The sequence below is a fragment of the Mauremys reevesii genome, linkage group 24 (genome assembly GCF_016161935.1).
Source record: "Mauremys reevesii isolate NIE-2019 linkage group 24, ASM1616193v1, whole genome shotgun sequence".
Lineage (NCBI taxonomy): Eukaryota > Metazoa > Chordata > Testudines > Geoemydidae > Mauremys > Mauremys reevesii.
In genome coordinates this window covers 5,782,383-6,026,175 of record NC_052646.1, presented here as the reverse complement: position 1 = coordinate 6,026,175, position 243,793 = coordinate 5,782,383, and the positions used below count along the sequence as shown (strand labels likewise).

At 53.1% G+C, this 243,793-nt stretch overlaps 6 protein-coding genes across 9 annotated transcripts; 4 read left to right on the top strand and 2 right to left on the bottom strand.

Moving 5' to 3' along the window:
- Nucleotides 1-4,800: 4,800 nt before the first annotated feature.
- MTMR11 (myotubularin related protein 11) lies at nt 4,801-28,049 on the top strand. Its single transcript, XM_039512947.1, has 17 exons — nt 4,801-5,207; nt 10,203-10,275; nt 12,065-12,207; nt 12,437-12,509; nt 12,995-13,137; nt 14,335-14,419; nt 14,557-14,707; nt 15,981-16,068; nt 16,527-16,615; nt 16,929-17,053; nt 17,847-17,913; nt 18,181-18,251; nt 19,832-20,004; nt 21,263-21,433; nt 22,006-22,251; nt 22,590-22,868; nt 24,352-28,049. Exons 1-17 carry the CDS (start codon nt 5,151-5,153, stop codon nt 24,424-24,426), a joined length of 2,109 nt encoding a protein of 702 aa, XP_039368881.1. The 5' UTR covers nt 4,801-5,150; the 3' UTR covers nt 24,427-28,049.
- A 1,287-nt stretch (nt 28,050-29,336) lies between these two features.
- On the top strand, nt 29,337-38,361 carry SF3B4 (splicing factor 3b subunit 4). The gene is made up of 6 exons (XM_039513596.1): nt 29,337-29,477; nt 30,105-30,233; nt 31,444-31,986; nt 33,232-33,426; nt 36,249-36,422; nt 37,869-38,361. Exons 1-6 carry the CDS (start codon nt 29,444-29,446, stop codon nt 38,048-38,050), a joined length of 1,257 nt encoding a protein of 418 aa, XP_039369530.1. The 5' UTR covers nt 29,337-29,443; the 3' UTR covers nt 38,051-38,361.
- A 5,315-nt stretch (nt 38,362-43,676) lies between these two features.
- On the top strand, nt 43,677-123,785 carry SV2A (synaptic vesicle glycoprotein 2A). 2 transcript variants are annotated; one of them, XM_039513021.1, is made up of 15 exons: nt 43,677-43,741; nt 55,035-55,235; nt 89,084-89,193; nt 91,617-92,520; nt 104,131-104,311; nt 106,181-106,332; nt 108,284-108,417; nt 109,555-109,644; nt 111,096-111,206; nt 112,219-112,307; nt 117,699-117,863; nt 118,526-118,659; nt 120,591-120,794; nt 121,902-122,061; nt 123,315-123,785. In XM_039513021.1, the coding sequence occupies exons 4-15, from the start codon at nt 91,932-91,934 to the stop codon at nt 123,496-123,498; spliced, it is 2,193 nt and encodes a 730-aa protein (XP_039368955.1). In that variant the 5' UTR covers nt 43,677-43,741; nt 55,035-55,235; nt 89,084-89,193; nt 91,617-91,931; the 3' UTR covers nt 123,499-123,785. The 2 variants fall into 2 exon arrangements, with proteins under 2 accessions (XP_039368955.1, XP_039368956.1); XM_039513022.1 differs by lacking the exons at nt 43,677-43,741; nt 55,035-55,235; nt 89,084-89,193; nt 91,617-92,520 and adding an exon at nt 102,704-102,817.
- A 10,951-nt stretch (nt 123,786-134,736) lies between these two features.
- BOLA1 (bolA family member 1) lies at nt 134,737-136,676 on the bottom strand. Its single transcript, XM_039513023.1, has 2 exons — nt 136,557-136,676; nt 134,737-135,692 (listed from the first exon to the last, which is right to left on the bottom strand). The coding sequence occupies exon 2, from the start codon at nt 135,665-135,667 to the stop codon at nt 135,233-135,235; it is 435 nt and encodes a 144-aa protein (XP_039368957.1). The 5' UTR covers nt 135,668-135,692; nt 136,557-136,676; the 3' UTR covers nt 134,737-135,232.
- Nucleotides 136,677-168,434: 31,758 nt separating this feature from the next.
- On the top strand, nt 168,435-203,115 carry LOC120390739 (nuclear receptor subfamily 2 group F member 5-like). 3 transcript variants are annotated; one of them, XM_039513583.1, is made up of 3 exons: nt 168,435-168,879; nt 194,011-194,535; nt 201,797-203,115. In XM_039513583.1, the coding sequence occupies exons 2-3, from the start codon at nt 194,028-194,030 to the stop codon at nt 202,069-202,071; spliced, it is 783 nt and encodes a 260-aa protein (XP_039369517.1). In that variant the 5' UTR covers nt 168,435-168,879; nt 194,011-194,027; the 3' UTR covers nt 202,072-203,115. The 3 variants fall into 3 exon arrangements, 2 of the variants coding, with proteins under 2 accessions (XP_039369517.1, XP_039369516.1); XM_039513582.1 differs by lacking the exon at nt 168,435-168,879 and adding an exon at nt 171,413-171,837; XR_005591127.1 differs by lacking the exons at nt 194,011-194,535; nt 201,797-203,115 and adding an exon at nt 169,843-169,980.
- Nucleotides 203,116-241,398: 38,283 nt separating this feature from the next.
- LOC120390410 (heat shock 70 kDa protein 1A-like) lies at nt 241,399-243,616 on the bottom strand. Its single transcript, XM_039513072.1, has one exon. It carries the CDS (start codon nt 243,380-243,382, stop codon nt 241,460-241,462), a length of 1,923 nt encoding a protein of 640 aa, XP_039369006.1. The 5' UTR covers nt 243,383-243,616; the 3' UTR covers nt 241,399-241,459.
- Nucleotides 243,617-243,793: the final 177 nt, after the last annotated feature.

Here is a 243,793-nt window from a genome sequence, read left to right as displayed (position 1 = left end):
CTGATACAGCGACTGTGCTCCCGCGAGCTGCCAGCCTGCATTTCGTCTTGCGTGCCTCTTCTGCTCGCTCGCTTCCTGCTTGGCTGATCTTACGCAAGCCCCGCTCGGAGGCAGCGGCCAGACAATTTGTTGAGAGAGCCAAGTATCCGCTGCTCCTGTAGGGTCAGCCAGTGGTTCTGCTGGTTGTGTGGGCAGGCCCGGCTCCCCACAGGACCCAGGGGGCAGTGCTTAGGAGTGAGAGCTGTACCTTGGAGCTGCATTTAGAGTTGGGGTGGCCACGGGGCCGGGTAGGGTAGGGGGAGTCCTGGGTTCTATCCCTGCTCTGCCACTGACCTGCAGGAAAACTCGTGATGAAAATGGCCCCAATCCTGCAAACATTGTTTAAAATACCCATGGCCTGGCGCTTTGGGCTTAAGCCCAATGTCTCCCTCCCATCCCAGGAACACGTGGGCAGGGCCGGCTCCAGCTTTTTTGCGGCCCCAAGCGGCGAAGCAGAAAAAAAAAAAGAGAAAGCAATTCGGCGGTGGGTCCTTCGCTCCCTGTCTTCCTCTTCAGCGGCACTTCGGCAGCAGCTCAAAGAGAAATAGGGGGCCTGAGGGAACCGCCACTGAAGACCCAGCCGTGCCACCTCTTTCCATGGGCCGCCCCAAGCACCTGCTTCCTTCACTGGTTCCTGGAGCCGGCCGTGGTTTTCTTTCGCAAGGATTTAAGCCCCTGCTGTGCCTCCCTGCTCCTCTGTGGTGCTGAGCAGCTGCCCGTGCAGCCTGGGGTTCTCAGGGCTGTTTGCTGTAGCGATTCAGAAACGAGGGAGCGATGCTCTCTGCTGGGCAGGGGCCTAAAGGCTAGTTCCCCTGCAGGCCATGAACCACAGCACCAGCGACAAACTGTCAGACAATAGTCTGGGGATGAGACGGGCTGAGTTTCGATTTAGAGTATAAACCCCTCGGGGCAGGGCCCGGCTTTCTGTTCCATGTTGGTGCAGCGCCTAATGCCCCTGGGTCCTGACCCGTGCCTGGAGCACCTAGGTGATGCTGCGGTATAGACAATACTAGTGCCGTTACGCCTGATGTCGTGTATTACAGTAGCACCTACACACCCCAGCTGAGATCGGGACTCTGTTGGGCCAGGCACTGGGCGGTCACAGAATGACAGACAGACAACGGAGCAGGAGGAGACGCAAAGGCCCAGAGACAGGACCTGCCTTGTCCAAGGTCCCCCCACAGGGCCACGGCAGAGTCCGCCCGTCCGGCACCAGCCTCCCATTGCAGCCGGGCATAGGTGCAGTTCACACCGCCGCTCCTCACTCGGTTTGCGCCAGCCCGGGCTGAGAACCTGGGTTCGAGCTGCACTCAGCCTCCCAATCAGCACCTCCCTCTCCCAGCTGTAGGTACGTCCGTCCAATCTCTAACCCTTGACCTCCAGGCAGAGTGAAAAACTCCACCTGGCCAGGTGCGACTTCAGCATATTCAGGCTGCAGGAGGTTTGAAAAGCCCTGGCAGAGGAAGGCTGGGCCTCAGGAGCCCTGGTGTGACCCTGGCCCAATGACTTAGGACCTGATTTGATTCCCGTTGCCTTGATCTCTATGGTCATTGGATCAAGTTGTGACTATCTCTGTGTCAGTCCCCGGCCCTTGCTTCCAGGAGCTGGCTTGTCGCTTTAGACTGTCAGGTGTTTGGGGAAGGGATTGTCTCATGCTCTGTGGCTGGGCAGTGCCCAGCGGGTGAGGTCATCATCTCAGCTGGCGCCGCACGGTGCTACAGTTCTAATAGCAAACTGCTGCTTCCTGGGGCTACCCGTGCATGGTACTGCTTCCCGCTGGCTTTAAAAAGGAGCTGGGGGCGGGGGATTTAATAACACTAATCCCTAGCTCTCACCTAGCACTTGTCAGACCTAGAGCTCAAAGCACTTTGCAACAGAGGCAAAGTGTCATTATCTCCCTTTAACAGATGGGGAAACTGAGACACAGACCGTGGCTGTGACTTGCCCAAGGTCACCCAGTGGGCTATGGACAGAGCCAGGAGTAGAACCCAGGCCTGCCCTCTACCTGCTAGACCACATGACCTAACTTGGTGCTGTGAAAGATACCAGCCTGACAGCCTATTCCCAGTGCAGCTGCAGCGTAAGTTACGCATACATGCTACCTGCCCCCCCCCTTTACCTGGACTGCCCCCCAGGCTCGTTCTGTCAAGCTTCAGGCATAAACCACCCTCCAGCTAGTGGAGGTCAGGAGGGAATTTCCCCTGAGGGCAGGTCATCCCATGGCTGCAGTGTTCCTTCCTGTGGTGCTGGCCGCCGGGGGAGACAGCCGGACCCGGGCTTGGGCCCCCTCTGGCGCTTGCTCTGGCTTTGTGGCACAGCTCAGCACCACCCGGATGTGAACGCCCGTCCACAACAGCGAGTGGGGGCCGTGGCACAGCTCTCCCCTGGCACCGACTTCCAGCGGCTCCTGGCCCCTGCTGCCCCCACCGCTGTGCCCAGCCACGGAGAGATTGGGGAGGGGAGCTTTGGGTTATAAAGACATTTGGATCATCTAGTCTGGCACCCCCCCCTTCCCCCCTCTGCTGCATAACCCAGGAGATGGTTTCACCCGGCAGTTCTGCCACTGAGCCCCATGACGTGCAGTGAAGTCGTTCTGTGCCACTCTCCAGTCCGGCACCTTCCCTTCCACCTCCGTCGGCTGCCTGGATCCCCCCATACGTCGGCATGGCCAGCCCAGCCCAGATTAAGGGCACTCACCACGCTGCAGCTATTTGCACAGCAGCTGGAAGAACCCCCCTAGGAACACACAGCCGGGTGCAGAGGCAGCTTTGCCACCTCTATCTGCCCCCCGCCACAGGAGCCGCTCGCATAGGGGGCGGAGGAGGGGCCGGAGGGGATGTGGCTGGGGTGGTCCTTTGCGCGGGCTGCTAGGGGGCATGGGGTAAAACAGCCTCAGGATAGGGCAGGGGCCAGCTGCCACCTCCCGCTCCAGGCGCTGGGCTGCCACAGGGATGAATCTAGCCCTAGAAGACTATCGGGTGGGCTCAGCCCTGGTGGTCCCATGGCCAGGGCCCAGCTGCCATTGCTGACCGCCCAGAGAGTGGGTTCCATGCACGACCGGAGCCCAACACATCCTGGCTTTTGGGTTCTGTGACCTTGCCCGCCTGGTTTAGAGGGCAGACGCTGGGTTCCGGGTTCTGCTGAGCCGGGCGCGTCGTCGATGGCTCAGCTGGGGAGCTTGGTTCCAACCTGCGCCTCCGGGAACCTGCTCCCCTGGGAGCTGATAACTCAGCTCCCCCAGAGGGGAAGCGCTGGAGCCGGAAGGCTTGGGGGTGCTCCATGACACCTCAGAGGCTTCGTCTTCACTGCGCCAGCGAGCGCCACGCCAGCTAGCTGCAGCCCTAGCTTAGAGCCCAGCTCAACTCAAGCTAGAGCTCTGTGTGTGTGTGTGTGTGTGGCTGGGAGGCAGGTTAGGGGCCGTGCAGGCATTATACTGTGAGCTAACGCCCCAGTGAAGATGAGCCCCGAGTCCTCCTCCAGCCCCGGGCACTGCAGCGTCTCGGCACCTTGCGGTGGCAAATCGATTTGCATCCTGGGGCGGATAACGATGCGATAGGGGAGGAACTGAGACAGCGAGAAGGGGCTTGCCCCAGGGAGTTTCCGGGGAATTCGTCTCATGTCACTTGGGCAGAGTCCTAACCACGGGACCATCCTTCCTCTCTATGAACCATTTGTGGTTCAAGAACCAGCATTAACCCACCAGAAGCAGCACCCCTCTAGCAGCAGGGACTCGCCGGCAAGGGGTTTGGTTTATTCATGTTCTGCTACAGCCACCAGCTAGCTGGGCCCTACGATATTGCAGGGGTGCTGATCTGCAGAGCCCCCCCAAAGCCAGCACCTTCCTCTTCACTTCCTACCCCCCTCGGCATGGCCTTTCCCCCAGCCTGCTCCCAACCTCACTCCAACAGCTGCTGAGGTTCAAAGGTGGGGCAAGGGGCAGGAGATGAGGAAACCAGATAACTGCACTTTGCCCTCCTTGAGCACTCTTCAGCTGCGGATCTGAGAGCGCTTGATAAACATTCACTGCTGCGGAGGCTGAAAAACAGAGTGTTGCCAATGCTCGCTGTGTTTGGTGTTTTCATTAAAGCCCCAGCTCCCGGAATCATGGGATTACAGAAGCACCTCCGCTTTCTAGCTGTTGTGGTCATACAGAAGAGCTTGAAACTGTGACCTGAGTGTGACCCCGAATGCTTCGAGCCCAGAAGACAAATGAAAATAATTGAAATTTAAAAATATATATCAGTTTTTAAGGCAGTCTCACAATTGTTTGAGGCCTGATACATTTTTTAAAGTGCTTTGGCCTGGCAGTATGGGGAGATTAAGTGACTTGCCCAAGCTCAGGGAGCGAGTCAGCAGTCAAGCTGCAAATAGAACCCAGGAGTCCTGACCCCCCACGTCCCTTGCTCTAACTCCCTTGCAGGAGCCCTGATTCCCAGCTCTCACATTTAACTGCTAAGAGCACGCTCACTCTCCTAAGCCGGGGATAGACTGAGGACTCCTGATCCCACCCCTACCAGCCTCCCCAGCTCTCACCACTAGACCATCCTCCCTCCCCAGAGCCGGGAACAGAACCCAGGAGTCCTGGCTCCCAGTCCCCTGCTCCGCCCCTGCCCTGAGCGCCGCCGCTTTGCCCGCCAGCCATGACAACGGGATTAAATGACAAACTGGCTGGCGGCAGAGAGGGGGCGTGTGGGGCTGGCGGGGCAGCGCCCAGAAAAGGGCCCGGGCTCCTTTAAGACTGCGGCAGGTTCCAGCGGGTCAGTTTCCCCGGGCGAGGGCGGGGGGGACCCGCCGCTGAGCGGAGCCGCCCCCCGGGAAGGAACCAGCCTCCCCGCCAGCACCTTAGAAGGGCCCACGGGCCCCGCCCCCGCTGCATCCTCCCACCTGGGGCTGCCTCTTGCCGCGGCTGGGAGGCGAGTTTCTCCCGGGCCGGCTCGCCACGCAGGGCCCCCGCGGCCAGCGCGCACCGGGCACCTCCCCGGCCATGGACTGAGCGCGCTGCCGTCTCCGCCGGGGGCTGGGACTGGCCCCTTCCCTGCTGGGGGGTTCACCCCCCCCCCCGTCTCCCTCCCCGCTGGGTTTGGTTTTATGGGGCAGCAAGAGACTCGACCATGTTATCGGGCTCCAAAAACTCCTTTAAAATCCAGCAGCACAAGCCGGGCCCTGCGGTGAGTGGAAAGGGGGGAGGGGTTGAAATGCTGGGGGGGGAGAAGGGTGGCATGCGGGGGGAGGGGGGCTGAGAGCCACTGAACCAAACTGGAAACCCTCTAGGATGGAAGGAAAAACTCCTTCAAACCAGGGGGGTGCTGGGGCACCCCCAGTTCCAGCATCGAAGGTGGCGGGGGGGGGGCGGTATGAAAAAAAGTTTATATGCGGAGTCTCCCACCCTGCCTGGGTCCTGGGGGTGTCTCCAGCCGGGGTTCTGGCTGTTGGAAGCAAAGTGATTTTGGGGGGGGGGGTAGCATTGCCCCCTCCTTTGTTTTGTAGCCTTGGTGTTAAAATTGCAGTGGGGGGGCTGCAGGGGGTGCGGCTCCTTTCAGCTCCGTCAAGCCCCCGGGGGGTTGGGGGTGTTTCGTGCTCCTGGCACCCCCCCAAGCCCAGCAGCCCCGCTCCCCATGCGCCTGGCTGGCCGGGCTCGGGTCTTTCCGACGCCAAGCGCCGCGTGTGGCTGCCCGAAACTCGCTCGTTTTTAGCAGGGCTGTTTACACGGTACATTCTGTCCTCGGCTTCGGAGCCCGGGCAGGGCCGCCCCACCCCCTTTTCTGGGGCCAGTTTTTGCGCTGTCCACTGGGCTGGTAACCAGGCGACTGGAGCCTTTTGGCCAAGGGGCTTTGTTCTTGCAAACGGCTCCAAACAGGGTGACCCCCCCCATTCCTTCTTGACTCCCCAAACCTCCAGCGCGCCACGAGTTCGCGCCGCGTTTCTGTGGGGCTGGAACGGGTCAGCTGGCAGGGAAAGTTTGTGCATTCCTTGCATAATGCGACGATTGTTTTCCACCGCCGAGCAGAAATATGCTACGGAGGAGCCAAGAGCGCCCTGGCAGGAGAGCCGGCGAGTCTTTAAAGACTCAAGCAAGCCTCATTTGTTGTTTGTGTTGCATGGAGCGTTGGCCCAGACCCCCTCCCCCTTCCGTGCTAGGCGCTGGACAAACACAACCCTGCCCCAAAGAGGTGACAATCTAAGTAGAAGGCAGGTGGAGACAGACACATGGGGGGAGCAAGAGGAAATAATGAGACAGTAAGGAGGGGTGATCATTGCTGTGGTTTCAATGGGGGAGAAAACCACTTTATAAAGGGTGGGCGGTGGGGGGGGGGGACGACCCAGGTCTTGGTTAACCTTTTCAGTGCTCTGCACTGGGACTCAGGAGGCCTGGGTTCTTCTGTTCCTGGCTCTGCTGGGTGACCTTGGGCCAGTTGCTTCCCTGCTCTGGGCCTCAGTTTTCCTGCTCTGGGCCTCAGTTTCCCCACTGGTAAAATGGCGGTAATCATACTGACTTCCTTTGAAAGGGCTTTGAGATCTACTCATGGAAAGAGCCAGGGAGTATGAGCTCTGTACTGGTACCTGTCAGTTAGGCCAAGGCTGTTCCCTATCTCGCTAAAGCTCTAGGATCTATCACCATCCTGTCTGACTGAGCACATCACAGTCTTTAGTGGATTTAGCCTCACAGCCCCCTGTAAGGCAGAGCAGTTATCCTGATGGGGAAATTGGGGCACACAGAGGCCAAGTGATTTGCCCAAGTCTGTGGCTCTGCAGGAAATTCAACCCTAGGAGCTAAACTTCCTAACCCCGCTTCCTCCCATCTGTTGCTCAGTGCTTTAAATAATTTTTTTTGCCACTCCTCTTTGGACTCTCTTCCATTAGCCCTCATGGTTAGGAAATTTAGCAATTTGCTGCCAGCTGTTCTCCCCACCCCAGGGAGAACCTCGCATGGAATGAATAGCTTGCTGACCCCTAACATTTTGGTTCGCGGCTGGGGGATGTCTCACCTGCTGTCATGGCATAGCTGGGGGCACTGAGCCTCCCATGTGCTCAGTGGCGTCACTAACCAGTTACTCAGGGCTGCTCTTTCACATAGTTTTTGTAGCACGTCAGGTAAGACCTGCCGTGCTGGGTCAGGCCAAAGGTCCATCTAGCCCAGTATCCTGTCTTCTGACAATGGCTGGTGCCAGGTGCTTCAGAGGGAATGAACTGAACAGGGCAATGAGTGAATGATCCGTCCCCTGTCATCCAGTCCCAGCTTGTGGTAGTCAGAGATTTAGGGACACCCAGAGCGTGGGGTTGCATCTGAGACCATCTTGGCTAATAGCCATTGATGGACCTAGCCTCCATGAAGGTATCTAATTCTTAACTTTAACCAGAGCTGTTTGCAGTGGCTATAATTAATGCAGCACAACCCCTAGTAAGGATGTAGTTATTCTATAAAGGGGTCTCTGTAAATGTAGCCGAATAAGCTATGCTGGTATAAACCCCCTTTGCATTGGTATTACTTTACTATTGTAATGTAAATAACAATAACAACATGCAGGCTGCAGCATTGGAGAAATGCAGCCACTTCAGGGATGGAGGTTGGTAGCCAACAGCCAAGGGGGACTCCGGTTCAAGGACACCGAAAGAATGTTGTTAAAAAGTCAGATTTAAAAAAAACAACAACAAAAAAGGCAGGAGAGAAGGGATCAGAGTCCTCCATTCGCCTGGCTGGGGTGCAATACAGGAATATCCAGACTGCTTTGTGCTGCAGCATATCCCAGGGAAGGGAGCCTGGAGGTAGGTTTGCCCGGATTAGATTTCTACTAGTAAGTGTTGATGAACGTTGATTTCTCCGTGCGCACGTGCCACCCAACGAAAAAATCTTTCCATGGCCAATAATCGAAATGTACAGCTAGGCAAAGTAAGAACAACGTTGCTTGAGAATTTATTAGTGTGATTTTTTAAGGCTGTTTACGTTGCATATTTTGAGATGTGATGTTGAATTTTTTTTTTTTTAGTGGCGATAAAGCTTTAACTTTTGGGGGTCTTAGCCCCTGATGTCATTAAACAATTACTGCCTGACCCTCCCCCCCCCATTGCCTGAGCCACATAATTTCACACACCTGTGAAAAATTATTGGAAAAAAATGGAATTCTGCAAAGAGGTTCTGGGAACAAGGTGCGTGTCCCCGTTCCATGTGTTGGGCTGCAGGTGTTAACGGAGGGGTTGCAGCAGATCTGTCTGCCTCAGGCTGGTTCTTAGTGGCCAGGTGCCCGGGCGTTAAAATGCCAGTCGGCACTGACTGGCTCCTCTTTCTGGCAGCCTTAGAAGTGAGGTCAGACCTGACGATCTGGCCTTGCAAGCTACCAGTGGGCCATGGAGAGGAAACTCCCCTCTCTGCCCTATAGGGGATCTCTCCAGGATCGGGCTGAGTTGGGTGGGAGTGCGTCTGGGTGCCCACAAAACTTCCTCAGAGATTGCCAAGGGCCCAGGGGCTGTCAGTCGTGTCCCTTTCACCCTGGGGCTGAGGGTGGTAAACGTTTCTGGATTCTACATTTGCAGTGACTTTGACTTGCGCTCTTTTGGGCCCTGAAGGTTGTTTACAGCTGCAAGGAGGTTTCCGGCTCGCTATCTGATCGGGCAGAGGAAGATATTCTGCGGCAGTTCCACTTTGTTTGCTCGCTCTTTGCTTAACGAAAATGCCAGATAATCTTCGGTTGTGGTTTAGGTTTCAGGCAGTTTTGTTCCAGCTAATCTTTCCACTGTGTAGCTGTTCCCTGGTAGCGTGGCACTCAGATCTTACCCTGCGCCCTCGGCTGGCATGAGCCTGCTGCCCTCAGTTGGCACTAGTGGTCAGGAGACTTTGGCTTGCTGGGGATTAGCCAAACCCGCATAGCCATGTGGCTAGCTGAGAATTGTAGCTTTCAGAAGGGACAGACCACTGTGACCGTCTAGTCCGGCCTCCCGTAACACCGGCCAGAGAACTTGCCCAGAATAATTCCTCACCCAGATCTTTTAGAAAAACACCCCACCCTGATTTTAAAATGGTCAGCGATGGTGCCAGGACTCCTGGGTTCTATTCCCAGCTCTGGGAGAGGAGTGTGGTTTAAGAGAGAGTGTGGATCTATTCCCAGCTCTGTTGTGTGATGTTGGGCAAAATCATTTTAGTCTCTTCGTGCCTCAGTTTCCCCATTGGTAAACTGACCTAGAAAGGTGAAGTGATGTACCCAAGGCCCCAGAAGGGAGTCAGAGTTGGAGATGGAACTAGAGCCCAGGAATCCTGGGTCTTGGTTCTGTGCTCAGGCCACCCCCCACCCAAAAGCATCAGATTTTAAAAATATTGTTGCTTGGCCCCATTTAAACTATCACCACCACTGAACAGCCACTCGTGATCTGGGGCACAGGGATGGGAAGTGACTTGCCCAAGGTCACCCAGCAGGCTAGTGGCTAAGCAGGAAATAGACCCCTCCAGCTCTCCTGGGCCCCAGTCCGGTGCACTATCCACTAGACCACACTATCTCTCGTGCATGCCATCACCATTCTGCCGTATGGTTGTGAATGGGAGGGGGCGGAGTTTCCAGGTAAGAGCCACTGCTTGTAGCTCCCAGTGTGGCTAACCCCAAACATTCAAACAAATAAAAATCACAAGCCCTGTCCCAAAATAATCATGAGATTGGCTTTAAAATCTCCTGATTTTTAAGTCAATGTTTGGTTCCTTGTTCTTTGCCTTCTGGTTTCAAACCCTTTAGAGGTCGTGTTTTGTCGCTTTTTTTTTTGTTTTGTTTTTTCCTGTAACCACCAGGCCAGGAAACTTCCTTTCATTCAAAAATAAAAGCTGAGATGCTCAGGACTCCAGGAGTTGGGGCTTTAAGAAATATACCCCCATAGAATCCCAGAGGCTGGCCACTCTGAGACCCTTGTGACTGGCTGAGCCTTGTGCTGTTGGAGGGGGATGGGGTCAGAAGTCAGGACTGCAGATGGGAAGAAATAATTAACTAGCGGCTCGGGTTAAATATTATTTGCTTTGCAGTGCCCTAGTTGGGGGCCCCATTATATGGCCCTAGGCTAAAGAGACCGACCCTGCCCCGGAGACCGTGAAAGATGCCGGCTGGCTGGTTCTCCAATGTCGGTGCATTAGCCCGCAGTAAAGAAAGGGTTACATCCAGCTAACAGTGACCTGTTCTCTTTCTTTACAGCTGAGAGGTCCAAAGTCCTCTGACATGAACAGCAGGCGAAACAGGAACTGCCAGGCTTTCCCGTGTATCCCAGGTATCCCCGCTGGCTACGGGGGAGCGGGTGGCTTGTGTTTTGAACCCCCGGTTGAGTTTCCTTGGGGCTTTCACTACGGTTCTAATAATAATCCCTAGCTCCAGTTTAGCGCTTTCACGCTGCAGATCTCAAAGGAGCTCAGTATCCCAATCCCCATTTGATAGGTGGGGACACTGAGGCACAGAGCAGGGCAGTGACTTGCCCCAGAGCTGGGTGTAGAACCCAGGTGTCCTGAGTCGTCACACAGGGCTCTAGCCACTAGGCCGTGCTGCTGCCGAGCACTGGACAGGAGCGGCAGCAGTGGTGTCTCTTCCCTGTTCCTTAGCCGCACGGAGGCGGGCAAGGCTCCCCACTGGCCTGTGCATGTGACACGCTGGTGACCAGACCTGTGAGCGCCCTGGGCAGGTGGAGGAGCCCTTCCTTCCCTGGCCACAGCCACTTCACAGCTGTTGCGGCAACTGGGCCTGGCACTGCAGGGTCCAACAGCTGCTGGATCTGCTGTTGGCCCAGGCTCCCCCAGGGGGGTGGGGTGCCAGGACTCCTGGGTTCCCTCCCTGGCTCTGGGAGGGAGGCAGGCCTCCTGGAGTATGATTGGAGAGTAGAGAAGAAGGATGGTCCACGGGCTTGGACACTAACCGAGAACTGGGTTCAAATCACTGCTGTGCCACAGATGCCCTGGATGACCCTGGGCAAGGCCCTTGGCCTCCCTGTGCCTCAGTTTCCCACTTGGACAGTTGGGTTAACAGCACTGCCCTGCCTCCCCAGGGCTGTGCATGAGGGCTAATCTATTGAAGGACGAGTGCTCGGATACTACGGAGCTTTAGTATCTTTTATAAAAAATCACTGAGCTGGGCCCAGTCCTGATCCCCTTCCTCCTTAAGAGCCTGTTGCTCTAGCTCCTAGTTAGAGGCATGAAGGGTTAAATCGGGGCTCCGAGCAGCAGCTGTCTGAAGGCATTTTCTGGCTAGGGTAACGAGCTGCAGGCAGTGCTCATTTTGCACACCGGGGCTGTTTGCGTCCCTTCATTCCCCCCACCCCGCTCCTGGTGTGGACCATCCCATCCCCCACTATTTCAGGGACTCACTGTAACCTCTGTCTAGGGGCTCTGTGCCCCGCCCCCCATTCCTCTCCCTGCCCCATGCCGGGGGCTCTGTGTGCCCACATGCAAGGATCCTTGGTCAAGAGCACGCGCGCACACACACAACCCCCTAGCTGAGGGCCAGCTGTTCTGAGCACAGCCTCCATTTTCCCTGTCCAGGTGTTCTGTGGGGCAAACCCCCTTCCCCGCAGTTCTGCTTGTCGTCGCTTGCGGGTACGATTCGCTGCCTGATCCGGGGCCTGCTTTGCAGCAGCGCTGAGCCCCAGCCGCTCCAACTGCAGCCCCCTGAGGATCAGGCCTTCGGACCTAGACACCAAAAGTTACAAAGGCTTGTAGCTGTGGGCACAAAGCCCTCCTGGTCTGGTTATGGCCAGGCTGGATGTCCCATCCCGAAAGGTCCAGATTCTCCTCTGGGGTAAATCCACCTGGTTCTGCTGCAGCCCACAGAGCTCCATCAGTTTACACCTGGGAAGGATCTGGCCCCTCGGTGTGCTTTTCACCCCTGTGGCATTGCACGCCCCTAGCCCAGTCTCTCGCACGGCTCTGTGTCACTCTCCAGCCAGCCCTGGGCTCCTGCCTCTGGCCCCCTCCTTTCCAGCGCCCCGAGGAGCCGGTTTCACTGGTCATTCCAAACCACAGCGTTCTCCCAGCTCACCCTGACCCCTTCCTCTTGCTGCCCCCGCCCTGCAGGGGAACACGTCCTGGAAGCGGCAGCTCACGTGAGGAAGATCGTCCGCTCCAGGGATGGCGAAGGATCCATCCTGGGCACACTGTACTGCACCAACCTGAGAGTCGCCTTCGTGCCAGAGCCGGCCCCGGGTGACACGGTGGGGGTGAGTTGGAGGAGGCCTGGCAGGGGCTGGGCAACGCGGGGGCCTGGCGGGGGCCGGGACGGTGCCGGCGGCCACTTGAATTGCAGCCCTGATGCTCTCTGGCGAACACCATCCTCCTGGCCCGTCGGAGCCCCTTGGCTGTGGTGCCGGGGTGGGTCCCCGCTGCCAGCCGTGGAGCCGGGGTCGGCGAGTGGGGATGGTCTCTGAGCGCTGCTCCTTTCTCGCATAGGCCCCTCGCTGTTCCACTTGCCTGCACAGTGAGCACGACGTGGCCCTGCCCTGCATCGGGAGGCTGGTGGCAGGTAAAGGGGGGCAGGAGGGGCCACCATTCCATTCCACCTAATCAAGCCGTGTCCCCTCCACCGCTGCGACGAGTTTGGCAGCTCTCAGCCCGTGTGGCTCACTGCCTCCGTCCCGGCATTCCCCCCCCCGGCTGGCACTGTGATCCCCTCATGGGCCGGCCCAGTGGCAGAGAGGCCAAGGCCGGGCCATGGCGAACCAACTGCCCCCCTACCTGCGGGCTGGGCTGGGGCCGTGGCGCCTTGGCGGGGGGTGGCGCAGGAAGACTTGCTCATGCCGTAGGTTGCAGGGCCGCTCTTGGCGTGAGCCGTGTGCTCTCCCCCGGGCTTCCCCATCACCAGGGCAATCCTGATAGGCCGTTGTCAGCTCGCTCCCCCCTCCCCCCCCAGCAATCTCCATGCAGCTGCCCTGGGGGCCAAGTCTGACGCTGATTGTTGCCTGGCTCCTGGGTCTAAGCCTCCTTCCTTCACCGGGTTTTCCCCTGCAGTGAACAGCGTCACCAAGGCCAAGGTGCTGACGGCCAGCTCTACCCTCAAGTTCATCCCGGAGGAGCTGGTCCTCTACTGCCGGGACTTCCGGGTGCTGCGTTTCCGCTTCCGCGACAGCGGCTTGGAGCCCCGGGCCTGTCAGGTGAGCAGCTGCTATTGCAGACAGGGGCACCCGCCTCGCAGACCCTCCCCGGCCGGCGATTCCCAGGGCCCGGCGGCACAGGGCTTCGGGACCCTCGGATACGGATGGGCACCTGCAGCGGACTGGCTCTGAGCTGGGACTCGGACTGGGCACATCAGGGGTGGTTGCTCTGTGTGTTGCCTGGGTGGGAGGATGGGGCCCTCAGGGGGTTGTTTGACCCCTTGGTGTGGGGTCTGGTGGATTAGCACAGGACTCGGCGCCAGGAATCCTGGGTTCAGTTCCTAGCACCAGGAGGGGAGTGGGATGAAGCCCCGTGTAGGGGGAGGTGAGGTCCTATTCCGGGCCCTGCCGCTGACTCCGGGCAGGGATGTCCACACTGCTCAGCGCAGGTAGGCAGACTCATGCTAGCCCCGCTTGAGCTCCCGTGCTAAAGACAGCAACGGGGGCGTTGCGGCCGGAGGGCGGCTCACAGCCGGGGACTCCGGCGACTAGCCCGGGTCCCAGCGTCCACACTGCTGTTTACAGCCCGCTTATGAGTGTCTCCCCAGGCCGGGAGCGGCACCACCCAGCTGCAGGGCAGATCCAGCCTGCGTGACCTGGAGCACGATGCTTCGTTTCTTCCTTCTTTCCCGAGGTCTGATTCCTGAGGAATCTACCTCCCGCAGGGGTCAGAGCCGCAGAACCCTGGGCAGGGCAAACCGCACCCTTCCCTTCCCGACCCCTGTCTAGCCATCCTCTGATGCCCTGAAACACCCAGCGTCCCCAGCTATCGTCTCTGCCTTAGCTGCGACCCGCCAGCAGCTGCTCCCAGCTCCCATTGACTTCACTGGGGGTTGTCAGCTCGGCACCTTTGAAAACCCAGCTTGTCGCCCTGCCCAGGAGAGAAGCCCCGAGCGGCAACGTTCAGATTCAAAGCTTGGGGCGGGGTTTCCGCTCCAGCAGGGTTGGCCGAGGTCCCGTCACGGCCCTTCTGTTCAGCTGCCTGGCTCAGCGATGGGCCTGCAGCTGCAGTGACTTGCGCTGGCTATTTGTCCTGGGCTACAAATCTCCGTGGATCAATGCCCTGCTGGAGGCCTTCCTGGATCCCCATCCTGGCAGCATACCCTCTGCCCTCCCATTGGCACCCAAACCCTGCCCACAGCCCCAGACGCCTTGAAGGTCCCCTGCCGAGGTGCCCCCATTGCTCCTGTTTTCCAGGTGACACTGGCCATCGTGCAGGCTCAGGAGAGCAGCAGCGCCAGCGCTGGGACGTGGTACGACACTGGTGCTATAAGGAACCTGGGTAAGTGGCATCTCCGCTGGGCGTGTAGCTCCATCCCCCAGGCCCTGGCAGCTTGAGGGGCCCATCCCTGGGGTGGCAGAACCCACAAGGTGCTACCCCGCTCGTCCCTGACAGCCATCCCTCCTGTGCGGCTTCAGAGAACGCCTGGCTGAGCACGGAGGAGTCGTCGTCGTCCCCCCCGACGCTGCTCTTCGAGAGGCCCTGTGACTGGGAGAAGGAGCTGAGGCGGCTCGGGGCTGCTGGCTGGAGGGTCAGCCCCGTCAACGAGCGCTTCGACATGGCCACCAGGTAAAGCGCGGCCCAGCTGCCAGTCATCGTCCGTCTGCCCCCCTCTCCCCGGCATGGAGGGGTCGGGGGGCGAGTTAGATCCACAGGTGCCTAAACTGTGGCCCCACCCCCCCATGCCATCCTGCCCATTCCCCTGCCCTTGTGCTGCCAGTTCCCCCCAAGGCCCCGCTCCATGCTCGCTCCTCTCCCCCATCACTCGCCCTTACGGGTGGTAAAAAGTGGGAGGGCCCTGCCCCCCCCCCACAGTGCCCGTGGTCACAGCCCCTCCGGGTGCACTCCTCGGACCCCCTTTTTTTTCAGCGGGTTCAGTGCTCAGCCCTCGGCTACAGTCCCAGGTCTGTATCAATGGCCCCCTATCGGATTGAGCATAACCTCCAGGGGCATGTGGCTTCTTCTATTCGAACCATGTTTCGCTCCCGAAGGCAGGGATGGTTGGGGGCGAGAAGTCAAAATATCAAACGTTTCCTTGAACTGGAAAAACTTTTAGTTTCCTTCTGATTTCAGCCCTTTAACATTTTTGTTTTACTCTCATTCGCTCAAGTTTCTAAACGAAACAGGGCTTTGAACCGGAAAACTGGAATTCCTCATCTCGCAAATATCAAAACGAAACATTTTGACAGCTGTGGAGTTTTCCCCTGAATTATTTTGATTCACAAAATGAGCCAAAACTAACCACCTTTCATGCGGAAAGCTCCGGGTTTTGACAAACCGACGCTTTCTGGGGAAAAATCCTTTGGCTGTCGAATTCCCGAGAGCTGGAAGGCCTCTCCGGGGAGAGCTGCTGGGAGCTCTCTTCTAGCACGTGTGGGAGGGACGCTGGCTGTGGGCCAGCAGACCCTGAGTTCTCTCCTCCGTCTGTGCGTGTTAACGTGGAATGGATCCGCGGAAGTCTTGTGAGTTGAGGGGGTGGCAGGTACCCTGCCTACAATCCGGCATTTGGGAATGGCCTTGTAATAGGGAGATCTGCCTCCTTTAAGGGCCAGGGGCCATCTAGCCCTGTCTGAATATCAGACCTGGTGAGGAAGGGGCAGGTGATTCCTATCAAGGTCTGAGAGTGCTCGAAGGGGGAGCTGTGGGAAGGAGGCAGGTGCCGGAGTAATGGAGTGGGAGAGGCCTTGAGGGTCCCCCATCCCACTTTGGTTGTAAGGTTTGTGTGCAGCACCTGAACAGGCTTGCGGCGAGGCGGGAGTGCTGCCTGGGCTGGGGAGATGGGCCGGCAGCCCTCCGCACATGCTCTGAGCCGGTTCCCTTCCAACTCCGCTTCCTCCCGCAGCCTCCCCAAGTACCTCTGGGTCCCCAGCAGGCTCCTGGACAACGAGCTCAAGAGGGCCTTCGGCCACTTCAACGCGAGGCGCATCCCGGTGAGCGTCTCCTGCCCCGGGAGCAGGCTCTGAGCTGCCGCCTTGGGCAGGGGAGAGCGGTTCCTAACAGCCTCACCAGGTTCTGGGGATGGGGCAACCACTGGGGGGTGCCGTGGGAGGGTGGGGTTCTTACTGAGGCAGGGGCGCATTTGGCCAGCAGGGTGGAATAAGGTGAGAGACCCTCCCCCAGCCACACACCAGGCTGGGTTCCCTGCGGCCGGTGCCCTATGAAGCTGGCCAGCTATCAATGGGTGACTACACCACTCCTGAACCAGCCAGGGAGGGAAGGCTGAGGAGGGAGGGTCTCCACCAGGTTGTTTGGTGGGGGTGTATCACAGAGCCAGTTAGGGGAAGGCAGGTCCCTGGAGCTGGGGGGAGAGGAGGAAGGTGGAAGACAAGGCCCCAGGGCATGGGGCCAGTGGAGTTTCATTTCGTTCCGTTTCCCTTTGTCTCCCCAGAGGCTGTGCTGGCATCACCCGGGAGGCAGCGACCTGCTGAGAGCCGCCGGCTTTCACGCCGATTCAGACCCCGAGAAGGAAGACGTGAGGTACGAGGATGTGGGAATGGGGCTGCGCTGCTCCAGCCTGGGAGCTCAGGGGAGCTGGGGTGGAAGACTCCCAAGGAAAACTCAGCTGCTCTCCCCTTACAGTCAGTGCTGACCCCAAAGCCCCAGTGCGGCACTAGGGGGTGCTGTGCTGCAGGGAGCTGGGTGGGTGGTGTGATAGGGGGTGCTGTCCCCTCATAGCCGGTGCTGACCCCAAAGCCCCAGTGCGGCACTAGGGGGCGCTGTGCTGCAGGGCTCCATAACCCAGACCGAAGCAGTGATTCCACCTCCCCGGCGCGGCTGCGTTTCTCCGCAGGTCTGTGGAAGCGCTGATGCTCGCCGGCCACGCCCAGTGTGTGATAGTGGAGACAGCCGCCGACCTGCCCAGCCCTGCAGAGATCCAGCTCTCTTACCTCAAACTTCGGGCCCTCTGCCTTCCTGGTGAGACCCAGCCTCAGCCCCGGAGCTGAGATCCCTTCTCAATAGGAGTCGCTCGCCTGCGAATCCCAGACAGCAACTAACCAGCTCTTCAGCTGGGAGAACCTGGGCAATCTGGATTGGATCCCACTTGGGAATCATGGGCCCGTTATCACTAGTTGTATCTGATGCACCTGTGCTGGATTTCCAGTTTCCCCTCTATTGCTCGAGGTGCTTGTCTAGCTCCACCGTTGTCATAGTGTCTCGATGCTGTGGGTTATATCCTCCCAATCCCCCGGCAGGTGGGGAGGTATTAGCCCTGCTTTAGAGGGGGAAAGGGAGGCACAGGGAATTGCATGATTTGCCTAGGCCGATACTGTAACCCCAAGGCCGTCACTCCCCTCCTGGAAGCAGCTGGCTGTTTGACGCAAGGAAGCCAGGGCTCCACGAAGCCAGAGCACAGCTCAGCACTGGCCGAGAGGCAGATGGGACTGGAGGGTCTCTTCCTTATCCTCTCTCTGGGACAATTCCTGACCTGCCACAGAAAGGGCAGCCCAAAGGAACTGAGGAAACCGGTTGGGACTGAGGAGACCTGGGTTCTGTTCCCATCTCTGCCACAGACTCCATCTGATCTGGGTCAAGTCACTTTACCTCCTCTGTGCCTCATTTTCCCCGTCTGACCGGGGATAATCGTCCGCTCCCTGCCAAGGGGGTGGGGAGGATTAAAACCCAGTAACGATAACATGGCGCGATGCGGAGGGAGGCCGGATAAACCCCTCTGCAGCCAAGGTAGTAATTCGGCGTGGCCTCCTTTCAGACTCCTCTGTGGCCGATGAGAAGTGGCTCTCTGCCCTGGAGGGGACGCGCTGGCTGGAGCACGTCAGGTGAGAGCTGCCCCCCTATATGCTGACACCTTAAATCCAGGCACATGAGCCCTAAAGAACATCTGGCAGGTGGGTGGGGCTGGGTAACTATCATCCCTCTGTTAGGAGCTGTCCCCAGCCGGGGGGAGTGGAGCTCTTTGGGGGGAGTGGCTTGCAGGACCGTGCCTGGCTGGATGAATTTCAGATGGTGCTGGGGGGTGAGGGGGTCCTTTGCTTCCCATTGGCTGCAGGGTCTTCATTGTCAGTAATCACCCCCTCTCCTTGCAGGGCTTGTGTGAGGAAAGCGTGTGAGGTGGCCGCCCTGCTGGCAGAGAGGTCCCGCTCCATCATGCTGCAAGGTAGAGTCAGTCGTTCCCTCCTCTGGCCCAGGCACAGGCTGGATGCCCTGAGGCTGGGCCAGGTGTGCGGTGAGTCCGAGAGGGGAGTAAGCCGCTGGGGTGAGCTCCTGGGTACAGGCTCTGTGATGCCTCCTGGGAGTACCCAGGGCTGGGAGGCACCTCGCTACTACCTGTCCTTTGCGTGAGGCAGGCTTGTCTCCCCGACCCCACCAGTCACAGGCAATGCAAGCACTCCCCTCTAGTCCTAGGTCGTGTGGGCCCTGCTGTCGCTCTGTTGGCTAGCGATCGGCACACCGAGCATCTCCGTGGAGGGTCCAGCTCTGGTGCACTGGCCACTGGCAGCATTCACTGACTCGCAGCTCCCAAAGAAGCAGCACACCCCGACTTCCCAGTTCCCACTCAGATCACCACTCCGCTTACCACACAGCGCTTAGATCTGCTTCTGGTGAACCGAGGCTGGGTTTCCATGGCCAAGCCCAGAGATGCAAGGAGTAGCAAATGGCAGTAAACAAATAGTTACACCTCACAGCAGGCATTCTAGAGCGCCCCCGAATTAACCAAGTCCTCTCCTGTCTCCTAGAGCAATGCTCACCCCAAATCCTTGCAGGATTTTACAGCCGGGGTCCAGCTTGGCTCCTAGGTGAAGGACCCAGTCCCGTTTCTTTGCATCCCCAAGATATGTCAGCCCCAACCTTTGTCAGACACCTCCCCTCCCCCCAGCTGTTTGTTTCCTCTTGTAGATTTCACAGTTTCTCATTTCCTCACTGGCTCAATATGCAAATAGGTCTCCAACCTGTGGCATACAATACACAGTAGCCAAACGGTCAGGCAGGGAGATAGGTGTCTGTTACCTCCTGGTGACCTGCCTAAGGCCATGGCTACACTTGCAAATTTGCAGCGCTGCAGCAGGGTGTGAAAACACACCCTCTCCAGCACTGCAAATTGCGGCGCTGCAAAGCGCCAGTGTGGTCAAAGCCCCGGCTCCCAGCGCTGTCCGTTATTCCCCACAGGGAGGTGGAGTATGGACAGCGCTGGGAGAGCTCTCTCCCAGCGCTGGCGCTTTGACTACACTTAGCGCTTCAAAGCGCTGCCGCGACAGCGCTTTGAAGTGCAAGTGTAGCCATAGCCTAAGTCCAAGACTTTAAGAACATAATTTTCAGATCCCTAACGCCCTAAATATTATCCATCCACCCAGTTCGCAATTACTGTAAAGACCAGTGGGTGACTGGTTCTTGGTAGAGACCTCACATGTCACCCTTGGGTGAACTATTGTGCATATATCTGATCCCTGGGAAACCCTATGCAACCCCTGTGCCCTCTGCCTGTTGGCACCAAGGGGTGTCTGGATTACAGGCTCCATGCTGGCCACTGGGTGGGCTGACTGGCTCTGGGAATCAGGGACAGATAGAGGATCATTGGGTGGGTCCCAATCCAGATCCTTGTGAGACATCACCAGAGCTATTGCTGATCAGCCTGGGCGTTGGCAGCTGCAGCAGAGAGGTCTGTGCACAGTGGAGCCATGATGCTCCTCTTGACCCCTAGCCGAGGTCCCTCACTGTCTGTACCCTTCCCCCTCGTAGAGTCAGACGACCGGGATCTGAACTGCCTGCTGGCCTCCCTCGTCCAGGTCCTGTCGGATCCCCACGCCCGTACCCAGTCTGGGTTCCAGAGCCTGCTGCAGAAGGAGTGGGTGGTGGCAGGGCACCCTTTCCTCCAGCGCCTCAACCTCCTCCGGGACAACGACCGCGAGGAGGTGAGTCTCAGAGCACGCGCAGCTCCGGCTTGATGCCCAACTGCGTTGGCCAGACGGGGGGGCGCTCGAGAGCGACGGGAGTTCTACCAGCCTGGCCCAGGTGGCACCGGGGTGTCGAATAATCTCCCAGCACGTGGGCTCTGCTCCGAGCACAGCTGGCTGGGAGCGTGGCTGGATGGCCATGCAAAACCGAGAGGGTTCCCTGGACTGACGGTTGCCTTCCCTCCTCCCCCTTGGGCCGGTGGGACACCTGACTCAGAAAGCGGCTCTGATCCAAGCATTCCCAGCGTCTGCCCTGCCCAAGCGCCCTGGGCTCTGGATTTCCCTCTGCCGCCAGTCATGTCGGAATCTGTTATGGTGGGGCTGGGACCAGGGGGCTGGGTGGGAGCAACTGGCTGTGGAGGCAGCAGCTGGGAAGGCGCGGGGATGGCTGGGTGGGGATCGGCGGTAGCTGCGGTGTCGGAACCAAACCCAAGCGACCCCTCTAGGCTTTGTTCAGTGGGAGACTTGGTTTTCTTGGCTCAGGTTCCACTGTTGTGGTGGGGACCTCTGCTGGGCAGTCTGTGAATGACACCGGTACCGGCCCGCGCTGGATTCCGGTGCTGTTTGGAGCTTTTGTATGGGGATTGTTTGGGCTCTTGCCGAAAGACGCACTCTAGCTCAGCCGCAAGCTAACGGGCTCGGTGGAGGAGTCGCTGGGCGACGTTCTCTGGCTACTGCTGGGCAGAAGTCGGCTGGGACAGCCTGGTGCTTCCGTGCTAGCCTGGATGTTCAGGATTCCTTGATCTGATTTCCCCGCTCTGCTGTTGGCTCCCTCTCTCTACCACAGTTCCTCATTCGTCCGATGGGATAAGGGCCCTGCTCCGCTTCCCGGGAGCTGTGGGGATAAATGCCCTGGAGATGGCGAGGCGCCCAGATGCTAAGGAGCCGGAGATGGAACACAGATCGTTTGCTCCTGTGTGGGGGCAGGGCCTGAGCTCAGATCCCCAGGGCAGGTTGTTCAAGCTGCCCCGGTCAATCAGTGTTGCCGTGAGCAGTTTGACGGCATTTTCTTTCTGGGTAAATCTCTGCAGCTTTGCTGCACGGCTGGTCAGCAGCTGCTACTTTCCACCCCAGAGGCAGCTGCTTTTCAGTGGTGGGAGAGCGATCGCTGTGCAGTGTTGCTGCAGGTTGTTTGAGGAGCTGCTCTGTCCCACCCCAGAGTTGGCTGCATTTTTGCTGTTTCCTCAGGGAGGTACTTTTTTCCCCTCTGTCTTAGTCTCCGGTGTTTCTGCTTTTCCTGGACTGCGTGTGGCAGCTGCTCCAGCAGTTCCCAGCATCCTTTGAGTTCACAGAGACATACCTGGTGGCCCTCCATGACAGCAGCTACATACCCTTCTTCAGCACCTTCCTGTTTAACTGCCAGTGGGAGAGAGATCGCAGGAATCAGGTGGGTCCAGCATGGAGCCTCCCAGCTACAATGAAACACTCGGCTGCTCCGCAATCACTGCCCCAAGCACTATCCTACCACGGGTGGAGAAGGGGGAAATCCGGTGCCGTGGTTAATGCACGGCCTGGGAGTGAGAACTCCTGGGTTCTGTTCCCAGCTGGGAGAGTGAGGTATGGCCTAGAACAGGCAGCTGGAGGACAGGACTCCTGGGTTCTATTCCCGGCTCTGGGAGGGAGCACAGCCTAATGGTTAGAGCAGGAGGCTGGGAGACAAGACTCCTGAATTCTTCTATTCCTGGCTCAGTGCCTGACCTCAGGTGAGTCAACTCTCTTCTTTGTGCCTCAGTTTCCCCACCCATCAAACAGGGTGGGGCTCGTGCTTCTCTTCCACCTCTGTGAAGCACTTTGAGATCCTCAATGCATAACATTCCCCTCAAAAGGCCTGCTCCTGGCCCAGCCTCAGTGGGATATGGAGCACAGCCTTTCATGAGGGTGGGGGGGAGCGAAGGGATATGGATGTGCATTCGCTGTTCCTTGCGGCAACACCTCTCACGCTCCCTGTCCATCCCTCAGCACCGTGCCTCCAACCAGATCTACGCGCCCGTCAACGGCTGGCGGGAACCCCCTCCCCTGGAGATCCTGCAGAAGGGTGGCCGCCTGGCGAAGGAGAGAGGGGGCCCCTACTTGCCCACCATCTGGGACTGGGCGCTGCGCTACACCACCCAGCAGAGGGCGCAGTTCAGAAATCCCGCCTATGCCAGGGGCAGCGGCAGCACCACTGTTCCAAATGGCAAATCTGCCCCACTAGGGGGCGACAAGGTGAGTGTGCTGGGCTCCAAACACTGGGGGAGGGGGTACTAGGAGCGATTTGGGGGCAGGGAGTGTTGCCTGGCGGTCACGCCATGGGGCTGTAGGAGTCAGGACAGCTGGGTTCTCTTGAGGGCTGCGAGGCCTTTCTGAGCCTCAGTTTACTTTTTCCTGTGTCATTAGTGGAGCTGGCAATAGAACCCAGGAGTCCTGAAGCCCCCAGTCCACTCTCTCTCCTAGGCAGGTTCAGTAAAGCATCCTGCTGTGGGTGAAGCATGTTTTCCCCACCCTGTTTTGCTGCTGGGTTTTACTGTCGTGGATTTTCCCCACCACCATCTCTCTCCCTCCAGCTGGAAGCTGCCTTGTCTGGGAACGGCGCCGTGTACCTGTTTGCCAAGGGGGCCCTCTCGCCGCAGACCCACCTCTTCCCCTGGAAGAACGGCTCGCTTTCCAAAAAGGGCTGGCGGCGGGCTCAGTCCTCAGAGAGCCTCAGCGAACAGGACCGGTCCTTGAGAAGCAGTCCCAGTGGCTGCCCCCTGCAGCCTGAGGGGCTGCTACTTCCTGCCTCTGTGGGCCCCCTGATCCGGCTCTGGAGAAGGTGTTACCTGCGGGGGAGCCAGGAAGTTCAGGTAACGCCAGCACCGGGGACATTAGCAGACAGGGTGGCTGTGGGGTTAAGGCTCTGAGCTGGGACCTAGGAGCCACTTCTCTGCTCTACCGCAGACTCCTTGTGCCTCCCACTGCTATTGGGTGGAGCAGCATAGCCTAGCAGATAGAGCACTGGCCTGGGACTCAGGCGATCTGGGGGCTGTTCCTGGCTCTGCCACTGATTCTCTAGGTCACCTTGGGCGAGTCATCTAGTTTCTCTGTGCCTCAGTTCCCCTGTGTAAAATGGGGATAATCCTGCCCTGCTTCGGGGTCTGATACCACAGTGATGGGTGTCCGATTAAAAACTGTAGGTTAGTAGCAAATTACCTCTCTGTCGAATCCGGGTGTGGGGACAGGCCAAGGATGGTAATGAAGATATACTTTGTGTATCCCCTGTAGGTAGTTCAGTATTAATACCCCCTTGTGCAGAGGGGTAAACTGAGGCAAAGTGAAGGTGGCACAACAAGTCAGTTGCAAGAGAACCCAGGAGTCCTGATTCCTGTATTAATTCTTGTTACGATGGCGCCTGGAGAGCAGAGCCCTGTTGTGCTAGGTGTTGTCCGAACAGATAATAGAGAGGGTCCCTGCAGAACGGAGCTGGGCCCAGGTTTTTAGATCCAGGGAGGCTGCAGCTGACCCAGCTGAGGGGTGGGGCATAGGTACACAAACATCGAAGAGCCCCACATGAGAAGCCTCTGGAAAGAGGGACCCATAAATAAGTGGTCGATGATGCCCTGTCACTTTCGGTTTCCTTAAAAAGATTGTGATTAGAAACAGACTTCCCCGGTTGAGCCTCCAGAGCACTGCTGTGCACTGGCCATTCGCTAACTACTGAGGTGCTCCCTCTCCCAGCACAGCCTGCCGAGGGCATCGAAACGTAGCACGGCTCTCTGGGGGGCAGGGGAAGGTGGCTCTGGTTTGGCCACTGGCATGGCTTAGCTCTCATTAGTGATCTCAATCCGCCTGAGCCGGAAGACTCAAAATCCCCAGCAGCTGGCCAGTGGGCTCGTGCCAGGCCTGGCTGCTCCAGTGATTTGTGTAAAATACTTTGTCTGTATGGGAAAGTCCCAGGGCTGGAACAGCTGGAGGGGCATCGGCCGAGCTGGGTGTACGGGGGGGACCCGCAGGCCTGGGATAGCAGCGTCTGCTGCAGGTCAGGATAGACAGGTATTGGTGGGTCTGCGCCAGGCACCCAGCCTGCAACAGGATGGAGGGGCAGGAGCAGAGCCGTGTTACCTGCCCGGGGTTGTTCCAGCCGGGGCTGACTCGGGTTAGGATGCAGAGCTGTAGGGGGAGCAAGTCGGGTCCCCCCACAAGCCCTTGCACTATACCCGAGTCTCTCGCTCGCCTGGTCACCAGCTCCAGGGCCTGCAACTCACGCCTAGCCACTGCACGTGCTCCCGGTGCGGCTTCAGCCAGCCCTGAGCCGCCCTGACTGTCTGTCTGTCTGTCTCTCCCCATCAGCGTGGCCTCTTTGCCTCCACGCTCGCTGAACTCGCGGAGGAGCTGGACCTGCTTCGAGAGCGGCTGGGCAACTGACAGGCGAGGGGACCTGCTAGGGTGCCTCATCATGGCAGCATGCGGAGCCCTTCTCACCAGCCCCCTGAAGGCGAAACGCTGCGAAGACTGGACGGCCTTGCGTCCCTGCTGCCATGCTGGAGATGGGAGAGCGCCCTGGGCAGAACCGGATCTGTCCTCTGGGCCAGTGGACCAAGCGGGGGGACCTCAACGGACTCTGGGCCCTGCTGTTCCTCCTGCCGCGGGGAGCTGCCCGTCCTGTGGCTGCAAGAAAGGGAACCGGGCAACCCCGTCCATCCAAAGGGCTCGCTCCCACTCACGCAGCTCAGAGTGGTGGGTGCCCAGATAACCCTGGCTCCTCCCAAGTGCTACCTCCTCAAAATCGGGCCCGATCCCAGAGCCCCCGCCCGGCCCTGAGTCTGGTTAAGCCCCCCGCCCCCCCCCCCCCCCCCCATGCTGGGTGTTTGGCCGGGGTTCGCATGGTGGGGTCTGGATGGGAACCGAACTCCAGTGTTCTCTAGCGCCGCTCGGCACAACCTACAGCGTAGGGGTCTGTTACTGCAGGGGTCGGGGCAGGCACTCCAGGGTACTGGGTCCAACCGCTTTTGCTGCAGCTCCATCTGAGTTGTGTCTCTCTCCGTTCTCTGATCTTCCATGCACCTTCACCCTCCTCGCTCCCCCAGGGTGACTTACTCAGCTGATGAGGCTGGCTCATTCGCGTACCTCCCCCAGAGGGGTGGCATGTGGGTGGAAGGGCAGGCGAGGGTTAACCTGCCGCTGCCCATGCCATACCCGTCCACTCTCCAGCACTGTCAGTCTGGCACCCGTCCCTGAGCGGCAACTCTGCAAAGCTCGTAACCCCCTGCCTGGATTCCCTAAGTGACCCTTTCAATTGAGGCTTTTGAAGCGGGAGGGGAGGGGAAAATAATTGAATCTTTCAGAAGGATGGTGGGAAAAGGGGAGCAAGAGAACCCCATCCTCAGTAGATTACGGGGAGCCCTCACGAGCTCTCATCTCCGGGCAGGGCTACGCTACAGACTTGCATCGGCAGCAGCGCTGTAGCGCTGCTGGTGAAGACGTTCTAAGCCTACAGAGAGCTCTCCCGTCAGCCGCAGGGCGGGTTCAGGTCGGTATAACGACGTTGCTCAGGGATGTGAAAAATCCACCCCCCTGAGCGACGTAATTAGAGCAGTGTGTGTAATGTAGACCTGGCCTCTGATCCGAAAGCTGCCGTGCGGCGCCAGAGCCGGATGCACTTGGCGCTGTCCTGCCAGCAATGTGCTGGGGCGGGTCTTTGAGGCAGTGGGCATGTCCCGGCACTAGGTACTTACTGTGCTACCTCCAGAACTTGCTTTCTAAGCCTTGGAGTTCAGGTCTCGACCGGAGAGTCCCCGGAGGGCGGGATTGTCGGGATCTGGAGCTTAGGAACTCTGTTGGCTGAACAATATACCCAGCTGTGCCTCTGCCAATCATCTGGGCAGCATGTAAGTTGCAGTTGCATTGGCAGGCGGCTGGTAATGGCAATCTTGGTAATGTGTGGTCCCGGGAGCCTCTGTCCTCCGTTACTACCTTCGAACAATGGCAATTCTGCTCTCAGTAGATTGGACCAAGCCGCTCAGTGGTTTCTCCTACAGCGTGTTTCCAGCACAAGCTTAGGGGGGTACTGGTGCAGGGGTGGGAGCCTCTCCTATCTGCCATCACGGCAGACCTAGGTCAGGTTACCACCTGATGTCTCTAAGGAAGGGATTGGTGGGTCGCAGCCAGGTCCCCATTAAACAAGCATCTGTGTCCCCCAAGCTCCGTCGTCTTTCCTGCTCTGTGGCTCCCATCTTGATACATGCAATGGAGTGGGAATGGGCCTTGTTCTCACCTTTCCCAGTGTTCCTTATACATGGAGCCTTAGCCCTGGGTTATGGGGCTGGGGTTAGGGGGAGGGCAGTTTGCCTGGGCTGTACCCAGCCTAGAGGCCTTCAGTTTCCAGGGCTATCCCCCTGGCATCTCTCTCGAGCTTGGTGGGGAGAAAAAGCTGAAGGCCACCCGGCCCAGTCATGGGCTGCTTGTCGCCTTAAGTCAGAGTTGTCATTGCTTTTGTGCTTTAAATCTGAATTGAAAAGTGGATGCTGTAGATCGTGGGCCCTGCATTTCAGGGAACTGGGCTTGCCGTCTGAGCTCCAGCTTTTCAGAGGCCTGACTCACAACCCGGTCACCCACCACTCCTTCCACTTCATAGCCAGCCTTCTTGGGCTGAGACTTTCATCTCCGAGTGGGATCTGGAACCCAATCTCCCTCCTCACCCTGCCGAATTCACATCCAATTAGTTAACGTCACCAGCCATGCTTGGGCATTAAAATCAACAGGAGTCTTTCTGTTGGCCCCAATGGGCATTGGATTCAGGCCCTTGTGAGGGGGATGGAGGAAACCCTTTGATGGGAGACTTGCTGCATCTTTCAGGTACCTACAGATGCATGACTGCTGTACCCAGATGGCATCATGCTGCTTTGTCAGTGTTTATGGACACTGGGGTTTGCACAGTTCCTGTATGCTACTACTTTTCCGCCCTGAGATTTGAGTGCCTACTTTGTATATCTGTCTAACAACAATGAGGAATAACAAAGATTATTTTTATTGGCATTTGTAATATAATCTCTCGGGGCGATATTAGAGATGTTTGTTTTTTGTTGAAAAATTTATATTTTATATTAAAAAAAAAAGCTCTGGTTCTAACATTAGTAACTCACAGGAAATGGGTTATTGTATAAGCTAAAGTGTTAGACAAAACTGGACGATACACTTTTATATATGTGTGTGTTTTTCTCACACCCACACACAGAGGGATTGGAAGCCGCCAAATTCCAGGGTGGATTAGAACAGTTGTAGAGGTAGGGCTACCCTGTAATCCAAATATTGCAGCACGGGTAGACATGCCGGCATGGCTAAGAATAGCAGTGTAGATGTAGTGGCACGTGTCAGTGTGGACTGTACGGGGACCCTGGGTATGTGGGCTAGCAATGCATCTACTTGGCAATTTTGAGCCATGCTTGTGCAGATAAAGCTAGTGCAGGTATGTCTTCCCATGCACTAATCACACCTAGGATTGCAGGATAGACCTACCCATGCTGCATGTGTTACAGCAGAGGGTCTAATCCAGCTGTGATCTTAGCTTACGAAATTGGTACTGTTCTCTGCGAAACTGTGGAATCGTTGGGGTAAGAGTCCTAGAACTTTAGGACTTTCAGGCCCTGGGAAAGAACCAGGACTGCCATCTGATGGAGTATGAACAAAGTACTTCCTCCAGAACAGCCTCATTTCTTTTTACGTGCAAGGTTTCAAGAGCGGGAGGCTCTGGACTTTCCTTGGAAGAGTCCTTTTCCTGCTGGTTACTCCTTTATAATAACTTGGGTTTTTTTTGTTTTTTGTTTTTTTTTGTTGTTGTGTGTTTAAATCTTAGTGCTAATAGCACATATACATAGAAGTATTTTGGAGACCAGAACGTTAGGGTAACTTGGTGCAGATCACACATTCCCGGTGGCATGAGGCATGAGTTAAGTGGAAATCCAAACAAGGGCATTTTTTTTCTATTCTGTATATTTTTGTAGTGACATTTCTATTTAAGAGCTCATTAAAGTGCAGTATTTTTAAATGCAGAGTGGCTGGCTGTGAGTTGAATGGTATGCTCTAGTTAAACTAACAGTTGGCGGGGAGAGGGCGTTAGATCCTAGAATCATAAGGTGATACTCTAGCCTGTATTCTGCAGGAGGGCAGACTAGATTATCCTAAGAGGCCCTTGTGCTTTTAAAATGTATGAATCTAGGAGTTGAGATTGTCTTCTATAAACTAATCATATAAGAGCTAGTGCTTATAAGGTGCTTCATAGCAGTGGATCTCAAAGGAAGACAATACTAATATACCTATTTTACATATGGGGAAACTGAGGCACAATAGAGCAGTGATTTGCCTAAGGTCACACAACAAGCCAGTGGCAGGACCAGGACTAGAACCCAGATTTCTTGAGTCCTTGTTCAGGGCTCTCTCTCACCTGGCTTATGGGGAAGCAGCATGGTTCAGGTGCTAGGATGCTGACCTATGAGGCAGGAGAGCCGGGACCTATTTGTACCTCTGCCAATGACTGTGCACAAGATACTTCATTGCCATGTGCCTCAGTTCTCCCATATGTAGGATCAGAATACTGATAAGAAGGTCACTATGTAAAGCACTACTGGGAAACCGTTACCTCTCAAAGAGCAGTAAGATCCTTCCCCGAGCAGGCCTGACTCCTAGATGCAAAAGGACTCGCTCCCTAATGAAGGTGCAGACAGGGGCCTGGTAACGCTCAGCAGGCCCATAAAGCACCATGGAATAGCTGACTGCCTGCTGCAGGCATCGATCCTGGGGGGCCTGTGCCTCACGCTTCTTGACCCTGGTCAGAGTGGGACAAACCCCCTTGAACGGGGTTTTTAATTTTTCTCTCAGGGCCCCAGGTGCGAACAGGGGCATTCAGAGGCCTAAACCGGTGCCCTCCTACCACTGCCCATAGGCCCAGCTCCCCTGTGCTGTCAGTGGGGACAGGGACCCCTATCAAGCAGCAGCTAGTGCCCCCCACCATCACCGGGGGTGCTCTGCTGTGTGGGGGGGAGCATCCACTGCAGCAGGAATGGGGGGGAGGGGGAGCTGTGGATTTGCTAGTGGGAGTTTGTCATGACCTGTCACCCCACAAAGGTGTGAGCTTTACCACAGGGCTCAAAGGGGAGCAAGCGCTGAACCCCTGGGGGCCACGAGAGGGGACGAATTACACAGGGGGAGGGAAACAGGGCCCAACAGCCACTTCCGCCCCTAGCCAACATGGCCACGGGTGCATGCAAGTCGACTTCCGCCCTGAGCCGCCATGGCTCCCTGCGTGCACGGCCACTTCCGGCCTCACCCAAGATGGCCGCTGCCTTCACCGCCCGTTTTCAGCCGCGGGGGCCGGAAGTGGGGGGTGTGAAAGGGCGGAAGTCGGAGGTCGCCCGCCTGGCCGAGGGGAGGCGGGAGCGCGGTCGAGATGGCGGCGGGGCCCATCTCCGAGAGGAACCAGGGTAAATGGCGGCGGCTTCCAACCCCCCTTGTCCGCGCTCACGAGGGGCTGGGGCCCGATCCCGCTGTACCCGGGAGGGGGGCTGGGTCCCAGCTTGGGGGGTCCTGAGCCTCCCCCCAGAAGCGGGGGTGGGGCTGGGTCCCAGCTTGGGGGCCCTGAGCCTCCCCCAAAAGCAGGGGGGCGGGGGCTGGGTCCTGAGCCTCCCCCAAAAGCGGGGGGGGGCAGGGCTGGGTCCCAGCTTGGGGGTCCTGAGCCTCCCCCCAAAAGCAGGGGAGCGGGGGCTGGGTCCTAGCTTGTGAGAGCTGCTGAAGGAAAGGGCTAGATAAGAGTTAGGGATTATTACCTCTTTGGAGCATGTCTGCACTTTAAACAGTGTTCTTAATCATTTAACATTGGTTTATTAGATGTCAGTATACGCTTCTCTGGAGTAAGTATTTCATTAAGGGTCCAGTCTTGAGCTGTCTAAGTTGAGGCAAGTTTTGCTTTTGACTTCATGGACTCGAGCTCAAACCCTTAGGGGTCCAGAGCAGATCTCTCTGTGGGAGAGTTCTTAACTCATCTGAAATGTTCAAGAGATTGCTCTTCAGATCCAGGTAACCCATCACCATCTCCTCTCCTCCCTCTCAAGATGCTACGGTTTACGTCGGTGGCCTGGACGAGAAGGTCAGCGAGCCGCTGTTATGGGAGCTCTTTCTGCAGGCGGGACCGGTGGTCAATACCCACATGCCCAAAGATCGAGTCACGGGTCAACATCAAGGTAAGATATTGACTGGTCCCTTCAAAGACACGTCTCTGGCAAATTACATGTCCACAGGGCTCTCGTCCAGGCAGACACATGTACCCTCTGCCAGTATGGAAAGGGTTAAAAATCCCATTTCTAATCATTTTACATGTCACTTGTAACAATAGTCAGTGTAAAATGTTCAGACAGAACTGAGATAATTAGCCGTGTTGTGGTGGCGTGGAGGAGCCCCAGCTGTGGATCAGAACACCGTGGTGCCAGGTGCTGTACAAATGCTGACCAGATAATCTAAGTAATTCTCCTGGGTTTCAGTTTACATACCACATCTCATTCTGTACATTGTCTCACTCCACTTGTTACTTTAAAGAGTAAACGCTTGTCTTTTCATCAAGATGCACCGTTACTTTTAAAACCAATTTAATTGGAGACTTGGGCCTTGTCTACACTAGAAAGGGGCTGGGGATAGCTATACTGTCAAATGTTCCCAGTGGGGAGGCAGTGTACACCAGTAAAAGAGTTCTGTAGCTTATACTGGTTCACTGAATGGAATAAGCTGTAGCAGCAAAAGGACTGACTTGCTGGTATAACTGCGTTTACACTCGGGCCTTTGCTGACACAGCTATGCCATTTAGGGATGTGATTATTTCACACTCCTAACCAACATAGCAATGCTGGCAAAACTTCTGAAGTGTAGACCAGATCTTAGTGAAACTGGTACAGATCCCTCTTTGGATACTCTTTTGGATGTTTAAATCTAGGTTAGCTTGCAGCTGTGAATTACAGGTGCAAGCTAAATTGATAAGCCAGGTTTAACTTGCTGATTGTGTCCACACACACAGCTGCACTGGTTTAAATAAATCAGTTTTGAAATCACACCTGTAGACTGGTCCAACCTTGTGTCTAGACCAGGCTTTAGAAGCAGAGGGGGAGAGAAATCAATAGCTGCAGATGAGGGAGGAAGACGGTTTGAAATGAGATGAGGTGGTTCTGGATGCTAGGAGATGCAGTGCGAGTTCTCCTGTCTGTAGGGGGGCAGTTGGCCTCCTCAGTTGTTCCAGCCAGTTCTTGATAAGGAGAAGAGAGATTATTTCAGGGAGAGCTGCAGAGGAGAAGATTCTTGGATCAACAGTGGAGAAAATGATGGAGGCCTGAGATCGACCAGGGGGATGGTGTGGGCGGCATGGAGTGTATCCGGCTATAAAGGGCTCTGGGGTGCGTGTTGCAGGTTATGGGTTCGTGGAGTTCCTCAGCGAGGAAGATGCAGACTACGCCATTAAAATCATGAACATGATCAAGCTGTACGGGAAGCCGATCCGCGTGAACAAGGCCTCGGCCCACAACAAGAACCTGGACGTGGGCGCCAACATCTTCATCGGCAACCTGGACCCGGAGATCGACGAGAAGCTGCTGTACGACACCTTCAGCGCCTTTGGAGTCATCCTGCAGACCCCCAAGATCATGCGGGACCCCGACACGGGCAACTCCAAGGGCTACGCCTTCATCAACTTCGCCAGCTTCGATGCCTCCGACGCTGCCATTGAGGCCATGAATGGACAGTACCTGTGCAACCGGCCCATCACCGTCTCTTATGCTTTCAAGAAGGATTCCAAAGGCGAGCGGCACGGCTCTGCTGCAGAGCGGCTGCTGGCTGCCCAGAACCCCCTCTCTCAGGCAGACCGGCCCCATCAGCTGTTTGCAGACGCCCCTCCTCCTCCATCGGTGCCGACCCCTGTTGTTACGTCCTTGGGGCCAGGCGTGAACCCGCCAGGTGAGCACATGCCGTGAGGTGCTTTTTGTGCTTGTGGGGAACTCTGTCTGCAAGTTTCCATAGGCTAGAGCAGGGGTGGCCAACCTGGGCCTGAGAAGGAGCCAGAATTTACCAATGTATATTGCCAAAGAGCCACAGTAATACTTCAGCAGCTCCCCCCATCAGCTCCGCCCACCAGTCAGTGCCTCCCGCCTGCCGCAATCAGCTGTTTCGCATGTACAGAAGGCTGTGGGGGCGGGAGGGGGAAGAGCAGTGAGCGCATGGCAGGCTCAGGGGAAGGGGTGGAGTTGGGGGCAGGGTCTGGGGCATAGCAGGGGGTTGAGCAGTGAGCACCCCCTGGCCCATTGCAAAGTTAATGTCTGTAGCTCCAGCCCCGGAGTCAGCGCCTATGCAAGGAGCCGCATATTAACCTCCAAAGAGCCACATGCAGATCCTGACCACAGGTTGGCCACCCCTGGGCTAGAGGGACCCTACAGCCATGACGCGGCGGCGGAGCATTGCTAGGGGGCGCTGTGCTGCAGAGAGTGGTGTAGGTGGCTCACTAGAGGGTGCCCTGATCTGGATCATGGCTGAAGCCTGGATTCAGAACTGAACTGCATGGCTGCAAACTCTGCTGCTCTGTCATGAACCCTGGTTCCTTAGGGCGATTGCAGACTGGTTGCAGTTTTCCCCACCACGCTCAGGGGTAAAGTTGGCCATTAGTCCCCAGCGCAGTCGGCCACATGTTCTGCTGTCAGGCCTACCCAAGGGGTCTGCAGGTAGCTGGCGTGATCTCAGTAAACTAGAACCTGGGGAATGGAGTCAGGACTCCCTGGTCCTGTTCCTGTCTGCCACTGACTGGCTGCGTGAGCTCGGGCAAGCTGCTTAATCCCTGGGCCGCGCTTTCCTCTCTAAAGTGGGGGCACAACCCTCGACTCAGGGCACTGCGGGGTTATTTTGAGACCCTTGGTGAAAAGCTCTGTAGACGATTACTGGCTTCGTGTGCTGACTGAAATCACTGAGGCCCTTGGTCGGTGTGCGGCTCTCCTCATTTGGCAGGGATGAGATGGGCTCTAACGAAGCAGGTGAGACGCTACGGGAGATGCAGGCTCTCCTGCAGCAGGCAGAGCTCGCTGGCACTTGCTCGTGCTAGCAAGTGGACGTGTGGCTGCTGCCGAGGCCAGTTCGTTCTGAGTCCTCTCTGTGGTTTGTTGATGCTGACCCAGGTGATCAAGTTTTTTCTCACTGACTTGTTTGTCTTTTCAGGCATCCCACCCCCAGGATCGTTTCCCCCACCGGTGCCGCCACCTGGAGCAATGCCCCCAGGAATGCCTCCTGCCATGCCGCCTCCACCCATGCCACCAGGTGCAGGTGCCCCGGGTCCTCCTTCAGGGGGAACTCCCAGTGGAGGGCACCCTCCTCACCCACATCCTTTCCCACCTGGCGGGATGCATCATCCAGGTAGGTATCAGCGAGGTAGTGTGGCCTCATGAACAGAGAACTGGACTGGGACTTGGGAAACCTGGGGGTTCGGTTCCTGGCCTGCTGGGTGACGTCGGGCAAATCGCGTCCCCGCTCTGTGCCTCAGCTTCCCCTCCGTAAAATGGGCTGATCTCTGCAAAGGGCTTTGAGATTTACTGATTAAATACTAGGTAAGAGCTGGGGATTTTCAGGCTTTCTCTGCAATCTGCTCTTCTGAATGCCTTGTGCTAGTGAGGGGACCAAACGGACATCTAAACCAGGGTGAAGTGATTTAAACCAAGGTGACTTACCATGGATCATTGTTTTTAAATCACTAGAGAGAGAGAGATTTAAATTATTGACTTTAATCAAGTTGAGGCTTTGTAAATTTAATTTGAAAACATATGTGGTTGCAACTTTACATTAAAATCTGTGGCCTGAATTATAAGTGCTATTTTTCATGCTGTCCCTGGTAAGGGTGAATCTTACAAAACAATACCCCCACCCCCCAAAGTTAAAAAATTAAGGCTCCGGTCCTACAAGCGCTTAAGCAGGAGCGTAACTTTCCTCCCTGGAATAGTTTCATTGACTCCACCGGGACTGCTTTAAAGTTCCGCACGTGCTCAAGTGTTTGCCGGATTGGGGCTAAAATGGTATTTTTAGTTTTAAAAAAAACCTGGAGTGGCATAAAATCTTTGTCACGCCGGAACAAAACTGCGTCGGTGTTCAGACTGCAGAGTGAGCGTGGCTCTTTCTGCGCTGCAGAGTCTGTGCCGGCGTAGCCGCTAGCGTAGATGGCAGCGTACCCTGGCAGGAGTTTTTCTGGCGGGAGGCGGTGTTCCGACCCCTGCATGAGGTTAGCTGGGCCAACAGGAGCCCTCTTCTATGGACACGGCTGCATCTACACTAGGGCTGTGTCAGCATAGCTATGCCACTAGGGGGCGTGGCTGTTTCACACCGTGACCGACATAGCATGGCCGTGTGAGATTTTTAAGGGCTTGTCTGCACCAGAAAGGCTGCAGCGGCACAGCTGCTTACTACAGTGATGGACGGCGTTCTCCTGTCACTGTAGTAAATCCACCTCCCCGAGAGGCGGTAGCTTGGTGTCGGCGGAGGAATTCTTCTGTCCACACCAGCTTAGCTATGTCTCTCAGGGTGTGAACCCCTTCCATTGCTGTAGTGTCATCTAAAGTGACTGTGACTTTTCTTATATGCCCATTCCCAAATGTTCAGAAATACCCTGACGTTGGGCTCCGTAAGCCCATATTTAAGCATTCTAGGGGTGGGAGTTTTGTAAAGCACCTACAAGATTTAGGAGCATAAGCCCCAGTTGGGGGAGTGCAGCCTGGTTAAAACCTTTCAGCTTTTTTCGATTTGGGGAAGTTCAGTGTACGGGAAGGTGGCAAAAGTTGCAGACCCAGCATGGGCTATTTGTTTATCAATCTTGCGTGAGAGTTTGTGGCCTTCTTGCAATAAGGGCGTTAATGAGGCTCTGGACTTGTCTTTTGCAGCATAGATGGGGATTGAAGTGTGAAACTTCTTAGTAGGAAAACAAATTTCTATGTAAAATCTGAAATTCGGCTAAAGGAACAAATACGAACATTCCCTTTACCAATGTAAGACTATAAAACAGGAGGGAAGCAAAGAACTAGTAACATGGAAACTAAAAAATAAATCTGATTTTAAATTTTAAACAGAAATCTTTTTAAAATCATGATTTTTTTTTTTTTTAAATCCACCCTGCTGTAAACTGTGAACCCAGCTTTGTCTGTTAGGAAGTCACCTCTCCCCCCATGTCTGATTAGGAGGCTTTGTATAATTGCAGATTTGGCTGTGTTAGTGACAGATGGCTGCGGTCTCCTGTTACACACTGGCTTACAGTGCTTTAAAGTAGATGGTTACATATAGACATGAAAGGCCCATCACGTTCACAGTGCCTGGCCTGCGGAGGTGTGTTCGGGCACCCGGATTTCTGCTAAAGGGAAAAGAGAAGAATCTGTGTTTTTAAAAAAGATTGTCTCTCCCCTCTTCCTTTGTCGCTTTATCCCAGTGCCTGGGGTTTGTCCCCAAATTTCCCCCTTTTAATTGGTCATTGGCAAAACTGGTTCATGCCACTACCGCTTGCCAAGGGAAAATTTCAAATCCGCTGGCCATGTGCTGGCGCCTCTTAAAAAGGAGCCTGGGAAATGCAGCTGGTAGCCATTGCTCACTTGTCTGTCTGTCTGCCATGCTGGAGGCTGTGGATGGCACCTTAGATAATGTGCATTATTAATGATGCCAAGTTTCTTGGTTGGCACTGAAGGGCTCTTTAAATTAGTGGAGAAAGGCAGACCGAGAACCAATTGCTGGCAGCTAGAGCCCGACGCATTCAGATTGGAAATAAACTCCCTGGTAACATCTTAACTGCTGGAGCAAACTCCCAAGGGAAGTGGTGGATTCTCTGTCTGTTGAGGTCTCTAAATCCACAGTGGAGGCCTCTCTGGAGATGCATTTGCCAAACACAAGTCTCTGGCTTCACCACAGGGCTGCCTGTGAAATTCTCTGGCCTGGGCTATGCAGTAGGTCAGATTAGGTGATCTAATGGGCCTTTCTGGCCTTGTATTGTCTGGTACAATCCTCCCACCTGCTGGAATTCGGGTTGCTTTCGTGGCCAGTAAAAATGCTATTGGGACCAGCCCCGTCCTCCAAGCCCTGGTGGCCTTAAGGTCACTGGAGTCCTGTCCAGCAGCTCATGTGGTCAGTGAGCTCAGCAGAATTTGGTTTCTAATCAGCTGCTTTGAATGTCTGAGTAGGTCTTAAGAATGTCTTGTGCTTTTCCCCAGGGATGCCCCCCATGCAGGTGCATCACGGACCACCCGGGATGGGACAGCATCATCATCCAGGGCCCCCAGGGTCAGGAGGCCAGCCCCCGCCCCGCCCGCCCCACGGCATGCCCCACCCTGGACCACCCCCAATGGGCATGCCGCCCAGAGGGCCCCATTTCGGGTCACCCATGGGTAAGTGGGGAACCTGCGAGATGGGACGTTTACTGGAGTCAAGGGCCTAATACCAGCCCAGGCCTGTGGCATCCATTTGCTAATTCAGGTGGGAGGTGGGAAGAGGAGGACTGAGGTCTGAAATGGTGGCTGCTTATGTCACAGCCTCGGAGGCCAGCCGTACGCTCGGAGCGAGAGCTCTGTTGAGAAGGGGGAACCCCGAGCGGTTTCCTCTGCCTCGTGATGCTGCGTGGCTCTGCGGCTGGATCAGGGGCCTGGGAATGAGGACTCCTGAGTTCAATTCCTGGCTCTGCCACTGCCTCGCTGTGGGCCCTTGGCTGCATCTCCCAGCTGGGAGTGGGGATGTTTCCTTTGAGATCCTCGGCCGAAAGGCGCCTGAGGCAGGTGACTAAGGGCTTCCCCGCCTGCTTCCCAGCTAGGAAGGGATCGAGCGATAAAGTGCTTGTAAGCGGGCGCAGACTCACCTGGCGGCGCCTCCTCCTGGTCGTCCGTGGGAATTAGCTCACCAGCCCTCTGGAGCACCCTTCGCTATTGCTGGGTCCTGTGTCCCTCCTGGACCCCAGTGCCCCTTCTCTGGGTTGCTGCCCCCCTGGCAGTACCCCCACACTCTCAGGTTCTGGGTCTCCCCACCCACTAACCCCACCTCGCCTCAGTCTGGGTACTGCCAGTCACCATCTAGCCCCCATTCCCTGGGGCAGACTGCAGTGTCAACCACTCATCACTGGCAAGGGGGTTTGGACCTGCTGCCTTCCTCTACCAGCCAGTACCCTTTTCGGCCTTAAACCAGGCCCTGCAGCCTGGGGAGTTGCCAGCCAGGAGCTCCCCTGCTCCTCTGGCTTTCCCCAGCCCTGCTTCACCCCAGTACCCTTTCTGTTAGGCAGCCAGGCCCTGCTCCATCTCAGACCAGAGAGAGCCTCTGAACCTCTGGCTGCCCTGACCTTTCTAGGGCCAGCTGGGTCTGTTTGGAGCGCGTCCTCCAGCTGAGGCTGGCTCCCAGTCAGCCCAGCTTTTCTCCCGGGGGTGGCTTTAAGCCCCTCAGGGCAGGAGCGGGTGGGTGGGGGCTCACGTCCCTTCTGCCTCAAGCCCTGCTGCAGGGAATCGGGCAGGGCCTCAAATAACTGGCATCCTGGTACAGCACTTGCTTTGCCCAGAGCTGTATCATTTCAGTGACCAATTCGCTCCCCTGAGACCAGACTCCTGCCTGAGATGTGGGGAGGGCCCCATGCATGAGAGACACCTGTAGGGCCGTGCCCAGCTCGACGGCCCTCCAGAGCCCCGGGCCAAGTGTCCCGGCTCTGAACAGCCTCTTGGCTTGGAAATCGATTCGTGGCTTGTGGGGCCTGAAATCTCTTGTGCGAGAGGCTCGTGCAGCTGGGCCCTGAATCGGAGCTGCCGCTTTTGCTTCCTTCAGCTAGAGTCTAATATCATTACGCTCTGTCCCTGCAGGTCACCCAGGCCCCATGCCCCACCATGGCATGCGTGGGCCGCCTCCACTGATGCCTCCCCATGGTTACAGCGGCCCTCCCCGCCCGCCACCCTATGGCTACCAGCGGGTCCCTCTGCCACCTCGTCCTGCCCAGAGACCCCCCGTGCCACCTCGTGGGCCTTTGAGGGGACCCCTACCATAAACGCAGCCGCATCAGGACCCGGCCAGCGGAAGAACCTTGCTACTGCGAATTCCTCTCTCCCCTACCTTGGATTTTGGTTTCTTTTTGGACTAACGTTCCTGAGAACAGGAAGCGTGATCGGAGCCGTCAGCGTCTTGTTGCCCCTGTGAAAACCCTGCTGTTCCCTTTAGCAGTGTTACTTTTAGTTTTCCTGTCCCTGCTCCTGCCCCCGTCGTTTCGAGAAGATAACTTGATTTTAATGAAATTTTTTTCTATGTGAACTGACTGAGATTGGCCGTTTGCAAATAAACACCTTGGGAGTTGCCCTCTGAGGCTGGTATGATTTTTTTTATCTTTGCATTGCTCAGCCTGCCAGCCCCGAGGAGTCAATGGCCCTGGTGCTCTTTGGATCCCAGCAGCGTGTATCATTGAGCCCCACGCACGTTTATTTACATGCTAGAATCCTGTTTCTGCATCGTTCTTCCTTCGGGGGGCTGACGACAGTGAAGGAAGAGGGCTGGCAGCACTGGCATAGTGCAGCCATGCCTACAGGCATCCTCTGTGCTTCTTGGCCAAGGCATCTCAAAGTTATACCGGTATTAGGCTACCACGTATGGCTCTATGAACATACCTCCTGACCAGCCGGCCCACTGCCTCTTCCCATGTAATTCTTAAGAACGGCTGTACTAGCTGACAACAATGGTCTGTCTAGCCCAGTATCCTGTCTTTGGATGGTGGCTAGTGCCAGACGCTTCTGTTCTGTTCACTCCCTCTGGGCAATTTATCGACTAATCCATCCCCTGTCCTCCAGTCCCAGCTTCTGGCAGTCGGAAGTTTAGGGACACCCAGAGTGTGGGGTTGCATTTCTTTCTCACTTAAATGAGTCCAGCTTGGTTAAGCGAAGGCAAAGGAGGAGAGGAATTGTTTAGGGAGCTGGTTGGGAACTGGAATTTCCATACCACAGGGGATTCTGACATTTTGAAATGAAAAATCCTTCTAATAGGAACAAAACGCCAAAATTCCTCATGAAATGAAAATTCTAAGACATTTTGATTTGGGCCCAGCAAGTGTCTTGCTAGGGTGGAAGTGTGTTTTTTGCCTTTTATATTAAAATATTTCAGTATACTATTAAATGAGACAGATCTAGATAAAGTTAATATGGTGGAAAACACTAACCAAAATTAATCAAAACACTCCCCCCCCTCAAAAAACCCAAAACCCCAGTCAGTTTTTCCCATCAAAAAAATTTGTGGAAATCAGTATGTTCCCCTAAAACATTTAGAGAAAACTGGTGTTTTTCCAAAGGAAAGCTGCTGTTTCTACTTTTTTTGATCAACTCTCGTTCTAATCAGCCATGGAACCTCTTAGGCTGAGTGTTAAGATTCTGGCCTTGCTCAAATCTAGAGTGTACAGAGTACCTGAGTGTATATGCTTCAGGGAACGATTCTCCATCAGTTCACGGGGCAGACGCTTTGTGTCCAGTGTAAAGTACTCGGCTACCTGGACTGCGCTAGATGAATTTATGGCGTATGGGGATCTGAGAGGTCCGGTTAGCAGAGCACTTTGGCATTCTCAGCTAGTGAGACAGCTGCTCTACTGCTACTTCATTGGCCTCCAGTCTCTAATCTCATAGCCCAGCTAAGCGTGTGCTTCAATCCAGAACGTACCCAGGACAAGCTTCTCACTCCTCCCTGCACAGCACAGGTCTTGTGACCTAGCAGCCAGCATCTCGCTAAGATCAGAGCTCTTGTGTGATGATAATGGCCTGACTGGAATAAAAGCAAGTGGGTTTATTGATGTCTTCCAAATGATGGAGCTTTTCTTTGATTTGCCTCGCTCAGCTGGGTCTGTCACCTAGGACATTAGAAATCTAATTTGTGGTGGTGTCATTTTGCACTTCACTCAGCTTGCACGGTGGAAATAGACTAATCAGCTTCCCTCTTGTTTATGGTCTTGTCCGATCGATTTCACTTTCCGGATCCCCTGCCTGACGTCTGCTTTGCAAACGTGGCGGGTGCTGTTCCTGTCTTTTCTTTTTTAAGCCAGTTTCCGTTAGACTCTGTAAAATGGACCAGAGGGACATTTGTCTCTGTTTTATTATTGCTCGTATGATCGGGGAGGCCCCAAACCAAGATCAAGGCTGCACGTGCTGGGCCCTGCACCGACACACAGTGAGAGACAGGCCCTGCTTCAAAGCACTTACAATGTAAATGGACAAGCTAGAGGCTGAGAAGGATCGAGAGGTCCTAGTGGAGAAGCATCTTGCCAGGAGCTCTCCGGGCCAGGCGGTGACGAAATGGGCTAATGCAATCCTTGGGTGTATACACAGAGTTGGGGTAGGGAGGTGATTTCACCCCTGTAGCTGGCAGTGGTGAGATGGATACTGGAATACTGCCTCCCGTTCTGGTGGCCATATTTTAAAAAAAGATGTTGGAGAAGGGAGGCAGAAAGCCCCCCCCCCTCACAAAAATAATTCCAGGGCTGCAGAAAACGCCTTACACTGAGAAACCTAAAGAGCTGATGTGGTTTAGCTGATCTAAAAGAAGACTGAACGGTGCCTTGATTCCAGTGTATCAGTATCTGCAGGAGACTAAAAGACTCCCCCCAGCTACTGGGAACAGTCAGAATGAGAACCAAGGGCTGAAACCAGACAAAGTCCAAGTAGGAACAAGGCCCCAAGGAGGGCAATTTACCACTAGAACAATCTGCCAGGGGAACAGGTGGCTCCTCTGTCGCTTGACATCTTCAGCTCCAGCCTGGAGGCTTTTCTGGAAGTGACGCCTGGGCTCGATAAAGGGGAAATTTAACAGCCTTAGGGAGGAGGTCAGACGAAGTGATCTAATGGTCCATTCAGGCCTTAAACTCTACGAAACGATGAAGTGACTTGCCCACGGTCACAATCAGTCAGGCAGAGCCAGGAATAGAATCTGGTTCTCACAATCCCAGAGCCATGCTGCCATCTGACCCTAAACCTCATCTCCTTTGAGAGAGCTTTTTGGCAACGAGGTCATGCTAATCCCTAGCTGGAGACTGGGGAGAGGGAAGGCCTGGCTTGAAGATGCCGGTAGAGTCTGTGCACTGTCTGGATGACTGCGTGGTTAGGCCAAGCCTGGCATAGCTGTATCTTTAGAATCTGCCCAGCTCCTCTAACAAATTCAATGCGATCGCGCGCGCGAAGCTGTTAATTGGGAAGGTATAAAAGCGGAGGTGCTGTGTGGAAAGTTTCACACCTCCCTTGACAGCTAGAAAGGGATGAGGGTGGAGACTGACTGAAGAACGGCTTAAAAGTCTCCATTTGAAGACGGGGAAGAGCCGTGGCCGTTGATTCACCGGATGCTTTGAAGGGCCGCTGTCATCTTGAAACCCCAGCCTTGGAGAAGGGCTCTGTGGGAGCTTGAAAGCGGCTCTTTCACCCACAGAAATTGATCCAATAAAAGATAGCGCCTCTCTTAGCTTGAAATCTAGTTAGTTCCAAAAAAAGAAGTCTCCAAGTGCTTCCAGGTTCTCCTGCTGCCAGTTTTTGTGGGTTTATAATCGTTTCCCTGTAGATAAAAATAATTCTCTCCTGCCCGTTCTGGAGGAGACCTGCACGAAGTACAGATGCCGGTTGTAGCGTTGACAGTGCAAGATAAAAGTACTCTGATTTCCTGATTGTTTATAGGGCTCTTAGGAGTTAATTAGTACACAGATAATGCTGTAAAAAAATCCAGATGGAAGTTTGACTTTTATTCAAAAGTTGATCTCCCCTTTAGGATCCAATTAGAACCAAAAAAGCTGAGCTGGAGTCTACCGCAGGGTGGAGTCTCGCCGAATCCCCATTGCTCCCTTTCAGACATGAAAGACTTTCCTAATTGCTAACACGGCAGCCTGCTCCTTTGGAAAGCCACCCGCTGGTTCTGCACCTCACCCTTCCCCAGGTGTGAAGATGCTGCAGTTGGAAGCTGATGGCTTTGCTGATGCGCGAAGCAGAAGACAGTCCAGCTGGCTTCCCCATAACAGGCTCTGCCCTTGAAAGGGGTTATTTATCTGTGCTGTGATGACTCAGGCCCCCTGCTGCTAGGCGCTGCATAAATGCATTCAGGATGGTCCCTGCCCCAGAGAGCTTACAAGGTAGAAGAGACAACAGCTGATTACAGACAGTTGGGGAAGTACGAGGAAAGGAGGAGATTATATTGACCAGCATGCCAGGAACGTGGGGTCAGCACACCAGCTGCCTGCTCGCTGTTCAGTTTTTGTAGGCACAGGGGAAGTTGTAAGGTGGGATTTGAAGGAGGCTAAAGAGGTAGCTTTGTGGGTGTTTAAAGGCAGCGCCTCCCCCGGGCGGCAGAAAGCCTGGAGGTGCTCGTTTGGGAGTGTAACAGGTAGGCGGTGGAGGCTGCCTTGAGGTCTGCTCACAGGCAGGACTTGACCTTTCCACAGTGAATGAGAGATGAGTGGGGGGGAGGACGGTGGTTGTGAAGGGCCTTGCAAATGAGACCAGAAGTTTGTGTCTGATGCAGTGCAGCAGGGGTAGCCAGGGGAGGGATGCAGACGGACTCGGATACAGCCAAAGGGACAAGCTGGGAGATTCTCATAGATGTTGTGGGGCTGACAGACTCCACGCTAGCCGGAGCAAGGCCTAGGGAGGCCTCACCCCTCGGCAGCTGCAGGGCCTACTCCAGGTGGAGGGACCTTTTAAAAGGCCACTAGTAGCTGTGGGAAGAGTGGCTCAAAAGGGTGCTGCAGCAGCACTGATAAGGCCACTCTGGAAGTGGAAATCCATATCCTCCCCCGCCACCTTTGTGAGCTGGAAACCCCCGGGAGGCCTTGATCCCTAGGCTCCATTGAAAAGCCCAGCCTTGGATACTTCTTATAACATATCCCCAGCTCTTATCTAGCACTGCACATCCGTGGATCTCAAACCACTTTACAAAGGAGGTCAGTATCATTATCTCCAGTTTGCAGATGGGGAAACTGAGGCACCAAGCAATGAAGTGACTTGCCCAAGGTCAGCCAGCAGGCCCGTGGCACAACCAGGAATAGAACCCAACTCTCCCGAGTCCCCCCCTCCTGTGCACTACCCTTTCACCCACACTGAGTGGCTGGATCAATGTGATGCCATGAAGTTCTTGACCGCAAGATTGCGCTGTTTGTGTTGCTGTGGGTTGTGATGCCATCGCGGGCTGTTCCACAAACCCAGCGCAGTCAGCCTTTTGGCTATACCGCCATGTCATATCACCTTAATATCTGGTCTGTCCTCTCTCTGGGGACCACGTTTTGCAATTGCTGCTGACCAGACTACAGCCTAGTTATTTTTCATCCCTCACTGGTTGGATCTTAAGATGCCCTTTGCAGCTACCTAGCTAGACCTAGGAAAACAGTTGCTTAAAAGGTTTAGAGGAGAGGACTGGGAGCCAGGACTCTTGAGTGCCTCTATTTCTGGCTTTGCCACTGACTCACTGTGTGACGGGGCTAAACCTCCACCCCTCTCTGCCTCATTTCCCCCACCTGCAATACAGGGACGACAACAGGAAGCAACTCACACTCATACCCCCTTTAAGGAACAGAGCAGAGCTGTGAGGGGGAAGTAATTATACACCTGCATCCAGCACCAGATGTGTCCACATAAGAGCTAGCTATCAAGTTACACCTGAGCTAGCTTACGGCCTCATGGCCCAGCCTCCAGAGCCACGGGCTTATAGGCACTGAGCTGAGACGGAGCAGAAGTGCTTGGTGAGTGTGATTCTATCTACGCGTGGGTTTTGAAAGGGCGTATCTGCCACTGGTTGTTGGGACTGGGATTATACGGTTTGCGGTTTCTCCTCTGTGCTTTGGTTGTGTCATTAAGGGCTGTGCGTTGTATTATTTTAACTGGACTGGTATAGTTAAAGCAGTACAATTCCCTACCCGGTCTGGGGATGCAGCGATAGTGGTATGTGCTTATGCTTGTATAGCTCATTGCTGTACGGGAAGGGGAATACGCTATAGGGTAGCATCGATTATAATGAACTATCCTCCGGGGAGAATATGCCAGGGCCTAACGGGCTCCCTAATCTAATCTAGCAGGAAAAGGCAGAACCACCACCAATGGCTGAAAGTTAAAGCCAGATAAATTCAAATGAGGAATAAGGCACAAATTGTTAACCACTGGCTCAAACTTGCCAAGGGACGCGGTAGATTCTCCATCTCTCGAGAGCTTCAGATCCAGGCCAGCTGCCTTCTGGAAGTGACGCTTGAGTCAAAAAACAAGTGAGTGGGTTCCATGCAGGGGTAGCTGGGTGAAATTCTCTGGCCTGCGGAGGTCAGACTAGATGATCCCGTCTGGCTTTAGCATCCATGACTGGATGGTACATTTCCCTGCCCTTTAATTCAATCTGCAGCACCTCTCTGCCTGCGTGACAGGCTGTTCTTCCGAAGGCAGCACTCTCTGACCACGCAACTTCCCTGATTTCTATCCGCCCCGGAGCCCGGAAGAGAGGGATCTCATCATACACTAGCTTGATCCCAGCAACCCACTGCCTGCCAGCCAGGAACCAGAGAGAAACTTCAGTCACAATAAACATGGGCTAGATTTGCAGCCTAGAAAGTCTCCATGTCCAATTAATAAGCTCCCTGCCCATCTTTGATAATTCACTGCATCAGATCTGTGCTACCTCAGTCTTTAATCTCGCTTGTATCTAATGTCGCTTTGCAATGCAGATGCTTTACCAGTCCTGCATCCCCCCATAACAGCCCTGGTCCTCACAGCCATGGCTGCTGTTCGGAGGCTCATCAACACGTCTGCTTCCTCTGGTTGAATTCTTCAGTTCTGAGAAGCCGAAATGCCGTACAATGAAAGCTCTGAAAGGGCCCCGGCAGTAGGACAATTACAGCCTGTAATTTGGTGCCATTTACTGTACAGTTGGATTTAATTTCACAGCCTGCCACTCAGGGAGGTGGTTGTTAAGGCTACAAACAGACTTGGCGAAATGGGTGGAAAATGATTCTTTTCAAATGGCTCCTGGCTGAAAGTGTTTTTTCCCTCCAGCCCCCACGCTTCTCTGCAATGGAAATAAATTCCAGTGTGAGATGAGTTTGTGCATGTGTGTCTGTCTCAGCTGGGTCCCTGGTGGCCACTGGACAATTGGTAGCTAATGGAGATGCTCTCTGCTGAGGTTTTGCACGAAGGTGTTAGTCGAGGATTGAAATCCCCTCCCGTCCCCGCAAGGGCAGGGTTGAGGCAGGCTGACCGAGTGAGCACATGTAGGGAGCCAGCCCCCTTCCTGCTCTGCCTGGCCCTGATCTAAGAATCCCCAGAGACCTTCAGGGTTGTCTGTCTCTCTCTCCCCCTTAATCCCACTTTCTGTATTATGTATATTATGGTAGCCCCAAGAGAGATCAAGGCCTCATTGGTCTGCCTAGAGACAGTCCCTGCCCCAGAGCTTAGGGCCAAATTTTTAACAGTATTTAGACTCCTCCTAACGCCCATTGATTTCCACTGGCACCTTTGGAAAAAGCTGCCCCTCGAAATCTAAGTAGCAGGGTTATTAGCCCTGTTTTACAGACGGAGAGCCCAGGAGCGGCCAAGATGTTCCAAAGTGATCTCCTGGGTACCCCGCATGAGGTGCCTTCAAAGGGGCTGATGCTCGGGAAGTGGTGAGGACCCAGCATCTGGAACTCAGGGCTCCTTTAAAGCATCTGGTGTTAGACTCTCCCAAATTGCCAGTCACTTATTGAAACCTTGGGCTAAGTGACTTTCCCCAGGCCACGCAGCAGGTCTGTGGCAGAAACAGGAATTGAACACAGATCTCCTTAGAGCGCCTGCTCATCGGGGCAGGGACCATCTCTTTGTACAGCGCCTAACACTATGGGATCTTGAGCCAAGACGAACTCGTAGGTACTACTGTAATGCTCCTAATGGCCATAAAAATGTACAGTGCCTGGCGCAACTGGGACCTGATCCACAAATAGGGCTTCTAGGTGCTACTGTAATACACCTAATAGCAATAAAAATGTACAGCGGCCAGCATAATTGACACCTGATCCTTGACTGAGGCTCCTAGGTGACACAACCTTTTACAAACCTCCTGAGTCCCATTCCAACATCTCCACGTCCTTAAATGGCAACAGACCTATACAGATGGCCTGAGGTCCTTGTTTAACCTCCAACAAGACCGCTGAATGCGGCGGCTTGGTATTTACACGGCCATAAATAATAATGGATAGAAGAGCAATAAAATGCTGCTTCAGTTTCTGATGATAAAAGCTTCTTAGGGGAATACCGAGATGGGTAATAAACAGCATATGGTACGAGCTGGGACAATGATTCCGTATTTAATAGCCTTCACTGCTGCTTAACTGCATCTTTAGAATGGGCTGCGGGAGCGCGGACTTGCTGTGTCTTCACTTGATTTGTTGAAGTGGAGCTCAGCAGCGGGGAAGCTGTAGGCGTGACTAGCAGGCTCTGGCTAGAGTGTTCCCCGGTTAGAGCCTGTTTCTCCTCTGTAACTGGTGGCAAAATGGATTGTTTTGTTGTCTGGCACCACTGGGAGGGGTGCGTATGGGCTCAGAGGAGCAGGGAGCGGGTCTGGCAGAGAAGGAGGTGGCCGCGTGGGAAGGAGGGTTTCTGACAGTGCTAGCAGGCGTCCTGACTTCCCCATTGCAGGATCAACCCGCACGCCCTTTCATTTGGGAACAGAGCCCAGCAGTCCTGGCTCCCCATCCGTGGATCGGACCACTCGACTGCACGCCCGCCCTCCCGGGAATAGAGACGTGAAGGGAGAGCATCTCTTTATACCCAAATCAATTTCCCGGGCCTGTCCCTTTCCGCACGGCCTCTTCTCCTCTGCTGCTATTTCAGATACCGATGGCAGGACAAGCACTAGCAGCACTCACTGTGTTGGGAAGCCACCAGAAACCACTCCGGGCTGCAGTATATGGGTGGATATCAGCCTATTCCTACCCACCGCAGGCTGGCTCTCCTCTCACTTAAATCAGCTTCCCCCGGGTTCAGTGGGCAGTAGTGGGGATGTTCCTTTATCCCGCCCTGCGTAAGTGAGGTCAGATTGGGAGCCCTGTGAACCCACCGGGCTTGTCACCTTTTGGCTGTGTTTGACCTGGGCAGAGACTCTGTCTGTTAATCGCTGTGATATATGCTGAGTCTGTGAGGCGGAAAAGGCGCCCGCTCTGAGGTGCGGGCAGGACAGATGTACGGACAAAGGCAGGGGGTGTAACAGAAAAGGGCAGTGGAGCCTAGTGTGAACGTTCAGCGGGTGGCTTGGCCGATCGATGTAATACAGGGAGAGATTTTTAAGCCCAGCTACTCTGACCTCCTGCAGGGCCGGCGTCGAGGTGGGCAACCGCCCAGGGCGCTGTGGTCAAGCAGCAAGAAGGGGGGTGCACGGCTGTGGAAGGGAGCTTGGGGCAATGCCGGGGAGGCAGTGGGGTCTGGGGAGCCCAGGGCGGCAGCAGGGGGATGGGTGGGGAGCCCAGGGCGGCAGCAGGGGGATGGGTGGGGAGCCCAGGGAGGCAGCAGGGGTGAAGGGGGCTGGGTGGGGAACTTGAGGAGGCAGCAGGGTTGAGTGGGGACAGGGATGCCAAAATACAAGTTGACCCAGGGCGCTGTTTTCCCTAAGGTCGGCCCTCACACGGGTCAGAGAATTTCCCCTGGTTACCCCCCTATTCAGCCTAATAACCTGTGTCTGGCTACAGCATCGTCCAGAGCGGCGTGCAGTCTGGAGCTGAGACTCAAGAGATGGAAAATCCACCACTTCCCTTGGTGCTCTGTTCCAGGGATTAGTCACCTTCCCTGTTAAAAACTGACACTTTATTCCTAACTTCCATTGGTCTGGCTTCAGCTGCCAGCCATTGCTGCTTGTTCTGCCTTTCCCCACTAGATTAAGGGGCCCTATAATACCTGGTACATTCTCCCCATGAAGCCATTTGCTCAAGGTACCAGAGAGCTCCACAGGTTTTCTTGGGGTATTTTCCTTTGGCCCGGTAGCTAGGGCACAGGACTGGGGTGCAGGAGAGCTGGGTTCTATCCTTGGCTATGTCACTGGCTTGCTGGGTGACAGTGGGCAAGTCACGTTCCCCTCTCTGTGCCTCAGTTTCCCCATCCATAAAACAGGGCTAATGAAGCCAACTTCTTTTGTAAAAGTGCTTTGATATCTACTGCTGAAAAGAGCTACGGAGTCATGCCTCAGCACAGGGGGGATAAACTAGGTGAGGGCCCTTTCAACCTTCCCTTTTTAGGAGTCCGTTATTGATTAATCCCGAAGGTGGGATTTTCAGCATCGCTCGCTCAGCGCTGGGCAAACTCTGCCCAGTGAGTCTGACGGGAGTTTTACTGTTCACATTAACGGGAGCAGTTAGACCAGTGCGGAGTGATTTCTTTTTATTTCTCCCATGCATTCCATCCTTGTGCCTAATCCTGCTTTAAGGAGCGGGCTAGGCCTTGCCAGGTTCGCTTTCCGCTTCGCCAGTGCTAGCACAGTCGAGTGTTTCTGGCACCCAGGAGGAAAAGTTAATTAAAAAGAAATCAGCTCCCCTGTTTTTCATTCCGGGAGTTTTAAATGGAATGGAAATGTTTCTGCGCCCATTAGGCATTGAGAACTTTGGTTTTATGTAACAGTTCCTACACTTCAGGGCTAAATGGCTTGACGGTTCTAACCTTTCCCCAGACTGATTCTGTAGCTCCATGATAGACACCCCCCTACGCTATCCCTGGGTCCCTACACAGCTCTGCCATTGCACCCTAATCCTGACTCAGTCCCCTCTCCCGGTCCTAGTGCCCTGCGCAGCTCTGCTGATGCCTCAGTCCCGACCCACAGCTCCCCTGTTATTCAAGTCCTGGGGTTCTTCCCCCCACCCCACACCTTCAAATCCAACCTACAGTACCCCCAGCTAGTCTAGTCCTGGGCCATGAGGCAGCTGTGATGATTCACCGCAATTGTGACTCCCTTGCCTCTATTTCCCCATCTGTAAAATGGCGATAATGCTCCTCTACTGGCTGGCAAGCTTTATGAATGTTTACACAGTGTTTGGAAACCGTTGGGTGAAAGTGAAGTTCTTACCGTGGTTTCCTGCAGTCTGAGAATTTGGCCTTTTCCTCACGTTGCTGTGACAATGCTCAGAACACCTCCCTGGTGGAAGAGGAGGGGAAAAGTGTATTTCCTGATACCGGTCCCTCTGCCTTACCCCTTCAGGTTAAGGTCTTGTCTGCACAGGAAGGCTTTTTCGCTATCCCCAAAGCTGTGAATTTGTGGATGCTGTGTGTGTTAGTCCCTGCCCGCTCCATGGTTTGGGAGCGGCTGGTCTTACGGAGCTGGAAGAAAGAACGATAGTAAGAATGGCAGGCAAGCAGAAGGTAGACAGACCGCAAAGCAGAAATTCAGGGGAAGATGAACTTGGGGCTGGAGAGCACAGGTTTGAGATAGACTAGAGGTGTGATGAGAACAGCCAGCAAAGAAAACACGGGAGGAAGAGGACAGCGAGAAAGGACATGGAAGACCGAGGATACGCTGGAAAGAATTGGTCAGTAGACATGTGAAAAGGACTCGAACTCCAAGACCTATGAACCTGTGTCATGGACTGGAAGGAGCGACAAAGAATTATGGGCACCTTTGACCCTATATAACCAGGAAAAGGAGTCAAGAAATGAAATGATTGTGACACCAGTATAATCCCCGTGTGGACACTCTTATTCTGGTATAAAGCTTTGTCCATGCATGGACTTTGTAACGCTTAGCTACACCAGGATAGTCGAAGCAGAAAAATCCCCTACTGTGGAATTCGGTTATATTGGTGTAAAGGGAGTTCTGTTGGTATAGGTCACCCCCATATGGGAAGGGGACTGGTATAAGGCACCTTTGTATCAGTGTAACTGCATCCACCACACCAGGGGCTGTAGCGATATAACTATATTGCTAAAAATTATACCCCAACATTTACATTGGTGCAAAATCTGTGTGTGGACCGGGCCAGTAAGTGGCTTTTTTTGGTTTAGTTTATGTTATTTGGGGAGGGGTTTAAGCTAAACTGAAAAGCGTGTTTCCATCAGGGTTACACCAGAATAACTATCCTGTATAACTAGATTGGTGTAATTTGGAAAAGTTTAGAATGTAAATCTCATCATCATCATCACTGAGACAAATTAAAAAAGGGACGTGGCCTCCTTGCAGATCAAATGCCGTCCAGATTGCTCTCCAGTTAGGTCCTTTGGGTGGTCTGATAGGATGTTCGATTTATGTCCATCATTGGCGAGCTTATCATGCCTCCAAAGCTTTTAGTGTCCACGTGAGCTCCTGGGCACACGTGCTTTGTAATGTGTTTAGTCTTCCAGCCTCCTAGTATCAAGAAAGCTGCCGAAACTGAACTAATGCTGGTGGCGGCTGCTGGGTTTGGCTGTGAATGGTCTTGTTGCTGGTCTTGTCCTGCCACTTAATCTGGAGCAGCTGACGAAGACGGCAAGAATCGAAAACGGCCACTTGGGGGTTCTTCGGCCTTGCTCAACACCGGCGTTTTGCTGCCGTGCAGTCGAGTGGATATAACCGTGGTTCTGTAGATCCACAACTTCCTGGAAACCTGAGGTCATGATGTCCCCACAAAGGCTGATGAACGGCCCAGAACTGGCAGCAACTGGTGCTATATGAACATCTGCATCTTCTGGGCATCCTCTCCTGCTCTGTGATGTTGCCCAGGTATTTGACTGTTGTCACCTGCTCCATGTCCCCTCCAGACAGATTACAAACAGTTCAGCATTAATCTAGAGCCGGAGGTTGTCCGATGGTAAAGGCCAAGGACTTAGTTTTACTTGGATTAATAACCAGACTGATGCACGCTGTTTCTCGCCTGACCAGATCAGCCATTGGCTGCAGCGACCCACCAATGTGAATCAACAAGACAATGTCATCAGCGTGTTCGAGATCTTGCTGCAAAACGGCGTCCAGATCAGCGCCAGCTTTAGCTGCTTCCTCAGCCTTGCCTGTCAAACAGTCAATGCTGATGCTGACCGAAGATGGTGACAGGACCCAGAGAACCACGCCACGTATCTGCCTCTGGCTCGAACGCAGCTTTCCATTCTGTTCTCGAGCTCTTCTATCAATGAAGCTATCTGCCAAGTCGCCGCCTCAGATCCTGCATGCTTGCTTGATGCCCTGAATCAATGGTCTGACAGAAGCCTATAAAAAGTGCTCATTAACATCAACCATCTTCTGCAAAAATAAGCCCCGAGGTGTATAGCACGAATGGTGTCTAGGTACTGAGCCATGGTGCTAAGTCATATGGACATTTTTGTGTTGTGGGTGAATCTCTCCTAAGTACAAGGCCTGATCGATGTTACCTGCTTATACCGATGGACCGGTTATACAACCCTTCCCCGGTGACATCCACTGAACCAAAGCAAGGCCCTCTGGTACTGGATCAAGTGTGCCCACATGGGTGAGTGGGTTAATGTCCGTTTACATTCAAACCATAGGTTATACTGGAGAAAAGATTCCCATCTAGATGTGGTCTTAAGCTGAGACTCCTCAAACCCATTTCACTTGTGGTCGAATTCGGGATTTGAACCCAGGGCTGAGGAAGCCATTGCACCAGCCAGCTACCCCGTCACTTCCCACCTGCTTGCCCAATTATGCTTCATTGGAGGCCATGTCACCTGTGCAGCTGTCACGCTGACGGGCAGCAGTGTCTCTGCAAAGGCAGTTGCAGAACTGTCAATCATTCGCCAGGCACTGCAGAGCTGAACTGCTGAGACGGCAGCTGTGTGTTATGGAGTCCCCCAAACAGGCCTTGATGCTGCAGTCTGAGCAGGGTGGATGTGAACAGCTGGGCAGAGGCACGGGGATATTTACCTGCGGCTGTGAACTGACCTTGCTGGTCAGTTTCACCTGCCCCATTTTCCTGGGTTCCCAAGATCATTCAGTTCAACAGGAAGTCAGTCTCTGGCTTCAGCCCTGCATGAGAACCAAGGCTTTTTTTCCAGGGGTGGATTTTGCAGCCTGCATAGATCCTGGATGATTTCACACTCCTCCTCTGTGGGGGCTGATTTCACACTCCTTCTCTGCATATCATGGTTAGCTTCACTGCAAGCTTCCTCTTGTGCTGCCCCATGTGTGCCCCCCCCCCCCCCCGAATTGCAGGCACCAGAGGGGAGTTTGGTCTCTGTGTGGCTGATTCTCCAGCCCTTGGCCTCTCTGCGGAGGGCACTAGCTGAGCTGGCATTTGCTGCGGGAACAGACACAATGTCTCTCCTGGCTTTGTATCCTGGGGCGGGGCCCTGACTCAGGAAAGCACTTAAGTGTGTGCTGAACTTTAAGCATATGCTTAAGTCCCCTTGGCTTCAACGGGACTCGCACGTGCTTTAGTGCTGTCCAGAATAGAGATGGTTTTTGTGAGTCGGGTCCCCACTGGCCAAAGCACACAAGCCAGCAGCCCTGGCATGGTAGTAGCAAGGTGTCCACCGCTCTGGAATGGCCCAAGTCACAGGGTCAGATTCCTCATTGCCCTGTGTAGTTGTTTTTGAGAGGTAGGAGGGCATAGTGGTTAGGGTGCTAGCCTGGACTCGGGAGATATAGGTTTAGTTCTCTGCTCTGCCACAGACTCCCTGTATGACCTTGGGCAAGTCACTTAGTTGCTCCATGCCTCAGTTTCCCCCATCTTTACAATGGGGCTCATAGCACAGCTGTAACTCACAGGGGGGTAGCGAGGATAAATTCATCAAAGATTGTGAGGTGCTCAGATACCACGGTAATGGGGGCCAGATAAGGACTTTAAATAAATAAACACCTCTTGAAAAGTCTATATGAAACATCCCCGTTCTGATGCAGTTGCACTTTGCACAGAGGTGAATAACTGTGTTGGGCCAGGGCAATGGAAAATCGGACCCGATGGGTGTGGCTATTCAAAGGCCCCACTCCGTGCGCAGCTCTTTGGGTGAGGTTGGTCAGAGTTTGGTTGGTGGAGGTTTGTACTGAGGCTGGCAGAAGCGTCCTTCGTCTGCCATTGGCTCGGGGCGTTTGTTGTTAACTGTTGCTTGTTGTTCGATAATCTTGGTGGGAGAGGCGTGTGACCCACTGGGTAGGACACCGCCCAGTGGCTCAGCAAACCTGGGTGCTAGTCCCAGCTCTGGCACTGTTCAGCTGGGTAATCTTGGGCAAGTCCCCTTCCCCTCTTGTCTATGTGCAGCATCCGGCACAATGAGACCCTGATCTTGGGGAGGGAGTGGAGTGGGTGGATGGGAGGGGCATGCTTTGAGTGCTACCATAATACAAGCAATATTTGTATTTGAAGGACACTTGATGACTGTTTATTAAATCTACCTAAACTAGGTGTGACTGCTTAGAAAGATCCTCCGAGTACATGGCTCTTAAAAGGATTTTGAGTAAAGAGTGTTTCTTTTAAGCCTGTACAAAGGAGGCAGCCTGGACAGAGCGCAGGGGAAGGTTCTAGGCAGGAGCGGAGTAAGAGATACGTGGGAGCTATAGGGATGATACAGTTTTACTTATTAAAGTTCCTTGTTCAGTGTTGGAAGAAAGCGTATCTCCCTCTGATGCTTTGTCACCTGAGGCTCGGGATCCAAATAAGATAATTTAAAGAGCTGGCTACTGCCTGCACCACTGCCCTCCCCTGAACATAATTGGAACTGCTTAGCTGTGTGTCATAGGCCCTATATGGCATACAACTTACGGTGATTCTCCTTTAGCTCAAGTGGCAAGGTCCTACACATTTGGCACAGGAGGATCTGAGTTCTATCCTTGCTGTTTCTGTGTAGTCCTGAACAGTATCATGGCAGTAACAGTGAAGTCCTGTGTAACTATGGGTTTGTTACAGTATTATTTCACTTCTTTGTTGTAAACTTTCCCCCACTTAAAAAACCAACCAGCCAAAAAAAACCCCAAACCCAACCCACTTCCTCCTCTCCAAGGGAAATGAAACACCATAATGAAGAAACTTTGGTGGCTGATTGAAAGGTAAGCCCCACTAAAGCACTGGAAGTTGGAAGGTTGCCTCATTGTTGCAAACAGCAGTTGATCTTCCAAGCCCACTGTGCAGTCTGCATCACTCAGGGTTTGTCTACGCGGTGGGACCTCCAGTGGCAGAGATGCGGTGCCGTAATCCCCATAGTGTCGACTATCCTGCAGCAGCTGAAGGGTTTTTTTCCATCTCTGTAGGAACAACTACCCCTCCCCCAGCAGTGGTACTGAGGTCAACTACGCCAGTGGTTAGTTTGATGTAGCTACAGCGCTCAGGTGCGCATTTTTTAGCACCATGGAGTGATGTAGCTATGTCAGTCTAAATGTTTAGTGTGGGCCTGGCATTAGGCTGTAGCTGTGTGCAGCTCATGCACAGAGGAAGGATAATCCTGTGGTTAGGATGCTAACCTAGGATCTGCAAGACTTGGCTTCAATTCCCTGCTCTTTTACAGACTCTCTGAGTGACCTTGGGCAAGTCCATTAGTCTTCTCATGCCTTAGTTCCCCATCCCACCTCACTGGAGCGTGGTGAGGATAAATAACTCCAAGACCGAGCCATCTGAATACCCCAGTAATGGGGACCAGATCATCTAGATAGTTTAACTCTGCTGTATTGAGATGTGAAATTCAAATGGCGAAGATCAAGGATTTGGGTTTGTTTTGTTTTCTCCCAAAAAAGCCTTTGATTCCATTTAAATGCAGTGTGCTGTGTCTCTGCGGTTGTGGTGGGGGGGCGAAAAATTGCAATAGACGACTGCAAGCATCTCGGAGCAAAATAAGAAAAAAAAAAAGTATCTTTCTGCTGCTGCCAAGCCTCCCAGCAAAGCTGTGCAGTAGCAGCTATCAGCTGAAACTGACTAATAATACACCATTAGTCAGTCTCACCTCCTTCAGTGCATTTCAGTGAAGCAGGTTAAACTGAAATCGCGTCCCTGACGCAGGCAATCTGATCTTGCAGAAAGTTCCCACATGGCTGGGTAACCGGCTGGGGGAGGCATTCTCATTTTTTTTTCTGGTTCATTAAAAAAAAATAAAAAAATCCCTCCTCCTTCTCTGTTTTGTTTTCTATTGCAGCCAGTCCTGCCACCACCCTTCCCTGGGCTGTTACAATGGACTCTCCCAATGTTCAGTGTGTGTGTAGAAGGCTGCGATGCTAATGCTCATTCTGGTACCCAGGAGCTATTTTCTTCCTGTATCCCTGCTGGAGCATCCTTCATAATATCACGCGAGTCAGATACTTAGAGGAGGGCTGTGGCAGATCCGAGTATAGACCAGGTAAGGAGGAAAACAAATGTCTTTGTAAGAACAAGATGCTTTAATTAGTATAATTGGATACATAGTTGTTGATGTAGAAAGGTTTTTAGGGGGGTATTTTCCCCCTCCCCCTTTGGTGTGGCCATTTTGTCCTGAAAAACCTTGCCTCTAGGTTTTGTCTGTCTTTTTATTTGTGTATGAGTGTTAATAGTGTCCGGTCATCTCACTTGCCCTGCTTATTCCAGATATCCTGCAGCTTGGAATCTATGCAGATAGATCTTTTGTAGGCATCTCATTGGAGGGGTGGTTATTTATACCGATGAAACCAATGCATCTTGAACAGGGGAAGAAATCTGCACCGGGTTTGGGAGAGGGTCTATGTGTTGGAAAATGACCTTGGGGACTGTAGATTTAAAAACTCTCATTATCTATTGTCGCCATGTTTTTTGTTGCTCCTATGAGGAGGTCTCTAAAAGAACGGGGGTTTCAAATGAAGCGAAATTACTTGTTAACCCAAGCCCCAACCCTTTTCAATCCAACCAAACAAATCATCTCTGGCACATTTGGGATTTATAAGTGTGTGTTTAACTAAACCACTATTTTAAATGTGTATTGATCAACAGCTCTGATCAAAGAATTAGCAAAAGGAAATGGATTAAAAAATAAATAACCTTGTCTGGAAACTGCTGATAGTGTTTATTTGCTGAGATGTTCAATTTAAATCTTGGTACGGATTTTAAATAGCAGCAATGCATTTATACGCGTAGGAGGGTATTTTGTGGGATTCCAACTTTGACGATGAAATGTCTGCTTGTAGATGCTCTTAAAATCAAAACTAGCTCTGGGTTTAAACCGTTTCAATCCTTGATAAACTGCCTTGACACAGCTGCTAAGATTCTGGCTTTAGAAACCATCCTTTCTACCATGGAGGAGAGAGCCTATGACCTTGTTCTGATAGATCCAATTACATCTATATTTCCCCTTCTCAAGTCCCTAAATGTATAGCTACGTCGCAGTAAATATAGCTGCCTTGACATGGCTTTATTGAATATCGAAAGGCAAAAAGGGACTGATGAAGGGACCTGAGATGGTGTTGGCTGGAGGAGAATGACCTTGTCATAAAGAAGCGGGTCGCATTGTTTTCTTCAAGGATGCTTATTTGTTTATTTAAAACTTAGCATTTTTCATCCCTTCTCGTGTTATTTGATCCTGCATAAAGGAACTTGGATGGGGTTGTTCAGAGAGGGGAATGGGCGTAGGAGGTAATTTGCGTTGGTTAAAAGTACATCGTGTCGTTCATTCAGAAATCAGCTGTCGCCAGCTCCTGCATTTTTAATAACTCTTCTGAGTCGGTGTGTGTGAACGTGATCTACCTGGGGTGTGCATGGATACATATGATGTGTGTGGATGTGACTGGGGCTTGCACACAGAGAATGCAGAGTCAGCAGTATCTATTTTAGATTCCCCAGTTTGCATTTAAATCATGCTCTCTCTCTCGCTGTCTCTCTCTCTCACACACACAATCTCTCAGAAGATGCATTATCCCAGCTGTCTGCTTCATAAGTGCCTGATCCACACCCGCAGAGTAGATTGCATGGCTGGACATGCAGGTGATGTTGCCAGGCTGCGCTGCTTGCGTCCACATCCAGGGGTGACGGGAGGCGCAGCTATTATTATTTTAGAAGGGTGAATTTTAACTTGAAATCATATTCTCCTCCCCGACACACAGTACATAAATGGCCAGGTCTGTTTCATCCTGCTTGACTTACACTTGTATTCATGCATTTTTTTCTCTCCCCTTTTCTCTCACCCCATCTCTCTCTCTCTCTCTCACACGCACACACTGCTCTCAGGCATGTTTGTGCTGCCAAAGATTAAAAATAGACTTGCTGGGGGAAGTGGCTGGCTGGCTGGGGGAAGTGGCTGGCTGGCTGAGGGATGGGTTCCTGAATGTATGTTCCCAATTCCCTCCTGAGATCTCATCTTCAAACACATCCCGCGTCCCCCCACTCAGCCCCGAGGGTCTCTGCTTTCTGAGCTGGGGCTGGAATGACCTGCCATTGCACCACAGCTAGTACCCAGGCTAAATCCCGGAAACGACTGCAGACCCATGAATGTCAGTGGAGCTGCACCCATTCATGCCAAGTGGCCAAGGCTCATTTGATCATCCTGGCCTGGCTTCCGTTGGCATTAGCAAGAGGTAGGCATGTGTAATGGGCTGGAGCGTTGGATCACTGCTGTGACAGAGGTTGGGTCAGGCCCTGAAGGGAAAGGAGAGTGGGGCAGTGGTTAGAACAGGGTCCTGGGAGTCAGGACTCCTGGGTCCTCTCTCTAGCTTTGCCATGATGCTGGGCAAGTCACACCCTTCTGTGCCTCAGTTTCCCCTTCTGTAAAATGTGGACAGTGATCCCACCCTCACAAGGGGCATTGCGGCCCGAATTCGTTGATGACTGTGTAAAGTGTTGTGAGCCCCTCAGAGGGAAGGGGCTGGGCGGGGCAAAGAACTGCTGTGGCCATTTCTATAGCATGTCCTCTCCCATTGCCACCGGGTCCCTGCAATCACTCTGGTCCTGGCTTTGTCACTGGGGGTGATCTAAGCGTTTCCTTGGCTGCAGGGCGGATCCTCAGTGAAATCCGTTTGTACTTGTCTCCTTATCAGATGCATCCCTGCCTAGCAACCCTCTGTAGGGGACATTCTGCACCCCTTGTTTTCCAGTAGCCTCTGCCAGCAGGTCCTGCAGATCCAGTTACAGGCCCGCTCAGCTGTAGGAGACAAGCGGGCCGGCCTGTGAGACCTGGGAGAGGAGCTTGCTTAGTCCTGTTCTCTGTAGCCCCTCACTAGCCTGACCTGCCTGCACTGCCCTGAGGGGCATATGAGGAGCATCATTTGCAGTGAATGAACTGAAGCCTGTGAAGATCTGGGCATTTGCTCCTCTTCCAACCTGCCCCCACCCGCCTTCCAGCAGTTCGAGGCGGAAACGCTTCCGTCTCTCTAGCTGCCAGCCTGGGTTCTGCCGATTATTCATTGCTCCTTCAAACCTTTCTGGAAAGATCTCCCTGAAAGTGACCGCGAATTAGTACCTCACACGCCCGGTCACTGGCATATCTGTCATCTCCGCAGGGGTTTCAGCACAGCAGGGCGGGATCCGGTTTTCCCGTCCCGCAGACTTCTTTGGAGAGGTTGGAAAAAAGGTCCCCTTCTGAATCGGTATGAAAAGTCCATCTTGAAATCTTGCGCAAACTGACAGCTTGTAAAAAAAAAAAATCTGGCTTGGGTCAACTGAAGCATTTCATCTTGGTTTTGACCATTTCAACCCTCTATAATTAGCTTTCATTTCAAAACAAAAAAGTTGGTTGTCCAGAAAACTGGAATTTTTCAGTTAGAAAAGGTTTAACCCCCCCCCCACACACACACACACATACACACAGACAATTTTTCGAGTTGAAAATTCATCCAGACTGACCCTTTCCAAACCAGACCTTTTCTGCAGGATAAACTGGAATTTTGCTGATAACAAAAGAAACGTTTCACTGAAAAAATCCCAACCTGCTCCAGTGTGCTTGGGACTGGCAATGCAGTGGGTGCCCAGCTGCATTTCAGAGGCTGGGTCACTAGGCAGGATGCTCTGCTACAAGAACCAGAAGGTGCTGCTACCCCTCTAGTAAAGGCTCTTTGCCAACATCGCTTCCCCACTGCCTGTCTTACCCACCTGGTAAATGGCCTGTATTTTGATTGCCAACCAGGGCAAAAGGCAGGAGGGCCAGTAGCCGGCCTGGGATGCTTTTGACTGCATAAGTAGAGCCCTGTGTGGATACAAAATTGTGGATTGGATGCGGATACCAAACAGGGTCTGCGGATATCCGCAGACTTGCACGGCTCTATGCATAAGAGCCCTGGGGCCCATCTGCCCCGTGTTAGGTGGAGTGTGCGGTGCCTGTGGTTTAAAGTCCCATTCTCTTCTGACTCCGGCTCTGAAGCCGCTGAGATCCCAGATCTGGGAGCTGCTATCGACCCACCTCTGATGGTAACTGCGCCTCACTGGGGGTGGGGTGGTTGGGAGAAAGCACCTGGAAAGGCCACATCCTTTTCCCTGTCTTAGTCAGCAAGGGTGCAGCTTAGGCAGAACGGATCCGATCTAGGTTCATATCCCACGTCCATCGCCATGGTCTCTGGGTGCCACAGGCCCAGGGCTCCCAAGGTGGAGTCAGTGCAGATGCTGAGAGCTGGGGAGTAAGGTTGCCAGCCCTCCAGGATTATGTCCTGTGATGAAACCTCCAGGAATGCGTCTAATCCAAATTGGCAACCTTAGTGGACGGTGAGCACGCGGCAGCCCAGTGGCTGTGTCCGGGCCAGTCCGTTTCATCCCTGAGTAGCGGAGGGAGCAGGGTATTGTGGGGACCTTTATTTAACTGTTTCCTCCATGGCCCTGCACCTCGGGCACCCGTGCGAGCTGGGTGCGGGAACACTGCCACTCTGACCTGGCGAGGGCTGATACCCACTCGGCACTGGTGTAAACGGATGCAGGGCAGCGGCCCGGTGTGGCTCTGTAAACAGGGCCACCCAGAGGGGGGGACAAATGGGGCAATATATAGCATATATTCGTATATTAATATAGTATTCTGTAGTATTGCAACTTTTTTTTATGGAAGGGGCCCCCAAAATTGCTTTGCCCCCAGGCCTCCTCAATCCTCTGGGCAGCCCTGTCTGTAAATTTGCTCACACCTGGCCCACAGTGACAGCAGGGTTGAACCCGGCCCCTCTGGATTTAAAGGCACAGGCCTCTCCGGCCTGAGCTAAAAGGCCCCTCTCTGGTGTCTCAAGGCTGTAGCAGGCTCTTTGTGGGCCCAGGCACCCACCAAGAAGGGGACAGTTGGGTGAACCACAAAATGGCACCAGGCCAGGCTGCGCGTTATGGGACTGCTGGGCTCAGTTGCTATGCATGTGGGTCACTGCTGGCAGGAGAGGGGCCAGGTCCACTGGCTGAGGCAGGCGGGAAGGGGCGTGTTCATTTCATCATGTATCTGATAGGAAACCCCTCGCCCGCCCACCAGCCCTCGTGTTACTGCGCCTTGTGGGGCAGCCCCTTCCCCAGGCCGGTGGGGCTGGCGTGATCGGACCGTGGGCCAGGGGATGGGCGAGGTAGGGTGGCTTTCTCTGTCACAAGGGTAGGGAGTTCTATGGGGCACAGGACAGGCCGGCTTTAGGAAGTGTGGGCCCCGATTTGAACAGTTTCGATGGGGCCCCGGCAGGGATGACTAAAAAAAAAAAATGTAAAAAACCACGTGGGGCTTGTACTCACCGGGCGGTGCTCTGAGTTTTCGGCGGCGGATCCTTCACTTGCTCTGGGTCTTCGGTGGCACTGAAGGACCCGCCGCCAAAGTGCCACTGAAGACCCGGAGCGCCGCCGGGTGAGTAGAAATTAAAAAGGCGCCTCTAGCCAGGGAAGGGATTCTTGGCCACTAGCCCCCCACTCTGGGCGGCCCTGCCACTGGGCACGGGGCCCTCTTAGGCGCGGGGCCTGATTTGGGGGAATTGGTGGAATTGGCCTAAAGCCAGCCCTGAGGACCAGGGAGGGGCAGGGAGCTGGGCCTGTGGATCCAGGGCTCCCAGGGCCATCTTCAGGGCTGCCCCATGGCTCAGGGGCTTGGGTCGCACACGTAGGTCTGGTCTCTCTAGGCTTGACACCGCATGAGGGAGAACGCACAGGCTGCCCCTCCGAATCCATGGTGCCGGGGAAGCTGGGTGCCGGGCAACCCGAGAGATGCGGCAAGCTGGAGAGACAGAGCCCTGAAATCCCCAGCCTCCTTCTGTGTGGTAGCAGGAGGCTGGGAGCACCCCGTTGGGGTGCTTGGCACTTCCTTGGCCCCTGCTGCCTGATGTTGATGGGTTGGTGATCGACCAGGGGAGAGCAGAACCCAGCACAGAGGGAAGCCCTAGGTTACCAGATTCTCCCAGTGTGGGGGTGGAGGCGCAGACCTCCACCAAGCTCCACATGTGGGTGCTCTTTTGCATCAGTGACTCCCTGGGCGGCTGATGTGTGCACTGGGGCAGGGATTTCCTCCGCTGACTGAGCTGAGCTGGCTGCATCACTCGGGGGGGACACGGACACCCCCCCACCCCCGTAAGGCCACAGACTCATCGTCCAGCAGGACTAGGCAAGTCCCCTAAAGCAGCTGCTGGCCGCGCAGTGTGGAAAACCCCAGTACGTGAAGGGTTAATGCAGCCGCAGGGTTCGGATTAGCTCTGTGACAAGCAGCCCTTCTTGTAAGCCCAGGGACTCAATGGCTCCAAGGTGGCACAAGCACCGTTAAGTCATTCCGTGATCTGAGTTTGCACCAGCCCCTCCGGTGGGCAAAATGCCAGGCTTCCTCTGCTCCGGCGGGTCTCCTGCTCCGGCCTCCTCCCGGTGACTTGGGGCGGCTTACTGGTGTGTTGGCCTTCGCATCCCTCCTTGTCTGTTTCCTGCCCCTAGAGCATAACTGGCCACTTCCTTTAGAACAGGGGGTCTCAAACTGGGGGTCGGGACCCCTCAGGGGGTGGCAAGGTTATTATATGGGGGGGTCGCAAGCTGTCAGCCTCCACCCCAAACCCCGCTTTGCCTCCAGCCTTTATAATGGTGTTATTAATTAAAACCACTTTTTAATATATTTAAGGGGGGGGTCGCACTCAGAGGCTTGCTGTGTGACAGGGGTCACCAGTACAAAAGTTTGAGAAGCACTGCTTGAGTGCCGGGGGGGGGGGGGGGGCTGAAGGGCAGTATTGGGGCGAACTGGCACAGCTGCATGGGTGGATGGATGGGCCGGTAGGTTGGGATTGGGGGGAGTGGCAGAGCTGGTTGTAGGGGGAGCCCAGGGCTAGGGTAGCTGATGGGAGCCAGGGGCCAGGACCACAGAGCATTAGCAGAGCTGGGTGTGTGGGGAGCCCCACGGTTGGGATAGCAGCAGGGATGGCAAGTTAAGATTGAGGGGTCAGCAATAGAGCTGGGGAGCAGGAGGGGGCCCAGAGCTGGCCTAGCTGAGGGTTTGTGGGTTGGGATTGAGGGGGGGCAGGGAGGGAGCCCAGGTGTGGAACATTAGGGGGGGGCTGCAGGTTGGGATTGAGGAGAGTTGCAGGGCTCTGCTGCTGGGGATTCCCGGGATCCTTTAAGAACCGTAGGAAATGAATACCCAGAAATGTGCTTTTAAATGAGGTTCAGCTTGTGAAACAAAGCCAGGCTGGCCTCTTCTCTCTCTCTCTCTTCCCTCTGTGCCAGGCTGCAGCTCGGCCTGCGACCCTGCTGAGCGCTTCCTGCCATGCCGGGAGCTGCTGCAAAGCCGGGCCCAGCTGGGTGCACGTGGGGAGAGCTAAAGACAATCCCCTGTGAGCATCAGTGGCGGCGTCATGCCCGCGTGAGGGAGAGCAGCGTCCGCCCGGAGTAGCGCTCTGAGCTGCAGATGTCCTGCCTCTCGAAGATGGTTGCCACCAACCATCCTGCCTATGTGTGGGTCTGGTGGGACCGTTCTGCCCCCGCAGAGCCCAGATCTGGCCCCCCGCAGAGGAATGGAACAGAACTGAGCCGAGGGCAAAGCCGGCTGGCCCTGGGGGAAGCTCCCTGCTAGAGAGAGCTGTTTGGCTGTGAATTTGCGCCGTCTGGCAGGTGGCACTGCATCCTGGGTAGCGGCATGTGAGTCATTGGGGAACACAAGCATTGCCAGACTGGCTTCAACCCCAGATCCGCCTAGCCCAGTGTCCGACAGAGGAAGCGGTAAGAACACCGCAGTAGCAGAGGTGGGATCATCTACCCTCCCAGCCCATGGGTCTCACCCTCATCTTGAATAGGTAGCAGTGGGCTCCAGCCCTGAAGCACGCGCCTTGTGATAGGGCCCTGTTGGGTGCTGCACAGACCTGGTCTCAGTGGCGGGGACCTCCAGGTGCTCCCGGAACACCCCGATAATCCTCCTCTCTCTTGACAGTATCTAGGGTACTTGCAGCTTGTGTGAAAGATGTTCCTCCTGGAGTGCTGCTTCTGCCCCCAGGGGAGTTTGGGGGCAGGGGCTGATTCTGGCTGGCCTGGTGCTCAGACTGGCCCTGCCTCGGGGACAGGGGCCCTCTCTGTGTTACTGGCTTTTTGGCTAGTGGTATAGATGTGTGGGGCGGGCTGTGGGCTGGCCAGGGCATGGGAAGATGATCCCCTGTGCAGGGAGCTTTCATAGAACCAGAGCGTTAATAGGGATGGCAAGGATTTGAAGACCGCTACCACGTCCCCCTCCTTCATCTCCTCTTTTCCAAACTAAACATCCCCAGTTCCTTCAGCCTTTACTCCTATGGCGCTGGCATTCCATCCCTTGGACCACCTTGGTCGCTCGCCGCGGGAGGCTTCCCAGTTTCTCTACATCCTTTCTGTACAGCGGTGACCAGAATTGGACGCAGCCCTCCAGGACTTTCTCTGGTGGCTGCTGGGGCTGCGCAGGCTGCCCCCTTTCTCCACAGTGCCCCCTTCCTGGTGACGAGAGAGGGCGGCCGCACATCCTTCAGGGTGCTGCAGGTGTCCCCTAGCAACCAGGCTGGGACCAAGGAGCTGCTGGGACCAAGGAGCCGCTGCTCCCTCACCAGCCACGGTCTCGTGCCAGCGACAAGCAGCCGCCTGGTGCTGCACGGATGTGCAGAGAAAGCCAGGCTCGTGGTGTAAATAGACACAGGGTGGGGCGGAAAACTGCCCTGCGGAGAAGGGACGTGGCTTGGCCAAGGTCAAACAGCAGGCCGGTGGCAGAGCTGCAGATGCAGCCCAGGACGCCTGAGTCCCAGGCCAATGTGCTGCCTGCTAGGGTATCCTCCCTTCCCCATTAGCCATCCCCGCTGTCCGTAGCTGGGTCCTTCCCCCACCAGCTGTCCCCTCCTCTCTCTAGGGTGCCCTGTTGATGCTGCCTTTCCCTCTCCTGTAAACATCCTGCTCTGAGGTGATGGCTCTCCAGCGGCAGTTTGCTGGCCTGGACAGCCCCCAAGCCCCACTCTGCCAGGTGTGAGGCTGCAGGGGAGCGGGGGGCCGGCTGCCGAGCCCCTGCTTGGAGTCTGCAGGAAATGGGTCACCGCACAAAATCCCAGAAGCTCTTGCCCAGAAGCCATGGAGGGCCTTGTTATGTGGTGCTCTCTGGGCCGTCATCAGTGCTTATCTCCCTGCCATGACCAGGTCCCCGATCCCAGTCGTGTGTCGGCCTCCCTTGTCGCCGCTTTCCCTCCAACGTAATCCTTGAAGGACAGCAGGGAGCGCGGCCTGCCTGGCAGCTAAAACGCGGGCTTGAGAGGAAGGAAATCCGGGTTCAAGAAACCCCCAACTGCCTGCGTGATGCTGGGCAAGTTTCTTCATCTCGGCTCCCTCTCTGTACGATTCCTCCTCTGCCCTGTGTGTTTGAGGCAGCAGAGCTGTGAATAGAACCCAGGAGTCCAGGGTCCCTGGACCCCGCTATTTCAGTCGTGGGCAAGGTGCAGTGAATGGATCATTTTCCGCTGGAGGCATTTCAGAATGCTCCACTCTCAGCTTGCCAGGGCTTCCCTGCAGGGGCTGAGCTTGGCTCGTGTTGCAAATTGATTCTCATTCACCTCTTGGCCATTCATGAACTATCCCAACCCCCTTCCCCTGTGGCTGTTGGGAAAGGAGGGTCTTCAGGCCAGCCTAGAAATGCGTAAGTTTTGCTCTCTCTGGTCTGCCTGAAGTATCATTTATAATCGGCGTATTAAAGTATGCAGTGGCGGGTTTATTTCCCACTCGCTTCGGCCGGCACAGACTTGTTGGCATCTCTTTATTATGGCCAATTGGTCTGTGATTTGTGGGTAATAGGGTCTTTGTGCCTCGCTGGGATGTTACCGTCCTTTTGCCTAAGCGAAATCCACTTCTTATTGCAATGCAGGGACTCTGCTTCAAGAGGCACCTGCTTCTCTCAGGAGCATGTCCCGAAGCAGCCCCCAAATGGCTTGGCCAAGATTATCGCAAGCAGGTAGGGTGGGCTTGAGAGTCAGAGACTTGTCCTCCTAAGTCGCATCTTCAAAGGAAATCAGTGGGAATGAGGCGACTAAACACCACTGAGGATCCGGGCCCTGGTTGTTTTTGGTAAAGCCCATCCTTAAATCCTTACTGAGGCTGCTAAATAAGTCTCCTGAGCCAGCAGCACCTATCTGTGGTCAAATCAGGGCCGCCCAGAGGATTCTGGGGGCCTGGGGTCTTTGGCAGTAATTCGGCATCGGGGTGCCCCTTCCGTTCCGGGACCCGCCGCTGAAGTGCCCCAAAGACCCGCGGCGGGGGCAGACTTTTCAAAAAGAGGTGGCTAAAATTGGGCTCTCAGATCTCCAGTGAAGTCTCTAAATAAGGATCCTGATTGTAAGAAGTGCTGAGGACCCAAGAGCCCCCATTTGACCCAGGGCCGCCCGGGGGGGGGGGGGAAGGGGCAATTTGCCCCAGGCCCTGGGTCCCACCGGGGCCCCCACGAGAGTTTTTCGGGGCCCCTGGAGCGGGGTCCTTCACTCGCTCAGGGGGGCCCGGAAACCTCTTGCAGGGCCTGGGCCCTCGGAGCTTCTTCCGCTCCCGGTTTTTGCCGGCGGGGGGTCCTTCCGCTCCAGGACGGAAGGACCCCCTGCCGGCGAATTACCGCCGAAGTGGGACCCGCCGCCGAAGTGCAGCCGGGTCTTTGGCGGTAATTCAGCGGTGGGGGGCCCCCGCCGCGGGTCTTCGGGGCACTTCGGCGACAGGTCCCGGAATGGAAGGGCCCCCCGCCGCCGAATTACTGCCGAAGACCTGGCTGCATTTCGGCGGCGGGTCCCACTTCGGCGGTAAGTCGCCGGCAGGGGGTCCTTCCGTCCTGGAGTGGAAGGACCCCCCGCCGGTGAAAACCGGGAGCGGAAGAAGCTCTGGGGGCCCGGGCCCCGCAAGAGTTTTCCGGGCCCCCCAGAGCGAGTGAAGAACCCCGCACCAGGGGCCCCGAAAAACTCTTGTGGGGACCCCGGTGGGACCCGGGGCCTGGGGCAAATTGCCCCTTCCCCCCCCCGCACCCCGGGCGGCCCTGGGTCAAATGGGGGCTCTTGGGTCCTCAGCACTTCTTACAATCAGGATCCTTATTTAGAGACTTCACTGGAGATCTGAGAGCCCAATTTTAACCACCTCTTTTTGAAAAGTCTGCTCCACCTTAATTAAAGGGCTCAGCCCTGTTAAGCTTTGTCTCGTGACCCTGGGCAGGGCCGGCTTTAGGCCAATTCCACCAATTCCCCTGAATCGGGCCCCGCGCCTAAGAGGTTCCCGCACCCAGTGGCAGGGCCTCAAGGGGGGCCAAGTGGCCGAGAATCCCTTCCCTGACTACAGGCTCCTTATTAATTTTTACTCACCCGGCGGCGCTACGGGTCTTTGGCAGCACCTCAGCGGCAGGTCCTTCAGTGCCGTTGAAGACCTGGAGTGAGTGAAGGACCTGACTCTGAAGACTAGGAGCACCATCCGGTGACTACAAGCCCAACGTGGTTATTTATGTTTGTTTTTTTCAGTCATCCCTGCTGGGACTCTGCTGAAACTGTACGAATCGGGCGCCTCACTTCTTAAAGCCGGCCCTGGTTAGGGTTCCTATAGGCACTTGGAGCGAGGGTTAGGGTTCGTATGGGTAGTTCACTTGGAGCTTGGTTTAGGGTTCCTATGGGTAGGGCACTTGGAGCTAGGGTTAGGGTTCCTATTGTTAGGGCACGAGTAGCTAGGGTTAGCGTTCCTATGGGTAGTACACTTGGAGCTAGGGTTAGGGTTCCTATGGGTAGGGCTTCCCTCCCAAGGGTAGGGTTCCTCTGGGTAGGGCTCTTGGAGCTAGGGGTAGGGTTCCTATGGGTAGTACACTTGGAGCTAGGGTTAGGGTTCCTATGGGTAGGGCAGTTGGAGCTAGGATTAGGGTTCCTATGGGTAGGGCACTTGGAGGTAGGGGTAGGGTTCCTATGGGTAGTACACTTGGAGCTAGGGTTAGGGTTCCTATGGGTAGGGCAGTTGGAGCTAGGATTAGGGTTCCTATGGGTAGGGCACTTGGAGCTAGGGTTAGGGTTCCTATGGGTAGGGCAGTTGGAGCTAGGGTTAGGGTTCCTATGGGTAGGGCACTTGGAGCTAGGGTTAGGGTTCCTATGGGTAGGGCTTCCCGACCTAGGGTTAGGGTTCCTATGGGTTGGGCACTTGGAGCTAGGGTTAGGGTTCCTATGGGTAGGGCACTTGGAGCTAGGGTTAGGGTTCCTTTGGGTAGGGCACTTGGAGCTAGGGTTAGGGTTCCTATGGGTAGGGCACTTGGAGCTAGGGTTAGGGTTCCTATGGGTAGTGCACTTGGAGCTAGGGTTAGGGTTCCTATGGGTAGGGCACTTGAAGCTAGGTTTAGGGTTCCTATGGGTAGGGCACTTGGAGCTAGGGTTAGGGTTCCTATGGGTAGGGCACTTGGAGCTAGGGTTAGGGTTTCTATGGGTAGGGCTACCCGACCTAGGGTTAGGGTTCCTATGGGTAGGGCACTTGGAGCTATGGTTAGGGTTCCTATGGGTAGGGCACTTGGAGCTAGGGTTAGGGTTCCTATGGGTAGGGCACTTGGAGCTAGGGTTAGGGTTCCTATGGGTAGGGCCCCTGGAGCTAGGGTTAGGGTTCCTATGGGTAGGGCACTTTGAGGTAGGGGTAGGGCTCCTATGGGTAGGGCAGTTGGAGCTAGGGTTAGGGTTCCTATGGGTAGTTCACTTGGAGCTAGGGTTAGGGTTCCTATGGGTAGGGCACTTGGAGCTAGGGTTAGGGTTCCTATGGGTAGGACAGTTGGAGCTGGGGTTAGGGTTCCTATGGGTAGGGCACTTGGAGCTGGGTTTAGGGTTCCTATGGGTAGGGCTTCCCACCCTAGGGTTAGGGTTCCTATGGGTAGGGCACTTGGAGCTAGTGTTAGGGTTCCTATGAGTAGTACACTTGGAGCTAGGGTTAGGGTTATTATGGGTAGGGCACTTGGACCTAGGGTTAGGGTTCCTATGGGTAGAGCTTCCCGCCCTAGGGTTAGGGTTCCTATGGGTAGGGCACTTGGAGCTAGGGTTAGGGTTCCTATGGGCAGGGCGCCCAGCCCTAGATTTAGGGTTCCTATAGGTAGGTCACTTGGAGCTAGGGTTAGGGTTCCTATGGGTAGGGCACTTGGAGCTAGGGTTAGGGTTCCTATGGGTAGGGCACTTGGAGCTAGGGTTAGGGTTCCTATGGGTAGGGCACTTTGAGCTAGGGTTAGGGTTCCTATGGGTAGGGCACTTGGAGCTAGGGTTAGGGTTCCTATGGGTAGGGCACTTGGAGCTAGGGTTAGGGTTCCTATGGGTAGGGCACTTGGAGCTAGGGTTAGGGTTCCTATGGGTAGGGCACTTGGAGCTGGGGTTAGGGTTCCTATGGGTAGGGCACTTGGAGCTAGGGTTAGGGTTCCTATGGGTAGGGAAGTTGGAGCTAGGGTTAGGGTTCCTATGGGTAGGGCACTTGGATCTAGGTTTAGGGTTCCTATGGGTAGTACACTTGGAGCTAGGGTTATGGGTCCTATGGGTAGGGCTTCCCGCCCTAGGCTTAGGGTTCCTAAGGGTAGGGCACTTGAAGCTAGGGTTAGGGTTCCTATGGGTAGGGCACTTGGAGCTAGGGTTAGGGTTCCTATGGGTAGGGTAATTGGAGCTAGGGTTAGGGTTCCTATGGGTAGGGCACTTTGAGGTAGGGTTAGGGTTCCTATGGGTAGTTCACTTGGAGCTAGGGTTAGGGTTCCTATGGGTAGGGCACTTGGAGCTAGGGTTAGGGTTCCTATGGGTAGGACAGTTGGAGCTGGGGTTAGGGTTCCTATGGGTAGGGCACTTTGAGCTGGGGTTAGGGTTCCTATGGGTAGGGCTTACCACCCTAGGGTTAGGGTTCCTATGAGTACGGCTCTTGGAGCTAGGGTTAGGGTTCCTATGGGTAGGGCTTCCCTCCCAAGGGTAGGGCTCCTCTGGGTAGGGCTCTTGGAGCTAGGGGTAGGGTTCCTGTGGGTAGGGCAGTTGGAGCTAGGGTTAGGGTTCCTATGGGTAGGGCACTTGGAGCTAGGGTTAGGGTTCCTATGGGTAGGGTAATTGGAGCTAGGGTTAGGGTTCCTATGGGTAGGGCACTTTTAGGCAGGGGTAAGGTTCCTATGGGTAGGGCAGTTGGAGCTAGGGTTAGGGTTCCTATGGGTAGGGATCTTGGAGCTAGGGTTAGGGTTCCCTTGGGTAGGGCAGTTGGAGCTAGGGTTAGGGTTGGTATGGGTAGACCACTTGGAGCTACGGTTAGGGTTCCTATGGGTAGGGCACTTGGAGCTAGGTTTAGGGTTCCTATGGGTAGGGCACTTGGAGCTCGGGTTAGGGTTCCTAAGGGTAGGGCACTTGCAGCTAGGGTTAGGGTTCCTATGGGTAGGGCTTCCCACCCTAGGGTTAGGGTTCCTTTCGGTAGTGCAGTTGGAGCTAGGGTTAGGGTTCCTATGGGTAGGGCACTTGGAGCTAGGGTTAGGGTTCCTATGGGTAGGGCACTTGGAGCTAGGGTTAGGGTTCCTATGGGTAGGGCACTAGGAACTAGGGTTAGTGTTCCTATGGGTAGGGCACTTGGAGCTAGGGTTAGGGTTCCTATGGGTAGGGCACTTGGAGCTAGGGTTAGGAGTCCTTTGGGTAGGGCAGTTGGAGCTAGGGTTAGGGTTCCTATGGGTAGGGCACTTGGAGCTAGGTTTAGGGTTCCTATGGGCAGGGCACTTGGAGCTAGGGTTAGGGTTCCTATGGGTAGGGCACTTGGAGCTAGGGTTAGGGTTCCTATGGGTAGGGCACTTGGAGCTAGGGTTAGGGTTCCTTTGGGTAGCGCAGTTGGAGCTAGGGTTGGGGTTCCTATGGGTAGGGCACTTGGAGCTAGGGTTAGGGTTCCTATGGGTAGGACACTTGGAGCTAGGGTTAGGGTTCCTATGGGTAGGGTAATTGGAGCTAGGGTTAGGGTTCCTATGGGTAGGGCACTTTTAGGCAGGGGTAAGGTTCCTATGGGTAGGGCAGTTGGAGCTAGGGTTAGGTTTCCTATGGGTAGGGATCTTGGAGCTAGGGTTAGGGTTCCCTTGGGTAGGGCAGTTGGAGCTAGGGTTAGGGTTCCTATGGGAAGAGCACTTGGAGCTAGGGTTAGGGTTCCTATGGGTAGGGCACTTGGAGCTAGGTTTAGGGTTCCTGTGGCTAGGGCACTTGGAGCTCGGGTTAGGGTTCCTAAGGGTAGGGCACTTGCAGCTAGGGTTAGGGTTCCTTTCGGTAGTGCAGTTGGAGCTAGGGTTAGGGTTCCTATGGGTAGGGCACTTGGAGCTATGGTAAGGGTTCCTATGGGTAGGGCAGTTGGAGTTAGGGTTAGGGTTCCTATGGGTAGGGCACTTGGAGCTAGGGTTAGGGTTCCTATGGGTAGGGCACTTGGAGCTAGGTTTAGGGTTCCTATGGGCAGGGCAGTTGGACCTAGGGTTAGGGTTCCTATGGGTAGGGCACTTGGATCTAGGGTTAGGGTTCCTATGGGTAGGGCTTCCCGACCTAGGGTTAGGGTTCCTATGGGTAGGGCACTTGGAGCTAGGGTTAGGGTTCCTATGGGTAGGGCACTTGGAGCTAGGGTTAGGGTTCCTATGGGTAGGGTAATTGGAGCTATGGTTAGGGTTCCTATGGGTAGGGCACTTTGAGGTAGGGTTAGGGTTCCTATGGGTAGTTCACTTGGAGCTAGGGTTAGGGTTCCTATGGGTAGGGCACTTGGAGCTAGGGTTAGGGTTCCTACAGGGTTCCTATGGGTAGGGCACTTTGAGCTGGGGTTAGGGTTCTTATGGGTAGGGCTTACCACCCTAGGGTTAGGGTTCCTATGAGTAGGGCTCTTGGAGCTAGGGTTAGGGTTCCTATTGTTAGGGCACGAGTAGCTAGGGTTACCGTTCCTATGGGTAGTACACTTGGAGCTAGGGTTAGGGTTCCTATGGGTAGCGCTTCCCGACCTAGGGTTAGGGTTCCTATGGGTAGGGCACTTGGAGCTAGGGTTAGGGTTCCTATGGGTAGGGCACTTGGAGCTAGGGTTAGGGTTCCTATGGGTAGGGTAATTGGAGCTAGGGTTAGGGTTCCTATGGGTAGGGCACTTTGAGGTAGGGTTAGGGTTCCTATGGGTAGTTCACTTGGAGCTAGGGTTAGGGTTCCTATGGGTAGGGCACTTGGAGCTAGGGTTAGGGTTCCTATGGGTAGGACAGTTGGAGCTGGGGTTAGGGTTCCTATGGGTAGGGCACTTTGAGCTGGGGTTAGGGTTCCTATGGGTAGGGCTTACCACCCTAGGGTTAGGGTTCCTATGAGTAGGGCTCTTGGAGCTAGGGTTAGGGTTCCTATGGGTAGGGCTTCCCTCCCAAGGGTAGGGCTCCTCTGGGTAGGGCTCTTGGAGCTAGGGGTAGGGTTCCTGTGGGTAGGGCAGTTGGAGCTAGGGTTAGGGTTCCTATGGGTAGGGCACTTGGAGCTAGGGTTAGGGTTCCTATGGGTAGGGTAATTGGAGCTAGGGTTAGGGTTCCTATGGGTAGGGCACTTTTAGGCAGGGGTAAGGTTCCTATGGGTAGGGCAGTTGGAGCTAGGGTTAGTGTTCCTATGGGTAGGGATCTTGGAGCTAGGGTTAGGGTTCCCTTGGGTAGGGCAGTTGGAGCTAGGGTTAGGGTTGGTATGGGTAGACCACTTGGAGCTACGGTTAGGGTTCCTATGGGTAGGGCACTTGGAGCTAGGTTTAGGGTTCCTATGGGTAGGGCACTTGGAGCTCGGGTTAGGGTTCCTAAGGGTAGGGCACTTGCAGCTAGGGTTAGGGTTCCTATGGGTAGGACTTCCCGCCCTAGGGTTAGGGTTCCTTTTGGTAGTGCAGTTGGAGCTAGGGTTAGGGTTCCTATGGGTAGGGCACTTGGAGCTAGGGTTAGGGTTCCTATGGGTAGGGCACTTGGAGCTAGGGTTAGGGTTCCTATGGGTAGGGCACTAGGAACTAGGGTTAGTGTTCCTATGGGTAGGGCACTTGGAGCTAGGGTTAGGGTTCCTATGGGTAGGGTACTTGGAGCTAGGGTTAGGAGTCCTTTGGGTAGGGTAGTTGGAGCTAGGGTTAGGGTTCCTATGGGTAGGGCACTTGGAGCTAGGTTTAGGGTTCCTATGGGCAGGGCACTTGGAGCTAGGGTTAGGGTTCCTATGGGTAGGGCACTTGGAGCTAGGGTTAGGGTTCCTATGGGTAGGGCACTTGGAGCTAGGGTTAGGGTTCCTTTGGGTAGCGCAGTTGGAGCTAGGGTTTGGGTTCCTATGGGTAGCTCACTTGGAGCTAGGGTTAGGGTTCCTATGGGTAGGACACTTGGAGCTAGGGTTAGGGTTCCTATGGGTAGGGTAATTGGAGCTAGGGTTAGGGTTCCTAAGGTAGGGCACTTTTAGGCAGGGGTAAGGTTCCTATGGGTAGGGCAGTTGGAGCTAGGGTTAGGTTTCCTATGGGTAGGGATCTTGGAGCTAGGGTTAGGGTTCCCTTGGGTAGGGCAGTTGGAGCTAGGGTTAGGGTTGGTATGGGCAGACCACTTGGAGCTAGGGTTAGGGTTCCTATGGGTAGGGCACTTGGAGCTAGGTTTAGGGTTCCTGTGGGTAGGGCACTTGGAGCTCGGGTTAGGGTTCCTAAGGGTAGGGCACTTGCAGCTAGGGTTAGGGTTCCTTTCGGTAGTGCAGTTGGAGCTAGGGTTAGGGTTCCTATGGGTAGGGCACTTGGAGCTATGGTAAGGGTTCCTATGGGTAGGGCAGTTGGAGTTAGGGTTAGGGTTCCTATGGGTAGGGCACTTGGAGCTAGGGTTAGGGTTCCTATGGGCAGGGCACTTGGAGCTAGGTTTAGGGTTCCTATGGGCAGGGCACTTGGAGCTAGGGTTAGGGTTCCTATGGGTAGGGCACTTGGAGCTAGGGTTAGGGTTCCTATGGGTAGGGCTTCCCGACCTAGGTTTAGGGTTCCTATGCGTAGGGCACTTGGAGCTATGGTAAGTGTTCCTATGGGTAGGGCACTTGGAGCTAGGGTTAGGGTTCCTATGGGTAGGGCACTTGGAGCTAGGGTTAGGGTTCCTATGGGTAGGGCTTCCCGACCTAGGGTTAGGGTTCCTATGGGTAGGGCACTTGGAGCTATGGTAAGGGTTCCTGTGGGTAGGGCAGTTGGAGTTAGGGTTAGGGTTCCTATGGGTAGGGCACTTGGAGCTAGTGTTAGGCTTCCTATGGGTAGGGCTTCCCGACCTAGGGTTAGGGTTCCTATGAGTTGTACACTTGGAGCTATGGTTAGGGTTCCTATCGGTAGGGTACTTGGAGCTAGGGTTAGGGGTCCTTTGGGTAGGGCAGTTGGAGCTAGGGTTAGGCTTCCTATGGGTAGGGCACTTGGAGCTAGGTTTAGGGTTCCTATGGGTAGGGCACTTGGAGCTCGGGTTAGGGTTCCTAAGGGTAGGGCACTTTTAGGCAGGGGTAAGGTTCCTATGGGTAGGGCAGTTGGAGCTAGGGTTAGGTTTCCTATGGGTAGGGATCTTGGAGCTAGGGTTAGGGTTCCCTTGGGTAGGGCAGTTGGAGCTAGGGTTAGGGTTGGTATGGGCAGACCACTTGGAGCTAGGGTTAGGGTTCCTATGAGTAGTACACTTGGAGCTAGGTTTAGGTTCCTATGGGCAGGGCACTTGGAGCTAGGGTTAGGGTTCCTATGGGTAGGGCACTTGGAGCTAGGTTTAGGTTCCTATGGGTAGGGCTTCCCGACCTAGGTTTAGGGTTCCTATGCGTAGGGCACTTGGAGCTATGGTAAGGGTTCCTATGGGTAGGGCAGTTGGAGTTAGGGTTAGGGTTCCTATGGGTAGGGCACTTGGAGCTAGGGTTAGGCTTCCTATGGGTAGGGCTTCCCGACCTAGGGTTAGGGTTCCTATGAGTTGTACACTTGGAGCTAGGGTTAGGGTTCCTATGGGTAGGGTACTTGGAGCTAGGGTTAGGGGTCCTTTGGGTAGGGCAGTTGGAGCTAGGGTTAGGGTTCCTATGGGTAGGGCACTTGGAGCTAGGTTTAGGGTTCCTATGGGCAGGGCACTTGGAGCTAGGGTTAGGGTTCCTATCGGTAGGGCTCTTGGAGCAAGGGTTAGGGTTCCTATGGGTAGGGCTTCCCGATCTAGGGTTAGGGTTCCTATGCGTAGGGCACTTGGAGCTATGGTAAGGGTTCCTATGGGTAGGGCACTTGGAGCTAGGGTTAGGGTTCCTATGGGTAGGGCACTTGGAGCTAGGGTTAGGGTTACTATGGGTAGGGCTTCCCGACCTAGGGTTAGGGTTCCTATGGGTAGGGCACTTGGAGCTAGGGTTAGGTTTCGTATGGGTAGGGCACTTGGAGCTAGGGTTAGGGTTCCTATGGGTAGGGCACTTGGAGCTAGGGTTAGGGTTCCTATGGGTACGGCTTCCCGACCAAGGGTTAGGGTTCCTATGGGTAGGGCACTTGGAGCTATGGTAAGGGTTCCTATGGGTAGGGCACTTGGAGCTAGGGTTAGGGTTCCTATGGGTAGGGCAGTTGGAGCTAGGGTTAGGGTTCCTATGGGTAGGGCACTTGGAGCTAGGGTTAGGCTTCCTATGGGTAGGGCTTGGACCTAGGGTTAGGTTCCTATGAGTTGTACACGTGGAGCTATGGTTAGGGTTCCTATGGGTAGGGCACTTGCAGCTAGGGTTAGGGTCCTATGGGTAGGGCAGTTGGAGCTAGGGTTAGGGTTCCTATGGGTAGGGCACTTGGAGCTAGGGTTAGGGTTCCTATGGGTAGGGCAGTTGGAGCTAGGGTTAGGGTTCCTATGGGTAGGGCACTTGGAGCTAGGGTTAGGGTTCCTATGGGTAGCGCTTCCCGGCCTAGGGTTAGGGTTCCTATGCGTAGGGCACTTGGAACTAGGGTTAGGGTTCGTATGGGTAGGGCACTTGGAGCTAGGGTTAGGGTTCCTATGGGTAGGGCACTAGGAACTAGGGTTAGTGTTCCTATGGGTAGGGCACTTGGAGCTAGGGTTAGGGTTCCTATGGGTAGGGCACTTGGAGCTAGGGTTAGGTTTCCTTTGGGTAGGGCAGTTGGAGCTAGGGTTAGGGTTCCTATGGGTAGGGCACTTGGAGCTAGGGTTAGGGTTCCTATGGGCAGGGCACTTGGAGCTAGGGTTAGGGTTCCTATGGGTAGGGCACTTGGAGCTAGGGTTAGGGTTCCTATGGGTAGGGCACTTGGAGCTAGGGTTAGGGTTCCTTTGGGTAGCGCAGTTGGAGCTAGGGTTTGGGTTCCTATGGGTAGGGCACTTGGAGCTAGGGTTAGGGTTCCTATGGGTAGGACACTTGGAGCTAGGGTTAGGGTTCCTATGGGTAGGGCAATTGGAGCTAGGGTTAGGGTTCCTATGGGTAGGGCACTTTTAGGCAGGGGTAAGGTTCCTATGGGTAGGGCAGTTGGAGCTAGGGTTAGGTTTCCTATGGGTAGGGCTTCCCGACCTAGGGTTAGGGTTCCTATGAGTTGTACACTTGGAGCTATGGTTAGGGTTCCTATGGGTAGGGCACTTGCAGCTAGGGTTAGGGGTCCTTTGGGTAGGGCAGTTGGAGCTAGGGTTAGGGTTCCTATGGGTAGGGCACTTGGAGCTAGGGTTAGGGTTCCTATGGGTAGGGCACTTGGAGCTAGGGTTAGGCTTCCTATGGGTAGGGCTTCCCGACCTAGGGTTAGGGTTCCTATGGTTGTACACGTGGAGCTATGGTTAGGGTTCCTATGGGTAGGGCACTTGCAGCTAGGGTTAGGGTTCCTTTGGGTAGGGCAGTTGGAGCTAGGGTTAGGGTTCCTATGGGTAGGGCACTTGGAGCTAGGGTTAGGGTTCCTATGGGTAGGGCAGTTGGAGCTAGGGTTAGGGTTCCTATGGGTAGGGCACTTGGAGCTAGGGTTAGGGTTCCTATGGGTAGGGGACTTGGAGCTAGGGTTAGGGTTCCTATGGGTAGGGCACTTGGAACTAGGGTTAGGGTTCCTATGGGTAGGGCACTTGGAGCTAGGGTTAGGGTTCCTATGGGTAGGGCACTAGGAACTAGGGTTAGTGTTCCTATGGGTAGGGCACTTGGAGCTAGGGTTAGGGTTCCTATGGGTAGGGCACTTGGAGCTAGGGTTAGGGTTCCTTTGGGTAGGGCAGTTGGAGCTAGGGTTAGGGTTCCTATGGGTAGGGCACTTGGAGCTAGGTTTAGGGTTCCTATGGGCAGGGCACTTGGAGCTAGGGTTAGGGTTCCTATGGGTAGGGCACTTGGAGCTAGGGTTAGGGTTCCTATGGGTAGGGCACTTGGAGCTAGGGTTAGGGTTCCTTTGGGTAGCGCAGTTGGAGCTAGGGTTTGGGTTCCTATGGGTAGGGCACTTGGAGCTAGGGTTAGGGTTCCTATGGGTAGGACACTTGGAGCTAGGGTTAGGGTTCCTATGGGTAGGGTAATTGGAGCTAGGGTTAGGGTTCCTATGGGTAGGGCACTTTTAGGCAGGGGTAAGGTTCCTATGGGTAGGGCAGTTGGAGCTAGGGTTAGGTTTCCTATGGGTAGGGATCTTGGAGCTAGGGTTAGGGTTCCCTTGGGTAGGGCAGTTGGAGCTAGGGTTAGGGTTGGTATGGGCAGACCACTTGGAGCTAGGGTTAGGGTTCCTATGGGTAGGGCACTTGGAGCTAGGTTTAGGGTTCCTGTGGGTAGGGCACTTGGAGCTCGGGTTAGGGTTCCTAAGGGTAGGGCACTTGCAGCTAGGGTTAGGGTTCCTTTCGGTAGTGCAGTTGGAGCTAGGGTTAGGGTTCCTATGGGTAGGGCACTTGGAGCTATGGTAAGGGTTCCTATGGGTAGGGCAGTTGGAGTTAGGGTTAGGGTTCCTATGGGTAGGGCACTTGGAGCTAGGGTTAGGGTTCCTATGGGCAGGGCACTTGGAGCTAGGTTTAGGGTTCCTATGGGCAGGGCACTTGGAGCTAGGGTTAGGGTTCCTATGGGTAGGGCTTCCCGACCTAGGTTTAGGGTTCCTATGCGTAGGGCACTTGGAGCTATGGTAAGTGTTCCTATGGGTAGGGCACTTGGAGCTAGGGTTAGGGTTCCTATGGGTAGGGCACTTGGAGCTAGGGTTAGGGTTCCTATGGGTAGGGCTTCCCGACCTAGGGTTAGGGTTCCTATGGGTAGGGCACTTGGAGCTATGGTAAGGGTTCCTGTGGGTAGGGCAGTTGGAGTTAGGGTTAGGGTTCCTATGGGTAGGGCACTTGGAGCTAGTGTTAGGCTTCCTATGGGTAGGGCTTCCCGACCTAGGGTTAGGGTTCCTATGAGTTGTACACTTGGAGCTATGGTTAGGGTTCCTATCGGTAGGGTACTTGGAGCTAGGGTTAGGGGTCCTTTGGGTAGGGCAGTTGGAGCTAGGGTTAGGGTTCCTATGGGTAGGGCACTTGGAGCTAGGTTTAGGGTTCCTATGGGTAGGGCACTTGGAGCTCGGGTTAGGGTTCCTAAGGGTAGGGCACTTTTAGGCAGGGGTAAGGTTCCTATGGGTAGGGCAGTTGGAGCTAGGGTTAGGTTTCCTATGGGTAGGGATCTTGGAGCTAGGGTTAGGGTTCCCTTGGGTAGGGCAGTTGGAGCTAGGGTTAGGGTTGGTATGGGCAGACCACTTGTAGCTAGGGTTAGGGTTCCTATGGGTAGGGCACTTGGAGCTAGGTTTAGGGTTCCTATGGGCAGGGCACTTGGAGCTAGGGTTAGGGTTCCTATGGGTAGGGCACTTGGAGCTAGGGTTAGGGTTCCTATGGGTAGGGCTTCCCGACCTAGGTTTAGGGTTCCTATGCGTAGGGCACTTGGAGCTATGGTAAGGGTTCCTATGGGTAGGGCAGTTGGAGTTAGGGTTAGGGTTCCTATGGGTAGGGCTTCCCGACCTAGGGTTAGGGTTCCTATGAGTTGTACACTTGGAGCTAGGGTTAGGGTTCCTATGGGTAGGGTACTTGGAGCTAGGGTTAGGGGTCCTTTGGGTAGGGCAGTTGGAGCTAGGGTTAGGGTTCCTATGGGTAGGGCACTTGGAGCTAGGTTTAGGGTTCCTATGGGCAGGGCACTTGGAGCTAGGGTTAGGGTTCCTATCGGTAGGGCTCTTGGAGCTAGGGTTAGGGTTCCTATGGGTAGGGCTTCCCGATCTAGGGTTAGGGTTCCTATGCGTAGGGCACTTGGAGCTATGGTAAGGGTTCCTATGGGTAGGGCACTTGGAGCTAGGGTTAGGGTTCCTATGGGTAGGGCACTTGGAGCTAGGGTTAGGGTTACTATGGGTAGGGCTTCCCGACCTAGGGTTAGGGTTCCTATGGGTAGGGCACTTGGAGCTATGGTAAGGGTTCCTATGGGTAGGGCAGTTGGAGCTAGGGTTAGGGTTCCTATGGGTAGGGCACTTGGAGCTAGGGTTAGGCTTCCTATGGGTAGGGCTTCCCGACCTAGGGTTAGGGTTCCTATGAGTTGTACACTTGGAGCTATGGTTAGGGTTCCTATGGGTAGGGCACTTGCAGCTAGGGTTAGGGGTCCTTTGGGTAGGGCAGTTGGAGCTAGGGTTAGGGTTCCTATGGGTAGGGCACTTGGAGCTAGGGTTAGGGTTCCTATGGGTAGGGCAGTTGGAGCTAGGGTTAGGGTTCCTATGGGTAGGGCACTTGGAGCTAGGGTTAGGGTTCCTATGGGTAGCGCTTCCTGGCCTAGGGTTAGGGTTCCTATGCGTAGGGCACTTGGAGCTAGGGTTAGGGTTCGTATGGGTAGGGCACTTGGAGCTAGGGTTAGGGTTCGTATGGGTAGAGCACTTGGAACTAGGGTTAGGGTTGCTATGTTGAATACACTTGCAGCTAGGGTTAGGGTTCCTATAGGTAGGGCAGTTGGAGCTAGAGTTAGGGTTCCTATAGGTAGGGCAGTTGGAGCTAGAGTTAGGGTTCCTATGGGTAGGGCAGTTGGAGCCAGTGTTAGGGTTCCTATGAGTAGTACATTTGGAGCTAGTGTTAGGGTTCCTATGTGTAGGGCACTTGGAGCTAGTGTTAGGTTCCTATGGGTAGGGCCAGGGGTGGCTCTAGGCACCAGCAAAACAAGCTGGTGCCTAGGGCGTCAAAATCTAGGGGGCGTCCCCTGTGGCCGGGGTGGTGGGTGGCAGGCTGGGCCGGTGGACCTGCCGCTGTCATGCCTGCGGGAGGACCACCGGAGCCCCGGGACGACTGGACCTACCGCAGGCATGACTGCGGCAGCTCAAGCGGAGCTGCCGGACCCGCGAACCGGTCCAGCCGAGCCACGCGGGACCAGCGGTCCCTCTGCAGTCATGCCCGCGGGAGGTCCGCTGCTTCTGCGGCTACGGGGCGCCTCCCGCGCATGACTGCTTGGGGCGGCCAAAAACGTAGAGCCGCCCCTGGGTAGGGCACTTGGAGCTGGGGTTAGGGTTTCTATGGGTAGGGCTTCCCGCCCCAGGGTTAGGGTTCCTATGGGTAGGGCACTTCGAGCTAGGGTTAGGGTTCCCATGGCTAGGGGAGTTGGAGCTACGGTTAGGGTTCCTATGGGTAGGGCACTTGGAGCTAGGGTTAGGGTTCCTATGGGTAGGGCACTTGGAGCTAGGGTTAGGGTTCCTATGGGTAGGGCACTTGGAGCTAGGGTTAGGGTTCCTATGGGTAGGACAGTTGGAGCTGGGGTTAGGGTTCCTATGGGTAGGGCACTTTGAGCTGGGGTTAGGGTTCCTATGGGTAGGGCTTACCACCCTAGGGTTAGGGTTCCTATGAGTAGGGCTCTTGGAGCTAGGGTTAGGGTTCCTATGGGTAGGGCGTCCCTCCCAAGGGTAGGGCTCCTCTGGGTAGGGCACTTGGAGCTAGGTTTAGGGTTCCTGTGGCTAGGGCACTTGGAGCTCGGGTTAGGGTTCCTAAGGGTAGGGCATTTGCAGCTAGGGTTAGGGTTCCTATGGGTAGGGCACTTGCAGCTAGGGTTAGGGTTCCTATGTGTAGGGCACTTTTAGGCAGGGGTAAGGTTCCTATGGGTAGGGCAGTTGGAGCTAGGGTTAGGGTTCCTATGGGTAGGGATCTTGGAGCTAGGGTTAGGGTTCCCTTGGGTAGGGCAGTTGGAGCTAGGGTTAGGGTTGGTATGGGTAGACCACTTGGAGCTACGGTTAGGGTTCCTATGGGTAGGGCACTTGGAGCTAGGTTTAGGGTTCCTATGGGTAGGGCACTTGGAGCTCGGGTTAGGGTTCCTAAGGGTAGGGCACTTGCAGCTAGGGTTAGGGTTCCTATGGGTAGGGCTTCCCGCCCTAGGGTTAGGGTTCCTTTCGGTAGTGCAGTTGGAGCTAGGGTTAGGGTTCCTATGGGTAGGGCACTTGGAGCTAGGGTTAGGGTTCCTATGGGTAGGGCACTTGGAGCTAGGGTTAGGGTTCCTATGGGTAGGGCACTTGGAACTAGGGTTAGTGTTCCTATGGGTAGGGCACTTGGAGCTAGGGTTAGGGTTCCTATGGGTAGGGCACTTGGAGCTAGGGTTAGGAGTCCTTTGGGTAGGGCAGTTGGAGCTAGGGTTAGGGTTCCTATGGGTAGGGCACTTGGAGCTAGGTTTAGGGTTCCTATGGGCAGGGCACTTGGAGCTAGGGTTAGGGTTCCTATGGGTAGGGCACTTGGAGCTAGGGTTAGGGTTCCTATGGGTAGGGCACTTGGAGCTAGGGTTAGGGTTCCTTTGGGTAGCGCAGTTGGAGCTAGGGTTTGGGTTCCTATGGGTAGGGCACTTGGAGCTAGGGTTAGGGTTCCTATGGGTAGGACACTTGGAGCTAGGGTTAGGGTTCCTATGGGTAGGGTCATTGGAGCTAGGGTTAGGGTTCCTATGGGTAGGGCACTTTTAGGCAGGTAAGGTTCCTATGGGTAGGGCAGTTGGAGCTAGGTTAGGTTTCCTATGGGTAGGGATCTTGGAGCTAGGGTTAGGGTTCCCTTGGGTAGGGCAGTTGGAGCTAGGGTTAGGGTTGGTATGGGCAGACCACTTGGAGCTAGGGTTAGGGTTCCTATGGGTAGGGCACTTGGAGCTAGGTTTAGGGTTCCTGTGGGTAGGGCACTTGGAGCTCGGGTTAGGGTTCCTAAGGGTAGGGCACTTGCAGCTAGGGTTAGGGTTCCTTTCGGTAGTGCAGTTGGAGCTAGGGTTAGGGTTCCTATGGGTAGGGCACTTGGAGCTATGGTAAGGGTTCCTATGGGTAGGGCAGTTGGAGTTAGGGTTAGGGTTCCTATGGGTAGGGCACTTGGAGCTAGGGTTAGGGTTCCTATGGGCAGGGCACTTGGAGCTAGGTTAGGGTTCCTATGGGCAGGGCACTTGGAGCTAGGGTTAGGGTTCCTATGGGTAGGGCTTCCCGACCTAGGTTTAGGGTTCCTATGCGTAGGGCACTTGGAGCTATGGTAAGTGTTCCTATGGGTAGAGCACTTGGAGCTAGGGTTAGGGTTCCTATGGGTAGGGCACTTGGAGCTAGGGTTAGGGTTCCTATGGGTAGGGCTTCCCGACCTAGGGTTAGGGTTCCTATGGGTAGGGCAGTTGGAGCTATGGTAAGGGTTCCTGTGGGTAGGGCAGTTGGAGTTAGGGTTAGGGTTCCTATGGGTAGGGCACTTGGAGCTAGTGTTAGGCTTCCTATGGGTAGGGCTTCCCGACCTAGGGTTAGGGTTCCTATGAGTTGTACACTTGGAGCTATGGTTAGGGTTCCTATCGGTAGGGTACTTGGAGCTAGGGTTAGGGGTCCTTTGGGTAGGGCAGTTGGAGCTAGGGTTAGGGTTCCTATGGGTAGGGCACTTGGAGCTAGGTTTAGGGTTCCTATGGGTAGGGCACTTGGAGCTCGGGTTAGGGTTCCTAAGGGTAGGGCACTTTTAGGCAGGGGTAAGGTTCCTATGGGTAGGGCAGTTGGAGCTAGGGTTAGGTTTCCTATGGGTAGGGATCTTGGAGCTAGGGTTAGGGTTCCCTTGGGTAGGGCAGTTGGAGCTAGGGTTAGGGTTGGTATGGGCAGACCACTTGGAGCTAGGGTTAGGGTTCCTATGGGTAGGGCACTTGGAGCTAGGTTTAGGGTTCCTATGGGCAGGGCACTTGGAGCTAGGGTTAGGGTTCCTATGGGTAGGGCACTTGGAGCTAGGGTTAGGGTTCCTATGGGTAGGGCTTCCCGACCTAGGTTTAGGGTTCCTATGCGTAGGGCACTTGGAGCTATGGTAAGGGTTCCTATGGGTAGGGCAGTTGGAGTTAGGGTTAGGGTTCCTATGGGTAGGGCACTTGGAGCTAGGGTTAGGCTTCCTATGGGTAGGGCTTCCCGACCTAGGGTTAGGGTTCCTATGAGTTGTACACTTGGAGCTAGGGTTAGGGTTCCTATGGGTAGGGTACTTGGAGCTAGGGTTAGGGGTCCTTTGGGTAGGGCAGTTGGAGCTAGGGTTAGGGTTCCTATCGGTAGGGCTCTTGGAGCTAGGGTTAGGGTTCCTATGGGTAGGGCTTCCCGATCTAGGGTTAGGGTTCCTATGGGTAGGGCACTTGGAGCTATGGTAAGGGTTCCTATGGGTAGGGCACTTGGAGCTAGGGTTAGGGTTCCTATGGGTAGGGCACTTGGAGCTAGGGTTAGGGTTACTATGGGTAGGGCTTCCCGACCTAGGGTTAGGGTTCCTATGGGTAGGGCACTTGGAGCTAGGGTTAGGTTTCGTATGGGTAGGGCACTTGGAGCTAGGGTTAGGGTTCCTATGGGTAGGGCACTTGGAGCTAGGGTTAGGGTTCCTATGGGTAGGGCTTCCCGACCTAGGGTTAGGGTTCCTATGGGTAGGGCACTTGGAGCTATGGTTAGGGTTCCTATGGGTAGGGCAGTTGGAGCTAGGGTTAGGGTTCCTATGGGTAGGGCACTTGGAGCTAGGGTTAGGCTTCCTATGGGTAGGGCTTCCCGACCTAGGGTTAGGGTTCCTATGAGTTGTACACTTGGAGCTATGGTTAGGGTTCCTATGGGTAGGGCACTTGCAGCTAGGGTTAGGGGTCCTTTGGGTAGGGCAGTTGGAGCTAGGGTTAGGGTTCCTATGGGTAGGGCACTTGGAGCTAGGGTTAGGGTTCCTATGGGTAGGGCAGTTGGAGCTAGGGTTAGGGTTCCTATGGGTAGGGCACTTGGAGCTAGGGTTAGGGTTCCTATGGGTAGCGCTTCCCGGCCTAGGGTTAGGGTTCCTATGCGTAGGGCACTTGGAACTAGGGTTAGGGTTCGTATGGGTAGGGCACTTGGAGCTAGGGTTAGGGTTCGTATGGGTAGAGCACTTGGAGCTAGGGTTAGGGTTGCTATGTTGAGTACACTTGGAGCTAGGGTTAGGGTTCCTATAGGTAGGGCAGTTGGAGCTAGAGTTAGGGTTCCTATGGGTAGGGCAGTTGGAGCTAGGGTTAGGGTTCCTATGGGTAGGGCACTTGGAGCTAGTGTTAGGGTTCCTATGAGTAGTACATTTGGAGCTAGTGTTAGGGTTCCTATGTGTAGGGCACTTGGAGCTAGTGTTAGGTTCCTATGGGTAGGGCCAGGGGTGGCTCTAGGCACCAGCAAAACAAGCTGGTGCCTAGGGCGTCAAAATCTAGGGGGCGTCCCCTGTGGCCGGGGTGGTGGGTGGCAGGCTGGGCCGGTGGACCTGCCGCTGTCATGCCTGCGGGAGGACCACCGGAGCCCCGGGACGACTGGACCTACCGCAGGCATGACTGCGGCAGCTCAAGCGGAGCTGCCGGACCCGCGAACCGTCCGCAGCCGCGGGAGGTCCAGCCGAGCCACGCGGGACCAGCGGTCCCTCTGCAGTCATGCCCGCGGGAGGTCCGCTGCTTCTGCGGCTACGGGGCGCCTCCCGCGCATGACTGCTTGGGGCGGCCAAAAACGTAGAGCCGCCCCTGGGTAGGGCACCTGGAGCTGGGGTTAGGGTTTCTATGGGTAGGGCTTCCCGCCCCAGGGTTAGGGTTCCTATGGGTAGGGCACTTCGAGCTAGGGTTAGGGTTCCCATGGCTAGGGCAGTTGGAGCTACGGTTAGGGTTCCTATGGGTAGGGCACTTGGAGCTAGGGTTAGGGTTCCTATGGGTAGGGCACTTGGAGCTAGGGTTAGGGTTCCTATGGGTAGTACACTTGGAGCTAGGGTTGGGGTTCCTATGAGTAGGGCAGTTTGAGCTAGGGTTTGGGTTCCTATGGGTAGGGTACTTGGATCTAGGGTTAGGGTTCCTATGGGTAGGGCACTGGGAACTAGGGTTAGGGTTCCTATGGGTAGGACACTAGGAACTAGGGTTAGTGTTCCTATGGGTAGGGCACTTGGAGCTAGGGTTAGTGTTCCTATGGGTAGGGCACTTGGAGCTAGGGTTAGGGTTCCTATGGGTAGGGCACTTGGAGCTAGGGTTAGGGTTCCTATGGGTAGGGCACTTGGAGCTATGGTTAGGGTTCCTATGGGTAGGGCTTCCCGACCTAGGGTTAGGGTTCCTATGGGTAGGGCACTTGGAGCTAGGGTTAGGGTTCCCATGGCTAGGGCAGTTGGAGCTACGGTTAGGGTTCCTATGGGTAGGGCACTTGGAGCTAGGGTTAGGGTTCCTATGGGTAGGGCACTTGGAGCTATGGTTAGGGTTCCTATGGGTAGGGCACTTGGAGCTAGGGTTAGGGTTCCTATGGGTAGGGCACTTGGAGCTAGGGTTAGGGTTCCTATGGGTAGGGCTTCCCGACCTAGGGTTAGGGTTCCTATGGGTAGTACACTTGGAGCTAGGGTTGGGGTTCCTATGGGTAGGGCAGTTTGAGCTAGGGTTCGGGTTCCTATGGGTAGGGTACTTGGATCTAGGGTTAGGGTTCCTATGGGTAGGGCACTGGGAACTATGGTTAGGGTTCCTATGGGTAGGGCACTTGAAGCTAGGGTTAGGGTTCCTATGGGCAGGGCACTTGGAGCTAGGGTTAGGGTTCCTATGGGTAGGGCACTTGGAGCTAGGGTTAGGGTTCCTATGGGTAGGGCTTCCCGTCCAAGGTTAGGGTTCCTCTGGGTGGGGCACTTGTATCTAGGGTTACAGTTCCTATGGGTAGGGCAGTTGGAGCTAGGGTTAGGGTTCCTATGGGTAGGGATCTTGGAGCTAGGGTTAGGGTTCCCTTGGGTAGGGCAGTTGGAGCTAGGGTTAGGGTTGGTATGGGTAGACCACTTGGAGCTAGGGTTAGGGTTCCTATGGGTAGGGCACTTGGAGCTCGGGTTAGGGTTCCTAAGGGTAGGGCACTTGCAGCTAGGGTTAGGGTTCCGATGGGTAGGGCTTCCCGCCCTAGGGTTAGGGTTCCTTTCGGTAGTGCAGTTGGAGCTAGGGTTAGGGTTGCTATGGGTAGGGCACTTGGAGCTAGGGTTAGGGTTCCTATGGGCAGGGCAGTTGGAGCTAGGGTTAGGGTTCCTATGGGTAGGGCACTGGGAACTAGGGTTAGGGTTCCTATGGGTAGGACAGTTTGAGCTAGGGTTCGGGTTCCTATGGGTAGGGTACTTGGATCTAGGGTTAGGGTTCCTATGGGTAGGGCAGTTGGAGCTAGGGTTAGGGTTCCCTTGGGTAGGGCAGTTGGAGCTAGGGTTAGGGTTGGTATGGGTAGACCACTTGGAGCTAGGGTTAGGGTTCCTATGGGTAGGGCACTTGGAGCTCGGGTTAGGGTTCCTAAGGGTAGGGCACTTGCAGCTAGGGTTAGGGTTCCTATGGGTAGGGCTTCCCGCCCTAGGGTTAGGGTTCCTTTCGGTAGTGCAGTTGGAGCTAGGGTTAGGGTTGCTATGGGTAGGGCACTTGGAGCTAGGGTTAGGGTTCCTATGGGCAGGGCACTTGGAGCTAGTGTTAGGGTTCCTATGGGTAGGGCACTAGGAGCTAGGGTTAGTGTTCCTATGGGTAGGGCACTTGGAGCTAGGGTTAGGGTTCCTATGGGTAGGGCACTTGGAGGTAGGGTTAGTGTTCCTATGGGTAGTACACTTGGAGCTAGGGTTGGGGTTCCTATGGGTTGGGCAGTTTGAGCTAGGGTTCGGGTTCCTATGGGTAGGGTACTTGGATCTAGGATTAGGGTTCCTATGGGTAGGGCACTTGGATCTATGGTCAGGGTTTTTGTGGGTAGGGCACTTGGAGCTAGGGTTAGGGTTCCTATGGGTAGGGCACTTGGAGCTAGGGTTAGGGTTCCTATGTGTAGGGTTTCAGACCTAGGGTTAGGGTTCTTCTGGGTAGAGCCCTTGGTGCTAGGATTAGGGTTCCTATGGGTAGGGCACTTGGATCTATGGTCAGGGTTTCTGTGGGTAGGGGACTTGGAGCTAGAGTTAGGGTTCCTATGGGTAGGGCACTTGGAGCTAGGGTTAGGGTTCCTATGTGTAGGGTTTCAGACCTAGAGTTAGGGTTCCTCTGGGTAGAGCACTTGGTGCTAGGATTAGGGTTCCTATGGGTAGGGCACTTGGAGCTCGGGTTAGGGTTCCTAAGGGTAGGGCACTTGCAGCTAGGGTTAGGGTTCCGATGGGTAGGGCTTCCCGCCCTAGGGTTAGGGTTCCTTTCGGTAGTGCAGTTGGAGCTAGGGTTAGGGTTGCTATGGGTAGGGCACTTGGAGCTAGGGTTAGGGTTCCTATGGGCAGGGCAGTTGGAGCTAGGGTTAGGGTTCCTATGGGTAGGGCACTAGGAACTAGGGTTAGTGTTCCTATGGGTAGGGCACTTGGAGCTAGGGTTAGGGTTCCTATGGGTAGGGCACTTGGAGCTAGGGTTAGGGTTCCTATGGGTAGTACACTTGGAGCTAGGGTTGGGGTTCCTATGGGTAGGGCAGTTTGAGCTAGGGTTCGGGTTCCTATGGGTAGGGTACTTGGATCTAGGGTTAGGGTTCCTATGGGTAGGGCAGTTGGAGCTAGGGTTAGGGTTCCCTTGGGTAGGGCAGTTGGAGCTAGGGTTAGGGTTGGTATGGGTAGACCACTTGGAGCTAGGGTTAGGGTTCCTATGGGTAGGGCACTTGGAGCTCGGGTTAGGGTTCCTAAGGGTAGGGCACTTGCAGCTAGGGTTAGGGTTCCTATGGGTAGGGCTTCCCGCCCTAGGGTTAGGGTTCCTTTCGGTAGTGCAGTTGGAGCTAGGGTTAGGGTTGCTATGGGTAGGGCACTTGGAGCTAGGGTTAGGGTTCCTATGGGCAGGGCACTTGGAGCTAGTGTTAGGGTTCCTATGGGTAGGGCACTAGGAGCTAGGGTTAGTGTTCCTATGGGTAGGGCACTTGGAGCTAGGGTTAGGGTTCCTATGGGTAGGGCACTTGGAGGTAGGGTTAGGGTTCCTATGGGTAGTACACTTGGAGCTAGGGTTGGGGTTCCTATGGGTAGGGCAGTTTGAGCTAGGGTTCGGGTTCCTATGGGTAGGGTACTTGGATCTAGGATTAGGGTTCCTATGGGTAGGGCACTTGGATCTATGGTCAGGGTTTTTGTGGGTAGGGCACTTGGAGCTAGGGTTAGGGTTCCTATGGGTAGGGCACTTGGAGCTAGGGTTAGGGTTCCTATGTGTAGGGTTTCAGACCTAGGGTTAGGGTTCCTCTGGGTAGAGCACTTGGTGCTAGGATTAGGGTTCCTATGGGTAGGGCACTTGGATCTATGGTCAGGGTTTCTGTGGGTAGGGCACTTGGAGCTAGGGTTAGGGTTTCTATGGGTAGGGCACTTGGAGCTTGGTTTAGGGTTCCTATGGGTAGGACACTTGGAGCTAGGGTGAGGGTTTCTATGGGTAGTGCACTTGGAGCTAAGGTTAGGGTTCCTATGGGTAGGGCACTTGGAGCTAGGGTTAGGGTTTCTATGGGTAGGGCACTTGGAGCTAGGGTAAGGGTTCCTATGGGTAGGGCACTTGGAGCTAGGGTTGAGGTCATGGCCGTCTTTAGTCCAATTCCACCAATTCCCCCGAATTGTGCCCCGTGCCTAAGAGGTTCCCACGGCCAGTGGCAGGGCCGCCAAGGCTGGGACGTGGCCGAGAATCCTTTCCCTGGCTAGAGGCTCCTTTTTAATTTTTACTCTCCCGGCGTCGCTCCAGGTCTTCGGGAGCACTTCGGCGACGGGTCCTTCACTCGCTCCAGGTCTTCGGCAGTACTTCAGTGGCAGATCGTTCAGTGCCATCGAAGACCCGGAGCGAGTGAAGGACCTGCCTCCGAAGACGAGGAGCGCCGCCCGGTGCGTAGAAGCTCCACGTGTTTTTTTAATGTGGTTTTTTTTTTTCAGTCATCCCTGCTGGGGCCCTGTTGAAACTGTTCGAATCGGGCCCCCGCACTTGCTAAACCTGGCGCTGTCCCTGGGAATTGCTGCTAAAGGGAAATTTCACTGTAAAATATTGATACAAGCTAGGGGTATTATTTGGTGGTAACCTTGTTTATTTACAAAAAAAAAAATCCTCAGAGTCCTGGTTGCCTGAACATGGGAGCAACGAATAGTAGGCAATTTCCTTGCTCAGAAAGTCCCATGTCTGCCACTCCAGCGAGCACTGTGCCCAAGCATCTCTCTCTCTCCCTCTTGCTGCGTCCTCCCAGGATCATGCTCACAACTGCTTCTCCTGCCTCTCTGCCTCCAACACACAGGGCCTTCAAAACTCATAACTTAGCCCTTGCATTTGCAGCTAGGGAATGCTCCCCCTTGCTCCCAAGCCCGCTCAGCTCAGCTCTGATTTGCCTTGGGCAGTCCCTCCATTGTTTGTAGCTGTCTCGACTACATAAAGGGACTTAATTGCTCCTTCCATTGATTCTGAAAGGGAGTGCTTGGAACAGCCATTGACTAGGTCTGTGATTGTCTTTGCCAAAGAGTCAGCTGATGGCACCTTTGAGAATAACTAGATATAAATACACAGATCTCTCCTCTGACTATCAACCTATCTGAACCCTACTTGGCTTGGGAGAGTCGCTGGATAGTTTGGGGATGACCAGAGCTAGATATGGGGATTCTTATATATATAATATTAATAATCTATTTCCATGTTACCACAGGTCATCCCCAGCTATGGCTCGGCATTCCCAAGCTAAGCATGTTTGGGCTACACTGATCTTTGGATGGTAGATCTCCAAGCAGGACCCTGGTGGCACATGAAGTGACACTGGTGAGTCAGTAGGGGGCGCTCTTTCTTTTGGTATGGAGTCAGTGGCTCAGCATGGTGTTAGGGTGCTGTGCAGCTGGAGGTGCCACCTGTCTGATGCAGTGGGAGACCAAGGTCCTGAGCTGTTGTGGGTGGTTAAAGACCTGGTGATACGTTCGTGTTTATGAACCCGACTTTTGGGGTCGGGATGCCAGGGCCTTTTGCATTCTGCTGTCCTACATCTCCACCTGCAGTGGTGATCACACAGCATTCTTCCACTCCTGTCTCAAACATGCGCTGTGTGACTGTTAAACAGCCCCTGCATCCCACCCCAGGGGTGGTGGCATTTCCACAGCAGATGGTTTAGAGGTGAGTTAGCATTGGCCGAGCTCCTCCAGTTTCATAGATAGAAGGTGCTGGTTAAGGGCAAAATACTAGCCAGGCTTTTCAAAAGGAGCACCCAAACACACTGGCAAGACTTGAGACACCTAAGAGGGGCCTTGTTTTCAGAGGACGGGGCTCAGCACTGTCTGGAAATCAGTCTCTTCCACGGTGTCATAAACTGGACCTCCAAAATTACTAATGACTTGGAATCCTGGCTTGGAGAACATGGGGATCTTTTTTAAGTTATTTATTTGTAATACAGTAACACCTAGGAGTCCCACCCATGGGCCAGGACCCCATGGTGCTAGGCGCTGTACATGTTCATTGCTATTAGGTGTATTATGGTATCACCTAAAGCCCCAGTCCTGGATCAGGTCCCTGTTATGTTCAGGCGTACGCACAGGGAAGTTAGATAAAAACCATGAATACTCTTGCTGAAAGGTTGCCCTGGAACATGACTTTATTACTTAAACTCCAGAATGGTAACACCCAAGGACCCAAAGCCAGTGAGAGACAAAGCAGGCTGCTCCCTAAAGTGGAGCGGTACAACTCACCCCACCTTATTCTAAGCTGGCTTTCTGCAGAGCTTACTGTGATTGGACACTCCTGGCTGAGCCCTCTAGCTTGCAAGCAGGACTGGGAAACTGCAAATTCAAGTGATAGCTTGTGATTTTAACAGTTTCAATCTAACAGAGCCCATGGTGTTAGGCTCTGTAAGCTGGGAAACTGAGGCATGAGTCTAACTAATTTAGGCTTAATCAATTTTTGCCTTCATTCATATATTTTCAGACAATTGTCACTTATGTTTATGCCAGACAGTAAAGAGATAAAATGGAATCGGTGGGGACCCAAGTTCTGGGAAGCTCTCCTACCCTTCCTGATGGTTGTCTCACATTCTGGCCTCCGGGCTCCTCTTTTGGTCTCATCCCTTCAGTTTCCGGTCTGGTATTTCTCTGATTTGGGCCCTCATTCACTTGGTTCTTCCACATTTCCACATTGGAGTCTTTCACTTTCCTGCAACCAACATTATTTAACGTCACACGTACCCAGTTCTCCATCGATCCACGTTTTCATGATTTGTTTTTCCATTCTCCCATCTATGCTGTTTGTAGCAGTGTGGCTGCTTCCTGGGCCTGGGGGTCGTTTGAAAGGGTTTTTTACCCTGCCCTCGTTAGCCCCTGCTTGCAGACCCCGGAAGTACTCCACATCGCCTATGCTGTGACTCACAGCACCCCAGACTCAGGCTGGCTTAATGGCAAATAAAGTTCACGCAAACCTCAGAGTCCTTAACCACAAAATAATCCACAACAGTCTTCAAGGAAGCCCCCAGTCATGAGCGCCACCTGCTTCCGCCAGCTCTCTCTGGCTGGAGCTCAGCCCTGCTTCCAAGTTTGCGTGCGTGCGTTCCTTCCTTTCCTTTCTCTCTCTCAACCAGATACACCTCTGCACCTTCCTCCTGCCTTTTATACTAGACAGGTGGGCGCCATCCTGTAAGCAGGGTTGGTTTAGCCCCAGGCTCTCCAGCCTATGGGCCAGGCACCCTGTTAGTTATTCTAAAGTAAACCATTGACATTCCATCAATATCCAACTAACGCATCGTCCTCCTTCTTTGCCATTCAGCAATTGGCCTCGTGTTTTGGTATCATTGTCCGCTCTGCATGGGTCATCCTCAGTTATGTCACCTTGATTTTGGCTTCCGTTTCTCACTGTGGTGCCAACGGGAGAGCTCTCGCCCGTCGGCTTAGAGCGTCTTCCTCAAAGCGCTACAGCGGCGCAGCTGCCCTGTCAGCATACTTTAAGCTTTTCCAAACGTGGGTTTTCAGGGGACCTTTGCCAACGTCTAGCATCCTGCTTGGCAAACCATTGAAGAGCCTTGTCTGTAATTTTGCCTGTTGTGTTTTTGAGGTACTTCATTTGGCGTTAGGGCCTAGGTATTGAATTGTTCCCCAGCCATGCGGTACAGACAGCAGCCTCCTCCACCGGGAAGTGGCTTTTGAGAGAGGGAGCATGGATGCCCTTTCCTACCTGATAACGCCCCCCTCTGTGTTTGTTCCCCCTCCCAGGACTGTCTCCTTCTGCTGCCGCCCAAGGGAGACTCGCCCAATCGACCCGCCTGGCCACTCCGGCGTCTCAAGCCTGGATTAAGCGAATGGGTCGCAGTTCAGTGCCCTCGATCGGCCGCCGTTGGAAAGCTGCTTCCTCCTCGCCCGCCGAAGATTCTCACCGCTGCCCCCTTGCCTGAGGAGACGGGGAGGGGCCCTGCGTGCTCATCCAGGAAGACCCGCCCTCCACCCCCACCCCCCATCAAAGGCGGTTCCCATCCTCTTCTTCCTCGCGCCAGTCAGATCTGAAGGCGGGGCATCAGCAAGGGCAGAGCCATGGATGAGGGGTTCAGGGACCGCACGGCCTTCATCCGGGGGGCGAAGGACATTGCCAAGGAGGTGAAGAAGCATGCCACTAAGAAGGTGGGCAAGGGTGTGGACCGCGTGCAGGATGAATACACCAAGCGCTCCTACTCCCGCTTCGAGGAGGATGACGACGAGGAGGATTACCAGCCCCAGGACGGCTACTACCGTGGCGAGTCAGCCAACGACGAGGAAGGGGCCTCCAGCGATGCCACCGAAGGGCACGACGAGGACGACGAGATCTACGAGGGCGAGTACCAGGGCATCCCCCGCAATGACTCCCTGAAGGCCGGGGACCACCTGGCCGACAACCAGCAGGTGGTGAGCGAGTTCAGAGACTTCGAGGATCTGGAAGGGGACAAGAAGAAGGACAAGGAGGAGCTGGCCCAGCAGTACGAGCTCATCTTGCAGGAGTGCGGCCACGGGCGCTTCCAGTGGACGCTCTACTTTGTGCTAGGGCTGGCCCTCATGGCCGATGGCGTGGAGGTCTTCGTGGTGGGTTTTGTCCTCCCCAGCGCCGAGAAGGACATGTGCTTGTCCGACTCCAACAAAGGCATGCTGGGTAAGTCCTTGGGATGCCAGGAGGGAAGTGGGGGACGCCGACCCTTGAAGGGGAAAGAGGCATTCTGGGGGATGGTGTTCCCAGAGGGAGCCTAGCAACCATAGGCCCGAAGCAGTGAATGCTGGGAAGGCAGGCAGGGAGATATAGGCACTCCCTTTGGCTCGATGTGGGGTGGGGTCCTTGTGAGCTGAAAGTTCCTTTAGCAACTCCACCCCCTTGGTGTCCTGCTCCCAAATGCACGTGGGAGTGCTCTGCTGTGGGTGATGCAGTCATTTTGAGTGCCTAGCACTCTCACGGTTAGCGCATTGCCCAGTTCAAGCCTTTTTTTGGGGGGGAGCCCCCCTTGCTACAAAGCCTTTCAGTTGGGTCCGCCCACCACCACCATCACCTGCAAGGCTCAGGATTAGTGTGCAGAGAGCCCCCTCCCTGCCCCAAGCTCCTATGAGATTAGAATAATTGGTGTGTGCGGTGGGATAGCGGATGGGGTTTTGCAGAAGCCCTGAGTTGCACTCCTGCCAAGGCCACAGTAAAAGGGGGAGGACGCTGGCCTTGAGTGGCAGTTCAGATTATTCTCCCTTCTGGGCTCTCAGCTGGTGTGACGCAGCTCCGTACCATGCTGTTGGGAGCAAAAGTAGTAACAGTGGCTCCCAGCCCCAGACAGACCCCTGTTGGTTTAGTAGCACAGATTGAACCCACCCTGGGTTGTGCTGTTGCAGGGGGCACACAGGGCATGGCCGGAATGGGATCCGGGCCCCACGCAGCCAGGCATGTCTGCGATTTGTTTTTCTTTTGGCCCATGGCTGCAGGCCACCTTCGAAAGCTGGGAGAGGCTCAGTCAGCTTTTGCTGCCTCTCCCCTAGCATGGCAACTGGGGTTTCTGCCCTGGCTGTGCTGTGTGAACAGAGGGTAGTCTTGTTCCACAGGGAGTCCTGCAAATTGCTTTCCCAGTGGGTGCACTCTGCCCTCCTCCCACCCCTCCAATTGGGGGTTTTGGTTTTGGCTCATGTAATTTCTGCAGCAGCTGCTGTGTGTGTGCCTGAGGCATGCCACTGCTCTCTGGTGGATAGAATCAGATTTCCCAAGCTCTGTGTCATAGCCCCTGTACTGCTAACAGCTGGCGGGGATTCTAAAGTGGCAGGGACTTGGCTTTTTGGGGTGGGAGGTTGAGTTCTATCTGCCCTGCGCCGTATTGAAATCCATCAAGCCCTTGGTAGTCCTGGATTTGGTTTGTCACGGCTCTTCACCTCTTTGTTGGAGAATCTCAGTGTCTTACAGGTCAGGCACCATGATCCGTCCCCTAAGGCTGGTCAATATCCTCCCCCTGGGAAGCAGCGAAGTGAAATGACTTGGGTCTCTTACACAGTTAGTTAGAGAGCTGGGAATAGGACCTAGGGGTCCTGACTCCCACAGACTGCTGCTCTAACCACTAGACCTCGCACTCCTCCCAAAACTGGGATTGGAACCCAGGAGTCCGGACTCTCAGCTCCTCCCCCGGCTTTGAGACGTGCATGCTCTGTCCTGAGTGTGTTTGTGTCCCTGACTGTCCGGTCCCAGTGGCTAAAGGCCAGCAGCTCTCGGGGTCTCCTCCCAACCCCTGCACGGCCATGAAGATGGGCTCTTGGGAACTAGCCAGCTCTCTCCCGAGTGGGTCCCTGCAGCTTTGATTCCTGCTGAGTCAGTGCTGGCGCCCACATGACGGGAGCCCGGTGGGAAAGGCCGTTGCACCTGGGAGATGCAGGCCCAAGGAAGCTGGGGGAGCAGGGGGGCTGGGACCAATATTGGTAGCTTGTGGATTTGGTCCAGCTTGGGAGGAACAGCTACCGTGTCTGAACGTCCCAGACAGAGCCAACAGCCCATCCCGGCCCTCTGACACTGGCAGCGGGGCTGGGGAGCCCCGAGGGGTGGGGTGTACCTGTGCCCTGCTGCCGCATCTCTGCCTAACTAGAGTCTGGAGGGGCTTTCGGTCCGGAGCTGAAGGATCTGCTCTCAGAATTATTTTGGAGCAGCTCCCTGGCCTGTGATACAGGAGATCAGACTACAGGGGGAAACTGAGGCACAGAGAGGCCAAGCTCTGTAGGATTTGCTCAGCGGTTGGGATGTAGACCAGACCTCTCGTGTCCCCCAGCAGGCTTGTAGCCCAGGTGGAATTCGCACCCGGATTGCTTGACTGCAGGCGAATGATCTCTCTATTAGGCCACACTGTTTTCCTAACCCGACTCTGTCTCCCGGATGGATAATTGTGAGGCTAATGACAGCGAAGGGCTCGCTTGGTAGAACGGAGGTGGAAATGGGGGGTGGGGGCTGGATTTGTAGCCAGGGGTGGCTCGTGCTCTGAAATCCCTTTGGATGCTGCGACGGGCGAGAGCTCCCGGACGGCAGTGACAGTCGGTGACTCACCCCCTGCGTTGTCCTCCTTCTCCCTCTGCCGTCCTCGAACACTGGCATAATTTAGCCAATGTGAACGGGCCCCCAGCTTATCTCTCTGCACCACTGACAGCCCCTCCGGGCCTCAGCATTGCCGCAAAGGGCTTAGTGGGAATTAAATCCAAATGAAAGCAAGCAGGAGGAAATCTTGCCCGAATGGCTGCAGAGAAGAGGGGTGGGGCTGCTATAATTGGGGGGGGGGGGCAGGAGTCTGGGAACCCGGGGAAGGCCCAGAGCAGCCTGGATTTCAAGCGAATTTTGTGCTAGAGGAAGGCACCAGATTGACGCCCCCGGCATGCAGCGATTTGAGCAGGTGCAGGCCGCATTGCGGCAAAGCTCGCTCCCCTCCCACCTCGAGCACTGCCCGTCAGAGCCCCGAGCAGGAGCTACCCCCCCTTGAAAAAGCTGTGGAGATTGGGGAGGGAGCCCCCCCCACATTTGTGGGGCGCTCAGTCTCCATGACCCTTTCAATACTTGGCCTGTCTGCGGAGTCCGTCTGCCCAGCGGCTATGAGCGGGGGAGCTCCCTGTCCTGCTAGGAACTAGACTGAGCCCCAGCAAACTCGTCGCAAGACAACCACAGGGCTGACTCTCAGCCACTCCCGTCCCGGGCCTGAGCGTGAAAAGCGCCTTCGCCCTGGCCCAGACCCCAGGAGCTGCTTGGTCGCTGCTTGGCATGGCCCTCTGGAGATCTCCAGCTGCGAGAGCTGTTGCTGGCCCCGTGCGTGGGGCAGGGCAGGGCAGGGCAGGGCAGGAGTGTGCGTGCATGGGGATGCGTGCAAGACGAGACCCAGAAAGGGGGTGGGGTGTGCAGGATGAGCACAGGGGGGGAGGATAAGGGGGCCATGTGTGTGCAAGGGGAACATGCGTGTGTCTGTGTGGAACCACGAGGCAGCGCCCAGCTGTGCGGGAGGCTGATTCCTGTTTGTGTAGCGGCCGGCCCGGCCTTGTGTTGCCCCTTCCAGCACTTTAGGGGAACATTCACTTGCACTGATGGGATCTGGGCTGCGCAGCGGTTCGTCAGGGAAGCTCCTCGCTCTGCCCTGCGCTCCCCATCCCCAGAGGTCTCCGGCCCTTTCGCTGAACTCCCACTGGTGGTGCCCGGCACGAACTCTGGAAGGACCCTGCCTGGCAGCAGTTGCCAGGAATGTCGAGCTGCTAATTCAGTGCTTGGATTTGCTTGGGCCTGTCTCCGTGGTCCCCCTCCCAGAGCTGGGAATAGAACCCAGGAGTCCTGACTTCCAGCCCCCCCTGCTTTAACCACTAGACACAACTGTCCTCCCAACACTGGACTAAAAAACCCAGGTGTCCTGACTCCCAGCCTCCTGCTTTAACCATTAGACCGAACTCCCCTCCCACCACTGGACTAAAAAACCCAGGCGTCCTGACTCCCAGCCCCCTGCTTTAACCATTAGACCGAACTCCCCTCCCACCACTGGACTAAAAAACCCAGGCGTCCTGACTCCCAGCCCCCTGCTTTAGCCCCTCCCAGAGCTGGGAATAGAACCCAGTCTCCAGTCTACCCCCTGCCTCTTGATGTAGCTTACCCCAGGACTAATAACTACAGTTCCCTCCCCACTAGGGTGACCAGATGTCCCAATTTTATAGGGACAGTCCCGATTTTTGGGTCTTTTTCTTATATAGGCTCCTATTACCCCCATCCCGATTTTTCACACTTGCTGTCTGGTCACTCTAACCCCCACCCATGGTTCCCAGGCCACGTGTTCTGAATTGGCTGATAACAAGCCACAGTCCTGGCCCACGCCTGTCTGTCTGTGGATCCTGAGGACTAATTCCTTAGGCTTCAGGGTCTCTCCCTTTGATAAGCCATTCGCCCGTAACCCTGAGCCTGCCAGTCACTGGCATGTCCCCTCATCGGCTCCTCTCTCCCCCAGCACCCTTAGCAGCAGCCTGAGCATTTCCTTCCGAGCTGCACACCTCATTACGGGGGAGGCTGGCTTTATTCTCTGCCTCCCTCGCTGGCCCTGCAGGCTTCCTGGAAAAGGCCCATCTCTCATGCCGTCCAGCCACCTTTCCGAAGCATTTGTCTTGTGCTCGGATGAAAGGGCCTGTGGCAGGGGCGCGGTCAGGACTCTGCCTGTCTTCTGAGCATGGAGGGAGGCGGGGAGCTGTTTCTGCAAAGGGTCAGGTCAACTCCACTTCCACCTTCGCTGGAGCCCGTGTGCAGGGGGGTATGGAGCTCTGGCTGAACATGCTCGGGGAGGGGAGCTGCAACACTCTGCTTGGAAACCGTTCTGCTTCTAACTCACGTTTTCCCCGCGTGTCTCCCTCCTCTCCTCGCTTTACTTGCTGTACCCCAGTAGCCTGCAGGACCGGTTACCCCGTCGCCCCAAGCGCAGCCGAGGTGGCTGGGGGCTCTTACTGGAGAACAGTGTAGTGTTGGTCTTTAGGGAGGCTGTGCCTAAGATGAACCATGAGTGGTTTGTTCCTCCCCCCCGCCATGGCTGAGCCCCCAACTCTGGTGGGCTTTGGGGGGCACCTCTGTCGGTGTCGAAGAGCGCCTCCGTGCCAGCTGCAGGGCAGAGCGGTGTTGGCATGCCACGCTGCGGTGCTTGACAATGCTGAATTCAAACGTAAACGTGACCGATAAAGCCACTGGGTTTGTTACCACGCTGAGCTTCCGGGGCGCGGAGGACAGGGCCGCCTGCAGACCGGCCATCTCTCTTGTAAGCCCCACAGAGCTGGCTGGTTCTGCGCCCAGGTCCCACCTGGGGCCGTGCCCTTGGCAGCTGCTGTGAGCTCAGCAGGCTTAAGTGGCATCGGACTCTGGTTGGGAGACTCCCAACAGGGCGACTTGACCCTGGTGCCCTTCCCTTCGAAGCCACGGCCTGGGCAAGGCGGTGCCAGGGGCACTGTGGTCACACGGGGCTTTGCCCCAGTGTAAGTAGGGGAGCCAGGACCCTGAGCAGCTGCCTTGCGCGTAAAGGCTCCAGGCGCTGGAACGGAAGGGTCGGAGGAAATGGAGCTGGAGAGAGGGGAGCCCCTGCAATACACAGCAGTAAACCAGGGTGTGCGGGAGTTTGGTGCTGGGTTGGTGGAGGAGCCAGGGGGAAAGAAGGACGAATCTGCCTATTCAGCCCTGGGCTGCTCCTCGTTTGGATCCTCCATCATGGAGGAGGCGCGAGGCAGCCGTTGGAAACCAGAGTGGGGGCTTGCGTCCCCTGCCAGTGCTCAGTGCGGCACACTGGGCGATGGGGATCCAGCAGCAAGTCAAACTGCTGAGCACGGGTGCTGCGAAGGACTGAGCCCCGGGGAACCTGTGAAGCGAGGGGGCAGTCGGTGGCGCCTTGCACACTGGGTGTGGCATATGGCCACGTTGTAAGCTTATTGGAGGCTATGCAGGGCGATGCAGCTGGGTTTCCCTGGCACGAGGCGGGAGATGGGCCTCATGTGCCCTGCTCTGGCTGGCAGGTGTATTCTGCTGTGGGAGCTGGGCCCCACCAGCCTGGGGACTTCCAGGTGGATCTGGCTGTTGGGAGCGATACGCTGCTTCCACTCAGCAAATGGGGTGGGGAGAGGACAGACCCCCAGGGCCAGTGGTGGAGGAGCCAGATGGGACGTGAGTGGGATGCAGCAACGGGGAGCGGAGAGGAGCCACCCCGCTGCGCCATCTCTGGATCCTGCTGCTGGAGGGAAAGGGTGGCTGAGAGGGGACAGTCCCCATGTCCCAGTCCCATCCCCTGTGCCAGACGTTTGATTACTTACCATTGTGGTAACATCTAGGAGCCACAAATCATGGATCCCTATGGTGCAGGGTGCTGTACGGGCCGTGGGCTGGGACCCCCCTCCAGTGTGGGGTGCTGTACGGGCCGTGGGCTGGGACCCCCCTCCAGTGTGGGGTGCTGTATGGCTGTGGCCTGCACACACACCCCCGTGCAGGGTGCTGTACGGGCCATGGGACACTCCACTCCCCCGACTTCTGGGGCACTGTACAGGCACAGAACGAAGACCTGGGCCCTACCCCAAAGAGCTGACAATCTAAGATGGGCGATTTGCTCCTGGGGCGCAGAGCCGAGAGCTGGCAGAGAATCGACATCCCTGCAGCATGGGCACCAAAGGCTGCTCCCGAAGGAAACAAACCAAGCCCGGGCGGACGAGCACAACCTCTTCCTTTAGGGCTGGATGGAGGGGCAATCTCTGCTCTCCTTGTGTGACCCCCCGAGCCCTGGATTCAATGGGATGGCACCTGAGTGGAGGAAAGTTTCTGGCTGGAATAAGTGGGAGGGTGGGAGCTGGCTGGACAACCTGCTGGAAATTGCCCCCTATGGGAACAATCCTGCACCAGCCTCGAGGTTCTGGCAGGTCGTTCCATCTCTAATGTCTCTGGCCCTGATTCGCCGGGTACGTCTGTGCTGCAGCCATGGGGTGTGGTCCGTGCTAGCTTCCATCGAGCCAGCCTGAGTATCCATAGCTGTGCAGCCACAGCAGCGTGGCCGTCAGTTCCAGCCCGCTCCGGTACCCTGGCTCCTTCCTCGGAGGGCTAGCCTCGGAGGGCTAGCTTCACTGCTATTGGTACCCGAGCCAGCTAGAGCAAAGCTCCCGCCTCTGCTGTGTGGACGTATCCCTAGTCACACTCTGGCAGCACAAAGGGGGTGGAAACAACCCTCTGAGAATCCCACCCCCATGCAGAGGCCTTCCCAGCCAGTGCAGATCTGGGATACGGGCCTTGCACCCGCCCTATTCCCAGCCCCTGGCATGGGGGTGGATTAGGGGCATGGCTAGAGAGCACTGCACTATGGGTAACCTTTTGAATCCTATAGGAAACAGAATGTGAGTTAGAGCAGCCCTGAGGCTGCTGTGATTTACACCAGGGTTGGACAGAAGCTTGCATGACCCCAGTATATGGGGGGGGGGAATAAGGGGGCTTAGGAGTTCTCTTACCTCCCTGCCCCAAGTGTAGGAAGGGTGTGGCTATTAATCAGGCACCCTGGTTCCAAAGCCGTATGGCTCCTGCCAGCTGTACGCTCGATGGCTTGAGGAATACGGTTCTTCCTGGCTCCATTTGGAAATGTAGATGCCCCCTTGCCACATATGCCCCCTTCCTTGAATTCCTCCCCCCCAATCTGTCCAGAAGAAAATGGTTGTGGCTCTTTGCTCTTCCATGAGGCCTGTCACCTTGTATTACGCTGACGGATGGCCCTATGACTGCAGCTCAAATCGAAATGAAAGGCAGGATAAAAATAGCTGCTTCTCCTCTGCCTGCGCTCTGCCTCCCGGCACTGCACCGCGTTGCTGTGGTGGCAGGCTTCCCACCCCGCCAATAAGCCACTTCTTCCAGCCCAGGAGCCCAGCTGGACTTGGTCTCTTAGTTTTGCTAGTCAGGGCTGGTTTATGATTTCTTGTTGGGCAATGTCTCCCCTGTGTTTTAAGTGGATTCAGTACTGGCGGAAGGGCTGGACTGACCGCCCCGGAGACCAGCGCCTCCTCTGCATGCAACTAGAATAGGCATCGGGGTGAGCTGCCCCTGAATACAGCCCGTCACGGCCATGCTCCAATCCTGCCCTGCAGGGTTCACCTTCTGGGCCTGTGCAGTCCCCTTGGGGACCCAGTCTTCCAGCTGGAGCCACCAGCTGCTGCGTGGCCTGGAGAAGGATCAAGGCATCGCAGGCCCTGTTTTAAGGCGCGATCTTTAGGGTAGGGCACGGGTGCCTGTGCTGAAGTTGGCGGGCTTTGTACAGGTTTCCCACGGATTCTCAGGAGCAGGATTAGTGTGGAGGGACGTGGGGTGTGGACAGCTCGAGCTAGTACTTATCCTTCTGGTGTCTGCAGACACTGAGAGCACATGCATTATGTCCCAGCGCCGGTTTGGTCCGAAGAGAAGCAGCCTCATTCTCCCCATGAATATACTGGTGTAAAACAGGAGTGACGGGGGGGTTGCAGGAGTCTTTCCATCATTGCTCTGTTGGAAGGGTGACTGGTCCTGCAATCCAATCCTTGAGCCCGGACAGACCCTTCCTCAGACCTGCCTGCGTGGATCGATTGCAGGGCTGGGGCCATAGTTGAAAGCCCCTCTGGAAACGTCAGGGAGTCCAGACTGTTAGTTCTGTTGGATGTGTCAATTTCCAGGCGAGAAGGGACCGTTCTGGTCATCTCGTCTGCCCTCCTGCACAGCACAACCTGGAGAACCTCCCCTAGCAATTCCTGCATGGAGCCCGTAACTTCTGGTTGAGCTAGGCTGTGTCTCTGAGAGAGATGGCCAATCTGGACGGATGTTGGGAGCTCAGAGAGGGTTCAGAGAAGAGCCACAAAAGTGATTAAAGGATTAGAAAACCTGCTGGAAGCTAAAGCTAGACAAATTCAGACTGGAAATAAGGTGTAAGTTTTTAACAGGCAGAGTAATTCTTGAATTGAAAAATTGAAAAGTTTTGCTTAAAAAATGTGGAAATGAAACATTTCAAAATTTGGGGGAGATTTTTGGTTGATTGAAACGATTCAATGAATTTGATACAAATTCGCAAAATGTTTTGGTCGACAAAAAATCTGCATTTTTTTCATCCTGAAATGATTTCAGACGGAAAATTTTGCCCAAGGCTAGTAGCAGTGGACGGTCTCACCAGTGCCTTATACAATGGTGATAACATGGCTCTGCTTCTGCTGAGTATTCTCCACTTTATCCAGCCAAGGATTGCATTTCCCCGCCTGCCACCAGCCTTGGTGATGCTCTCTGGGCTTTTCATGTTTCGTGGGTGGTTTTATGACTGTAGCCTGGAATTCAGGCATTGTAAAGTTGTTACACCAGCTTGAGTGATTCATTGCTAATATTAGTCCAGTGTTACCTCATTGCTTTGCCTCCAGCTGGTGTCTCTTGCCTTCTACTTAGAGTGCAAGCTCCTCGGGGGCAGGGACTGTCTCTTTGTTCTGGGTTTGTGCAGCACCTAGCACCAGAGGGGCCTGGCCCATGGCTGGGGCTCCCAGGCGCAGCCATGATACGAGACAATTAATGGTGACTGTCCCGCGGGGCTTGGAGAGTCCATTTTGCATCTGGAAAATTGGTTTTGCCCTTGTGCCCTTTCGTCGGGGAATTGACTTGGCGGAAGTCGCCCAGCAAGTCAGCAGCAGAGCCAGGAATAGGACGCAGGCCAGAGCCCTCCCCAGGAGCCCAGGCAGGCTCTGAAGTTGCCTTCAGCCAGCTATCTGGGCGCTCTCTTGGTGATAGGTGGCTGGTTCCATAGGCGAAGCCAGTGTTTAATTTTGGCCCGGGCTGGCACCTCTAGGCTTGGCCGTTCATAGCCCCGGCACCTCTGGGCCTGCTGCATCAGTTAGGAATGTAAAAAAATGGTTTGATTTTCATTATCCGTTAAGCCCTGGGAGCAGCTGCCTCACCCCCGGTGGGGGTGTGAGTGATTCCAGGCCGTGAGAACTGAGTGGCACGTCACTGGAGGTAGAATCTGGGCTCTGGCTGGCCCCGGGCAGCGACCTGGCAAGCGGCAGCCACGAGCACTTGCCATGTGTCCGCCTTGGGGAGCCCTCCCCTGGATTGAACGGTCAGGATTTGGCGAGAACTCCCCTGCCGTGGTGCAGCCGAGGCATCTCCTGAAAGTGACGTGAAGGGCAGGGGGGGCCAGGAGAGCCCGCCAGCCTCCAGGGAGGAGTGACTCAGCGTGTGTGTGTGGGGGGGTGTTCGTCCTTGTCTCAGGCCGCTCGCGGGGAGAGGAGCTGGGCACGATGCAGATGAGGGTCTGGCCTGCGTAGGCGGGAAGATGTTTCTCTTCCCCGGCTAGGCCGACGAGCCTGGGCGGCTGCGGGGGCCGAGTCAGCCCTCTCGGCTTTAGCTGCCCGATGGGCCGTGAAATCCCCGGGACGAGGGATCAGGATCGTGCTAATCATGCAGGTCGACAGCTGCCGTCACCGGGGTGCGACCATGCTGCTTTGGAGTCCCCATCACACTCTGCCATGTCAGGACTGGAGGCTGGGGTTGAAGGGATTCGTTTCCCCTCCGTACTGAAGCAATCGGTGGCTCAGAGCTGCATTGCGACATGACCGCCCCCCCCCCGTGCCCCCATCTCCCCCTGTGCTCACCCCTCCCCTGGAACATTACAGGGACACCCCCCTGCACCCCTGTGCTCTGCCTCCCAACTCAACCCTGCAGCGTGAAACCATCCCCCTGCTCCGTCTGATCTCCCCCTGAGCTCAGCCCTGCAGCCAGACACAGTCTCTCCGGCACCCTTATCTGCCCCATGCTCTGCCCCCTAACTCAGCCCTGCAGCATCACAGGAACCTCCCCCCATCTCCATCTGCGCTCAACCTCCGCCCTCCCATCTCAGCCCTGAAATGTGACATTGTGTCCTCTGCTCCTCCATTGCCTCCTGGGCTCGCCCCCCCGCAGCTCAGTTCTGCAGCATGACACAGTCCCCTCTGTGCCCCGTTTCCCCTGTGCTCTGCCCCCCCAGCTCAGCTGTATCCCATAGCACATCTCTCCCCATTTCCTCCCTTCCCATCCCCTGCCATGCCCTGCTCCCAGCTACAGCAGCCCCCTGCCCGCCTGGGCTCACCATTCCCCCTGTGGCACCGGGCTGCCCCCCCGTACCAGTCCTGGTAGCCGGGCCAGCGAGCAGGGCTCCCCTCATGCCCCCATCCCCCAGTGGGAGAGAAGTGCAGCAAGAAATTAGCCACAGGTTGCTGGGGCAACTTGGGAGATCACAGCCCTTGCTGGCAGGGCAGGCGTGTGGGGGGTGGGAGTGGGGGCACTGGGAGCCGCACAGAGCCACCAGCCAGAAGAGTGATGGGCTGCCCGCTATGGGAGGGAGGGATCTTCATCTCCTATGAGCTCCTAATTCATTGGGGTTGGGGTTCAGACACAGCATGGGCGGCAGGACTGCTGGGTTCTCTCCCCAGCTCTGAGTGGGGTCTAGTGGTTACAGCAGGGAGGCTGGCAGCCAGGACTCCTGGGTTCTCTCCCCAGCTCTGCGAGAAGCGTGGGGTCTCGTGCGTAGAGCACGGGGTTTTGTGTGGAACCCAGGAGTCCTGACGCTTCTTCTCCCTGTTCTAACTGCCTGCCTCCTAGAAGCTGTTGCGCTACCCACCTGCCGCACTCCACCCCAGCACCTGCTGCTTGGCGTTGGTGGCTGCACGGCCCCTGCATGGACATGCTCTGCTGAGCCCCGAGGGAGCGCCAGGGCTGTCGTTACTGCTGACAGGTGCCACTCTGTTTGATGTGTCCCTCCAGGCCTCATCGTCTACCTGGGCATGATGGTGGGAGCGTTCCTGTGGGGCGGCCTGGCGGATCGGATCGGCCGGAAGCAGTGCCTCCTTATCTCCCTCTCGGTCAACAGTGTCTTCGCCTTCTTCTCCTCTTTCGTGCAAGGTTACGGCACCTTCCTCTTCTGCAGGCTGCTCTCCGGAGTGGGGTAAGGGAGGCCCGCCAGGAGCCAGCCCGCTCGTCTTGGATGCTCTGCCAGGAGGGTGGCGTGTTCATGCCCTCGGATGGGATCTGGTCCCCGAGGGGGCCAAAGGGAAGGGCCACCTCTGGCCGTGTCATGGCTGGTGGATCGAAACTGATCCTGAGCCATTTCCAGTCTCCGTGCACCATGTTTGTAGGTGGGATGGAAAACCCGTTCCCCGGAGCTTTTAGAGCCATTGAGGTCTCCTCCGGGCCAGGTCAGAACTGGGACAGTCTAGTCTGGGATGCTGGGTGAGCCGTGGTATCCGAAGAGAGGGCGCTAGGTAGACCTGCGGTCGGAGCTGCCACACGAGAGGTGGTCGGGAGGCCTTAGCAGATGGGCCAGAGGCTGGATATGTTATGGCAGAAGGTGGGAAACTGGCAGAGATGGGCCAGTGGTCAAATGGGTGGCAGCTGGTGGGATGCCAGTAAGATCTGATCTGAAATGGCAGGAGGTGGGGATACCAGACTGTATGGACCAGTGGTTTGATCTGAGATGGCAGGAAGTGGGGATACCAGACTGTATGGACCAGTGGTTTGATCTGAGCTGGCAGGAGGTGGGGATACCAGACTGTATGGACCAGTGGTTTGATCTGAGCTGGCAGGAGGTGGGGATACCAGACTGTATGGACCAGTGGTTTGATCTGAGCTGGCAGGAGGTGGGGATACCAGACTGTATGGACCAGTGGTTTGATCTGAGCTGGCAGGAGGTGGGGATACCAGACTGTATGGACCAGTGGTTTGATCTGAGCTGGCAGGAGGTGGGGATACCAGACTGTATGGACCAGTGGTTTGATCTGAGCTGGCAGGAGGTGGGGATACCAGACTGTATGGACCAGTGGTTTAATCTGGAATGGAAATGTCCTGGGAAATTCTGTAATATTTTTCCATCTGCTCCCTTCCCCCTTGGACATCCTGCCCAGATTCTCCCACCCTCCCCTCTGATAATCTCAACGCAGCAACTACCAGCTCATCCAGGGGGCTCCATCCCCTGTTAGGGGCCCACTTCGAATCCCTGCTGCTCATGCTAATGGAGGAGCCTGGCTGGGAGATCAAAGGTGGCCACTGATATGGAAGGTGCGACTTGAAGTAACTTGTCCGAGGTCACCCAGCAAATCAGTAGCTGGTCCAGAAATAGGACCCAGGAAGCCTGTCTCCCTTCCCTCTCCTCTAACCCCTAAACTCTCTTCTCCCAGTGGGTTTATAAGCCAAGTTGCCACTTTGCCCGATCAAGCTAGCTCCCACATCTGGGCAGGAAAGCAGGTGCCGTAATGAATTGAGATGCTCATGCCGCGTGCACCTCTGAATTCCCCTTCTCTGGGGAGCACTGCCTGGAATCTGCCAGCAGAAATCTGCTGGTAATTAAGGTAATTAAGAGCAGGCTTCCCCAAGAAAACCAACACTGTGGAAAGGAACGTCCAGACCCAGTGCCAGATTCTGACCAGGCTGGTGTGTCTGCAATGGATGTGGAACAAGAGTCAGTAACGGGGAATCCCTCCAGTCTCGGATCTCTTTCCCCCCCCACCCCCCGGCCCTAAGCAAACACGTAATTAATCTATCCCAGGTATATGACCTGCACCACCCCCTGCCTCTCTAACTTGGTAGCCTCCACTACCTGCTGCTATATTTCATCAGGCTGATGGTGAAGCTGCTTTCCTGGCTTCAGAGGACGGTGTTAAAACCTCAGCACCTTGCAGTAGGGTGCGGACGAATCCTTCCTGACCCCTTTCCCATTTGGCAATGAGCTTATGCCCCACAGCATGAGGATTGCCAGCCCTTGCAGGATCTCTCCTACTGGAAGCTGTTCTGATCCATGTTTTCTTCCTCCCTTTCCCAGCATCGGGGGCTCAATCCCCATTGTCTTCTCCTACTTCTCAGAGTTCCTAGCTCAGGAGAAGCGAGGTGAGCACCTGAGCTGGCTCTGCATGTTCTGGATGATTGGGGGCATCTACGCATCAGCCATGGCTTGGGCCATCATCCCTCACTACGGTAAGATAAAAGGGGGCCAGCTGGTGCTCCTGTCCCAATTGTGCTGGGAAGACCACCGTGGTCTCCCCTCTTGCTCCAGCAAAGACTGTGTCAAAGAATGGGTGGGTCAGGGGGTGCTAGTAATGGACTATGGATAGAAGTGGCTGAAAATTTTCCATTCAAACTCTTTTCTGACAAAAAAATTGGATTTTTTTTACTAAATGATTTTTTTTTTGCAAGAAGTGTCTGCTTCCCTCAGAAAATCCTCTAGTGCCTCAAAGCAGAAACATTTTGATTCAGAAATACCATCATGGTGCATCATGAGAGTTGTAGTTTAGGTGCCTCCTGTCCCCCATTTTCCCCTATGTGCTGGACTCCTGGGCTGGACTCCATCTCCCATGATGCACCATGGCTAGGGCTTCTGAAGATGCACCACCTCCGCTTTCCAAGTGGGGGGGAGACTGTGGTGCATCATGGGACATGTAGTCCAGCCAGGCAGCCTGGCCTATAGAGAATCAGGCATCCGAACTACAGCTCCCATGAGGCACCAGAGTGGCATTTCCAAATCAAAATCTTCCGGTATTCACATTTCTGCTGAAAAATCAAAATTTTCCAGGGGGGAAAGCCCATATTTTTTGGATCAGCTTCAGCTCTGTAGCCCCTACCCCTCCAGTTCACACCAGTTGTCACAGCCTAGCTGTCTGCGTGGATTGTGTTTCGCCATCCCAGCCATTCACACCCCCAGGCTGGCAGCCTCAGCAGAGACATCTGGTGGGCCTGAACTCCCCTCTTGCGCCTGCTCTGGGCCAGGCCACACTGGCTGTGTAGGAGCAGAGGGCATGTGTGTAGGAGGATGCTGGCCCCGAAGCTAACTCTGAGATGTGCCCCAGCTGGCATGTGGATGCTAACAACATCCAGGGCTCCTGTGTGTCAGACCAGGGGCTTTGTTATGTGCACTAGGCTGAACTGATTGCAAGATAAGGAGTTGGGAAAGAAATTCTCGCCAAGGGGGCGTGTTGGGGCAGCAGGCAGTCTGGGGTGGCATTTAAACCCTGAGTGCCAGGCTCTGGACTGCTCCAGGGGTGTCAGTCGCGCCAGAGAGGCTGCCTGGCGGCCACTGGGAGCCTGGATCCTGCTTTGCTCCTCCCACACTCTTCCAGTTCCCCACCACACCCTCGGGATGGGAGCCTTTCCTGATGGTTCCTAGATTCTGTTCACTTTATTGATGGCCGCCGCACATTGCGTGGAGGTTTTCAGAGAACTATCCACAATGACTCCAAGATCTCTCTCATGAGAGAGAGGTGGTGTTGTTTACTACTTCGCATAACACAAGAACTAGGGGTCACCAAATGAAATTAATAGGCAGCAGGTTTAAAACAAATAAAAGGAAGTATTTCTTCACACAACGCACAGTCAACCTGTGGAACTCCTTGCCAGAGGATGTTGTGAAGGCCAAGACCATAACAGGCTTCAAAAAATAACTAGATGAGTTCATGGAGAATAGGTCCATCAATGGCTATTAGTCAGGATGGGCAGGAATGGTGTCCCTAGCCTCTGTTTGCCAGAAGCTGGGAACGGACGACAGGGGATGGATAACTTGATGATCACCTGTTCTGTTCATTCCCTCGGGGGCACCTGGCACTGGCCACTGTCGGAAGACAGGATGCTGGACTAGAGGGACCTTTGGCCTGACCCAGTAGGGCCGTTCTTATGTTCGTATGTGAATGGTAACAGCTAATCTGGACCCTGCTGTTTTGTTTGTATAGATGGGATTTGGTTTTCCAATGTGCTTTACTTTGCACGTATCCGCACTGAATTTCCTTTGCCCTTTTGTTCCTCAGTCACCCCATTTAAAGAGATCCCTTTGTAACTCTCAGCAGTCAGCTCTAGATGTAACCAGAGTTCTACCACGTCTCACTCCTCCTCCTCCTCCTGTTTTTCCCTCCTCTCCTGCCTCCATCCTGTTCCCTAGGCTGGAGTTTCCAGATGGGCTCCGCGTACCAGTTCCACAGCTGGAGGGTCTTTGTCCTGGTCTGCGCCTTCCCCTCCGTCTTTGCCATCGGCGCTCTCACCACCATGCCAGAAAGCCCACGCTTCTTCCTGGAGGTAAAGGCTGTGCGGCTCGATGCGGGGAGGGAGCCAGAAAGGACTAATCTGTGCGTGTCCGCGTTTGGGGCCCTGGGCTGGGATGCAGCAGGATCTAAGGCAGAAAGGGGGCACAGGCTGGATCTGGGGTATGGGAACCGGGTGCTCAACTGGGCCCCAGCTCTGCTCCAACCTCCTGCAGTAGAAACTAGAGATAGTCCCAGGCTGCTCCTGGACTATCTGAGACGGGGCTTTGAGGTCACCGCCCTGGGCCTAGCAATGAACCCATCAGCCTCAGCGGTGAACAGGTGCACCAGGACCGACGGGGGGCGATGCAGAAAGCTGGTGCTTCCGTATGAGCTCTGGGGATGGAGAGGCAGCTCCTGTCAACCCAGCAGCACCTGTTCCAATGCTAAATCAGCAGCCTGGAGCAGGGACGGTGCTTAGAGCCCGCTGGCAGCATGGGGCGTCCCGTGGCTCTACCGTTTGTTTGGGTGACTCATGGCCATGCCCCCGTGCGCAGGTGGGGAGGAAGCAGGGAAGGAAGGGCCATTCTGGCTGCAGCGGTGGGGCATGATACCTGGAGGGCGGCAACACCTGGCTCAGGGCCTGGTCTGAGAGGGAGGCCAGTGCTGGCACGAGGTGCGGGGTGCCTAGATCGGGGGTTCTCAACCTTTTTTCTTTCTGAGGCCCCCGCAATGTGCTATAAAACCTCCACGGTATAAAAGCCAGGGCCAGCATTAGGGGGTAGCAAGCAGGGCAATTGCCTGGGGCCACATGCCACAGGGGGCCCCGCAAAGCTAAGTTGCTCAGGCTTCGGCTTCAGCCCCGGGTGGCGGGACTCGGCGCAATGGGGCTTCGGCTTTCTGACCTGGGCTGTAGTGAGTCTAATGCCGGTCCTGCTTGGCGGACGCCCTGAAATCTGCTCCCCCCCCCGGGGGCCTTGGATCCCCAGTTGAGAGCTGGCCGAGGTGACCCTAATTCTTAGGGGCATCTCCTGCATGGCTGACCTCCCTTCAAGCCAGGAAGCATGGGGCAGTGGGGTGCCCCTTGTAGGCTGAGTTGCAGTAGCCCAGGTGCCTAGCACTGGGGGCTCTGGACGAGCTGGCAGTGGGGGGCAGCCTGCCCCACGCTGCCCCCTTGGATTTTCTCTTGCAGAACGGGAAGCACGACGAGGCCTGGATGGTGCTGAAGCAGGTTCACGACACCAACATGCGAGCCAAGGGCCACCCCGAGAGGGTGTTTTCGGTAAGCGCTGCTCGGTCGCCCCCCCCCGGCTGCTCTGGTCCCCTGGGGCAGAGGAGAGACCTTTAGGCTAGAGGAGAGAGGGGAGAGCCAAGGGAAAACGCTTGTCAGTGGTGACGGAGGAGGGTGTTGTGAGTAGGGCACTGGGCTGGGAATCAGGAGACCTGGATCTTATTCCCAGCTCTGCTGCCGAGTTTGGACAAATCACTCCCTCCCTGTGCCTGGGTTCCCCACCTGTAAATAACGATAATGATCCCTAGCTCTTTCCATCAGCAGAGCAGTATCGTTATCCCCATTTCACAGCTGGGGAAACTGAGGCACCGAGCGGGGAAGCGACGTGCCCAAAGTCACCCAGCAAGCTGGGAATAGAACATGAGTCTCCTGAGTCCCATCCCAGTGCTCTATCCGCTAGGCCATTTCCCTACCTCTTGTGGGGGTTGAGAGTCTAAAACCCACTCGTGGATTGTGAGGGGAATATGGTGCCAGCTGCCTCTATTGGGGATAGTGACCGCCCGTGCGGGGGTTGCTAATGCTATTTTTGTTCGAAATAATTTCTTTCACCCCATAAATATAACAGGCCCTGCACCATGGGCCAGCAGCAGGGCTGGAACCTGGCATCTTCCCCACCAAAGCACAGACCTGGCCCTCCACCCTCTGAGATAAAGGAGTAACTCCGTTAGCTGGTAGCAGTAATAGGCCATTATCCTCTATATGGGCCAGTTGCTAGAGGGCAACATGGCACGCCGGGCCAGCATCCAACATCTAGGCCAGGATTGGCTCAAATGGGAGAATCTGAGCCCTAGGACGAGTGTGCTCCCCGCTGCTAGGAGCAAGGGGGGTGCTGGTCTGCGGCATCAAGGCAGAGAGGGGTGGTGAGAGGGAACTGAGGGAGAATGTGAGAGGGGGAGAGGCACAAAGCCGAGTGGGGTGGGGGAGAAGGAGCGGGACTAGGGAGGAGAAGACTCGAGGGGCTCCGCTTGGATTTGGTGTGATTCGTTTTTCCAATGAGCCAGCGAAAGGTGGGTGGAGGGCCGCGGGGACTGTTGGGGCAGCAGGGGAGGGCGCGGGGGATTGAGACGGGGTGTTCGGGGACGGGAGAAGTACTGCGGGGCAGCCTGGTTCCCAACCTGGGAGAGGTCACCTCCCTGCAGGGGTGAGGCCCTGGCTCTCTGGTCTGCGCTGCTGCGCTGTCACAGACAAACCTGTCGCCAGGAGCAGAGATCGGGGTGCAACCTGGCACTGGTTTCCCTGGCACGGGGTGATGGGTCTTTGGCTGGTCTGAGGCCCCAGGCTGGAGGGACCAGACCGGCTGAGATCTCTGCCCTCTGAGCGTCCTGCTGCCCGTGCTTTATCCCTGTCCTGCCATGCCTGGCGTCGGGCCCCGCCCCGTGCCGGGGGACATCCCCGTTCTGCCCCACGCCACCGGTAACCTCGTCCTCCCTCCCGCCTCGCAGGTCACCCACATCAAAACCATCAAGCAGGAGGACGAGCTGATTGAGATCCAGCTGGACACCGGCACCTGGTACCGGCGCTGGATGGTTCGGATCCTGAACCTCTTGCAGCAGGTAGGGCCGGCCCCTGGGCGACCGGGACCTGGTCATACACCCAGGAACGCAGGGGACAATTCAACCCCTGGCCTGCGCTACACCGGGGCTGGACTCAGGCCGGAAGACGTCTCCATGCAGCCAGAGTCCTCCCCCAGCGCGGCCGAGAGCTGGCACGACGCCCCCCGTGAGGCACTTCGCCCCACGTGCTGGGCCCCGGGGGGAAGCGGGGAGGGATCCTCCCTCCCCCCCAGGATGACCAGCTTTAGCAGCACATGCGATGAAACCTCATAGCCTGGCAGGGACTGTAGGTCAGAGGTCAAAGCTGAGTGACACCTTGCAAAGCGAAGGGGATTTACCTATCCAGCAACACTGGCCTCCTTTGCCTCTGGCTGGCCTGTCCCTGGGCCGGGGCGCTGTGCCCAGCGTGGGGCCGGGGGGCTTCCACAGCCCCCTGCCAAGAGATACGAGAGCGCTGGTCCCACGGCGACCTGGACTGGGTCCCGGTCCCCTCAGGGGATGATTCGGGCTGGATTTGAACCCGCAGCCGAGCGTGGCCATGACCGCAAGGGCGCTCTCCCAGCCCGAAGAGGGGAGGTCGTCCCCGCCCCGTGCGGCGGGCGTTGGCTTCCTGGGCGAGGGGGTTATTTGGGGGAGCATCCTTGGTGGCGCCGCAGCCGGGGCTCCTGTAACACACAGACCAGCGTGGCCATGTCCAGGATCTCTCCCCGATCCCTGTCCGCGGCCTTGCCCGGCACCCACCCCGAGCTGGAACAATCTGCTCCAACGGGCTCCAGCCGGGCTGCTTTGCCGTGACCGAGCAGGGAGCGGGATGCGGACGTGCCCAGCTGGGTCTCCAGGGCTGGGCACCTGGCTCATGAGGCAGGGACTCCCTTACCAGCCAACCCTGGGCCTTGGGACTTGGTGAGGGGGGTCCAATGGCGTCCTGCGTGTCCCCGCTGTGCCTGTCCCCCAGCAGAGCTGGCGTGGCGGTGAGTGGTCCCTTCACGCTCCCCGTCTCTCCCTCCTTCAGGTCTGGAGCAACTTCCTGCAGTGCTTTGCCCCCGAGTACCGGCGCGTCACGCTCATGATGATGGCTGTCTGGTTCACCATGTCCTTCAGGTGGGATGGGCCGGGGACCCCTGGGGGAGGGGCTGGAGAGGTGATTCCGACCCCGGTGTTGTTTGCTCTGTGTGACTTGCTGGGTCGGTTTCTTCCTGGCTCTGCTCCCAGTAGGGGAGGGGATTGGCCAGGGTCTCCTCTGAGCCATGAATTATCCTGGGCTCAGCGATGTTTCCCCATTGCACGGCGTGAAGGCCACAACGTGCTTTGCAAAAGGTGGAGGAATCCTGTTATGCCCATGCTACAGCCAGGGAAACTGAGGCACGGGGGGGAAGTGACTCGCCAAAGGTCAGGCAGGGTGTCAGTGGTAGAGACAAGAGTGCAACCCAGGAGTCCTGACTCCCAGCCCCAACCCTGCTCTAACCCCTAGGCCCCACTCCACACACACACAGCTGGGAACAAAACCCTGGAGTCCTGAGTCCCTGTCCCCTGCTCTAACCGCTACATGTACTGTCTCTGTTGGGGAGAGATGGTCACACACTGGTGTAGCTCTTATGAGGGATGCGAGTATAATCCATGCAGCCTGAAGGAGGGGGACGTAAGATATTGCTGCTGGGAAGGGGAAGGGGGCGTGCCCAGGGAGGGATTAATACAATGCGGTTGACAGGAATTTTCCAGCAGCTGGGTATCGATGTTCCCCTGAGCCACTTTCGTGCCTTATCAGACCCCCGCCCCACCTGCTGTAGGGTTGGTGCCCAGGGTCAGAGGACAGCTCTGCAATCCAGAGGGGGGCAGGCACCCCCTGCTCATGCTGCCTGGCTTCGCATGAGGTCCTCCATGCACTTCCCTTCTCCCGAGCTCCTTCTGCAGCAGCCAGTCGGCACCGTGCTGTGGTCGGCAATGGGTCATACCCAGTCGCTTGGCATCAGCCGCGGCTCTGGTTAGGGCCAGCAGGAGAACAGCTTTTTCGGTTCTTCGGATGTTCCGAAAAAAGGGGGGGGAATTGTTGGGGGAGGAACCGAAAATGAAACTTTTCTAACTTTTCAGCAGATCGAAAACTTGAAAAAAACCCAACAGAACATTTCAATCTGGGTTGGATCCTGCATTGAATGGGGGGAGGTGGAGGAGCATGAGCGTTGGGGTGGGGACGGCTGGGTTTGGGGGTTGGGGGGGAGATGGCGGGAGCAGCATTCTGTCCTTGCTGGAGTTTGGAGCGCTGAGGCGGAGCTGAGAAAGGAGCTGTGATAGTCAAGGAGAGGAAGGGGAGGATGAAGATTCCAGCACCGCTCGGGCTGAGGCAATATTTTCAGGGCCGAAACTCCTCGGGCCGCCCATCGGTGCAGACTCAGTGGAACGAGGCCGATATACCCTGGCTGGGGTACTGGCCCAGCAACTCCAGTGGAGCTGTGGCCAGTTTACACCAGCTGGGGATCTGAGTCCAGATCCTTAAAGTATTTAGGCACCTAGCTCCCCTCGATTTCAGTCTTGGCATCGCTGTGATTAAATATTTCATTGACTTTTAATGTAAGTGGAGCAATTACCAGCATCATAAGGAGAATCAAAGGCCACCAATTTGCACAGTGGCCCTGCGAGGAGAAATCTGCCTCTTTGGCTTTTTGGGACAAAGGAGCTCAGCTGCCGATGTCGGCCAAGGCCGCGGGGAGCTGGCGAGGGCTCCAATCAGGACCGAGGTCTCTTCAATTGATCTCTGCAAAGTCCTGTTAGTTGGAGCTGGCAGAGAGGTGATGGTCATGGAGTTCCTCTCGTGCAGTCAAGGTCCTGCTTGTGGGTGCAAAGGTTAGAGTGTCTTGCTCCTGTTCTAATTCAAGTGAACTGATTGGCAATTAACTTTAGCAAACTAATCTCTGGACTACTCCGCTAAAGCGTATTACAGGACACGTGTGGGTCCTTTATTGGGATGGTTGGATAATTGCTGCGGCTGGGTGTATTATTCGCAGCGAGCAACACGCCAGGGAATTGGGTGCCGAGTGCTTGCAGCTCCCATGAAATCCACCCACTGGGCATCTCTGCAAACTGGGCCCCAGGCTGTCCTATTCCTGCGGGTTGGGCTGCTCGCATGCGTTCGCTGCAGGGGCTGTGTCGCTTTGGTGCAAGTGGTCAGTTGGGTCACATGGTATCACTTCTTTTCTTCGACTGGATGAGCGAGCGTAAAGGTTCCCAGTGCAGACGCGGGGGTCATCAATTAGTTTATTGGTCAACGTCCACATTTCTTGGTCAAGCTCCAGACTCCAGAGAAAATCATACAAAAATACTAACAAGATTTCGGTGCCTGTTCGAAAGCGTCTGGCTTTGGCCTGCGGTCCTCCGATTGCCTACGCGGACAGGGTGAACAAAGAGGACGGGAGTCAGAGACCCTCCCCACCACGACCCTCCAGTCTCCACTCAGTCGGAGAGTTCAGCTCTGCCTCCAGAACGCCACGTGCTGACCCAAACCGAAACTTTTCCCCATCCTATTGCTGCCAACAAAGGGTGACGGCGGCTCTGCTGCCCCCGATTGTCCTTGGCGATGTCCCGCGTGGCTTTGCGTGATGGGAGCTCCCCCACCCCCCAGCACACAGCGCGCTCTGGCTCCAAACCTCCCTCCTTGTGGTTGGCTTCCAACAAACGAACTGACCCCCTCCCAATGAGCCAGGATCCCCCTGGTGCTGTGCCACTCCTGCTGTGCTCCCCAGCTAACAGGGCCAGACTCCAAGCACGTTCCCCCTGCCTCCCATCCAGCCCCTCGCCCCCACTCCCAGTGCACTGCTGAGCCTTCCCCGCTACCCTGGCTTCCTTGCCAGACGCTATTCGCTCGGTGTGGGATCCGTCTCGCTCATAGAATCCGCCCCCCTCCTGTTCCCAGAACAGGATTTCACACTAGGTTCAGCGGCTGTCAGAGAGGCTGGGGGGGTTGTGTTTCAGAATGGGGGAGGGGGTGGCAGGGCTGATTGCCACACGCCTCGACTTTCCCCGCACAGGCCTGGCCCTGCCACGTCTCTCACGCCCCCCCCCGACAGCCGCCCGGGGCTGCCCCAGGAAGGAGCTGAGCAAAGGGAAAGCCAGGAGAGCCGTGCTCACAATGAAGAGCCTTTTCTGCAGCAGCGAGACGTGCTAGGCTGTGGGATAGTCTCCGGCAGAGAGGGGTGGCGTCCCCGTCGCTTGGGGAATCGCCATTCACGCCCAGGCAGCCCCATTGAGTTTAGCAGGCAGATTGTGGCTCAGCGGCTGTTGTATTTAACCGGCTTCTCTGTTCTCGGCCACCTCAGCAATAGGGCCGTGTAACAGGGCAGGCTGGCTCGTATCAGAGGGGGCTTGTAGCCCAGCACCAGGGGAGGCTCCAGGTACCAGCACGCCAAGCGCGTGCCTGGGGCGGCAAGCCACGGGGGGGGGCGCTCTGCCAGTCGCAGGTTGACCTCCCGCAGGCTGCCGCCGAATCCGTGGGGCCGGGGACCTCCCACAGGCAAGCTGCCAAAGGCAGCCTGCCTGCCATGCTTGGGGGCGGCAAAATCCCTAGAGCCACCCCTGCCCAGCACAAAGCCTGCAAGGCTGGGTCACATCACATAAAGCCCCACAGAAGTCAGCTGGCTTCTCCAGGGTGCTTGCTCTATCTATCTGTCTGTCTATCTGCCTATCCCCAGACACCCCCTCTATCTATCTATCTATCTATCTATCTATCTATCTATCTATCTATCTATCTATCTATCTATCTATCCCCAGATACCCCCTCTATCTATCTATCTATCTATCTATCTATCTATCTATCTCCAGACACCCCCTCTATCTATCTATCTATCTATCTATCTATCTATCTATCTATCTATCTATCCATCCCCAGACACCCCCTCTATCTATCTATCTATCCTTTTTTTGAACATTAAGAAGAAAGCCTATTAACTCCCCATATGTTGGCAGAGGGCGGGAGCGTGATCCAGTGACTGGCGTTGGAGCCGGGGGATGGATCAGGACTCCTGGGTTCTGTGTCTGGGAGGGAATCTCCTCCCGTGCCTACAGTGCAGGGCTTGGAGTCAGGACTCCTGGGTTCTATCCCCTGCAGTGGTATTGACCGCACCCTGAGAAGGGACTTCAGGCAGACTTTGGACTCTAGTAGTTGTCCTTGGTGCTGAAGGATGGAGCTCAGTGCGGAGAATCGCTGCAGGAAAGGCCATTTCTTTCTCCCCTTCCCTCCCCCCTTTTTCTCTGATCACCCCACGGGCCCCCCGCTATGCAGGGGTCAGTACATTTTCCTGCTGTCTTTAAGCCACCATTACAGTCAGCTGGGGGCTCAGCTGAATGGTTCAGGGGTCGGTGTGTGGAGGGGGCGGGGGGGGGCCAAGCATGCCCATCTGGTGCCCATGCTCTGGATACACAAAAGATCCCAATCTACAGGGCTGCCCTCTTGATGAGCATCCCCCCCCCCACCACCACAACCCACCGAGCCCAGAGACCTCCTCCCATTCTATGGGGCAACCCTGGGGCCTTCAGGTGGCTGGTTCAAATCCACCATTGGATGGCAGAGAGCAAGAAGTGTTTGGGGGAAAGGTTTGGTGGGTCTAAGCCCAGATTTAGGGGTGGGGATCCCCAGTCTCAGCCAGCCCCTTGTTGACAGCCTCAGCACAGAGGCCAAAGACAAGCTGGTCCATGGAGAATGGATGCTGTCAGGGTAGCGTACTGGGAAAGGATGCCCTGTTATTAGCTGAGATTTAAGCACCAGATCCAGCACATGTTGGAGACAGAGCCCAGGACTGGGACTCGAGAGACCTGGGTCCCTTGTCTGATACTTAGATTGTAAGTCAAGCTGGTTGGGGATTTTTCTGAGAAATGCTTTTATGCAAAAAAAAAATTTGCAGATTCATGGAAACCGAATTGTTCTGCAGGAAAGAGGCGAGCTGATGAATTGCCCAGCTGGAAAAAAAAAAGTCAGAAGGATCAAAACGGGATGTTTTGACCTTTTTGAAACCAAACGTTTATTTTCCAGTCAGAAAAGATTTTTTGTCTGGAAATTTAACTTAATTTATACTTTTTAAAAAGTTTCAAAAAAAGAAAAACAAACAGGTCAAAATGGAAATGAAGCATTTCAAAAGGATCAAAATGAAGCCGTTTGATTGACCTGAACTGCAGGGTTTTTTTCAGTTTGTGAAAAAGTTTTGAGATTTCATCTTTTCATCCTGAGTCGAGACAGGAACATTTTTCAGAAATGTCCCAGGAAACCATTTCCCACCCAGCGCTCACTGTGAGCTCCTTGGGGCAGAGTCTGAGTTTTGTTCCTTCTTTGTACAGTTCCTAGCACACTGGGCTCCTGCCCCATGACTTAGGATGCTAGAGCTACCATAATGCACCTAATAGCAATAACAATGTACAGCTCCTAGCACAATGGGAGCCTAGTTCATGACTCAGGCTCCTAGGCACAACAGACAATAAGTACTGATCTCTCGCTCTCTCTCTCTCTGATAGTTACTACGGCTTGACCGTCTGGTTCCCAGACATGATCAAGCATTTACAGAACATCGAATATGCCTCCCGCACCAAGCTCTTCACCCATGAGAAGGTGGAGCACTTCACCTTCAACTTCACCCTGGAGAACCAGATCCACCGCAACGGTGAATACTACAACGACAAGTGAGTGGTGGGTCGTCCCTCCTCACCCCCAGGGCAATTAGCAAGAGCCCTCTTTGACCCTTGTGAGATGGGTCGAGATGCTGGGGGGGGGCGTGCTCATGGGAAAACAACCAGGTGTCCTGTACTGGGCAGAGCCTGTGAGGACACTGGTGGGGTCTAACATGGCTCCGTGGTTGCAGAGAATGGGCTGCATGTGCCTGTGCTGGGGGATAGCTAGTCTGGGCAGTGCCGGGAGGAGGTCTCTGGGCTCGATGGGAGGAGGGCTGCATGAATAAATACAGGTGCTGGAGGAAATGCAGCCAGAACCTCCCCCGAGTGCAGCCTGGGAGGTTGGGATGCTTTGTGTATCCAGAGCACAGGCATTAACAGGGCAAGCTTGAGCCTCACCCCGCCACACACCAACCCCTGCCTTTACGGACCCCCATAGTCCATGCAAGCCTTGAGTTACCTGCTGTGCCAATTGCAGATACTTAATTAACTCCCAATCGCGGATACTGAACTGAGACCCACCAAACTCACTGCACAGAAGGGGTCGCCGAACATCCAGTGTCTGGCTTAGCAAGGTCCAGAAACCATTTTTGTTCCCCCATGATGGAGGGAGACCCACACCCCCTATCCCAGTCGCTCTTGGGTCGCTCAGTCCCCGGGTTCGTACCTGGCAGGTTCATCGGCCTCAAGCTGAAATCCGTCTCCTTTGAGGACTCCCTGTTTGAGGAGTGCTACTTCGAAGACATCACCTCCAGCAACACCTTCTTCAAGAACTGCTCCTTCATCTCCACTGTCTTCTACAACACAGGTAACTTCCTGCTGCCCTGTAACAAGTCGATGGACCATCTAGACCCATGGTTCTCAACCTGGCCCAGTCAGCACAGAGCTGCGGCCCATGTGACATCCTCAGGGCCATAGTCGAATCGTAGAATCATAGAATATCAGGGTTGGAAGGGACCTCAGGAGGTATCTAGTCCAACCCCCTGCTCAAAGCAGGACCAATCCCCAGACATTGGATGTAGCCCACAATGATAAATAGGTTGAGACTCACTGAGACGGTACCAGATCCACTGGGCCACACCAACTCTCTGCTTTTTAGATTATGTCTTTACTGCAAAGGTGTGTTCTGAACTTGGGGTCGCTGATTCAGGTTACCATAGCAGTGCAGACCTGGCAGTTTGGGTCAGCAGCTCAAATTCAAGTTTATAGGGCAGCCAGGGACTGAACTTGAGATACTAAGCCCAGGTAAAAGCCAGGTTGTCGTGTCTTCACTTCTACTTGAACCCGAGTTAGCTAATGTGGGTTAGTTAACCCATGTTAAGAACACACCGTATTTTGCAGTGTAGACATGCCCTTAGAGACAGGCTGAGATCTCCAACACTGGACCTTGCTGGCTAATAGTATACCTCATAGGGGAGGCTCCTTCCTGACCGGCCAGCTGGTGGTCAGCTCGTGCCATGGAGCATGAGGATTAATAGCCCTTGTGTTCACTAGCCTAACCAGTGCAGATGCTGCTTTTGGGGTCCCTCGAAGGGGCAGGCAAGTGACATGACCGTGATGTTTTGGGGAGGGGGGGTGTCAGTGAAGGGCAGTGTCTCAACCAGCGTGACGGGGGAACAAACAGGGGGCCTGATTCTCCACTGCCCTGCTCCCATCTGCAGCCATATACACACACCGATGCAAAGGGGGTGTAAAACGCTACCAGGCAGCATCCGGGAACCACTTTGCACCAGTGGAAATGGCCGGGCAAGGTGCAGGGCGGAGGAGGATTGGGCCAGGGCAGTTTTGTTTTAGGGCTTTAATTCCCCACCTGGCCCTCTGCGGGGCTTGAAATTGCTGCTAAATATTCTCCGGGCCGTGCTGATTAGCTGCCTCACGGTGACCTGGCACTGAATAGACTCTGATGGGCTTTGGGAGGGGAGCCCTAGACAAGGAGAGATCAGGCAGCTGGAGCTGCTAACCCATGTATTTTCTGAAAGGCATCAACAAATGCTGTCGAAGGGGGAGCAAATTTACACCCCCCCCCCCAAGCCATCTTCACCTGGGACAGATGCCGCTCCAAGGCCGGCCTCGTGTGCGAGAACAAATGCGGGGACCTCTGTGTCCCACCCTCCCCGTATTGCAGTGCCGCACTGACTCATTCTGCCCTCTGGTGGGCTTGGACCTAACCATTAAAACCCAGGCACCCGGTTGTTCGTGTTGATTAAGAATCTCTGGGCCGGTCTGCAAAACAGAAAACTGTTCGTCTTGGTTACTTGGTTAATTACACCCCGGTGGCTTACAATTCCCCTGCATTTCTATCTCCACTTCCAGCACTGCTGCATGCTGTTGAACAGCAGCTGTGTTCCACTTCAGAGGTGGCTGCATTTCAGTGGTGGGTGAGCGATCCCTGTGAAGCGTTGCTGTGTAGCCACTAAACAGCAGCCACGCTCTGTCCCAGAGGTGGCTGCTTTTCAGTGGTGGGTGAGTGACAGCTGTGCAGCATTGCTGTGAGGCCGCTAAACAGCAGCCACGTTGCACATGAGAAGTGGTTTGCTTTTCGGTGCTGGGTGCGCAAACCCTGTGCAATGTTGCTGTCCATCCATTAAGCAGCTGCTGCGCTCCACCCCAGAGGTGGCTGCATCTCAGCCCATCTGCCTCCCCACCCCCCATTGTTTGGTGGGAGGGGCAAACGGCCTGCTAATCGCCCTGCAGCTCAGTGCAAGGCCACGCCCAGTGTCGTCTTCTCCCTCTCCACAGACCTGTTCGAGTACAAATTCATCAACTCCAAAATGGCCAACAGCAGCTTCCTGCACAACAAAGAAGGCTGCCAGCTGGACTTCAGCGATGACAACAACGCCTACATGATCTACTTCGTCAGCTTCCTGGGCACCCTGGCCGTGCTGCCGGGGAACATTGTCTCGGCCCTGCTCATGGACAAGATCGGGCGCCTCCGGATGCTGGGTGAGGGGCGGGGATGCTGCCTGGGGACTGGCAAGGGAAGTGGTGGTGGCAGCATGGGGGTAGGGATAGCCTGTTCCTTCTGCACTGATCCCCCTGTAGATCCTGGCTGCAGGAGCAAAAATTGATCCCTGCCCCTTTAATCCAGCTTCCCCGTGGCTTGAAGTTGCAGCTGCCCCCTACTGGCCAGAGAGGGTCTCACCCCTTAAGAGAATCCCCAGGCTGGCTGCATGGCAGAGCTGGGAAGGAAAGATTTCCCCAGCCCGTGAGAATTTTTGAGATTTCAAAGTTCCCCCCCATCCAGATTCGGGACAAAAATTTGAAATCTTAAAAATTGTCCCGAACTGAAAATCGGAATGTTTTCTTTCTGAATCCGGGCGGTGACACGTTACGTTTCGATTGTTTTAAAATGATTGGTCTTTATTTCCACCTCTTCTCTTTTGAACCTGTGGGTGTGTCTCATACCCGAACAAGGTTTCAAAATGGAAAGTCGTTTTAAGCTGAAAGACAGAACTCCTCAAATGGTTTGCAAGGGGAAATTCATCAGATTTGACCCTTTCCCATGAACAGATTCAATGATTCCATTTTCCTAGGGGGCAGGAAAAAAAAAAGTTGAGTTGAAAAATTCCCAACTGGCTCTATTCCTTGGCTGATGCTTGAGCTAGACCCTCTTGGTCCACAGGCATCAGCTGTTGCCAATGAGCCTTCTCTTCCTTGACCTGCACTGAGGGGAAAATTCTCCTTGCAGAGCAGGGGCACGGCTAGGATTTGCAACCCTGCACCATTCGGGCCAGCTGTCCCAGCTGCCTTGTAGCCGGAGGGCTTGGCAGAATTGCAGAGTCGGTGGCTCTTGCACTGGCAGAACGAAGGAGCAAAGAGGAAGCTGGTGGGTAGGGCAGGGAGGCTGCAGAAGAGACGGATCTTGCACTGGATTGTGTGGAGGGGACAGTCAGGAGGCCTTGCAGGGCTGATGGAGGCTGATGCATAGGAGAAAGCTTCTTGCACCAGGCAGGTGATGCTGGCTTTGACCAGGCATGATTCCAGCCAGGCCCGTCCCTGCAGATACACCCTCCTCCCCAGCCTAACTCGCCTCTCCTCGTCCTGCTGCAGCCGGCTCCAGCGTGATGTCGTGCGTCAGCTGCTTCTTCCTGTCCTTCGGGAACAGCGAGTCAGCCATGATCGCCCTGCTCTGCCTTTTCGGGGGGGTCAGCATCGCCTCCTGGAACGCCTTGGACGTGCTGACGGTGGAGCTCTACCCCTCGGACAAAAGGTACAAGTCCCCACCTCCATTATCTACCCAAGGCAGAGCAAGTCCTGATCCCAGGATGCCCAGTCCAGATGTGGCTGAGAAGGAGGAATCCTGGGTTACCACCTCGACTGGTAGCTTTGGGAAGACGCTGCAGTAACGATAAACACCTGTTAGGGCCTGAAGGACCCTGCATGTTGGGGGGAGGGAAGGTGGCCCAATGGCTAGAGCAGAATGACTGGGAGTCAAGACTCCTGGGTCCTATTCCCAGCCCCAGGAGGAGAGTCTAGTGGTTAGAGCAGAAGCAAGGAGGAATCACGCAAGCACAATTGATGCACAGAGCTGCCAGCTTGGGCCTTGGCTGTCTGGAGGGCCCATCACTGAGAGCAAGGGGCACTGATGCATGGGCACCAGGTGGTGGTCTGGACTCTGCTTGTGCCTGACGCATGTGTGCTCGGCTTTTGGCAGACCCGCTTCCCCTAGGAAAAGGGGATCTTTGACTGCGGCTTGCTGCAGGCTGGAAATAGACAGTAGAAAGGGAGAGGAGAACAGGTGGCCTGTGTACAAGGACTGGGGAGCTGCTCCAGGCAGTAAGGCATTAAATGGACCAGCCTTTGCTTCGCTAAGCGGGTGGTAGGGGTGGGAATGGAAGCTGAGCCCTTGTGCTGACTAGAGGCAGGCTGGAGAGTTCGCAGCTAAAGTTAGAACGCAGGGCCTGTCGTTGAAGAGTTTTACGGTAGCTTTGCCGTAATTGGTGTTAAATATACTGGGGTGACTGATTTCCTGATAGAAAAATGCATGCGAACAGCAGAGCTTTAAACAGAGAGAGAGAGAGAGAGAGCGTGTCTTTCTTTCTTTCTCTCTATCTACAATAAAAATCCTTTCCCCTCTCCATCATTGGGTGTTACGGGTAGCATCTGCGCCCCAGCTGAGCTCAGGGCCCCATTGTGCCGGGTGCCGTACATATACCAAGAGAGAGACAGGCCCTGCCACAAAGCACTCACAGTTGAAATGGAGAAAGGGTGTGAGGGGACTTGGCCGAGGTCATGCAGTAGATCAGTGGCAGAGCCAGGAATAGCATGCTGGTGTCCAGATTTCCAGGCCACGAGGCTGAAACGCAGTCAGATTACTCTGGACCGCTGCTGCTATGACCCTGCTTGTTCTCCATCTTTTAGGGAGAAAGGGGACATTAACCCCACCTCCCCACCCACCAGCCTACTGCCCCCCCAACCCCTTTAGCTCTCCCGTAACCTCGTCCTCTCTCCTTACTTCTCTAGGACGACAGCCTTCGGCTTCCTCAATGCCCTCTGCAAGCTGGCGGCCGTCCTGGGCATCAGCATCTTCACCTCCTTCGTCGGCATCACGAAAGCTGTGCCCATCTTGCTGGCCTCGACAGCGCTGGCTGTGGGCAGCTCGCTAGCGTTGAGGCTGCCGGAGACGCGCGGGCAGGTGTTGCAGTGAGTGGGGGTGTGTGTGCCCCTGCCCCAGATTTCCTCCCCCCCCCCAGGAGATTCAAGTTGTTAGACACTGTGAAATGTCTTATTTTCTGATTTTGATTATTTTATTTTTTCGCTCCCCTTCCCCCAACCGCTCTTTCCTTCCTATCCTCCCCCTCTTTTTTCGGTGTCAGTACATGTGTGAGAATCGGCTCATTCGTTGCAGCAGTTTGGGGGGGGGGAGAAAACTTGACTGAGAAGGAGGGGGGAAGAACCTCTTTGCACTAAATTCAGGCTGGAAATGGCCCAGCCTCGGCAGTGTGAACGGATTAACTGGGCAGCTCCTGATCAGAGCTGGATGATAGGGGCTAGGGCCAGCTCCTCAAAGGGGACATCTAATGTCTAGGCGCCCTGCCATGCAGTAGAAACCCGAAATCCCTTTGTGGCGCTCGCCCTAGGGTGTGCGCTGGTGACCACGTGCTCCATTTAATTTCACACACGTGGGTGTAAACTAGTAGTACGTGCAACGTGTGCTCACGGATCTTGGCTGTGTAATAGTCTCCGAAGCCTCGTTTATTTTTTTCATCAGCCACCTGTGGTGTGTGGCGAGCAACGCAACCTCCCTCCCCCACCACTGCTTTTTCGGGGCCCTTTGAGTCATATGTAACGTAGCGTCGATTTCAGGTGTTAACAAAGCTTCCGTTTCAGGCTTCTCAGCCAGGTTTGCAGGAGCAAATCGGCAGAGCTAAGTTGTTCCTCTGTGTCACGTGACCCAAATTTGAAATCCTGATCTGCACGCGTCCTCGCATCGTGTCTCGCTGGTGTCACAAATCGCTGGCCAAGCCGCGCCAGACGCCGCCGGCATCCACCCCGTAGACTCTAGTGGTCTCGGACATTCATACATTTTGCAGGCAGCAGGTCTAGGATCTCACTGGCATGGCAGAGGCTGTATCAGAGCAGCGGTTCTATCCTCGGCTCTGGTGGGTGCCTGGTCCTAATGTGCCGAGCGCCTCAGTTTCCCCATCTGTAAGACAGGGATCATGATACTTGCCTCCTTCTGTGGAGTGCTTTGGAGGAAAGGTGCTGTATGTGCGGGCAAAGGAGCATTATTTTTTCTCCTTTGGACCAACATCCGCTCAGAAATCCCTCTGTAACCGGACCGAATTTCACGCACTAATCCAGGGAGATTCCCCTCCTCCAATTAGCCATTTCAGCTGAACAATACAGCGATGCTCTGTTTCTTTTATTATTGTTTATTCAGGGATTTAAACATTGTTTCTTCTGTTTGGGGGGAGAAAAATCTGACTTTGAAGCTTAGGGATTGTGCTTTTGGTTGCTTTTTTTTTTTTTAATTCTCCCCAAGTCCCTCCCCACAAAGGCCATCCAGAAACACAGCCCGGGGGAGGGTGGGGGGCAGGGTGTGATAGTAGATCAGGACTCCATTGTGCCAGGCCAGCAGCCCAACTGGCCTGAGTGCGCCGCTAACCTCGGTCTTGTCTGTGGGTTGCTGGTCATTCCAATTAGGCGTTTCGTGTATTTAACTCTGTCGCCCTCTGTCTCTCCGCCCTCCCCCAGCTCCTTGGTTGACCCTAAGGTCTAAGCTACACTTAGCTCAACCCAGCTATGTCGCTCCCCAAGGGGGAGTAAGATCCTTGAAAAGCTATTGCCTGGGACACTCTCCAGAGGGAACTCCCCAGCGGTGGAGGGCAGCTAAATCTAGGGGAGGGCAGATCAGAACTCAGCACCAATCGCACCACACAAATGGGCTCTCCTTTTGCAACACCCAAAGCACCGCGCCTTGCTCATTAGAGACGGCTACACCCGAGCCCCGAAGGCGCCCAGAGCCCTGGCCCCAGCTCCGGCTGCCTTTTCTTGCTGTCGCTTTCCTGCTGCAGATTTACCTGACGCAAGGCAGAGCTGGGGCAGTGCCGCGTGCTGCCAGGGGCTTGGCGTAAGATGCCTCGAAGAGTTTGCTCACCAGGACTAGCTGGGCAAATGTATTGCTCAGCTGAAGGAGCAGTGAGGGCAGAGGTCCTTAGGGACAGCAGGGGGCTATTTTAAAGACACCCTGCTGTGGGTTGCAAAGTGCTCACCCTGATAGGCAGCAGTGGGTGTTGTAGCAGCCATCTAGCGCCATCTACGGGCACAGAGGGGAAGCACGACCTGGCCTGCCTTCTCCCCTTAGGACCAATGCACTTTTTTCATTCCAAGCGGGGTGTCCCATGCCAGCCCTTTAATTCTCTGTGCTATAAAGCCAGCACTGTCCAGCAACCAAGAGGCTAAGAAGCTGTCTTGGGGGCTGGTCATAGCTTAGAATGTAAATGTTCTTTAAAACCCCAGCTAATGTTAGGCAGATGTCTCTGCATCTTTCCCATCTCATGGCTTGGAAACCATGAGAGACAGATCCTGGCCGTGTCCTTTCTGCTGTCAGCAAGGAGATGGAGGCACCTGATTCTGTTCTGACCTTGCGCTGGAAGAGACACACGTGTGGTGCCTTACCCAAGCAGGAGGCTTGCGCCTGGATGGCAGGAGAGTGTTTATGCACATTCACCCACTGAGGTCAACTGGATTTAAGCACGTGCTGGTGTGCTGGCCTAAAATCCAGATGGTGAGTGAGTTCCAACCCAGATCTTCAATTAATCTAACCCCCACCACTGCCCCGCTACTGAATTCTAGCAAGCAGCAGGACCCCAGTGGTGGTGTGGAAGGAAATAAGCATTTTAAAACCAGATCTCTACCTTGCAGGGTGACAGAGCAATTCTTAATTTAAAAACATAATGCACTGGGCTATGTTTTTATGCTGCTCTCTGTTATCCTGGGAGTAAATCTGGAGTAAATCCATGTCCTACCAGTCTAACAGAGCAGAATCTGGACTTCAGGGCAACTTTGATAGAACGAAAGGTGTGCGGGGGAGGGAGTCATGGTTCTCTGGTTGTATTTTATAAGCCATTTGCATAACAAAGCCCACTAATTGTCACATTGTAGGTTAATTGCCCATGCAGGTTCCATGCTTTAATAGCTAGCTGAATGAATGATGTGTCTCTTTGTGTCGTCATCCGAAGATCTGAACAGGCGTGTGGTCCCTGGTGCCCATTAATCTAATCATAGCAGCTGGACACACACCCAACCAAAAATGTCCTTTTCAACAAGGGGTGAAATTGACAAACACCTGTGTTGGTTTTGCTGGGGGTCTTTGGGGTAATGGGTGCCAGCCGAGCTCCAAAACAGGGAATTAAATATCTTGCCTTTGCTGCAGAGCTAAACAGAGAAACAAATTGTATTTGGGGAAGGGGGGGCAGTTTAAGGTCATTTAGGCCCCCATTAGACAATAGAGCAAGGTCGCCAACTCTAGTCTGATGCGTAGAGAAGTGTGGGGTACACCAAGGGAGAAACGAACTGCTGTATCATTTTAAGCGAGAGTTGTATTTTTTTACATTTTAAAGAGTAGTATATTTTTCTTTCTTTATAATTTTACACCAGATCTCAGTTTCCCCGCCTCTCGCAAGCACAGCTGAAAGCAAGCATTTTGTGTCTCTGTCTCTCAGCTACCTAGCTCGCCTGCATCCCCCGCTGGCCTATCTGAGCACATCACAATGTCTAATGCTCACAGCCGTACCTTGCGGCAAGTTACAGGTAGGGAAACTGAGGCATAGTGAGACAAAGAGTCTGTCTATCCTGTGATCAGAGGAGTGAGTGCAGCATGCGTAGACATATCCAACCAATGCTCGCTCGAACAACAATAGCAACAAAGCTGCAGCACCAGGGGCTGGACAAACCCACTCAGCCCCCTGCCTGTGCTCTAGCCTTCACTGCTATTGGTGCTCCAGTTAGCTGGCTCGGGCCTGTCTATACACGCTGCAGTCACACCGCTGCAGGGAGTGTAGACACTCCCTAGTGACTTGCCCATAGGCACACAGAGAATCAGTGGCAGAGGTAGGAATCGAACCTAGCTCAGGATCCCTAGCCCAGCTATCATTTCTTGACTTCTCTGGCAGAGAGAGAGGGCATAATGCTTCTTCCATTAACAAAGCTTAATTAAACAAAGGTGTCATTAAGGGTTTGCCCTGGAGAATCAGGGCCGCTGGCCCAGGTGGAGGGTGGCATCAGTTTGAGAGTGATTTTTGTCTCGTGCAAAAGGCTGCGTGGACACAGTTTAGGTTAAACTAGGGTTTAGCTTAAGATGATTGAGAACCGGGTTAATGTAAACTGAACTAGCAGCATCCACACAAGGGCTTGCAGCACTTTAAGAACCACCCTACGTTAAGCCCGTGCCGCTGCTTTGTAGGCGCTAGGTCTTGTTATTATCCTGGGTGTAGATAAGGCCAGGAGCCTCTGGGCCTAATTCTTCAGTGCCTCGGGCCTTGCATCGTCACGTACAGCTGGGTAAAGTCAACGCGTGGTACCACTGCTCTGACGTGGTGGCACCGCACACCCATTCAGTCCCTTGCACAGCGGGCGCGCACCACTCCCTAGTGAGAAAAGTGGTGATTTGCACTGAGCAGTGGCTGCACAAGGTGCAAGGCAAAGAGTGAATCAGCCCCTGGGCCTCCCATGATGGCTGGGGGAATCAGAGAAAGGACATGCATCAAGCATTGCATGTAATGTGACAGAGAATTTCCTTCCTGACCCATGCAACAATCATAGTTCCAGTCCTGAAGCATGACAGTTGATAGATGTTATTTTAGCAGCTAACCACAAGGTTATTGCTGGGTAGCCAGTCCCTTTAACAAAGGTACCAAAAGGCCATGTGCTATAGTAGGACAAATTCCCACCTAGGAGGAGGCTCAGCTCAATCGAAGAAGCTGTACTGGTCCCAACTACGTCGATTTTTCCACCCCACTGTGAATGGGGCCAGACTGGATTACGACCACATTGTAACCTGAGCCAGAAGGGAGCTTGAGTGTTGCCCACACAAGCTCATTTTAAAAGATGGGAGATTAGAAAACCTGGTCCCGATGCTGCAGCCGAGCTGACACCAATGCCCCCTGCCCCAGTGAGGGAGGGCTGCACGGCCCAGGTGATCGCCAGTGTTTCGCTATCCTAACCAGGCTGTTTGCCTCTCTCCTATCGGCTCGGCGGGCACGCTTGCCTCATGGCTGCCTGAGCGACGAGGGGGACTGAGTTTTAGAAAGATTTAACTCGAGACCCTGGGCTCAGCTTGTTCCTATACTGGGTTACACATTTCTCACCGTAGCGACAAACCACTCTGGGCCAAACGAGGGAGGCTGCGAGCAGTGGGAATAGCACAGCTGGTGGGGATGGTCTTGTACAGTAATTTACAACAGACGAACCGAACACTGGCCGGAATCTTCAAAAGCCCCCAGGTCCCGTGGGAGCATCTGTCCCATTTTCAAATGTGACTTAGGAGCCTGAACTTTATGGGCTTCCAATAGGATTTGGGCTCTTAAGTCACTCAGCTGCTTTTGAAAATTTACCCCTAAGTCCCATTGTCAAGAGGGTTCATGAGTCCGTGCAGCTGAGTATTGTGCACACAGCTTGGCATGCATAAGAGATCGGATTTGCCCTTCTGGGCAGCGAGCCGTGTTAAGATGGTTCAACGGAGGTATGCCAAAAAAAAGGGGGGGGGTCGCTTTTGATGGCTCCTAAATCTCATTGACAGTCAAGAGGATTTAGGCCCCTAAGGGTTAAAGTCACTTTTGGAAATGGGCCTTAGGCATTTTGGAAAATATTACCCTGAGTCTCCTTTAAAAAAAAAACCTCATCATTGTATCACGCTTTTCGTTTCAAAATCTAGTTGCAAACTGGAGCCGAAGAGACGAGAGAGCAGTAGGAGAGCGACGTTCTAGGCAGGGGGGAATTTAATCTTACTGGAGCAAACTGGTCCAAGGGAGGGGAAGGTTCCCCCCCCCACCCACTTTTAGAGAATTATTTTGAAATCTAAGATTTAAAATAGGGAACATGTTGGAAAATGTTCACCGGCTGCTTGAAAAGGGGGGAAGGGGATAACTGTCACAAACATTTTGAAAATGATCAGTTGCCCTCCCGCCCCCCCCCCCACCCCCCAGCAGGGTCAGCCTGTTGGCCCTGGGCTCCTTAGAAGTAACCAGCATCCCCGTCTTCTGAGATCGACAGAAACTCTCTCCCGTCCCCCAACCCTGCTGCAATGGCTCACACACAACCCTGCCTGTGGGGTGCCTCATGGAGGTTTGGGAGCAGGAGCGGCGCCATCCCTGGGTGAGCACAGCGCAAGCCACACACGATGTAGGAAAAAGCATAAAGCCGGACAGATTCTCCCCTGCACCCTGCTGCCACTCAGATCTGCCGCTTCCGCCCCTCGACCCCGACTCCAGGTTCCTTGTTCCCAGGTAACCCCCAGAGCTGAAGTAACCCAGGGCAGAACTGGGCCCCTAGGAAGCCAGAAGATACAGGTTAGGAGCCTGAGTCTCCTTTCCACTGAGGTGACCTTTGCGCCGTAAATTGAGCATCAGGCCTGTAGCAGGAACAGCAGCTGCACCACCCAGGCCTGGAGTCTGAGCTCGCTTACGCCAATGGAAATGTGACACGACTCCGGTGGACGTGCTCTGGGAGGTAACTCATTGCGACAGCAACCAGCTACCAGCGATGCTCCGCCAGTGGAAGAACAGCAGTCGGGGGACCCTGCTGGCGCCTGTTCCATTTGAGCCGCACTGGCACAGTCACTAATGATGTGTTTTGGAAGGGGCGGGTACGTAGAACAGGCTAAAACAGAAAGCTCTGAAATGCACCCATCACCCAGGACAACCCTTACGTGACCCTTACGTCAAGTTGGATGACACCGAATGCCAAATATTTTTTGACTTTTTTTTTAAATTACTGTAGTTCATGTCTTCTCAATCAACAGATGCAGCTGGCCCAGCTGATGGGGAGCGGGCAGCACAGGTGTGTGTGTGGGGGGGCATTTGGTCCAGGTGGGTTTGCAAGTGGTGCTTTAGGGGAAGGAAGGTTTTTTTCAGAGCCCCCTGCAGGTCGGGCTCCATGCACAATTGGATTTCCCGCCTGCCCTCTGTGGAGCCGATCGGGGGGTTCCCAGAGCACATTTTAAACAAGCAGCTAAAGTCTTAAAACCAGCAGCTGCTGGGGAAGCACAAAGGTACCTGCACCAACTTGGGACAAGAGCAACCTAAAACCAGGCGGCCTGCCTCTTACACTGGAGCCCAAATCCCCACCACTGTCCCACCAAGCATGGGCCACGAGGCGCTCGCACGCCTCCGGGAACGCCTGGAAAGAAACAGCTGCTGAGTCTCAACCACACACACCCCGCCCTCCCTTGCCACCCAGCATCCTCACTTCATCCAGATTGATGCACCTTGGCAAAGGGACAAGACAAATATCAGGGGGGGGGGTGTCCTCTGGCTAACGAGAGGCAAGCTAGAACCAGGTAAAAGCACAATCATAGCACTGGAAGGGACCTCAAGAGATCATCTAGTCCAGTCCCCTGCAATCGTGGCAGGACTAAGTATTATCTAGATCATCCCTGACCGGTGTTTGTCTAACCTGCTCTTAAAAATCTCCAATCACAGAGATTCCACAATGTTCCTGGGCAATTTATCCCAGTGCTTAACCACCCTGACAGTTAGGAAGTTTTTCCTAATGTCCAACCTAAACCGCCCGTGCTGCAATTTAAGCCCATGATCCTACGTCCCCGCTTAACCCTGCTCGGGTGCAGCTTAGCCCAGCAGCTGGGCTAGCACCCAAGGGGGTCCTTTGAAGGACAAAAACACAGGGGAAGCAAAGAGCTACAGTCGCAACGTGCGTTCCCATAATGGGAGGGCCAATTTTTCAGCCCTAGGGCTGCCCCGCCTGGCTCGTTGCCCCTAGCAATGATCAGTCACAGGGGCAGAGAGAACATTTCTTCCCTTAGTTTAGGCCTCTCCTGCCACGCTTGGTGCGCCGCTGATTCAGACGTTCAGCTGCATGGAGAACGGCCCTCCCGCCCTGTGAATCTTGTCGAGCGTTTAAAGTTTTTTGCCCCTCCGCCTCATGTGGGGCCGAAAAGTCGAAATCGCAGCTATTCGCCCAGGCAAACCCTGACGCCGTTCGCCAACTGAAATGGTTTTTGTCTCGCTACTTCCTGGCCGTGGCCTTTCCCCTTGGACTGTTTTTCTTTTCTTTTTCAAACTTTGTTTTCGACTGAACGAGCTGAAATGGCCAACGCAAGAGGCACAGCAAGCAGGAACGTGTCGCTTACAAAGCGTCGAGTGAAGTGTTCCGATGGTGTTTAAATGTTTCCTTCCACCCTGTTCCGAGTCGTGTGATTCGCCGAACCCAGCCCCCCTTTCGGCTTTGACGAATCGGCGGGCGGTGACGAAAAACAATTTGTCACAAACGTGCCTGCAGAGGGCGCTGCAAAGCCCTGCAGTCTCACGTCTTAACGTGCATGACTGTGCCCAGGTACAGGCCAGATTAATGCCGCAGCAGTTGGCCAAGACGTCCTCCCCCGCCCCATGCAGTTACACCAGGCTCCCCGCCGTCTGGGAGGCTCTGAATCCTCTGGCATCCAGGCTGCAGGGAGCGTTCCATGAGCACCATCTTCGGAAGTGCCATCACATGGAGGAGACAGCACAAACCCCTTCCAACCCAAGCGCTCTGGGTAATCCTAGATTGCCATGGCCTGAAGAGACTGGTTTGATCTCATCTGACTTCCTGCATAGCATGGGGCAGAGAAGCCCCCTCAGTCAGGGTTTCTCCAGGCCTGGAGGCTGAGCTGGGTCAGATCTTTGGGCAAGACATCCAGTGCAGATGTACTCTGCCATAACCCTATCTAGATTTTTAAGGTCCATCCTTGTGGCATCTGGGTGCAGGTGAAACGCCCACGGGAAAGATTTGCCTGCACAGAGAGTGCAGGAGGGTGAGGGAGCTTTGTAGGTCTTGCATTGCACCTTGCACAAGAGCATTCGGATGGGGTAGCGTTTTGACACCCAATCTGCCCTGTTGGACAGGCTGCCTTTGCTGCAAAAACTGCTGTGGTTTTACAGCTCCAGGGGAAGCCCTGGCGGGCAGAAGGCACAGGAAGTTTGTTTTACCCTGATGTAGCTAATCAAGGTCAGGGCTATATTCTCCACCAGGGAGATTGCCCTAGACTAGCTGCCTCATCTCCTCTTGGGTTTTGCATCAAGATGCAAAAAAAATTACACCTCTTTTTTGGCAGCGAAGAGCGTGCGAGGCAGTGGAATGGGTCCCCACAATGTGCATCAGTGCTGGTTTGAACTCAGCAATTCCCCCTCACACCCTCCCCCCTAAAAATCCAACCCCCCAAAATAGAACCTCCCCCATCAGCTTTACACCCTGGGCTCTCGTAATGAATCCCGTGCAGAAAGGATCCTTCACTCATAGCAAGCAGATCCAGAGCTGGTTCCACGTGACCTGCGCCAGCCCTAACCAATCAAACAGCACAACCCATCCTGTTTTTCTAAGTAACCGTCTCTCTCGATCTTTCGCTCTTTCCATTCTTCGGTGTAGCTGGTCTTTTTAAGAAAACATGCGTAGTACTGTCCGTATGCAAAACTGTGCTGTGGTGTAGTTTTTAGATGTTTGTAAAGAACAAAAATGTACAAAACTCCCTCTCCCCCCCCCCCCAAAAATCAATCAAACTAAGAATTCAGCTGTGGTCTTTGGTTTGTCCATTTTGTATAAAACAGAGTGATTAGATACGACAATTATTTTAAATGTCATGCTGGGAAAAAAAAAATAAAAAAAAATATAAGGTGCTGTGAATGAAATAAAAAAGGCCGTGTCAGGTTCGTTTGGCTGGAAAAAGCAATTGCGCCCCCTGCTGGCTCAGTGATAATTTTTTCCAGCGCTATGAACTAATATTCCACAAAAATCAATGTAAAAAGAAAAAAAGATTAAAAGATTAAAAAAAAAAAACCAGCTGCCTCGGAGTCTGGTTTGGGCTGGAGGGTGGCTTTAGGGGTGCCGGGAAATAAATGGGTTTGTGCCCCTTTTCGTTTGCACACACAGTGTGTATGGAAGTGGGGGGAGTGGGACAGAGCTTATGAAAAAGGTCAGCAGAAAATACAATGCAGCCTGTGTTTCTACTTGTGGGACTGAGAGCAGAATCTCCCCTGTTCTTCAGAGCTGCACGATCACAGACAAATCATTTTTATTTCCTCATCGGATTCACCTACCGCCCCGGCCAGGAAAAACATCCTCCAGCAGTCCCAAAGGAGAAAGATAACGACAGCTTCCAAACTTCCCAGGCCCTGTAACTCCCGGGAGCCTTCCGGCCACGCAGCTGAGCCAATCGACGAAGACTGAACATTCCAAATCCCAAACACACAGTCCAGACCTCGCTCATTTCGTCACCACGTGTGCCCGCTTACGCTAAATCTTGCCCTAACAGTTACGGGGAAAACCCAATTGGGCTGCTACAGATCTGTTTTCTGTCTGGATTTTTGCTCCAAATTTAGTTTTTACTGGGGAGGGTGTTAAAAAATAATAATAATAATAAAAAAAAGACCCAAGATCGGGATAACTTTGAGATCAAACATCCCCATGAAGTTGGGTGGTGGAGGGTGTTCTGGCCCCAACAGTGTTTTGAATGTTTCCTGTTGCTTTTAACCCCAACATCCCAGCCTTGTGCTAGCACAGGGAAAGCAAAGGGCAAAAGTGACACCCACCACGTGGGGGGGGATGGACAGATGGACACACTCAAGGTCACAAAACTGACCAGTCTATTTTCCATTGCCCCAAGCTGAACACGTTGCAAAATACAGCAGAACTGATGAAAAGTTAACACTGAAACAAAGCAGAAATGATGACGATTCTTTCAACCCCTAATTTCCGTTTTCCTCCCTGCAGCAAATGGGGAAAAGGCACCGCCTGCTCTATCCCAGGTAGGTACTAATTATTATCATTATTCATCTTCTGCCTCTTTGGAGGCAGAGCTCATAGCTGATGGCAGAAATGACTTGTCTCTCATTGGCCTTACATATATTTTTAGTAGCCCTGCAGAGCCAGCACAAGCCAAAGGGCTTCTATGAGTCTTGCAGGGCCAGCCCAGAGACAGGAGCAGGGGCCAGAGTTTATTCTGGCTCGAACATCCTCACCTGTTCCAATGACAGTCGCAAATTGCACCCCCGGTCATCAGGGGCAGGGTCTGCTCTGCAGAATCCTTGTCGCTGGGGACGATGCGCATGGGGTAAAAACCAAACCAGCTTGTCTCAGTTTCCCAAGGGAAATAAAGAAGATTTTGCAGCTGCAAACTCAGCCCGAGTCAACCAAAGCCAGAGACACGACGTCACTGCTTTCCAGCGTGAACCCATTCTTTGCTCAGCCGAGAGCTTTATTGACAACACAAGGGCTTCCCCCCCACACACTATAAACTCACGACACTGAGCTTTTTAAAGCCGTTGGAGAGATTTCAGGCACCCAGTCTCCATTCAAAAATCAGGCTTCGCAAATCTCACCCAGCTTTGCAGACACAATTATCATGAACACGTGCGTTAGCGCCTACCGGGAGCCTGGTGCGCTAGCTGGACCCTCCTGCTACCATGATAGCAGCGGAGCCAGGGATATTTCACACAACCAACCGGAAAACCAATAACCCGCGGCCAAGTGCGGGAGGCAGGCAGAGTCTGGGGCTGACCCTGGTGGACTCCCAGCATTGGTGGTGCAACCTCAGCCTGTGAATGTTTCCACTTCCAGCGCTAGGCGGCTTTGCAAGGCTCTGGATGTGGTCACAAAGCGAGCGTCAGGGTCACCCCGGGGAGTGAGTTGAGCTAACCCAAACCCCCGCCCCCCATCGCTGTCCCTCAGGGTCACCCCTGGGTGCCCAGTTTGGTTGCCATGTGCGGGTCGTGTTTGGATCCCCCGAGGCACCCCGGACTCTGGCTCACACTCTGGTTCTCCTCCCACTGCTGGGGGGTCTTGGCTTGGATGGAGAGGGCATGGACGGGCCCGGCCAGTTCAGCCTGGAGGATCTCATTCACCAGCCGGTGGCGCTGGAGCAGGGGCAGGCCGGCGAAGCGCTGGCTGGCGATCACCACCTTGAAGTGGGTCTCGGAGCCCCGGGGCACGGCGTGCATGGAGCTCTCGTTGTGCACCTCCAGGTGCACTGGCTGCAGGGCTTGCAGGAGCTTGGCACGAATGGATGACTCCACCGGCTTCTCCTCCATGGCGGGACCGGCTGTTGAGTACCCAAATCTGGGGGCTGGCCGAGGGAGGGCTTGGCGAAGGAGGCGGGAGGGCAGCATCCGGAGTGGGGACAGCGCCCCGAGGCTGCAACACAGAGAGTGGGGAGGGACAGACTGAGACAACATCCCCTGGTGCAGCATCGGCTGCCTGCAGATTTGGAGGGTAAGGGGCAGCTGTGCATGGGGTGAGAAGAGCCTGTTATCAGGAGGGGGAGCACAGGGGGCAAGAGAATGCAGGGGGGGCATGAAGGGTGAGCATGACGACCGCCGGGGTGGTGGGGGATATTTCATGCCGGGCCGGGGGAGAACCGGGGAGGGGTGGCTGCATGCCAGGCGGGGGAGATCCCAGGTTTGCCTAGAGGGAGAGGGAGCCTGGGTTTGCAACTGGGGGTGACCTGTATGCTGGAGGGGATGATCCTGAGTCTACATGGTGGGGAGCTCCTGTGTGTGTGTGGGGAGAGGGTGCTAATCTGCATACAATGCAGGGAATGATCCTGGGTTTGCATGGCTGGGGGCGAGGATCCTGGGTTTGCGCGGCTGGGGTCGGGGGAGAAGGATCCTGGGTTTGCTGGGCTGGAGGGGGATCCTGGGTTTGCGTGGCTGGGGGTGGGGAGAGAAGGATCCTGGGTTTGCGCGGCTGGGAGTGGGGATCCTGGGTTTGCTCGGCTGGGGGGGGGGGAAGGATCCTGGCTTTGCGCGGCTGGCGGAAGGGTCCTGGGTTTACGTGGCTGGGGCGGGGGGAGGAAGGATCCTGGCTTTGCTCGGCTAGGAGGGGGGATCCTGGGTTTACGTGGCTGGGGGGGGGAAAGGATCCTGGGTTTGCGCGGCTGGGGGGGGATCCTGGCTTTGCTCGGCTGGGGGGGGGGAAAGGATCCTGGGTTTACAATGGGGCGGGGCTACCCCAGCTCCCAGGCTTGGCTCGTCCCCAGCAGACCCCGCCGGCCCCTACCTGTGCTGCTCTGCAGGGACCCCCGCGCCGGGCCTGTCCTCTCGGCTCCAGCCACCTTCCTGCGGCCACAGCCCCCACGCGCTCCCAGGCCGGGCTTTGCATCCTGGGAAATGTAGTCCCCGCCCCTCCAGAACCTGGGCAGGAGAGCGAGAGAGAACTACAGCTCCCAGGAGGCCTTTCACCAGCCCGCCTGGATTCCCCACCCCACCTACTCCCCGGGTGCACTCTGGGAATTGTAGTTCTGCTCAGTGCACCCTCTGCCCCATTGACCCCACTGGGGCAGCATAGCTGGAACAATCCATCCCAGGCTGCCCTGGCTCATCCCCCTGCACCCTGGGTGTCCCCGGGCAAAGGCTGGAGCCATGCCTGGTTGTTGACCCCATAAGAATGGCCAGACTGGGTCAGACCAAAGGTCCATCTAACCCAGTATCCTGTGTTACGCCATCCAATGCCAGGTGACCAAGAGGGAACGAACAGAACAGGTGATCATTGAGTGAGCCCCCTTGGCATCAGCCTCCCTCAGGGCACCGTGTCAAGATGAATTGCACCCTCTGTCTAGAGTTGGGCTAAATTTTTCCTATAAAACTTTTTTGGAGGGAGGAGGCAAAAAATACAGATTTGTCAACACCGGAACATTTCATACATCAATGCCAGCTTTGCTGAATTGTTTAAGATGCGGGGAAACCCTCCAAAAATCCAGAAAAAATCAAAATGTTTAATTTTGGTGTTTTTGAACAAAGCGATGTGAGGGCGGGGGGGGCGGGGGTTGGTTGTTTTCTTCTTTCTTTAACTTTTTGTCTCGAAATTTCCTTTAATTGTATTTTTAAAATAACCAGAAACATGCTCAAAACTGAAAATTTTCATTTTGGGTCAAAGGAAACATTTTGTTTGACCCCAAATGATTTTTTGTAAAACTTTCTGATTCACTTAAAAATTTCAAAAAAATTCAGTTTCATTTGATGTCTTTCTTTCTTTCTCATGATTTTTTGGAAATGGCCAGTGACCTGAGAAAGACGTGATGCACCCAGCTCGCCCTCTGATGCTGAGGGCCGAATGCTGCCATTCCGATCTGGTAGCAGACTACCTGCACTTTGCATGGGCATAAAAAATAATCACAAAGGGTGATGGCCAAAGAGTTCCTAAGAGGTTTTTTTGTTTGGGTTTTTCTAATTCTGGAGATATCCTATCTCCTAGAACTGGAAGGGATCTTGAAAAGTCATTGAGTGCAGCCCCCTGCCCTCACTAGCAGGACCAAGTACTGATTTTTGCCCCAGATCCCTAAGTGGCCCCCCTCAAGGATTGAACTCACAATCCTGGGTTTAGCAGGCCAATGCTTAAACCACTGAGTTCCTAAGAGGTGCCCCTGCCTGGCTATCCTGTAGGAGCTGTAGTCTAACATCTCCCCACTGGGAGGCGCCATAGCCCACGTGTTTTACTTCAAGTCACAACTCGCCCAAGCTTTCGAGGTGCTCTCCAGGGCACAGGCCCACCTAAGGGTGATGGTGGGTTTAGCTAAATGGATCAGAACCAGGCGACACTTTGCAGCCCGGCTCCTGGGATAAACCGGGTGATGCATCTGCCTGAAATTAAAAGCTATTTTAGTTTTTGCTGCTAAAGGGGCTGCTGGGTTTCTGCAAAGTTCAGACTAACTCCACTGAAGGCATCAGAGCCAATGGCCCTGATTCCCATTTACCGTCCAGTCCAGACCCTCAAAGGTGTTTAGGTGCCTAGCTCCCATTGAAATCAATGGGCCTCTGGCCTCTTTAAACCTCTCGGAGAACGCAAAGGGAAACGGCCGATGTGTAACTGAAGATGATGCTGTGCCTGGCAAGCTGAGGATCTAGCCCAGGCAATCCAGATCCAGCAACCCACAAAGTCCAGGGAACTTCCAGTTCGGCTCCCAGTTCTGCAGCGCGACCTCAGGAAGAGGGTGAACCAAACAGCTCAGTTTCCCTGAAATCTGGATCTGAGCTCTGCATGGCAGGCCCATTTCAGGGCAAGGCAAGCAAATCCGAGCTGCACTGAGCCGTCGGCGCCGGGTGCGTGGGGGCCAGATTCGGGGAGGGTGCTCGTTTGCAATGAGCATCCCCCTGCCCCATGCAGAGTTCCCTGCGCACGCTGACTCTCTTCACTTGTCTACAAACCCCCAACCACCAGCAGCCCTTGACGCTCACAGGCCAGGTGGCATCTGCCTCCTGGATCGGGCCCTCCTGATGCTTCCTGGCCAGGCCCCTTTGGACTCAGTCCTGGGGGGAACTGATTGATGGGAAGCAAAGACCAGGAATGCAACACCCCCCATCCCCCGCCTCTCAGCCAAAGACTCTAATCACTTTTGATTACGAGCTAGCTCAGGTCCAGGGCAGCCGGCATCCTCTGGCATATCTCACCGGGCCTTGTGGGCAGGTCAGTCCCCTGACCCAGGGACAGGAGGGGAAAGTAACATGGTGTGTGCCAGAGGGGCGAGGACCAGTCCCATGGGAGCTCCCTCTCCCTCCACTTGTTCTTCATTACTTGTGATGAATTCATCAGCTCACCCTCTGCCCCCCCACAGGTGAGTGCGTGTTACAGGTCCCCCTCTGGGCCTAACCTGCAGCCGAGGTGAGCCTGTTACCACCCCTCTTTGGCCGTTTGTGCTTTTAGCTTTGGCGATCCCCGGTTCAATCCCTGCTGTGCCGCTGCAGCGACAAGACAAGGTGCGGACCGGCAGCGAATGGGAGAGCAGCGCCTGTTGCTGGCTTGCGGGCAGCCGTGCGAGGACTGATCTCTTTCACCGCCTGCTGCTCCCTGCCATTCCCCGACTTCAACCCCCACCCCCGCCACGTGGCTGGGCCATGTGGAAATCAGCTGTGTGCTGGCTACAACTGTGGTCCAGGAATAAAAGGGCCTTGTCGGGCAGTCAGCGGATGATGGGCATTTTCTGGTCAAGGGAGCCAAGACAAGGGAAGGTGACAGAAGATGAGAAAAGGACGAGGGAAGGGAGGATGTGTGCGCGTGGGGTTGCCAGCGTCTGTACGTGAGTGTCACTTGGCGGGTCCTGGCGCAAAGGGAGGTGTGTGCCCATTTGCACACACGTGTGTGCCCACCGCTGCCCTCTGTCCTGGATGAGTGTGTGCACAAGTATACATAGGCGTGTGCGAGTGTACCTGGGGCGTGCACACAGCACGGCCATCCTCGAGCACACCCGTGTGCGAATGTGCCCTTTGCACATGCCTGTGCATTTGCACGTGTCTGTGCACTGAGCAGGCTGGTGAGCGTGCACACGTCGGCCCTCTGCCTGCAGGGGCGTGGTTTTATGGCTGTGCAGGTTACAGCGCTGGTGTTTACCTAGGTATCTGCACTAGCACGCTTGGGAGGGGTAGTGTCAGTCAGGCACCGGTTCCCCCCCAGCCCCGTTGCCTTTGCGGCAGGCTGACCAGCTCGGCTATGGGGGCAGGGAGCAGGACCTTCGAAAGCCCCTCGACCTCTGCTGGGAGCGGGACCTTTTCATCCAGGCCCCTAAATGGCAAGGCCTTTTCCACACTTGCATTGTAGCCGCCCGGGCTCCCTACTGCACCTGCCATTCAATGCCCCGGAGGGGTCCAGGCAGCCTCAGACAGGCCCATTCTTCCCCCGGATTAAGGGCCAGCATTAGCAGGCAGTGGCGTGTGAGCCCGTCCCACCCCGCTCTTGTTTGGGCTGCGTGGCCACCGGCTGGGAGCACAAAGGCCCAGCAGGGCAGGGGCTGGGTCTTTTACTAAGTGACTTCGGGATTAAGGGGTGAGTTAAAAGGCCCGCTAGGGAGAAAGCTGCCCAGGCCGCCCTGTGGGCAAACAAAGGGTCCCGGGGAGTGTCTGGCGGGGCAGGGGGCTCCCCACGTTGGATCGGGCATGGACCAGGCCAGTCCCCCCTCCTCTCTCCCTTCTGCGCCGGATGGAACCGCTGGGCCTCACCTCCCCCGCCCTCGACCCTCTGCGCCATATTAGACACCTGAGCCCTCCACAACCTGTTGCATCAGATGGGACCAGCCATCCCCCCCACCCCCATGCACCCAACCCACTGCACTGGATTGGACCAATGCACCCCCCCCCCCCAATTTATCGCACTGGATCAGACCAATGAGCGCCCCCCCCCACTGCACTGGATTGGACCAGTGAGCCCCCTCCCCCAATCCACTGCACTGGATCATAGCAATGAGTCGTCCTCCCCCCCAACCCACTGTATTGGAGTGGACCAATGAACGACCCTCAACCCACTGCACATGATCCAACCATTGAACTCTCCCCCCCAACCCACTGCACCGCACGTCCCTTGGATCAGCATCGCCGTTCTCGGGTGCGTCTCTGCAGGGAACCCTGGAGCTGTGTGACGTTCATTCCTCCTCAGTTTGCTCCTCTCTCGAGCCTCTGTTTTCCTCCCGATTGAACTTCCTGCCCAAGGAAGGAGGAGAGACGCCAAGACCTGAGCTGTCTCTTGGTTTTGTGTTTGTCCAGCCCCTAGCACCATGGGGTCCTGGCCCACGTCCCTCGCTGGAGGGAGCGGGCGCTGTCCCCTTACTCCTCAGAGACAGCGGGGCTGATGCTCATTCACACCAGGGCCCCTTCGCACCGCTTTGGCCTTGGCCCTGCCTTAAAGCGCGTGTCACAGGCGTGCAACCACTGGGCGCTGCGGTGCTAGGGTGACCAGATGTCCCGATTTTATAGGGACAGTCCCAATTTTGGGGTCTTTTTCTTATATAGGCTCCTATTACCCCCCACCCTCTGTCCCAGTTTTTCACATTTGCTGTCTGGTCACCCTATGTGGTGGGGGCAGGCGCACACGGGGGATCCGGGGCCAGTTCCTGGCCGTGCTCCAGACGCCCTCTGTGGCCTTGGCTAAGTTACGTGGCCTCTCTGTGGCTCACCCCCCTGCCCCTCTAAAAGGGAGTCACGGCGCTTACGGCCACGAGATCATGTGTTCTGACCTCCGGCATCCCCACACTAAACCCAGCCGCCAAAATCAGACCCCCCAGCCTGCAGGAGACGAGCCCACTATGTGCCACGGGCGGAGAGGAGGAGGGACCGAGGTGCACCAGGGCCTGAGACCCCCGCAGTGGCCGGGAAATAATTATGTGAGACACACCCAGATAAACTTGCACCCTACTCTGTAAAGGAGCCACACACACCCCCAAGGTCCCTGCCACTCTGACCTGGGGGAAATTCCTTCCTGATCCCAGCTATGGTGATCAGTGAGACCCTGAGCATCACACATGCCAAAAACGCAGCAGTTCGGCTTGCAATTGGCTTGTGAGTCGCTGGTTGGCTAGTTTTTGGCTTGTAGTTTGTTGTTTGTTTGGCTTGTAGCTTTGATCGGCTCCTGGCAAGCAGGGGCAAGGGGGGGGTGAGAGTCTGGGGTGCACAGCGGGCCCACCACAGTCCCCCCACGCCAGGGGGGATCTGGTCACACAGAGTGTTGGGGTTCTTAGGGATTGGCTGTTTTGGCCTTGCTTTGAAACGGGATTAGCTGGATTTTTGGCTTATCGTGAAAGTCGGGGGGGGGCGCTTCTTTACTATGTGAAAATTGGCAACTGTGCTGGGCATGTGAGCAAGAGCCAGTCAGCCAAGCCCCAGAGAGAGAGAGAGAGGGACTGCACAGTCTCCCCTCAGAGCCCTGTCTGATCTCCCACGCCCCAGCCATGGCCATCCTGGAGGTGTCGGGGGAAGGAGAGGGGCTGGAGGAAGTAGACGCCTGCCTTAACGCCCCTTCCCCCCTGCCGGAGCGGGGTGCTGCTATAAATGAGAATCTGGCCCGGAAAATGTCCCGTTAGCTCATCTGTGCCGTAAACACATCACTGCCCTGAGTGTGTTATTAACATGGGGGACCCTCCCGAGCCCCTAGCTGGGGCTGTAACCGACTCGGCTCATGTGTGCGCCGGGACCAGTCACGCGCAGTCACCCATGGGGTACTACGGCTAAAAGCATCGCGGCTGGGCAAGGGGAGGCCGAGGTACAGCCATAACCGTGACAGCGGTAACTGTACTCAGACTGGTGGGGAGAAACTCATCTCATTTCCTTCCCGGAGCAGTAAATCTGTCTCCACGGGCAGCCGGAAACCTCCGTCGAGGGGGAAAGTTGGGTGTCTGCGTTCGCCGATGCGTGTCCTGAAAGAGGATCCATCGCGGGAGGGAAAACAGGGAAGCAGCAAATATTTCTTTCCTCCTCCACTGGCCTGTCGCTCCCCCTTTCTGCTTGTATTGTGGCCTAGCACAGCTGACTTGTATCCCGGGGGGAGACGTGACAGCCGTGCCTTCAAAGAGCCCTAAATGAAATCTAAACAAACGCACCCAGAGTACAGGAAGCTACTTTACCATGGTGGGATATGTGGGGGGTCAGCAGTGTACATGTGCTGGGCGGGGAGTTTCTGTATATGAGCATATGCTCCTGTGTGGGTGTATATGCATGTATGAAGCATGTGCATATATTTGTGCAGTGCATGTGTGTGGGCATATGTCTGTTTGCATATATGTGCCGGTATTGAGATGCGTGTGCACACAGGTAAACGTGCATGCACAGATGTGCAGCGATCTATGACCGTATGTTTGCATACATGTATCTACGTACATGTGTGTTGGCTGGTTTGAGCTGAAAGCTACTCAGATAGTTTAGTTCCCCTCCATGCTAGTTCCAGCCACAAAACCTTTAACCATTAAGGGCTGGATTTTCACAAGCACTCAGCACACGGGTGAAACTTCAGGACATGTTGCCTGTCAGTGTCTGAGCCCATTGGAAAAGTCTTTATTTAGGAATTTAAAGCGTGCTGGAGCTTTCTGAGAATGCAGCCCCTGAGTGTGGGCGTTGAGCCCGTCTGAAAATCCAGCCCCAGCTCCTCATTTGCTGATTACATCTTCTTTGGGTCTCTCTCCCTCTGTGATGGTCCCTCTCCCCACCCCCTGTCTCTTCCCCACATCCACCCAGGGCAGGCTTTGTGCGTGTGTGGGAGATGGGCTTCCACTGACCCCGTGGCCTGACCTCACAGACCCCCAGCTCTGGAAAGTGCATTAACTTGTCACGGGTTGTAGCGTCAGGTGTTCGCAGGGCAGGGGGGCAGTGACGGGGGTCTGTTCCTTGCAAGGTCCAGCGTTCATTACATTGGCCAGCGGCATTGCCTGGGACCAGCACCCTTGTATAGGAGCGGGTGCTGCTTCTCCCAGCGGCTTGGGATGGAATGAAATACTGGGGCTTTAACCTGTAATGACCTATGCATTTCTCCTGGGGGGGCGGGGAGAAAGAGAGCAAGCAGTTATTGCAGAATTCCCCGATCCATTAATTGTTCACAAGTCCCAGCCTACACCCTTCATAGCCGCGATGCGAGGCCAATGCTGAGCTAAGCCCATTTCCTTCTGGCACCTCTTCCATCTCCCCCTCCCCACCCCGCTGCCTCAATTCTTCAAGAGCCGGAGATCCCAGCCTGGTTTTTAGGAACCATCTGACCACTTGCTGACCCCTTCTTTTGAAACCCCTCCCGCCGGGGAGGAGAGAACAGCTAGAGGTCAGAGGGCTCGAGCTGCTGCTAAAACCGTCCTCCGAAAGCATTTCGCCTGCCAGAAAGTATCAAAGCGACCGGGACGGGGCGACCTGGGGAGCGGGGCAGGGTGGGGGGGGGCGCGGGGCTGCTGAATGGTGGCAGTGTTTGCTCTCCTGAGGCGGGGGCGGGTTGCACGGGGTTAATATAGTCTTGCCATATGGGCTACAAATGTTCATTAAGTACTTAAACAACTGGAGGAGAGGCAGGTTCCTTTCTCAAGCAGGGATCATGTCGGGCACTTAGTCACTGCCTCAGATTAGCTGGCTGAGCCGCCAGTGAATAGGGCCTCCGGGGGCAGGGGGGGGCGAAGCGTGAGGGTTAAAGGAACCCCCATGCCCCTTTTGCATCCCCCTCAAACAGCCACTGCGGGCCTGTGACGCGCTCTGGCCCTGAATCCTCTCCCTGTCCCGCCCCCCGAACCCAAAGCCAGCAATGGGCAGATTATCTGCCAGTGCCCCCCATCAGTGGTGCTCGGGGCGGGGGGGTTAGTGAGAGCAGTTAGCGGCCGCCCTGAACCACGTCACTGCATCCAGAGCTTGGCGGGGGTGGGGGAGTTGGCACCAGGTTTTTGATGCAGGCCCAATTGATCCTTCAAGGCTAAACTTTTCCAAAGAGGCTTCTGATGTTTAGAGGGTGTCTCCATTTTTTTTGCGGGGCGGGCGCGGGGGGGGGAAGCCAACTTGAGACACCCAGGGCTGGCTTGGCAGAGCGGCCAGGCACTCCTGGGTCCCATTGACTCGGGGGGTGCTGCTGTGAAACCAGTCGAGGGATCTTTTGCGATCTCACAGGTTGTCGGGACTTGGGTTTTGGGGGTGGGAGGTGACTCAGAGGAGAGAGTGCCCCCTACTGGGCCACCCGCCCTGCTCCCTGCAATGCAGCGCCCTGTTGGGCTGCACTGGGGCAGCGGGGGCAGCACTGACTCAGAGGGGAGAGCGCCCCCTACTGACTCACCTGTACTGCATTCGTTAATTGTTTATCAATTCTTCTTCTTATATTAATTACCGTAGCACTAGGAGCCTTAGTCACAGACAGGACCTCATGGTGCTAGGTGACAGACCAGGCCCCAGAGAGCGGACTGCTACGACAGCCAGGGGAGGCAGAGACAGACGGGGAAGTGCCAGGAAACAATGAGATTATACTGACGGGCAGTAGCCGCGACACACCAGCTGCCTATCCCTTGTCGATGTATTTGCCGGCATTGTGGCAAAGGAGAGGCTGTCGGTTGGTGGAGGTTTATGGGGAGCGCCTCCCACGCGTGAGGGGCAGCGCAGGAGAAGGCGCAGAGGGGCTTTCTTTGGAAATGTAACACGCGGGCGATGGCGGCTGGCGTCGCCGGCTCGATAGTGAACGAGAGGTAGGGGGATGAGAGGTAGCTGGGAGGACACGCCGGGGGGGCCATGAAAGTGGACACAAGAATAATCCCTAGCTCTTATCTAGTGCTGTTCATCAGCAGATCTCCAAGCACCCAGAAGGGTACTATCATTATCCCCATTGTACAGATGGGGAAACTGAGGCCCATGGCGGGGAAGTGACTTGCATGAGGTCGCCCAGCAGGCCAGTGGCAAAGCTAGGACTAAAACCCTGATCCCCTGCAGCGCCTACTCGCTGATGTGCTAGAGAAGGGCAGGTCCCTCCCTGCGGCTCTCCCCTCCCGCTCCCACCACAGCCCCGTCCTGGTTAGAGTCTGCAGGTTTGAGCCTCATGAGGGCTTAGGGGTGGGAGGGTTAGGTTTCCTGTCAGTGCATATGCCAGCACCAATTACCAGGGCCAGGGGACGATTGGCCAGGTGGCCGTGGGCAAAGCAATCCCTGCATCAAGCAAACACGTCCCAACGTCTCATGCCTTGCAATGCACCTACAGGCTATTAGCCAGGAATCCACCCGCCAGCCGGCCCCTAATGCTTGACCTGCTTGACTGGATTTTTGTAGTCCTGCCTGACCAGGATGATTGATAAATGAGGCTGCGAGCCTTTCACGGAGGTCACGGATTCCACGACTTTCTGGGACCTCCGTGACTTCTGCAGCGGCTGGTGCAGCTGACCCCAGGGCTACCCGCGCAGCCACTGCTCAGGTGGCTCCAGGCAGCTGGTCCCAGGCGCTACCCCGGAGCAGCGGTCTGGGAGCAGCAGCAGTGCCCGAAGCTGTGCCCTCCCCCCCCCCCGCCGCCCCAGCAGCGGCAGGGCCAGGAGTGCCCTCCCCCAGGATCAGCACTGTCCCCAGAAGCACCCCCCCGCCCAGCACCTAAGATTTAGTTAGGGATATTTTTAGTAAAAGTCATGGATAGGTCACCAGCGTGATGCCGGGATTGCAAGGGAGACCGACGGGAGATCACGTGTGCATACACAGATGTGCGGACATGCACAAACATGTATTCACAGGCATACATACTTTGCACACACACACGTATGCACACACACATAACACTCTGCACACACACACTCATATACACATACATATACACTCATATGCATGCATACATACACACAACACACTTGTGTGCACACACATATACACGAACATACATGCAGGTGTGTACACCCACACACTCCTCTGCACACACATACATGTACATAGGTTCACACACATACACATGCAAACACATGCACACATATGCACTTGCATACACACATACATGTGAACACACACACATGCACATACACACGTGTGTAAACACACACATATACAAGTATATAGGTGCATATGCACACTTGTATGTACACACACATACCCAACCACATGCATCTACACACATGCACACACACATGCACACAGGCATGTACATACACATAGCTGTATACACACACATACCCCCTACGTGTGCACACACACATACACACACACCTTGTATACACACATACAGTCATTTGCATATACTCACATGCCCAAGCACATGCCCTTTGCAACAGGCTGTCCCCTGGTTACCTCTCTGACCAGACCAGATGCTCAAACTTTCCATACTAAAAATCATAAAAATCCCGGTCCTGGTTCTCGGTCACACTTGGTCCCCGCCAGGCCATTCTGGCAGCGCCACAGGGCCTTAAAGTGGTCAGAAACGACCTCCCCACACCGATGCCTTCCTAGCTGGAGTGGAGCCGGCGTAAGGGCCTTGCTCCCACCAGCAGAAGGGGCGGATCAGGGGCATCGGGTGGGCCAGAATATGCTGCGCCACTGTGGCTGCTCTCTGCTTCTAGGGGACCATAGGGGACCATGGGATCTGAGGGTAAAATAGAGCAGCCCTGAGGTGGAGAGAGAGAGAGAGAGAGGAGAGATGAGGTATATGAGGATAGATAGATAGATAGATTGATAGATAGATAGATAGATAGATAGAGGGGGTGAATGGGGATGGATGGATAGATAGGTGGGTAGATAGATGGGTGGATGGGGATTGGGGATGTATGGATTGGGGATGTATGGATGTATGAATGGGGATAGATAGATAGATAGATAGATAGATAGATAGATAGATAGATAGGAAGGAAGGCTATTTTGTTATCCATAAGTATTTCTAATTGGGTTGAACCAATCTTTCTCAGCCTATGAGATGCTCCCAAAGCATTCCCCCGACTAGTTATTATTTGGTCATTCCTGATGTGCAATTGGTCACCAAAATCACATGGTGCTGTTTCTTCTCCCTCATTGGACAGCTGAACCATTTTAAAATTGGGGAATAAGGAGCAGCAAATGACACTTTCTGCGCTACAAGCCATCAAGGCGGCTAATATTCATGAACACTTCGGGAGCCCTCAACATTCTCACAGGTGCCCGGCAGCCGCCTGAATATGACCCTGTGACTCACGACAAAATGGACTCAGCGCCTTGATCTGCCAACCCCACGTGTTCCAAAATCATCAATACAGTGGACTCCAAAGGTAATGAACTTAATTCAACAAGATTTAATTTAATTCAGTAAGGTTCATCCAGGATATTGCAGGATATTTTCAAAACTGTCACAAGCTGCCCCAAAACTCATTAAAATTGAGCAAATATAGGGTCCTGTATATTTGTCTTCAGCTCCTAGAGGTTTTATGGGTCACGTTTTGTAACGTCTCTACAGCCACAAGGGCTAGAAATATACAAGAAAGAAAGAAAGAAAGAAAGAAAGAAAGAAAGAAAGCTGAAATTCTCACATAATAACAGGACTCCAGCAGTTGGGAGCCTTCAAAATCTCAACATCTGTGATAATATCATGACAGAAGGGAACACTACAGTAAAGTTCACCCCATACACAAAGAGAAGTTGGATAAAAATATAGATTCTGTTGCTGGAATGAATAACACAATATTATTTCTTAGAATTCAGAATGATAATACACAAGAACCCAAAAACAGAGAGAGAGAAAACAGGCTGCTCCCTAACACAGCGCGACTCATCTCACCCCATCTTGATTTAAGGCTGGCTCTTTCCAAACTGACTCTGCTCTCACACTTTGCTACAGAGCCTTCTTGTCCCCCCGCTTTTTTAAAATACTATTCTGGAGAGTGTCTTGAAAGCTGCTCTCACTTTCATCAGCTCTTGTATCCCACTAATTTAAGGCTCTGCTCCTTATCTCTCGTGGTTCCTATTTTTTGATGAGCACAAATTCTGTATGTCGCGAGACTCAGCCTTGGCTGGGGAAAGGTGTCCTGCTAGCACCATGCAGAGCCACAGCAATCCATCATTACTGATTTCTATTCCAGTCATTCTGAGAGGCCACAGCTGAGAGCAAGGCCCCCATCGCGCTCGGAGCTGCACACGCTCATCGTCAGAGACAGTGCCTTGCGATCTAATGCCTGGCTTTTCAAAGAGCCTTCAGCAACCAGCTCCTGGGGTTTCCTTCGAACAGCGCCAGCCTAATACAGACAAGGATTGCATTGTGCCTTTTGCCCTTTATGCGAGCAAAGCAATACAAAGAAACCCACGCCTTGGGTTGCAAATAGCTGTGCTTACGGAACACCACGCGAACAGAGCGGGCCTTAACTACGTGCGCAAAGCTGCTCTGGCTGACTTCTCTGGCCTCTTCTCCCAGGCTAGAACTCAGCAAGCGCCACTAGATGGCTCACAAACTATGTGAAGAGGGGCCATCCCGAGCCTGCACACTACAGGTTGGGAGAAGAAACACATGCACAGGGAAGAGGAGAAGCAACTTGCTTGGGCGACACAGCACAGACGGGACTGGAACCCAAATGTCCCGATTCCTAAGTGAGTGCACTACCCACTAGGCAACACTGCCTCTCAATTTAGCTCTGTTTTTTTTTATATACAGACGTTCTAGCCATCCGGCTCTGGCAGCCTGGTAGGGCTGCTTATGGGTCTGGACACTGATGCTGCAGGGATGTGCCGCCATGTGGGAGGCAGAGCGGGTATTTCTCCTTCTCTGGTATCTTCAGGTGTCGCTGAGCTCAGAGAAAAAAAAACAACAAAACCTCAGCTGAGGGGGGAGGTGAACAGGCCGTGGGGGCTCTGCCGCCCTGGGGCAGCTGGAATGCAGGGCTGTGGAATGCACAGAAGGCATGACCGAGCATGTCATGCAAAGGGCACGGGGGTTGCGACCTTTGCTGGGGAGGGGGGGAGAGAAGGGAGGCGAGCGGGGAAGACAAGGGAGCCCCTTGTTTCGTTTCTGACAACAAGGAGGGTTATTCTGCGGGAGGACGGGATCATGTGCCGGGCGGGGGGGAAAGGCGGCTGAGCCACAAGGAACCCCGGCACGCGCAGCTACCAGGAGGAATCGCCCACGAGTTCAGGGCGGCAAGTGGGACATTGGGAGGCAGGAGGGCCGGAAGGGAAGACCCGGGCCACAGGGATTGTGGGACAGCATTGGAGGACTCGCCAAACATGAGCTTTAGCTGTGTCCTCACTGCAAAGTGACCAGGCTGGGCTCGTACCGGTACCCCTGGACGAGCCAGCCAGCCCCTGTGCAGACGGGGTGCAGGCATGTCTCAGAGGGCTTTGTGTGTGGATGGTAGGACATGTGTCAGAGCCCATATCCACACCACACGACAGAGTAGACAAACCTTAGGTTGCGGCATAGGCCTGTACTTGGGTCTGGGTCCGTACCCGCGTCCACACTGCTGTATTTAGTGCACTAGCACATGTCTGTCTAGTCGGGCTGAGAAGCACTCCCCAGCTGCAGTGTGGACATCCCCTTAGAGGCAAAGCAGCTGCAGGGCTGAGAAATCAGATCCAAACGCAGAAGCAGGGAGTTGGAGTGACTCGAACCCAGGACACGTGCATGCAGCATTGAGGCTGGGTCACCGGTGGGGTGGTCGCTAGCTTGGAGGCAGATTAACCGTAGGGAGCTCCCATCCCCCGTGGAAAGGCGTCTAGTCTGGAGCACAGATAAGAGGGGGGCCCCAGGGACTCCGATGGAGTGACGCTGATTTACGCCAGATGGGGTCAGGAACCATTGAGTTAAAAGGGAAATAACAGCATCACAGAGGACTGAGCCCTGGCTAGTCAGTTTCCCTACAGTCCAGTCCCCAGGGATCTGGTTTAAAAGTCTGACCCCTGCCTGTATGCGGGTCCACCAGCAAGTTTTGCCCAATATTCAGGGTCTAGTCTCCTGTCATTCATTCAACCCTTAACCCTTTGTTATCCCCTGGGGGGTAATGGACACTTTTCCCCTTGTCCCCTCAGCGCAGAAATCTAAGTGACGGGCCTGGGGTGGGGTCAGGAGAAGGCCCTGGGAATCTTCCCAAGCTCTGCCAATGACCAAACCACCTGTTGCTGAATAACTCAACCCTGATGTCCAGTCGCTCAGCATGGCTCCGGCTTCACCTGTTCTGGGGTTGGGGGGGGCACAGGGAGCTAGAGACCACTCAGTGGTTTCCAATAGCACAGAGGGGCAGGGAGGTTAGATGGACAATTTGGGCAGATGATGGCCCACTCCCTTTCCAGCGTGTCTGAGAAACTGCCCGGCTGGTCAGAAATTTTCCGTCAAGACATTTTTTTCAATGGCAAACGCAGTTTTTGTTGAAACCGAAACTGCTGGAAAAAGCGTTGGTGGTGGCAAAGTTGCATCTTGAACCCCAACCCCCCCTGAAATGAAACATTTTGATACCATCAAACCTTCCTGTTTTGACATTTTCCTGAAAGGGCCCTTTCGATTTTCCCTTTGAAATGAAATTCGTCAATTCTAAAAAAACAAAACCAAAGAAAACCACCGCCTGTTTTGGAAAGTTTTAAAAGGCCAGAATCAGAACCAAATCAACACTTTCTCTTGGAATTTCACGTCATGGATAATTCTGACATTTTGTTATTTTCATTGAAATGGAAAGGAAGGAACCTCAAATGGAGGTTTACTCCACCCCCTTGTGCTGCGGCTGGACCAAGAATACCGCCACTATCCCTAACAGCTGTTTGTCTAACTTGGTCTTAAAAACCTCCAATGCCGCAACCTCCCTAGGACGCCTATTCCAGTGCTTAACGAGCCTTAGAAACTGCTTCCGGAGATCTAACCGATAGCTAGCTCCCTCATCCCTGAATCGGTCCATTTCGAAACGGGACACCGTTCAAAACTGCAGCCTTTCCTGTGAAATGGAAAATCCGGTTCCTGGCCCGCTCTACTAGCCAATCAGTTCAAGCTGTGTGGTAGCCAGCAGCCCCTTCCATGACTGGGGTAGCCAGGCCGGGAATGAGAGAAACCCCATGAGGATGGAGAAGAGGCCAGGGCTAGCCATTGCTACAGTCAGAAGGTGTGATTCAAAGGTGTGATTCAGATCAAAGCTAGCACGAGTGATGATAGCCACGAAGCCACGGCAGCATGGGCTAACCTCCGCCCCACCCAGGACCCTGGGTACTCACTGGAGCGGCCGCCTGCCAGGGCTATGCTGCCGGCTACATTGGGTGCCATCACACCTCCTGCTTGCAGTGTGGACACACCCGGAGAGAGAAGTGGAAAAGGCTGGGACTAGCCAGCAGGCCACGTGCTCTGCGTCCTAAGCAGCTGGCAGAGCAGAGCAGGGGGCTGACGTGCCCGTGGTCCTGTGGACTGGGGGATACAAGGGGTATCGTATGAAGGCTCCAGGAAGTGGAGGTCTAGTTCGGTGGTAAGGAATGGAAGCCAGTGGCCGGACTGCTCTCGGGCAAACATCCCAGGCCTCTCTGCATGTAACACCGGCCCCTCTGCTCGCTGAGCAAAGATCTCTTTCCTGCAACTCTGCCTGCTCGCCGCACGGCTTGTTGCTAATGAGCCCGGAGGGGGGAGAAAGGACAGTTTAGCTGTCGCCGCATCAGCAGCGTGAAAGGGTGAATGCCGCTGGCTAAGCCGGCGCTGACTCACGACCCTCCTGTTTCCTTGTCAGCCAGGGAGTTAATTATGAGGTTAAAAATATTGCCTGGGCCGGCGTCACCGGGCGGGATTGATCTGTTCCTGCGCTGACCTTGCGTCCTGGCTCCCCGGCCACCAGAGTCCCCTCTCCGCCTCTTGTTTGTTTTGGCACTTTTCTGGGATCAACAGCCCCTCCCTCCTGCTGCTCCCGCGGAGAGGGGTCTGGAAAGGTTAGCCCAGCGGGGACTCCGAGCCCTGGGAAGTCTGAGTTGCAGCCCTGCTCCGGGCGCCAGCATCTTTGGCAGATGGCTCCAGAGTGGGAGAGGCCACCGGGGTGGGGGTGAAGTTAAGGCTAAACGGAGCTTGAATCTACCTAAACATCAGGGTCCCAGGGACAGCTCTAAATATTACCATTGGCATGAGAGTGGCTGAGACCAGGGCCGCTTTGTGCCAGGGGCTGCACAGACACAGAGCGGGAGACAGGGGCTCCCCTGTGGGGTCTGTCTGCTCTGCACGGAAAGGTGCAATTGTAGCATGGGCAGGCCTATCCGGGCGGGTAGCTTTAAATCTAGTTAGCACGGGTTACAAGACCCGTGTAGACGTGGCGGCAGGGGCTGGCCACCGGAGAACAAGTCCAGAGATCTTGGGAACACATTCAGGCTGCTAGCCGGCGCTTCCACATCTACATTGCTCCTGGAACCCGTGCGAGCTGGATTAAAGCCCACACGGGTACGCCTCCCTGTGCGGCATCACCCACACGTGCAGTGTAGACATACCCCAAGAATTTCCATTCCCCCCCACCGCCACCAGTTCACGGGTGAGGAACCAAGACACACAGGATATGTCTACACTGCAAAAAAGGCCCCCGAAACGCGTCAGTGAACCTCAGAGTCTGGGTGGGTCTCAGAGCCTGGGCTCCAGCCTGAGCCCAAAGGTCCGTGCGGCTACGTTTATCCCCATAGCACAAGCCTGAGTCAGCTGACTTGGGCTCTGAGAGGGTAATTCTACGCTGCAGCTGGGAGCGAGGCTTCCACCTGCCGGGAGGCAGGCTGGTACTAGCTGGGCTCGCGCTCGCGAGGTAAATAGAGCAGCGTGGCCGGCTGGCTGCTGGGGCACCTTCTCCACCACTCTCCCTCCCGCTCCGCCTGGACGGGCTCACCCATCCGCTCCAAAACGCTTGATCTTCCAGGCCAGCCCAAGGAATCAGACTCAGTGTGGGGCTCCTCAGGACCGGCTGTGAAGCAGCTACCATGACAACCTTTCCCTGTCCCATGGGGCACTTTGGTGTATGGATCCCACCCACTCACTTTCCATGGGGACTGCTCCTTGGCTTCCCGCTCTGTTTATGTGCAGGATGCTGTTCAGCCTCTAGGGGCCTCTGTGGGTTGTCTAGGGTTCAGGTAGGGCATGGTCCCTGGTTAACAACGGACACCCAAGTTGGGACTTGAACTGCGTGGAAGCCTGTTTGTGGTTGATTTTTTACTAACCACCTCCTGTCCCAGGCGGACCGTGATTCCTGTCCCCAGGACAGGCAGCACCCTTGGACTGTCCCCCATCCTGTCTGATTGTGATGAACCTCACTCATTAAGACACTGCTACAGTGTGTTTTGAAGGGCTTTACCATTGGCAACATGGTTGAGTGGATGTGACACAGGATTTCCAGTGAAGCGATCTGGGTTTCCTTCTTAGCTCTGCCACTGACTCACCAGATGTCCAGGGCATGTCACGTCTCCCTGTGCCTCAGTTTCCTCCATCTAAATCTTGCAGCTCCTTATAACAGGCTGACTCAACAATCCTGGATCAGAACCATCCTGAACTCCTAGGGGGGCTGGATCAGAGTTTTGGGGGGGCCCCTTAAACAGGCGCTATTGAAGATGATCCTGTTTCTTTAACACTGCCTCCTCCTGTGCCTGTATACGCTGCGCTAGTTCTGCCCTCTGGGTTCAGCTCGCTCCTTGAGATCCCTGAAAACTTTCCTTCCCTCCATCAGCTCCGGCCAAGTGTTAACTCGAGGTGTCAGCCCGGGTCGTAAATTACAGCTGGATCCCATTCTTCTGCCTGGGCCTGACCCAGCCGTGACACCGACCCAGTCTTCCATTGCTCAGAGCTGAGGCAGTTGCTGCTGTCATGCACCGGCCCCCTTTATCGGGAGAGAGCCAAGGGATTGTTTTCATTCCAGCGGGGGCTTGGTCGTTCTGCGGGTCACCCAGGGCGGCCGGTTGAAAACGGGGTCTGCCCCCACCCCCGATCCCCCACCAACGCTCTTCCGCCCTTTAAAAACACAGCATGAAATCCGCCATCCATCACTCTGCGTGTCCGGCAGCCCGGTTCAGGTGGGAATGTGCTGTGCGGGTTTCTATTTATGGCTGGTTCCGGAGGAGGATGGGCGCCGTCCCTAGAGGCCTGTTCGGGACCAGGAGGCTGGAAGTGTTTTGTCTCTGCAGGCGTCACGGTCAGGCGGCGGTGGAGGGCGGGGGGAGGAATTGGAATGAGGATCAGGGAGGACGGGGCGGGTTCCGGATGTACAAACACTGCCGCCCCATGGCCCGCGTTGGGCTGTAAGCTGCTCCTATCAGACGGCCCTGGGTGATAGGAATTTGGGAGGTCCCAGCCCAGCTGCAAGGGAGACAGGCCTCCAGGTTCGCATGTCAGCAGTGGGGTGGGGGAGCCGGCTCTTCATTCTGGGGCTACACAGCGAGTCCAAGCACTCGCCAAAAACAACAGCGGGCCCTATCCTGGGAGGGCGCTGCGAGCCCTCGACTCCAGATGGCGTCGGCAGGAGTAGACGGGGAAGGCAGCTTCTCAAGCACATCACACGGCCTGGCATCTCGGACGTTAGGCTGGGCCATTGCTTCTTGACCACTCCTCCGCTTGGGCAAGGTGGCCCCCGCCATCCCCGGGCCTCTTTTGCGGGTGAGCTCCTTGGGGCAGGGGTTCTCTCGCGCCGCACAAGCGGACGATTGGAAGACACATCACAATAAAACCAGTCAGACCTACTGGACCCGATCCCCAGCCGGCGTGAGACGCTGTAGCCCAAAGAAGACAAACATGGTGGCCCACCCCTCTCTGAGCCTTTGCTCCAGGTGGCCTGCAGGCTCCGGGTCACGGGGCGCAGGCCCTTTATGAGGGTCGGAGCTCAGTCTCACCTGTGCCAGGTGTGGCCCACCTCCCTAGGTGATGGGAATGAGTCCAGGGGGTCATGTGATGGGCGCATGTGACTCAGAACCAGGCCTGCTGAGAGTTATAACGGGCAGCCGGAGTTCAGATAGAGTGAGGGAGGGAAATCGATTTATCAATCGACCCACCAACCAATCAATCACAGGGCCACCCTACCTATCCAGCGATCTGATTTGGAGAAATAAAACTCAACCCCAAAGAAAAGAGGCTGAAATTCTGTTCCCGTTGGGAGTGTTATTTAATGTCTTGGCTAAGAGGGTTGGCTTACACCCAGACAACACTCCAGGCAGGAAGGACACAGGCTGCCCTGCACAGAGAGATCACTTCGCCCAGCACACTGCTAGCTCGCGCCAGGATCCGGGCCATGTCTTCGCTGCTATTTTTAGCCATGCTAACTAGATTAAAGCCAGCCCAGGTAGGCCTCCCCGAGCTGCAGTCGCCTCTCCAAAAGCAGTGCAGACATACCCGCCGGTTGAACAGCTGCGCTAGGCAAGATTTTAGGACAGGAAGTGAAGCCTCATTTGTAACAACCCCCGGTGGGGCTGTCTGCAGGGATGGGACCTGGGACACCGGGCTAGAAAAGCACATGCAAGAATGGACTCTTCGGTTACTCAGACTACACCAGAACCAGTGCCTAGGACACTGGTTCTCCAACTTTTGTACTGGTGACCCCTTTCACATGACAAGCCTCTGAGTGCAACCCCCCCTTATCAATTAAAAACACATTTTTATATATTTAACATCATTATGAATGCTGGAGGGAAAACAGGGTTTGAGGTGGAGGCTGCAGCTTGCGACCCTCCATGTAATAACCTCATGACCCCCGGAGGGGTCCCGACCCCCAGTTTGAGAACCCCTGGCCTAGGAAATACTGGGATGAGTGTATTGCAATTTCAAATGCCTGTGATGGACTGCTTCCGTATCCACCCACCAGCACCATCCCCCCAGACTAGTCCAAAGGTTTAGCCCCCAGTCCCACATCCCTGCTGCTTCGTCCGTCTGTGCTACCCACAGGATGTATTTTCCCCAACTCGGCTACAGCCTCTGTGGGCAGCGAACGCCCCATCTTCCTCGCGCCCTACATCCGTTTGATTTTCCCATTTGGCTGCCTGCATCACGCCGATCAGCCCTTGCAATCGCATTCTCTCCCCATCCATTATGGGAATGAGATGTGCAAATAGTTCTCTGTTGCTCTAAGATATGATATGGTGACGATTCCCTGTCAGAAATAATGGAGCAAGATTAGTTGCACAATTGCTTTTTAAATGGAGCGACCCTGTACGTGGCTACACTTTCCCTCTGCTTGGCAAGGCAATGGTAAGAGATTAGTGTGTGCCGCCCCGGTAGCAAATACACCTGCTTCTTGATAAATGCATATAAAATCCGTGAGCAGAGCGGCTGCTAAAATCTCACGCATTCCTTTGAAATACTGAAAAAACAAAAATACATCTTGCATCTCTAATTTCATAGGCATATAGGGATCTCTTTACCGACTATGGAAATGCAGCCTCCCCTAGAATGAAGAGCAGTAACTGATTAACAGCGCAAAGCAAAGCTGTACTGTGATTCCTTTGCCTGCTGCTGAGATGCAGACAGCTCTGGGGTGGGACGCAGCAGTTGTATAACAGTACACAGCAATGCTCTGTTGGGATCCTTTTGCCTGCTGCTGAAATGCAGCCACCAGTAGGGTGGAATGTTGCAGCTGTTTAATGACATACAGCAACATGGCAATGGGATCTTTTCACCTGGCTGAAATGCAGCTACCTCTGGGGTAAACCGCTGAAGATTTATAACAGCGCACAGCAACATCTTAGGGCAAGAGTGAAACATACCATGTCCATTTGAAAAATCTGTGGGAGGAAATTTAGGAAGGCAGAATGTAAAATCCTCTTTTCTTGGTAAAGATACAGAGATTCTTGGCACCTAAAACCATAGTGACAGATGCCTTAGTGATAGAGAAAAAATAAGAGATTTCCACCTGCAAGGAGGAAGTATTTCCTTTTGATTAAAAACTCCAGGGGACCAATTGCGGCAGCAGCGTTTATAGTGCACTGGACTGAGACTCAGGAATTCTGCAGGCTAGTCCCAACTCTGCCACTGGCCAGTTGTGTGACCATGGGGAAGTCACTTAATCTCACGACATACAAGTTCCCCATCTGTTAAAGGGAGATAACAATTCTTCCTTTGTCTTGGCTGTTTAGACTGTTAATTCTTCAGGACAGGGACCACTTTGAGATCGACTAATGGACATCACTTTATAAGAGCTAGATACTTATTTATTAATTATGATGATGATGATTTTATGTCTGTACCGCACCTAGCACAATGGAGTCCTCAGTCTCAGTGGAGCCCTTAGGCACTACCATAATACTACTAATTGCATGGCAACAGTTCATTGCAAATTCACCAAACCAGGACTCTGGATATTTTTTCCATGAGACGCCTGGGCTCAGATCCTGCAAACACGCATTTAACTTTACCCACGTTGACTTGCACAGGAGGATTCATGTGGATGAAGTTAAGCATGCCTGTAAGCGTTTGTCAGTTATAAAAGCATGAGAAAACAATCATCAGACAGACTCACTACGGGTCCCATGGAAGTTGGGAGCCTAAAGACCGTTGAGGAACGGGGCCTGTTGCCCTGGCTTAGATTGTCACTACATAGCCTTTGTCACCTCCTAGTCTTCTCATTCGCGAGCTCACCACCGAGGGAATAAGAGCCTTCTCCTCTGCAGCCTTTGCTGTCTGGAGCTGCCCGCCTGTGTGTCTCTACCTCCAGGATTCTCCATGGAGAGATAGTTTCTGGAGCCTGCGTCTTCATTTCTCTCTCTCTGCATTATTTAACCCGGTGACACCTGGGGGTGAAAGCACTGTCCAATGGAAGCCCCCGATGCTGCTTGTGACGTGCATCAAGTTCCTTATGAGTGGAAGCGTTTGTGGGATTGGGGCCTTATTGGGGCCTTAAACCATTCTGGGATGAGCTCACCACGTTACCTTCTCTAACCCTAATTAAAAGGGAATCCTTAGTTCTATTTTTTCCCACTCCTGGCAAATTATATTGCATGTGTGCGTGGGGGAGGAATCACTCCAAAAATATCAGGCCAATTTTTTGAACAGGCTCGGCTCCCATAATTGGGCCCAGGCTTTGCAAGAGCCCATCTCCCTTTTAGGCACCTAAATAAGTGGGGAGGTTTTCCAAAGAGCTACGTTCTTGAGAGAATCTGCCCGTTGCTGTCACAGAGGGAGGTGCTGGGAGCTTTGAAAACACAGCCCTTATTTAGGGTCCTGATTCGGGACAGCATCCATCTTTGGGACAAATTTAAGTGCAGGCTTAACTTTAAGCATATTCTGACCTCCCATTGAAGTCACGTGCGTAACTGCAAGCGGGCCAGCATACAAACGCTCCTCGCACAGAGACTTGGTGTGCTGAGTGAACGACGAGTGCATTCAGAAGGACATCTTCTATAGCGACTTGGCAGCTGGATAAAGACCCAAAGGATGCCCAAAATTGTGTTTCAAGGATGCATGTAAGTGAGACCTCGAAGAAATGGACCTGGATGTGGACAACTGGGAAGACCATTGAATCATAGGACTGGAAAGGACCTTGAGAGATCATCTAGTCCAGTCCCCTGCACTTGTGGCAGGACCAAGTATTATCTGGACCATCCCTGACAGGGGTTTGTCTAACCAGCTCTTAAAAATCTCCAATGATGGAGATTCCACAACCTCCCTAGGCAATTTATTCCAGTGCTTAACCACCCGGACAGGAAGTTTTTCCTAATGTCCAACCTAAACCTCCCTTGCTGCAATTTAAGCCCATTGCTTCTTGTCCTATCCCCAGAGGTTAAGAAGAACAGTTTTTCTCCCTCCTCCTTGTAACTATCTGTTATGTACTTGAAACCTGTTATCATGTCCCCTCTCGGTCTTCTCTTCTCCAGACTAAATTTTTTTCAATCTTCCCTCATAGCTCATGTTTTCTAGACCTTTCATCATTTTCGTTGCTCTTCTCTGGACTTCCTCCAATTTGTCCACATCTTTCCTGAAATGTATCAGAGAGGTAGCCGTGTTAGTCTGGTTCTGTAAAAGCAGCAAAGAATCCTGTGGCACCTTATAGACTAACAGACGTTTTGCAGCATGAGCTTTCATGGGTGAATGCCCACTTTGTCGGATGCAAGAGTGGAAATTTCCAGGGGCAGGTAAATATAAGCAAGCAAGAAGCAAGCTAGAGATAACGAGGTTAGATCAATCAGGGAGGATGAGGCCCTGTTCTAGCAGTTGAGGTGTGAAAACCAAGGGAGGAGAAACTGGTTCTGTAGTTGGCAAGCCATTCACAGTCTTTGTTTAATCCTGAGCTGATGGTGTCAAATTTGCAAATGAACTGAAGCTCAGCAGTTTCTCTTAGAAGTCTGGTCCTAAAGTTTTTTTGCTGGAGGATGGCCACCTTAAGATCTGCTATTGTGTGGCCAGGGAGGTTGAAGTGTTCTCCTACAGGTTTTTGTATATTGTCATTCCTAATATCTGATTTGTGTCCATTTATCCTTTTCCTTAGAGACTGTCCAATTTGGCCGATGTACATAGCAGAGGGGCATTGCTGGCATATGATGGCATATATTACATTGGTGGATGTGCAGGTGAATGAACCGGTGATGGTGTGGCTGATCTGGTTAGGTCCTGTGATGGTGTTGCTGGTGTAGATATGTGGGCAGAGTTGGCATCGAGGTTTGTTGCATGGGTTGGTTCCTGAGCTAGAGTTACTATGGTGCGATGTGCAGTTACTGGTGAGAATATGCTTCAGGTTGGCAGGTTGTCTGTGGGCGAGGACTGGCCTGCCACCCAAGGCCTGTGAAAGTGTGGGATCATTGTCCAGGATGGGTTGTAGATCCCTGATGATGCGTTGGAGGGGCTTTAGCTGGGGACTGTATGTGATGGCCAGTGGAGTCCGAAGAAGTGGGTATTCACCCACGAAAGCTCATGCTGCAAAACGTCTGTTAGTCTATAAGGTGCCACAGGATTCTTTGCTGCTTTCCTGAAATGGGGCACCCAGAACTGGATACAATAGTCTAGCTGGGGCCTAATCAGCGCAGAGTGGAGGGGAATAGAATTATTTCTCGTGTCTTGCTTACGACACTCCTGCTAATACATCCCAGAGTGATGTTCACTTTTTTTGCAACAGCGTTACACTGGTGACTCATATTTAGCTTTGGTCCACTATGACCCCCAGACCCCTTTCCGCAGTGCTCCGTCCGAGGCAGTCAGTTCCCATTTTGAGCACAGCCTTTGGAACCAAGAGCTTAACAAAGGTCTCCAGAGTTACGAGAGGAAGCCGTCCAGTTTAGCAGAGGAGAAAAGAGAGCACAGAAAGCAGAGCCCAAAGGGCCGAAACATCACCTTTAAATGTGACAGATGCTGCAGAGACAGTCTCTCTCCAGTGAGTCTCTTCAGCCAGGGAAATCTTTACCTCTGCGAGGTCCATACTCATGGTCTCTCGAGACTGAAGGATGACTATTAACTGCTGTCCTAAACAGGGATAGGCTTAAGTACATGCTTAAGCACTGTCCCAAATCAAGGCATTAGGAGGCCAGATTTACAAACAGGATCAGCACTCAAACTCGGGGTTCGATTTTCTAAAGAGCCCAGGCATCAGGCACTGGATTTTCAGCTCATGGGGTGTTTAGCTTTTGGGAATATCTGGCTCCAATTGTGGGTTCTGGACACTTGAAAATGTGGCCCGAGGCTCTTTGGAAAATCTGGTTCTTAGAAAGGAGGGGGTCGGGGGGGAATACAAATAACCAGCTGAAGTTAAAAGGCCGGCTGGAAAAAGCAGGTTTTTAACATCTCGAAGTAAATTCCTCCTCCTCCAACCTAATTCAAAGCTGAAGTCACACCTGAGGGACTGAATCATCTTGAAAGCTGAGACCACCCTCCCCCCTCAACTTTATAAATCACCCAACGGCCCTTGGAAGTTCTGACCTCCATACAAGGATTTCACTCCATCTTGAGGTAAAAGGTAATGAATTTTTCCTAAAAGGGAACCCAAAGCAAATTTATGGAGCTGATGGCCCTCTGGCCCTGCAGGGAATGAATAATGAAATTTCAAGCGAACGGTTTTATGAGCAATTATAGGAAACAGCTTATTTACAGTCTCCTTTGACCAACCACACAGCTTAAAAGGATCCTAGAGATGTGTGTGTATCTTAAAGACATCACTGACTGCTGAGTTCGAACGAGTCCCTTACATTCTTAAAGGGGCACTCCAGGGCCAAGATCCGCAGCTCGTGTAAATCAGTGTAACTCCATCAGTGGGGAACCTTGCTGATTTACACCAGATGAAGATCTGGCCCAAGAAGATTAAGCCTCAGATGAAAGGTTGGTTTGTTTTTAAGTTTTGAAACGGGAATAAAAGTGGTTTCCTGACATTTTCTTGGAAAGGAGGGGGGGCGGGAAAAAGGGATTGGAAACAGTTCTGAGCCCGACACTGCAATTGGATTCATACAGAGAGCCCCTCTTAAGTGAAGGAAGGCATGGATCTGATCACCAGCTTGGATGCGTGCCTTCCTGGGAACCCAAACGCAACAGAATCTTGATAGCATGTGAGGAAAGCCAGAAAGTGAAACTGACCAGAAGCAAAAAGAAAAGAAAAGAAAAGAAAGAAATTGATCAGTTTGTGAATTTAATTGTTCTAAGTTCATGTCATGGGGATATTGCCTCTTGATTTCAAACCAAACCAGTGAATCAGTCAGAACCCCCACCCCACCCAGACACATAGAGAATCCATTGTTTCCATTCTTACACTGAGCTGCGGCAGACTTTGGGAATTTCATCAGTGCTGTATACGTGCTGGCGCAGTGCAGACAAAGCTCAGAGTTACACACCTCACCGCTCAGTCCCCTGGGCCTGCCCCTCCAATATCCTGCCCCTTGCCCACTCATTTACACCAGCGCCAGGCAAGTGTAAAATGCCACCTTTCTGATTTGCCCTCACTTCATACGGGTGTCGATGACTGCACGAGGTGCCAGGCAATGATGAATCAGGCTCTCAGTGTCTTGATTTAAAGAGTTTCTGGTAACTATGGACACAACAAGTATAATTATCAGCCACTTAACGATGCAATCAAGACATTGAAGCAATCCTGAGCAAAGCTAAATATATCTGTTTAGACACATGTGTATGATATATAGATATGTTTGCTGGACTGCAAAATCAGAGTTCCTTTTCCCACCACATGGAATGTGGCTAGTTTAATAGGTGAGCCCTTTCGATTTCCTGTGACCTGGGAGCACAAGCGCATTGCATCCTGGTGCTCGACCAAAATTAGAGCCCCAGATGGTGATTTACAGTTGAAAAAATGTAAGGTGAGAAGCGAGGTCTCTGGATAGCTCCATTCCAGCTTTAAGTTAAAGTGACAGCGTTTCAGTAAGCCCAGACTAGTCAAAAGAGCTGATAGAGAACGCTGGATGATGCTCTTGAGAATCCAGCCTGCTGCAGCGTTGCCAACTCTCAAGATCTTTTCATGAGCCTTGCGCCATTTGGTGCTTTTCTTAAAGCCCCAGCTCCCGGATTCATGTAATTACATGGGGATTTATTTATTTTAAGTGAGTTTCTAGCACTCGTGATTGTGAAGAGAAGCCTGAAAACATGTAGCGAGCATGACTCAAATTACTAAATTAAAAAAGGGGGGGCAAAAAGAGAGAACCCAACATTTATTATTATTTGGGTAAAATCGCATGATCTTTAAGCCAATCTCTGGATTTTTTTTTGGAGCCCGACTCTGGTTTTTTGAGCCACTGGGATTAGCAAAGCTTCCATCGGCTCCCGGGTTTGACCTGACACTCCATTGCCTTGGGGTAGTTATTTGTACCACTGCGGTCTCAGAGCCCTTAACGGTTTGTCTTTCCTCCGCTTTTCCTAACAGACACATGAAAGCGGGGCCTCTTCTACATCGCTTCATTCCTGCTACTCCTCCCTCTCCTCTGATGCATCACTTGGTTGCCCTGAGCACGGAAGTGATGTCAGAGGATTATGACCTCAGACGGGGAATAGGCTGAATCTCCAAGCAACTAAGACCCTATTTTCATGCAAAAAGGGGTGAAAAATACAAAGAACATGTCATGCAGAATGGGTCAGGGAGTGTGGACTAGTGATTACAGCTTGGGGGGGGGACAGGGAGTCAGGACTCCTGGGTTCTATCCCTGTTTCTGGCACAGAGCATGGGTCTAGTGACTGGACTCTTGGGTTCTATTCCTGCCGCTGGTGAGGGAGGATGGGCTGTGAGCGAGGGGCTGGCAGCTGAAATTCCTAGGGCATATTACCAGGTCTCACACATGCTGCACAGCCTTGAGAAAGTCACTTTATTTCTAAAACTCCAAAGGGCAGTGGAGATCTTCACTGATTAATGCAAGAGCTTTGAGCTCCTCAAACCAAAGACTCTCTATAGGGCAAAGATTTGCTCCGCAAGGGATTTCCAGCCAGTGGTTTCTGAGCTGCGTGTTGCATTCTGTAGCACGGGCCCAGAGTTGCATTCTCCAAGCCCTAGTGTCACAGGCTATGCTGGTTTGACTAGTTCATCCAAGACACCTGAGCTGTGAGGAGCCTGCAGCTAGTCTCTGCTGACAGGCAGGAAAGGGAAGGGATGTCTCGTGAAGGTCAGCATGGAATTGAAAGAATCCAGTGAACAGGTGTGACAGAGAGCAGATACCTCCTTACAAGAGAGTAAACTGTTTGCATCTTCTTCCGCTAACCTAACAGCAATCTCGTAAGAAAGACAGTCTCAGCTGGGTGTGTGTATCAAATAATACTACCAGAATGGCACAGTTACACTGTGGCAACACCGGTGAGGACTGTAGCATTTTGGACCATAAGGAAAAAACCTCTAATGTGCCCATCACCATGGCATCTGGTATCAGTGTTATAAAAATTAAACAGCATCAGAATGTCTAGCCCAGTAACCTGTCTCTGACAGTGGCCAATGCCAGTTGCTGCAAAGCAAGGTGCAAGAAATGGCCTGTATGTTACGCAGGAGGTCAGGCTAGATCGGTGATACTCAGACTCAGTCGCAAAGGACTCACGAGTTGCAAGTGGCTCTTTAATGCATCTCCTGCGGCTCTTTGAAGCACATGATATTAAAACACTGGGGGATTTAATTATTAACCAATCTAAGTCATTAACCAATCAGGATGCATTTACTATATTATTAGCCAATTGTAGTTGATAAAATAATAACACTTGGTCAGTCATTTTGCTGTGAGAATAATATATACATATAAACGAAATATGAATATATAGTACGATAGCAAATGAAACAATGAATTCACACTCCTGTTGGGCACTGTTGATCGCTAATTTGGTTCCTGAACCACTGAGGTCTGAGTATCACTGGGCTAGATGATCCCTTCTGCCCTTAAAAATCTATGGGCAAAATCCTGCCCCAGGGAAGTCAATGGGAGTTTTGCCATCCCTGCTCTGATCTAAAATATTGTCCCCCTTCTATCAAAGGGAAGCAGATGTTGGGGCCTGGCGGGTTGGTTTCTTACTGGAGGAGAAATTAGTGATACAAAGTCTGGATATTTTCTTAGTGTGATTTGTTTTATTTACACCAGTCCTGGAACAGAGGTGGTCACAAACAGCATGCAAGCAAGCCCCTTATAGGAATCTCAGTCCAACTAGCAGCTCCAGGCTCCCAGGCAGCAATTCTGCCTCAAGAATTAACCCTGGTTAAAAACATTAGGGGAGAGAGAGAAAGAGAGACAGAGAGCAAACTCTCTTGTTGCTTGCCAAAGCTCCCCTGCCAATAACACCATTGCAACACTAACAACAACGCAGCATTTCTTGTAAGACTGTATGTCGCTCGCATGCTAAGACAAAGACTCTTTGTAACAGCACCACCTGGTGACGCCTGCCATAACAGTACAAAGCAAGAGACAACAAGCAGCTCCAACGAAGGGGGCACAAGGTAAAAGATGAGTATGATCAATGCTATATCCTGTAACCACTGCGTAGACACCCTCAAGAGGGCACAGCTACCTATATGTGCCCCTGTTAAATTCACCATTCATGGCAGTCTCTTTTCTTACGGGAGGGAAGGGAAATCCATTGAAAGCAAGACGGTGGGCCACACAGAGCACAGAGAATGGCACAAATTCAGCACCCATGGCAAAGGGATCAGGATGTGACCCTGCTCATTCATTCCTTTGCCACAGGGTGATCTGGAATGTAGGAACTCTATTTAAGGAGAGGCACCATGGCAGACAGAGTTTGTAGGAAGGAGGTTCTCAGCTCTGGCAGACAAAGAGCCGAGCGGGTTTATGTCGCCGCCATGCCTTCGCCATCTTCCCCGGTTTGGTTGAGAAGCTGTCGGTTTCTTTCACTCTCTCCTTTTATCTTCCTTTTAGTCTCCTGTTTCTGTGGAGTTTTAATTTCGCAACCTCCTCTCCCCCCACTCAGTTCTACCTTTCACGGCACAGCGCTGGAGCTGCATGCTGATGAGACTAGCACTTGGTCGACTTACAATCATTCTCCCGGGAATCTTTATTTTAAAATAACGATCCCCCTGCCCCACTCATTTTCTGGGTAACGGGTAGGCCAGGTTAGGTAGTGAGAGCATGTGATTTTGGAGGTGGTACCTGGGACAACTCTGTTAAAGTAACATTTCTTCCTGGACAAGAAACTCCTGTTTTTCCTCCTGATAGCTCATCTGGGAAGGGAGACCCCCCCAGACCTCTGGATGTGTTTTAAAGCACATTTTTAAGGCTCGTTCAAGAAGGAAGGATGTGTGTGCCCGCATGTAATGTGTAGCTTCAATTAGACACTTAAAAATCTCACTTGGGGTTTTTTTTTCCACTCATTCAAATTGTCACATCTTGACAGCTCTGTGCAGATGTATTCCCAGCAGCTTAACAATAGGTCACCTTATTATTATTATTTTTTAGGCATGTGGTCAGCCTTTTTCGGAACTTTATGATTAATTCACATGAGTTCATTTCCTTATTTAAAAATATTTAGCACTTAGATAGTGCTTTACCTTTTCAAAATGTGGTGCAAACCTTAGCTGTTTTTCATTCGGCTATTTAATCTTGCCAGTTATTCTTTCTGTTTTGAGTGTGAAATCTGTGTTTTAAATCAAAGTAACAAATGGTTCAAGTAATATAGTATTATCTCCTATAAGTATTATTGTGAAAATGTGTTTTCCCACCAGGAGGTTTGCTTTTTTAATCTCATCCTTACATTAATTTTTTGGTCCTTTTCAGTTCTCTCTTTTAATTTAATTTGTCAAAAATCTAAAAATATAAACAAAATATAAGGGTTAAGTAATTGAAATTTATATTAATTATAATTAATTATAATTATATTATATCATCAACCAATTCTGCAACAGTGGGAGTTATATGACTACCCTATCTAAACTATTTTTGTAATCTATTTAAAAACAATTAAAATCATTTCTATTAGGCTCTATATTTAGGCTGCTCTTTACAAACATAGATAAGTGCAGGCTAGAAATATTAATGTAAGTAAACGCATCAGGAGTTTTAGCTTTTAAAAATTTGAAACAACCCTGCTCTAGCTAAGACTAAACTAGTATTATTTGTATAGTAACAGCATTGTGCTAGACCAGTGGTTTTCAACCTATTGTCCATGGACCCCTGGGGGTCCACAGACTGTGTCTAAGGATTCCGCAAAAGGTTGTCCTTACCTTAGAACAGAGGCTTTTCAACCTGCTGTCTGCAGTCTGCAGACTCTGTCTACGATTTCCAAAGGGATCTGCACCTCCATTTGAAATTTTTTAGGCAGCCGGCAAATGAAAAAAAGGTTGAAAACTACTGTGCCAGACTCAGTGAAGAGTTTGTGCATATTTTATTTGGCTGTAAAAAAAAAAAGTGTAGCACCATTGCGGCGCTGAATGTGCATAATATACAAAATAATAATAATGAATTGATAATACCTGAACTAAACTAGCTATTTTCAGGACTATCTATAGCACCCTGAAAAAACAACAAGGAGTCCGGTGGCACCTTAAAGACTAACAGATTTATTTGGGCATAAGCTTTCATAGTTAAAAAAACCTCACTTCTTCAGATGCAAGAAGTATATACATAGAATCATAGAATCTCAGGGTTGGAAGGGACCTCAGGAGGTCATCTATAGCACCCTGGTATCTATGGAAGCATCATCACAACATCCAGTGCTTTACCTCTTTAAACGTTCACTAATCAGTCAGTGGAATAACTGATCTACTGGCATTAGGGTGACCAGACAGCAAAAGTGAAAAACTGGGACAGGGGGTGGAGGGTAATAGGAGCCTATATAAGAAAAAAGACCCAAAAATCAGGACTGTCCCTGTAAAATCGGGACATCTGGTCACCCTAACTGGCATGCTACACATCTCGCATTTGCAGGCAGGGGACATTCCTCTGCCTCTCTAACGTCTCCGATCCCACTCTCCGGGTTAAATCAGAGCTTTCTGCCTTTAACAGGGAGCAAAGCCAGCCCGGTGTTGACTCATTCGAATTATGCAACCTTATGAGACGTGAGCAAGCCAAGGTGGCACTGAGTTCCAGGGGCGTTTCTTAAGCCACAGCAACAGGCAGATTTCCCTGTGTCACTTTCTCTCCCCTCCATGTGCCAGACCTCCCAGCGCCCTTGCAAGCGGGACCAAGTGACAGCAGGAGGAGTGGCCCTACCCCGCGGCGTCTCCACCCCTTTTAAATCGCTCCCCTCGCTGACTTTGCACCCACTGACCAGGGCAAGCCACGCCTCCCGAGGACTTGCACCAATCAGGGCCCTCCGCAACGTTGATTGAGGCAGGGCTCCGCCGCGTTGCGCGGGCGGGTTCCACCTCCAGCCCCCTCCCCTACTTGGAATGTTGGGCCTTATAAGGAAAGTGTCTCCATGGCCACATTGTCAATGAATTCCACTGTCAGAGTTCAGCCGCTCTCCACGTGATCCTCCCCGGGACCATCTTCGAGGGGGAGGAGACCGGGGGGGAATTGACAAGCACAAGGGCCATTCTTTCACTTTAAAAGTTTGTGTGTGTTGCGATTCCCCCCCTTCCTCCGCAGCCTCCCCCCCCCGCCCAAAAAAAAAACACCCCTTGCTTCTCTCCAAGGAGGGGGAACAGGAGACAGAGGAAAATTCAAAAGGTGGAATCTGTCTCCATCTCATTTCAGATCTTGACTTTTATGAGCTTGCAAGTCATACGCAGACACACACACACACACACAAAAAGAGGAGGGGGGGAGAGAAAAATCTTGTGAAATGTGCGTGTGATTAATAATCTAGCTTTTAAAAGACACAAAACAGCAGCTACACTCTAGACCATCCTTCCCCAAGGCTGAGACAGAAGAGAAACGAAATTGCCTTTCACAAGGTACAGTACATTTTTTTTCAATGATCTCTCTATTTAGCTCTGCTCCCATTGTTTCCTCCCCACCCCACTTTTGCCTCTTCTGGACGCGTTTCTTTTCCAATGGACATAGTTTGGTACAGCTTGACTCCCCCCACCCCCCAAATAAAGTCACTTTAAACAAAATGGTCAGGGTGGTGCCAAGTAGAAAGAAGCCCGTCTGCTTGCCGGCTAGAAATCGAAGGAAGGCGAGAAAACGACGGGAAATATTCCGATTCAGACTAAACAAAACACGCACCGAAGTATTGGCAGATAATCGCGTGTGTGAAAGAGACGCGGGAATAGCTCCTTCTATACAGGGAAGGAAGAATCGGAGACGGATAAACTCCGCAAAGCCCGGGAGGATTTAAACGCTGCCTTATTTTTTATGTTATTTTTATTTTTCCCCTTACCCTTTTCCGCCCAACTTGTCCGCCTGATCAGAGGCAGTGAAATTGACGAAAGAAACCGAGCGCGGATCCGAGCCTAGTCTCTGCATCCAAAAGCGAATTTGGTGGGATCTCTGGGTTCCCATTTGCATTGACTGAGGATAAGCGAGGAATCCTCCGCGCTCCCCGTGTATGCAGGATCCCTCGGTGCGTGGGGAGGGCGGGTGGTTTTATTTTAGATCTTGGCGACTGGTTGTGTTTGTAATTAGGGTTCTCTGGGGTTGATTAGGAATTAATCGCTTTTAAATGTGGATGCACGTGAGGGAGACAGGGGGAGAATCTTTTTTTCTTTCTTTTTTTTTAAAGATCTGTTGCCAACCTGCGCGGTGTGTGTTCGGCTTCTGGTATTTTATTCTGCTGGGTTTGGAAGAGAAACCACGGTCCAAATTGGCTGAGAGTTTAATTGTGAAATACTTAACGCTTGGTAGCCTTTTGATGGGTTTTTTCTTCTCTCTCCCCCCTTTCTCCCTTTCTCTGTCTTCCCCCCGCCCCGTCCCAGATCTGTAAGGAATTGGAAGTCCCTTGAGAGTTTCTGCGTCCAGAAAGTTTGGTTGGGGTTGTTTTAATGGGGTGGGGAAGACGAGAGCGATGGATTTTTGGTGTGGCTGAAATGACAATAAAACCCTCCAGGAATCTGGCTTCGTCATTTTAGCTCTTTTCTCACTCCCCCACCCCTCCCCGCCCCTTTCCCTCTGATTATAATTCTGCTCTTTGCAAAGACCAAATCGACGTTGCAAATATTAATTATTTGTTATTATAGCTACACACCCAGCAGGGAGAGAGAATTTAATCTAAACAAAACCTTATTTCTCCCGCTCCCCCCGCGCCAGGACAGAGGGGGTATTTTTAAAAAGGAGGTTGTTGTTTTCTCTCTCTCTCTCTCTTTCGGTTGCTGGAGGGTTTGGTAGCCACGAAGAAACGGACCGAATTCCATTTCGATCACAGAGGAGAGACTTCAAAATACCACCCCCGTTTCATTGATTCCTTTCCTTGCTGGGTGTATTAACTTTCTCTCTCCTCCTCTATCCACCTATCTGCTCCCCCTTCCCTTCTTCCTGCCCTCGCCTCCATCCCGAGTCCTCTCTTCCACCGCTCCTTCCTCCCATCCTGAGTCCTCTCTTCCACCGCTCCTTCCTCCTTCCCTCCATCCCGAGTCCTCTCTTCCACCGCTCCTTCCTCCTTCCTCCCATCCCGAGTCCTCTCTTCCACCACTCCTTCCCTCCATCCCGAGTTCTCTCCTCCACCGCTCCTTCCTCCTTCCCTCCATCCCGAGTCCTCTCTTCCACCGCTCCTTCCTCCTTCCCTCCATCCCGAGTCCTCTCTTCCACCGCTCCTTCCTCCTTCCTCCCATCCCGAGTCCTCTCTTCCACCCCTCCGTCCCTCCATCCCGAGTCCTCTCCTCCACCGCTCCTTCCTCCTTCCCTCCATCCCGAGTCCTCTCTTCCACCGCTCCTTCCTCCTTCCCTCCATCCCGAGTCCTCTCTTCCACCGCTCCTTCCTCCTTCCCCCCATCCCGAGTCCTCTCCTCCACCGCTCCTTCCTCCTTCCCTCCATCCCGAGTCCTCTCCTCCACCGCTCCTTCCTCCTTCCTCCCATCCCGAGTCCTCTCTTCCCCCGCTCCTTCCTCCTTCCCTCCATCCCGAGTCCTCTCTTCCACCGCTCCTTCCTCCTTCCCTCCATCCCGAGTCCTCTCCTCCCCCGCTCCTTCCTCCTTCCTCCATCCCGAGTCCTCTCTTCCACCGCTCCTTCCTCCTTCCTCCCATCCTGAGTCCTCTCCTCCACCGCTCCTTCCTCCTTCCTCCATCCCGAGTCCTCTCTTCCACCGCTCCTTCCTCCTTCCCTCCATCCCGAGTCCTCTCTTCCACCGCTCCTTCCTCCTTCCTCCCATCCTGAGTCTTCTCCTCCGCCGCTCCTTCCTCCTTCCCTCCATCCCGAGTCCTCTCTTCCACCGCTCCTTCCTCCATCCCTCCATCCCGAGTCCTCTCTTCCCCCGCTCCTTCCTCCTTCCTCCATCCCGAGTTCTCTCCTCCCCCGCTCCTTTCCCCTTCCCCCCATCCTGACTCCTCTCCTCCTGCCCCTGCCCCTCCCCGCGCTAGTATGGCCATGGTCGTGAACCCTTGGCAGGAGGAGATCCCCGGGGGCCCGCCAGGCGCCCAGCCCCCTCCGGGCCTGCCGTGCGCTCCGGAGCCGGGGGTGGCCCCTCCGCCGCCGGGCCCCGCGAAGGGCGCGGCGGCCCCGGGCCCGCCGGAGGCGGGGGAGAAGGGGGGCGCCCCGCCGAGCGTGGACTGCATGGTGTGCGGGGACAAGTCCAGCGGGAAGCACTACGGGCAGTTCACCTGCGAGGGCTGCAAGAGCTTCTTCAAGCGCTCGGTGCGCCGCAACCTGAGCTACACCTGCCGCAGCAACCGGGAGTGCCCCATCGACCAGCACCACCGCAACCAGTGCCAGTACTGCCGCCTCAAGAAGTGCCTCAAGGTCGGCATGCGCCGGGAAGGTGAGCCCCCCTCGTCCCCCCGCCGCCCCCACCCCCGGCCTGGCTCGGCTCGGCCCGGCCCGGCCCCACCGCTCCTTCGCTTTCCAGCCTCGCCTGGCTGCCGGGTCTTTCCTCTGGGGTCCCCCTGTCTGTGTCCTCTTCTCTCTGTCTCTTCCTGGGGTCCCTCTCTCTGACCTCCCTGTCTGTCTTCTCTTTCTTTCTGTTCTTTCCTCTCTTTCTGTCTGTGTCCTCTTCTCTCTGTCTCTCCCTGGGTTCCCTTCCCTCTCTCTGCTCTCCCTTTCTCCGTCTTTCTTCCTTTTTCTTTCTGTGTTCTCTCTTTTTTACATCCCTTCTGTGTTTCTTTTTCGTTTCTCTCTCTGTTATCTTGCTTTCTTTTCTCTGGTTTCTTTTGATGTTCCTTCTCTAGTCTTTCCTCTCTCTCTCTCTCTCTGTTTCCTTTTTCTCCGGAAGAAAGAGGAGTGAGAGAGAAAAAAGGGAATGTGAAAGGGGAGGAAGAAGGAAAGGTTTTCTTCCTTTGGTCATTCCTCTCTCTCATTCCAAAAACAAGAAATGAAAAAGAGAAAGAAAATCTTTTTATTCTTTTTCTTTTCTCTCTCCCCCTTTTCTCTCTCTTGAATTTCTTCCTGCCTTTTTTTCTACATCTCTACCATTTTCTCATTCATCCACTTTCTCTTTTCTCACTACTTTTCCGTCTCTAAATCTTTCTTCCCTTCCTGTTCCCTCCTCCTCTCTTTCTTTCCCCGTCTGTTTTCTCACTCTCTCCTTTCCCACCCTTTCTCTGCTCTCAAGACAGGATGCCCACCTCTGCAGAACTCCTCAGCTTCCCCCTTACGGAAGGCAACAGGGTCATGTGTACCAGGCATCATCCTTCCACTTGACAGTTCTCCTTGCAAGCGCCCTGTGGTTCCCTGTGTATTCTCTTCCTTCCCTACTTGCCACCCTGCTATCTATCCCCAAAGCCCTAGCCAGGGCTCTCCCTCTCTAGCTGGGAGTTTACAGTTCTTACACTGCTGTCTTAGGGACTCGGTATATTCTTAATATCATTCCCATCCCATCCCCATATATTCCCCAGCGCCAAGAGAATCCCAGGTCTTAACAGGGGATCAGGGTAAAGTGGAAAGCCACAGGCTAGAAATGCGTCAGAATTGCTTTTGTCGTGGTCTCAACCCATCTCCGTTTTATTTGCTGCTTGAACTGGTTTTCCTTTCCTGTTCCATGTAGCTATTTTGTTTTTTTAAATGAAGGGCAAACTTCACGGTATCTGATGCAGGGCAAATATCAGGGAACTTTCATTCCACTGAATTAACCATTGCACCAGCCCTTGGCTGAAATTTCTGATCTACACAAAATCAGATGGTTTGGCCTTTTTGCAAATCCCAAATTCATCAGCGCTCCCCCTTAACATCCCTGCATCCCCATTCCCCAATGTTGTCTACTGCACTTCCCCATTTGGGCCTGAGAAAGTAAAGCCTGGATATTTGTTGATGGTTTTTTTAGCAAGAGAAAAGCAGAATCCTTAAAAGGCTAAATTTCCCCAAGTCCCTGTACTTGTCGATTACAACAAAAGGATCATGGGAAATAACCCTAATTCATATTTCACTTGACTATCTGATCAGCGCAATTAATCCTTTGAATGAGTGAACCTTTAGTTTCTCTTGGGTTTTTAAATAGGGCTTGATTTAGAGCGAGTTGCTCCGCAGAGGTAGGAATTTTCATTGTGCCTATATGCATTTTATTTAGAACAAGGTAGGCAGTGAAGACAGTGGGAATAGAAATATTGGGTTTTTTTTAAAATGCATCTGTATGTCTGTGATAGGAATACAAAAAAAGGCCAAAGCTGACTACACTGAATTCACCGCCCTTATAGTAACCATTCTCAGGATTTAGAATTAAACTAGAATTTAGCAGTAATGTAACATTCATGGGTTCCTCACATGAATATATTGAGTGGAAAGAACAACATACCTGGCCTTCAGATAGCATCTTTCATCAGATCTCAAAGCCCTGGAGAAATGTTTTTATCAAGTTACACTTAAGCAAATGTAGGATTGCAAAAAGCGTGCGACAGCATGGGTATCTCTCAGTATAAGATACACATATAATGATGATGTATGCATATAATAATAATACTCAGTATCTATGGTACTTCATTCATAATGCAAAATACCTTCTTTAACTAGTAACAATCAAGAATCCATATGACTTAAATAGGAATCACATTCTTTTTTAACCTTTTCACAGACGACCAGCATTTCAACCATACTATTAAAAACTTCTCTTGTACATTTAATTTTCTCAGTTAAGGAGTGGGTTGGAAAAAGTGGCAAAGTTTCTCTCCCACGATGGGACATACTTAAGAAAAACATCAAGGCTAATCCCTTCCCTCCCCACTCCCCAGGGTAAAGATTTGTCTTTGAAAACTTTGCCCCTTCCCTTTCTATGAACGTGCCCAGTAATTTGGCTGCAATAATGCATTCATGGCATTTAATCTTCTTTTGGTGAGATGATTACTGCAAATCCCAATGGGTACTAGTAGCAGATCTTAGCAACTCTTGCTACTCTCGTTTATTTATATATACTTATAGATATACAAGAAAGTTTCTAATAAGTTTATTCTACACAAATGACCATTCAAATCATCAGCATAAAATCCTTGTGGTTTATCCCTGATCCAAACAGGAGCTGGGATAGCTCAATCGATTTCCTTCTTCTCTTATTTTCTTTTCAGTTACGTGTGTTAATTTCTTTATTAAGCCCTCTGTCAAACCTGGCGATTATGTCTTCTCAGATCACGGGCATGGCTTTGAGAAAAGGAAGTTAGAAAGGGGACGGTTTTACCTCTATTATTCCTTTTACTGCGGCCCCTGTAACGCATTTGGGTGACACGGTGACGGCATCCGGCAAAGCGCTAGGTTAGAGAGTTTCATAGGGCAAAAGTTCTTGCAATCTGGAGCCATATTCACACCCGGAAACCTCTGCCTTAGAAGCCAACTCTTTAAAATAAAATTGATGTTCGAGCTGTGGTCAATGCAAAAAGAGCCTTGCAGTCCAAAGACATGCATCACACAGTGGCCAGATTCTCATTTGGTGTAGAGTGGTACAGCTCAGCTGAAATCAACATGAGCTGAGGATTTGACAAAGTCTTTTTTTTTTTGTAAATAGAGAGAGAAGCCGGGTCAGAAAACCCACATATGTACCTTATTGAACTGCTGAGCTAAACATGATGTCTGTCATAACCCCACACAGCATTAGGGAGCATAATAAGAAAATTGTTGGCCTATGTTCATTAACAAACATGTCTTTATAGCCCAAGGTGAGCTCAGATCGCTACAATTCTGGTTGAGTGGACACTACGTTTTTTTAGTGGTTACTCAACATTTGAAACATCTATGCGGAGAGATTCAAAAGCATTTGTAAACAACTCTATTTTTTGTATTCCTTTTGATTTTTTAACATCCACCTTACTTGGAATTTTATTCCAGGTAAATATTTACATTGGCAAGTAAGCTTCAACTATTAGCTGAAAATAACCAAAGACGTCTATCTATCAAGATACATCTACTTATCTTTTTTCTGATTATGTAATGATACATTATATAATTTGTTCCATGCCAGTTTAAATTTGGGATAATTTTTTGATTCAAAGGATTTCAAGTGTTGTTTGAATGATTCCCTTGCTTCTGTGCAGAAGACACACACTCAATTGAAATTATTGAGCGTAGGTTCAGAAATTATATTTTAATTCTTTGCCAGTGATCGTAGGCTGGGAATGAGAGCTGGAGAAACCCCACAAAACCCCACTCAAAAAAAAAATCAAATTTCCATACAAATCCTCAAAAACTGGGCTCTATGGAAAAATTCTAGAGTGTATTAATGAATTACAAACATAGAATTCAAATTGTATCTTACAAGGGGTGTTTCTTATTGCAGCCCTTTTCCTCAGATCAAGAATATTTAAGGGAAATTTAATGACAAATAGACTTGCACAAAGGTTTGGTCGTGAGTGATGACTTGGTCTCGAAAGTCATTTAACTTTAAAAAGGGACACATGGAAACAAATAGATTGAACCAGGGCATGGGGAATGGCCCAATATAGGTGCTGATTTGCAGAATGTTACAATGTTTCATTTTTTTTAGTTTCATCAATATTATTTTATTGGGGTGAATTCACTCCGAGTATAGTGACATTGAGTCAGCTTTCAATAGCTCTATTCCCCAGCCCATTTTCCAGCAATCGAATAGTCTGAATTTTTGCTTGTCTGCCCCTCGCACTTGGCACTGGAAATGGGTCATGTTGCATTCCCCGCAGATTAGGTCTTTTGTTAATTATTATAACGATTAGGAGAAATCCCCTTTCGCCATTTAAACACCGTTGTCACTTTTGGTGGCCAAACGGCTAGCAATCTACTAGCCAGCTCACTGAAGTTCAACCGCCAAGTTTAAAGGATTTGCTACTGGGGTCATAACGAAGGGTTGGCCTCAGTCTGCGGTGTTATTGTTACGTGCATTTCTAAAGCATCTGCGCTCACAGTATCTGGCTGATTTTACATACTCACTAGGTATGTTGCATTTATGTGCTAATCTACCACGGCGATAATCTGCTAGGTTTGGTCCAGAATTTAGGCTTTGCACAGATAAAACAGGGAGTCGCAGGAAGAAGCTTTTTACAAAACCTAAGACCAGTGGAAACGTTTCCATTATTTATGTATTTGTTTGTTTAATTCCAGAGAGAATAGGATTTTTTTTTTCTTTTTAACCAAGCAACCATTTCCTTGGCTTGCTGGCTTCCCCTTTGCAGCATTGTGCATCAGGGCCTGAAAGTGAAATTGACTAGAAACAAGTGACACTGGCAGGTCACTTCCCCCCCCCCACCACAAAAGTAAATTTGAATGTCACAATTCTCTCTGGTTTTACACATGATCGAGGGAGTAGATTTTTTTAAAGTGCCGGGCATCTATTGAGAAGCACTGGTGGAAATCTGGATGGTTTAGGTAGGTGCCTCTTTTGAAAAGTTGGTCTGTAAAGCATAGTAATATTAGGGAAGAGAGAGAAGGGGCATTTATTTTAAAAATAAGTTTGATTTTTTTAAATTTGAGTGTCTATCTATGTAGCCCTTTGATTTTTTTCAAAGCCATTTAATTTTTTTTTAAATAATAAAGGAATTATTTTAGGCATAAAAAAGTCAGCAATTTTTTGGGTGGTAACCAGTATTTTGCTAGCAATCACCAAAAATTAGAAACAATTCCCTCAGGGCCTAGGAAATACACGGCAGAGAAATCACTTGTCTGTTTTAGTTCTTAGATATCTCTTCTTTGTATTATTGCTATTACTAATTGCTGTATTCCCCCTAAATTTACATGGTATTTCATGACAAAGAGAAAGGTGCCTTCCTTGTTCGGAAGAGTTTCTGATCAATAGACACAGAGCCATGTTTTGTTTTCTAAGCTAACTCCCCCACTCGCCATCTACTTATGTAGAGATTCTGCCTAGATTCTGATCTGAGTTGCACTTCTGGTGTAAATCCACTGCTGAACTCAACAGTTACTCCTGATTTAGGCCGGTGCCATTTGGATCAGAATCTGCCTTGTTTTTGTTTTTGTTTTTTTGTGTGGAAGAAGCTGTCCACAAAAAATTGCTCTCCATGGGACATGTATTTTCTCAGCCAGTGTGTTGCTAACTGGGCTCACCCTAACTGCTGAGACATGGGTGGATTTTTAACGTGTTCCTACCAAAGCTGCAAACAAATCAATTATGAGACTCTTTGGTACTTGTGGAAGGTAGACGGTTAATATACCGGCAACAGAACTCTGATGTACCCTGGTATTGCATGCACAGCATGTCCCCTACCTCCCAGGAATGTTGTTAGGCTTAATTTGCTAATGTCTGTGAGGTCCTTTTAGATGCAAGGTCTTACAGTAGATTTAGGCATCTCTTCAGCTGGGCTAAGTTGTCATTGCTCCATCGAGCTATCACAACTGACACCAGCGGCAGATCTGCTCCATAGTATAACAGCGTATGCGTGATTATTATTATTCTGTGAAATCCTCAGACAGTGAGACTTTGGCAAGGGCTAAGCAGCCTTCTAAACTGAGGGGCGGATTTTCAGCGGGTGTATATTGTCATCGCTCCATTGACTTCAATGCCGGCAGCAGTCAGCCTCCCTTTCTGATGTTACGTGTTGACAATTTACACCGACTGACCATTGGGCCCCCGAGTGCCTAAACGTCCCTTGTCGCCTGGTAGCTGGTTGGGAAAACCCGGCCCTAGGAATCCTTTCACACAGCAAAGACAGCTATTGACCAAAGGCCTCATGCCCCTGAAATGCAAAGGCAACTCTCATTCACTTGAGCAACGTCACTGATTTGCATGGGACTACTCGTGGAAGTAAGGGAGATCGGGGCCCTTGTTTCTGAGGCAGCGGCGGTAGAGAAACCACTCACATTTTCATTAAACAAAGCCCCTCTCCTGCCCCCTCCTGCATTACTCTCATGGCTTTATGGGGAAGCATGCCTGGTACAACCCGACGGTATTGCACATGGTTAGAGCAAAAGCCCATTTACAGTGCAGTGGAAGGAAAGACGCTGATTGTTTTTAGTCAATTCCAATTCCATCTTGTCTCTCTATCTCCAGTTCTGTCTCTTGTCTATCCAGTGAAACCTGTATCCTTCCCAATTTTTAAGATCCTCAGCGCTTAGTAGCTAACGAACTGTAGTTGTTCTCTGCTACAGAAGAGTTTTCGGACGTGTATACATAATTTTTTGTACATAAAAAAAGAACAAACCCTTTCTATTTTTTCCACCTAACTTCACAGTATTATGTGCAACAACTAGCTGGAACCACAGCCTGTGCTGTAGTTCGCTGAAAGGACCTTTAGGCTTTGACACGAAAAGGATTCAAATACAGAATCGGGCAAGTTAGTCCGTTCACTCACAATCCCGAGGACTGAGCAGGGGGAAGGGTTTTGCTTCCTGGCTTTGTGAACGTGGATGGGTTCATTCCCCTTTCCATGCCTCGGTTTTCCCCACCCCAACTCCACGGGGGTTAGTGTTTGTAAAGGGCTTTGAGATGGTCACTGGGAGAAGAGACGTTATTACGTGTGTTATGGTAGGACCTACAGGCTTTACATAAGATCAGGGCTCCATGGCAATGGGTGTCGTTGAAGAGAATCCTTGCTCCAAAGGATTTACAGTCTAAGTAAACCAGACAGACAAAGGCTTGGAGGGGAAACTGAGGCACAGAGACGGGACGCGACTACTTGCTTTGCAGCATGCAATACGTTGGTGCTAGAACTGTGATGAGAGCCCTTACCGAGACCTCGCTGAGTCACAATCCACTGGACAATGCGAGGGTCTGATCCTGCCCTCCTTAGGGAGGGCATAGTGCCGATGGGTTGCCTGGGGAGACCTGGCCAGATCGGGCCTGCGAGGCTACGTCTTTCATTACTGGCACGCCCTCCGTGTGGGCATTCTCGGGCTAAGCCGGTTAGGGGGCGAGTTTTTACCAGCACAGTTGTCCCAGTACAATCCCTAGTGGAGACCAGTATCAAGATGCCTTCTAACAGTGTGGTCTGTGCCCCATCCCTTATGGAGTATACTAGACGGGCAAGCACCAGCAAAAGACTATCTCTTAGTCTGAGCGAAACAAGCGATACTGGTAAAAACTCAGCATTGCTGGCGCCCCGGTGCCTACCCCAGGCGCTTGTGCCAGGTCGGGTCTGTTGGTCAGGGCTCACAGCTCTCTGACTGACAGAGCTATGCCGGAAGAAGTCTGCAGCCTAGACCTGACCTGGCCTTAGGTTATACTGAAAAAAACTATCCCATGTAGACAAGGCTTTGGAGTAAGTGAAAGCTAGGTCCACCCATTCTGCCTCGGTTGCTTTTTCTATCCACGGGTGTAATGATAGCACCAGGAGCAGGGGCCCCGTGGAAAAGCAAGCACCTCCTTTTTTGGTGTTTTCCACCAGTATAATAACAGCTGTCAGCTTTTCAGGCCCTTACTGGTTTTTCACGTTTGTTGCTGGGATGCCGAGTAGGCTGGCCTAGAAGAAGAAAAATCCCCCATCTCCTTCACTTGCCCATAGAGCTGCACAGCCAAATCGATTTCTTTTGAATGCAGAAATCCAAACTCCGGATGCTAAACTCCTCCCTAGTTCTAAACTCCGTCTCTCCCAAGTCACAGAAGCAAATTCCCTTCCCCTCCACCCCCATTTTTCTGAGGGTTTGCATGATCATTTGCTAAATACATCTCAATCTGATGTGTTCCTCGGTCAGCAGCATCAAGGGCTTTGTCCCATATTCCCTCCCCCGCCCTTTTCACACATACATAAACACCTCCCTCTAGGGATTTCACAAATAAATTACTACCCCCACTCCAGCTCCCAGACCCACAGAGTCCAGATTCTCCTGCATCTTCTGCAGCTGTACACCCCAAAGCAAAGTGGGCATGAGAATTAACCAGCGTCAGCTGACTGTGGCCTCGGAAGTTTTCCGTGATCCAAATCCTGGGTTCTGTCTTTTCCAATTAAATCCAGGGCCGGCTGGAACCTTCCCTCACCCCTCCAAAATGCAGATGCAGGTTGACCAAAACGTTGTGTGAATTGATCTCATGTTTGTTCAATTGTTTTGGCCGAAAAACAAAGAAAAAAAATCAAAACGTTTTATTTTGATGCTTTTGAAATGAAACGTTTCGATTTGAAATGACTTTTTGTTTTGAAATTTACCGTGGTCTTATTTTTAAAAAAATCAAAAGGGTAAAAAAAAAAGTGCCATTCAACCCCGAATTATTCTCCCCCACACACACTTTTTTGATTCGCCAAAAATTTCCTTTGAGAATGGCCAGTGAACCAAAAACTCAATTATTCTCACAGCTCTAATTAATACACCGGAAAATGGAAGGGTCTATTGAACCCACCTTTCCAATATGCCTAGCAATGAAGAGTTTAAAACACCTAGGTTTTATCCTGGCAGATCAGAGCAGGTCTTGGCTTTTAGACACCACTCCAAACAAGACGTGAGCGAAATTAATCAATTTGGTCCAGGACCAGAGGCAAAAAAAAAATCTGGGTCAGAGTCTCATCTAGTTTAATGGAGCTCCATTGAGCTATGCTGATTTACGCCAGCTGAGGATCTGCTCGTCCACCAGACTGGGGCTATTTGATGCTCAGATGAAGAAGGACAAACATTTGTTTTGTGAGAGGCCTGGTGTGTGGATAAGTCAGGAAGGGAAACCCTCTGCGTATTCTCAAAGGTGCAACATGTCCGGGCATCCCTGGCCGGTGCGATTGGGACAAAACGTGTTGTTCGTTCTTTGGGGAACAGCGGAACAAACACAACAATTGTTTTGGCCAAAGAAACAACCTGGATTGGAGCGTCCACGTCGCAGCAACCCTGCTCGTTATGGCAGGATGTCATGTTTGCGGTTCTTGCATGGGGGCTCTGTCGTAACCAGGTGCTACCTAAGGACCAGCTCTTCATAAGAGCTTAGCTCCTATTTATCCACCGAAATAATCCAGAGAGCCCAGCACTGCAAATGTTGTATTCTTTGGAAAATCTGGCCCAAATAGCAGTCAAGAAAAACGGAGTGACACGTGTACCTTAGTGAAGATGTTTGAGCTAATTGCTACAGCAGGGAGTGGGGGGGTCAGGACACGTGGCTTCTGTTCCCAGCTCTGGGAGCAGAGTGGGGCCTAGAGATTAGAGTCAGGATTCCTGGGTTCTATTCCGAGTGCTACCCCAGATTTGCTACGCAACCAGCGGCAAGTTATTTCCTCTCTCTCTGCTTCAGTTTACCAGCCTGTGCAATGGGAAGGCAGCTCTCTGCCTTGTGCAATGGTGTAGGAAGGCAGCATCTGTATTTAGGGGACGCTTTGGGCGCGTCGGAGGAAAGGCGCTAGCAGAGATTGTTCCGGCACTAGAGTGGGGATTAAACCTTACGGCAGGCAATAGATATTGGTTATTGAGGGGGGAAATTCCACCTTCCCAAATCCCAGCCGTTTTGGTTCTCAGCTTCCCGGGAACCTCTTTCAGTCGCTCCTTTCTAGCAGGATAGATTAGCTAACCCAGCTTTGCAAAACAGTCTCTGCGCCTACTCACCTAGGCGGGTGGGTCGGGAGCTCGTTTTTTGACAAGTTAGCAAAGTCTCACCAATTTTTCCATCACTGGTGGGAAGGTGGATGAGCAGATCTTGTGCCTGGGCTGGTATGTTGATTTTTTTTTCTCTGCTCCTACGTGTTAATAAGAAGGGCAGATGCACAAAACAGCCATGCATGCACTGTTGGAGCTGCCTGCCCTGCTACCCATTGCGCTAGGGACATCAAACATGGGGGATGGCTGTCCTCTTGGCCAATGCGCTGGGGATCAGACTGGGGAACTCCTCCACAGCTAAAACCAGGAGCTGCTGCAGCTTGAGCTAAAATCCATGGCAAGGGGGGAGAACTCAGATCCTCAGTAGATCAGGAGCTGGGCAAAATTTTTTATTCACTGCAAAATGCAGTTTCAGGTCAATGAACATAAGAACATAAGAACGGCCGTACTGGGTCAGACCAAAGGTCCATCCAGCCCAGTATCCTGTCTACCGATAATGGCCAATGCCAGGTGCCCCAGAGGGAGTGAACGTAACAGGTAATGATCAAGTGATCTCTCTCCTGCCGTCCACCTCCACCCGCTGACAAACAGCGGCTAGGGACACCATTCCTTACCCATCCTGGCTAATAGCCATTAATGGACTTAACCGCCATGAATTTATCCAGTTCTCTTTTAAACCCTGTTCTAGTCCTAGCCTTCACAACCTCCTCAGGCAAGAAGTTCCACAGGTTGACTGTGTGCTGTGTGCTATAGTTGTTTTAAACCTGCTGCCCATTCGTTTCATTTGGTGGCCCCTAGTTCTTATATTATGGGAGCAAGTAAATAACTTTTCCTTATTCACTTTCTCCACATCACTCATGATTTTATAGACCTATTGATTTACATGAATCTATTGCAAATCTGGGTCGAATTCAGCAAATAGTTCCAGCCAGGAAAAACTAAACAGAAAATGTCCATTTACAATGGACTTTTCATTTCAAAATGACATTTCATTTGGAAATTTAGCTAGATTTATTTTAAACAAACAAACAAGGATTTAAAAAAGAAACCCAGAAAACAAAATGCAAATTTTTCTTTTTTTGGTCAAATAAAATGATAAATAGTAACAAATAGTTAGCCGGGAAACAACAAGCTACGAATTTTGGCTGCCGATCCAAAGCCGAAGGGTGTTTTGGATCCAGGGGTATCCCGTGTCTTGTGGTTTCTCTTTGCCCGGTGATCCGAGTGGACGGCTCCCTGTGAGTTCAGGAGCAGTGAATGAAACAAAATTTTGGTGAGGAAAAAAAATGAAAATTTTTGTTTCCGATTGACCTGAAACTAATTTTTTTCTGGATTTTTTGGTTTGGCCACCAAACCAAACACTCCATTGCCTGTCACATATGCTCCCCAGTGGGCTACACACATACTGTCTTAGTCCACTGCCGGCCTTTGCTAAATAGGCCCAGTAGCTGCATTCGGGCATCGTATTTAGCCCTCCGGCAGCGTGCTGCTCTGAACGGGATGGGGGATAGGGTTCTACCTGTACAACAAGGCCCACATTTGCACCCTGCAATGGGAGTGTTTAAAACCAAATGGCCTGATCCTGAGGGCACCTGTCGTTCCAACAGCTGTTTGGGTCGCGCTCCAGATCGGTCCATGCACGTCTCCTCCACCGTTGAATGCTCGTCCGGGCGATGACAACCACAGCCAGGCGAGAGGCAGTTTCCTGCCTTTCGAGTGAGGTCAGCTGCAGCCCGTGAAGCTGCCCCGTCAAATTAAACTGAGCACATCAAGCTATCACAAGACCCACGAGTGCTACAGTGGCTGGAGTCCTGTGTCCGCTTGTGGTGCGCGTCATTTGAGGAGGGGGTTGATCAGTTGGAGAGGGCGCCAAGAGGAGCCATTAGAAAACCCGCCTTAGAGTGACGGACTCAAGGGGCTCAATCCATTTTGCTTAACAAAGAGCAGGTTGAGAGGTGAGCTGATTACCGTCTGTCTATACGTACGAGGTGGGCAAATATTTAATAACGGGCCCTTCCATCTAGCAGAGAAAGGTATGTCGTGATCCAACGGCTGGATGTTGAAACTAGATTAATTCCGACTAGAAATAAGGTGTAAATTTTTAACAGCGAGAGTCATTAACCACTGGGCCAACTTCCCAAGGATCGCGGGGGATTCTCCATCGCTGACAATTTTGACATCAAAATCGGCTGGTTTTCGAAAAGCTCTGCTCCGGGATTATTGTGGGAAAGCTCTCTGGCCTGCGTCAGGCTAGCTGATCACAACAGTCCTTGGAATCTATGACTCTCAGATCCACCCCGCTAGCTGCAGGGCAGCAGAATTCAATGCGGCACGCAGCAGACAAGGCTGCTGTGTTTGCCAGCGCAGGCTGTTTCAGCCCTCGTGTTGCAGCTGGACTCACAGGGCGCCGTCTGCTTGGATCTCTATGGCAAGAGAAACCACAAAGCACAGAGCATCCCCAGATCCAAAACACCCTTCAGCTTTGGGTCTGGAGCCAAAAAATCTATGGCTTGCGTCATTGCTCTGTTATGATTCTGATGTCATTGTCTCCTGGTAATACCTAGGAGCCCTAGGCATGGACCCAGAAACCCATTGTGCTAGGTGGCATATATATTTTTATTGCTATTAGGTGTATTACACTACAGTAGATGCCCCAAGTCATGGACCAGGACCTCATTGTGCTATGGGCTGTAGATTTTTGTTGCTATTAGATGTATTATGGTAGCATCTAGGAGCCCGTGTCTTGAACTGTACAAGGGGCCGAACAAACCACTCTCACTAATTCAGTGTCGCTGACCCAACGGGTTCAGAAATCAGGAGTCAAAATGAGGAGATTATTTTATAAAATGTCATGACTTTTAAGCCAATCAGCTGTGAGGTTCTTTTCGTTTGCCCTCTGGTTTTATTGCGCCTTCAGGGGTCAGGTTTCCAGCCTTCCTCCGCAGCCACAAGGGCCAGACCATTTGGTGTTTTTGCTTGTTTATAATGAAAGCTGAGATTCTCCCATGATGCCGGGAGCTGGGACCCGGCGAATAACAACAAAGCTCGTGAGACTTGCAGTCCCATCGCGAGAGGCGGCAGCCCCTCCAGTGGGGCTGTTCCCCACCCTCCCTCCAGTTACTCAACCAAACGAAAAAGTGCATCACTGACGAAGCAAGGCCAATTCGTGCGTGTTACGTGCCCCAGCCCCTCGGCTCCACCTGCTCTGTGTCTTTTAGACAGGAAAGGAGGCTTGGCGGATAGTGCACTGGACTAGGATGCAGGGGACCCAACTGAGCTCTGCTGTTGGCCTAGTGGATGGCCAGGGGCAAATCACATCCCCGCTCTGTGCCTCAGTTTCCCCATCAGTAAAATGGGGACAATGCCCCTGACCTCCTTTATAAAGCGCTGTGAGATCTACTCATGATAGAGCCAGGAGGGATGGTTGTTATTATCTGTGCTTTCCTAAAAGACCTGCCCTATTTCAGGGACAGCCATTGGGCTGGAAGCAGGAATTAATTCAGGGGAGTCCTATGGCCCGCTACTGTGCAGAAAGCCAGACTAGATGATCACAGTGGTCCCTTCTGGCCTCCCTCCCTGTGGATCTTTGTCTGTACAGCACCCAACACAATGGAGCCCCAATCCTCATCAGAGGCGCTGGGCAAAGAGTTCATTCTCCTTCTGTTTTAAGCCTGTCTGTGGTACGTACCTGGCCTCCATCTCCATTGTATCTGAGCATTTCGCACTGCAGTTGCCCTCACAACCCCTCTGTGAGGCAGGGAAGTGCTATTATCCCGCTAGAGAGACTAAGTGACTTTCCCAAGGTCTCACAGGAAAGCTGTGGCAGAGCAGGAGCCCCAAAGACAGCTTTCCTGGCTAGCACTGGTCCACCCTTCCCCTCCAGAGCCCAGGCCCAGCTGCCTCTGGGCTGATCTACAGCGTTTGCTTTGGCCCATAGGAGACGTGCAAATGTCCTGTGACAGACACCAAACCAGCTGATGCTGGGTTGTTGCTGGGAGATTCAGAGTTTGTTTGAACCTGGATTTCATAGTGGGGCAGCGGGGGGAACTTATTTGAGTAAGAGGCAGAGAAAATCTCTCTGTGACTGCCTGCAGAGCAAGAGAGATAAGGGCTGCATGGCTTTCATTAGATCCATCTCTTAAAAAACAGGGTAGAGGAGACTCGTTCAAACTAAATCAAATCTCTTTTCCCGCAAGGGCCACCGGGCCAGAAACAACCGGGGACTGATTTTTTGAAAGAGCTCCATCCATTGGCTATGGGTGCTAATCCTGTCCCCCAGCCCCCCCAGCTGTGGACTAAGGGAGGTGACTAATATCTGGTAATCTGGCTAACATCTTAACTCCCCATAGGCACCTACATAAAGTGGCCAGATAAGATTTCCAAGAGCTTTCTCTGAACGGGTGATGAGAGCTTTTGAAAATCTGCCCCCTCCCCACCTCATGTCGGAAATGGCTCATCTGATTTGCTTCTGACTAGCTAAATTAATGGTCTCTTGCAGCACGTGTTAACTCTTTACTCTTAACAAGCCGTTCCACCTTGTATGGAGCTGAAGTACCTTTCCTAGACCTGAAGAAGAGCTCCGTGTAAGCTTGAAAGCTCGTCTCTCTTACCAACAGAAGTTGGTTCGATAAGAGAGAGCGCCTCACCCACCTTGTCTAGCTAAATTAAATCACTCCAGGACTGCACGGGCCAAGTTCCTGGCCAATGGAGAGGGAGTGTTTTATCAGAGGAAAGGGGTAGGAATTAAGCACAAAAGGCATTAGAGCTGGTAGGGAATTTTTCAAGGACATTTTTTTTGTTGGGAAAAGCCGAAACTTTTTGCAGCAAAAGGTGGGTTTAAACCAAGGTCCAAAGGTTTGAAATTTTTTCGTCAAAATGGGACCCTCTGACATTTTCCAAAGGAAAAATTTCATTTTTTTCCTAGTTTGAAATGACTTTTTGTTTTCCAATTCAAACTAACGATAGCACAATTAAAAACAATGAAAGATGGTTGAAATCAAAATGAAACGTCGAAATTATCAAACCAAAATGTTTCTACTGACCCGAACGAAAGATTTTTTTTTTCAGTCAGCAATTTTATGTATTTATTTTTATTTTTTGGAATTTCAACTTTTCCTCCGGATTCAGGATGGGAAAAAATTCCAAAATCTCAGAAATTTTCCCAGGATGGGAAAATCGTTTGCCAGAAGCTGGGAATGAGCGACAGGGGATGGATCACTTGATGATTCCCTGTTCTGTTCATTCCCTCTGAAGCACCTGGCATTGGCCACTGTCGGAAGACAGGACACTGGGCTGGATGGACCTTTGATCTGACCCAGTCTGGCTGTTCTTATGTTATTATTTCCCACCCAGCTCTCCTTGTAACCTTAACTACAGAAAGGCTAATAACAATAACAACAATGCCTAATGAGAGCAACCCTTTATAAAAAGTATCACAGGGGTAGCTGTGTTAGTCTGGATCTGTAAAAGCAGCAAAGAGTCCTGTTGGCACCTTATAGACTAACAGACGTATTGGAGCATGAGCTTTCGTGGGTGAATACCCACTTCGTCGGATGCGTGTGCGTTTATAAAAAGCTTGTCAGCTGTGGAGCAAACGGCTCCTGCACCAATGGGCTTCACCTGTAGGATTGTGACCTGTGCCCATATGGTCTCTAAAGAGAGATTCAGCGGCTTAGCGAAAGCATCATCAGTGATTTGCAGAGCTTCGAGATGGCAGGGGAGAATTTTTTTCCTAGCAAACGGGGAGGCCAGGCTGTTGTCTAGGGAGCAGAGTGGGAGCTAGGACACTTGGGTTCTAGCCCTGCTTCTGGAAAGGAAGGTGGTAAAAGCAGATAGGAGGCAGGGCTTCCTCCCGCTGTCCCTAATGTGTGTGATTAGAACATGCCGCCGCCGTGCCTTAGTTTCCCTGTCTGTAATGCATCACCATGACAGCGTACGGATTAATACTAGGACATTGTTTATGGCTGGGTCCCAAACCCATTGACGCCAGTGGTCTCAGGGCAGCAGTGATAGAAATTCCAAGTGTTATCACAGTGTCAAATATTTTCACCTTCCTATTGCCAGGGAACTACTTACTCAGGAGAAACCTTTTCCATTCACAAACCCCTTTGCCCGGGTTACCCCACCCACCCCTCAACCAGCTGCACTTGACTCACGGGTGGAGCCTGACGCCGTTAAAACCAAACCCCAGAATGGGCGGGAGGCGGCATTTGCGCCTCTCCTAGGATGAAACCATCTGCCCCACTCAATGTCACGACACCCCCCCCCCCCCCATTTAGTGCTGTAAATGGTCAAACTGCTGCAGGGGTGGCCAGCATCACTGAAGTAGCTCCTACAGGCCCTGAGATCAGGGCCCCTGTCATGCCAGGTGCTGCGCAGACACGGGGAGAGCCAGCCCCTCCCCCAAAGGGCTCACGATCTAACTCCAGTGGTTCTCAACCTATTTACCACCGTGGGCCGCATCCATTACTACCTGTATGGCCCTGAGGATGTCACATGGGCCACGGCTCTGTGCTGACAAGGCTGCAAGTGGCCCGGAAGCCGCGGGTGGAGAACCAGTGAGCTAGACACAAGGTGGAAGGAGAATCAGAAGCGGCTCAGCCAGGGTACGCAGCCGGCACGACTAGAACCTAGTTCTCCTGAGCCCCACACCGGTACCTTACCTGCTGTGCTACACTGCCGCCCTTAAAGCACCACACCATGGTACCATCCGACCACAGGGGACGCTGCAGCTCTCCGGCCGCTAGATTCTTTCAATCCTGGCAACCTCGCCCCATTAAGAGGCATAGACAGATTCTCTTAATTGCTAAGTGCCACGTGGGATTTCAAAGCCACATCCACCAGGCCTGTCTCTTCCGCACCTCGTTTCATTTCGCTCGTATTCCATCTCTCGCTCTCTTTGTCACACCCAGCCCGGCACACGCGTAAATCGCCTTGGGTTTGCGTCTCCCTTTGCTTGCACCAGCGCCACCTCCTGAGCTCATTTCAGCGGAGTCACTCCTGATTTGTGCCCGTGTAAATGAGAAAGGCATTGGGCCCATTTTCTTCCTCCTCCTCAGCCTGGTCCTTTTAGTCTCTTTCAGTGAAACAATGCGAGATGCCCAAGGGCTCACTTTCGAGCACCCCCAGCCCACCTCACGCCTTCCACTGAGTTACAGGGATGTGAGGAACTAAGGCAGAGGACCCCTGGCTTTAGAACTGTGCCATCCAGCTAGGAGCACAGTGGCTAACGCCTCTTGTTAAATACTCTCCATATGCCAAGTTCTGCCTCATGGTGTCCCCATGGACTGCATTGGGTGGGATGCTCAGATGCCTCCGAGCTGCCCAGCTGTGATCGATGTTCATCCTCTCACAGCAGGGGAGACCCCTGCTCTCCCCCCGCCCACCCGGATGCGTCCTCGGGGCGATTGGCCCTGAGATGACGGCCAATGCTAGCCCCAATTGACAAGCCCCGGGAGCCCCAAGTCCTCTCTCTGCACAGCTGGGGAAGCGGCAGGGTGAGCTTCCCGCGTACAAGGCCTTGACCCTGCCTCTGGGGTGAGAGAGGAGTTCAGCGCCCAGGCAGCCCTTGGCCTCCCTGCTGAGGCTGCCCGTGAGGCAGGTTAGAGCCTGAGACCCGGCAAACTCATTCCACCAATGGGAAGCGCCTTTGGGCTGCAAGGGAAACGGGGACTCAGAACCTGATCCTGCAAAGCCCTCACTCCAAGAGTAAGTGTTCCCAGGATCAGCCTCATTGCAGAACCTTACACCCCATCCCGACGGGCAGGTCATTTTATTTTAGTCGGTTTCGTCTTTGTCTGGGAGGGAAGGTCCCATTTTACAGTTAGAATTCAAGGGGAACAAAGAGGGCCTGATTCTGATCCTGTTTACACCAGTTTTACAAAGCAGAGACACCACTGACTTCAGTGGAATCACTCCCCATTTACCCTGGCGTTACTGAGATTGGAGTCCGGCTCCGGAAGTGGTGCTGAACCTGGGTTTGCCACCTGTGGGAGCCTCCTGGATTCTTTATCAATACCAAGCACAGAATCTCTTGAACCTGGTTCTCCTTAGCCCTGTGTCCCGTGTGGTCAGAGTCAGAACAGTAGATTTTTACCCCACTTTGCATGCACTGACGTAAACGTCTGCACAGGGTGCAGGGCACTGGAGAATCAGGACTTCCCGACTCTGGTCCTAGCCAACAACCGCTGATTGCGGGGTTTAATATCGCAAAGCAAATAACAGAAGCCCCCCGAAACGAGCTGAATCCTGCATTAGGCCCAAATCCAAATTTTGCAGCTCCATGGAACACAATACACTTAACGTCACCAGACTGCCCTTGGGTTCCTGTGTCTCTTCCATTTCTTAACCGTGCCCCTCCACCCCCCGTTTCCCCACCAAGACTGTGATTCAGAAGCGGCTCTGAACAGGGAATCAGACCTGGCATATAGGAGACGAGGGGGAAAGATTTACAAAACTTGATCTGCTTACACCCTCAGAGCACTGGCTGTGTTTTCATTTCAGCCCAAACAGGTTTTTAATTCAGACCTTTCCCTTGCACACTGGAAAAAGAGTTGGGTGAGACTATGCCTCTGAAACATTTTCTGACTGCACAGTGCAGATTTTGGTCGACCGATTCACGGGTCTGGGTCGATTTCGTTGAATTGTTTTGGTTAAAACAAAATTGTGAACAAGTAAAATTTTTTTCATTTTTTGACATTTTGGTAACAAACTGTTTCCATTTTTTCAGATTTTTACTTAAAACGGCAAAACCATTTTTAAAAAGGTGGAAGCCGAAAGGAAACGTTTTGGGTCGGGTCAAATGAAACATTTTGTTTAACCTGAAAATATTTTGTTTCGATTTGCTGAAAATGCTGAAAAATTTCATTTGCGTGTCCACCGAAAACAATTCCTCTCCCTCCAACTTTTCAGACCTGCCAGCAAACCAAAAGACCTGTTATACACAGTTCTAGCTGGAATCTCAAAGCCAAGATCCTTGGGCTCCTGCGGGGCCATTTGAGAGTGAAACCGACTAGTAACAAACAAGTTAAATTGACCAGTGTCACTCTATCTAGCGCAGGGTTTTACACGGCCACTCACCATCGCAATATCTGGGCACATTCCGTTTAAAATCTAGAGCACGAGCAAAATCCCTAGTGGATTTCATGGCGTCTCTGGCACTTTTCCCTTTTAGGGGATCAAAACTCTGCTTGGGGCAGGGTGCTTTTAGGGGTTGGGGCTTTTTAGATTTTATTAATTTCCTTTTGGGGCGGGGGGTTGTAGGTGTTTGGGTGCAGACAGGGTGCCAGTGTTGGTTCAGGGGTAGATGCAATGTCTGCATTGGGAGTGAGGGTCAGACGGGGTGGCAGTATTAGGGGGTAGATGGGAAGTCTGTGTTGGGGTTCAAGGGTAGAGGGGGTGTCAGTGTTGCAAGTGTGACGAGGAAGCGCTAAGACAGTCAGCCTCTGGATTTGACTGATATCCCCAGGGAGTTTGTTCCATAGCCAGATTTCCCCACCCCCCCCTCACCCTCCCCTCATGCTATAATGTTCCTGTGAGAGCTGGGAGAAATGCCAGCAAATAAAACAGGATCAATGGCGAAAAGTAAATTTAATTTTAAAAGTTCTTTCAGTCTGAATCATCTCAGGGCTTAGTCAACAAAAGGTTTTTTTTTCTCCTGTAAAAGGAGCCTGGTTCTCCATTTGCCCCACACCTTGTGCAGTCATTTACGCTCGTGCAACGCCGGTGTGAAACTCTGCCATTCTGGTGTGGTAGCACTTTGCACCAGCGGCAATGGCAGCACAAGGCGCAGGGCAGTGGAGAATCCGAGTTTTAAATGTTTATTTCTAGCAAACCATCTAGGCGGCAGTGTGGCTGAGTATATGGAAGATGGGGTCCTCAGCAGTACTGGGTTCTGTTCCTAGCTCTGAAACTGGCCTGGGTGGGTGACGGCGGGCAAGTCACTGCCTCGCTTGGTGCCTCAGTTTCCCCATCCGTAAAATGGGAGTAATTATATTGACCCTCCTTTGTGAAGCGCTTTGAGACCTATGGATGAAAAGTGCTGTATTACAGCTAGGAATGATAATAATAATAACGATTAAACCCCGGGCTTCAGGGTTCAAACAAAGCTCTAACTATTAAGAATCAGGATGGGACCTTCACGGGGGCAGATTTTCCCACTTCTGCCTTCTACAGGGTTCTACACCTTCCTCTAAAGCAGCTGGTGTTGGACGCTGCGGGAGACAGGCCACTGGGCTAGCTGGACCTCGGGTCTGTTGCAGTCTGGCAATGCCTGTGTTCCTAATCAGACAAGATTTGCTTTTTGCTTTTCTAATTAACGCCCCCGTCTGGACCCGGCTCTCCCCCCAGGCCGGTGTCAATCTGGAGCGACTCCATGGAAGCCCACAGAGGTAGACTGCTGTGACCAGCCTTTCTCATTTTCCTAGGCGCGGCAGCAGGGAATGCTAGACTGTGGTGGCACCCTGAACTCAGAGCTTGGGCAATAAAGAACAACGGCCACGTCAGGGACTGTGTGTGCTCAGCACTCTTGAAAAAACTCAGGCCTTAAACACAGGAATCCAGAGTCCCTCTGGTCTGGTAACCTGTCTCCGAAAGCGTCTGGGGCTAGATGCCTCAGAGGACACCCCCTAGTGGACACCGGTGGAATAACCTACTCCTGGAGGAAGTTCCTTCCTGACCTCCTCAGGGAGTGGCTAGCTCACGCCCTGAAGCAGGAGAGTTTATAGCCTTTATAAATTTAACACCATCTAAACCAGCTATAAATCTACCCACCTCAGCAGTCAGATTTTTTTCCCCCACCATGGTTCTTACCATCTTTGTGACCTTCTTTTCTTTTCTCCCTCTAGACTCATATGATTGATTAGTTGCTTTTAATGGGTTGATTCCTCCCTGACTCCGTTCTCTTTTGATTGGAGGCCTGGCCTGTTTCAGAAAGACGTGTCGTACCTGTGCCAGGGTGATTAAATCTCACCCCTCAGGGCACAGAGGATTCAGAGGTCGCTGAAATCTCACGACACGTACGCCTGAGACATTGCGAAGGTTGTAGGAACAGGCCTCTGATTACACAGGGTTTCAGCCACCTCATTATTACCTGCCCTTGGCAGCTTGGGCCCAAATCTCACAAGCTTCCCCACTGAACCCAACTCCCAGTTCAGCCTCAGACCTGAATCCTCAACCAGAGCTGGTTGGGAACTTCCCGACCAAACGATTCTCATCGGGAAATGCCGAGGGAGGAAAAGCCCACTCTATCCCTAGACTTGGCCGACCCCGCAGCTAAAAAGCGGGGAACATGCTGGACAAAAGCGACCTCGGACAAAGCGGAGAAGATTTAGTCTGATTTTTTAGGAAGCTTTGGTTGATCCCCCGTAAATGGAAACCAAGATGTCATTGGCCTTCCCTCTCCCGGCCCCCTCTCCCTCGCAGCCCAGTCCTTTACCTTGCTGTTCTGATTATTATTTTTTGAGGTGGGGGAATAAATACGGAAAATTCCACGAGTGCGACCCACCCCAGGTAGCCAGGTGGGGAGGGAGCTCATCGGAGATGTGGGAGAGCAAGGCCTGAGTTCCCGGCCTTGCTTTCCAGCCAGCCCTGCCCGAAGTGTCATCTGCATCGCGGCCCCCTCCCCCAGTCGCTGTTCGTTCAAGCCCATTTAATTCCCCTGCAACCCAGTGATTCTTTCTTTCTTTCTTTCTTTCTTGGTGTTAGAGTAGAGGCTAAGCTCAGAATCCCAGCTAGACGCTTCTGCCCCCAAAGAGCTTCCGATCCAGATCAGGTGCTCAAAGGGTGGGTGAGGGAAACAGAGGCACAGAGTGGAGAAGCAATTAATTTGCCTGGGCCAGGGCCGTCCCAAGGCCCAATTCTAATCTCAGGCTTTGATGGGGCGTCATTGCAGCCTGGGTGTCTTGCAAGTCCCCGGAGAAGGGAAGATGATCTGGCTCAGATCCAGGGGCAGGACTGGGATTAGAACCAAGTTACCCGAGCCTCAGGCCAGGCGGTTACCGATAGAGCCAGAGCACCTCTGCTAGCCCCCGGCTTTCCCCGCCGCTGTTCCTGTGGTGATCCCGTCTCTTCTCTTCTCTCCCGCTCACCGCAGCCGTGCAACGGGGACGCATGGCCCACACGCAGACCAGCCCGGGCCAGTACCTGCTGAACAACGGAGACCCGTACAACGGCCACTCCTACCTGACCGGCTTCATCTCCCTGCTGCTGCGGGCGGAGCCCTATCCAACCTCCCGCTACGGGGCCCAGTGCCTGCAGTCCAACATCATGGGCATCGAGAACATCTGCGAGCTGGCCGCCCGCCTGCTCTTCAGCGCCATCGAGTGGGCCAAGAACATCCCCTTCTTCCCCGACTTCCAGCTCTCCGACCAGGTGTCCCTGCTGCGCATGACCTGGAGCGAACTCTTCGTGCTCAACGCCGCCCAGTGCTCCATGCCCCTGCACGTGGCCCCGCTGCTGGCGGCCGCCGGCCTCCACGCCTCGCCCATGCCGGCCGACCGGGTGGTGGCCTTCATGGACCACATCCGGGTCTTCCAGGAGCAGGTGGAGAAACTCAAGGCCCTGCACGTCGACTCGGCGGAGTACTCCTGCCTCAAGGCCATCGCTCTGTTCACGCCAGGTGAGTGGTGCTCAGGGACGGGGCTGGGGCAGATCTCTCCTCCCCACTGGTGCTTCCTGTCTCAAGCCCCTCCCCTTGTTTGCACCAGGTGAGTTGCAGCAAGGGGCAGGGGCAGTTGCCTTGTGCAGGCCAGCTGAGTTGTGCTGGGGGATGGGGCAGGTCTGTCTCCTGTTTGTAGCTGCCTCCTTCCCATCCTTAGGGCTGGTTACAAATGTTTCATTGTGGCTTTCGGCCCAAATTTTTGACATTTTCTTAATGGGATCTAAAGCCTTTTGGTTTTGAGGGGTGTCTCCTCTGTCCCTTCACCTCCGGGGAGAAAAGGAGGGGGGGCAGCAGGGGAGATGGAAAAAATGTTCATTTCTGTTTTCAGTGTCAGGATTTTATGTTTGTTTCACTTTTTTTTTGGTCAGTTTCACTTTCGCCTGCTAGAGCAAAATGCTGGTGCTCTTTAGGGTTTTCAACATCACAAGAGAATTGCATTAAAAAAAGTCATTAAATGTTTCCATTAATATCGGGTTTTATTTTAAAACAAACCCCTAATTTGGGGAGGTCGGGGCTAAATTGACAGCACGGTGTTGCCAACACTCATTGATTTTATTGTGAGTCTCACAACGTTTGCTAGTTTTCTTAAAGCCCCAGCTCCTGGACTCATGTGACTACGTGAGACTCTTAACTTTATTCTTTCTCAGCTTTTCTTTTGTCATAGCAGAAAAAAAGCTTGGAAACCATGACCCCTAAAAGGTAAAAAGCCCCCAAATACAAAAACAAAAGCACAGACGGTGAAGAAGCCCCAATGAATTCGCTTTAAATTTTTTTTTATCATTTTAAAGCCAATAGCATGATGGGGGGCGGGATCTGACTCGTGGTTCTTGAACACAGGAGGTTCTAAAGGTCTTTCTGAAGGTGAACTTCAAAGCAAAAAAAAGTTAAACCCTGATTTGTGTGTTCAGATTCCCATCTCCATGGATCAGGCCATGAGCTGCATCCAGCAGTGAAATCAGATTTAGTTCATTTCTCTCAATCCTTCCTCCAGATTTTCAGAAGAATTTAACATCCAGCAGCTCTCATTTAGGCACCTAAACACCAACAAAGGGGCCAGATTTCCAAGACTGCGCTGAGCACCCAGTCGCTTGCATTGTTCTCTATGGAAACTACTGGATTATAATTCTCAATAGGCGCTGCTGGTTGTTGAGTCTGTTGGAAAATCTGCCTCTTGGTAGTTTCTGGCTTAATTAACATTCATCAGGTGGAATTTTGACAGACAATTTTTTTTGCTGAAAATTCACCCAAACCCAAATTGTTCTCAAAACGGGGTCAGTTTTGATGAACCTCCCAACTCGAACCATTACTGGGGAAAGAAAGTTATGAGATTGTCAAAATGTTTCATTTCTGACATTTGCAAAACCAAAAAGAGTCCGTTTCCCGAGACGAAACAATTGTTTGTTTTGAAATGTTGGTAAATTTAGACTTAAAAAAATGGGGTGTTTTAATCAAAAGGTTGACATTGAAATAAAACGTTTAAAAATGATCAAAGCAAAATGTTTCAAATCAACCTGACCCAATTTCTCCCCCCGCCCTCATTTTTGATTTGCAAAAATTTTTGAGATTTCGATTTTACATCCTGATTCAGGGTGGGAAATTTTTTGATAATAGCTCAAAAATTTTCATGGATCAGGAAAACTCTTTGTGGCCCAGCTGTGAGAAGAGGATCCATTACAGATCATACCGTGGCTTGCATGGAGACTTTGTGCATTCTCTATTTGTCCTGCATCTTGCTCAGTTATTTAGGCTGATGCACAGTGAATGCAGCCCACTACCGTTCTGATCTGGGAGCATCTTACGCTCGCTTTGCACTGCTGAATGTTTCTCGGGGGCCTCGGTCCACACAGGAATCTGGGGCTTAGCTCTGGTTTCCTCTTTGCTAAGTGGCTCTCCTTGAAATCAGTGGTTTGCCCCTTGGGGTGCCTGCAGCAAAGTCATTGTGTTGGACTTGTGACATCAGCCGTTGCTGGGGCAGTAGGTTCTGATGTCACAAGCACTGGGGGGGTCTGACTTCACCGCAACGCTGCACAAGAGAACCGGGAGCTGGGGTGCAAAGAGGAGCAGTCGTTAGAAAAAGCCACTACCCACAGCAGCACAAGAGGGCAGTGATGGGTGGGGGTGTTTCCTTGTTCTGATTTTGCACACTCACTCTGGTGTGGGAAAATCCACATGGATGTGCTAGCTGGGGTCTGGGTGGAATCTAGCATACACTCCCTTTGTGCTGAACCGCACAGCGAGGCATATACTTAGGTTGGGTCATCCAGCATTGGTTGTAGGTGGAGAAATATGAATGGGTTATTGGTCTATTCCAGCAGGATCATAAGTCTCTGAGGACACGGTAGGCAGGTGATCCGCAGATTGGATAGCTTAGGCATTTGCTCCGGTCTGGCAAAAAGCAGGATCAATGGATCAATAGTCTGTTCATCTCCTGGCAAGTCTGGTATTCCTAGCCACACAGGGAAATGAATCTGAGAGCTGATGTCCTTAAAAAAGTCTAGACATTTGCCCTCAGTTCAGGCCTGTATTTCCAAGAGTCGGCTGTTACGCTGCTGCGGCATTCCAGTCGGCGGATAGATTGACCCCGATCACCGACGGATGGGGTTTTAGAGCGGAAAACCGGTGAAGAATCAGCCCTTCTCAATTAAGGTTAAAATCCCCGATCTGATCCTAGTCAGGAAGGGATGATATTTTACTGGCCAGGGAATGCCTGGGTGGATTAGTGACCTGTAGGCCTGTTCTATTACTGACAGGTCGGAGTCACTGAAAATCTTGAGTCCAGCCCCCTCTGCCTAAATCACAAGATTGGCTCAAAAACCACAAGGGGTTTTATACAATTCTCTTGCAGTGCTGGAGACCTGACAGATCGCCAGCATTTTGCGAGTTCAGGAGAAAGGAAGCTGATTAAAAACAGACCATGTCACTAAGGGGGTTCACTGAATCAGGGAAGTCAAAAACCCGGCAAAGAAAAAACAGAAATGAACATTTCCCCCCTCACCTCTCCCCGCTTTTCTCTCCCGGGAGGCGATTTCTTTTTCAATAGCAAATGTGGGCTTCACGTTTTTCAGCTTCTAGCTGCAACCGGCGGGGCGAGAAAGGTACTTTAAAAAAATAATTAACAAGCAGAAGGAAGAAGGAAAGCTGAGATTCTCCCATCATCCCCTGATGCTGGGAGCTGGCACTTTAAGGAAAACCAGCTGCTGTCGCGAGAGGCCTGGTGACGCCGTGATGAGAGCTGCAGCTCAGGCCTGGCAGGGTTTCCCCTCCATCTGGGAATAGCCATGCGTGTGCCCCTTATGCGAGGGATCCCACCGTGCCTGACTGCACGGCCCCCCATGGCGATTGCCCGGGAAGGCAGTTAGAGAGGGGCTCAGACTTTGGCATCAAATGACATGGATCAGGCTGATCTCAGTGTGGAATATGGGCAGGTTCACTTCATAGGGGGCCCTGTCAGCCTTTCATGCCGGCTTCCCAGGGGCCAGTTATTACGGTAGCACCCAGAGGCCCCAGCCGACCTTGCGGCCCCATGGCGCTAGGTGTTGTGCCATGCCTAGCAAAAGGTCCTGCCCCAAAGAGCTTATAACCTCACCGGAGGGGGTGGAGAAATGATTTGCCCAAGGCCACCCAGCGAAACCAGTAATAGAACCCAGGTCTCCTAGACCACCTCCCTCACCACTAGACCACACTGCCTTTACTGGCCTCTGCCTCCCAACCTGAGTGACTATGCGTTTTGCTGCCCCAGGCAACTCTCGGTGGTCCGTCTGTGCACCACTTCACAGATCCCATCTCCCGTGTCTTCTGTACGCAGCCTGATCCAACTTGTCATGTGCCCCAGCCACTCGCGCCAGGGCCAAGTGCCAGCCTGTTAAATAGCACCACGTGGGGCCCACGGAGAAGCACCCCCTTTTTCCGGTCAAGGCCATGTGTGCAGCAGGGCAAGCTACCGCAGCAGCTGGACATTTGCCCTCGGCCCCAGCACGCTGCCAGCCCTGACCGGCAGACGAGCCGAGACGAGAGCTGTTTCCAGGCCACTGACCAGTGACATTTGGTCTCGACTCCATCTAGGCCAAGCTGCATGTACCCTTTTCTCCATCCCCTGAGCCAGCCTCTCTTACTCAACTCAAGTTAATTCTCCTGACCATTTAGAGCCAGAAAGTGGACAGGTTTTTAGAAGGGAAATTTCCCAGGCTTCCCTACTTTCCCCCCAAATACATTTTCACTGTCAAGCAATTCCTAGTGTGGAATTCATTTTCTGGGACACCCCCCTCCCCGACACACACACAGTGAGGTCTCCCCCAGTGCTGCTAGCTCTTGTGGCTTTATTGCGAGTCTCCTGCTATGTCACTTGGTTTTTTAAAGCCCCTGCTCCTGGAGTCATGTGACCATGTGTAAATCTTGGCTTTCCGTTACCAAAACCACAAAGTTTCTGGCCCTTGTGGGAGCACAGAAAAGCTTGAAAATGTGACTCCCTGTGGAAGGGAAATAAAAAAAGAGCCTCAGATTTATTTATTTTTTTTACATCTCGGGGCCGGCAAGCTTGGGGATCACAGCTAAGGTCCTGCTCCCCCCCGCTTTGTAAAACCGTTGCTGCTAGTCCATCAGACTGGCTGTCTCTGTGCTAGAGTCAGAGAGCCCTGGAAGAGAAGAGCAAACAGGTCAGGATTGAGGGGCATCGGCCAAGCTGGGGGGGGGCGGGACTAGGGCTGGAATAGCGGGGTGGGGGGCTGCACGTTGCAATTGAGGGGCATCAGGGGGACATCAAGACTGGTAGAGCAGGATGGGGTTTGGGTCAGGAGTGAGGTGCATGGGCAGAACTGTGGAGAGGGGGCATCCTAGGGCTGGAATAGCAGGAGCACTAAGGGCCATCAGCAGAGCTTTGCGGGGAAGCAGGGCAGGACGCGGAACGGGACTAAGGTGCATCGGCAGAGCCAAACGGCATGAGTAACCCGGCTGCTCGCCCCAGTAAGAGGGAGGCAGCGTGGACTAGTGGCTAAGGTCTGGCGAGGCTCTCACGAGACCTAGCTTTTAATCCTGGCTCTGCCACTGACCTGCTGTGTGATCTTGGGTAAGTCACTTTGCCCCTTTCTGCCTCAGTTTCCCCAAGCACTCTTTGTCTGTCTGGTCCATTTCGATGACAAGTTCTTGGGGGTAGGGTCTGTCTCTTGCTACGTGTATGTACAGCACCTGGCACGATGGGGCCACGATCTCAACTGTGGGAAGGGTCTCTGTGCCTCTGCTTCCACTCCCTCGCTTGGTTGGTCTTGTCTATTGAGACTAAGCTCTGCAGAGCAGAGGCTGGATGTGCAGCACCCGGCACCGCAGGGCCCTGATCTCAGCTGGGATCTCTAGGACCTGCCATAATAACAACGAAGCCGCAGCACTGGGGAGATTTCTGCAAGACACTCCTAGGGCACCCAAGGGAGTGAGGCACAAACAGCCCGTCCCCTCCCCCCCACTGCACCTCCCAGGGGCACCCCATCCGCCAGGCCCCTTGGTGGCCTTTGGAGGAAGGGTGGCACGATGAGAGCTATTGTCGGCGGCGTTGGAGCCGTTCTTTCAGCCCGGGCTCTGTCTGTGTGATAGCGGGGCCGCGTCTGAAAGGCTGCGGGTGTGAATGGGTTCGCGCCGAGCCCCCTTTCAGAGCTGTCAATGGTGGTCACGGCCCCCGACTGAATGGCGAGAGCTCATTCAGGGCTGTGAAAGGAGCCCCTTCTCCTTTGCCTCAATTCAGGCCGTGAATTGAGCCAACTCGGCTGGGCCGGGGGTGTCCTTTATTGCAGGCTGGGAAACACTGACCTTCACCCAGCTCCTCGCACGCCGGGCCCTAGGGGAACCGCTCCCGCTTCGAGGATGAATGGCTGGGGTTGGGGAGATGTGTCTGGAAGGAGCCCGGGGGTGAGCGATGCTCTAGAGAGAATAGGCCGCTGGGAGACGTAGAGGGCACGGCAGGGAGGCGTTTGGGGATTGGGGACGAGGCTGCACTGGGTGAAGGGGTTTGGAAGGGCGAGGAATGGAAAGCTCGCTTCTCTTTGATCACGGAGATGTTTATCGGCACCTTCCATCCCAAAGGGTCTCAAAAAGCCCCGGGGGAAATTGCGGCAGCCGCTGCTACGATGCAGCCACTGCTGGGGTGGGACGCGGCAGCTTTGGAACAGCGCACAAAAACGCTGCGCCCATTTTAGGGCCGGAAGGGAAAACTAGCGTATGCAGCACAGCGGGTTGAAAACTTCAAACCGAAGTGCCAGTTCTGTCCTTTGGGCCGGGGTTGAAACAGACCCATTTCTCACCCGGAAAATGATTTTTCCCAGGATTGATTAACAATTGAAATCACGATTGAAGATTTTCCTTTATGAAAAAATCCGGCTTTTGAGAATGATTTTGGTAAAAACGTGCCACAGAGAAAGAAAAGCTGAGAGTCTCTAGCCAGGGATTTTCCGTTATTGCAAAAACGGCCATTTTTATGCCTCCAAAGAGTTTTCATTTAGAACCTTTCATTTAGCGCTGGTATCCGCTGATGTTTTGGGCGGGGGGGGGGGGAAGCTTTTGGCAGGGTCTTATGTAGCATATTGCAGTTTAAACAGGACTCTTGACGCAAGCTCCCTTCCTTGGCCGAAGGTCTCAGAACTCTAACGAGCCCAGGTGGCTAGTGGTTTGGTGCAGGAATTATACAAAGCTATAAAACCCGCTCATGTACCAAAACAAGGGTGCAGCTAAAATTGGGGAGTGGGAGCCAGGGCTCCTGGAAGGGAGGGCAGTCAATTGGCTAGAACAAGGGTCACTGAAATTCAGGCCTCTCTGGGTTCTATTTCCACTTGTGACAATCAATTGACTTATCAGTGCCTCAGTTTCCCAGGTTCTCTTGTCTCTCCACTTCCAGTCCCTCTCTGTTGTTTGTTACTCACTTGTTGCATCACATACATGACTGGGTTGGGAACTGCTTGGAGACAAGCACCGTGTCTGTTTGGTCAGCCCGTAATGTGCCTAACGAGGTCATTGATTTGATCCCCATTCCCAGGGAGTCCTGCAGGTTAATTGGCTGTGCCAGGGAGACCCACAGGTTAACCTTTATTGTGCCAAGGAGTCCTACCTGTTAGCCCCAACTGTGACCTGCAGCAGGGAGTTCCACAGATTAACCCTGACCATGCCCTGCAGAACTGCCCTGTACAGGCTGCTACCGAGAGCCGTGTTCCCTCACCCGCCTCCTCCCTTGCTCTCCTTGCAGACGCAGTGGGCCTCTCGGATCTGGGCCCCGTGGAGAGCATCCAGGAGAAGTCGCAGTGTGCCCTGGAGGAGTACGTCCGGAATCAGTACCCCAACCAGCCCAGCCGCTTCGGCCGGCTGCTGCTCCGCATGCCCTCCCTGCGCATCGTCTCCGCGCCCGTCATCGAGCAGCTCTTCTTCGTCCGCCTGGTGGGCAAGACGCCCATCGAGACCTTAATCCGGGACATGCTGCTGTCAGGATCTAGCTTCAACTGGCCCTACATCCCCATACAGTGAGGAGGGCGGCAGGAGGAGCTGGGGTTTGCGGGGCAGCGGAGACGCGCCCCTGGATTCCGTCCGGAGCAGGAAGGATCGTCGTGACCCCTCTCTGCTTTGGAGGAACGGGCAGGACTCACGGCCGGCACGTTGGAGGGCAGGGGTTGATGGTCCCCGGCGCTGGGGCGTGGGGCCCAGCGTCTGGACTCCGGAGAACAAAGGGGAGTGGAACTGATTCTTGAGGGGATCGATTCTCAAAAGGCCCTTCCTGTTCCATTTCCAATGGGGCAGGAATTCCCACTTGTCCCCCACCCCCCAGCCCCGACCTAATCTACCAGCGTGACACAGACATAACCGCATTTAATCATGCAGCTACCTGCACCCGTTTGCTTCTGTTTGACCTGTACGCACGGAAAAATCTGGACCTTCCTCCTACCCCGGCCTGCGAGCGGACTCTGCAAACCAGGGACAACCTGCACCCCGTCCGTGGGACTTCCAAGCACCCAACGATTTGCCGCTGCCTGGCGGCTGGGCAGCTGAGCCCACGCAAGCCTGTCTCTGGCTTTTGACTATATTTGGTGTCCGGCAGCTGAGAACTGAGGACTCATTACCGGAGTGGCCTTGATCCTGCGACGAATTGCTCTCTCCCTTTTCAGTGGGGGCAGGAGGGTTGTCAAAAAAAAAAGGGGGGGGGGTCGAGGGGTGTCCCGGCTTGGTAAGACACACACAAAGCCAAGCCTGCAATCTCATTGCCCGTGTGTGTGCGCGCGCGTGTGTGTGTGTGGTGGGATGGGGAGGGGTGAAGTTTACCAATTCCCTTGGAATAAAAGAGGCCTGAGGCATGGACTATTTATAAATAAAATAAACCTATATTATATCCTGAATTTCATCCCTTCAACATGAAAGTGTATATTCTCCCCCACCCCATCTCCTTTTGTTTTTTAATTCCCCCCTTCTCCTTTGTAAAGATATTTTGCTGTGGATTGTGGATTTCTCTTTGGAAACAAACAAAACAAAACAAAACAAAACAAAACAAAAAAAAAACCCACCACCACTTCTTCTTCTTTTTTTTTTTTTTTGGTGGAGCTGGCGTTATAATTAAAACTGATGATTGCTGAATTCATTCCAGGTTTTCTTCTTCTTGCTGGAGTGCCCTGGGGCTCTGCGCATTTGGGAAGCCGAGCTGTCTGTTCGCCAGCCACCGGCGGCGGAGACAGATGGTCCCACCTAGTGGGATGGGGCACGTGTCTCGGGGAAAATCTAGCCCAGCCGCCACTGTTACATGTTACCTTGGTGGAAAGAATGTAAAGGAGGCAGGGCCGGTGATGCAGGTTCGGGGGGGGGGGAGACTTATTCCAGGGGCACTTAACTTTAAGCCGGCGTGGAAGTGTCATTCCCGAATCCCGCATGCGAATGCTTTACTGAACCTGGACCGTAGCGAGGGCTAGGGTGACCAGATGTCCCAATTTTATATGGCCAGTCCTGTTTTTTGGGTCTTTTGCTTATATAGGCTCCTAGTACCCCCCTTCCCACCCCATCCCGATTTTTCACATTTGCTGTCTGATCACCCTAGTCGGGGGCAAGATCTCACCCCGAGATGTACTCAGACTAAATCCGTAGCTCCAAACGCCACTGACCCCTGGGGAGGTTTGGGTCTCAACTGCATTACTGAATCGTTTCTGTAGAGTGGCCCGAACCGGAACCCCAGATCTGGCTGTTTTGTGGCTCTGATTTGGGGACCTTTCATTCAATGCCTTGGTTACAGGGTTCAATGCTGAGCATATAACAATGAGTGGTGTCGTCAACTCCTGGGCCAGGTGTCCCATTACGCAGACGACAGACCCCGATTAGCCAGCCCCATGGAGTGGGACAGTGATACAGAAACTAAAAAAAAAGAAATATTATTATAGCATCTAGAAAGCCCTGCCGAGATCAGGGCCCATTGTGCTAGGCTCTGCCCAGCCAGAGAGCGAGAGACAGATCCTGCCCTGAAAAGCTTACAAGCTAAGTAGACAAAAGGTGGGCGGGGAAACTGAGGCACAGAGGAGGGCTGTGCTTTGCCCAAGGTCACCACGCAGGTCAGGCATAGAACGCAGATGTCCTGAGTCTCCTACCTACTAAACCATGCTGTCTTCCCTGCACATTTCACTCCACTAATCAAAATCAAGAGCTATGGGACAGGTCCTCGTCTAGCGCTGTAACCACAAGGCCACGCTGCCCCTCCCAATGATGCTGCAGCGGTGCATCCCAGGCTGAATCCATCGCCTCTGGGGGCTGCAAAACTGACAGCCCGGGGCCTCCATTTTGGGTTCCTAATAGGGGAACAATGTGGGGTTTGCAAACACTTCTCTCTGTACCGAGCGTATCCCATTAGGAACTCATCATCTTATTATCCATCTGTTCAGCAACTGCTGCCAGGGGCAGGCTCCACTGGGAACAATCAAGCTGAACGCAGCAATCTTCCACCCCTCGTGCCTGTTGTCAGCCGGGAGCCACAATAGCCTAATTGTTTGTTTATCTGTTATTCTCCATCTCCTGATCGCTTGAAGGCGGCTTAAAAAACCTCCCCAGAGCACGATTCGGGCACCGGCCGGTGGGGCAGCCGGAACACAGGTGTCCGGAGCCAGTAAGCCTGGGGATGTCTGGGTGAGAGGCAGGGGAGATGCACCGTAACAGAGAAGCCGCTTTAGCCAAGGGAGATTCAAGGATCTTGTCTGCTGTGCACGAGACCAGGCCTGGGATCACCCAGTGGCCTGTCCCGTACGTGCCCAGGGTCACCCTGCATCTCTCTAAGAACCGCAAGTCATGGGATGAGGGCTGATCTACGCACACAGTGCACGTCTCTGACCTGCCTTTTCTAATATAAACACACAGCAGTGCATTCCAAAAAAAGGAGACCCTACCAAAATAAATCACCCCACCACACACGCAAAACTCTCCCGCTGGTGTGAGGATGAGAGAATGAACGACCCAAGACCAATGTTACTTAGAGCTGTTGTTTAATGCGCGATTGGAAGGGGCTGAGATAGGATGGTGCTGAGGGTCGGTATAAGAACCCAGAGAGAAGAGAAGAGAGAACAATGTAGTGGTTGGATTCAGCGCAAAACCTTTGCCAAGCGGAGGATGCAAGTCAGCAGATGCAGGACTATTTGCATTCCATAACACCAACAGATTGCTTTGTCCGTGCAATCAACTGCAACCCCTGTACTCAGCCAATGCTCTCGCGGCCAGTTCCACAGACTTGGACGATGCGTCACTGGTGTCTTCTCTGGCAGTAATTCAGCCCTACTGTGCTACTAGGTACTGGCTGGACTGTGAGCCACAGAAATGATAACACACACGCACCACCAAAGAACAATTATCGGCCAATATAGGCCTTGGGCTGTTCTGTTAGGACCTAATTTAGCAAGATGCCGAGCAGCCTGAACTCCAGAGTGATGGGACAGTAATAGGACACACAAGAATATCCAAGGGTAAGATAATAGGGATTTAAAAAGGCCCCAAAGGCTGTAAACCCTCATGCTTCAGGGCACAAAAACAACCTTGAATTGATGGGGTCAGGAGGAAAACATCCCCTGGGTGCTGATTATCCCATCACAGCAAAGGCTAACGTACCATTCTCTGAAGCAGATGGTGGGGATGGTACACAGTGTCAAATGGACCCTGGTTCTGAGCCAGTCCGGCACTCCCTGCGTTACAAGTATAAATAGCTTTGGCTTAGCTTAAGCTCTCACTGTCTCCAATAGGCGATAACCACTGGACCATCCTTCCCCTCCGCAGCATCTCTGCCCAGACTATGTTTCGAGCAGAAAGGACTCACAGCCGTCTTAGAAATCAAAGGCTGGGAGGAGCGGGGGGGGAATCGCCACACAGAAGGTGGCGATGTTTTATTACAGGTTTTTAAAAACCCATTAGAGAAAAGTCAAAAATGGCCTTTTCAAACCAAAGGCCATTGGCGCGGCTTCGCTTGACCCTTCTATAAATAACGTCTAGGGGAAATATTTTAAACAAACATTCGAGAGGGTGAATTACACACGTTACACGCGTCCTCTGGAATGAATTCAAGGACAATCTGGAAAGGCCACTGTGAAAAGTTATCACTGGGGGAGACGATACTCAATAATCAAACCTGTCTGCATTACACATAAAGGCTTCACGCTCAGGATCTTACACCTCTCTGGCTATGTATGCCCACTCAAAGGCCCCTTCATGCCACCAGAGCCGTGCAGAGGAGTTCTTAGTGTAAATGAGCAACAGACCCAAAGAATCAAGAGCTAGAAAGTTTCTATCTAGTTCCAAGAACATAAGCCATAAGAACGGCCATACTGGGTCAGACCAATGGTCCGTCTAGCCCAGCATCCTGTCTTCTAAGAGTGGCCAGTGCCAGGTGCTTCAGAGGGAATGAACAGACCGGGGCAATTTATCCAGTGATCCATCCTCTGTCGCCCGGTCCCAGCTTCTGGCAGTCAGAGGTTTAGAAACACCCAGAGCAAGGGGTTGTGTCCCTGGCTATCTTGGTTAATAGCCGTTGATGGATCTTCCTCAATGAACTTATTTAATTCTTTTTTTAAACCCAGTTATACTTTTGGCCTTCACAACATCCCCTGGCAATGAGTTCCACAAGCAGGGGTGGATTAGCCACTGGGCCAACAGAGCCTGTGCCCAGGGGCCCCTAGAAAAATGGGCACCCCCATGGCCCGACCTGCTCCACCCACCCAGCACTCCTGCCGGGGAGCAGGGTTGGGGGTCCCTGGCAGGATCGCTGGGTGGGCAGGGGAAGCCCCCACACCCTGACCCCATTTCCCCAACAGGAGCATGGTGGCGGGGCGGGGGGGCTGCAGGCAGAAGGGGTGGGGAGTGGTCCCCACTTGCTCTGGCTCAGGGCCCCACAAAAGCTTAATCCGCCTCTGTCCACAAGTTGACTGTGTGGTGTGAAGAAGTACTTCCTTCTGTTTGCTTTCAACCTGCTGCCTATTAATCTCATTGGGTGATCCATAGTTCTTGTGTTATGCACAGGGGAAAATAACATTTCCCTAGTCACTTTCCCCACACCATTCATGATTTGATAGATCTCGGTCATCTCTCCCCTTAGTTGTTTCTTTTCTAAGCTGACCAGCCCCCGTCTTTTTACTCTCTCCTTGTATGGAAGCTGTTCCACACCCCTATTCATTTTTGTTGCCCTTTTGTGTGTTTTTTCAAATTCTAATACATATTTTTGAGCTGGCATGACCAGAACTGCCTGCAGTATTCGAGGTGTGGGTGTACCGTGGCTTTACATAGAGGCATTCTGGTATTTTATGTCTTATTATCTACCTATCCCTTTCCTAATGGTTCCCGACATCCTGTTCGCTTTCCTGACTGCTGCTGCACACTGAGCAGATGTTTGCAGAGAACTATCCACAACGACTCTTTCCTGAGTGCTAATTAGACCCCATCATTTTGTATGGAGAGTTGGGATTATATTTTCCCATGAGCCTTACTTTGCATTTATCAAGACTGAATTTCATCTGCCATTTTATCACCCCGTCACACGGTTTTGTGAGATTCTCTTTGTAACTCTTCACAGTCTGCTTTGGACTTTACTACTGTGAGTAATTTTCTATCATCTGTAAACTTTGCCACTCCACTATTTACCCCTTTTCCCAGATCATTTATGAACATGTTGAACAGCACTGGTCCCAGTACAGATCCCTGCTATTTATCTTTCTCCACTGTGAAAACTGACCATTTATTCCTACCCTTTGTTTCCTATCTTTTAACCAGTTACTGATCCATGAGAGAACCTTCCCTCTTATCCCATGACTGCTTACTTTGCTTAAGAGCCTTTGGTGAGGGACCTCATCAAAGGCTTTCTGAAAGATCAAGTACACTATGTCCACTATATCACCCTTGTCCACATGTTTGCGGACATCCTCAAAGAATTCTAATAGATTGGTGAGGCATGATTTTCCTTTACCAAAGCCGTGTTGACTCTTCCCCAACATACTGTGTTCATCTGTGTGTCTGATTGCTGTGTTCTTTACTATAGTTTTAACCAATTTGCTTGGTACTGACGGTAGGCTTACTGGTCTGAAACTGCAAGGATCAGTGATACATTAGCAATCCTCCAGTCATCTGGTACAGAGCCTGATTTCAACGATAGGTTACATACCACAGTTAGTTAGTTCTGCAATTTCACATTTGAGTTCCTTCAGAACTCTTGGGTGAATTCCATCTGGCCCTGGCGTCTTATCACCGTTGAATTTACCAATTTGTTCCCAAACCTCCCCTATTGACCTCAGCCTGGGACAGCTCCTCAGATTTGTCACAAAAAAGAATGGCTCAGGTGTGGGAATCTCCCTCACATCCTCGGCAGTGAAGACCAATGCAAAGAATCCATTTAACTTCTCCGCAATGGCCTTATCTTCCTTTAGCACCACTCGACCGTCCAGTGGCCCCACTGACTGTTTGACAGGCTTCCTGCTTCTGGTGCCTCTAAACATTTTTTCTCTGCTTTTTGCTAGTTGCTTTTCAAATTCTTTTTTGGCCTGTCGAATTACACTTTTATATTTGACTTGCCAGAGCTTATGTTCCATTCGATTTTCCTCGGTAGGATTTTCCTTCCAATTTTAAAAAGATGTCTTTTGGTCCCCGACTGCCTACTCTGTTTAGCCATGGTGGCATATATTTTTTTTTGGTCTTCTTACTGTTTTTATTTATTATTTGGGATATACATATAGTTTCAGCCTCTATTATAGTATTTTTTAAAAGTTTCCATGCAGTTTGCAGGCATTTCACGCTTGTGACTGTTCTTTGCCATTTCCATTTAATTAGCCTCCTCATCTTTGTATTATTCCTCTTTCCAAAATTATATGCTACCGTGGTGGGTTTCTTTGGCATTTTGGCCCCATACAGGGATGTTTAAATGTGCTATGTTATGGTCACTGTTACCAAGTGGTTCAGCTATATTCACCTCTTGGACCAGATTCTGTGCTCCACTTAGGACTGAATCAAGAATTGTCTCTCTCCATGAGGGTTCCAGGACTTGCTGCTCCAAGAAGTCGTTAATGGTGTCTAAAAATTTCATCTCTGCATCCTGTCCAGAGGTGACGTGTTCCCTGTCACTTTGGGGATAGCTGAAACTCCCCATTATTACTGAGTTTTCTGTTTTCATATTTACCTATTCCTGCATTTATCTGTGCCTGCCATTTAAAATCAGAACTTTCTTTCCATCATGGGGATGGCTGTGCATAAAAGAGTCTTTAAAATAATTATTCTATATATTAAATAAAAAAAAAGTTACTTCAACGAGTGCATCATTTCAAATGATCAGTACAGCTGTCAATCAATGTCAAAGAGTGGAGCGGAGAAATGGCCTTCAAAACAAAATGGGGAACCAAACAGAAAAGGAATTAAAAATAAATCAAAAGAATGCTACTTTTAAATATTCAAGTGCCTATTAGTAAAATACAGGTCCCTCTCCCCCCCGTCTTAGTGCACATAAAAATACATCCTTTTTTTTCTTAATAGTCGATAATATGTCCAGAAAAAGTGTAAAATTGCCGTCTTTCGCTATCCACCTGGGGCTATTTTGAATTGTCAGCTCCCTGGTGCCTCGTCTAAAAGCAACGAAACTCTCCCCGTGGTGTTGTCAGCTCAAGCAAAACTTTGCATCCCTTAGTTCTAATGTTCGCTGTCATGCTTTTACAGAGCCGGCTCACAGCGCCAAACGATAATAGACGAACCTGAGCTCGTAATTAGCACATCTTCAGGACATCAGAAAGGAAGAGAAGGGAAGCGGGGAGAGAGAGAGACAATAATAAACGGGTGCAATTTGAAGGAGCTTAAAAAGCCTTGATTTGATTTCCCCAGTTGCTTAGGTGACAAATAAGTGTGTGTTAAAGCTGCATTATCCAGCTCACTCAGGCACAAGGTGGTGTGATTTACGAGGGGGAATCTCTTCAGTAGTGGCCTATCCCCGTCAAGAATTAAGGGGTGGGATCAGGCCCCAAAGTGGGGCCCTTGGACAAAAAGGATCCAGTTAACGTCTATCGATATCAAGTTCAGATAAATTGATGTCAGCTGATTTTAAATTGAATTCAAAGTGTCTACACCAGTGGTTTCCAAACGTGTTCCGCCGCTTGTGCAGGGAAAGCCCCTGGCGGGCCGGGCTGGTTTGTTTACCTGCCGCGTCTGCAGGTTCGGCCGATCGCGGCTCCCAGTGGCTGTGATTTGCTGCTCCAGGCCAATGGGGGCTGCTGAAAGCGGCGCGGGCTGAGGGACCAGGGCCGGAGCAACCCATTTGGCGACCTAGGCGGTCACCTACGGTGCTGACATTTGGGGGGTGGCGACCGCGGCGGCCGAACATCCGGCCGCCGCAGTCGTCGGCGGTATTTCGGGGGTGGGACCTTCCGCCGTCTAGGGTGCCAAAAAGGCTGCCAGCGCTCCTGCGAGGGACGTACTGGTCGCTGCTTCCAGCAGCTCCCATTGGCCTGGAGCAGCAAACCGCGGCCAGTGGGAGCCACGATCGGCCGAACCTGTGGACGCGGCAGGTAAACAAATCGGCCCGGCCTGCCAGGGGCTTTCCCTACACAAGCGGCGGAACAAGTTTGGGACCCACTGGTCTACACAGAGCTTTGCACTCATTTAGCTAAGTCAGTTTTGAAGCGGATACTTGGATTATAAATTTTTTTCAGGCAGGGAGCATTTTTTGTTGTGCTTTGTCTGTACAGCCCCTAACACAATGGATGCTGGGCCCTGACTAGGGTTTCTAGGTGGTACCGCAGTACAAACGAATAAATAAATAATTAATAATAGTAATGATAGCAACAATAAAAGTTAAACCAATGCAACTTTGAATATAAGACCAGGCCTTATATGGGTCTATCCACTTAGGTTGACCAGATAGCAAGTGTGAAAGATTAGGACACCTTTTTCCTGGGGTGAGGGGTACAGTTGCATATATAAAGCAAAGCCCCTAATATCGTGATGGTCCTGATAACAATCAGGACATCTGGTCACCCTATATCTAGTGCCCAGTGCACTGGGCCCTGATTTCAGTTGCGATCTCTAGGTGATACTGCAATACCAGTAATAATCACTAGCTCTTATATAGAGCTTTTTAATCAGTCAACCTCAAAGTACTTTACAATGAAGGTCGGTATCACCATCCCCGTTTTACAGATGGGGAAACTGAGGCACAGAGCAGGGATATGACTTGCCCACGGTGACCCAGCAGGCTAGTGGGGGAATATTTACACTGCATTGTAAATCCAGGCTCGGATTCAGGTTTGAACTCAACCCCCTTCACCCCCCCTCCACCCCCCGTACATGTACAAAACTGTCCAACTCCTCATTTCTGGAAGTACTCAGAATCTGGATCATAGGATCTGCCTGGAGAGTGGGTCTTAGCCCGACTCAAATCCAGTGGAGTTACAACAGCATATGTCAGTAGCGCCCAAGGAAGAAATGGATGAATTTTATAACTCTCTATAGAGAACAAAATGAGATGTTTCACGGCAAGACGTGCTATTGAGTGATGGAAGATTTTAATGCAAAAGTAGGACTGGGCTGGCATTCCTGGGCTGGAGCAATAGGCAAATTTGGACCAGATGAAGAAAACGAACGAGGAGAAAGTTAGAAATTTAGTAGCCTACACAACAACCTGGTGATAACGAACACGCTATTTCAGCAGAGGAAGTGGACCTGGGTTTAACCTACTAGGCAAACGAAGAGAATGACAGACTTTATGCTTGTGAATCGCAGGTGGAAATCAAAGGTGTTGTCGTGCAGATCATAAGTTAGTGATGTTGAGTCTGAAAGCAACTGAGAAAAAGTACCAAGAACTAATATCTAGGACATGACAAACTGAAAGAGCCCAGGGTGACCAGACAGCAAATGTGAAAAATCAGGACAGGGGGTAGGGGGTGGGATGGGGGGGTTAATAGAAGCCTATATAAGAAAAAGACCCAAAAATCGGGACTGTCCCTATAAAATCAGGACATCTGGTCACCCTAAAAGAGCCCGATATCAGCAAAGACTGCAAAGAAGCCGTGTGGGAAAACGCCATGTCTCTAGTGGAAGAAGAAATGAATGTTGAAGAGGCAGGGAACGGTGTTAAAAAATGAGATTATGAGAGAGGCTGAACAAGTGGCGGGCGACAAGGCCAAAGCGAAGATGTCAAGGTGGATAACGGATGAAGTGCTGTAGCTGCCTGACAAGTGTGGAAGCTGAAGGAGAATAAAAAGGAAGGCGTAAGTCTACAAGCTGGGGAATAGGCTGACCGGAGAGATAAAGCAGAAAGTGAAGAGAGACAGAAATAACTGGATAAGTAAATAATGTAAAGAAGCAGAACAATGCGACACAGGGGTTCCTTGGCAAGATAATAGAACTGAGTGGCACAGATGATTGAAGATGAAAAAGAAAGACTAGGAGCTGGAAAGGCTATTTTGAAGAGCTGTACATTGTGCAGAACACAGGCGAGGAAACGGGTCCAGGGAAGCTTCCCGGCAACAAACGAGGGAGAGGCAATGCCGGGATTTGTAGCAGAAGACGTACTCTGCTACACTAAAATCTCTTTGCTAAAATCTTTGCGTACTTTGCTAAAATCTCAGTCGAAAGTTTAAAAAGGAACAAGGCACCGGGAAGTAACAATGTCACTGCGGAGCTGCTGCAAGCGGGCGAGGAACCCATGTCCAAGGGGATGCGCAAGCGATTTGACCAGATTTAGAAACAAGAGCAAGTGCCGAGCGAATCGGGGGAAAATACTAATAGTATCGATCTACGAAAAAGGAGATGAGAAGCGAACTCCAGAGGACACAGCTTATTGAGCATGCCGGGGAAAGCATTCCCCAAGACATGGCAGAGGAGAATGAAGAGATACGTGGAAGCAGGATTTGTGGAGGAACAGGCCAGATCTAGATGAGGACGAAGGACAATAGATCAGGTTTATTTTTAATAAGACAGATATCGGAGAAGTACACAGAACATAACCGATCACTTTACACCTGTCACACAGGCTTTTGATAGCATTCGGCAGAAAGGATAGTGGCAAGCTGCAAGACGGTAGGGCATTCCCGAAAACCTGATCAAGCTGATAGAAAATATCGGCAGCACATTGATAAGTGCCCCGAGAGTGGAGAAGATGCTGACAAGATGGCTCAGGACGCCTGCAGGAGTAAGACAAAGACGCACGCGGTCACCAGATTGGTTCAGCTCGGTCCCGGAAGCAAAAATGGCTGCAGCATTGAGAGATGACATGGGAGGAGTCACGTTATGTGGCAGGAAGTGCACGACCTTAGATTCGTGGCCGATCTCAAGCTCAGTGCACTGAACAAGGAGGTTGTACTGAGAATAACTGACCAGGTAGACCGGGAAAGCAGAACATTATGATTGAAGATTAGCACAGAGAAGACAAAAAAATTACAGTGATTGGAGGACAAGAGAAAGAGGTAAAGCTCAACCTCAGAGACAAAGAACTAGAAAAATGGAAAAATCTGTGTACCTTGGAGGACTAGTATTTGAAGAGCTCAGAGCATGAGCTGCCATAGCTTGAGACAAAGAACCAAAACTCTGTAGCTAAAGGGATGTAACCAGGGCCGGTGCAACCAACCATTTAGGCGACCTAGGCGGTCGCCTAGGGCATAGGATGTGGGGGGCGCCATTTTCTTCGGCAGTGACCGCGGCGGCCGGATCTTCGGCCGCCCCGGTCGCCGCCGGCATTTAGGCGGAGATTGCTGGGGCAGGGGAGCGCGGGGAGGGCCGCCTGCAGTAAGCAAAGGGGGGATGGCACGCAGGGGAACTCCCCGCCCCAGCTCACCCCTGCCCCGCCTCCTCCCCGAGCACGCCGTGGCTGCTTCACTTCTCCCGCCTCCCAGACTTGCGGTGCCTAAGCTGATTGGCGCCGCACGCCTGAGAGGCAGGAGAAGTGAAGCAGCGACGGTGTGCTCGGGGTGGAGGCGGGGCAGGGGTGAGCTGGGGCGAGGGTGCCTCAGGGCGGAGGGGGGGAGCTGCTGCTGGGGGGGCGCCTCAGGGCAGGGGCTTGGGGTTGGGGGAGGGCGCAAGGTGGAAGTTTCGCCTAGGGTGCGAAACATCCTTGCACCGGCCCTGGATGTAACAACTCATACCTTCTGTAGATCGGCACAGGAGACACACATGCTCACCAGTAGGTAACATCTACCCACGGAGCTACTCTTTGACAGTGGATTAAGCTAACTGTGTCCAAGACACTTTTACTGCAGAATCAGAGAGTCCACACACCGAGTTATTCTGGAATAGCTAAATTCACTTTAAATTCACAGCCGAATTAATTTTCAAGTGTAGATGCGGCCTTAGAAACATATTGACCCCACTCTGTGAGCGGTCTGAGCATCTCACTTCCTTTTGTCACTAGTTCCTCCTGCGTGTTGTTTACCGTGGGGGGAAAACATACAATTCCGTAAAAGCCCTTCCAACATTCCAAGTTACTTAAGGTTTTATTCTAGTCATTAAGTCGGGAATTCGGCGGGTTTTAAAGCAACACTTTATCCAGTAAATACAGACGTGACAACATTTCCAACATCAATTTGAGGCGGTTTAAATCCATTAGTGTATCTTTTATTTTAACTCAATCATAATCGGGAGCGACCATTTAATTCTTATAACATTGCCACAGATTATTTAACACTGTATGTTTTCCCATCAATGTTTTTCTGGATCCGGATCGCTCGCACACCTTAACGGGATGCCTTCAAGAGGAAAAAGGAAATCAGATCGTGGGGAGAAATCAGTTTCCTGACTGAGTTACTCACTAAGACAGGAGCTCAGGGAGGTGCAAGGAATTTTTATCCTCACAGATTCATAGGTGGCTAAGGCCGAGAGGGTCCATTATGATCATCTAGTCTGATTTTTTGCAGAACACAACTTTTGAATTAATTCCTGCTTCAAGCCCAATAGCCAGGGTTCCACTACAGAAGATCTCTTAGAAAAGCATCGAGTCTTGATTAAAAAACTCCACTGATGGAGACTCAACCACAGTCCTGGGTAAGTTGTCCCAGGCATTAACTACCCTCCCTGTTAAAAATTCGCATCTTATTTCCAAGTCTGAGTTTGTCTAGCTTCACCTTCCATACGGTCTCGTTAGACCTTTGTCTGCGAGATTGAAGAGCCCTCTATTATCATCCTGCACTTCCTCATGAACATACTTATAGACTGTGATCAAACCATCTCTGAACCTTCTCTTTGCTAAACTGAACAGATTGAGCTCCCCGAGTCTCTCATTCTAAGGCAGGTTTTCTAATCCTTTAATCAATCTCCTGGCTCTTCGCTGAACCCTCTCCCATTGCTCTACAGATGTATTTGTATCACTGTAAAGCCAAGAGGTCCACACAGCCAGCTGATGCATAGATACATAGCAAGACAGAGTCCCCGCCAAGAGCTTACAGTCTAAACAGGTAATATAGATAAAAGGTAGAAGGGGAAACTGAGGCACAGGGCAAGGAAGAGATTTGCCATGGGCCACAGAACAGGTCAGAATTCACAAGCAGCCCCAGGGCTCATGAGCGATGCTACAACAAACCAGTGCAACCCTACAATAACAAACCAGGTCGGAAAACTTCACCTCCACGCCAACTGTACTACAACAAACCGATATGAGTGGCTCGACCAGCGCAAACCAGCGCATGCAGCCCCAGCGCCCAGAGCAACAATCCAGAGCGCAGCGCCCCAGTGCACGCCAGCAACCCTGCAACAACAATCCAGAGGGTGGAGCCCCAGCTACAACAACAAACCCGTAGGTGCAACCCAGGTCTGCAGTCAAGTTTTACAGGGCCCAGAGCAAGAGGTAAAAGCAGAACCACCCCTGCGTGGCCATTCCCAGCCCCCACCCCTCTTACAGCTGCCCCCTGCCATGGGGCTTTCCTCCCCACACTTACCAGCTCTGCCTGGGGCAGGTCACCATTGGTGCTTCCCTCCCTGCTGATGCTCCAAGCTCATGTGCTGTCCTGGCTACACTTAGCCCCTCTGCATCTGCAGCAGCGGGTGTCATCCAGACCTGCCTCTGCAACAGTGAGAACGGGCACTGGTCTGGCTGGGCTTCCTGGGACGACTGCACTGACTGTGCCACAGCACACGAGCCACCCTACAATAACAAACCCCCAGACCCGTGGCAGCCAGAACTTCACAACCCCAGCTCACTAGATCCCCAGCTGAAATCCCATTTGCACAATGCAGCTACAAGGGGAGAGGCAACACTGGCTGCTGTTCACACCTGTTGCATTTCCAGCGTTCAGCAGAGAGAGACAAAGAGGCAGGGGGAAGACCTCCAGGTGCACCTGGGCCTGAGAGTATTTGCTCTGATGAGCTAAAGGTGAAGCAGTCCCTGGAGAGAGAGCAGCAGAGTGTGGCTGAGCAAAGGGCATCAGGGGCTTTCCTCTAAGTCCTAAGGGCCTGAGCCAAATCCTAAAAAGCTAGCTAGAAATAAAGAGAACAGCTCCTAGGCTCAGATCTTTGAATGGATTTAAATGCCGAAGTCCCCCTTGGGCAACAGCAGCCACTCTGTGTCTGGGGCCAGGAATATATTGAGGGCATTGAGAGGGAGTTTCTAAATCTGGAAAGTCAGGGACGGGGGAAGCTTAGATCAGGGAGAGGAACCAGAGAAGGAGCGCATGAGGGAGAATGTGGAAAAAACAGTGAGAACCAAGTCACAACAGACCAGATCCTCAGGGGTGATTATGCATGAATGGCAATTTGGAGCCTCAATAGATCTGGGACCGACAAACTTCCTTGAACTCTGGATCAGGGCGTAGATGAAGCTTACGCTTGGTTTGGTCTGTGAGTGTCCAGCGACACCTCAGCAGAACCTTCCCCAGAAGAGGGGGATTAGCTGGCGTCGCCTTTATTCAGTGTTGCTGCCAAAATCATGAGATTGGCTTAAAGATCATGAGATTTTAAAAAAAATAATAATAGTAATTTGGGGATCTTTTTCTCTGTCTCCTGGTGTTGTCACCTTGAGGGGCTCAATTTTCGGGCTTTTCTCTGCAAACACAAGGGCTAGAAATGTACTCCTATTTTTTTTTAAATGAAAGCTGACTAGGACTGGTTGGAAATTTTCCACAGAAACTGCTTTTTGATGGGGAATTGGGTTTTTGATCAAATGAAAATGTTCACGGAAAGGTGTCAGCTTCCTCCAGGAAATTCTGATTTTTCATCAGCCACCAAATGCCTTAAAAGCTGCATAATTTGATTTGGAAATGTGGCTGCAGTGCCTCATGGGAATTGTAGTTCCGTTGCCTCATGTCCCCTAGGGGCCAAACTACATCTCCCATGATGCACCATGACCAACAATGCCCATGAGGCACCACCTGCCATATCCAAGATGGTAGACTATCCGCATACAGGCATTGACCTACACCTGAGGTTAGTATCCTGCCTAGTGTGTGTGCCTGCTAGTGCCTTCTGCTGGATGTGACATAGCATGACCATGGGGCTTGGGAATTGAACTGAGACACAACAACCCAAGAAGTAACTCTTCCACTCTGCTCAGCATTGACAAGGCTTCAACGGGAGGACTGTGCCCCATTCTGGGCACCACACTTCAGCAGACATGAACAAATTGGATAGAGTGCCGAGGAGAGCAACAAAAAGGATTAGAGGTCCAGAAAACATGGCCTCCTAGGACAGATTGAAAAAATTGGATTTGTTTAGTCTGGAGAAAAGACAGATGGGTGACATCTTAACAGTCTTCAAGTACGTCCAAAATAGTTATAAAGAAGAGGGTGATCAATTGTTCTCCTTAACCACTGAGGACAGGACAAGAAGCAATGGGTTTAAATTGCAGCAAGGGCGGTTTAGGTTGGACATTAGGAAAAACTTCCGAACTGTCAGGGTAGCTAAGCACTGGAACAAATTAGCTAAAGAGGTTGTGGAGGTTTTTAAGAACAGACAAACTCATGTCAGGGATGGTCTTGATCAGGGGTTCTCAACCTTTTTCTTTCTGAGCCCCCCCACCCCACCCCAACATGCTATAAAAACTCCACTCCCTGCCTGTGCTACAATACCTGGTTTTCTGCATATAAAAGCCGGGGCCGGCGTTAGGGGGTAGCAAGCAGGGCAATTGCCAGGGGCCCCGCACCACAGGGGCCCTCACGAAGGTACATTGCTCAGGCTTTGCCTTCAGCCCCATGTGGTGGGGCTTCGGCTTTCTACCCTGGTCCCCAGCGAATCTAATGTCGGCCCTGCTTAGCGGACCCCCCTGAAACCTGTTCTTGACCCCCCTGGAGGTCCCAGACCCCTGGTTGAGAACCACTGCTCTAGATAATACTTAGCCTGGGCTCAGGGCAGAGGACTGGACTAGATGATCTCTTAAGGTCCCTTCCAGGCGTACATTTATATGATTTCTATAACGCAGTGGGGTTACCGGCGCCAACACACAGAAAGGACGGAAGTGCGGATGAATTCCAGAGCGGACACCTCTCTGGAAGATGCTGTAGTCAAACACAAGTATTGGGCTCTTCACAGGGCCCAGGGTAATTAGGTGACGTTCTCTGGCCTGTGTTATCCAGGAGGCCAGACTAGATGATCTAACAGATTGTAAAACCAGAAGGGACTATTAACCTAGGCGCAGCTTTTGCTGCAAAGTTGAGATTTAGGAGCTCGGCACAGAGACATGAGCCCGAACCACAGCTCTGTAGGAGCATAGGACTGGGAAGGACCGCCTGGGTCATGGAGTCCAGTACTCTGCTCTTCCAGGCAACCCTGGCCCAGCATCTCTCTTCGATCTGGACTTTGACTCCCTGAAGTTGCAAGGAGTCAGGTTCAGGGGGTTGGTTTGGGACCATCTCTAGTTGTGAGTGGCCCCGGGGAGAATCTGTGATCTTGGGCAAAATTCCAAGGTTCAAACGACACGAATTATGACCAGGTGTCACATTTGCCTGGGTCCTGCCACTGAAGCAGCTGAGTTAGCTTCCCATCCGTGGCTCCTACACACGGCACCCCTTCGCTTACACACACACACACACACACACACACAGACTCATAACCACACACACACAGACACGCTCACAAAAACCACACAGACACGTGGAGAGAGGCACAACCCACCCACTTACAAAATACATTCACACAGACACATCCCACCCACTCACACACAGACTCGCCCACTCACAAAACACACTCACAGACCCACAGCAACCCCCTCCTCACAAAACAGGTTCAACACAGACACGCAACGCTCCCCCCTCGCCAAACCCACTCACTCAGACACCCACACCTACCCACAACACCCCCACTCACAAAACACACACACACAGACATCCACACCCACCCACACGCCCACTCACAAAACACACACACACACACACACACACAGTCACACCCACCAACTCCACTCACAAAACACACACAGAATCACACCCAAAAACCCCACTCACAAAACACACACACACAGACATCCAGACTCGCCCACAACACTCCCACTCACAAAACACACCCACTCACAAAGCACACACGCACACAGACATACAAAACACCCACTCACATATGCAAACATAAACAAACAGCCTATAAACCGTGGAGCTTTTTCTCCTACAAGCAAGGAAGAAAGAGATGCGGAAAGCATATTGTTGATACTTCTAATTTTAGATACTCTAGAGTCGCTCCGAAAATTTGCTGATGGGGCGGAGGGCAGAAAAGTATCTAGATCGATAGATTAGCCAGACCATTAGATTCCATTCGATAGTTCTGCCCAGAGCCAGTGTCTCGCCAGTCCTCACTGATTTATACCATCCCATGATGACTAGTCTCCATCTGTCAGCAAGTTTACTGTCAGTGGAATTAAGGGTGGGGGAAGAGGGGAGTGAAAATTGCCTGTCAGTAAAATCTGTTAAAAATAAATTTATATGTCAGTATATAAAAAAAAGAAAATGGCAAGATTCCCTAATGAGATTGTTATCTTCCCTTCTCTCTCGGCCCCCTCATCCAGATTTTCAAAAGGGAATCAGTAAAGACACTGATATCAGCAACGAACTGTCAAGTCCCATTACTTCTTCCCCCAAGAAATTGACCAGGAGGGTAGCAGGAGGAAGCATCTTGCAACCTGGTGGATTCCAGGTGTGTCAACCCAGCAAGGGGATGGTCTGTTTCGCTCGTTTCACAAGCCAGAGCTAACCGTCTGTGGCCACTGTTGGTGGATTTCGTCACCGCTTTAGTACCTGGATCGCTGGCCCATGCAGCCATTTAAATGCTGGCCTACTGGTTTATTTTGGGAGTCCTGGCGTGCTTGGGCGGCTAATTAACGGTGCCATCTGCAAAAGTGGAAAGCAGCCCCCTGGAAAACGAAATGACGGCATTTTAGAGAAGGATGCGCTGGGGGAGGAGAAGGAGAGACCCAGTGTTGGCTGGACAAAGTTTCAGAGAGTTTAAAAATAAAATTCCCAGTGTCTCCAGCTGCGATTCGGCGCTGAGAAGGCAAGCATCGAGTCAGCTCTGCTTGTGTAATGCAGGGTCCTGGCAGGGATATCGTCAATGGACTCCTGGTGTTCACATACGATAGCTGCACCTCATGGCCCTAGCAGGGATCAGGGCGTCACTGCATGGATTGGCATGGGACAGGCCATATACCCATCACACCAACACACAGCACAGACTCAGGGGCGACGAATACTCCATATGTACACACACAAAACTTCCCACTCATATACACAACATATTCACTGACATGCCACACTCACACAAACACACAATATACCCACTCAGAACACCCCTCCACACTCAGGCACACAACAGGCTCACTGACACAACACCCCCACTGACACAATACACACAGCCCTCCCACCCACAATGCCCCTCCACACTCATGCACACAAAACACCCATTCACAACACACACAGACTCACATCTCCCGCCCGCAACAGCCCTCCATACTCATGCACACAATGCACCCACTCACAACACACAACACCCCCGCCTACAACAGCCCTCCATACTCATGCACACAACACATCCACTCACCACGCGCACACACCCACAAAATGCCCACCCACAACACCCCTTTTCCCCTGTGCACACAACACACCCACTCACAACGCACACAGACACACAACTCCCCCAACCGCAACAGCCCTCCAAACTCATGCGCACAACACTACCATTGACACCACACACAGACACACAATGCAACACACTCACTCACAACACACAAGTCAAATAAGCTCCATGCAAAGGTTCCTTTGTGTCAGCACAGGCTGGATAACGGGATTCTGTGTCTTAATAAGCCAGTTGCAACGTGAGTGAGGGTGTTGCTACAGGGGGTGTCGGAGAACAATCGATAATTTGGGGGTAAGTTTGCGGTCAGTAGCTAGATGCTATGTGAAAGGTTGTTCCTACTGCTGCCAGGGAGCCAAAGCTAAGATCCTTAACTCTTTGTGAGCCAGGGCCGAGAGAAGCAACAGAGGGGAAATGCGTTCCATTCACGACTGGGACAGCTTGTCTAAAGTGCTAGTGACTTGACTAACTGCAAGGTGGTGACTGCCTTTTGAATTGGGGGAGAATCCAACCCCCATATTTACTGGGGCCTCAGCAGGGCTGGGTGGGGGATGGCTTTTCTGTCCTGCGAGAATTTTTGAGATTTCAAAAAAAAAAAAAAATTCCCATCCTGAATCAGGACACAGGTCAAAATCTCAAAAAATGTCATCAACCAACGAACCAAGCAAAAGAGTCCAGTTTGGGTCAATTGAAATCTTTTGTTTAACTTTGGATTCTTTTCTGAACCTGTCTTTTCCTATCAACTAACTTCAATTTCCAAATGAAAAGTCTATTTGATGCAGAAAAGCGAAACGTTCCCTTTCCAAAATGTCAAAACGGGACCTTTTTACGATTCCAAAACCTTTTTTTTTTTCCCCAATATTTTTTCATGTTGGAAAACTTGTCAAACCCGACCTTTTCCCTCCAACGGGTCCGGCTTCAACAGATTTGCAATTTCCAGTGAAAAAGATTACTGGCCCTCCCTGGCACCACTAAAGAAGTGGGCTTGCCTTCAGGGCGATCTCTCTTGTACCCGGTCTTTGTCGTGCGTCATCTTTTAGGATCTAGGGTTAAGGTTATTCTCAGCCACTTGCTAAATCTTTTCTTTTAGGGCCAGGTTTTCAAAGGGCTCAGATCCCATTTAGGGCCCTAAATAAGTGGCTGGATTTTCACCTTTCAGCTTTGACAATCTCGGCCAAAAGGCATTAGCCGTTCACAACAGCCTACAGCACCAGCGCTCTGGCTTTACAAAACCAACCACCCTTTTTTTGGTGGTTTTACCCACCGAAAGGTGGACAGAACCAGACTCTGTGAACTGTGGACCTTGAGTAGATCCAAATCTCAAACTTCATCTGGATTTGGACCTGGATCCGTGCCTTGAGCTGGATCTGGATCAAAGCATCAATCTGGATCTGGTCCTACCAGGGCTGCCCAGAGGATTCAGGGGGCCTGGGGCAAAGCAATTTCAGGGGCCCCTTCCATTAAAAAAAGTTGCAATACTATATGCTCGTGGGGGCCCCTGTGGGGCGCAGGGCCTGGGGCAAATTGCCCCACTTGCTCCCCCCCCCGGGCAGCCCTGGGTCCTACATACAAACCTTGATCTGGATCCAAGCCTTGATCTGGATCAGAACCTGGATCCTAACCTGGATCTGAACTTCCCAGACAGGGCCCCCCGCTCACCATCCCTGTTCCCCCAAAATACCAACCACCACACAATAACTGCAGCTGGTCCTGAGCCCTGCATTGCCGCTCTGTGCAGAACTATGCACCTGGCTGACTTTACTCTGAGACCATGCTGTTCGCCCATTAGTCTGGACGATGCTCCGAGCCAGGCAATCCTTCCCCTGCTGCACTCCGAAGCCTGTGCCAGCCGCCATGTTTACCTGCCGACGCGGGGAGTGAGGAAATCCCCTGCCGGCAGAGGTCAGAGGAGTCAGAGGTGCAGTCTGGTGCATTTCAGCTCAGCTAAATCTGTGGTAACTAACAGTGCCAGCCACTGAATCCTTGTCAGTTCCTCTGACGCTTGGCTCGCTAGAGGGACAGTCTGGCGGAGCCTTCAGAGTGCAGGCCTGCAGCACCTGCCTGCTTTCAGTGCCAACAGCACGACCTCTAGCACCTTGGATGCACTGATCCCAGCGCGCTGCCACAAAGGGAGGGTCGCTATTGACTCCCCCACTTTACAGATGGGGCCCAGGGAGGCTGAAGCTGCCATGTTCATCCCCAGGGGGAGATCCCCAAAAGCTCTTGCAGAATCTGGCCCGCCGGCCACCCGGGGGGCTCCCACTTCTATGTTTTTTTCGGGGCTTTGGAAAATCTTCCTAAAGCAAGGCACCGAAAGACAGCCCAGGAGTCCTGACTGAGCTAACCACTAGAGAATACTCCTTGGGAGCAGAATGCAGGTGCTCCCTTGAGGAAGGATATCCTACTGGTTAGGTACCGACCTGGGGTCAGACCTTGGTCAACTCACTTAGCCACTCTGTGCCTCAGTTTCCCCATCTGTACAATGGGGATAATAACCCTGCTCGGCCCCACCGGCGGGGGGAGGGGTTGTGAGAACAACTGCATTAGGGTGACTAGACAGCAAGTGTGAAAAATCGGGACGGGGTGGGGGGTAATAGGAGTCTATATAAGAAAAAGACCCAACAATCGGGACTGTCCCTATAAAATCAGGACATCTGGTCACCCTAAAATGCCTTTAAGATATTGAGGTGCTCAGCTACTGTGGTAACCGGGGCCCAGACAAGTACCTGAGATAACTGAGTCCTGCTGCTCAGTCCACAGTGACAACGTCCAGCATGAGCCATCTTTGTTGCCAGGCATCATAGAGGGATATAGCCCCAGAGAGAAAAACCTGAGCCAGGCAGCTACTCCCCAGCCCAATAATAACACAGCTTAGTTCTTCTTATCCAGTGCACATTATCCAAGCAGGCAAGCATCACCCCCACCCCCACACTACAGCTGGGGAAACCGAGGCACAGAAAGGGGAGGTGGATTTGCTCAGCATCCCCCAATAGCAGAGCTGGGATTGGAATCCAGCTCTCCTGGTGGCCAGGCCAGCATGCTCCCCGCCAGGCGACACTGCCAGTATTCAGTAGTCATGCTGTTCTGTTGCTATCACGGGAGTGGGAACAACGGCCGACTCCTCTTTCTAAACTGAAACCCGGCCCGCCGAGGATTCTCCAAGGTCGCCTCTTTGCCGGCAGCTAATTTACAGCCCTGACATTAAAGAACCAGACAAAATCTGGCAACTGCGTGCCAGGCGGCTTATAGATTACACTAGAATTTATCATCCGCTGCTCGGGGAGACCAGCCGTGTCAGCTCCACCCTGCCTGAATGCCGGGGGGGGAGGCGGGGGAGAAGAGCTGGAGTCTCCCATTAGCCAAATGGGCCAGGGCTGGAGGTCGGAACCTGCGTCACCCCAGCTTTTAATTGGGGTCGGGTTTAAGAGTGGCCTTGTCACTGCAGAGAGCCGGGCTGGGAAGCAGCAGCCGGCCCTGCTAGGGAAGTGGGGACAGCGGATATCTGCGAGTGCTTAGAAACGCCCAGGCTAAATGGATTCCTTCCAGAGGCAGATCTGACCTTGAGGCGAGCTGCCCATCACTGTCGGGGTGTGTGTGTGGGGAGGGGGGTGAGCCTGTTTGGTTCATTTCCTTGTTCCATGGGATGAGGGAATCCCAGCTTTGGGGTGTGCTTTAATATAGAATAAAGCTGAGCTTCTTCAGATGCATGGAGTGGGGAGTTTCCCCACAAAAGCTGACGCCCAAATAAACCTGTTAGTCTTTAAGGTGCCACCGGACTCCTCGTTGTTTTTGTGGATACAGATCTAACACGGCTACCCCCTGATACTTAAAATGCCTGTGCCTCCGTGCCCACCTTTGAGATGCGGGCAGTGGTCTGCCTTTTCTCCCATCCTTTGTGTCTCTCGCTGCGTCTGTTCCGCTCACGTACAGCTTTGCCTCTGACTATTCTCATTGGTTTTGCTCGGCGCTGTTAGCAGAGGCAGCCTGGCCCAGTGGGTAGCGCACTGTGCTAGGCTTCAGGAGATCGGGGGTCTACCCTTGCTGCTGATCTTCTGGGTGACTTCAAGCAGCTTACTTTGCTGCTCTGTGACTCAGTTTCCCTTCCCCACACTTTGTCTATTTAGATGGCAAGCTCATTAGGGCTGGGACTGTCTCTCTGTGGGGCCTGGCTTAGCTACATCACTCAGGGCTGAAATGCTGGGCTGGAAGAGTCCTTGAGAGGTCATCTAGTCCGGTCCCCTGCACTGAGACAGGACTAAGTATTATCTAGATCATTGCTGACAGGCGTTTGTCTAACCTGTTCCTAAAAGCCTCCAATGACAGAGGCCACCCTGACAATTGGGAAGTTTTTCCTAATGTCCAACCTAAATCTCCCTTGCTGCAATTTAAGCCCATTGCTTCTTGTCCCGTCCCCAGAGGTTAAGAAGAACAATTTATTACTCTCCTCTTTATAACAACCTTTTACGTACTTGACGACTGTTGTCACGCCCCCTCTCAGTCTCCTCTGCTCCACGCTAAACAAGTCCAATTCTTTTTTAATCTGTCCTCATAGGTTCGTGTTTTCTAGACCTTTAATCCGTTCTGATGCTCTTTTCTGGACTTTCTCCCATTTGTCCGCATCTCTCCAGAAGTGCGGTGGCCAGAACTAGACACAGTCCTCCCGTTGAAGCCTTATCTGTGCTGAGTAGAACAGACGAAAATTACTGCTCGTATCTTGCTTACGACGCTCTTTAATACCTGCCCTGTGCAACTTAGTTAGCTCGACCTGATCCCCAGTGTCAATGCAGAGGTGGATTCATGACACTGATGGAAAAGCTCCTCCCTCCGCTGTAGTGTAGACATACCCGAGATGTCTGTGCAGCGCTCTGCCCAGCGTTGATCTCAATTCAGCCCTCTTCAGGCAACTACAACATTGAAAATAACATTCGGCCAGGTCAAAGCAGCCAAACACAAAGAACCAGTTGGAAAATCTTCACCCAGCCCCCAAAACTTTTCCTGAGGTTTGAAAAAGTTTGAAGTCACTTGGGAATTTTTTTCCCCTCTACCCTCATTTTTTCTTCCTTGCAGCTGCTGGGACCCGGAAGGGGAAAATCTCAGAAGAAAGTCTTGCCCTGCAGGATTCTCAGCTCGTTCTGGTAGATCCAAGAACACGGCGGGGAGGGGGAGGCAGAGAGGCAGCTGAACCTCAGGTGCTGATCCAAATTTAGTCAAAGATCCTGGCCCTTTAAGGGCATCCCATCATGGGGCCATTTCTGGCCCCCGTTCCTGTGCTATCTAAAGGTTATAAATGAGTTACAAGGGGCCTCAGGAGAATTCCCCTGGTGCAGGAGCAGTGTTGGGCTAACATAACTGGCGTGATGCTACCCCACTTTATAGCCCTAGCATTGGGGGGTATGCCAGTGTGGGAGGGGGAGTTGCGGGGTGCAAGGGGCAACACACTGTGTGGGGTTGTTCTGGGCCCTTATGTAGCCAAAGAGAGGCTGTTGAAAGTTAGAGCAGCCCTGTGGCTGCTCTAATTTTACACTGGAGGCTGTTTGCTGCTCAGAATCCACTGCTCCCCCTGGACTGAATCTTCTGGGCTGCATTTTCATAAAGAGGCAACACAGGATTGGGCCCTATTTAGGTTTGGCTTAGAGCTGGCTGGAAAATGGCTTTTTCACCCCACAAAAAATATTGAGATTTCGAAGGGGTTTTTTGGTCCCAAGCTGAGGCGACAAGACAAAAATTTGAAATTGTTCAACCAAAACATTGCTCTTTTGATCCATTCCCAATATTCCCTTTTGATGTTGATCCTCGTATCTATGAAGTCGCTTGCGAAACGAAAAGTCGTTTGGAAATGAAAAATCCGCGCTCCCCCTTCCGAGAACGTTGAAATGGGATGTTTTCAAAACTCTTATTTTCCTCCAGGAATTGTTGTCAAAATCGATACAATTTCACCCCTTCCCACAAAACGTCGGGTTTTCTCAAAATGGCGTTTTCCAATGGGGGGGGAGGGAATGTTTGGATGGAAAATTTGCAACCAGCTTTGTTTTGGGTCCAGCTTTCTAAGGAAAGCCGAGAGCGATGGGAGGGGAGGGTCCCATATTTATGACCTGCTATGGTATTAGCTCTCTTAATGTGTGAGCGAAGGATTAGCCGGGGCACACTCTTCTCCATTAGCAGATTAGTGACTCCATAATGCAGTTTATAAATTACACCATGTCATGTCCTACATTAAGGTGGGGGGGGGGCGCTGTGCAGAGAGACGGTGACCTCTCCCACCTCTCCATTAACTTTGTTGTCCAACCGTTTCTGGCATAAGATCGTCTCTACCGGAGGAGCGTTTGCCAAGTGCCACCTACCAAACTGGAAAGCAACCCGTTAATCTGGGCTTGGTTAAAACCAAGACTAACAGGCCTGGCAGAAGGACTGTGTAGTGGTTGGAAGAAAGGATTGGGAGTCAGGACACCCGGGTTCTGTTTCCAGCTTTGGGGATCTAGTGGGTTAGAACAGAGGACTGAAAGCCAAGCTTCCTGGGTTCTGTGCCTAGCCCTGGGAGGGGAGTGTTCCCTACTGGTTAGAGCAGGGGACTTGCGAGTCAGGACTCCTGGGTTCCATTTCCAACTCTAGGACTGAAGTCTTCTCCAGTGGCTAGAGCAGAGGATAGGGTGGGAGTCAGAGATCCCCGGGTTTTGTTCCTGCAGCTGGGGGGGAGGCGGGGTGTGATTTGATGGGTTAGCACAGGAGATGGAATCATGGACTCAGGAATTCTAATAATTCTAACAACATCTAAGTGCCAGTCCTCAGGACTCCTGGGTTCTCTTCCTCGCCCTTGCCACTGATCTTGGCCAAGTCTCGGTGCCTCAGTTTGCCTAACTGTAAAATGGGGATAACAACATTTACTCACCAGCCACCACCTCGCCGCAGAAGCTAGAAGGCTTAAATCCTTCCCGGTTGTAAAAGCACCTGGTGACGGCGAAAGAGAAAGCCCTGCAGCTGAGGAAACTTTTGCACAGATCCAAAGCTCGAAAGACAGAAATAACTTTGTGGAAAGGAGAGAAAGAAAAGCAAAGAGAGGTGGCTGCCTCTTTGTAACATAATTTGTGGGGTTTTTGAATTTCCCCTGCAATTGGGACTAATTGCTGAACATATGCAGGGCTAAATGGAACCGTTCCCCCTTCAAAGTCCATCTGCTACGTTTCTCTTTCAGGCACACAATTCCTCGCCCCGAGGTTGTGGCCCTGCGATCATTTCCATGAGAACGGCTGATGCAGAGCGAAGACGCACTCACGGTGACGCACGGTTGGCTGGTTGTGTGGTGGTGGGGAGGGGGAGTGAAAAAAAGAGAGCGGGAGAGGATGGAGCCATATGCTGCAATCCACCAGCTTTTTGCAACCCCTTGGTGGCTATGGGGAGTGGTGATGGTGGTTCAGTGGGGGGGCGGGCACTCTTCCCTCTAGAATGAAGTTATGGGGCTGCACTGCTGACAGAGACATAAACACAAGCCACTGGCAGGTCACTCAAGATCCCACAGCATTTTTTTTTGCCTGTCAGGGTTGGGTGTCCTGTCCAATTCCAGCTCATGTAATTGCATGGATTCATCACCCCCCTCCCCACCCCGCAGTGGGATAGGTCCATGTTCCTGTTCCCATTTTATGGATGGGAAAACCGAGTCACACAAATCTGTGGTAGGGCTGAGATTGGAACCCAGAAGTCCTGATTCCCTAGCCCCTTCTTTGATCAGTAGACTGCTTTCCCTAGACGCTACGGGGATGTCTACACTGCATTGGAAACCTGGGTTACAATTGCTGGACCTTTGTCTCCCAGCATCCATGCTACACTCCGCAGACCTTCTGACTCGGGTCTCTGGCTTGAGCTGCATCCACACTGCAAACTGACAAGGCTTGGACCCGAGTCACAGTGGGACTAGGGCTCTAACCCACCCTCCAGTAGGGTGCTAGGACCCAAGTCCTGAGTGGTTGCTGACCCAAGTCAGACTGATTTGTGTGTGGACCGAGACAGGGTTTGGGCTCAAGCCTGAGTCAGAGCCTGGGCTTAGCATGCAGTGTAAACATACCCCCTGAGTCCAACTCCAGTCACTAAACCACGCTCCCTCACCAAGTCCAGAGCAGCGTCCAGGTGTCTCGTCTCCCAGCCCTCCCTGCTCTAACCACTAGCCCCACATTCCCTCTAGCAGCCAAGATTCCTGACTTCCCGGCTACTGGTCTAACCCTATTCCCACCCGGAGCTCGGCCTAGACCCAGGCATCCCACCTCCTGTTCCAGTGCATCAGCCAGAAAGACCATCATTCCCTCCCACCAAAACCACTGTCCATGTTGGGCCTTGTCCCTCGTGAAATGCCTCCTTGGTCCTATTCCAGTAGCAGAGCAAAGACACGTGCTATGAGTCAGATCCCTGCGGCTTTGCCACCCCACAGCTGCTTCCTATCACCTAGATGCATTCAGCTGGGCTGTTCCCACTAGAGGAACCTCTGTTCCCCTTGAAACACTTCCTTTGATTTGTTGACTTTACTTCCTTCTTGATTAAGAATTTGATTCTCCCCCACCCACCCCCCATTCTCTAGAGATCTCTGCAAACTAGTTTTCCATTTGCATCCCAGGGGATGAGTGGACTGCTTGACAATTAGTCTTCAGCTAGGTTGGATGGAGTTTAACGAGCAGGCCATGCTCCAGGCCAGAAGTAGATGCACTTGAGTGCCGATGAATCGTTTGAGGGGTTTGTTTGTTTGTACTGAGCAGAAGAGGGGTCAGAAATATCATGATTCTGGAAATCCTCTCCCACTTCTGTAGGGCTTTGTATCCCAAAGAGACCCTTGGGATATAGGATCAGCCAACGTTTTGCTGAAATGCAATCACCTCTGGGGTGGAATGTGGCAGATATTTACACAGGGATTGCTCCCCTGAGCAATGGTGCTGGAACAATTTTTATAGTGGAGGTGCTGAGAGCCAGTGAACCAAACTGTAAACCCTGTATATAATGGAAACCATTTCAAGCCAGGGGGTGTTGCAGCACCCCTAGTTCCAGCACCTATGCCCCTGAGGCTAAAATGCAGCCACCTCTGGGGTGGGATGTGGCAGATGTTTTTTATACAGAGATCATTCCCCCAGCACTGAGGTGCAGCCACCTGCTTGTGAACATTTCCTGCAAAGCTATATTTTTCTAGTTTGTAGAATGACTGGTTCGTCTTCAGAGCAGTGTGATCTAGTGGACAGAGCGCTAGACCTGGATCCACGAGACCTGGGTCCTACACCCTTCTCTGCTGGCAGGTGACCTTGGGCAAGTCACTTCCTGACTCCGTGCCTCAGTTTCCCCATATGTACAATGGAAATAATAATTACTGACCTCTTTGGTAAAGTGCGTGGAGATCTACTCATGCAAAGCACTAGGTAAGCGCTAGGTGGTGGTATAAATGCAGCGTGGGAGCGTAGTCTGTATAACGTGGTATCTGACTTCTCATGAACCATCCGCGCTAGAAGATGCCGCCTGGAAAGATGGGACGCTGGCCTTGCTGCTGGTGTTGAGCAGGAACTTTTAGCTCCTGTGGTTCATTAAATAGCAGGCCTGAAATGGGCTGCTGGTACCTGGGATCAGGTGAAAATCACAGGGTATTCTAGGAAGCACTCCACGTTCCCTGCCCCTGTTCTGAGGGCTGTACAGCTCCATACTGTGCATTGTGAGCAACACGAAGGCTCCTTTCACCATCCCTAAGGGGCCTCTTTAAATGGTTTCAAAGAATCTTAAAGACCCAAACCGAACAGAACAGGATAGGGGAGCATCGGGCCCCTGCCGTGGCGGGCTCCCAGCTGGGCTCCCGGCTCACCCCAGGCCTTTCCACAAGGAAATCCTATTTAATCCCTAAAAGGTTCCCTAAGTGGAATCGCTATGGGGCTGGATGGCTGAGCTGCTTGGGTTTCCAGGGGGGCCCTGCTGACCCGCCCCTGCCATCTCTCTTGGGGGAAGCTGTGGGTAACGCTGTTAATATGCTGCTAAACTGCCCTGCGGGGATCAGAATTTGCAGGAGCGCTGAAGATTGGCTGGAGGGTTAGCAGCAGCTCATGGTCTAACCCTGTGCGTAAACGTACACACACACACACACACACACACTGCTCCCACCACTGATCTCGTCACAAGGGGTTTCCCTGGGAGTGGCCTGTACGTGGCAGGTGTCCCTAAGTCAGCAGCCTTTGCACGATGACGTTTTGCACTGCTGTCGTGCCACGCTGCAAAGCCAGCACAATCCCATCAGGCTGCAGTGCCACTGTATCACGAGGCCGTACTACCCATTCCCGCCGTGAAAGCTCACGGCAGGGGGATGTTGCATCTGCCTTTATGGCATTCCAGGACTCAGAGCCCACTGGAATCCCGTCAGAATCCCATTCCTCGCCACCACACAGGGCATGGACACGTATACCACCCCCCCACAAACACACTCACACAATCACAGACACACGCTCACGCCCGCACGTTCACGCTTACGAATTCGTGCGCCCACGCTGATTCGTGTTCGCTCCCATGCTCACACCTATGTGTTCACAACCAAGACTTTCCTTCCTAAGTGCAAAATACTACTGCACTTCGGAAGGAAAAAATCAAACGCACAGCTACGAAAAGGGGGGATGACTGGCTGGGCGAAAAGGACCTGGGGACTCTAGTGGATCACTAAAGTCAATGAGGTGACGCTGTTGCCAAACTGGTGAATAGCATTCTGGGGTGTATTTACAAGAGCGTCATATGTAAGACCCGGGAGGTCACTGTCCCGCTCGACTAAGCACTGGTGAGGCCTCAGAGGGAGTCCTGTGTCCAGCTCTGGGCTCCGCACTTTAGGAAAGATGAGGCCAAATCAGAGGAGATCAACAGAAGTGATCAAAGGTTTAGAGAACCTGACCAATGAGGAGGAGTTTAAAAAACTCGACATGTTTAGTCTTGAGAAAAGATGACTGAGGGGGGACCTGATGACAGTCTTCAAATGTGTTAAGGGCTGTTATGAAGACGACGGGGATCAATGGTTCTCCTTGTTCGCTGAAGGCAGGATAAGTTATGGGCTTAACCTGCAGCAAGGGAGATTTAGGGGAGATATTAGGAAAAACTTTCTAACTCTCAGGGGAGTTCAGCTCTGGAGCAGGCGTCCAAAGGAGGTTGTGGAATCCCCGTCACTGGAGGTTTTTAAGAACAGGCTGGACAAACGCCTGTCGGGAACGGTCTAGGGTTACCGGCTCCTGTGTGAGCACAGGGTGGTTGGACGGGACCTCTCGAGGTCCCATCCAGCCCAACATTGCTCTGATTCCGAGCGCTCGCACACGCGGTCACTGTTCACATCCACGCTCACCAACGTGCAACCGTTCCCACTCACCCCCTCCCCAGACTGTAGAAGACAGGGGAGCCCCATCACAGACCCCTCCTTGAAAATCACCCACCCACCCTCACACATTCACAATTTAACCACCATGCCCACTCCTCCGCCTCCCAAACACACCTACGCGCTTGTGAAGATTCATCCCCGACCCCCACCCGGTGCTATCGGCAGGGCTGCCCTCGTCTGGCTGGGTTACATTCAGCCCAGAAATGGGCAGCCTCCCTTGCTACGCCGAGTCTGAAAAGGCCCCCGCAGCCTGAGCAAAATCACCATAGCTGGGCAACCCGGGGGGGAGGGCCGGGGCTGCCCCCTCTAGGACGTGTCCAGCTGTGTCACTAAAAGCAGCTCCACGAACAGCCCCCCGGGGGCTGGATCTCTTTGACAGCTGCTGCGGGGAACCCAGCAGGATCTGGAGGATCCGACCCGCTTGAGAGAGCTGATTCCCGCCGCATGCCATGGGTGGCTCCATGCAGCCCCAAATCTGCTGTCTGGCTAACTGAGGATCCACCAATGCTTGGACAGCCCATCCGCTGGGGAGGGGTCAGGATGGCCAGGATCTGGCTGTATCAGAGAGGCTGGAGCGCCCCCACCCTCCCCCGTCCCCTCTCCTCTCTTCTCTGCCTTGCCCTGAGTAATTCAGTCCCAGCTGCAGCTTCTTGGTCTGGAAAATCTGCCATCCCCTAAGAGTCACTTTGGATGCAATGAAACAAGGCAGGGACTCAAACCTGCTTCCTTTGCAAACTCCCCTTAAAGCAACAGGCCCTCGGCGAAACCGGGCACGTTCCCCTGAGCCCGGGGAAGGGGATGAACTTTGCTCCGACCTCACTTTGACCTTGTCAAGCCTCAGGGAGGAGAGTGGGTCCCTGGTTTTCTCCCTCAGAAGCTTTCATCATGCCCGAAAACCGTCCCCTTCTGACACAGCTCCTTCCAGCTGGCCTGGGGGGGTGGGGTGTTGTAACCCTCATCTGCCCTGCCCCCAGCAAACAGCTCCCACTGCCGGGGGCTAAGTCCATGCCCCCATCAGATCCCACTGCGCTAAGGGCATCGGTCCAGATCCTCAAATGGGAGTCAGCGTCTAGACAAACAGATGGGTCCTCTCCTCTCCCAAGGGAGTGAGGCAGGACAAGGCTGGCTTTAATGCGCAGCGGGAGGTAGAAGGAATATCTAACATACACACACATGCTGCACCGCCGCCGGATTTTACATCAGGGCTGGAAATTATTAGAGCCCTTCATAACCTGTGAGGTCAGGCAAACAAATACCGAGGGGAGGTTGACCCATCCTCAGGCTTCAGGGCGGGAGCTGGGGAGATCTGGGAGAAATTATCATGATCATTTATTATTTGTATTACGGTAGCACCTTGGAGCCCCTGTCACACACCAGCCTGCACTAGGTGCTGTTCAATCCCAGAACAAAAAGGCAGCCCTCCGCCCCAAAGAGACTGCAATTTAAATACATCATTGTTACAGGCGGGGCCCATTGTGCCGTGCAGACACAGAGGAATAGATAGGCGCCTCCCTGAAGAGTTTACAGGCTGCGTACACAAAGGGTGACCAGCTCTGTTTTACACCTGGGGAAACTGAGGCACAGAGCGAGGGAGTGATTTGCCCGAGGTCACTCGGAGAGCCTGTGGCTGAGCCCAGACCTGGGTCTCCCGAGGGGCAAGCGGAGTATCCAGCCTCTCTCAAAAAGGATGCGTGGGGCACATTCCCCTCTTCTGGAGCATCCAGATGGGTTGGTCGTTAGGTGGGACGGGCCACTCCCGTGATGGTCTCTTGTCTTCCTTCAGGGCCCGACTCCTTCATCCTCCTCCTCAGTGACACAGCTCACCCGGAGCAGCCGTGGGGTGTGGTCCCACCAGCGGCTGTGGTTCCCACCCACTCGTCCATTCGGGTCCCACCCAGCCCCTCCCTCACCCCATAACCATGGAGCCCAGATGCCCACCAAGGAGCGTTTACCCGCACAGCAAGGGGAAGCACTGAGGTAGGGCGTCCTCAACCCTGGCTGGCGCCATGAGGAGCAACAGCTGCATCTCGGCCAGGCCTCGGCAGGGAAGGTGTTAACAGCCAGCCCTGGGCTGTCATGTTCCCTTAAGAGTCCCCAGCATAGAGTCATGATGATGGATGGATCGATGACCTCGCCTTGACCTTCACTTTGTGCTGGATCCAAGAGCGAGGCCGAGGGGGCAGAGACACCGGGAGACACTCCTGCTTCTTCCCCCACAGACCGACGGACGGCAGCCATCAGTGACTGATCGAGCCTGGTTAAAACCTGTATGTGGGTCATCCAGAACCCCCGGGGTTCTTTGTCAGAGCCAGGCTGTCCTGAGGTGCACAGCTGTGTATTAGCATGTTTGACGGCCTCACTGTGATTGTGTGCACACGCTTATGTGTCTACACACTCATGTGCATGCTTGTGTCTACACATGCATGTGCACGCTTGTGTCTACACACATGTAACTGTGTAGGACTACATGGGTGTGTTATGATGCCAATCACTAGCTCTTTTCATCAGCAGATCTCAGCGCACTTTACAAAGGAGGTCAGGCTCCGTAATTTGGGGAAACCGAGGCAGCGAGGGGCAGTGACTTGCTCACACCCACCCAGTAGCAGAGTGGAGAGTAGAACCCAGCTGTCATGCGCCTAAGTCCAGTGCTCTGCCCATTAGCTCACCCTGCTCTGAAGACAAAGCCGCTCATTTGTGTGTGACTGTGGCTACATATACGTCGGGGTCTCCGTGACACGGTGCGCGGCCGGGCTTGTTTCGGTGCGTCTGCGCTGCTAGGCCGCACATCCAGCCACTCCCCCCGTGGGAATGGTCACATGCCGAGTCTAGGGCAAAGCCGGGAATCAAACCCTCATCTCCGGCCACCCAAGCCAAACACCTGGGCCTCAAATCCACCCTGCCTCCCACCCTGGGTCCCATGCGCTCAGGGATATTTACAGTGACACGGGAGCCTTTGCAAAACCAAGGAGCTGTTTGTTACTTACCCTTCTTAGCTTAGCACCCAGAGGCAGAAGTTAAACCACAAGCCAGTGCCGTGAGGAGCCAGCCAAGCCGTGATGGATCCCTGCTCTGGCTCTCTCCCTCCCTCTTCCCCTTGTCTGTCTTCCTGGGGTTTTCTACTGTCACGTGTGGATGCTTCAGTCGCTGGGTGTCTCTCTGCCTTGCTGGATGCTCTGTTGATTCGGGGCTGGTTTCAGGCACTTGTTTAATGACCCTTTTCATTCTGCCCAGGCACTCCCATGCTGCATGGCTCCTGGGGTACTTTGGCAGGAGACAAACTGGTGGCTGTGGTTGGCTTTTTTTCCCCCCACAATACAGCGGGAAATCGAGGCACACATCGGTTTCCTACAAACAACACAGCAAATTCCCGCTTCGTCCCACGGGGCTGGGAAGAGAATCCAGGTCTCCTGAGTCTCTGCAGCGCATACTACCTACCAGACCACGCTGTCTGAGATAATCAAACCCCGGCTGGGCATTAGTCTATTTCCTGATTCTGCAACTTGGGTCCTTGGAAGAAACTTCAGAAGGGACCTTAGTGCCTAGAATGGCTGGAGGCCAGAATCTGGGGGGCGGGAGCAGAACGTAGGAAGATCTATCCTGAACTCCCCAGAAAATGCAGGGGAGAGGGGGGAGCAGAACATAGGAAGATCTTCTTTCCTGAACTCCCCAGCAAAGGTGAGCTCGTTCATTATCCGTGATGCAGAAACTTGGCATTATTTATTCACATATGACTAGCTGTTGTCTTGCAGCTATAAATTATTGCCGGCATAAAAAAAACACTTGAAGAGCTAATGCAAAGACTACAAATTAGCAGCAATTTTTTTTTTTTGCGATCGGCTGCGCCATTGGCAGAGTTCTTTAAAATGCCATTCTGTCTGGCATAATTGTATAGTAGGTATTTCCATTCAAGCAGCGAGAACGCCTCCTGAAAATATGAAGACTTGGTAAAATCTAATTGACAGGGAGAATAATAAGAGTTCAATGCCAAGCTGCTTGAGAGGGGAGAATGAGACTCCAGGATTCTTCAGTGGGGGAGACTGAGGTACAAAGGGAACAATCACACGCCAGCATTTTACCACATAAACTACAATAAGGCTGAACTTTGGATGAATACAGAAAAGGACGAGGTGGGGGGAGATGGTGAAGGGGGAAATAAAGTGGAAGAGAATCAGAGAGAGGAAGGGAAGCAGAGGAGGGAGGGCACAAGACAGGCAAGGAAGGACTGAAAGGGAAGCATAACGCACTTCAGTCTCCCTGGACACTCAATAACAGACTTAAAAGTGGCCATTCGTCAACAAAAACACTTCAAAAACAGACTCCAATGAGAAACTGCGGAACTGGGATTCATTTGCAACCTGGACACCATCAAATTAGGCCTGAATAAAGACTGGGAGTGGCTGGGTCACTACAAAAAGTCATTTTCCCTCTGCTGATACTCATCCCTTCTTGTCAACTGCTGAGAATAGGCCACTTCCACCTTAATTGAATTGGCCTCGTTAGCACTGGCTCCCCCCCCACACACACACTTGGTGAGGCAGCTCCCATCTTTTCATGTGCTGTAATATATATACTGCTTACTGACTTTTTCACTCCATGCATCTGATGAAGTGGGTTTTAGCCCAGGAAAGCTTATGCCCAAATAAATGTGTTAGTCTCTACGGTGCCACAAGGACTCCTCCTTGTTTTTGCAGCTTCGAATGCCCTTCAGTGACTCCGGAGCAGAGCTGGGTGCGAACCGCAGTTTCCCTTTCGCGGGAAATTCTCTGATGGCAACATTTGTTCCGACCGCCCGGCTGCAGAGGATGAAAATGTAAAGCTGGGGAAACCAGCGAATTTAAACCGGCCTGTGCCTGACAGGGCGGAGAGGTTGGGATGTCTCTCCAGCCCACCCCTAGAGGTTTCTATCCCTCTGGGATTTCAGGGCCATTATTTCCAGGCTCCCGATTTGAACGCAAATATGAACGAGTTCCGGGAAAGCCAGACGAATGGAGCCGATGGGGAAGAACGACTGAGTTAGAAAGGAAAATCCCGGTTCTTTGACGCCTCCTCCCATCCAGCAGCTCTGCTTCCCTTTTGGATTCATAATAAGCTTAATTCCCTGTTGAGTCAACAGCATGCTTCAGTGCTTCAGCCCTTCCCTTCCCGCTCTATCAAAGGCCCCGCGGGACAGGAAAGCCCTGTCCCTTTTCTTTCCATTTCCCCCGATTAAATCCCCTCTTCTCCTGCCAGTTCGACACCCTCAGCCAGAGCCTGGGGTCACCGTGGTGCTGAGCATCAAAGGCTCTGCTGAAATCGTCAGCCTCAGCACCAGTCCGGGAGCGGAGAGGGGAGGCGGATTCGCAGGGCGCAGTGGGGTTATTTACCCTGGGTGCCTCCAGCACCCATGGGCGCCACTCCCGATGGTTGGGACTCAGGAGACCTGGGTGCACTTCCGTGCTCTTCCAGACACTCGTTGGGTGGGTCCCGGAGCTGCTCTGTGTTCCTGCCCCATAAAACAGAGATACCAGCTCTGCCCTGCCTCGCAGCGGCGCTGTGAGGCGACTGTGGGCAGTGCTCAGAGACCACCTAAGGCACAGCAAGCGCCCTCATGCTGGGACTGAAGATCAGGGGCTATTTTAAAAATTGCCTGGAGACACTGAAACTTCCTGGGGGCTATTCCGGGCTCTGCCACTGGCTCCCTGTGTGTCCTAGGCCAAGTCACTTCATAACTGATTGTCACATGTAGCACCTAGGAGCCCCATGCATGGACCGACCAGGACTTCAAGGGGCCAGGGTGTTGTACAAAGACAGAACAAAACAAAGGGGTCTGCCCCCCGCAGGAGCTTGCAGCCTCAGTATCCCCAGGGATAAACTGAAAGGCCAGGCTGACCTGCTTCCCAAGGCCTGGAAGGATTCAATAGTTACCGACAGATGTCGGTGAATGTCAATTTCACCACAGGCACAACCCCCTCTCCTCTCCCTCCCCAAGGCAAAAATATCACCCGGAACTTTACCGATCGGCAAAGTAAGAAAACTGCTGCTTGAAAACGTATGGGAGGCTGTCGTTAAATAATTACTACCCAGAGTGTCCCGCAGCTGTGAAACTTTAATCGATACAAAGTTGGGGGGGGGGGGGAGGCGAATGCTTAAAAATGCTGCAAGACTATGACCATGCAAATGGATCAAAATCGAGAAAAAGGCTTAAAATAAATGTCTAAGTTATCCGTTGGCACGATAAAAAAAAAATCTAATTCTGCCAAGTCTTCATACAAGATAAAGTGCTTTGAAATCAGCCAGGCCGCTGCCGCAGGCACCTCAAGGTGACAGAAGGAATATGAAGCCAGAAGAGGAGATTTTAGCCCCATGACGGGTCCAGCTGTCTCCTGGTGAGCTCTCCAAATGCCATCCATCTTCTGGGGGAGGGGGAAAAAAACCCTGCAACGCTCACTTCCAGCCCCCTTCCATTCCCGTAAGTGGCCATTAATTCCCGTCGGATCGGCGCAGGATTGCAGTGCATGGAAATCAAATGACTTCATTGTGATTAAAGTTTATGGCCGCGCGGGGAGCGACAGGATGAATAATCATTGGCCACTTAGCGGAAAGTGGCGCTGAGATTTCAGCCCATTTGCGGCTGCCTCGGCAGAGATTTCGCTAGCCCACCAGGAGGGGCCCGATCCTGCCTCCCTCTTTTCCACGAGCCGCTTGAGCGAAACAACCCCCCATGGGCCGAAGGGGCCTCAGCCTTTTTGCACAAGGGTGAATTTCGCCCAGAGAAAGGGAAGGATCACAACTCCCAGTGGAAAGGCAGCCACCTCTGGGGCGGAACACGGCAGCCATTTAAACGGCACTGTGTGACGGTTTAGGACAGGAGAGCCTCAGACCCCATCCTGGGGGATTTTGACAGAGGCAGCATGGGGTTTTTACGTGACTGGGTTTTAACATGACTGGGCTCCCTCAGAAATGGCCCACAGGCCTGCGAGTGCAGGTCCCTATTGTGCGGGCTTTATCCTGCTGTGGGCACCGGGTGGCAGCTGACAGCAGCAAGAAAAGGGAGCCTGTCGTGTGCAAAAAGGCCCCAATGCAGCGGGGTGCTCCCCTGATCTCTCTGCTTCTCCAGCCCAGAGAAAGCAGGGTCGTGGTGAATGGCTGCATGTGTGGGGGGAGACGGGACAGCCAGGTGGTGGGGACAGAGGGGGCAGAGCTGGGGATAGAGAGAAGGAAGAAGGAAGATTTGTATCACCCTCATTCCTGGAAAAATCTCCAGGCTATTTATGTCTCTCCTCATTTTCCTGCACTGCCCCAGCTGTCTGTCTCGGCCTACCACCTATCATAAGAACATAAGAGCGGCCATACTGGGTCAGACCAACGGTCCATCTAGCCCACTATCCGGTCTCCTGACAGTGGCCAGTGCCAGGTGAACAGAAGAGGTGATCCTGAAGTGATCCATCCCCTGTCACTCATTCCCAGTCCTCTTCACCTCAGGCGGCATCTGCCCTAGGAGCGCCTGACCGGCATGCGAGGCCAGCAAAGCGCTCCACGTGTGGATGCCGCCCATCCCCGACAAGGCAGGTTTTGCCCAGGTTGAGTTTGATCCGCCACACCTGGAAGGAACCCAACCATGCTGGCCGAGGCAGCTTCTGCCGGCAGAGCAAAGTCAGTCAAGGAGCGCAGGCCTGCCCGGCAGAACTGGGCCCGGGGAAGTGGTAGCATAGACCCAGCCTAAGATTGTTTGCTCTCCGGGGCAGGGATCAGCTCTTTCTTCCGCGTTTATACAGCTCCTGGCCCAGCGGGATCATGGGCCTGGGCCTGGGGCGTGGAGGCACTACCATGACACAGATATTAAACAATCGTCAGACTGAAAGAAAAGGAAAAAGGATGAAAATTTCATCCGAACTTCTTTTCCGGGGATTTGGGTGCAGAAATGTCCATTTCAGTCAGATTTTTTTCCTGGATAAAATACAGCCCTGTTATCCGTCATCATCCTGCAAACCCCTCCCCCCCTAGCCTCTTAGCAGGTGGTGACCCTCCTGGGGAAAGGGTTTAAGTGGCTTTTGCTTATTCGGCGAGACAGACAATCCTCAGCTCGACTTAGCGATAAAGTGAGCTGGGAGGGGCAATTTGGGGAGAGAGGATCAAGGGTGTGGGCTGAGCAGTCTGGAGAGAGGACCCTAGAAGTAGCCCTTCAGGGACGAGGGCCTGCAGCTGAACCTGAGACTAGCTAGTTCAGTCTTTGGGCAGACGAATGAGCCCAGATGGGCTACAGCAAAACCTCTTGGGTGGCCAACCCTACTGATTGGTTGAAGGGACCCAACAGGGCTGTTCGCTGGCTGCTCAACGCCTATGATCACTCCTGTGCCTGCCTCCTTCCCAGCCTTGCTCCAGCCCTACTTGGATCCTGACTCCGGCTCTGACCCTGGACGTTGTTCCTGACTGCTGAATCCTGCTCTAACCACTAGGCATGACCACCCACATCCCAGTTAGGAGGCTTTCCTTCCCAACTGACCGCCCCCACCTCAGGCAAACAGCCCAGGCCTTGCAGCGGTCTTGTCTCCTTATCTCAGCTCCGACACCTGCCAGGCCTGTTAACAGCCAGAAGTGCTGCCTGGTACGCTTTGCCATACAGTGTCTGGGTCAAAGAAGCTGCCTCAAAGGGGGAGGTGGGGGTAAATGGTCTGATGGTTTAGGGACTGGGAGTCCAAACTTCCTAGTTCTTTGAGGCAGCGGGGTTTAGTGATTAGAGCAGGGGACTGGGAGTCAGGAAGCCTTGGTTCTATTCCTGTCTCTGCCACTCACTGCTGGGTGACCTTGGGCATGTCACATCTCCCTGTGCCTCAGTTTTCCCCATCTGTAAAATGGGGGTGATGATACTGACCTATCAGGAATGCAGGGGGAAGGTGAAATGGTTCAGGGCACCAGTCACTGATTTAGGCGCCGGGCAGGGGGGCCTGGGAGCAGAAAACTCCCTGCAGCCATCTGTTGCTTTGCTAAATAGACGCACGAAGGAGGCAAAATGCTTCGGGTCCCTTGTTGTTTTTTTTAATGCGTCCTTTAGGCACAGTGCAGTGCGGTCCATATTCAACCCACTTCCTCACCGTGCTGGGCAACATTAGCCTCCTCCCCCTCTTCTTCGCCCCTGGCCTCCTCTTCCACCCCCTGACCTTGGCTGAGGTCGGAGAAGACCGAGTCCCACGCCTCCTCCAGCTCTCTCCGCCGCTCCTCATACGCCTCCTTCTCCGCCAGCTGGTTTCCCTCCAGCCAAGAGGTGGCCTCCTCACACAGCTCCAACACCCTCTTCTTGGCTCGAACATCAAGGGCCTGGCCTCCCTCCGCAGCCCTCTTCAGGTGGAGCGCGCACGACTCCAAGGAGTTCATGGCTGCGATCTTCTCCTGCTGCGCCTCGTCTTGTGCCCTGTGCTCCTCGGCCTCCCGCACCATCCGCTCCACCTCCTCTCTGTCCAGCCGGCCCCTGGTGTCGGTGATGGTGAGCTGGCTGGTGTGGCCAGTATCCGTGTCCCTCGCCGACACGGTCAAGATGTTGTTGGTGTCGATGGAGAAGCTGACCTGGATGATGGGCTCTCCGCGCAGCGCCGGGGGAAGGCCGCTGAGGGTGAAGGTGCCCAGCAGGTGGTTGTTTTTGCTCATGGGTCTCTCCCCTTCGTAGACCTCGAACACAACCGTCTCTTGGTCGTCTTCCGCCGTGGTGAATTCCATGGTTTCCTGGGTCGGGACCGGAGAATTGCGTTTGACCACGGTGGCCATCACCCCTCCTACCGTGTCAATCCCCAGAGACAGCGGGGTCACATCCAGGAGGAGCACGTTTTGCAGACCGTGGGACCTGTTGCCTGTCAAGATGGCCGCCTGCACAGCCGCCCCGTAGGCCACGGCCTCGTCTGGGTTGATGTTCTTGCTCAGTTCCCGCCCACTGAAGAACTCCCGCAGCAGCGTCTGGACCCTGGGGATGCGGGTTGAGCCTCCCACCAGCACGATGTCGTGGATCTGATCCTTGTTCATGTTGGCGTCCCGCAGCGCCTTCCCTAAGGGCTTTAAGGTGGCCTGGAAGAGGTCGGAGCACAGGTCCTCGAAGCGAGCCCGGGTGACGGTGGTGTGGAAATCCACCCCCTTGTACAGGGAGTCGACGGAGATGGCGGCAGCGGTGCCGGAAGAGAGCGTGCGCTTGGCCCTCTCGCAAGCTGTCCTTAGCCTCTGCATGGCCTTCTTGTCCTGGCTGAGGTCCTCCTTGTGTTTCCTCCTGAACTCCCGCACCAAGTGATCCACCAGCCGGTTGTCGAAATCCTCCCCGCCCAGGTGGGTGTCCCCCGCCGTGGCCTTCACCTCGAAGATGCCGTCGTCCACCCTGAGGATGGACACGTCGAAGGTGCCGCCGCCCAGGTCGAAGATGAGGATGTTGCGCTTCCCTTCCCCTTTGCGGCTGGCCTCCAGGCCGTAGGCAATGGCCGCTGCCGTGGGCTCATTGAGGATCTTCAGGACCTGGAGGCCAGCGATCGCCCCAGCATCTATGGTGGCCCGGCGCTGGGAGTCGTTGAAATAGGCTGGCACCGTGATGACGGCCTGGGTGATGGAGCAGCCTAGGTAGGCCTCAGCCGTCTGCTTCATCTTGGTGAGTACTATGGCAGAGATCTCCTCAGGGTAGAAGGCCTTTTCCTTCCCCTTGAAGGACACCTGCACCTTGAGCTTCCCGGTATCGCTCACCACCTGAAAGGGCCAGTGCCTTGTGTCCAGCTGAACCATGGGGTCCTCAACCATCCGGCCGATCAGCCGCTTGGCATCAAAGACGGTGTTCTGGGGGTTGAGGGCCGCCTGGCTCTTGGCTGGGTCCCCCACCAGGCGCTCCGTGTCTGTGAAAGCCACGTAGCTGGGCGTGGTCCGGTTGCCTTGGTCGTTGGCGATGATCTCCACCTTGCCGTGCTGGCAGACCCCCACGCAGGAGTAGGTCGTGCCTAGGTCTATCCCCACGGCCGGTCCCTTGGCCCCACGCATGGTCGGGGGCGAGGCTGCAGTGCAAAAAGAGATCTGCTCCTGGGGCTTTCTGGAGACGCAGAACTGCTCCCATGGGTTGTTCCCTGCCCCTTGCCCCCACCTCAGTTGGTTGGTAAATTGACTTCCATGGGCCTTGTTCTCCTGGACAACCTATTAATATTGTCTCTGCCCCCAGCCGGGAGGAGGAGCTTCCCCACCTCCGCTCCCCTGGAGACCTGACTGCCTTTACCTCGACACGTGTCACAATAGGGTCAAGCCGCCAGCCTGCTGCTGCATCCTGCTCTCCATTATGGTTTGCAACCCTATGGGTGTTATTGGCAGCTCTGGAAATGGAGTATTCCCACTGTCCTACTAAAGCGTGACTGTGCTGGGGGCGCAGGAGGCGGCATGGGAGTGACTGTGAGAGGAGGC

Bases quoted from the DNA above. Each gene is read 5' to 3' on its own strand.
- BOLA1 (XM_039513023.1), bottom strand. From the start codon at position 135,667: ATGCTGCCCTCCCGCCTCCTTCGCCAAGCCCTCCCTCGGCCAGCCCCC.
- MTMR11 (XM_039512947.1), top strand. From the start codon at position 5,151: ATGTTATCGGGCTCCAAAAACTCCTTTAAAATCCAGCAGCACAAGCCG. The intron at 14,420-14,556 runs GTAAGTGGCATC...GTGCGGCTTCAG, and splicing joins TGGTGCTATAAGGAACCTGG to AGAACGCCTGGCTGAGCACG. The intron at 14,708-15,980 runs GTAAAGCGCGGC...TTCCTCCCGCAG, and splicing joins CGCTTCGACATGGCCACCAG to CCTCCCCAAGTACCTCTGGG.
- LOC120390739 (XM_039513582.1), top strand. From the start codon at position 171,441: ATGGCCATGGTCGTGAACCCTTGGCAGGAGGAGATCCCCGGGGGCCCG. The intron at 171,838-194,010 runs GTGAGCCCCCCT...CGCTCACCGCAG, and splicing joins GGTCGGCATGCGCCGGGAAG to CCGTGCAACGGGGACGCATG. The intron at 194,536-201,796 runs GTGAGTGGTGCT...CTCTCCTTGCAG, and splicing joins CATCGCTCTGTTCACGCCAG to ACGCAGTGGGCCTCTCGGAT.
- SV2A (XM_039513021.1), top strand. From the start codon at position 91,932: ATGGATGAGGGGTTCAGGGACCGCACGGCCTTCATCCGGGGGGCGAAG. The intron at 117,864-118,525 runs GTGAGTGGTGGG...CGTACCTGGCAG, and splicing joins GGTGAATACTACAACGACAA to GTTCATCGGCCTCAAGCTGA. The intron at 118,660-120,590 runs GTAACTTCCTGC...CCCTCTCCACAG, and splicing joins CACTGTCTTCTACAACACAG to ACCTGTTCGAGTACAAATTC.
- LOC120390410 (XM_039513072.1), bottom strand. From the start codon at position 243,382: ATGCGTGGGGCCAAGGGACCGGCCGTGGGGATAGACCTAGGCACGACC.
- SF3B4 (XM_039513596.1), top strand. From the start codon at position 29,444: ATGGCGGCGGGGCCCATCTCCGAGAGGAACCAGG. The intron at 31,987-33,231 runs GTGAGCACATGC...TTGTCTTTTCAG, and splicing joins GCCAGGCGTGAACCCGCCAG to GCATCCCACCCCCAGGATCG. The intron at 36,423-37,868 runs GTAAGTGGGGAA...CTGTCCCTGCAG, and splicing joins CCATTTCGGGTCACCCATGG to GTCACCCAGGCCCCATGCCC.